At 41.6% G+C, this 288358-nt stretch overlaps 10 protein-coding genes and 3 non-coding genes across 24 annotated transcripts in view; 4 read left to right on the top strand and 9 right to left on the bottom strand.

Annotated features, from left to right (window-relative positions):
• kiaa0586 (KIAA0586 ortholog) overlaps positions 1-111930 on the bottom strand; it is a 121694-nt gene extending 9764 nt beyond the window's left edge. The window contains exons 1-31 of one of the 2 annotated variants that reach the window (XM_072689366.1): positions 111062-111930; positions 110919-110971; positions 110744-110810; positions 110586-110655; positions 109096-109285; positions 108633-108842; positions 108305-108455; positions 107152-107319; positions 100909-101035; positions 69381-69609; positions 65722-65835; positions 64387-64607; positions 55521-55593; positions 54119-54412; positions 52907-53075; positions 51852-52031; positions 43947-44137; positions 43565-43651; positions 37059-37148; positions 34341-34528; positions 33687-33796; positions 32187-32371; positions 31825-31996; positions 30868-31051; positions 28686-28936; positions 28412-28488; positions 28138-28263; positions 27214-27397; positions 23529-23668; positions 22682-22760; positions 11252-11325 (exon numbers count right to left, since the gene is read on the bottom strand). In XM_072689366.1, the coding sequence (XP_072545467.1) occupies positions 11312-11325; positions 22682-22760; positions 23529-23668; positions 27214-27397; positions 28138-28263; positions 28412-28488; positions 28686-28936; positions 30868-31051; positions 31825-31996; positions 32187-32371; positions 33687-33796; positions 34341-34528; positions 37059-37148; positions 43565-43651; positions 43947-44137; positions 51852-52031; positions 52907-53075; positions 54119-54412; positions 55521-55593; positions 64387-64607; positions 65722-65835; positions 69381-69609; positions 100909-101035; positions 107152-107319; positions 108305-108455; positions 108633-108842; positions 109096-109285; positions 110586-110655; positions 110744-110810; positions 110919-110971; positions 111062-111356 (4689 nt within the window). In that variant the 5' untranslated portion in view covers positions 111357-111930 and the 3' untranslated portion in view covers positions 11252-11311. Of the gene's footprint in view, positions 1-11251; positions 11326-22681; positions 22761-23528; positions 23669-27213; positions 27398-28137; positions 28264-28411; positions 28489-28685; positions 28937-30867; positions 31052-31824; positions 31997-32186; positions 32372-33686; positions 33797-34340; positions 34529-37058; positions 37149-43564; positions 43652-43946; positions 44138-51851; positions 52032-52906; positions 53076-54118; positions 54413-55520; positions 55594-64386; positions 64608-65721; positions 65836-69380; positions 69610-100908; positions 101036-107151; positions 107320-108304; positions 108456-108632; positions 108843-109095; positions 109286-110585; positions 110656-110743; positions 110811-110918; positions 110972-111061 lie in introns of those variants that run through there. The other variant, XM_072689365.1, reaches the window with a different exon arrangement.
• Positions 93215-96434, bottom strand: irf2bpl (interferon regulatory factor 2 binding protein-like). Its single transcript, XM_072689368.1, has one exon. It carries the CDS (start codon positions 95987-95989, stop codon positions 93908-93910), a length of 2082 nt encoding a protein of 693 aa, XP_072545469.1. The 5' UTR covers positions 95990-96434; the 3' UTR covers positions 93215-93907.
• Positions 111931-113100: 1170 nt separating the features above from the next.
• On the top strand, positions 113101-114800 carry timm9 (translocase of inner mitochondrial membrane 9 homolog). The gene is made up of 4 exons (XM_072690377.1): positions 113101-113171; positions 113573-113628; positions 113732-113827; positions 114414-114800. The coding sequence occupies exons 2-4, from the start codon at positions 113590-113592 to the stop codon at positions 114546-114548; spliced, it is 270 nt and encodes an 89-aa protein (XP_072546478.1). The 5' UTR covers positions 113101-113171; positions 113573-113589; the 3' UTR covers positions 114549-114800.
• A 490-nt stretch (positions 114801-115290) lies between these two features.
• Positions 115291-133454, bottom strand: arid4a (AT-rich interactive domain 4A). Its single transcript, XM_072689367.1, has 25 exons — positions 133405-133454; positions 132167-132216; positions 131281-131391; positions 130375-130440; positions 129942-130032; positions 129728-129807; positions 129546-129640; positions 127419-127551; positions 126847-126926; positions 126663-126736; positions 126432-126580; positions 124763-124835; positions 124402-124496; positions 123964-124061; positions 122516-122768; positions 121327-121595; positions 120726-120905; positions 120139-120223; positions 119854-120046; positions 119686-119748; positions 118313-119572; positions 118101-118205; positions 117523-117729; positions 117228-117374; positions 115291-117137 (listed from the first exon to the last, which is right to left on the bottom strand). The coding sequence occupies exons 1-25, from the start codon at positions 133448-133450 to the stop codon at positions 117034-117036; spliced, it is 4107 nt and encodes a 1368-aa protein (XP_072545468.1). The 5' UTR covers positions 133451-133454; the 3' UTR covers positions 115291-117033.
• On the bottom strand, positions 121082-121163 carry LOC140564934 (small nucleolar RNA SNORD53/SNORD92). Its single transcript, XR_011980560.1, has one exon. It is a non-coding gene; the product is annotated as a small nucleolar RNA SNORD53/SNORD92 (small nucleolar RNA).
• Positions 122264-122346, bottom strand: LOC140564936 (small nucleolar RNA SNORD53/SNORD92). The gene has a single exon (XR_011980562.1). It is a non-coding gene; the product is annotated as a small nucleolar RNA SNORD53/SNORD92 (small nucleolar RNA).
• LOC140564935 (small nucleolar RNA SNORD53/SNORD92) lies at positions 125167-125247 on the bottom strand. The gene has a single exon (XR_011980561.1). It is a non-coding gene; the product is annotated as a small nucleolar RNA SNORD53/SNORD92 (small nucleolar RNA).
• Positions 133455-141108: 7654 nt separating the features above from the next.
• On the bottom strand, positions 141109-149561 carry psma3 (proteasome 20S subunit alpha 3). The gene is made up of 11 exons (XM_072690376.1): positions 149439-149561; positions 148749-148831; positions 148207-148330; positions 147869-147970; positions 145312-145385; positions 145150-145222; positions 144971-145036; positions 143637-143683; positions 141580-141647; positions 141411-141475; positions 141109-141333 (listed from the first exon to the last, which is right to left on the bottom strand). Exons 1-11 carry the CDS (start codon positions 149457-149459, stop codon positions 141289-141291), a joined length of 768 nt encoding a protein of 255 aa, XP_072546477.1. The 5' UTR covers positions 149460-149561; the 3' UTR covers positions 141109-141288.
• A 1526-nt stretch (positions 149562-151087) lies between these two features.
• adpgk2 (ADP-dependent glucokinase 2) lies at positions 151088-160250 on the bottom strand. Its single transcript, XM_072690375.1, has 6 exons — positions 160003-160250; positions 159075-159234; positions 157492-157682; positions 156943-157039; positions 155761-155897; positions 151088-154405 (listed from the first exon to the last, which is right to left on the bottom strand). Exons 1-6 carry the CDS (start codon positions 160190-160192, stop codon positions 153735-153737), a joined length of 1446 nt encoding a protein of 481 aa, XP_072546476.1. The 5' UTR covers positions 160193-160250; the 3' UTR covers positions 151088-153734.
• Positions 160251-163576: 3326 nt separating this feature from the next.
• Positions 163577-204734, top strand: ctbp2a (C-terminal binding protein 2a). 8 transcript variants are annotated; one of them, XM_072689361.1, is made up of 12 exons: positions 163577-163929; positions 170586-170662; positions 175532-175693; positions 194683-194837; positions 196017-196161; positions 198361-198567; positions 199328-199542; positions 199872-200002; positions 200714-200841; positions 200946-201060; positions 201445-201518; positions 203220-203307. In XM_072689361.1, exons 3-11 carry the CDS (start codon positions 175636-175638, stop codon positions 201506-201508), a joined length of 1218 nt encoding a protein of 405 aa, XP_072545462.1. In that variant the 5' UTR covers positions 163577-163929; positions 170586-170662; positions 175532-175635; the 3' UTR covers positions 201509-201518; positions 203220-203307. The 8 variants fall into 8 exon arrangements, with proteins under 8 accessions (XP_072545462.1, XP_072545458.1, XP_072545459.1 ...); XM_072689362.1 differs by having other exon boundaries at positions 163579-163929; positions 201448-201518; XM_072689357.1 differs by lacking the exon at positions 201445-201518 and having other exon boundaries at positions 163578-163929; positions 203220-204734.
• A 1907-nt stretch (positions 204735-206641) lies between these two features.
• On the top strand, positions 206642-212393 carry krtcap3 (keratinocyte associated protein 3). Its single transcript, XM_072690374.1, has 7 exons — positions 206642-206737; positions 207074-207258; positions 208502-208561; positions 209060-209257; positions 209860-209994; positions 210165-210277; positions 210507-212393. The coding sequence occupies exons 1-6, from the start codon at positions 206725-206727 to the stop codon at positions 210258-210260; spliced, it is 687 nt and encodes a 228-aa protein (XP_072546475.1). The 5' UTR covers positions 206642-206724; the 3' UTR covers positions 210261-210277; positions 210507-212393.
• Positions 212394-214256: 1863 nt separating this feature from the next.
• On the top strand, positions 214257-237546 carry fzd3b (frizzled class receptor 3b). 2 transcript variants are annotated; one of them, XM_072689355.1, is made up of 7 exons: positions 214257-214535; positions 216445-217031; positions 228417-228613; positions 228833-229850; positions 234054-234202; positions 235301-235534; positions 235725-237546. In XM_072689355.1, exons 2-7 carry the CDS (start codon positions 216777-216779, stop codon positions 235939-235941), a joined length of 2070 nt encoding a protein of 689 aa, XP_072545456.1. In that variant the 5' UTR covers positions 214257-214535; positions 216445-216776; the 3' UTR covers positions 235942-237546. The 2 variants fall into 2 exon arrangements, with proteins under 2 accessions (XP_072545456.1, XP_072545455.1); XM_072689354.1 differs by having other exon boundaries at positions 235298-235534.
• An 87-nt stretch (positions 237547-237633) lies between these two features.
• cdc42bpaa (CDC42 binding protein kinase alpha (DMPK-like) a) lies at positions 237634-284562 on the bottom strand. 3 transcript variants are annotated; one of them, XM_072689353.1, is made up of 39 exons: positions 283301-284562; positions 276449-276540; positions 273038-273121; positions 272735-272830; positions 271765-271913; positions 258646-258739; positions 256941-257141; positions 256560-256808; positions 256336-256415; positions 255433-255593; positions 255166-255288; positions 254939-255072; positions 254605-254847; positions 254405-254515; positions 253934-254181; positions 253718-253823; positions 251267-251391; positions 250997-251102; positions 250640-250788; positions 250404-250495; positions 250225-250301; positions 249945-249983; positions 248707-248826; positions 248553-248627; positions 248101-248206; positions 247878-248014; positions 247583-247722; positions 247370-247451; positions 246981-247200; positions 246758-246820; positions 246079-246672; positions 245894-245991; positions 245687-245771; positions 245302-245425; positions 245046-245163; positions 244643-244822; positions 243446-243563; positions 243199-243362; positions 237634-241060 (listed from the first exon to the last, which is right to left on the bottom strand). In XM_072689353.1, the coding sequence occupies exons 1-39, from the start codon at positions 283476-283478 to the stop codon at positions 240929-240931; spliced, it is 5493 nt and encodes a 1830-aa protein (XP_072545454.1). In that variant the 5' UTR covers positions 283479-284562; the 3' UTR covers positions 237634-240928. The 3 variants fall into 3 exon arrangements, with proteins under 3 accessions (XP_072545454.1, XP_072545452.1, XP_072545453.1); XM_072689351.1 differs by lacking the exon at positions 244643-244822; XM_072689352.1 differs by lacking the exons at positions 244643-244822; positions 249945-249983.
• Positions 284563-288358: the final 3796 nt, after the last annotated feature.

The raw sequence follows: 288358 nt of genomic DNA, 5'->3' as shown, positions 1-288358 counted from the left end.
TAACTTCACACTCTCTGTGCCGCGAGCCAACGTCCACAGTGTAAACAAATACACTTGACTCGACATTTGGACATTTGCAGCGTGTAGAACAAGAACCGAGACAACAGAGCGAGCGAGCAAAACTGTTTCGGGAGGCGTTCTAACATCCTTCAAGCATGGAACACAATCAGCTCAGCGAACAAAAGGCAGCCTCTGTTCAACTGTAAAATGGTGGCCGGAGAGGAGACAGCCCTCAGTCATGCCTGCTTATGGTGGAAGTGTTCGCCTGAGCAAACCCCTGCTGAACCATGACATCAGCCAGGGGAACAAAAAGCTCTACAAAAAAAAAAAAATCCTCCATACTGACTGTTTTGTCCTGTCAATGGCACAAGCCCTCACAACTCAAGCAGCAACTTCCTGTGCAGAGAATGTGGAGCACACGCTGTTTACCAGAGAAAAGAGGATGACAGGCACTGAAAGTGAGGCACTGCAGACTGCAAGGATTCAGAAGAGTCCTACAGAGGACCCAGTGGCAGCTTCAGAAATGACCGATAAGGCACTCTACGGGAAGTGACCACTGCACTAGCCATCTGAACAACTGTGAGCCGCTCAAAGGCCTTTGATTCCATTTTTTTTTTTCATTGACGTTCTCAATGGCTACAACGTGAGTAGAAACATGCCATAGTATTACAGTTAAAATTCAATGAGATGTGAAAGTGTGAACGGGTCTATGTGAGTTCATCTTTCCTCAGCTGTAAACATCTGGCCTGCTGGTTGATTTACAAACACTCCGCCAACACATGCACCCACACAAACACACACACACACACACAGACACACACACAGACACACACACACACACAGACACACACACAGACACACACACACACACACACACACACACACACACACACACACACACACAAGAGCCATGCGAAAGCAATGAGACAACTATCCATTTTCAAAAATCTGCAAGACAAAGCACTAATTAGAAGCACTCTGCTGTCCAATTTCTGTATTCCTTTTTAACAGAAAAAAGCAATACAATTATTTCTTTGTAGTTTTTTATTTTAAGGGAATAAGATCAATAAATATTTTCAGCCTGATTGCTTTTTGCGTATATATATTTGTTAATTTTGTGTAGCTTACTATTATTACTATAATATCAGGGGACACAGACAATGTGTTAAACTTAAAACATTAAAAACAGAAAATATGGTCCCACTTAATATTACGTGTCTTTAATAATTGATGTGATGTCACTTTTACAGATGGATTTATGATAGTGAAAACTAATAACTGTAGTTTTGATACATTACAAAAGTATCTCAATAGCTTATCATCTCTTATGTGGTTATACATGTGTTTTAACATGATGATAATTACATTGCATAAACTGCTGTTTTTCTGTTACTACTATTGTGTGATTGCATGAGGCAAAAACATGTAATTACAAACATTGTACTGCAACTGTAACAGTGAACACAACTCCAGTAGTTACAGTATTATTCTGTTTAAAGTGTGTGTGTGTGTGTGTGTGTGTGTGTGTGAATACAAATCAAGACAAAAAAGGACTGCGTTATATAAAGCGTAAAAAGTTGTATATTTAGTTGATATAGGTCTGGTTCTTGACTATTCTGTGAACTGAATGGATTTGTTCACCTGATGTGCACCTAATTTTCTTTAATGAAGAAAACTAAATGACATGAGGTAGGTATTGGAAGGTAACAGTAAATATTGGACTTTCTCAAGGATAGGTTTGCAAATGGTTAAACTAACTGACCCCATCTTTTTTAATCTCTGGCTAAAGACAAAAGCATTGCTCTTTCCTTTTCAGACACCAGGAGCCTGCAGGATGAAGAGCAGGTCTGGGGTGGAGAAGGAATGGTAAAGCAGGAAGAGTAAGGCAGAGGAGAGGTCATCCCTGGAGTATTGGAAATCCATCAAACTTCCTATCCCAGGAAGACAGATTAAGTCAATCAAAGACATCAATGGATCTCTTAACTAATCCTTTTCTCCTTGCTTGTTTACACCACTGTTGGGTAAAACTGTATGGGCTGCTGATTGAGGCATTGTGTTGCAAAGCAGCCACCCCCCTCTGCTTTTTAACCAGCGCCCAACCTCTGAAACTAGAGGTGGACTAATACAGGGAGAGCTAATTGAAAGTCAGGGGTTATGACCTTTGGGATGGGGGGGGGGTGCCGACCATACCCTGCGCCCCGGAGAGGAGATGGTCTGGGCCGGGGCTGAGCGAGAGGGGCTCAGGGTTGGGCTCGGGGCCAGAATCTCATGGAAAGTCCCTTTAGTCCTGTAGAGCGTCCACCGATGGAAGGTTTGGTGGGGGGCAGCTGTGTGAGTGGAAAAGCCTAGCAGCAGGGGGAAAGGGGGGATTTGCATTCAGCCAAAGCAAGCTTTCATCCACCCCTTCCCTTCTAAAGCCAGCTCTGTCCCATCCAGTGAGGGTTAGGGAGGGGGATGAGGTGGGGAGGACGGGGCATAGTCCCTCAATGCTCCTTTCATCTGGAGCTGGTGGATGGGGATCAGGGGTGGAAATCTCGGACATCACTGTGTTGGATTTCATTTCGATACTTTAGGAAACGATTCAGTGTATCGTATCAGAATTTAAGATTTATAGATTTTAAAATGATAATAAACAAATAAAATAATTCGGGTCATGTTGTTGCTTTTGGAAGATGCAGTATTGTGAACACAGCAGTGATCAACACATCATTTATTACTACTACTACTATCTGCATACATATAATCCTGTGGGTGTACTGTGGGTTTCATCGTGCAACATAGCTTGTTAACAGTGGGCCATGGTTGTCAAGCAACTCATTAAAGATTGTCCCATTAACAGCAATGCAATGCAATGTTTGTAATAACTTAATGCACAGATAGAGTCCACAATGTGTGCAGTCATGTGTGTATAAACGGTAACAATTGCAAACACAGCTCAGCCAATCAGATTACAGAATCACAAGACCGTATTTTCAGAAATTGATGCAGTTTGAATCATTACCTGCAGATCAATGCATCAATACATTTTACACCCCTGTGGGGTAAACAGGCAGCAGTGGCAATGAGAGAATTCAGGCCATGCATGAAGGAGCAGGACTCCATGTTGGAGGGCCAGGCGGCCCATGCCGTGCCCTCGTAAAGCGAGGTCAAGCAGTGGAGAGGGGAGAGGGTCACACAGGCCGTGGCTCAGGGTCAGAGACAGCGGAGAGAGAGATCTTATCCATCTTCATCGGGGGGAAAGCCCCTCAAGGCTCTTTAAAAAGCAAAGAGCCCAGTATCAGTCCATCAAACAGCTAGGGTCAGTCTCCCATGTCGTTTCAATCTTACTATTTCTGTACAGCACACAAGTTACGTATGTTGCAATACTGCTTACAGTACGCAGACTGGAAAAGACATTAAAAATGACCCCATGCAATTTTTCACTAACTGATATTTAGCGGAAATAATGCAATAACAAAGCCATCTGTTGGATCAGTCAAAACAACCCCAGCCTGAGCAGCAGGGTTAGAAAGTGGCAACATGAGTCTGTTATAATGCTCATGCACACACCTGGCCCACAGAGGGAGAACAGAGTTCTGCTGCTGGAGGCCTTTGAGCTATAGCTTTAGCTATAGAATGTAACCGGATATTCAAATATAAAACCTCCCAACCGTAACACCCAGCATGCATCCTCTTTTTCTTTTTTTTTTTTAAATTTAAAGACAGATGCATTTAACAGAAGTGAAGCTGGCTTAGAGAAGCATGCCAAAATAGGGCCACAGCATGCTCCCATGGCCCACTGCTCTGGACTAATGGTTATTTTTAGAGAAGTGGGTTATTTGTCCCAGGAGGACCTACGGGACCTTCAGAGACCATGCCTGAGAAAAGGATGAGGAGGGGGGAAAAAAAGGAAGACTTCACATGGACCAATTTCAAAGCAGGTCAATCACAGAGGTGAAATGATTGTGAAATCAAATCTGCTCCAGAAATGAGACACAAAGCAACTTTAAAAGAAGTCTGCTTCTCCATCCAATCTCTAGTTTAATGGCTCTCTCAGCTAGAGGTCACAGCCCGTGCAGAGGAACCAACCTTTAAAGGTAGACTGCTAAATGCCAGAACAAGGGCTCTAGAATTGAAGCTCATTTTAAAACCACCAGTGCTGCAGACAAGGGTTTAAAAAACCTCCTGTGGGTGTATTTTGTACAATGACTCTCCATTTGGACGCAGGAGCGTCTTAAATAATTCTTTCTGTGAGTCATCTGACCAAACAACTAGAGGAACCTAGAAGAAAGCAGCATTTGAACACACTTATCAGCAGGACCACACAGAAGCCTGATTCATTTCTAATGACCGTTCACCCCTAGACAGCGCTAAACACAAATGCCATTTCATTCTAAAAGCATGCTATGACCAAGGCCCAGCAAGGGGTTAACTATGCAGAGGGAAATGGAGGAGGAAAAATATCACAAAGTGATTTTTGTCAGATGGAAAGTTTTGTGACAGAAAAACACCAATTTCCCTCCCAAAATGAGCAAAACAGCTTTAGGCCACTTTAATCCTAAAATGTAATCAAAAAGTGAAATGTTTCACTTGTTCCTCCCTTCATGTGTGGTTGGCAGTGCTCTCTTAGGGTTAGAGTTCTCACGCAGGGTTGTACCTCCCACTGACAGGGTGACCATCTCTACTCTCTTATTGTTACATGTAGTACAAGGTTGGGACTACACACTACAGCAATGGTAGATTATATGGAACCAGACAGAGAGCTAGCATATTTACAATTACATCAAAAAACAACAACAAAAAGACAACAAAATTCACCATATGTGTTGGACACAGATCCGTGCAGTAAACACACATATCCACACTGGTGATCAAACGAGAAATCATTAATACAAAACCCCCCCCCACACACACACAGAAATTGTACAAAACAAAAACAATACTCTTTTTCTCCTTAAAACATAAAGAAAATGATTATTTCAAGATTATTAAGTCTATATATAAGAGTCAAGAAGGAGCCATAACATATTTTTCCATATCTTAAAACAGACCATGAAAAAGCTTAAGGGCCTGTAAAAAAAAAAAAAAAAAAAAAGCATTTTCAGATTTTAAATTTATTTCACCCTGAAATAAATGCTTCAAAATCATTGTGATGCTCCAATGAACTGTAAAAAGGAGAACAGCGTCCTTATCGTGGCTTCTCCAGGCTCGGCAACTTTGATGAAGCGGGCTTGAAAAAAAACTCACGAGAACTGCATAGCGCTGCCTAATCCAAGCTATATGAAGTCATGAAGTGTCAAATCTTTTCAGCTTGTCCAGAAAAGCCCATCCTTTAGTGGTGGTTCAAAGCAGGAATTACACTTCTGGGCTGTAGGGGGAGCCCAGGAGAACAAAAAAACAATTCTACATAGTGCTGCTTTAATCCATTTTTAACTAATGATTTAGCTTCAAATACTGCATGCCAGTGTGCACTTACACTCTACTGAGCGTACTTCGAAAACTTGCAAATTACATTTACTAATGAAATACTGATTTTCTTTATTGTGAAATGTAGAAGGTCTGAGACAAAAAAACTCTCCAACTTCTCCAAAATAGAACATGTGTAAAATATATATACACATTCAGCTCAGTTCAAAACAGCTTAACTAAAAAAAAAACTAACTGGAGCACAGCTTTGAAATGTCACAAGATTATATAAAGAAATATCAAATGATAGCACAAAATAGGAGGCATACCATTGTATGCTGTGCTGATACTTGAAATAATATCCATACCAGAGTAAGGAGTAGCTTTTTAATTATCTATGCTGTTCCTATCTATAACATTCAGTATAGAGTTCCTGTAGTGAGCGTAGCTCAGGTATGAAGGGGTGATGTCCCTCTGGGAGTGTGTGAGCTGCAATCAGTGAGGAGAGGAAAAGGGAGAGGGACAGGGAGTACCCGTGGGCAAAGTGCCCAGCATCTCAGCCATCTGTGAACACGACTGCATCTGTCTGAGGGGCTGTAATTACCAGCTCTGGAGGGGAGTGGGAGAGAGGCAAATCAGAGATTAATACTCATCACACTGCAATATGCAATGCAAAGCTATCTGCCCTGATTTGGCACACACTTCTTTTGTGCAGCGATTAGTGAGGAAACAGCTTTCAGCATTCACAGTTGTAGGAGTAGGATAAGCTGTATTGGAGCCATTTCTAAACTTGGAACACGACTGGTAAGAAGAGAAGCAGCAAACCTTCAGAGCCAGGTACACTCTGGCAGGTGCCAGCACAGTCCTCAGAACAGAATCGCTCACGGTCAGACAGACACTTGCCTCTAAATTTAGTGCGGGGGGGGGGGCTCGTCTGTAGCCTAAGGAATGTGTGTCTCGTTGTAAATGCATGAATAGACAGGAGCGCCAGCCAAACTATGGAGAAGCACAACTGTTCATCATTTACAGTGGAAGTGGAGTGTGGACATTCCTTCTTAAGCATCAGAAGTGGAAAGTTACATTTACAATGCAAGCAGACCACAAGAACAACATGCAGCAACAGAGAAAGCCAGTGATTAGCAGGAAGAATGCGCTATAGCAGACTCATTAGACTCACCCGATCTCTATCAGCCGATGACTGATTCATCAACAACCAGTAATTTAATTTCAGCCCTCATAAGCAGCCAAATGTAATTGTGAGCCAGACGCTGTACTGTATGAACTCTGGGCAGGAGCGAATCACTCAAAAGCTATTTAATTGTCCACGATTAAATTCCCACTGATGTCCATCAAAATTCTCTGTTAATCTAATAACAAGGTGCCTTCAGATGGTGGATGGGAAGAGGGGGGCTGAATGTACAGGCAGCCAATGGACATTCATATTCTTTGGAAGCTGATCATAAATATTGTGAATGTTAAATAGTTGCTTATGCTGGACAGACAGGTGGAGTGGAGATTTCTCAGCAGAGAGAACGAGAGAGAGAGACAGGTGATCTGAAATATTGCTGGTATTACAGTTTCCTGGATCAGGATCAGCATCAGCGTCAAAAACCACATTCAGCACTGCCAGGCTATTTTGAACAGCCGCCAAACTATAGGGCGCTAAGGATTTAATGGGTTTTATGATATTTCATCAGCAGCACCGGTGGTAAAATGTTCACATCCATCAGGTCCTAACAAAGAGCTGTGACCAAACAAAGCAGCTAGTCAGGACAGTGACGGTAGTGGTGGGGCTTGGCTGGTATCCTGTGCTCCTCAGGCACTGCTGGAGAACTGGGCACATGTGACAGCCATGATGGATTCAATATGCTGCTCTGAATTGTGGGGAATCAGACCAGAGCCAGAGCTTTGATAGGGTGCCACAGCCTGTTCCACGCTACGAGGAAGGGGGTGTGCGTGAGAGAGAGAGGGAGAGTGAGAGAAAGATAATAGAGATAATGTGTGTTGAAGAGACAGGGTGTATGCTAGAGAGAGAAAAAGAGAGAAATTGGGTGCAAGTGAGAGTGCAAGAAAGAGAGAGAAGAGAAGGATGAGAGAGATACACAAAAACAGAAGAACAGAGAGAGAGAGAGAGAGGGGGGGGAGAGGGAGTAATAGAGTGAGAGAAACAGACAGCATGAGAGACAGAAAAGAGGGAAAGAGATAGGAGAGTGAGAATTAGAAAATTAGAGTGATCAAAGTGAGAGAGGAAAGTGAGAGACAGATAGCTGAGAGACAGAGATGGTGAGAAAGTAGAGAAAGTAACAAAGAAAGAGAGAGAGAGAAAGAGGAAGGGAGAGGAAAGTAAGAGAGAGGTTGAGCAAGCTCTCGATGGGGGAATTTTAGCTGGCGGTGAGAGCAGCTCTGATAGAAACCAGATGGGGAGAGAGAGAATGAGAGAAACAGGGCTGTTCAGGACAAAAGACAAACACAGCAGTGCTTTAACTGAGAGGACGTCTCACTCCTTAAGGTCACAAACACACCTCGCTCACACACCACTCACCCTAAAACCTTAAGTCTGCCTGAACAGAGGAACAAACCAATTACAGCAGCATATGGCACAAACCAATCCTGCACAACCGCTTTGAGCCAACATCACTGAGGGCCAACAGTGATTCTCTCAGAGGATCCTCCTCCTCCAATAAATCAGGAGGATGATTGTGACTGAGCTGAACATTAGCTGTGTATACACATTTACTGCAGTCAGTACAACTGAAGCACTGTGTTTAATGTGAACGCAGAACTGTAGAGTGCCATTCATAAGAGTACATGACACCTGCATTATCCTTTCACATCTGACATAAACCTACATAAACATTTACTAAAGGCTTATTCCACACAATTTACCATAAAGGCTAATTTTTGGAGGTGGCACATAAGCCTTATGCTAATGTAGGTGTTATGGAGCCTTATGATTATGTAGGTATCACATAGCCTTATGCTTTTGTTGGTGTTTTGTAGACTTATACTAATGTAGGCGTTATGTAGAAATATGCTTATGTAGGTGCCACATAGCCTTATGCCAATGTAGGTGTTGTGTAGCCTTATGTTAATGTAGGTGTTCTGTAGCCTTATGCAAATTTAGGTGTCATGTAGCCTTATGCTAAAGATAATGTAGCCTTATGCTATTGTAGATGCTGTGTAGACCTATGCTAATAATGGCATTATATAGCATTATGCTTATGTAAGTGTTACATAGCCTTATGCTAATGGAGGTGTCACATAGCCGTATGCTAATTTAGGTGTTATGCAGCCTTATGCTAAAGATGATGTAGCCTTATGCTAATGTAGGCGTTATGTAGAAATATTCTTATGTAGGTGTCACATAGCCTTATGCTAATGTAGGTGTTGTGTAGCCTTATGTTAATGTAGGTGTTCTGCAGCCGTAAGCTAATTTAGGTGTCATGTAGCCTTTTGCTAAAAATAATGTAGCTTTATGCTAATGTAGTTGCTATGTAGCATTGTGCTATTGTAGATGTTGTGTAGACCTATGCTAATAATGGCATTATGTAGCATTATGCTTATGTAAGTGTTACATAGCCTTATGCTAATGGAGGTGTCACATAGCTGTATGCTTTTGTAGGTGTTATGTAGCTTTATGCTGACCTAGCCCTATGGTAGCCATATGCTAATGAAGGTGTCATGTAGCCTTATGCTTAAGAAGTGGGTCTTACCCTACACTAAAATGTTACCCACATTTATTTAGTTTCATGTCAATCCATGTTTACATCATATACTTATATAATTCCACTAGCCAACACAGACTGACAGCACTTTAGCCCTGAATTTGTGGTGGATCTGCAGACTTGGAGGAGATGGCAGATGCATATTGGTCAATAACAGACTCCGAAAGTCAGGCTGCAATTATTTAATCTCTATATTTCAACAATTTTCTCTTCAGCGACTCAGCCCCAGCCCATACTGCGCTGTTATGGAGCATGACGCACATCTGTCAGCATACGCAGACAGGAGGACTCTATTCTTCAAAACACTTCAAACACAGCTCAGGGTACAACCTCCCCAACCCTGGGCTGCCTGAAACAGGAGAGCTTCCATTAAAGCCCTGCTCGTCCACCTGTGAAAGCAGAGCCAGGCCCTTCTGCTGCGCAGCTTTAGCGGGCCAGCCTGCTTCGGCACATCAAAGCCCTCCGCTCTGGGGATGATTCTCCCATCTCTCTCTTGAGAGAGACCGCGTGGCAGAGGAAGACTCGAGGTGAAGAGGTGAAGGCTATCTGAGCTGCCGGACACGCTCCGAAACCCAGTTCAGTTTCAGAGGACGTTCCTCTTTCCCTCCTCCTCTCCATATGTCCGTCTGTGTAGGGGCCTTATCTCTGCAGACAATCTGAGGCTGAACAGGATGAGAGATGCAGATCTGTCTCCTTCCTCTGATTAATACAATATTGGATCAAATGTCCATCCTTCGGATTACAAAATATGCAGGGGTACAGTATTATATGGTCTATAATTGTAACTGAAATACTGGCCTGTGTAATCTTGATATGGCAGAAGGCTGTAATAAGTATTTTAATTAAATCAGGCTTGAACACCTTTACCAATCATAGACATTCCTTGTTTAGAGTTCTGTGGTGTTTTGAAGAATTAAGGCGCTCACGTGACTAAACAAACACAAATCATCACTGTGGAGTCTATGCGTACAGCAGTTAAAAGTGATACGTGTGGGATTTCAGTATTGAAGCATTGTAGTAAGCATTCCCTACACTACTTATTCAATGAAGCACTCTATATCTCTATATCCAGCAGCTTTCTCTCTCACTTCTAATAGTAGTCAGTCAGGCTTTTTTTTTTAACCATTCACTTTTTTAAGGATTTAAGGAAGCCACATGTTCAGTCCCCTTCAGTTAATACTAGAGTTGTATAATGTGGCAAAAGTACTTTTACAACTGTACAGCATGGTACCCAATTTAATACTGTAACTTTCATTATACTGGATTCTTTATTTAAATGTGTGTGTACCAGGCTAATATTGTGTTTTGCCTACATATTTATTTAATTATTTAATTATTATTTAATCTTTAATTAGTTGTTTATGAGGCTCTTAAAAGATAATTCCAAAAATTAAAAATGAGAGTATGAAGACTACAATATTCACAATATATAGCTTCTTAATGGATTAATTTAATATTTAAAGCATGTTGTATTGACGGAAAAGACTGAATTAAAAAATAGTTTGGTGTTCGAAGAAAAATAAGTGTTTTGATATCTATACATCACCTGGTATCATGTGTTTTTAGTGCCATAGTAGAGCACTGCGATACTATGCTACAAATAAAGTTGCATATTTTAATATTCACAGCTGCTCTAATGTATCTCTCATTAGGTTTAACAACACTGATTCAAATCTAACTGTGTGTCTCATTCTCTCCTCTCTTCTACGGACTCATTCTCTTCTATGCACCACTCATCCATGCTGCACTGCTGATAGTTACAGTGAAGGCTCCAGATGCCACATGCAGTCTTACTCCTGATGGTTGGTACAGAGTACTGAGATGCAAGAGTTTGACAGAGTTATAACACTGTAAACTTGTTAACTGTGGCAAATGAGGAAATAAAGACTTCGCAAATAACAGTATATCACAAGTGACAGAACATGTTCTGCCATTTTCCCTGGTTGCGCTTAAGACGTTAAGCTGTTTGGAGTCTCTAGGCCAGTTGGTGCCACTGCTAACTGCCTCAAAGTCTCAGAGGACTGTGCACAGAAAACTTCAAACGTCCTGGATTCCTAAAAGACACAATAAAATGATATGTGTGCTCTGGAAGAGCCTTTAGCGTGCCTGATGCCTTGAGTTTGCATGCTCTCACCAGGAGCCTTCTGCAGCTGTTCAGATATAGACGCGGTGGTACAGCTGGGCGGGCTGACATCAGCTTCTCATGGATCCTCATCTTACAGCAGATGACCACACAGGGGCCATTAATATCATCACAGCTGAAAACAGCTCAGACAGCTACCAGCTAAATGTCAAAGCTAAAATATAACACATACATTAACACAAGACACCAATTCCAATCAAGTCCATTCTTGCTTAGTGTTGAAAAATCTTTGATACATGGGTCAATGTATCATAGCTTTTCCATGCATCAGTCAGAGTCAGGGTTAAAAAACATTGTTCCATGATACACTTTCTTGTTAAAACCTAAACCTGGCATATTCTGCAACTGCGGCCATGAACACAGAGTACTGGTTTACTGAACCTGACCTATTCACACAGATTCCACAACCACAAAAACCCAGACTGAATGTCCCCTCTGATAACCTAACTTTGATTCCAGTCTAGAGCAAATGGTCTTGAAATAAATATATACGCAGACTAAATGGACAAAAGTATGTGGACACCTGACCATCACACTTATATGATACACATCCCATTCTAAAACCATGAGCCTCCTATGCAGCTATAAGAAGATAAGAAGCACCATTCTTATGTGAAAGCTTTCCACGAGATTTTTCAGTGCGTCTGTGGGGAATTTGTGCCCAATCAGTCAAAACAGATTGTGAGCCAACATATTGTCCAACATCAGTGCATGATTTCACAAATTCTATGTTCACAGGACTTCCTCATATGATGTTCCTCTACACAAAATTAGTCAAATCATGTGTTTTTAGACCTTGTTTTGGGCAAAAGGGTGCAATCATGCTAGAACAAGAAAGGGTCTTCTGTTGCCTCGAAGTTGGAAGCATATAACTGTCTAACATATAATGTGTGTATCATTAACAATACCCTTCACTGGAACAAAAAAATTGAACCCCAGAAAAACAGCCCCAAACAATTATTCCTCCTCCACCCCAAATGTAATCATTTATGCAGTCAGGTAGGCAGCACCACCAAAACAATGTTTGTCCATCACTGACTGCCAGAGAGTGAAGCATGATTCAGCACCCCAGGGAAATAGTTTCCACTGCTCCAGAACCCAGCAGTGGCATGCTTTACAAGACTCCATCGTGTTAAACACGTAAATGCTGGGCTCTTTAGCACTGGAAACTATTTCTCTTGAGTGCTGAATCACACATCACTATGTGGCTGTCGCCTGCTGGACGAACCTGCTTGGCATTGTGTATATAGAGGTCTTATGCTTGTGTACAGTTGCTCAGCCATGAAAACCCATTTCATGAAGCTATTGGAACACTATCCTCGTGTTGATGTTTCTTCCAGTGGCAGTTTGGAGATCTGTTAAGAGGGATGAAAAAAGGAACAGGCCTTTTTTTTTTACCCCAATAAATAGGAAGGGTGGAACATATTTTTGGCCATATAGTATGTATGGATGTTGTACATACAGTGTATATATAGATGGATGGTCTTTTCTAAAATACATAATCTGCATTTGCTGGTAAAATGAGGGTCACTTGATTTAAACAATCCTACTGTTCCCAAACTAGAGAGCTAAGGTCCATACAGTGGGTCTTGAGAAAACAGTGTGTGCATTTGTACCTCATAAAAACACATTTAGTCAAATAAGTGTGTTGTTAAATTACATTTGCTAAGCTCTCAATTAGAGATGCATTCCTCAGAAGCTTACGCACACATTGCACAACAGCTGTCACTGAACAGCATTCACAACTTTACAGGCCTTCTGAAGAGTTTGGAGTGGCCCGCTGGCTACACTTTCTCAAGGTCATGCTATGGCCAGAGTGTTGCTGCTGGCCTAAAAGCCTTAAGTGTAGTGTGAAATCACTCTGCAGTATGTGAGGCTCAGACAGAGGGGAAAAGGCAACAGAGCGTGACAATAAACAAGAACTTGGCCAGCCATGCCTCCGTCAATCACCTCCGGACAGTGACTCACCATGCTGCTACAGAGACCAACGCTTCATCCACATTATTCATGACACATAAATACACACACAAACACACACACACACACACACACACACACACACACTTCTTTCAGGATCTTCCCATTCTGTCAAAACAAGCATTTAAGGAGTTAACGATTTGTGCAGCAGACAGTTCTGGACCATGATAGAGACAGAATGACAAACACAGTTTAGTTTTTGCTCTCTGCTTCCACTGCACTGCCCTGCACTGAGGGACTCAGTTGTGCTCTTGTTTCTTCTCTCTCTGTATTGTTGTCAATTTCTAGGCAAATTAGTTGTATTTTCTTGTATTATACAGCCAATAATTAAATGCAGTATTTTCCATAAAAAACAAAACATTTTATTCAGTACATGTTTACTAAGGGAATGGCCAGCAATACAAAAAAGCATTATATGTGATAATACTGGCTTTTATTTAAACTATAATATTTAATTCTTCCCGTTTTAACATTTAAACCAAACTACAGGACCCTGTTTTGAATATCAGACCAATGACAGAGTAACAAAATTTAGTCTGACAAAACTTGACCATCAACCAGACATCAATGATATCATGACAACATCTGTTAGGTTACCTTGTAGCAACAATGACATCCATCATCAGCTCATCGATAAACAAAATGGTATTTTTCAGATGTTAAAAGTTTAAATCCCACTTCAACAAATGTGTCTAAACATCACTTTCTGTACAACATGGTCTCATGCTGGCCTCACTGGCTGCCATCAACACCAGTGACTAACACCACCAGTCATTGTTTAAAGTGATAAAATGAAGGAGAAGGAATAAAGTAAAGAGCAAAACTACATGCAGGAAATCTTGAAATCTTGAGCCTAACTCAACCTGACATGACTACTAAAGATGCCTTAGATCACATTCTAGACCAAAGAACACATTTTTGACCACATTTTTAATCTGAACTATAGTTTGGTTCGTTTGCAGTATGAAAACACTTTTGGATGGTTCAGACTTTCATACCAACAGGAAATTAAGGCAAGCTATCGTCGCTCATTAAGCCATCAAAAAGAGCCTGTTCATTTGATAGACTGGAACTATTCTCAAGAACTGTGTGTAAAGTTGTTGCTGCTGGTAGTAATGCAGTATAGCAGTATAATGAATCTGTTCAGCAATTGTTTTTCCAGAAAAGGCCACATGCCACATTGACAACAGACACATGACCCTCTGCAAACCTAAGTCAAGTAAAGGGAGACACAGCCCATTTAGGTGATGGCGGTGGGATGTAGGTGTATCATGCACAGTTCTTTAGTATGATCGCTAAATTGGATCAAATGTATACAATGTAACAAAAACATGAACCTTGGAATGTCAGATGTGAAAACGACCAAATGCCCAAAAGGTCCCATTGGGTTTGGACAACATTTCAAACCTTGCTCTCTCTCTTTCTCTAATACTCTTATAATCTTCTATCAAAAAACTTACAATAATTCCTTGTGAAGGTGCAGATTTTCCTATAAAAGCTCCAAGAGTAAGGACTTCAAAGCATGATCTCCAATATTTGGACTGCAAGTGTTATAAATTTACACTTTGGATTACATTGGGTGGATTTAATGAAGGCATTACAAATTCTGTCCTTCTGTATGTAGCTTGCTCAGTTTATGAAATTGGCTTGGTAGGGCAGCCTTGCTGGTCAGGGCATCCTCACCAAATGGTAATCCAGTCCTCAAATAAATATATTGGTAAAACAGATCAATAAATACTAAATAAATTCAGAATATGCAGTTAAAAATGTTATTTGTGATGCTTAAGGTCTGTGGACAGAAGGTTTGGACACAGTAAGGTTTAGTGAACAACTGCTGTGTTGCAGAAGAGGCTGTTTTGTTTGTGCAGGTGAGTCACGGCAACAAAACACTACTTGAAATGATCTGGCACGTCATTTTAGTGTAAGTTCAGCATATCAAATAAAAAAATACAAAAATGCTGCATTATATGCAGGTCACATATACAGAGTAAAACTAAAAAGAAAAGCATGAGAATGAAGTATTGGCTGTTCCCGCCTTTTTTCTTCTGTTATCATATACCTACAGGCCTACAGCTTTGGCCCAAAACAGAGTAAAGAAAACAGCTGAACACCCATAATCATCAGTAATTCCGGATAAGCCTGAGTTCTCCCTCTGTTGTGTTTAGACTGAGACGACCTCTCCTGCCATTTTCTCTGCTTTCTTGACTGAAAGGCCTGCGCTGGGCACGCTCCTCTGGCTATGACAGCGAGCAGCTTTCTGGGGCCGTAACTACTAAAAGAGAAGTCAATTCATGTCACGAATGAAAGCAGCTTCCGAACTCTTTTCTGTGACATAATACTCAGGGTGAAAGGCAAAGTGAGGCTCTAACTGGATGAAAAAATGGAGACAGGGTTTTGTCTGGCCTTGTTTATTCTGTGTGTTGTTTCAGAGCATTTGGACCATGAATTTCAGCCCAAACGCTGGAGCTGGCAGGGGGAGGGGGACGGGTGGGTGTTGGCCAGTTACCGACTAAAGCGACAAAGACTGAGCCAAGCTTTGCTTTGGTTTGGTTTGTTGTTTCGGTGGATTTAATTATTGTCCCTTTACTTCCTGCTGTAATAGGAAAACAGAGCAGAATCCTGGTCTTAACTCCAGGCTTTGTCTCGTCCTGTCTACAGCCTGGTCACAGAGCACTGGGGTTCCAGGCAGCGCTGACAAACATGTGCCAACATTGTCAACAGCTCAGTCCAGCCTGTGGATGCAGGGGAGCCAGCCGCATTTGTGCTGGAGGACTGCAAACATGGATCAAATGAACAGATTATGCTAAATGCTTAACTGCTTATAGCTAAGGCCAGCATTCAGCACTAAGGCTGCATGATATGGACTAAAGCATGCGAAGGTGTTTGATATTATAAGATTATGATAAAGCATACAATTATGATAAAACATCCAAATGCATGGTCACATTGTGACCGGATGTGCAGCACGTCGCCCCTGAAAATGAACAGTATGGTGTGTGTTGCTTCTGTAGCTCTAGGTGTAGCAGCACTCAGCACTCATTAGAAGCTAGCAATGATAACATAGTTGGCCTTCTGTTCTTTTTTTGGACTCTCTGCAGTTCTACTCTAATTATGTCACCCACGCACAGCAGTGCATGGCATGAAAAACTGAGTGTTGTGTGCAGGGGACTCAGGTCATTAGACCATTTCCAATCTAAAGACTTCATGAATTTTGGCTGCTCTATTATTGTACTTTTTAGTAGGGATGTCCCAATCCGATACAGGCATATTTTAATGAATAAGAAATCGTCTGATTTCACACTGATGCAGCTGTGATTTTGTTTGTCCTCTGACGTCCTCTAACTGCTATTCAAAAGTATTTGGACACCTGCTCATTCCTTGTGTCTTCCGAAAAGAGAGTTTATCCTGCTTTTGTTGAAGTAACTGTCCACTGTCCAAGCAAGACTCTCTACCAGATGTTCGAGCATTGCTGTTAGGGTTTCATTGTATTCAGCAAAAAGAGCGTTAGTGAGGTCAGGATGTTGGATAGAAGCCCATCATTCCAGAAAACACAGTTCCACTGCTCTAGAGTTAAATGCCGGGGGGCTTTACAACCCTCTATCCCATGACTGACATTAAATATGGCACCAATAGGTTAATGTTTATCTGCATTTTTACAACTGTGTCAGCAGAAATTGGTGCAACTTAAAGTAGCTTCATTAGAAGGGGTGTCCACAAACAGTTGGACATACAATGTATTTAAACACAATGATTGAATAGGACTGGTATCAGTCAATACATAGCGTTAATGATCTCAAATTGGATCGGCAGGACTAAGAAACTGTTTTGGGACACCTCTAGTTTTTAGCACATGAGTTGTAAAAACACACATCACATGGCCATGATGGAGTGAGTTATTGATTAGTGCTGGTTGTGTGTAAACTGCGGTAGTAAACCATGCAATTAAATATCATAATAAAAAGCCTCATCATAATGTATCGTCAAATCTCCACAATGACATCTGGATGCTCAGATGCACTGTTACACCCTGATATTGCATAAAAACCATGTTCAATAGCGCAGCCATACTCTATGTATTTTACTTAAGTCAAAGGCACAACTTATCTGTTTCCAATTTCATCAAAAGGACAGCAATCCAGACAAGAAGCACAGTAGAGTTGTTTAAACAAAAGTACTTAAATTGTCCATCTTTCGCCACAAACTAGCAAACTGACATCTAGTTTGGACTGTGTAAATAATCAGCTCTCATCTTTGTTTAAAAGGACCTCCCTGAGAGGAGCCTTGTGCTGTCTCACACGGTCTCAGCTTGGGCCTCCTGTGTTTGTGTAAGACTGCTGCTGACGGAGAAACACGAGAACGCTTCACGCAGTCGACGCAAGCTGAGCAAAAACAGCCAGAAATGTCCCCTCTACTGAGTCACCTCAGTGTCGGAGGGTGTTACAAACACAGAGGCCGGCATGTTTTCACTTTTCGTTTCATGCTTACTTTTCACTTTATGTTTGCTGTAAGGTAAAATCTCTGGGATACAGAAGCACAGTTCTGAAACCAGTACTCAGGGACCACCAGATGGTCCACAGTTTCGCTCTAGCCTATGCAGTGTTAGTTGAGGTTGGAGGAACAAAAATTTTGCATGTCTCATTGTCCTGAAGAATGGTCTGAGAACCAATGTCTTAGGTTTCCAGTAGTCTCATAGCTAAAAACATGCTGGTAAATTTGCAGAATCTGACAAAAAGAAAGTAATCTGTAATATTATCAGGGAAAGTCTCAGCAGAGTGGAGTTACTGTGTAGAAATTTTGCTGAGGCAAGCTGTAGCAACTGCGAAGAGCACTGGGGCCAAGCACTGGTGCATCACTAGCAGGGTCACAGAGGGCCAAATGAAGACACAAGGCACACCCAGCTCATCAGCACTATTGACATTAATGCTGAACTCATGGCTGCAGCTTGGAAAACAACCCGGTGGCCCTACAGAGGAGAACTCAGAGGAGAACTGTGAATCTGAGAGTGTTTGTGTGCCTGTGAATGTGTATGAGAGGGAGTCTGTGTGTTTGTAAAATCCCCCTCCCCTTTCCTGTTCCCCACACATACATCCATATTTCACACAGAGCAGCTCTGTACTCCACTGATGACCATTTAGGAACCCAGGCAGTTTCTCAATTACGGTCTGAAAAATCCAATCCTTTCAATACAGACATTGCACATATAAATCATCTGAGCAATTAGCTTAAGCATGCTTTACAGTATTGTGTAAACAAAGCATACATCAGCCATGGTAGGAGATAAACCGGTACTCAATTGTGTTACAATTTGTAAACCACACTAATGTGTCTCAACTTATTTTGCTGCACAAGTTCAAACCATTAGCCAAATTTATATTCATTTTCGTACTAATTCAAAACTGTAAAATATATAGAAAATAATAAAAGTTATTTTAGCAATGACATCAGCACTTGCGCATTATGTGTCTGAGAACTGGATCCTAGTCTGTGTTTACCCTGACCTCCTGTCAGTCACTTTGTGAGACACATCTCAACGCCCCATTCCTCCACCACCACCTCCCCAGTGCCTCATTACTCCACACCCATCTTTGTATGTATGGCTAGAAAAATGTGGAGGAATCCAGTAAGAGCTCTGAATTGCTTGGGGCAGAAAAACAACAATAAACTTGGTGAAACATGAATCAACATTGGAAGTGCTTTTCCAAAATGGAGAGAATTATTACATGTGCATGGATGAAGTGGACACAGAATTAGCGACATTCCCCCTGTACAGGTATGTAAAAACATTGCATATAAAGCGTATATAAATCTTTTTCTTACGCTTTATATGCATATAAAGCATATAAAGCGTAAGAAAAAGAGACTTTATAGCTTTGCGCTCATAGTGGTCAATGGAAGGAAAATCTAAATTGGAAAAACAAAACGTTCCAGGGTTGTTGTGTTCATCACTTTACCACCAGAGGGCACTGTTTCATGAATCTTGACTAATGGTCCTTCAAAGATTAATCGTTTTTAGCACATTAAGAGGATTCACAAGATCCATGATCCCATAATCACATTCCGTTAGGAGGCAATCCACTTGTCAGATTAGTTAGCATAGAAGATCAGCATTTTGTGAAGCAGTATAAAACTTCTTCATAAACACAAACACCGATCTCACAAAAAAAACATGCTCTACTCATGGATTGTGTGAGCACATCCTCCAGCCATGTCCAGAGTAGTTATATAAGCACCTTTAAATGTACTTTTTCTCTCTGATGCGAAACGACCTCCTGGGCCTGAACAGAGGGGCCATTCTATACACTCCCTCTGTCCAAGCGGTAAATAGAGAGATAGCTATCTGAGAGCGCAGCTGGGTAACTGGCACACACTGGCCAAATTATGTCTGCATTGATTGGAGCACACGGCGGCACACTGTAGCCTTTCTTAAAGGACACAATCGTCCCATCTGTAGAATAGGCAGAAGAGCAGATTGCTCGCACACAGGCTGCGTTTGTCTGAGAGGCTTTTGTCTGGACAGGGTGCGTGACTAAACAGGTTCAAGCACACGTATTTACAGTACGGCGCAGAAGCGTGAAATTTGTGAAGGCTTCAGGCTATGGACAGTGCAGTCCAGCAAATAAAACCAGATGCCCTGCTCTGTGTGACCAAGGCTATGGAAAACAAGTTGCAAATGATCTGACGTAACAGCCGACTCTTTGTGGAAGCATATATATAGCACTTATCATGGTTATCTTCATTGTCTGTCCAGAGCATCAGGGTAATTGAGTGGAAATCTAATCTTGAGAGTTACAATAGAACTGCATGTGCCCTTGATGGCTTTAGTGGGAGCAAGCACTCCCTCACTCGCCACTGGAGAAGACCAAAAGGCTATAGAAAAATAAATGGAGGCATTGAAATGCAGGTGGAAGTCTGGTCTTCCTGCCATTTTCACTGGTGAGTCAAATTACTCTGAAAGAGAGAGGGAAAAAAACCTTGGAGCCAATGCGGCGACACACAGAGCGCTCTGACATTCAGAAAGACTCCCATATAGGCAGACGGTAGTGAATTAATCACATCCATTGTGCCACTGGCACACGCTGGCCTTCATCGCCAACTAATCTGGCAAAGCAGGTCGCACCACATCAGTCATGTGAATACACTCCAATGATAGCACATTTACACAGCTAAATGTCAGACTCACAAGAGGGTGAGAGTGGTTTGGCAGAGGAGAGTGACAGCGGGGCTAAACTGAGGAAAAAGGTGAAAGAAAAGGTGGTGTGAGTGAATAAGCAGACTGATGAGGTAGTATTTTAAAGACAGTGAATAGAAAGGTGGAAGAGATGGGAAACAATGAGGGGGGGCATGCTGTATCTTGGCCCAATTTGGATTTGTAAAGTGACAGTAAAAGCTATATTTTCACTCATATCAACCCACTCACTCAATCATCACTTACTCATTCAATCATTCACTCACTCATTCACACACACCCACTCACATATTCACTCATTCAGATCTCTCCAATTTACATATCGGCTCATTCACTCACACATTCACTTACCTCCTCACATTTTCACCAATTCACTCACATATTCACTTAGATATTTAATAATTTACTCATATTTACTAATAGAGGGTATGCATTGACATCATGTTCCCGCTGGAACATGCCCTCTTTTATTGGATCCAGGGGTAAAACAATTTGCAGCTGGGCTGCAGCGTTTATTAGGAAAAATGAACAAAACAAGTGACTATCTGCATAAGTTGGGGGCAGTTGGACTTGACAGCAATGTGAGTGAATGGTCTTAGGAGTGTCTTTTTGCCACTCAGTAAGCGTGGCCACAGTGACTCCTTCTACCTGTGATGGCATGTGCATACCCTCTGTTCATTCACTTATTCATTAATTCAATCACATTCATTAATTAATTTACTCATTCACATTCACTTAGACATTCACTCACATTAACCAATTCACTCACTCACTAAGGCCCTGTCTGTTCAAGAATGCCCTGTGTAGAACACTGCGCTTTCTCTCTCCCTCTCTCTCTCTCTCCACAGACGAACACGTGCATTTCTTTGACTAATTCAAAAACCACAGGCCCAAAACAACATCAGCTGCTCCTGGCACGCACCCAGGGACCTCCACCTCCAGCATGTCAGTGTGAGCTGTGTTTATTTATTCACACCTATCCCTCTGGTCACTCCCCCTCTTCATGCTAACTGACTGCATCTCTAACACCATCCACGAAGCTGCTGTTGCTAGGGTGTAGACTGCATCAGGCATCCACGACACACACCTGAATGAGTTTTACAGGGCTGGCCACAGGTCCAGCAGGGATAACACAACTGAAATACAACTGGACAATGTGGACCACAGTGACAACACTGACCTTAGAAAGAAGACAAAAAAAAGAGTGGGTAAGCTGCAGGCACACAGACACACTGCCATCTACTGGCTGTGAAAGGAGCTGTGCATTCTTTCTATGCGAGGTCTGCCAAAAAGGACAGTGTTTTGTGGCACTGAGGGAAGGGAAACATTGGCTAGGGCTGTTAGAGCTTGTACTAATGCGCCTTTGATTGGAGCCAGTTACAGTGAGAATAGCTCATGAGGTGTCAGTCCAGATCCAGCACATAGCTGATAAGATGAGTCACCACATACTTAATCAGCAACATGTTTATGAAAGCTCAGCAGAAAGCAGATGTGTGCGCGCGCGCGTGTGTGTGTGTGTGTGCATGAGTCGGCGTTACCCGGCATGTATTATTCAGGGAACACATTCACTGTAATTTTCTATACAGTAAATACTGTAAATTATACTCATTTACTGTTTTGAGTATTTGTTGCTTCACCTCCATTCATCATACACTGCCATTGTCCAAATGGCTGTTATTGGCTCAGGCATAATAATATGTCATAATATGCCATAATTGTGGTGAACAGTAAAATAGCACCTACGCAGTCATGTAAAAAACAGTAAGACACCCCATGAAAGAAGGTTGTAGATGCATATGAGTCTGGGAAGAGATTTAAAAAGATCTCAGAACAATTAGGTAATCAGCCACCTTCATACCATCATCATGTTTGAGTACTCTATATGTCCTAATGTTTGTAGACTCCCTGTCCATCCATTGTTGACACAGATGTACAAATGCACACACACAGCTTGTCAAGTTCCTGCAGAGAAGTATTGCCAATGGAATAGAACCTAATAGTTCCTAAAACACGAGGAGAATAAACTTTTTTTAATACCCTTGACTTCAGAAGAAACGAATGATGAATGAGCAGATGTCCCAATACTTTTGTCCACATAGTGTATGTTAATACACGTCTTAATTTTTTCACATGACTGTAAAAGGGATACATTGTACTTCCAGTTTTTTCTAGTACATGAAGTGGATCATTTGGCCATGACGTCCACTGTGTGTGTGTGTGTGTGTGTGTGTGTGTGTGTGTGTGTGTGTACTGGGAAAAGGGTACCTGGCTCCTCTTTGTGTTGGTATTGCTTCACCAGAATTGGAGCAGGCCTGTGGACCTGTGTCTGTGGAGCCTTAGCAGTCTAAATCAGAACAGAAGAGATGAAAGGAGATGTAAGAAGAGGGTTACCAGCACACACACTGTATTCAAACCGGATTACAGTGGAACAAAGGAACAGGAGCGCAGGGTAGAACTGCAAACACGCTGTTTCAGTTTTACCCTCAGTCAGGGGTAATCCTCACACACCTAAAAGAGGAATCCCTGCTTAATGAACGCACCATGCGTGTGTGTGTGTATTAGCACACACTTCAACAAACCACTTTGTCTTTGTGATTAAGAGAAAAGAGGAACGGGTGGAGGAAGCATGTCCTGGTCTGGTCTCTCGCGCACACACACAGACGCACTCTATGGCTCTAAAGACATGATGTGTGGTTATTATAAAAGCTAATATTAAGGTTCAGTGGATTTGGGGAAATCTGGAGAACTCAGAAAATTATTGATCATGTCTCTTTAAATGTTATATAAGGAACCACATGGAGGAATGTGACACTGTTTTGCAACAAGAAACATGCTGCTGGGCACTCTTTTAAAAAAAGTTAAAAGCTCAACACTTTGGGAGGTCATGTTAGTTTTTAGATTTAAAATCCTCTTCATTATTCATTATCATATTTGATAAGATATGCATCAGTAAAGTTGAATTAAGACTGCAGTGTGATGCACCTCTGACATTCACATGGCAAACTGGGGTTGATTTCCCCACCTTGACGAGGACACAATGCTATACCAACAAGAATCATCTGTCTGTAGAGTGGCATCAGCACACAGTCAGGAAAGAGAATGAGCTACATGCCTGCTGGTGTGTTGCGTCTTCTGGCTGAGGGGAAGATGCAGTAAACGAGTGAAGAGCATGTGGAGTTTCTGTGTGTTCCTCTGATGGTCTGAAGTTGATTGACAGCCCACTGTCCTCACCTGCTGCAACCTTCGCAGCACCTGGTTGCCATGGAAACACCAACACATCAGTTACATTAAATGCAGTCAGAGCAGAACAGCCATGGGGACTGCATTAGATTGAAATATCATTAAAGGCATGCTCTGACAAACAGTAAAAGTATAAACAAGGAAAAGATCTGCTGGCATGGGGCTGTTTTACACTGATGTGGTGATATCCTGAAACATCTACACATTCCTGATCAGGCAGAGATCTTTTTCTACATAGTTTATGTTTATATTGTGAGCACCTGGCAACCTAAGGACGTGTAGGGGAGAATGAAATTTTTTGTAATTTAATGGCACGTCGCTGATCGTCAGCTTATCATCCTTATCATGTGTCCAAATCCTTACATTTGGACACGCATTTTGGAATAGTTTTGGTAGGAGGGGTTTAAGAAAGAAATCCAGGGTGGCAATTGGTCATGTACGTTTAGTCACAGCATCATTTAGTCATGTTGGTTTCTTAAGGCACGCAAAAATGCCAGCACAGCAGGACGTTCGGCTGAAGTCATCGTGTTTTTCTTTTTTTCTTTTGTTCTAAATAAAACTTTTATTTTGACTTAATTTGTTATTATTATGATTATTATTATTTAAGCATGCAAATTAATAATTTTTCATAAGTAATTAGAAAATATCAGAAAAGACGGCTGGCGGCAGCAGCATTTTGTTTAGGTTATGAGCTTTACTGAGAGGAACAAGCGGTGCTGTTTTTAAGAGTAAACATACACAGCCTGCCTCAACTGAACCTGAACTAACGCATGCCAAGTTCAGTTAGCAGCACAGCTACTGTATGAGCTTTGATAAACAAAACATATAAATGTTACAAAAGACTATGTGACATTTGAACTAATCGACTACAATTCCAGTAGGGCAAACAATTAACCCTCCTATGTTTAACCTAATTCATGCCCATGTTTCTTAATAATATCTCTCTACAACCATTTCCTTGACTCGCATGTCTCTATGAGGCCAGTGGTATGTTTGAATGGTGTTTCTTCTCTTCATTAGCATACCCAGTGCTTGGAGGATAATTATTTCCGAACTATTGTGACATATAATAAGGACTGGTTTATGCCTAGCTCCAAACTATCCCAGCAGACATGGACACAAGGCCAATGGTAGTGAACTGTGTACTTCCATCTTCCATTTTATGGTATTAGTCACTTCAGGCTATTTTTTTGTTGCTTATGGCATCGATTTGTTGCCACAGCTGGTCACAAGCATGACCTATATTGGAGGAGCCTGTTAGCAATCTGCTGAGAGGGGTGTTCTTATAGGGTTCGGCGCATTTACTTTATATGCACACAATATGTGCATTTTCCACTGTTCTATTGTTCACATGCTCAAGACAACAATCAAATAATAACAAGATACACAAACCATTTCATTTTTATTCCAAACAATATCAAATATTAGATTAAGTGAACAGCAGCTGGTATCACTTGGCAGTGCCTTTCCATTGATGGACAGGGTGGAGATGCAGTAACAGATCAGTCATTTTAAACCTACAACTGATAAAATGGCCAGTGAGGGAAGGTACAGGGTAGATGTTCAGCCTCATTTAGGCCCAGTTACAATAAGGACACATGTTACTGCAGTTAAGAGAAAAGCAAAATAGCTTTAAATTCTCTCTCTTTTAATAACACACTCTTGTCTGTGCTGCTTGAGTGTGTTTTTTCTGTGTTTGGCAGAGCTGGTCTCTAAGCAACATTGAGGGTCTTTTTGCCATGAGTTGAGCTGCTTCAACCTAAGGTAAATATTGGTTTAGGCCAACACAGGAAGAGGCTAGGAATCCACTATGAGCGATCTGTTGCACTGCACTCATAACTTACATGTACTGTCCAAGACCCAAATGAAGTGAGCTTAGGAATACTGATAGCATGAAGGCAAGTTTCCCACACAAACACACTTACAGACTGCACTCTTTGTACTGTGCGATGAAGAAACCGAAAGACCACAAGAAGGCAAAGCTCAAACTGTAATTTTATGTAGCAAATTACAGAAACTTCATATGTTACAAATATTGACCCTGAAAAGGTTGTCAACTAAACACATACCACCCTTATTCATCTGTGAATTCCCCCTTTATTTCTGGTTGATGACACACGTGGAGTCGGGGCTTATGAAAGAAACGTTAGCAGAGAGTGTGCAGCCGGAGGAGGTTGTGGTTGGCTAATGTTCACACGGGGCTGTAAGAGAACGCTGAGAGTGGGGCTCTTTTCCGCTGTGCTCCCTCAGCCTGCATCCTGATGAACTATCCAGACAGGCTTGCTTCCCCTGGGCCAGCCCCTGCTCAGCCCTACACACTCTCACTTTCTCTCTCACTTTCTCTCTCTCTCTCTCTATGTCCCAAGCACACACAGCAGCACAAACATCTCTATTCCCTCTCTACATATAACACGCCTAGTGTGAGGCATGCCCCATTAGAGCCAGGTCCAGAGAGGGCCACAAACACCTGGCAGCAGGTACAGACGGCCACCCAGAGGCAGCCACAAACTCTACAAACACAAGGCATGGTGGCAGGAATAACACCATAAAACGTGAGGAGAAATTTACAGATTTGTGTGTGGTAAGCCACACAAAGGCATGCCTCATACTCCCCTTCTTTTCCACCACAATAAGTCATGGATATTTAATAAGCATAAATTATTATTATACTTTCCATGATTGAGTATGAAGAATCTATGTGCCATTCTCAGGTATGAGTGCTCTTTGTGATCAGGCATTTAACCCTGTAAGAACCATTTAAGCCTATCACACTCAAAATGTGAAAAAGCTACAGGGTTGAATGTGACCAGGACATTCTAAAGATGTTAAGCTATTATGTAATGTTAGTCAGTTACACTGCTGATATGGGCATGCAAATGCACACACACACAGCTTGTCTAGTCCCTGTAGGAAAGCACTGCCAACAGAATAGAAATCTCTGGAGCAGACAAACATGAACCTACTGGCAACATGCTCAATGCCAGGCATGGGCTAGTGGGGTATAAAGCCCACCAGTGTTAAGCTGTGGAGCAGTGGAACTGTGCTCTCTGAAATGATGGTGCTAAATAAAGTATTTCTGGGATGAGTTGGAGAGTTGAGGATGAGATTCTGACCTCACTAAATGTCTCATTACTGAACGCAATCAAATCCTCACAGCAATGCTCCAAAACCTAGTGGGAAACATTTCCTGGACGGTAGAGACTCATTTAGTTCAAATATCCTGAAGGACACCTGAGAATGGCCCTATACTTAATATTATGTGAACATGAGGGTTGTATAATATCTAGTTTGACAATTGCTACTGCAATATTGTCCTATGTAATGTGCAAACAAGCCCACACATCACAGATGTATTTTAATTAATCATAAGTCAACTGACTCAAAAAACACAACAACTGTGGTCAAAATAATGTAGGATGGTCTTTCTTTTGTGTGAAATTAAAGGTTTACTAGTGTTACACGACGTCTTGCAATCACAATATGTAGCGGTATAATTGCAATATGGTATTCTGTCCATATAGTTCCGCCATTGTGTAAATGTATGTGCGTGTATGTACCTGTGTGCTGAACAAGCAGTTGTCCAGGTGAGGTCAAGGTTGCGTGTGGACTCTGCTCTGCAGCGGGCTGGGTGGGCTGCTGATGTTTCAGAGAGTGTCCAATCACCACTTTCTCCTGTGCTGCAGTCAAAAGTGGCCGCTGGCCCTCACTCACCTCCCCGATGCTGTCCTCATCCCATGATCTCTGACAAAACACAAACACTTCACACTTAAAGCACAATGCAGCACAACTTTTAATACTCGTCTTTCTGCTACAGAAGTCCTTAAATTTAAGCATGCGGTGCCAGTGCCCCCTAGTGCTAACTGGGGGTACTGTTTGGTACAAAATGGTGTCAGAAAAACTGACCAAAGCTGTGTAATATGTAGGTCAGTTTGATCAGATCCTCATGGCCAAAATTAAAGACAGTTGCATCAGGACTGGTTGAAATTATGAATAGACAATGATCTGAGAAATCTGATAACCCCTAAAATGGATATTTGGACACGTGTGTGGTTAGACTCAGTTACATTTGTCTGTAATGCTGATCCAAAAGGGTTTAGTCCGAATTTTGACACTTTATACACGTTTATGTATAACTATAAGCAGATGTGTTACTTATGTGTTACAGAATATTACTTATTAGCATACAGTTTTTATAATCAGTACATCTCTAAATTAGGGCTGTTCAGTCCTGGTGGGCCAGGCTCCAGCACAGAGTGCTGACTTCCCTGATCAAACACACCCAGTTAGCTAGGAAGTACTAGATGTGTGGGAAACCAAAGCAAACTCTGCTAGACTCTCCAGGACTGGAATTAAAGAACCCTGCTATTTGCTTACATGATCAATTTAGTGATCAAAACCCTCCAGAATGACACATTTTCCACCATTGCATGATGGTACAATGCAAACAACATCTCTTGAAGCAGGTAATGTGATAGTCATACCTCCGGGTGCTGTGACTGGCTGACTAGGCCCTGTTCCATCCTGGCCAGTAGTGAGAGGATTGGGTCATGGTGGGAAGGAACAAGAAGCCTTCTAATCACCTGACCTTCACTCGGGGGATCGTAGTCCTGACAAGTACAATATCACACATTCAATCACAACAAATCTGTATAGCCAGGAAAAAGCACTGGTCACTCAGACTAGACTTATTAGATGTTTATATCAGTCCATGTACACTGGCTTTCCATTCTGGCGCATATGAGGAGAGATATTCACCATATCCTGGACTCCATGTAGTGAGCTATTGAAGCTGGTCATCAGGTGGGGCACAGTGAAGCCCTCTTCCTCCAAACCTGCAGATAAAATATGAGGGGGCATTTAAACATGCTGAAGCAGTGGCAGCTTGTTTATGCATGTATCTTCTACTGAACTGACTAGTGCAGCAATGTGTAGTGCAGCAGTTCACTGTGTAATGACGTGACTGGAATTGAAATCATCCACCTGGACGGACCCCTGTGTGTGTGTGTGTGTCTGACAGGCTGGCTAGTACCTCTGACTGCAGCCATCTGGCCACAACTGAGCAGCAGCTCTCCCTCAGAGATGTGTCTGGCTGCAGTCTCTGTCTCAGTGAGGGAAGGGCTGATGCGTGAGCTGCTCTCCTCTACAGATGGAGACTCTGGAGGAGCAGGGGCAACCTCCTCTGCTGCTGGAGCTGGAGGACTCGGGGGTTTGGATAGAACTGGAGTTGATGGGGGTATATCAGTCTCTTCCTCCTCTTCACGCGCTACTGACAGCACATTTCTTGGTAGAAAAAAGGAGAAAAAAAAGAAAGAGTGAGAGAACAGTAAGAGCATAGTGTTTACTGTCACACAAAAACCTGTAGAAAAATTTATCACTATTCTTGTTTTTCAGTTTGTTTTTACAAAGATTGAATCTGGCAGCTGGTCTTTACATTGCTGCAGAGTTGCATGATGAATGGACCAATAGAAAATGTAAAATGACTTGAAATGAAATTACAAGTTATATGTCCTTCTTAGCAATATAGTAAAAAATATAAGAAAGACAACCCAAACTTGTAATTTCTGGATTCTACAGCTAGCCTTTTGTTTACACCATTAAGATACCTTTAAGGAAAAAAATACTGTGGGAATAAAAACCCACAGTAGGTATAAGAATGGGTGGTAAGTCAAGTCCAGAATAAAACTCTGTACTGATCAAGGAACACAGGCTTTACAGTATTACAGTACTGTGGTATCTCACTCCGCTGTAGACTAGCATACTTATGTAGGCATTAGAGGAGTGAGGAGGGTAAGGAATTACACTACTTGCAGATACACTTCATAGATAAAAGTATCGGGACACCTGTGCATTAATTGTTTCTTCCAAAATGAAAGGTTTAAAATAATAAAAATAATAATGAGTGTATCCTGCTCTAGTTGGAGTAACTGTCTCTACTGTCCATGAAGAGCCTTCTACTAAATTTTGGAGCACTGCTGTAAGGATTTAATTGCATTCAGCAACAAGAGCTTAGTGGGCGCAGGATGCTGGAAGATAACTACCCCACCTCATACCAGGCTCATTCCAAAAGTATTGAATGGAGCACCAACCAACATTCCAGAGGACACAGTACCACTGCTCCACAGCTCAATACTGGGGAGCTTTATACTCCTCTAGGTCACACCTGACATTAAACATGGTGTCAATAGGTTCATGTTTATCTTCTTCAGAGAGTCCTAATCTGTTGACAATACTTCTCTGCAGGGACGAGATGAGCAGCAATGGGTGCAACTTAAAGTAGCTGAATGCATTTATTTGAAGTGGTGTCCACAAACATTTGGACATACAGTGTTACGTTCTTTTGAAACATATGTTTTAAAAATATATTTTTATCTGAACCACATAATTCATACTGATACAGTAATACTGAATGTCCTGATTTAACTGGTACCTAATTAGACCAGGTGTCCTGAACATAGTGATGTAATGTAGTTCTCAAATACCAGTCAGCTCAAGCCTAACGAATGAAAATAAGGTGCCTCTTAATATTGCCAGCAGGGGGCAATGTGGTTTCACAATGATTTTCACTGTGCATTTTTGTCCAATAGATGTGTATGCATGTACCTTTCAAATGCCCATTCTGTGATCTTATATTTGCTAATTTTAAGAGAACAGTAAAACATCCTGATGCCATAGTACTCCCAGTCTTTTAACCTTTAACTATTAAATGGAAGCTTAACTCCCTAGTATTTCAAGGCCTGCATTTACTGTAGTTATTAACCATCACATATGCATTCTTGGTGCATAACATAATACTTTCTTTGCATCTATGCCTGTCAGGAGTGTTGTGTGGAAGAAAGTAATACCACAATACTTTCACGATCACAATACTACACAATGGAATATGGAATATGGTAATATGTAACTGGAATAGGCGCAGCAGAGCCAAAAAACTCACATTCCCATACATTGCGGTACAGTACATCCGAATTGTGCAGGATGAACTTTAAATGTTCCTTAAGCACTGATGATTTTCACTATATGCTCCGAAAGCATTCTGTGACAATTTATTCCAGCACTGTAAGCATCTCCTCATTCAGGCCACCACTACTGCTATTTGTGTCCACTTGTGAAATATGGCATCAAGCAGTAAACATCATTTTGAAGCATCGGGGCAGCCTTTAATCGTACTGATGGGCAAAAAGCCAGAGTGGAACTGTGAGAGAAAGACTTACAGTGGTGGTGGTTGCATCTCCTCTTCCTCACTGTGTGGCTCCTCCTCCTTCAGAGGAAGCTCTGCGTTTCCCCATGGGTGGTTATGCAGGCCTGCCAGCTCTGGAGGGGGAGATGGTGTCGCAATTCTGAGGGGGGAGGAAAGTGGCGTGCTGGCAGGCGTCCCCACTGGAGCCTTCTCTGGTTCTGAAACAAGGGCAGTGTAGGACAATAAGTAACTAGGTCTGAGCTATTGTGAATAAACAGTTCCCATCTTGTCCATGTACAAAGAAAGAAAAGGCTGATCACCCCTTTAGTTCTAAAGGACATGTCCATACTTCACTTCAGCCTTCTCATAATGTGTTCTAGATAACTTCATAGTCTAAAAAAGCTGAATAATCTATAAAGTCTTAAGATTAATTACAGAATGAAATGTCTAGAGAAAAGCCTGTCCACTTTGGAGCTGTTCTGGCAACAGCCCCAGACAGCTATTTCTACTCGCACAAGGCCAGGCTCCTCTTTTCTTGAATGAGAAAAGACAAGTGATAGCTGGGACAACTGATAGTCAGGACCCAGGTTTTAAAAAAACAATATGATATTATATTGAAACTTGGCAAATGGCATGATCACATTGTCTCCAAAATTTCCACAACAATGTTTGAGGTTTCTGTTTTACTTCTGTTTCCATGGTTTATCTCTAGTATGAAAACTTTAGCAGTATAAGCAAAAGGCCCTTCAGGACTGTCGCCACAGCAGTGTCCAAAATTTGCTCGTGCGTCAGTGTAAGAATTTAGCCTTTGACTGGTTACACCTTTACCAACAAGGCGACTGCTTCCTATTGAAGGACAAAACTTCCTATAATACAACCTCAATGCTGAGCGTCATGGCATATCCCAGTCCTGTTTGAACCGTCACCTCCGCTGACGTCTCCCCCAAAGAGTTCAGTAAACAAGTGCAGTGAATATTTGTTCATTAAAGACCTGGTAAAGTTTGCTGAGGTTGTGCAGGCTGTCTGTCCCTGGGGGACTGAACTGGAGAGGGCTGCTCAGAGAGATCTGGAGTGCTGACTGGAGATAGCACATTCCTCAGAACAGGAGAACTCTCTTTCACACTGGGCTCAGGAGTTGGCACTGGCGTTGGTACTGGAGTTTTCTGGAGGCACAACATTAGCAAACCATCAGAGAACACAGGTGCCACTGCAAAACTTATCATCATTATAATCCCATCACTCAGCAGCCAGGCTGTTAGCCCTGATGGCAACACATACATTAATAAATAAATAAGATAGATAGATGGCTTAATGAACAAAAGCCGTCTATACAGAATATATATTCTCCTTTACCTGTTGAGCATGTGTGTCCTGCATTGATGCAGGAGCAGCAGGTTCTCTGGGGCCTTCTCTTTGGCCCAGCATTAAGGTGATGATTTCCACCAGCACATCATTCACACACTGCTTGATGAGCTCCGAGTCCACTGGCACGCCGGCATCCACAAACAGCTGCAACCCTGCTCCTCCCGCCGCCTCAACTGACCCGCAGCAAAACACACGAGAGACAGCCTAATCATGCACTTGATTGGTTGCGATTACGACCTCGATAAGGAGTTTTTCTAGCTTCAATTCCATCTGTCCTGACTTCTGTAATGATTACTTGGAGTAACACAGCTTCTCCTTGGCAAAATTTCATTGCTTGCAATAAGTCACTGCACCATGTATTATTGTCCACTGGCAATTGTTATTTTATGCTTCTGCACTATACAGAAAGAAAAAATTATTTTTTATCCATAGAACTGTTCTGTTGGTGCCACTTTAGATGTGCAAGGAGCATCTGTAAAAAAGTAATCAGCATACTGATGACAGACTGGCATTTTTGTTCTCTAGTATGTGGATTTTGCTGGGCTTAAAAATGATTACCATATCAAAGTCACTGCTAGAAAAATGCTTACCCCATGTAAAGCAGCCAATGTTGCTCAAATTCAATGACAAAGTTCCCAGAAACGTGTACCTGAAATAACACTGCTGCACAGGGCCAGCCTTCTGCCATATTTCTAAAATATGCTGAAGCATACCAGTGCATCAGCAGCCAAATAACTCTAAAAGAGCAAATTGAAAGCTGCTATACATCTGACCTAAACTACTTAGCATTTGTGTCCCGTCAGCACTTCCGACTGGCACTATTAAAAAACTAAAAAGGCACCTATCGTGAAGTGGCACTCTTGGCAGGGGAGCTCTCCGCCTCTGTCTAAGGCAATGTGATGTAATGTCGAAGCGGCAGGGTGGCCGTTTTAGCAAGGAAGAGTCCAGTCAGACTCTGAATGTGCTGACTAGGGTTTGCTGCTCGCAGACTTGTAGCCTCCTCTGCAAATTTGATACATCATTGATCTTTCTATTAAACAAGAGTGGGGGATTAATGAGGCGGGGAGAGCGAGCGGGCTGAGTTAAAGCGAGCAGAGTGAAATGAAGGAGAGGCGGAATGGAAGGGATGAAGAAGAGCAATCGCACTATAATGAGGAAATACAATCTCCTAGAGCTGTGATGGCCTTGATAAATGCACTGCTTGCATTCGCACAAACTATGAATCAAAATTATGAGGCTTGTGAGGAAAAAGCCATGTTATATGTAGTTCTTCCATTGTGTTGGTTTACACCAGATGTTTGAATCACATTGTTGGAATCTCTGACAGCAAAATGATGGATTTATTTCATCACCCGTGGTTGATGTAACACCACAGAAAGAGGCAGCGCTATGCGAAGGGATCTGACAGTGCTGGTGACACAACTGTTGCACCACCATCAAGTCCAGCTCTAAAATGACAGGAGTCCCAAATGGACTGTCATGGTTTACCTATGTCTGAGGTCACACTGTCGTCTGGCTCTGGTTGGTTGGCTGGGTCTGTCTGGGCTGGCTGAGGGAACATCCCACTGATCATTCTTGCCATAAGCTGCTGCTCCACCCTACATGAAAAAAATTATATATATCAATAATAACTTGAGCACTTACAGTTTCGGGACTTTTGGGACTTTCGGGACTCACCAAGAAGCTTCTCTAGATATTCTATGGCATATTTCAAATGCTGTGTTGTGTGACAAGGTCACAGTTAAGGTTTTATGCTCAAAAATACTTTCCCCATTCTGATGGTTGATGTGAACATTACATGACGCTGCTGGCCTGTGCCTGCATGAGTCTATGCACTGCACTGCTACCATGATTGGCTGATTAGATAAGTGCATGCATAATTAGGTGTACATGTGCCCCAAATAAAGTGCTTGGTAAATGTATATGTATGTATAGCAGTATAATTGTCATGTCTTGTATGACTTGTACGTTGCCTATTAAATTTATTACGTTGTGCAAGTGTATACAACTGACATGCTCGGTAACACATGCAAAATCATTCAGGAGATTTTCAGTATTTAATTTTGTCGACACATATCAGCAACACATGCCAGAGGTTGATGTAGTGGAGTCTGTAACAGAATCAGAGCACAAGATCCTCACCAGTCCACAAGCCTGTTCTCCAGAGTCTCTCTTTGTTGGATGGTGCTGAGTATGGGCTCAGTGAGGGGGCCAGTCTGGGCCGGCTCAACAGGGAAAGCCGGGCCATGGTAGAGAGCAGCCGGAGGAGAGGATAACCCATTTAACTCTATAGGTGCTTCTTCAGGAGTTTCTCCATCCACTTCAGGCTCCTGTTTCAACACAAAAGAAAGACCAAGAAATTGCTGTAAACTTTTCGAAAGCGATTTTTATGACGGAGTTCAGTGTTTCAACGTTTCCTGACTTGACTGACTACTTTACAGAAGGAACTGTTGCAAAGCAGGATTTGGTTCTCTGAAATAATGTCAAATGGGATATCCATTCACAGACACTGCTAAGGGCATATACGGTCGATGTGATAACTGCTAACACATGTCAGACAGAGTGTGAATTCACAGCAGTCATTATTGTCTTAGCAAAGCGGGGAGACATTTGTCTTCTGTTATTTTTCTTTCAATTTTTATGTGTTAGCACTGAACACTTTGGCCACTGGTTTGCATTATGTGCAGATTCCTCTGGCTTGGAATCAGGCAGCCTTGGGTAAAGCTGGACCAATCAGCTCATTTCCAATGACCAGGCTCCAGAGAGGGAGAAAGGGAGGGAGGGTGGAAATAATGGGAAGCAAGCGAGAGCAAGTGATACAGGGGAGGGAGGGAGAGCGAGAACAGTAGGGAGGGCAGGCAGAGAGAGAGAAAGTGAGAGAAAGAGAGAAAGAGAGAGAGAGAGAGAGAGAGAGAGAGAGAGAGAGAGAGAGAGAGCTAGAGCAAAAAAAAAAAAAAAAACTTGGCAGTGCTGGCAAGTCATTGAGCCTGTTTGAAGTTTATGGCTCCATCAGAAAACAGGCCTGTCAGAACAGAGACACTGGAGACTTAGAGGAATGACATTTTAGGAGTGGGCATGTGGCCCTGGCTGCTCTTGGCGAGAGGGCTTGTTTGATGGGGTCTGGACTGGAGTGGCTGAGCTCTTTATTTGGCAGCTGGGAGAGCTAAAAGACTGAGTGGGAGAGTGAGTGCCTGCCGTAATTGGAATTTTTAAAAAGCTTAATTATAGGCAATCGTGCACATAGCACTTGAATTCTTTTATGGTTTTCTCCGTTTGGACAATGTTTACATCGCTACAGCAGTAGTCCTGACCTTAACTGACACACAAACAGCTAGAGAAGCGGGATTATAATGACAGTGAGTCAACATGAACTTTTTAATAGCAACCCCTTAACGCCAACAAACAGCAAAACCCATTAAAAAGCGCTCAGTGACTCACAGCTTCTCCAGAACTATAAATTGACTATTAAGAGGCCAAATGGTTACAAAATCTATACAATATGCAAACCAATGGAAACAGGCTCTACTGTATTCTACACAATTTATCATCAAATGGTCCGATCTCTGAAGATATGATATAATATCAAATATGCAACATTAAAATATAATACTCTGAATATGAGCAAACAACTGACCCTCATAATATCTTGGAAGAATACTCCGTTTCACCAAAGCTATTCTCCAGCCCTGGGAAATAAGATCAGTATGCTTTCTCTTTGCATGCAGTTTGATGCCAAAACCAAAAGGGGGCAATGTGGAATAGCTCATCTTATTTTGAGTGTGAACCCCCCCCCCCCCCCCAACTCTCTTTTATTTTCATAATCTACACCCCCTCTCCAATAGCTACAAAAGCCAGTGAGAACAACACAGATATGTTCTCCTCTCCTCTCTCAGTAAAATGACTGCTATGCTATTTCTGTGCTAACTGACGGCTTGCCCTTGTCCGACCGCACGCTGGAATCGGCCTAATACCCAATATGCCGAGCAGCTTGCGTCGCTTGTTAGCCGTAAATATGGCAGGCTTATGGCTTTGTGTGTATGCTTGAGTGGCCTGTGATGTGAGAGGAATTCCTGAACAGCCCAGCCAGCGGTGGGGCGGAACTGAGCCAGGGGTTGGGGGATACGGGCTGTGCACACACACTCACCACGCCCTTTCAATACCAATCGCCTAAATCGACAGCCTCCGCAGAATGATATTTTCTAATCCATTCCATGCTTTTGGTAATTAATGAAAGCGCCGTTCTCTTTCACCCTTTGGCTCTGCAAATCTCATTAATGGAGCGACGAATGCTTAACGGCTGAGCAGGAGGCGTCAAACCCAAAGTGTATTTGCACTTTTGTCTAACTCTAAATTGGGTATGAATCATTTGTTCCAGCTCCATGTCCCTGGACAAGCAAGTGGGTGACCTCTGTGTACACTCTTAAAAAATGTGCTTCAAATGCTTCTTTGAGGCCATGCTGCTTGGTCATCAGCAGCCGTAGTCTGAGAGAGCACAATGGGCTGTGCTCTCTCCGGGTGGGTTGATGGCAACATCTTAAGCTCCTAAGGCTGGCACAAATGTCTGTTAGCTGGTGAGATGGAGCGGGGGACCCTGTGCTTTACCCTGAGCATGTTGGCTTCCCATGTCGGCTTCCCAGCTAGTGCTAAAGGGAGTTAACTGACAGTACCAAATGCCACAGAAGAAGAACCCATTTTGGTTCCATGAGGAATTGTATAATAGAGATGTGAAGTGAGTGTGAAGAACCTTTAAATTGGTCATCACTAATTTCTATTACAAAATTGAAGCACCTCTATTTTTAAAAGTGTACTGGAGTGCAAGGAACCAAGCCAACAGCAGAAACAGGCTTTAGCTGGGTCTACCTGGATGTCTGCAACTGCCAAGAAATGTGTTCCAGGGAAGCCATCGTCCTCCTCATCCTCCTCTTCAAGCGCCTGTGTGTCTGCTCCAGTCTGAGAGAAGGTACAGAAGAGGAGAAGGTCAACAAGGTGCAAAATCAACAGTAACCCCCCCATGTCATTAACAGTCCGAGGGGATTATGATTTTATATGAGAATGAATTATTAAAGATAGCGATGATGGTCCAAAGCAAGTTGATTACATTTGGCCACGCGTTGTAACACAGCACTGCGTGAAAAGCCATTATCACGCAATGGCTTCCATCACAGCAGCGGCACCTCATCATCTCCTGATGTTGCTTCCACCAATCCGTGCTGCCTCACAATGCTGACTTAACACACAACACAATTACTCTTCCCCTCAGCCATGCTTTTTCCTTTTCACACGCATTACAGGAGTGGTGAAAGCATGCTTGACAGGCACGCGCGTGCACACACACACGCACACACACACACGCACACACACACACACACACTAATTTGGAGTGGACTCCCTCACTCTCGAGTTTGCAAAGGTCATGACCTGGTCCTGGCTCGTGAGCTCCTGTATGTGAGAGAATCACGAGTCCTTCCCCCAGGGAGTTTACACACACCGTCTCGGCCTGCTCGCCCTCGTCTCTATGGCAACGGAGAGAGAGAAAAGAGAGCTCCTGCACTCATGTGTGCACTGTGCAACAAACGGAGCTGGAGCCGGAGCCAGGCAGAAAGACAGACAGACAGACAGACAGGCTGACGGCAGGCCGAATGCTGGGCAGACAGACAGAACTTTACTCAAGCTGCTACTGGACATTTTCTTGGTGTTGACATGGATACTGAATATACAACAGTCAGTACAACTAACAATGGGAAATATCACTGTAGTCATTTATCATCTAGAATCATGTCCGCCTGCATACCTTGTCTTCACTGTAACAGATATACGGATACACATTAGGAAAGTGCTGTGTGCTGTTGTTTCTTATTAATGTTAACTGGAATGAGCACTGTGCCTTTTGTTTCATTGCAGGCTGGGTAGTAGAACCCTCAACGCTCTAGATATTAGAAGGTGAAGCGAATGATGAAGATGATACAACATGTAGTCTTTGGCCCAACAGCAACTTGCATTGATCATACTTGTGTTCATTGTCAAAATGTCCATGATTAAGATGTGTAAAGATAAATCAAAATATGGGTTGGTGACAATTATGATACTTAAATGCACCAATTCTATGCTACACTATGTGAATAAAATCATCTGATCATTCATTGTATTTTATGAAATCATAGGTGTTCACCCACCTCCACCTCACCTCATTCCAAAAGCATTGGATGGGGCACCATCATTCCAAAGGACCCAGTTCCACAGCTCAAGGCTGGGTGGCTTTATACCCATTGCACTCCTGGCAATGGGCAACAGTTTCATGTTAATCTGCTACAGAGAGTCTTATTCTATTCTTAATACTCCTCTACAGGCACAGAACAAGCTGTGTGTGTGTGTATTTGTACATCTGTGTCAGCAACGGGTGCAACTTAAAGTGGCTGAATGCATTCATTAGAAGGAGTGTCCACAAACATTTGGACATATGGTGTATAATTAACAATGCTAACAATAACTCGCCTGATCACTGCTGTCCTGTATCATGCTGTGCGTATACAGAGAAAAATCGCAGCCACACCAACACCGCAAACACTTCAACAGTGAACATGGTTTTAGATTAGAAGACGATACACGTGCACTGCTGTGTGACAGAGCGGTGATGCACAGACAAAGGATGTGTTGAATGTTCATGTGCGTGTGTGTAGAGGGACTGAGTGTGTGCTGCAGAAACAGACAGCACTGCGGAGCAGCGAGCAGAGGCAGCCTGCTGCAGTGGACCCAGGAGTTACACTATTCATTACTATTCCTCTCACACACACACACACAAATACACAACACACACTTACTCCCATCACTGAAACAGTCAGCAGGCGGTTTGCTACTACTTAAGAAAGAGTAACCAAGACACACTGTTTCTAAAATACACACCAACAAACAAAGACATACATTACATTCATAAGAGAATACTAATATAATATCACATGAGAATATCTTGTACAGTTATTATTATGCTGTTTCATGAATCAGGTCTCCATCCAAAGCAAATATGGCATGTGAAGCGTGAAAGCCACAGTTGAAATAAATTTCATTACAGCATGTGTGTATATGTGTGTGTGTCTGCCTTCTGGAAAACGGAGTGCCAAGCACTGCGCTCACAGACAAGCCTCCGAGGACACGCTCATCTATTTTTCAGTATGCTCTATGTGTATGTGTGTGTGTGTCATCTTGGCCTGCTTAGTGAGGTGTGGTCATATTCAATTCCCTCTGACCAACAGAGCACAGGTCACAGCAGAGGAGGGGAGGAGGGGAGGGGGTGGGTGAGAGTTAGGAAGGTCTGAAAGCATGTGCAAGAATCAAAGCTTGTTTCGGTGTGTGTGTGTGTGTGTGTATGCGTGTGTGAGTCTGTGTGTACGAGTGCTTGTGAGGTCGAAGACTGCCAGGCTGATGAGTCATGGGCAGCAGCTTGATGTAGAAAGAGAAAGAGAGAGCAGGAGAGAGAGAGTTGAGAGGAATGAGGGCAACCATGCTGTAAGTGTGCCCTTGGCAGAGCAGCACGCCTCCTCGGGGCTGGGCCGAGGATCAGACTGACACCGTCTATGCTAGCCAAGCCTGCTAACAGCACAGCTGGGTAAAACCCACTTTCACACACACACACTTTGTCTCATCTGTGTCTCCACAATTGTGTAGTGCTGCACTTATGTGCAAATATAAACCTCAGCTTCTCACAACATCAACAACCCAAACTAGGGATACATCAACTATCTTATGGTCAATTACTGATTACAGCCAAACTTTGCATCATACACTAAATATGTCCAAAGGTTTGTGAACACCCCTTCTAATGAATGCATTCAGCTGCTTTAAGCAGCTGATGCAAATGTGCAAATGCACGCATACAGCATGTCTAGTCCCTGTAGAGAAGCACTGCCAATAGAATAGGACTCTTTGGAGCAGATAAACATGAACCTATTAGCACTACGCATAATGGCAGCCGTGCGGTAGATGGAAATAGTGTGGAGCAGTGGAACTGTGTTCTCTGGAATGATGCTGCTCCAGTAAATGCTGGGGGTAAAAATGAGCTGGGGAGTTGCAATCAAGTTCTTACAGCAATGCTCCAAGATCTAGTAGAAAGCCTTCCCTGGGCAGAAGAGACAGTTACTCCTACAAAAGCAGGATAAACACTTTCCTTGGTTTCGAAAGAAACATCAAATGAGCAGGTGTCCCAATACTTTTGCCCATGTAGTGTAACAAAACACTTGACCCACACTGGGCTTCACGATTCAATATTTTCTTATTTACAACCAAATATGATTAAAGGAGAGCAATGACTTTGTCTAGTCATGGTATAATCCACTAATGTGACTGAGGCTAGAGGCGGGAGGAGTGTGACGCATGACATGACTGTGCTGGAGCAGGCTGTTGATGCTGGTTCTATGAAAATTTCAGCGGTAGTATAATGCAGTTGCCTCATTTATCATAATTAATAGAGTGCCTATTCTCAACAATGCATTGCCACATTTCCACAATGTACACGGTTACACTTAATCCTAAGGCTTATTACACACAAAGGTGTATTATTCAGTAACTACAGGGACTGCTGCACAAATCGGTGAGGCTATTCTCTGTAATAACACTTTCGGCCTGCCAGCAGGCTATAGGCTTTTCATGGGGTTAACGCAGCAATCCACCTTGGCTCTTTACCTGTATAATTCCAATACAGAGCAAGTGCTTAGTAAAGACAAATGTGAAAAAGTAGAGAGTGCTACCAAAGAAAAACTTTAAAAAATACAAAATCTATTTATACAGTTTCCTTTTAAAAAATCTAAGGAAATTCACTCTGGGTGAACCTGTTGAAAATCAAATGACACAGATATATGCATGATGATATAATCATCATAATAAAGTACATGATCACATTGCAATCACAATACACCTCAATCTGCTTTCCTGAGCATTCTGTGGACATCGTCAGTATCCTTGTGGGCTTCATTACAATGAAAGCAGAAGTATAACATCCTGCTGAGAGCCATGTGAAACCTTGAATACAAATCAGTGCACTCATGGTTTTAAATAAGGAATTAGGTGTTTCTAAGTATGTTTCCATCTGCACCAACTGATCAAACCTCCTAATACCTAAATCCTAAATATGTCTTGAAGTATATAAGGATGTTTTTGCCATATCACACACCCTTTGCCCATAGCTCATTTAAAAGGTCTCCCAATTCAGGAGAGCTGTAAATAGGTTTCAGTCATGTAAGCATTTGCAGAGCAAGGCTGATTTTCCAGCAGGGATGTGACTGCAGTGGACTACGTTGCTGCTTTATCCTCTCACTCTACACCATCACCCACACCTCCTCCAAGCTGCACATGTTGCCTAGCAACCGGATGTGAACAGTAGCGGGGGCTGAGCTTGCAGGAGCATGAGCGGCTGAGCTGTGGAAGAGCAATGCAGCCACACACACACACACACACACACACACACACAGCCACACACACAGCCACACACACAGCCACACACACAGCCACACACACAGCCACACACACAGCCACACATACACACAAACTATTTTGACCAAATTATTGTCCCCGCCTGTTCATTTATTGTTTCTCTTTTCTTAAAAGTAACTGTTCCCACTGTCAAGGAAAGGCTTTCTACTAGATAGTGAAGCACTGCTGTGAGGATTTCATTGCATTCAGTAACAAGAACATTAATGAGGTCAGGATATTGGATGATCCCACTTCATCCATAACTCCCAACTCATCAAGTACTGGATGGAGCCCAATCATTCCAGAGAACATGCATATCACTGCTCAACAGCTCAATGCTGAGGGGGCTTTATACCCCTCTAGCCCAAGTCTGGCATAGAATAGAGTCCTATTCTTTTGGCCATACCTCCCTCCAGGGACAATACTATGAATGCATTCATAAGAAGAGGTGTCCACAAACACTGGATTATATATTTATTAGAGCTGGGTAATATGGCAATATTTTATCGCATTGTGATACATTTTGTTACACAATATGTTTTTCAATGCATATCAAGGATACTGTTAGTGCTTAAAGAACACAGATCAACTGCATGTTTCATAACAGTGTAATTAGACTGGTTTAAATGGATGAAGTGAAGCAGATGTTGAATAAAAATGACTGTACTCAGCAGGGGAGAGTATTTGAACAGTAGTTTTTTTAGAATCTGCTGATACTGATGTATTCAGTTTGTAATTACATGTATTGTGATAAATATTGTATATCGTTAAAATTTTTTTAAATATTGTGACATTATTTTTTCCCATATCGCCATATTCCCATATATATATATATATATATATATATATATATATAGTAAGTTAATGACAAATACAAACTTAAAAGCTTGGGGAAATTGAAAGTCCTGCTTTTGCCTCTGCCAAAATGCAATCGCTAAAAGTCGATCTACCCAGGTGACTGACTGGAGCCAAGGCTGTCTGCTATATGAGAAATGTAATGGCCTTTCTGGCTGTACTGAGCACTCCCAATACAAATACACACCGCAGACACAGTGCAGGTCCTGTCAGAATGATCAATCTATGAAGCTACAGAAACATTAGCCCTCATGTTGCAGCAGGATCCTATGTGACCGTGCAGCATCTAAGACTATGACTCTGTACTGCAGCTCTGCAGCTATATGCACACAGGGGGACATAAAGCCTTTGGAATAGAGACACTGTCTCTTCTTCTACACTTTGCTCCTGTCTCCACAGGGAGGGTGTAAGAGAAGAGTTTTGGTCATTTGTTAAAATACAAACACACTAATCCAGCCTAATGACTGCAGGTTGATGGACCTGAATGTGGAGCGGATTATAGGATCAAAACAATCAGAGTGGAGAGTGCTACCAAAGAGGATAGTAAGTGTAATTTGAAGATGTTCGATTGACAGGAGGTTCTCTGAAAGCAAAACAAATTTTCATGCCACTATTATGAGAATTTGAAAAGTCGTTTCATTGCAATGAGCTTAGCATTTAAAAAAACTAATTCTGCATTCAATGAGCTGCTGTCCACAGACTGATGATGCACAGACTGATGACCTCAAAACAGCAGCCGTGCTCATCTTCATACACAGCTCAGCACAAGCAGAGAACACAGACAAAAGAGTTCCGTGCCCATGACTCATTTCCAAAGCTCCTGTCATCAAACATTGTAGGTGCTATAGGTTTTGGTATGTTAGCATTTGCAGAGTGGAGATACGTCTCCAGCTGGGATCAAACAGTAGCAGGCTATGGACAAAAGGTAAGAAAAGCCACAGCGATAATCTCAGAGTGTGTCTCTCTGCCTTTTAATGTGTAGAAGAGGGATATGGAAATGACTTTTAGTGGGGATTTATACACAGCTGAATGTGGCTAATTATGGTTCCCACCTGAATGTATGGAGCAGGGATGTGAAGAGGAGGAGAGAGGTCAGCACTCGGGGCAGTTAAACTCTCAATGTTCACACTGGGCTGAACCTGGATAGAGAGAAAGAGAAGAGCCCTTTAACAACACTGCAGGGGAAACAATACAGAGAGCACGTGCTCCCTGCACCAGACATAAACCCATTAGAGAGATTAAATTAGCAGAGCCGATGTGCTACGTAACATCGAATAAACATCCGCACTGAGCACAAATGTCTCAGGCTCATTCAATCTGGAGAGCGTGATAATGTTATCCTATTTGAACGCTCACCAATCCTTAGTGTAGTAATACAGACACATCGCTGTGGGTCACGTTGCCAGGACAACAGAGCTCCAGACCTTCTCCTACCTGTACTTGGAGCTGTGGGGTAGGTCTCCTGGGCTCTGAGTGTACTTCCAGCAGCACAGTGTTGGGCTTACGAACAGAAGGAGTCACTTTAGGGGTGGAGGTGGGAGGAAACGAGGTTATCACAGTGGCTGGCTTGTCACTAATGATGACTCGTGTGGGCAAAGGGGCCTGGGCATCAACTTTGGGCTTACCTAGAGGAATGGACACAACAGAATGTAACTTGCGTGTTATTTTCAAGCTGGACATTGTTGTTAAGGTGACAAAATTTGAAGTGTGTAAGTATGAGCCTTTGGCTGGGGCGAAAAATGCTCAGATCACAATTAACAAGTCTATTTACAATCCTGTTATTTCATCTAAGAATGACACTTATTTTCTTCTAATTTTACCCCATTTTTTACCCAATGTGGAAGGTCAATTACCCAATCTCCACCCATGTGAACTCCCCTTATAACTAGCAATGCCCCAAACACTAGCACATGGGGTAAAGACTAGCACGTCTTTTTCGACACATGAAGTGCTCGAAGGAAAGTGTGGCTCTCTAACTCCAACAGCAGCACATTGAGAGGAATGTGCCATTAATCCAGCCAATACTTCGGCTGCTGATGGCAAGCAGCATGACCTGAGATTTGAACCAGCAATTTTAGAATCATAGTGGCAGCACCATAGTCCACTGGACCATTTGTAGGTAGCCAGTTAGCTTTTAGTCCTACATGCTTCCTGGGTCTGGATTCTCAAGTCTTACCAGTAAAAATAACTATTATTAAGTCAGCACTTTCCCTTCTGATATATGTTTAGCTTCAGGTTGGTAGCCAGTGAGGTAGTCTGGCCTGTTTTTGAGGAGACGGACAACGGACAGAAGACATGGTAAAAGCTAGCAATGGCGTCACCCAGGCTTTCGCTTTTGTCATGTGCAGAGTTTGAGCTACATTTCTGCGGACACTAGCCGAGTCTGTTGGTGATGTGCTGCTCTCTAGTATCAACAACACCATATTCCCCAGAAGACACCTTCATGATTTACTGCTTTGCCAACTTTACGTATTGAGCTGATGTATGTAAATTTTTAAGGGTGTAAATATAATGAATCAAGACTGTTACAACAGCTACAGTGTTTGGAATTCATCTGGATTTTTTTTTGAAAGAGGACACAACCGTGTTTAAGGTTCATGGTAAGTCACTTTCATGTACAGAACTCTCAAAGTACAGTTTGATATTCTAAGGGCCCTTTAAATCAAAAGCAAATCCAGCTCAAACAGGCTTTCAGACAGGAAATACACAATACAAAATGCAGTACACTGACCCAGCCAGTTCAGATGCATGAACCATGTGATAAACAAAGCCACAAAGAGGAGGCAGGGCTTTCTAATCACAAAGACAATCAATCTCTCTCTTCCTACACCACTGCAGCGAGGCCCATTATTCCGGAGTCTTTCGCAGAATACGCGAGTGGACTCTGGATGTGCTCTGCCAATATGAGCCCGTTCCTGAAACAAACCCTGCCTGAAGCGGTGCTCAAACCTCCCCCTGTGACACAAAGGAGATAGCATCGTAACGCTATTTACACGCCGAGACACGCAGGGAGAGGCACTCTCACGTGAACAGGATATTAAAGACAGCCTTTTCCCCGCAACAGCTGGAGCTCATACACACCTCCCTGTTACTTTACCCCACAGAGGTCATAAAGGACATCCACACGACTCTCACACACTGTTTCAGATCCTACATACACACACATACATTCATACACATCTGCCAGGCTGGGAGTCCTGCCCAGCTGCATGACTGGCATCTGTTCAGTAAGGGGGACAGGGAGACAAAGAGGTTCAGCCAGGGTGCGCTGGCAGAACGAGACGGATTTCTGGCTCTCCTCTCGGTAGGTTAGCGGTCATGCGTTTGCTCGGCCGCACCATATTAACGGCCAACGAGGACGCACGCATTTGCATAAATCTGTGGGCTCAGCAATCTGTTTTTCCAGCCCTCCGCATGGAACTGGGCAAAAAACGGAGTAGCTTTATGATTTCCATAATTTGGCTGAAGGGCATCTAAACGGTGGCTCAGGAGCAAGAGGCTCTGACTCATCTGGAATGCACAAATATTTCTGATAGAAAACATGTGGGATGAGCTGTAGAAGTGCCAGTAAAGAAAACATTAAGAGGGAAGAAAACTCATTTGCATTCCTGTATCTTAGGAAGAGGGGGGCTTGAGGTGGATAAAACTGGAACGGACAGATTACAATAATGATAGCATAATTAGAGGGTGCTGAAATCAAACTACACAAATCATAAAGCACACATTTAAAGAAACAAGGCTATCAGTGAGGACTCTGAATACCTGCACTACTATCAGTAGTATCAGTATCAGTAGCACTACACAGTGTAACTGTCTATTCTGATGATAAAAAAATAAAAAAAACACACTCAAACACACACACACACACACACACACACACACACACACACACACACACACACACACACACACACACACACACACACACACACACAAACCAGCTGTGCCATGTGCCGGCAGCTGGAGAATCTGACTGTTCACAGTCTCTGCCTCCCCTGGTCAATCACAGATCATGTGACAGAGTAAAGTGGTTTATGTTCTTACACAGGCATGCTTGGCAACACTGCTGTAGTAGGGTATAATAGTGCTATTTAGGCTTTACACACAAAAACTTCACATCTCCAAAACTGGAACTTAAAAGAAACAGAAATCTCCTTCTTAACCTTCAAAGGACGTCAACATTTAAAGACTGGAGCATTTCTATTGGTTTCACTCATCAAAAAATTCTGACACAATGTAAAGAACAACTATGGGGTTACAAGGTAAGAAGAATTTATCACTTTGAAGAAATGAGTTATCATCATGTAAGTGTGACTGGTTTCACACTTCACCTGCATGCCTACTGCCAGCCTGCATCACCTGCAAATGTGAATTTTCAGGGTTCCAAGTAGAACATTTCAATAAGAACGCATCCACAAGTTGGATTTCCGAGGTCAAAATTCAAAGATGGGCATTACTAACAATGCTAACCTGGGACATAAAAAGTGGGACATATGTTGGTTAGATTTGCCATTAAAAACACTGGTAAAGAATTGTCAAAGCAGTTGTGGTGAACTGTAAGACATCTGACTTCCAAAGTAAATAGAACGCAGCATAGGCAACACAGCCTTAGCAAACCTAAAAACACCATCATGAGGAGAGCTTTGGAAATGTTTAAATGAACAGCAACATAAAACCACTACCAAAACAGACCACCAACCTTAAGCTTGTAGTTGGCCCCAATAAAATAGAAGAAAGGCCAGGAGCATTTACACAAAATGCTGATTAAGATCTAACACCTAACATACAAAAGTTTGCATGCAGCTGTGATCAAAACCAAGCAATTCTCCTCCAGTAGCTTAGCTGACCACTACATTTTGAAATGTAATGCTACAAATGCACAATCAGACCCCAATCACCCTGTAGGAAAGCTCCTATCAGTAGAGGCTGGCTTGATGGGAACACTCTCCGATCTGCCATGCGGAACTTCATAAGCAGATTTGCAGGGAGCTGCCTGCCATACTTGGCCGGCGTCTGAAACTCGGGGCACTTTGCGGATGTGCCTGCCTGAACAGCTGCTGCAGATGAAAGCCTCTCTGTGCTTCCCTGGGGGGCTCTGCCAATCCCACTGTCCTCTCCGGGGAGCCGCCGAGCCGGGAAAATAGGGCAGCTCTAAGCTCCAGCCCTACAGAGTGTCACCGAGAGGCACAAGAGGGCCAGGCCAAACCTGCTCTCCTCACACTGGCAGCCACACTACACACACTGCAGCACAGTCTGCAAAGTTATTAACGAGTCTGGAACTTTCCGCCAGAGCTTCTCTCAGACACACACACACACACACACACACACACACACACACACACACGCATATACATGCAGGCACAATGTGATGTGAAATAGGACAGCCACCAGGGCTGAAGTGAGCAGGCCGCTCTGAAGTGTCTGAAGTGGCATGTGATTAAACCACCCCAGGGAACTTGCAGCCTGAAACATCAGCCAGACTGGTAACAAGGCCCTGAAATGCTGTAAGTGCCCTCTGCAGACGTGGGGTATTTGAACAGATATTCTGATATCCCTCCTCTCTCTGCAGATGACTCCAGCTTCAGTAATGAGGTCTTGGAAGATTAAGCAAGTTGCATTCAGTAAAAATATTTAACTTACAGGAAAGAGTTAAAATTCACTTTTACATAATTTCCCCCATTATCCTAAAGTGTGTCAAGTCATGTTTTGTGTACTCTAGCTATATTAGCTAACGTAGCTAATAAGTGATGGAAAAGTATGGCCACCAATTATCACGGAGAAAACTGGTATCCTAAAATGATCAAACATCTGTAGGCTTAAGTAATCTAACATAGACTTGTTTATTTGGTTCTTGGCACTGTGGTATGTCTTTAAAATGTTAAGAAATGCTTTGTACAGCTAAAACAGCAGCAGAAGCCAACTTGAAGCCTGCATTTTACCAGCGACCATTGTAATATACATCAATGTTGGTGGTTGGTGTGGCACAACAGATAACACCACTACCTGCCAGTGAGCAACCACACCACGTGGGAGACTGGGGTTCAATTATATATATAATACCAATAAGAGTCCTTGGGCAAGACTCCTAACACTACATTGGTCCAACGCTGTAATATGAGTAACTTTGTAAGTGGCTCTGGATAAGAGCGTCAGCTAAATACCATAAATGTAAATGTAATATTTATAATAACACAATGTTCTTTGAAGCAAGTGTACCAATATTTAGATATATTTTGGTGCTTCCATTACTTCCATTACAAGTTAACTTCACCTACAGCCAGTAGCTCCAGTGTTCTGCTTAAATGGGGGAAGTTTGGGTTGGATGTAGTATGTAAAGTACCTGCATTCAGGCAGAAATGGCACCAAAACTATGGTAAAACCAAAACAGTGGCTTTAGGAAGTATTCAGTCCTCTTTACTTGTTACACAATTTCTTGTGTTTTGGATTTGATTTTGAATGGATATAGCTGCCATTTTTAACCATTTTTTAAACATTTTGAACATTTTTAATCTATATGAGTACAAGTTTCAAAAATGAATTCCTTCAGATCCTTTATTCAACACTTTATAGAAGTCCCTTCGGCAGCAATTACAGCTGTAAGTCTGTTTGAATAAGTCTCTACAAGCTTTGCACACCTGGATTTGGGCAGCGTATCCCCTTTATCATGGTAGATCCTCCCAAGCTTTGTCAGATTGGATGAAGAACTGAGTCTGTGAACTGCCATGTTCAGGTCTTTCCACAGATGTTCGGTGGGGTTTAAGTCTGGGCTTTGGCTGGGTCACTTAAGGACATTCTGTGACTTGGCTTGAATCCACTCAAGTGCATTGGCTTTATTCTTCAGGTGATTATCATGCTAAAAAGTAAACTGTTGCTGTAGTCTGAGTTTGCATGCACTCTGGAGGAGTTGTTTTTATGAAACATGTTTCAGTATTTGGCTGCATTCATCCATTAATTAATTGATACCAGAAGATCCCCAATAGCTTAATGCTGCCAGCATCATGAGTGCAGCAGAGATGATTGTTGGGACTGTTGGGTTTCTCCCTGACCAAGACCCTTTTTGCCCTCATGTCTAATTTAGCTGGATAGTCAACTTTAGGAAGGTTCAGGTTTGTGGCAAGCTTCTTTCATTTCAAAATGATTGAGGCTACTGTGGATCTGGGAACACTAAAGGCCTTAGGTGTTGTTTTATTTCCCTGTCCTGATCTATGCCTTGCCACAAGCTGATAGCGGAGATCCACAGACAGTTCCTAAATTGGAGGCCCTTCCAGACACAGGTGAGTGCTATTCCAATATATGTATGTCTAAACAATTCAAACTGCAACAGGACTCAAAGATAATTAAAGCAAGCAAGATGCACCTGACCATAACTTGGTATGCCAGGGGAAATGGTCTGAATACTTATGTAAATTAGAAATTTCAGAGTCTCATTTTCAAAAATAAAAACTCTCTAATAACATGGTTTCATGATGTGATTTTTTACAGGTGATTAAGTGTAGATGTTGATGGATAACAATAGCAATTATATCCATTCAATATGAAATCCACAACATAATAAAGCGTGCAGATGGTACTTTCTGAATACACTATATTTCCACCTATTCAGCCTACAGCGGTTTTAAATACATGAAATCACATTTATGTCACAGGTGGACACCAGGGGAAGAAAAGGAGATAAAAAAAAAAGCCTTAAGCTACTTATTTGCCTCAGTGATCACCCACTTGCCTCAACCACTCAAATTATAAAAAATAAAACTGAATCAGGTATAAGAATAAAGAAATACAGGTGTACATTTAATAACTTTCCACAAAAAAACTAGGCTAAATCTCACACTGCAGCAAAGAAATATTAAAGAGGAATCTAAACACAAGACCACCTGTTTCTGATCTCCCCACCCATTACTGCCGCCTTACATGCCCATTTAACACAAACACACACAGGCACACACACACAGTAGTCATTTTCCTTTTCAAACATGTATTCTGCAATAATCCATCTGGATAAGGATGTGCGACTGCACTAAATGAGAGAAAACTGTTCCTCAGACAAGAGCGGGAAGCGTCTCTCTCACTCTGATGACGGACCCTGCATTGCAGATGTGATTAGAGGAGGTTTTGTTCGTCCTGCCTCATCCCAGAGCAGAGGTCAGCACTGCTGCCAGGCAATAACACAGAAAATGGCCTCCTACTGTTCGAACAACCTTACTTCACTCCTCACCATCCGATTCAATTTCTGATACTGTGTTTCATTAGGAGCACTGCATTACAGCTCCGTTATAGCCGCTGTATACTGAAGGTTTAACAGAAAGATGTTTAGGCCTGTTTTTAAAAAAAAAAGTGGTTAGTTTTTTAGTTCAGTCCAGAAACTATAAATCATCTCAAATCAGTTGGAGCTAAACTAGTGCCTGAAATGGAATAACAGGATAATTATCAACTACTGATAACGCAGATACTATATGTTTTCAATCGGCTGCCCAACCTCTGGTTTGTAAAGAAGACTTATGCTTTCATACATGTAGATGGTCTGGCTAATAAGTGCAACTGCCTGTGTCAGTACAAGGTCGGTTGTAAGACATAGCTTGTGTTGATTTGAACTGGGGAAATGAGAGTGGAATAGAGGGCATTAAAGTCCCTGACAGTGAAGTGATTAAAATAGCCTAATGGAGGGAGGGAGGCTTTAGAGGAGCAAAGACTCAGCCATAATTAAGAGCTAAACTCACACAGCTAAAATGTCTGTCTAATTAAGTCCATTTTTTAATGCCGCTGTGTGCTCAGTGTCAGACGTATGAAGGGCGGCTTTATGGTGGCAGCATGCGGGTGCTGTCTGGGTCAAGCTGGAGCGCGCTCCTTTATTGCAAGGTGGACAAAAGTCCACAGTGGCACTGCACTCTGCAGGCAGCTGGAATAGCTGGTGTCATTACGAGGCAGAGATGCATTCAATGACCCAACATTGCTCAAATGTATTTTACAAGGCTTCACCTTGGTTCAAATGCAAAATCCAAATTTTGATAAATTTGATTACCTTGGCCTAACGGGTCAACATTTTTAAAAAACACAAAAGGTGCTACAAAAGGTCTTTTTTAAGCAATGTCATTGTGAAGAACCACTTTTGAGCCTTTACATCAAGAGAAGGTTCTTTAAGCCTTCAAACGGTTCTTCACATTCACAAAAATGGACGGAACCAAAAGGGGTTCCAATTTTACACAGCTTCTGGGGAGCTGTAGGCCAGAATCGCCATCAATATTCTGTTAACTTGTCCTTCACCTGCGCTGAAGGCTTATGGTCAAAGTCAAAGAAGATGTTGTGGATAGGCTCTAGGGGGGCAGAGAAACTAGTGCTTACCCAGTGGAATAGCCATGGGGATGAGGAAGCCCTGCACAGGGCAGCCAGGCTGCTGCTGCTGGCCAGGACCACTGGGACTGAAGAGGTACTGGGGCTCAGAAACTGCAGGCTGCAGCAGAGATGATGAATCCTGAGCTCTAGACATACTGGTCTGGGTCTTGGAGGACTTCATCTTCACGCCTACAACAAAGGGATTGGGAATAGAAGAAAAAGATGAAGTGAGATGGAAATAATGTGTCATAAAAAGAGAGAGGGAGTATTTACTTTCTGACAACTTAATTGCACAGCTTTACTCATCACGTCTGTCTTTAATGGCATTTGCGGAGGCGTCAGAAGTGAAGGACACTATTACAGGCAGGAAAATGTACCGTACGTTTGTGCTACACTGATCTGAAACTTTACACAAATCAACCACATTTTAGAACAGCAAAAAGCTAATACAATCCATTAATATTCAACAAAGAATGTGGGGATTTTTGTGCAAAATCTAGGCTATTTTCAACAGTTCTCTATAACACTGTCTATATATTGTATCTCCTTGAAATTGTCAGATATTCAGGAACATGAAAACTACCAGATATCTGTAGTGCTACACAATGCAATAATATAAGCAATGCAATTCAAATACTATCATTCATCCATCCATTGATTTTCTTATCTGCTTCTTCCTTGTCAGGGTTATGGCGGGTCCGGATCTGTAATCCTTGGGTGCACAGCAGTAATACCCCCAGACCAGTCAATCACAGGGTCTGAGTAGTATTTTTTTTATATAATTGTAATAACAGAATGTATATGAATGAATATAGAAAATGAATATAGAAAAATCTTGTAAGAGACTGGATAGACAATAAAATACTTTAAGGGACTTCAAGTAAGGGAATCAATATCACTGAAATAACATAGGCCAACTTAGACCCAAACTATTTGCTTCCAGGACTATTTATGGCATAAATGGGTTGGTATTCTACATACCAAAATGTATGGTGGCGAAACAGTGGAACAGCGTGGTAGCCTGCTCAGATTTCTGTAGCCTCACTGCAGTGAACACACCTCACCTTTCACACTCTCGATCACTTTAGGACGCTGGCCTTTGGATTTCGGAATTGGGGAACTAAAGCGGAGGTAGGGGCTTTTCTTCAGCGTGCGTCGATGGCCCTCATACAGAGCCTTCCCATAAACTTTCGCCAGGTATGCCTCATCATCCTCAGACTGCAGCACCACCGACTGGAGCAGGAAAAGAAACATGCGCTCAACCATACAAAGCCAATAGCGTGAAAGTGCATTTGAAAAGCACAATAAATGTGATTCTGTGTACAGAGAGTATCAAGGGAGCATAAGAAGGAACTAACATGCTAAACAATTTTAAAAAATCATCATATGTCAAAGCCTTTAGTGCCTGTAGTGTCAACATGCAAATTGCTCTCCACTTCCTACTGTTAAGTAGTCAGTCGTTTTGCTTGGCTGTCAGTATTTGTATAGGATGGTGTTTTTTTTGTCGGGCAATAAAACGACCTCGCACCTAACGTGGTAACAGCTCTGTCAGCCATGGGAGACGTTGCTAGGCTGGTTGTGTTTTATACCGACACCAGGAAACATGTGCAGCCATTAGCATGGAGCAGGCCCAGGCCAAACACAGATAAGCAGCACTGTCTCTTGTCTGCTCACTCTTATTTATAGCAAATCGATGTGAGAGGCAACATATGGGCGCTGAGAACACCTCATTTAGTTAAAGCACAGCAGAGACAGGGCAGGGTCCTGAGGTGTTGTGTTTGCATCCAGATGGGCAGATTACACAGTGTTGCGAGTTTAGCCTCTGTGTTGCTGTCTGGATGTGTCGATAAGTAAAGCACATACACACACACACAAGTGAACTGCAACAAAGAGGAGCCCAAACACCAAACCGTGCTCAGATTAAGAATGATATGTGAGCATTGCAGAGAAAAGCTACAATGCCCCCCTCGCATTGCTTCCATCCACCGTTAACCTATGCTGTTGCACAGATCCCAGTGGGACCAGTGTGTTTCAATGACAGACTGTGCTGAATGCGTTATGACACACTGCCTAGGCAGTATGTTCCATGGAGGGCTGCAGTGTCTACTGGTATTTGTTCCAACCAAGCACCACTACACATGATTTCACTAATTAGGCTCCCTTCTTTGTTAGTAAGGAGAGCTCATTAGTGAAATCAGGTGATGATGAATCAACATGAGTGCTCATGATATACTGTGTAACCATTGCACTGAGAGTGATAAGGCCAACACGCTCACCGCCTGTGGCTGCTGCTCAGCTCCGCTTCTGAGAGAGGAGTTGGGTTGCTGGCTGGATGGCTGTGTGCCCGCTGCCTCTGCTCTAATGGACTCTCTCTCAACGTGTTTTCTTCTTCTTGCTGCTGCTGCGTCTCCTTTCCCCTCTCGTCCCACCTTTATGCTCCCATTCCCAATGCCAGCTGTGCTCCTGCTCTTGCTGCTCTGGTCTCGCTGCACTGAGCTGGCCGCTGCTGCCCTGCTGTCTTTCTTAACACTCTTGGACTGTGCAGCGGAGCCCGGGCACACTAGTTCATTCTGATAGATGGGTACACAAGACAGCAGGACTTTATTTCACAGTACAGTAAGTAGCTAGAATTTAATGGGAAACTGGTGTAATGATTCACTAAATTCACTACTATATTCAACATTGTTTAATTTAATATTTTTTTTGTAAAACAGCAAATACAAGAAGTGATTAAATTTATACCTGAACACATAAAAAAAAGAATAACTAAATTTTAACCAGGTTTTACTAATCTCTCTCAAAGCGCTGCATTCCTACATTCCAATAGACATGTAATCTAGTAACTACTTTGTCAGATCTATAGTTATGTAAACTGCTGCAGTGCAATAAGTATGTGGGTTTGTATTTGTGGGTACTTACATTCAACTTACTATATAAATTACCATTTAAATACAAATTCTTATAAATATTGCACTTGCTATTTATCTATAATACATACTATATAAACTACATAGCACTATGCAAACATGGTCCTTGTATACATTCGATATTTATTATATAAACCGCATAGCACTGTTACATAGATATAATACTACATGGTACTTTGGAAATACAGCAGTTGCTACATAAATATCATTCTAACTATATAAACTATATAGTACTACATATAGTATTATTACATATTTCCCTAAAGAGCTACTGGAAATTCATTATAACCAGAAATGTCTGGACACGTGGCCATGTCAATTACATAACTGACACTGTAAAACCTCTAATTCTATAGAAACTGTCCAACCTACCTACTCCATACAATCTTACAATTACATCCAAGCTCTGCTAGTAAAGTAAAAAAAAAGATAAGATACAGAAGTAAACAGTACTTTATAAGCTACAGAAGTAAATAGTCATTTATAAGCTACAGGAGTAAACAGTAGCAGTACTCTTTGTTTCAAATGGTTCATCTTGGTTCAAATGCAAGCTCTCTTTGCTGCACTGTGTTGCAAAGAGCAAATTATTCCATTTCATCTAAAAGAATGGTCAACTGTGGTTCATCACATGCTTCAATAATTCAAAACATCAGATATTATTTCTAGGGGCATTGGGATTGTGGTAGTGTGTACGTGTTACTAAATGATTAATAGGCTGTACTGAAGATGTTATGTTTGAGGTGAGCTTTACCTGAATCTCCTTGCTCAGTGTGTTGATCCAGGCATCAACAGTCTTCTTTATTCTCAGCTCCTCGCTGGCGTCCCTGCAGGACAGGACACAGGCCAGGCCTTCAGTATTCAGAGGCAACTCTCTCAAATCCTCACTCACACGGCTTTATTTTTTCACTAAAACAAGCGTTCAGGTAAAAAATCATTCTCAGCAGAACAACTGTTTTGGCTAGGTGAACATTTATCAAGCTGGCGTTGAGCCACTCTGGGCACCCTTTTGTCTTTTTTTTTTTGCTTTCTTGCCTTTCTGTTAAAGAGGCCAGAAACAAGTTCTGGAAAACACAAGTTCTACTGGTTACTTTGGGCATGACCACAACACACAGTGCAGCCAATTAGCTCCTTCAAACATTCAGTTCACGAGAGCTGGAGATGACAATACTGCATTAATCACAATGAGGAGTGATATCTGCAGGCAGAGCTAATCTAAATGTGCCATATATCTTTTAGAGACACCCAGGATGCTCTAGCAACCCCTTTACAGCACACATTATGCTAATGCCCTGCTGTCTGCTGGCCTGTTAGCCTGTCTCTGCATCACTTATTGCAGTGAATAAATCACAGAGACGGAGGGGGAGAGAGAGTGACACACTCCATCCAAATGCCACTCTCTCCCACTCACTCTGCATGCGGAGGACACCAAGCCAGCAGCCAGCCAGCATGAAGTGTTCTCTTTCCTCTTTTACACTCTCGCTTGCTCCTTCTTCCTCTTTTTCCTCCTTTCTGTCTCTGCATGTGCTTCGGGGTTGGACCGCTTAACACAGGAGGGAACAAGAGGGCTGGAATTGGGAGTGCACGTGTGTGTGTAGAATTGAGACTGTGCCGTGATCGGGACAACTCACACATGCACAGCAGGACACGCACTCATACACACTCCCACACACACACACTCCCCAGTGTGGTTAGGGAAGCCCACCATTGGATCAGAGGATCTCATTTGGACGCCAGGTGAGCAGGGCTGTTTCTGGGCAGAGCAGACAGATTCGGCCTGTGTGCCAGACTAAAGAAACAAACAGCTGGCCGTGGAGCACACATCGCAGAACAGAGCCTCCATTGTCCACCATCAAGCTCCAGCAATACTCCACACTCACACACAGTTACACTGGCAAAAATGTCTGGAGATGCCTTGTCTTCTTTTGACTTTTCTCCCTGTTAGGTGTGTTAAAAGCAATATAATGTAGCAATATGACCTTAAAATAACAGCTACAAAATCATAGTGTAGTGTAACACTGCTACTACACTATGTAACTTTGATGAAGTGTGCACAAGACCTCTCGCAATCCTAGTCATATTTGTGTAAAGTCCTGCAGCTTACTTTATCGTGTCGGTCCACATGCTTCTTTCACTTCAGATGCTTGTCAACAAACGCATGTTTATAGCTGTCTATACGTTGGGAAAGGGCGCTCATAGCACAATTTCTATTTACGGCAGTGATGTAAGTGAATTACACTCCACAACTGCGGGGGAGGCCCAGGAGCAGAAAATACTAATCCTTGCATAAGACAGCTTTAAAGCACCAATATGGAAAACTGGCATTCTAGGCTCCTCCTACAGTCAGGCAGTTTGCACTCTAATGGACGTCTTTCTGGACGAGCTGAGAGATACAGAACTGTCACTGTAGTAATATTACAAGAATTTACACAAATATGACTCGTGTTAAGGAGCGTTACACAGTTCTCTCCCTGCTACCTCAAAATTACCTACTGCAGTTAGCAGTGTTTCAAGCCCGGTGTAGTAAGTAGAGCATCATAAAACTGAATTTAAATGAAATCTATTGTAAGGTTACGCTCTGATATACTCTAAAGCGACCAGTACTGTGCCTGTGTGCAACTTATTCTGGTGCAGCCTTGCATAATGGACCTATAGTTTGACTGTGAGGTCAAAACTACAAATAACCCTGTCCACCTCTCAAAATAATTCATGAAGTCACATAACTGATTACAGCTCTGTCAAAGTGAAAGGCAGAGTATTTTGTCAAATTGAGGGAGCTCAACAAATCTGGCATCTTGCAGATGGATGGAATGTTTTATTCCATGCCATGTACAGTCTTATGCTTAGGCTGTTTTGGATTTTCTAAGTGAAAATAAGTTGCATTCTTTGAAGATGATTTGAAAGCATAATTACTGTTTATTTGCTTAATTTAATAAGCAAGAACAACAACTCAATTTCCAATATGTTACAATTTAGAAAATATTGTGTCTAAACTGTGCAGAAAGGTTTTACCTTCAAATGTGTTCTCTATGGAAGAGCGGTTCACTTATTTCTACTTCGAAACAAAGAGGCTTGTGTTTGTGTGCCTGGTTTACGTGCTTGGGGACCACTTTTAAAGAGAATTTCATCACGTTTTTCAAAATATCTGTCATTTTTCTTACTGATGAGATAAAAACATTCATTTATAGTGGTTAGATGTCAGATTAAAAATGTCTTTACTATGGAGGTGATAGGGACCAAGGGTCACAATGTCTGCAATGCAATTTTCTGCTCAGCGGTCTAACACGCTACCACTATGGCCCAAGGATTGTGAGTTCGAACCCCAAGCCACCCTGCTTTGCCATTAGTGGCCAGAGTACTCTAGTAGAGTGAAAAGCATTGAACTGTTCAGATGTCTTGTTCCTACGACCAATGATATAAACAATTCTAACTTGGTTAGTATTCAATCCAAATATTTGTTTACATCCTAACAAATTAATTATGCAGAAATAAAAAAAATCAGTGGAACGCCTTTGTGAAAAATGAATGTCAAATGTGGCGATCCTGTGAAGAAAAATACCATTTTGTAAAGCTACGGGTGCCCAAACTTGATGGGCAGTGTACATACAAACGCACTTTCTTGCTCAGCTGGCCATGGAAAATGAAGGTCCATTGATCTCCCCCCCTTCTCTTCTTCCAAAAATAGCCCTCTATTCACTTTCAGCCTCCCACTCCATGTCACACAACAAGCCCTCCACACATATACACACACACTCAAACACACACTCTCGTAAAAAGATTCTGGCTCCCCATCAAAGAACTGTCTGTGTGCCGCAGCGTTCCTCCGCGTCTTGTCAAGTGTCTGCAGCGTGATGGATTCGCCTAATCAGATGATGCTTGAAGACACTTGTGATTCCAAATGGAGCACAATTGATCCGAGCGCTCGAAATGACCTTCAATTAACCCCTAAAGACTGCCCGCCTTTTACACCACCATGTTCCAGCTGAGGCTGTTTAAGGCTCTTATTATGCCGAATATTTGAGCTCCTCGGATTGCAATGAGAGAAATAAGAGGTGGAAAATGAGCTATAAAGAGTATTCAGCGCAACAATGCTTTCACATTCTTCTCACAAGGATGAAAAACAAAAGGACTGCACAAAGGGGGTGGAGGACAAAATTATCCAAAAAAACCCAGCATGCTTAGGCTGCCAAATGAGATCGATGCTTTCAGAACTATTTGCCAACTATGCCAGAAGCTCCAACTATGACAGGCAGTGATTAAGATACCTGAACAACACAGTGAACTGTAGACTATTAGTGATCACAGTAACTGATTCTGATCTGCTGCACTTCATGTTCTTCAGTTTCAAATTATGAAACAAGGCTAGTTCCTTCTGTAAAGAGAAACAGCTGTAAAAGCATCAGGAGATCTGTGCTGGAGAGTAAACCAGAAGGGAATTGAGAATGACCAACTCGGATGGAGCGCTTCAGAAACTAGAGTGATAAACTTCTGGCACTCCGTAGCAGAAGGTAGGCCACCAGTTGTGAGGTCAACAGCAGATCTGGTCAATAACTGTAATTACCACAAGAATAAAGCAACAAGTGCTCTTAGAAGAAGAGTTAATACAAGTGACAAACGGATAATGTAATAATCAGTGGGAGAATTACATGCCATCAGATGTCGTCTTAAAAAATAGAGACAGGTGTAGAATTCCAGTCCTCGAGGGCCGGAGAATCCCTGTACAGTTCATCTTTTTTTTTTTTTCCCCCTCAATTTTGTTGTTGAATTTTTTTCTTTTTTACTCCCAATTTGTTACTGCCTATTAACACCCCCCCCTCCTCCCAGCACTTGCAATGCTTCTAACACTAGGGGGGCAAGGACTTAACCTGTCCTTAACCTTCTCCAGTACATGCGAAACCAGCCATCAACTCTTCTCAAACTGCCCGGCCACCGCCTCACTTAGAGGAAACCACTGGGTCCCCAGCTTCACCACACCATCTAGCTCTGCCGGCCAACATCGCATTTAGAGTGATGAGGGAAGAGAGAGCACCATCTACCCACCCGGAGAAAGCACAGCCAATCATGCTCTCTTGGACTCTGGCCACTGATGGAAAAGTGACATTGCGTGGGATTCGACCTTGCGACCGCTGAGCCACTTGGAGTTCATCTCAACTCACTTTTTAACTTTCAGGTTTAGTAGGTGTGTTAGAGCAGGAAAACCACTGAACTAAACTTCGGGCCTTGGTTCTTCTTTACACCTGCAGTATAAGAAACGCTTCTAAACCAAAACCAAGAAGTCTGGAGAATTATGCAGTGAGCTACATGTGATTTTCAACACAGCTGATGGCCGTAATTACATAGTAATTCAAACTTGGAGCGTGCTCATTTTACCTCCACAGAAAGGTGGGCTAATACTTTTTAGCTATGAAGCGTAATGAAGAAAAGGTTGAGAACTTTTAGGTTTTGCAAATGGCTTCATTAATAATTCAGTGAAATGGATGGCAGGGATAAAATCCTACTTCAGCCTCGTTTTGCAATGTCAGAAACCCAAATGAATGAATCCATCAAGCCAGGCGCATAAGGTATGACGAGAAGCGCTTCTCCTGTGGCGAGGAGAACGGCAGGGCGGAACCCGCGAGGAGGAGAGCGAGGACAAGCGAACGACGGCTGGCTCCTCCATCCCTGCGACCTTTAGACGGAGGAAAAGATCAAAGCCATTACAGCAGGGAGCGGCGGCCGCATCAATCAGCATGTTTGTGTTTTCATGCTCACATGTTAGGAGCAGAGCTGATTGCGCCTGCCATTTTGGAGACAATTACCATTGGGGCTGACATTTTTAACGGCGGGTTTGGATACCAGGCTGTGTTGGAGAGGTGTCAGAGGGGAGCCACTGAGCCAAAGCCTAACCCCATCAATGTTTAGCCACGGTGAGGCCTGAGGTTCTAAATAAAGTCTGCTGCATAAACAACAAACAGCTAAATGATCCCTGGGCACATCATTCAGCACTATATTAAGTGGCATACCCTGTGTGTTAGAAGTGAAGGATAACTAAGCATATTCAGGGCTCATCAGGTTTCTAGTGATTTGAGCGAGTTGTTAAGTATCTCCACGGCCTTGCCCCTTCCTACTGCAGTGATATGACTGTCAGATTTGCTCCAGCTACAAAATATTATTGCTGCTACTACTTTTATTGACTTGCTACAGAGTGGAAGTGCTATTAATTATTATGGATTTAGGCTCTGGACAACTCATAGAGACTTAAGCTAATCTTGGTGTTGCTACTTCAAACTAGGGCTTGTTCCCTGTAGAATGTACTGTATTATATCTGGATAGTCATTGGGCAGAGATAGCTAGTTCAGCTGCCTTTTTATGATTCTATGTTAGCTATTTTTTCCTTTTTATTGTAACTGAAATCCATTACTACTTTGTTTTTTTTTCTAATCATTTTCATAACCTTTTTTGTGTACCATTGTTTATTTTATTCAACTGTAAAGCACTTTGTACAATTGGTTTGAAATGTTCTAAATAAATGAATGCATTAATTAATAAATAATAATAATAATAATAATAATAATAATAATAAATATATATAAAGAAAGAAACAAAAAAGCTATATGTATGTAGAAACTTGGGAGGTGTCGATGAATGCACTTAATAAACTGGCTTTTAAAAGAAGCATTTAGCATGCTATTTACTATTATATTTAGTCAGATATTTATTACAATGCATGATATTGATCTCAAATATGCAATCTCTCTAACATGTGTTTGTGGTGTTAACAGGAGGAAAATGTATCCCAATTGTTGCACAAAACCCCTTTTTCTTTTTTTTCTCTTTTTTTTCATTGTCTTAAAATGTCATGATGAACGGACCAATAGTAATGCCCAAAAACGTTTGTCCTCCACCTGTAAATGTGCCATTTTGGAGATTCATTTCATTATATATATTTATATATATTTCATTATATTCATTATATATAACATTAAATTAAATTTAAAAAACAACATTAAATTAAATAAAAAAAAACATTAAATTACATTTTTTAATTTTATTATTAAATTATATAAAGCTTTAATTACGTTAAATTATATAAAGCTACATCCCCTCTTAATTCTGGACAGCCAGTCTATGCAGTGTTCCCTGACAAACATGCCACCTAATAAAGAGAAGATTCACTGTTGTTGAGTGTGTGTGTTTACTGTGATCTTGCCCAGCCTCTACACTAATAGAGCTCTCAGCCACAGGAGAGCCAGTGGGTACCATTACTACTGCCCTCCCTTCTCTCTCTCTCTCTCTCTTCGCTCCTTAGTATCATCAGCAGCAGACAGCAGTCCTGGGGCAGCCTTCTCCATTTCAGTTTTTAAACTGCTGCTTTAGCACTCCGCCGGCTGCTCCGGCTCTCCTCCAGCGGCTCGCACCGAATCCGCCTCTCGCCGCATCACAAACCATTAGCGGCAGCGCGCCTGGGGGAGCCAGCCTAATGTCACATTGAGAGCAGGCTGAGTGCTCAGATTGAGTCTGACCTCCTACTATAAAAGCCTCAGCACCGCTCCCACAGAGCTACTAAAGCCGCAGCTCTCTCATCCCCTGCCGCTCCGCCTTACTCCAACTGCTGTTTCGTAAAAGCCACAAACAAACAAAACGCAGTCCGCAGTGACACAATGTATCAGCGATACAGCTAGGATGCACGCCAGCTTGCTGTGGCTGAGCTTCAGTCTGAATTTATCTTGCAATGAAATTTGGCGCCGCTTCTGCTTTTAATATAATTCATATTCACTCTGCATTCCGTCCAGGATCTGACTCACATTTTAAATTGTACGCTCTCACCGCCTGTCAAAGATTATTTCTAGCAGATAGACAAACGGAAATGCGCTCAAGTTGTGAGTCTGCAGTCACCTAAAACGTCCACGGTTGCACAAAAGCTATGATTCCAATATATATTAACAAAAAACTGTAAAAGTACCTTTCTGATCCAAATGTTGTGTAATACCTGTTCAACGGTTTGTGGACAGCTTCCCCTCCTGCATTTCTTCTGAAATCAATGGTATTAACTGGGAGATTGACTTCATTTGCTGCTGTAACGACCTTTTCCATTCTTAGAGACTTTACACTATATGTCGGAACACTGCAGTGAGGAATTGATAGCCACATGAGCAACAGTGCGGTTCAGAGGATGTAGTTCCATTGCTCTACTGCCCACAGCTTTATAGCTATCTAGCTAATGCTTGGCAATGGACAGCAATGGGTGCACCCTAAAGTGCACCCCTGTTGAATTTCCTCATTAAAAGGGTCTGGATTCTTTAGGACACAGAGTGTATAGATACAGCAGGTACACATACAGTTGATGTACAAAGTATTGGGACACCTGCTCATTCATGTTTCCTTTGAAATCAAAAGTATTAAAGTTTACTGTGCTTTTGTCAAGGGAAGGCTTTCTACTAGAATTTGGAGCACTGCTGAGAGGATTTGTTAGTGAGGTCAGGATGTTGGATGATCCCCACCCAATCTCATCCCCCATGTACTGGATATGGCACCATCATTCCAAAGAACCGTTTCACTGCTCCACAACTCAATTCTGTGTGCAGATCTAGAGCATGCCTGGCATTAGGCATGGTGCTAATAGGTTCAAGCTTATCTGCTCCAAAATGTACTTCTCTATAGGGACTACACAAGCTGTATGTATGCAACGGGTGTAAAAGGGCAAAAGTACCTATATGTATTTTTAGAAGGGGTGTCCACAAATATTTGGACATATAAAGTATTCTGTCATTTTTTTTTTTTTTAAGTCAAGATTCAATTAAATTTTTTTGATAAAATATCAACCTCTATAGTGCACAAATGACTTTAAAAATCCAGTAAGTTAAATGTGGACGCACATACAGCATAAGCCTCCCCCACTTCAACACAGATTTTCATCTCTGACAGTATGGTTTGGCTTAAAAACAAAAGTTTTCTTTTCTGTGCACAAATTGTCACACCCAGGGTATGTATGCAGGGTTGGTGACCCCAGATGGTACATACCGAGCTCTGCCTTCACAGGTGAAGTCAACAGACTGAGAGACCCTCAGAGGAGGCCGAGGGGTGTATCTGTAATACAATTTTACTTTTCCACTCACTGATTCATATGTTCTTTTTTTATGATACTGGATTATTACTGTCACACACACTCAATATGTACGCTGGTCTGGCGACCTCAGGTGGCACATGCCAGACCATACCTTCACAGGTGAAGCCTGTAGACTGAGAGAATGCGGGCTTGAGCTGAGCTGGATAAAGGGCTCCACTGACAGCCGCCAATCACGCTGATGGTTCCGTTTGGCTTAGCCCTTTCCTGCCTGGAGTGTGCTCTGAGGCCAGCTGTCAATCAACATCACATACAGGGCTTGACGGCTGAGCGCGTCTGCACAGCCAGAAGTTTTAGAAGCGGAAAACAAATTCAGCAAAACTGCAAAGTTCCTCAGCTACCGTCACGAACAGGGACAGCGCAGTGTTGAGATGTAGAGAATAAAGCTTCAGGTCTGGCTTGACGTTATTTCAATACCATCATAAATCCCGCGGCAGATTGTTTTTGATACAGTATGGACAGTTGCAACTGCTCATCATTTTATATTATGGCTAAGGAGAGCTTTCAGATAGCATACCTGTTGTTAGACAGTGCCTCTAGTTGTGTATGTAGCGTCTCTCCATCCTTGGCTCTCGAAATGGCCTGCAGGTTCTCCTCCAGAACTTTCCGGCTGTGTCTGACCTGCCTCAGGACATGTCCTGCATCCTCAAACATGGAGGCGGGCGGCTGGCTCTTCTGTGGTATGCTGGGTCGAACCCTAGCAGCTCCTGACGTGACCACATCACCCTGCTGTGGTGTCTAGGAGAGAAGGGGAAAAAAAAGAGATAACAAATAAAAACACCACAGACTTTAGACCTGGACTGACTAAAATAATGGACAAAGAGCGCAGCAGTGATGAGAGCCAGCAACGAAGCCACTAAGGAACACAGCTGTATTTTGGCAGAAAAATGAAAACAATAGGTGTGAGGCATGTGTTTTAGAAAGTCTTTCCTTGTTTTATTGAGTCAGGACAACTTGCTGTCAGCAAAAAAGAGCTGCAGTGTAACTAGAAACACTAGAATGAAAGCAATCTAAGTCCTATGTAAGCCTTATGTCAGGGCTGTCTTATTCCCTACATTTTTCCCCCCAATAGCAAACCTGTCACGTTCCTTCTCAGCGAGCATGTGTGTGTGCTGAGCTGCGGGACCTTGGCTGTCTCGCACTCTCATCCTCCCCTGAATATAAATCTGTCGGAGCTCCATAAATCCATTACTGAGACGAGCACACCCTCCTCACCTTGACACGGCTCTCTCTCCACCCTCAGCCTCTCCTATCAAACTCTCAGTGACTGCGGGTACTCGCCTCCGAATTTCTAAGGCTGCACCTCGCTGCAATTCCACAGCTGTGTTTTCAAAAGCTTCCGAATTAGCCTCATGGAAGCAAGGCGGTATCAGCAAATTTGCTGGACATTCACTTCAATCTATGACTAAATGGGGTCCTTTTGTTCAAACGTCTAATGTGGCAATTCTCATCATTCCGAATGTGTGTAATTCATTGAAAGGCTACAAATGGTACAATTAAGGTAAAGCCTCTCAAGCCACAGTTGCAATTATAGACCCTTGAGGGACAAAAACATGCACAATAAAGGGAAAGCTGCAAACGGCTGTTTGCTGTGTTTGGAGAGGTGTGACACAGCGTGGATATGTATTTTTAGAGGCATTGTGCATTCGTTCTCTCGGCCCAGGTGTGAACGAGAGATAACAGCGCTGATTTATCTGTAAAGTCTCTGTGTAACAGCAGCAGCTGAAACTGCAGGATACAAAAGGTGCCATTGTGTCTGCAAGATTGTTGTGGACAGTGTGCACACACGGCACGGAGGAAAAAGGCTCGTAATGTGGGCACTGCAGAGGCTGGGGTTGCTATGGGAACCTACCATGGAGACGGGGGGTACGGGAGGAGGAGGAGAGGGCAGAGGGGGGGGAGCGGGGCGGCTGCTCCTGCTGCTATGGCTCGCCTCGGCACTCTTCACAGGAAACGCATCAGCAGTCTGAGAGAGGGAGAGAGAGCACACAGAGCCAGAGGGCTGACTGAGAGAGAGCCAAACACTGCTTTTACAAACGAACAGAAAGCCAGGGTTTGACTGAAAAACATTATGAAATCATGGATGTATGCAAGCTTTCTATATGTGTGCATTTCCATGACAGATCAAATTCTCGCTCATTACACTACAGTGATGGAGAACAGTAGGCTACATCAAAATCCCTTAACAGGTCCATTTATCCTCGCACTTCAGCAGGTCCATTCATGCTTAGCTCCACGTTCAGCTGGCCAATACTGATCTGATTAGGGATGTTAACTACCCAGAGACAGAGACAAAAATTGCAGTTAAAAATGAGCTGATTAATGCTTAAGACAAGAACTGAGCAAAAAACAGGGGCTGCATTACAAAAACCCACAGTTTAATCACTATGACAACTTCAGTTAGAACAAAAGATATTGCCGAAATCTTCTTCCAAGCTGATTAACTTATCCTATCTCCAGACAAGGAAAGAGGACTATGGGGCTACTGAGTGGCACTACTGTCTAAGCGCTAGCCCTAATTTCATAAGGGCATTAGTTTGATCAGGGGTGACGCCATCGCCATCCATGGCCAGAAGCCCGTAACTGCATGATCCCCCTTCTACCCTTATAACGCAAGTGACAGAACAGTTAGTGTTCTTCATTCGCATTCAGATGTCCATGATGTAGCATTAGAGGCCACTCAAAAAGATGCAGTTGACTCTTGGAGCAAGCATGTGCTCCTGCAAGCACCTCCAAATAACATGTATGATGTGTCAAATTTCTGTCCTGTTTCTATCAGGCACATGCCCCAAGAAAACTACATTCACCTATGTGCTTTTACAAGAGCCACAGGGTGGGGGCACTGTGGGAACTTATTGACTGGCGATGTCACGCTCTGAAAACAGGCCTGCCGTCGTGGTGACTTGAGCAAACTGCTCGAGTCATTCCCAATAAAAGAGAGCATGCAAACATGTAGGAATCGGCCTGCTAAATGTGCTTAGCAACAGATATAAACACATCTGTCAAGTACTTCTATCTAAAAACCACCTGATATCCCTACATGGTTCCAGTGGACGCGTTGAGCCTGGAAGCAAACTGAAATACTGCAAGTCACATAAGCATAGAACCATCTGCGCTACTTGCACAGCTTATGCTACACCCCGTTGCCAGTAATCCGGCGTACCACCCAAACACAAGAGATATTTGTGATTAATTAAGAAAATAAAGAAGCATCCATTTACTGAACAACAGGACGTTATCGTCACAGACAGGCAACTGTGATGGCTAGCGGTTTACTAGCTTAATATGCCCTGTGTATTCACACAAAAACTGCAATGGCTGTGTTTCACTTCTTTAACGTGATGTGTTTTTATGTATGTAAGTATCAGATACTGCAAACACGTTCTCTTCATTCCCTCTAACCTGTGTATGCTCATTTTGATGAAAACGTGCCAAATGTAATATTGCAGGAATGGTGACATGTAATGAGGTGACAGAGGTGAACGTGTGCCTGTTAAGATTTCTAAATTGAGGTTTGCTTCAGTAATATGAATTTGCTAAAACTCTTACTACAAGCTTTTTTAAATCTTAAAGACAGGAGGTTCCCGCAATATGGCGGTAGTCCAACATGTCTTTGTACTAAATGCATATAATATATTTTACATTATTTGTAAACCAAGTGTACCACAAATAATCATACCCAATACTGTAAAATACTGAGAAACCATATACAGCAATTAGGACACTCTGCATCACAGACCAGCTCTCATTCATCAAGCCAGATGAAAGGAGCATCAGGCGATCTCTGAATACAAACTATAGAGAAGCACAAGGATAATGTTGGTATTTATTATATTCCTAATATTTTTAGGAATGTTACTCTTTTTAGTGCACATCCACCACTTTGCAAATAAATGTAATATTACTCAATAATCCTGACATACATATAAAATAGAATTGAATAGAATTGTCGGATTCCAGTCTGCAGCCTATCGATCCTTCAATCGGCTTCAAAATTTCTTTCTTTTTACAGTGTCACGAGGCATCCAAAATGGTCCGGTCAATGAGGGACACACAGCTGTCATGGGCTGCAGCAGACTCCTTGCTGTGCAGCAAATACGTGTGAGTGACATTCCATTAAAACAGGCCAGGTGCCGAGAGCGGAGAGTGACGAGGCTCTCTTAGCTCCAAGAGCGACACAGACAGACAGACACACACACTCATGGGCCTCTCTGTCAGCGGCCAAAGAGCATTCAAATCCTGCATCCTCAATTATATGCTAATGTGTCATTTGCTTTGTGTTACATTATTCTTGGCTGATGGAATTTTTCAGCCGCAGCCGAGGCGTGCCTGGAAACTCAATGCCGCAGTGAGGGAGAGGGCTGGGGGGTGGTGATGGGGGTGCCGTAATAGATGGAAACAGGCAGCGGCACATTTGGTAAAAAGAAAAAAAAAAGTGCTGTAATTTATTAGCGAGGGAGGGAGAGAAAAGAAACAATTGGAAAATTGCTGTCTGGTCACTGAGATGCAAGACGTGGGGTTGGAGTCTCAGTGTGATTTCATCAGTGCCCTGCTCCAATTAGATTAGCACTTCCTCAAACACAATACTGAAAATGACACTGGCCTGCTTTAGGAGACAAGCAGCCTGCTGATCAATGTGGGGAGAGGAATCAACATAGCATTGAATGTGCTAATGGGAAGGATGGCGTTTCACCCTTCCACACTTCTTCAAGCGTTCTTTAGTAAAGTCAGTGGTTCTTCCTGACGACTCAAAGAACCATTTGGATGCTTAAATGGTTGTCTGTCTGGGTAAAGGGTTCTTGTAATTGGCGGAAAACAATTTTTAGTAGATTGTTCTAAATTTGACATTTTTATTGCATTCGGCTAACACGTACAATTGAGTCATAGAACACAGACACAGTGAATGTAGCGTTACGTGTCTTGCCCAGGGACTGTTATTAGTGCAGCATGGTGTGCTTGCCCAGCTGGAGAACTGAACCCCAGTCTGCCACGGGGAAGGTTGTGTTGTGTCCACAAGCATAGAACGTCGATATGTGAAGTTTCGAGAATGCGCAACCAAGAAACACAGCAACACAAATAACCACTGGATTGAATGGTTTCTTCATACAGATGAAACTGATCCTGTAGATGATCCTGTAGATGATATATGATTTATAGCACCAAAAATATATAACTAGTTACAAGTCAAAGAACCTTGTTTTGTATTACATAGAACTCTTTTGGCTTTAAGTGTAGTGTGGTACTAACCAGAGACTGGAATTGAATGTACTGACTGACCTATAAATGTAATTCTCACACAAACAGTGTGAGAGAACACACAAACAAAAGAACAGTAGTAGTCATGGTTACTTAGTGAATTAGAATAGGCAGTTAGCACCAGTTATAATGTAGAAATGTGGTGCAATTTTATATTAATAATTTCTTACTCGATTTTGTAAGTAGAATAGGAGATAATATGATCTGATGTTGTTTTGCAGAAAGCTTTTCTTTGAGTGCGCTAGCTTCCCTTACCCGAAGCAAGCTTCTCATCTCATCTTTGATTCTGCTCAGATCCTGCAGCATGGCATTAGCCTGCTGTACAGCTGAACTGGAACTTTCTGAAGCTGCATCAGTCAAAGGGGTCACATCCTTCAGGCCTGCCTGGATGTCCTGCTTGCTAGGGGGCTTGGTCAAAGCATCAGCTGACTCCTCTGGCCCACGCCTTCCAGTGGAAAAGATGAATGCTTCTGGTTGGCTTTCTCTGGGGAAGAAAAAGAAAGATTAAGTTGAGTAATGTCTGCCTGCAGTACATTTGTAAAACAGACCTTATGCAATACTGCTGGGCTTGGTGGTATATTCAGACCATGAGCAGAGAGATAAAACACGTTTACGCAATCAAAAGATAAGCAGAAGCTCCTTTCTTGCCTTTTTGTTTTTTACATTTTCTGTGTGTCTCAAAATCTGAATTATGAGGTCTGAAGAGCCATGTGGAATGGTGAAGCTATTCATTACCATAGCTAAAGCTGGGGGTGGATGGGAACTGGGGAGTCTTCATATCGAATCAATTGCACCTTAGAAAGCACTCAAGCAGCAAAAAATCAATCGCAGTGTCCACAGTGGACGGGAGTGAGGGTGGGGGAGTTGCCGTTATGAATATGAAGGTCAGCTAAAGGACAGTGGGGCCGTCCAGCAGTGAGGATGTTCAGTCTACGCCCTCGAACAGTGCTGGGGGACAAGCGGTGGAGCTGCCCTCTGTGTGCACTCTCCTTTGTCTGTCTGAATTGCTCAGTGTTTACATTACATTTCGCATGAGCAGTATTAGGCGTAAAACTGAATTCAGCTAATATTGAACCTGAAATATGTATTTATCCTGGCATGAGGGTGCGCTGTAATGAGGGGGCCCGGAGGCCCCGAGCAAGGGGTTCACCAGGTTTTAGCCAGGGGCCTTCAGTCTACACTGTTTTCATAGTGTAGGGTTGCCAATTCATCTAACATTACTGTGAACTCCATGTCTCCAACACTGCTGCGCTTGTCTACCACCCAGGCAATTAATCACACGGAGACGCTTTCCGTGCGCAGACATCATGCTAACCGATTTGAAACGATACAAAGACACTTTCTAGGCAGACGGTGATTTCGCCTCTGACATGAAGACAGAAAAAAGAGGCCATTTAGAAATGATTTCCAAATCTGTCACTCACTGGGGTAGAGCAGCTATTGCTATACCACAGACACTATGAAACAGCTATCTGTTACACTCAGGACACTCAATGCTGTGACGCCAAAATCCATTAAATGTAATATTGGTTGATGTCCCTTTGTTGATCCTCGCAGGCTGCTTGTCCAACACATTTGGATCACTCTTTACCTCCACAGCCTGACGGCCTACCAAGCCTACGTGCTCCCTCAGCAATGTAAACACAGGAAGTCGGTCATGTGAGAATGAACATATGAGAAAAATAAAGTGCTCTTAGCAGCTTATTTAGAGAGAGGGAACACCACTTAAATGGAGCTGGCAGAGAAAATACGTCACCATTTGCCAGGGTGTCTAGACCCAAAGATTATTTGAGATGGAAGTGGGGCAAATATGGATTTGAGAGTAAGTGAGGAATGGGGTAAAAACTCTGGTCATAGGGAAGAAAAACAAAGAGGGATTAGGACAGGAAGAAGGGCAGGAAAGGGGCACAGAGGGAGAGAAATAGAATGAAATAATGAAGAAAGGGAAGGAAAAGAGAAAAACAGAGAGCAAGGAGGCTTTTCTCCTAGGGCTAAAGGTCATAGCTGAGAGACTGAGACAGCACCTTCCTGCAGCTACGAAAGGGTGCATTGCCGTGCCACTCGCCCAGTCTGCTGCTCCACATAATGATCCCACTTAATAGCTCTATGAAGAAACACATTTACACATTTTTCGCTTTACCTCACATGTACTCGATCAGCGAAGACATGCCAAAGAAACGCTTAAAAAACATCACATTTATCCCAATGTCGTTAAATATGACATGTTTGATGCCTGAGTTTTAGCACTTCAGTTTCACACTGAAGTAAAAAAGTGATGTTTGTCACATAATTGTATAAGTATTTGAGCAAGATTAATATGCACTAATCTGTGTGAGAAAGGAAGATGCCAAACCTGTACACTTTGTTTCGACTGTTTGTAAAAATTCAACAGTTAGTCACACTTACCCCATAAGCAAGCTAAACCTGCCTTGGGAAAACTGTACATTTAAGGCCCTAGAACAGTTATTGTCCTTCTTAGTCAAAACCCTAACCAAGTAGCTGTGCTGTGCTTTACCAAGTGCCTTAAATTCAGTCTAAAATGTTGTTACACTGCTCCTAAACACTTTTCTGAAATTACACTGGTGTCATCCAAGACATAATACATAAACTAAATAGCTACAATTAGTGGCGAGAGAGAAAATACATCATGGCTCAGTTTATCTAGTTCACCTTTACCTAAAATGACTTTCTTTGTGAACTTGTCATGAACTTTTCCCCTCAGAATTCTTGGTGCTTTTTCCTCGGTCACCATCTCCACAACATAATTTGCTGACTTTCTAATCACCCATTGTGTTTGTCTGCATAAGTATAAATGTCACGATATTTTAGCCAGTCACACAATGACCAATGCATCAATAACCGCGGTCTTCATACACACAGCGGACTGCTACAGGCAAAGATGTGCTGCTTCAGGCTGATAGGTGTTGCTATCAATGTTCTACAACGTTTGACAAACAGTACGAATAGCCAATAAATTCAAACTCCCAAACTACTATTTATTTAAAGTTCATTGACAAGTTATCAATACATCAAAGTCACAAAATATTAGTCTTAAATAAATGTCTTAAAATGTCAATTCAGACATTTACTGAAATGCATTAAGTGGTTTGCTAAAACCATACTCTCCAACATAAATTAAAAAGCAGCTGTGTTGGGTCTTTAACTAACCTCTGTACACACACACTCACCATTCATCCTCACCATCCCACACACAGGCCTATGTCTATTCATCCCACTCTCCTCCATACAGAGCCACACATTCATTTTGAGCTCAAAGGGCAGTCAGAACAATCTCAGTTCAAATCAAGCAGAAACGCTGAAGGTGGACAGAGGACGTTGTGGAGAGCACAGAGAATAATCCTGTCCTTTGTGATACAGGTACAAGCGGAACACTATCAAAGCCCTTCAGGAGTGGATCGAATTTCCGCTGGATGAATTCTCGCAAACCTTAGACAAGACAAGAATGCAGAGAATACTGCTTGATCATTTGTGCATTACATCTGCTCGTCTGCTCGTCTCAAGTGGTTAAACATGGCGGTGGGATGAACACAGTATAATGACAGAATAGCGTGACGTGAGCTACCCGTTAAAGTCGCTATGCGTCACCTCTGAGGGAGACGTGCATGTGCTTTCCCAGCCCTGTGACAGCCAACACAGACTGATATCATCACATCCAGTCTTCTTAATGCGTTGGATATGAATTCGACAAAACGTTGGAATCCTCTCAAGGTTAAGTGTGTGATGTTGAAAAGCCTGCATTAACCCGAGCCCGTGTTGCGTTTGATCCACTGCTAGGGCAGACAGGCAGCACTACAGGCTCACGCGTTTGACAATCGACTCATCAGAGAAGCCATTCTGTCCTCAGGTTTCCTCTGCTGACAGGAAGCGCCAAGAGGAAACGGCTGCTTTTTCTGCTTTTAGGGGGCCTGGCTGATAAATAAACATGAAGCCCCGAGAGGTGGTGTGTGGCGCAGTGGGCGCCCTAATGTATTCCACACAGCACGCTGCCTTCAATCAGCTTTAAGATGCCACAAAAAGGAGCTAATCCATTTGAAGAGGGAGAGCGACGAAGGAGATGCCAGGCTTTTTGATCTCACTCAAATTGATTAGGGTGTAGATACAGGCAGGCAGGGCTAGCGGAATGCCCCCGCAGAGGTCACGCTATGCTAATTCCCCCTTCGCCACGGAGAAAGATGGGGAAATCGCTGGTATTTCGGAGCTCGACTCTCCCTCTCTCTCGGATGGGCTGCCATTAACGAGCTCCTGGGCGCGTGCTGGCGAGACAGTGTTCAGGGTCATTAAAAAGCAGGACAGGTGTCCTTTTTATAGCATACCTAAGAGATGGTGGACTTTTAAAAGCAGCCCCGGTTGAGTTGCTTGTGAACACGCAATCAATAGCAAAGACCTGTCTGATTATACTTAATAGTTATGAGCAGGAATGTCCTCATTTCACATTTCGCTATTGATTTTCTGTCCCTTCTCAGCAGAACGCAGAGCGTTATCAGCGTGCCACACATTTGCAGTCATCCCTCAAGATAAGCATCTCGATCCCACCTAACGCTCAACTCCAGAGTGCACACATACACATAACCTCGAGAGGACACGCAAGGACATGGCAGGCTGAATTCCCTGAGACTTCGCAGCCCCTCCTACCACAGAAGGAACTGCTATCCCAAAGCTGAAGTCAAAAATAGGGCACAGAAAAAAAGGAAAGAAAGACAAAATAAAAAAAAAAAGAAAAATTCCCTTTTCCTATTTAGCAGTCCTCCCCTCCTCCTTTTGTCTGTCACTGGGTATGTGGGGCAGAGAGTAAAGGAGGCTGACTCTCTGAAAGGAAGTGAAAAGAGAGAGGAATGCTGGAAAAGGAAGAAGGACAGGGTATCCCGCACTGAAGCGCTAAAAAGGCTTCGGTTACCATAGCAGAGAGAGAGAGAGAGAGAAGACCGAGCGAGCTTCAAAAGCTGTGTGTGCAGAGATGCTGCCAGTTCAGATTCCATTCATAAGGTGGCGAGTAAATGTCAGTGCAGGTACTCATTGATGTGCACGGTGCCCCACACAGAGAGAGGGAGACAGCAGTAACAAAAAAACAGCAGGGCTTCTGTCTGCTCACTTAAATTGGAAAAAGGACGGCATACTGTTTCACTAAGGCCTGATCATTATTCAGGGAGAGAGACATAAAACTGGTGCCTTTTTTTAAAAACCCATGACACTGGCAGTTTCACCGAGCCTCTCGTGTGAGTGCTGGAGTTTCAGGTATGGTAGTAAAACGTGGTGATGATGGCAAGACAAGAGACAGTGGGGCAGGTTATGAGAGTAGGAGTAGGTGGGTGTATAGCAGAAGTGGAAAACGTGAGAATGTCCAGTGCAGCAGTGTACCCAAACACTGAACATTTTCCTATTCTGCCTAGTCTCAATATAGCTGACCCAACTCATCAGCTAATTAACACATCCTTCATGAGCTTAATTAGTGTGTTAAAGAAGAAAAAATGATAAGATGTGTACAGTTACACCAGTACTGCGCTATGGCCCATCTGTATATGCACATGACATGTGAAGACCAGGGAATTGAGGTAATGTTTGCTTGATAGTCATCTTGTGACCTAGTTGTCATTGTAGTAAATCAGTAGCGATGTGACAACACTGTACATACTGCTAGACTGCTGCAGTCCTTAAAATAAAATAAAAAAGTGAGTAAGAGAGGGGACAAAATATCCTAATAAAAGAGTACCATTGTGCAGGAGCGTCCCTGCAACATCATCTCTGCAACATCTCATATATTCGTTATTAAAACAGTGGTCTGGCAGGTTGTCACCTCTAAAAGAGGATCCAGCATCGATTGCTGTTTACCTGAGCCACCGCAGCGCTGCTAATGGTGCTGATAAAAACAGAACGACATACACTAATATCAGTAATGTCTTCATCTGCTCATTCACCTGTTGTCAAAGCAAAGAAACGCAGAATTAGAACTGAAGAGAACACGACTACTTGTTAAAAACGTTCGGTTTTTGTAAGGAAGTGAGAACTATTACTTTTTTTATGACTAGCTACTAAAACGAGCAGCCAGCCAGCTATCATTGGGATTTTGTGTGAATCTGCGTTACAGTGTATTGCAGTACAGTTGCATTACCTGTATAGCAACTTAGCCGGTTAGTTTGCTAGTTCTGTTTTTTGCCTCTGTTAACTTAAAATAATAAATAAATAAATAAATAAATAAACAAATAAACAGAGCAAGTCACTATTCTCAGCATATTTCAAGTGCTATCCTTGCTGTCATTTTGTAAACACAACCAATCCCACCACCTAAACAGACACCTGACTGTGGATGAGTGGATGTTTTAGGTAGCTACAGAACTCTTGTTAACCAGCTGTACTCTTATATCCAGTGTTTTATCTGTTGCTCAGTGAACGCGACTGTTTATTTCCATGTCCCTGCACCTCAGGGGAAGCCTTCAGACTTTTCTGCGTTTGTTGGACATAACTGCTCTCTAATTTGTGACAGTATTTAATCATAAATTAACAAAACAATAAGCTAAAAGTTTACAATGTTTTTACCTTCAACAGAAAAGTTACTATTGTAGTTAATAGTATTTTTGACAAAATTTTTGGACAGAGCTCTCGCTAAGCTTGCAATGATCAGATCAGACATCTGCTCTGGAGACCACAACGCACGGTTTAGAAGGACTCTTCCCCATGCTCAGTGCAATTACACATCATCCCCTAAACGTACAGCCTGACGCTTTAACATACAGTATAATATTGATTTGTTATACAGTGTATTGTACTGAATCCTACTGTAACTTTGTGTAGTGACAATCATTTTGGCTTGCGGCTAGAATGCAAGCTGTTAAATGCTCTAGCGAACTGAAAATGGACAAACTAATATGAGGAACATTTTCATTGAATTAGGAATTTCGAGAGTCATTACACCATCTAAATCCTCTACAGTGCTTTGGGAATGAAGCAGGATGCCTCTGTCACTGTGGACCAGATGCATGCTTGTTGTTTGTGGTTACATTAGCCATGAAGAGTCGTCATCCATCAAGCCAGCCAGCGAGCGCACAGCTGTTGGGTGACCCTCTTACTCTCTCTCATCTAAATGCCATCTCGAACACAAATATACACACACACACACACACACACACACACACACACACACACACAAACGTAGGGAGCTCTGGAATAGCCCAACCGTGACAGATGTGGCCTGGGCACCCACTGCTGGAGCTGACCACCTGATGCCTGGAGCCATGCTAGAAACAGCTCATCACGAGTGAATAAAGATACCCTCGCACTCATTCATCTCTATTTTTGAAAGAGGCCCTGCCTTGCTTTTCCCAACTCCTCATCATTTCAGCACTGATGAATATTACATGGCATGATTATTATGCTGGCTCCCCTTGGTCATGCCTCAAAATGATGTGGCAAATACCAAATGTGACATGAGATCACAATGGGAAGAAGCGTTAAATGATGCAGTATGATAAACTATATATCACTATCCAGAACTTCCAGCTGGTTTAAAGAGAAGCCAGTGCCGAGGAAGAGGGGGAGAGGGGGGGAAAGGGAAACAGCAGACTGCTTACAGCAGTGTACAGGCTGAAAAGGAGGCCGGTAGCTCAGGGCAGGCTGAAATTGGATATCCCGAATGGATATTCGTTCCTTCTCTCTCTCTCAATGATAGAGAGGGGAATCTGGGGGAGAATCCTACAAATGTAATTTAAAAGCAATTTTGCAGGACAGGACAGGTGTTGGGCCTGGAGGAGAGGAGAGCACTGCTGACTGCAATACCTAAAGTTATGAGCCTCATTGCCCAAACACTCCTCTCACAATCCCTTAAGACTTCGCTCACACCATGATACCGACTAGACAATTCCCAGCCCCGCCCCCCGCCTCGGTTGAATTTACTACCTAGTGTTTCTCCATGCTACCTTGTTGTGAGAGGAAAGATACCTGGTTGATGGGTAGGCTGTAATGGAATGGCACACTGAACAAATGGAGAAGAAAATAAATCCTTCTGGTAGAGCAGGAAAGGGTACGGTACAAAAAGTGGACTCACTTGATTGAATGTACTGTATGATTTTTAAAGATAAAGGCTTGATTGTAAATGCCTGCTTTCTTTTTGTTTCTATTACAAATACCATCTCCATGGCTCCTTTTAAGTATGTTTTAAGACACGTCAAGACAAATGGGGGGCCTACTTTGAAAAATCTAAAATATATCATAGCTCATAGACTGAATGATGATGTATTGAATGATGATATATTATATAAAATGACTGGTACCGTATGTATGTGCAAACCAAACTGAAGCATTTCAATGCAAGATTTTCTTCCTTCATGTGGAAAAATTGTCCCTGGCCCCCATTCTAGCTTCAAAGTGAGGTGGTCACAGTGACATTTCAGCGGAGTCAAGGTCATTGAGTGGGCTGCTCAGTGGTGCAGTGGGCAGTGTGTGTGGGCAGTGCTGACATTTAGTCTGGGTCCCAACGCAGCGGGTTCTACGTCCCAGAGGAGCACCAGGCTGGAGCATACGACGACAGGCTCCAAGCCAAGAGAGTGTAAGGAGAAAGAAGAGATGAGGTCCTACATTTCCGTCACACGCAGATTCACGTTCCATGCTCCAAATGCAAAGGAAGAACAGATTTTGCCTAAATTATGATTATGACAGCCTTCTTTTTCAAGGTGTTTATAGTTTTTTGACCCAAAAGTGATATAACACCAAAAAGGTTTAAGTGCTGACATCAAAATCAGGGCAGAAACTGTCCCAAATATGTACACACATTTTCCTCCAAGACTTCTGTTTAGTATTTACCAAATTATTGCAAACCTTATATTATAATATATTATAATATAATTATAATATTGTTAAGGTTTGTGGGGCATTTCTATTGGTCAATTCATTATATCTTTTTGACACAATGTAAAAAAAACAACGACCTGGTTTACATTACGTCAAAGAGTTAAAAAAAAAAAAAAGACAAAAATGGAGATACGTTTTTGCATGAAAGCGACATAATCTTAATGTTGTATTAAAAACACTTCAACAATCCTACACGTTCCCAAATATCTGACAGGAGGTGTAAATGCTGTTCTTCATTGCATTCAATTTGTATACAACAGCAAGTGCACACACATTTACATGGAAATAAAAGAACACCCTCATATGCCTGAACATAACAGGAGAGACAAAAGCACAATCCCCACACAGCACAATACAACACAATACAATACATTATCAGCAGAGATCAACACACCCTCTGCTCTGCCAAGACATCACACAACTTGCAGGCACCCCCACAATGCTCCTTCAGCACACACACATTGCCCCTGTCGTATAATAACCTCATATCTGAGACAGTAACGTCACTTTTTTTTACTTTAATGTGAGTTAATGTAACACTACCATATTCTAAGCTGTTTTGGAAGGTATCCAAAGTGTCACTGTGTCCATGTTTTCTCTATCAGCTACTCAGCTACAAAACGTGAAAAACGAGGGTCCTCCTTTTCCCTGTTTTCTCCAGCGAGCGTGGCTACACGTGGATGAGTAAGGTGCAAGGGGCTGGAGTGGAACAAAGCTAAGCAGCAGCAGCAGCAGCAGCATTAGTATTCTCCTCAGCAGCCTGTGCCCCAGCGCCGAGCCTGCATCCTCCCTACCCAGCGCTGCCACATACGCTTCATATTAAAACACATCCGTCCGTCCGTCCCGTCCTGCGCTGCTCTCCCTCATTAATATTTATCCCCCTTAATACGGAGCTCATGCATTTTTTTTTTTTGATTAATGTAAAGGTTCTTCTCCAATAACAACTGGGGGCATGTGGACATGTTGCGAATGCTGATGTGTGTGTGTGTGTGTGTGTGTGTGTGTGTGTGCGCACGCACGCAACTTTTTCTGTAGAGGCTGTCTGTCCTACTTGCTGCCCGATGCCACACTTATTCATCAAATGCATCCCTGCGCTGGAGCTACACCTGAGGCATCCTGAGAGGCAACGTGAAGGCAAGGTGTATTCAGCCATAGCCTTCCATTGGAAGGGTGTTTTTGGAGCAAAAGGCACCTTCTGCTCCTTTCCTAAGTCCAAGACAAAGTGTCAAAATTACTGACTGTGGTAATGGACTGCATCCTACTGATGTGGAAGACAGACTAGAGGTTGAAAAACATTGAAGTATTCCTTTAGGCACTAAATGGGTACACAACAGGAAAATCCTTCCAGAGACGGTACAGTTCACTTTCACTCAGCTGCACTTGTACTTCACCTCTGCTTTCCCAACAGCTTTCAGGTTTAAGCATGGGGAAGCCAAGTAGTTTGACCAAGTGCAAGACCGGCTGATTGAATGGCTGTTGAAAACAGTTTCAACTGGGAGAAGAAACATAGAAAAAAATAAAAAGAGAATGTCTAGTCTGCCTCTGAAAGACAGAGAGAGAGAGAGAGCTGGTCTAAAAACAGCATTTATTTAACAGGCTGTTTGGAAATGAAGGGCAGAGCAGAGGTTCACTGGCAAGAAAGAAAAAGAAGTAGGACAAGAGAAGAAAAGAGAGGCGAAAGAAGACGACAGGTTCCCTTCTGTTCTTCTTTTGTGCGGGGGACCTGCTTTCTAAATGGCAGACAGGTCGTATCTATAAGTCACCCCCTCCACTGAGGAGAAGCCCATCCAATGCCAGCTAATTTGGCCAAGATGATTCATTCTGTGGCACTAAACGTTTGCCTTGGGGAAGCAGTCAGTCTGCCGTCCCTTCTGATCCGCTCCCTCCATCTGCCTGTCGCTCCTCGTTTCTCTCTCCATCTCCACTTCACCTTCGAGTCCTCTGCCTTTCTATGAGGAACCAAATGGCAATGGGCTTTTTTCCTAGCTAAGGAGGAACCGCTCTGATAAGGATACTGAATATTTTACAGTATAATGTTAAAGCATGCTGCAGCTGTTTTGACATTTTTACATAATGCGAAATCTCCATTTGCCCTTTACACCAGTTCCAAAATAAAGGGACCACTAAGAATGGTCCAAAGCGAACAAAACCTGGTACATTTACCGGAAACGTGATTTGTTTTGCCTCTCCTGTTTGAGACTGTATGAGATTTGGTTCTGAAAGCGACAATATACTTTACAGTATCAGAGTATATAACATTGCTGTCATGCAAAAACCTTGTATCTCTAAAAACTTCACAGGAGAAGGAAAAAACTTTCAATGGAAATCAATGTAATTCATTTTGGACCACTTTTGCTGGTACACTCAATTTGAACTTTTGATACAACAATTGCAGGAAACAGAAAAAAGTGAAAAATGGTAAAAAATTAATATACAAGATTTATGCATGACAGCAACAATGAGAATAAAAGTACTGACACAAAAGCACCGCATGTGAGCATTACAGAGCCTATAGCTTACATTATACTCGTTGGTTATACATTTAATACACAATTACAGACAGATTATCCTCTAATCTTAGTCATTCATAATAAGAACAATTGGCCTCACTCTCCTCATTCTTCCTAAGAATGTGTTCTTGAGGAAAGTCCTAACAAAAGTCTACATCAGATTCATATGTTTTTAAATCAGAGAATTGGTCTCAGCTATGCTCCTATAATGATGGATCCCATTGTCCTCATAAACTGAACAAATACCAAAGAAAACAGCAGTGAATGTCAGAATCTTGTGTAAGCGGGTATTAAGAAAAGATTTCTTCATAAGAACGGTTAGTGAATAAGGCCACAGATAAGTTGGGACACATCTAGTGTTTGTTCACATTAGTTTTGGTGGAAACTACAATAGCGCCAAACTGGTACATTGGCATCCTTCTTCCAGACAAGTTCAGCCATTTTGCCCTTGAAGGGAGATCAAATATCATATTGAAATATTTGGCATTCTTGGCCAGACTGAAAATCCACATTATAATGTTTCCAACACGCTCAATTTTTTAACTAAACATAGAACAGAAGGATTTTACAGAGAGAATGGTGGAACAAACACAGCCGTTAATAGAGAACAATACTAGCATAACACTGACACTTATTCAAAAGTATTTAATCAGAATATTGGATTGTGTCAATTATCGGCCCAAGGCTAGTATCAAGCGTAAATCGTAAAGACATATTTAAAACATTTAATGCAATTTCCATATGTTCATTTCCATGTAAATGCTTTCAGTGTAATGGTCTACTGCATATGATAAATTGCTCATGTATATGTAAATGTATTTTTATTGAATGTAAAAAAAATAAATAAATAAAAAAAATACAAAGTCATATCTTCCATATCTAAACATATGGAAATGCCACCAACCCTAAACAAATGTCAGCTAGAATAGAGTAGCATTTGGTGCCCCATACCTTCATACCTCTCTCTCTCTCGTCTCAAACAAACCCCCCTACACACTCTTATCCGTGGTGTGAGAGTGCTCGTCTCACCGAGGAAACGTAACCTCACTGTATTAGCATGCTTAGGCACGGGGGCGACCAGCCATTACCTAGCAACAGAGCGGCCTGTGATTGGCTGGCTTCCCGCCTCAGACAGCACAGTGGGTATGGTCGGGGGGCTGTGAGAGTGAGAGAGTGAGGGAGAGAGAGAGCCGGCGGGTTTGAACGAGGGAGACGGGGAGCTATTTTCTGCCCGTGTCATCCGGGCTCGTCACATCGGAACGACGTGGGGCGGCGCTCCTCCCCCACAGCCTGCCCATTGACTGTAAGGGTAGCAGACCGGAACGATCCGCAGCAGCAGAAGCAGCACCCGCAGCGGCCAGACACACAGCCACGATCCCCCAGTAGAGCTCGGCTGGCACGAAAACCATGAGCTTACCTCACAGCCTTTGCTCTGTCAGATGAGATCTGGGCAAACTTGACTAGTAGCAGACAAACGGAGAGAAAATGGTGCACTCTACTCTTCTTTACTGAGCCTTTATATTCAAGCTGCTATTTTCAAGATGTTCAAACTGCATTCTACAGCAAAGTCTATCTCTCTGCCGCAAGGACAAGCAGAATGGGCCTCAAACTGCAGCTCAGCACAGTTGACAGCAGAGGTGATTCCATAATCTCCACAACAAAAGCAAGAGCTAGACGGTTTGACCTCTGGGCAGTGTGGCAGAACTTGGCCAGGCTTAGTGGTCTACCAGAGGGCAAAGCAACACGGCCCATGTATTTATATCTCTCTGTCCTCCTTCTGTCACATCAGGGTCACATTCGGAGCTGCCGCCTTCATCAGGGTGGGTTTGACACGCGACTAATGAGTAAGAGTGCGAACAGAGGGAAAATAGCGTGAGCTCAATAGTGGAAGTAATATTACACGCCAGCCGAAAGAATGGTCATATTCATCACAAGTACTAGCTTTGGCTCCTACTGTAGTCGTTAAGTCCTGAAAAACCTCCAGTGACCTTTAATCATACTCCGAGGCTCATAGCAGCACGGCAGGGGCGACTTCTGGACTGGGCGAGAGTGACATATGAATAATATAGAGGCTCTGGACAGTAAATGGAGGGAAAACCAAGCCTGTAAGTACAAATGGGGAGCACACTTCATAAATATGCACCACGTCCCGATATAAATCTGGCTGTGTGAAGGAAATACTGCTGGGGCCTGGGAGATGGAGGCAGCCTGCGGAGGCTGACTGAAGAGCTAGGTGAGCTGGAGGATTCATTAATCACAGTGAAGGAAGAGGGAGTTTGGGCAGCGCAGCAACTCTCTACAGCACAACATCTGTGCCAGCACTGACGGCAGCCATTTGCAACCAGGCACGCCGTACATTAGACCGAGCCATCTGGCCCAGTCAGTGCGGGTGATGACTTGTAAAAGTGAGGCAGTTTTGGGCAGGCATTTGTAACCCACGTGGTTGATGGGTGCCAAATAAACTGAAGTATACTGCCATTCGGCAGCAACTGCATGTCAGAAAGCACAATTAAGGCTTAAGGAGAGATTTCTGGTTGCCAGTTAATAAAAGAATGTTTGATGCTGATTTAGGGATATGGAAGAAAAGAGCAGAGTCATCACCCATTAAAGGCAATAAGCTAAAAAACAACACACAAGAAAGTAATTACATCTGAACAAAGGCAGGAAAGCGCCAAGTGCAAGAGACTGCTTGCACTACCACTCTCTGGCCAGCAGGAGTCCTCCTGACAGTGGCTCATAAAGCGTGATGGTGTCTGAATGAGCAAATCATGGCCATTAAAAGATGCCGGCACCATTGAGAGATATAAATGAGGCCTCTGATCTGCAGGGTGAACCGAGAGTCTATGACTCATCTTCTGATGTTCTCCACTCCTTCTTTGGAGATGCATCTTCCTTCAGCTCACACAACATGGCAGCAGGTAGTAATAGTTTTATAGTTTTTTAAACCTGGGAAAGTCTGTCATGTTTTCAGGAAATGTGTGGAAAACATGCCAAGGACACAGAGGGAGGTATAAGAACGTCAGAAGAATGTAGCAGAGGCAGTGTACGCTCTGGCCCACGTTTCTGCATAATCTTGAACAAATAGAAAGAACAGTCTGCAGTCTGAGTCAGTCGGCCTTAGCCAACCACCAGACTGAACACAATGCTAGTGGCTCCTTCTTGGGCCCGTGGGCCATCTCAGACTCCTGCAGTGGCTCTGGTTCCTATTACCAGAAATGTCCATGGGCGAGATTGATAAAACACATCGGTTTGGCTGCTGCACTGAGGGAGGGAGAGAAAGGGGTTCCTGAATGCAGAAAAAGCCCAGAGGCACAGCACAGCATGAGAAAATGTCTGATCACAGATGGATAACTAGACAGAAACTTTACATTGCACTGTAAATCTAACACAGCTGAACCTCCTCAGATCTCTGAACACATGCATCCCATGTACATATGCAGTCTATGGCCCCTTGATGCCGTGTTGGGTGTGCAATGATTTCTTAATCAACAGAGGCTGATTATTTGGAACACAAAAAATGTTTTACATGGTGTCAGAACCTTTGAACCCAAGAATGCATTCAGCTGGAAGAGCATTAGTGAGGTCAGGTACTGATGTTGGATGATGAGTTGATTCTGCTGCTCCACAGTCAACTACTGGACTTTTATACCCATCTAGCTGATGCTTGGCTTTGGGGGGAGGTGGGCGTTGCAGAGAGCTATGCTGATTTTCTATTGTATATTATACAAGCTGTATAAGCTCAGTTGACGGTTTATGTCAGTTGTGTCTAGAAGCATTTGGACATGCAGTTTCCTTCTGCATGGGGAGGCCAAACTGACTGCCACCACTATTAGCAATAGTCGAACGCGGATTATAAGCATCCTGCACTGAAAATTAGAATCGAGAAAAGCAGTTAGGATGCCTACACTAACCATAATTGGGTGGGGATTTATTGGTAAGGCAAGGTGGTGACAGCTCTAGCAAGCAGGTTTCTGCTCTGTATCAGCTGTAAAAGCAAGAATAACATTAAAAAAGGTCAATTATCCCTTAGTCTGCTGATGGATGGCACTCGAGTTCCTCCTTGCACGCCTTCTACATTTGCGCTGAAGCCATACATCACAAAGCAAAACTCAAAATGTTTGTCTCCATCCGCCATGCTGCAATAATCACATCTCAAATGCCTATGTTGCTATGTTGCTTTGGGCCACAGGGCACATAATACATAAATTACCCTTTCATTCAAGAGGACTCGGAGGATGGAAAGAGAAAAATACAATTCTTTTGAGTATTGAGAGAGGAAGAGAGCGAAGGAGGAAGCGTAAGAGAGAGAGAAAGAGAGAGCACGCGAGAGAGAGACATTGTATCCAATCAGCATCACTCCATGTCTCCGTCTCCATGGCAACTGGCTCATCTTTCTCTCCCCCCCCCCAATCCTCTCTGAATGGTCCAGGTTGGTATGCAATAGTTCATGACAGACGCCACAGCTAAGAGACGCTCTCGCCCTGCCTCAGAGGACGAGCAGGAGGAGGAGAGGGAGAGGTTGCCATGTCTGCTGATTAGTAATCAGATCACAGATTCACCCTGAATCCTGGGGGCTGAAACTGAATTATATATTGCCAGTGCCAATCAAGCCGTGCACTCCCTCATTGGCATTCTATTTAAAGTACAAGCCAAGTCCCCTGATCACTCTCACGTCTTAGTGAGTGATGACATCTGACTACGAGCCGCACTACATGCCAGATTGCCATGACATTTGCAGAAATGTCAGAAAAGGCACGGCTAATTATTGTTACTCAATTTACAATTAAACAGCCAGGTCTCTCCAAATTCACACAGTGAACGCTAGGAGGTGAGTGAGCTTTAACAATGTGTGCATTTGGGACTCACCGCAGTCTGGTGAACCTTACAGAATTCGTAACCCATGGATGCCGAAGGAGAACAAACAACTAATTTTCTGGGATGAATAATATTAAAGAGACTTTTCTAAAAGCAACAGGAAATCGACAAAAGTAAAGAAACAAAGAGTGCAGCAGGGTTGTGCTTGGTCTACCACCCCAATGGCAAGAGTAACAGATGAGTGCGACACAATTCTGAGCTATTCCGCAAACTGTGGGCGGCAGGCTTTGTTGTCTCACACTCTAGCCTGGTTTTGCATCAGAGATCACAGCAAGGGCTTCAGAAGACTTTGGTAGCCCTTAAAAGAGTGCACAGATAGTGAGAGAATGTTATAGTGAGAGAACGTTCCTCAATGCTTTGTAAAGGCCTGAAAAGGGGTTCAATCAGCAGCCAGGTTCAACTGACCAACATGCATTCTTTTGTAGCAATAATATCAAAATTAAACAGGCATTAAAAAATGCTCACAAAAATTACTCAACCAATAGGGGGTTTACAGAGAACACGGTTTTGATCTATAATACCTACACATTTGGACTGTGCTATTAATTTTAGGGGTGGGTGATCTGGTAAAATATATATATCACAATATTTAAAGACATCTTCCCGTTACACTTGATTTGCGATTGATTGCGATTCATATAATTGCAGACAAAATCCATCAGTAGTGACAGATCCTTAAAAAATACTATTCAAATATTCTCCCATGCCATAATTCACATAACTTTATGTGTCAAATTTCCAACATGCCCAGTTTCATTCATTTACAGCACAGTCGAGTACCTAAAACTTTGTTTCAGAGACTCTCAACTCTATCTGATCTAAATCGATCAGGTTGAATTCAGTCACATTTAGGTCCAGACAATCCAGATGTGAAAACATTCAGATTTGTGAGCGCATTTTCTTACTTACTAAGTCTAAAGCTAAAGTTGCATGTGTGAGGGGAAGTCTGGCACATCTGTTGACAGCTGAGATACATTTAACACTTCTTAATGAAGCACCATCACGACACCCATTCACGCAACAGATGGGCCTGGGGAGGGGGTGGGGTGTAGGTGAGGCTTGGAGGGGTGATAACAACTGCACCCATATGAACCATCATCAGCACAGAGGCCTCTGCTACACTGAGTGACAATGTCTTCTTCACCTAACGCCCGTCTCCCTGCTCAGCACTAGAGGTGGTCTGAAGCCTCGGGTGAGTGTACAAACCTACGTACAGTCAGCAAGATGAGGAAGACAAAATGATACAAGATGCAGCGAACATAACGAGGGTGTATCAACAGAGATTACATGACTGCTCAGCAGTTCTGCATGAGAGAGACGTGTTTGATTAAATATTAATGTTATCTCAGGAACATAGCTGTTTGTTTTTTTCCTTCTTGCAGAGTCTGCGAAAAAAGAAAAGGCTGCTCCTCCGTGCGCTACTGTGGAAAACATGGAGCTACATATTAGCATTTATGGACAGCACAACAAAGAGCAGGCATGGGGGAAAGGAAGAGATAACAGTCTCGTTTAAAAACGGGAACATTCTCAGATGCTGCTTCTTTTCTCGAATTATACCCTAAAGAAAATCTGTAAATCTGTGTTTCATGAACTGCTGGATAGTTTTTTAATTAAATGAGCCTGAAAAGGTCAAGAACAATGTGCTGCAAATGTGCATAAATCACCTGCGGTTCTCCTCACACCAGAAGAAACGTCAATACTGTCGGGCCAGCTCACAAAATCTTTTCCAACAAATGAGTGCTGGCATCGGCGTGGCATAGATGGCTTATTGATTCTCAGAAAGGTCAATCATATCTTCTTACATGATGAGGATTAATGTGTATTGCTTGACTAGACTGCAGTAAACACCCCCCTGGAAGCAGGTCTGAAGAAGGCAGATGAATGACAAAGTAAAGGACGGTGTGGCTGGTTTGGGGGTTGTGTGTTTTCACAGAGGAGCACTTAATTAGGGCCATTCAGAAGGTGGAGCACATTCCTCTGAGTGCTTACTGAAATGACATTTCAAAGGCTTGACACACAGGCCTGACTAATGCGAAACGAGCAGGACCTGCCAAAACAGCTGGTGTTATTCTTTTTAAATTAAGCCTTTTGATTACTGACAATAAGTGCTTTGCTCTTTGTCTGACAGACCTTATTGTTTCACCACAAGGATGTTGGGAAGGTTTCCGTTTCAGGGCAAATTTCATGACTGTTGACGCTGATTGTTTCCACCAAGTATGATCATCAGTCGTGTAAGGTCAAGACCATGGAGACACCGATACCAGCTGCAGCACAGTATTTTCAAATGCAGGCTGGGGGGGGGGGGGGGTGAAAGGCTGGGGAAGGAGGGGAAGAAGTATGAGAAAAGTGGAGAACAAGAATCCTTTTAAGGCAAAGCCAACCTAAAAACACTAAAGATTAATCACAGGCATTGTCAAGAAAGTGATGAACAATACAGTGCTTATTAAGAGTCTCGTCATAACCAAAAAAAAAGAAGAAAGACAGCTTGTGGAATGAGGGAGGTTGAATGCAGGGGGGAAAAGCGAGGCCCCCCAGGAGAAGATGGATGAGGGGACAAGCTGCTGACTGAACTCGCTGCACTGTGAAAGCTTCAGAAACCTGAGTCCACTCCCGCGCCTGTGGTAGCCGAGCTCCAGTCTAAAATGGCTGCCAGAGAGTCGTGTAAACAACCCAGAGGAATGAAAGGGGCAACATTTCTCCGGCCCGCCTGCCAAGAGCTGCACAGCCCCAGGGTTTGCAGTTAACCCTTTCCTACCACTCAGCTCTGCATAGCTCACAAAGAACCACAAAACATGAGCTCTGGCATTTGGAGCCGAATTACAGCACTAATCTCTAGAGGCGCGTTAAAGCAAAAATGCCGTTGCTGGAATTTCTGACTGTTCTGGGGGTGGACAATATGATATTTTTTTGCTATTATGATCTATTGTGGTCACAATATGATCTTCTGAGCATACCACAGATATCATCAGTACTGACCAACTGCATAACACATTGTACTTGCATTGCAATTTAAAAATGTGGATTTTTTCCCCCTTCTGACTGAAAACTCCATTATTTGAATTCTTTAACATTCTAATGCATTTTTGCCACATCGCTTAACCCTATACTGTTCCAAGACTAATGTCTTGTTTTGTCCATTTGTCTATTAGTCCTAAACCTAAGGAACAAGAGGGTTGGACGTTTAGATCCTCAAAGGCTGCGAGCATCCCTTGATACAAAGCTTGGTCTGTGCTCAGACAGGTATTCTATCTGTCCCCAGTTCAATAGCCTGAATCAATCAGGCGAAACCAGCCTTGAACAATTCAGCCAGGAGGCTTTTCAGAAAAGACAGAGTCGCCATGGTGCCCTATAGTCTGCTTCCATGTGCTCAAAAACACCACCCCCCTTTTTCTGAACCCCTCCCGGCCATTCCAGCGACCCCCCACCCCAGCAACCCTCTGCTCTGGCGGGAAACTACAGGAAGCGCTAACAGGCTAGCCCTCGAGGGTCTGGGTGTGTGTGTGTGTGTTGTGAGGGGGTGGCCTTGACATGCAAATTGGAATTCCATAAGAAACTGAGGTCCTTTACAAGCAAATGAAAAACATCAGACTGGAACCCTGCCAAAACTGCGCCCCTTCCAACAAACTAATGCCATTAGTCAAAGGTAGACCCCAAAACAAGCCCCACCTCATTCTAGCTGTTCGGTTATATAAGAAGCTGTACACAGTTCACCCTTTAAAAAGACTGCAGCACAGCAACGTTCATTAGCAACCACAAATTCAGAACAAGCTAAATTACAAGCACGTGAATAAACACCCTTGGGGAGAATAAAATAAATAAATAAAAGAAGCAAATATGATATGTAAGTTATAGATGTGGATACACAACAAAAAAAGCAAACAACAAATAGCAAAATAATCCTATGAATTTATGTCTGCGGCAACCTCAAGGGATCGTGCCATCCGTCTTCACTGCACCAAAGAGAAGCTAAAAACAAGAAAAAGAAAAAAGGGAGGGTGGTGGTGGTGGTGGTGGTGGTGGTGGTGGGGGGGGGGGGAGGTGAGACAGAAAATCAATTCGTCTCTGCAGCTTTAATATCTGCAGAAGGAGGCAGGAAGCTCACGCCTGCAGCAGCTGGCAGCTTATTCGCCGGGACGGAATGGAATGTCTGAGATTGCATACATTATCTGCCAAGGGGGCCCTGGGCTACGAAAGATAGTGCTGACATCACCGTCTATAAATGGCTGTGCTCAGAGGCACAGTGAATGAAAACAAGATGGGAATAACCCTTTCCAGACAAGCCCTCTGTCTGCACAAAACAACATGCATACGGACAGAAGCAAGAGCCGCGAAAAGACCAAGAGAACGAGAGAGAGAGAGAGAGAGAGAAAATAAAAAAAAAGAAATAAAAAGAAAAGGGGGGCTGCTTTATTACAGGAACAAAACCATTTGCTCTGTAGAGGACGGAGATAATGGAAGAGCACAGCTGAGCTGCTCTACATGCACAACACAGTCATGTTAGTCTCATTTGTTCTTTCGCAACACCAAACACGTGCGAACGTGTCTCGGTGGAAAGCCTCTAAAGATACACAATGTTAAAAGACATTTCACATCAAATGTCAGAGAAGCATCTGCTGCACTTTCGAGCAGACACAATGGCTTGCAATATTTTAAATAAGCAGTTTCCAAAGTGCGAATGCTCCAAAACTGAGAAAGAACATCACCTGTGATCTATACTACATAGTACTGTACTGTGTATAGAACAGGGTGAAGGAATGGCATGTCCAGATCAAATTCTTATAGGCAGAGTGCAGTCCAGCAAGCGCGGGGTTAACTGCAAGTCGCTGTCTCTCCCACCTCCCCCTGCCCCCCTTTTGTGTCCACACATTCCTGAATAAATGATGTTTTGAACAAGGCTGGTTACCATGGGCAACTGTGCAACGATGGCACTGCGGAGTAACCTTTGGAGTGGCTGTATTTTTATCTGCTGGAAACTTCTCCCTCGTTGAGAGGGAGGGAGAAAGAGAAAGATGAGAGAGGAGAAGCATGTGGGATTTGGGTGGAGAAGGAGGGGAGGGGGGCTTCCCTGGCCAGAAGATGGGGAACAGACTGCAGTCATTTCACAATGCAGCCCATAAAAACTACGAATCCAAAACAGACAGAACAGAGCCCGACTGGGTGAGAAAGAAATGGCTTGCCAGTGTAACACGAACATCACTTTTCATCCAACATCATCGTCATCGTCATTTTTGATGCAACCTAAAGTGTGAGAAAAAGCTTCATGTTTTAGATGACTGCAGCAGACATTTGATGCACGGCATGAAAAAAGTGTTGCTGATGCAGCTAATCTGAAGCTATAATGAAGCTGGGGGACTGGGACAGCCACCATGTCTCCATTCTGTCTGGTGGTATTTTAGAGACCCCCCGCCCCTCCACACACACACACGCATGCACGCACGCACCCCGCTCGAGTCATATGACGGTAATTCCCAATGACGGAGCAATCTGCACTAGCACTCACACACACAGTCCCTATCAGATTTCACAGGCTAAAATTATCAGGGATCTGTCTGCAATGCTAAAGCAGCCATGAAGTGAAATGTCTGCTCTGACTTAACACTCAGATCCACAAGTGCACGTATGGCTGCGGCTTGCATGCTAAAGGCCGGGAACCCCACGCGGCTGCATGGGCTGTGTAGGGGGGTGGCAAACAGGAAGAAAGACCCTCAGCATTGATGTAGATTGAGGTTATTTGCGGTTTTCTTCACTATGCATATTCAGAGGCCGCATTACTGCAAAGCATATGTTTTAGCATGACAATACAAGGCACTCTATCCTCACTGAGCCCCCACACCTCAGGACCAACAGACAGGGCAGCTGCTACTCTGCAATGCACCACGGCACAGGACATCTCTCATCTTCAAAAACGCCTCCTGGAAGCACAGTGGTGAAAGGGTTTCAGCTTATGTATTTCACAACCAAATTCACCTTCGCAGTGAAGTCAATCAGCGTGTTTTAGAAACTGATGGGACAGGATTTAAATCTGTAACAAAAATAAGGATGGCTGAACATTGACGCCTAACAAAGAAGGAATAAACAGCATAGGACTGTTGCTCCAAATGGATTTGTATATAGCATAGAATTCCATAAAAATAACCAGCTTGGCACCATAAAGAACCATGTTTGTAATACAGATGGTAAATGAGTGTAAAGAACAGTTATATGGTCTAAAGAACTTCGCTTGACCATCTCTTTTACCGATATGGTCTTCTGTGGCACTGCTCAAAGAACCATTTTAAGCCTCTTTATTTGTATAATAATCCTCTAGCTTCCTTTGCGGCTTCCAGCAAATAAGAATTATTCATCACATCCATTTAGCCTCAGATGAAGAATGAATTAAAATGTCGCACTTCAGTCAGAAGTGACCCACTGAGCGCTGTTTCAGAAGAAAGACTATGCCACAGTAAACACATTTACACCTTTCGAACTGCACATGAACATTTAACATACATATATTTAATACATACACAATCTGATGAATGGCTGAGCAATGAATACCAAGTAGAAACAAAATAAAACAGGACAATTCACCGTTCACACAGTGTAATAGCCTCAGACAAGCTGAAGCAGCGCGAGGTCTGTGGGTGACGCACAGACGTTAGCATATGCACAGCTCCCTGACCTCAAAGTCCCCAGTTATTTAGTCTGGAGGTCCGTTCATGGCTGGACACCATGAAAGAATTGTTCTACCAACCATTTGTCTAAGGTGCTGGAAGGAGAAAAAAGAGCATTAGCTCAAGTCATGGCAACAGCCACGCACCAACTGCTCTCCCCCCAGCTACCACCCCCACCCCTCCAAACAGCAGCCAATGTACGACTGACGGGTCACATGACCACCAGCTGAATTCTAAATGAGGAATGTGGCCCGAGGGCTGTCTCAGGCATGTGCAAGCACTTTCACTCCCTTTCTCTCTATCACACACACACACATACAAACACAAACACACATAAGCTACAAAGCTACTGCATTCGTCTCCAGCATCACAACAGATTTTACTACAAATGAGGGAGAGTGTTCATGCAGGACTTTAACACTTCCTGCAGTTCAGCTTGATTACCATTCCTCTTATATCCCAACTTGTTGCTGCAAGCATGACATTAAACACACACACACCACTGCAGCCACACTAGAAAAAGCCCATCAGTGCCAAAAGCACAGGCCCAGACTTTCAAAAACCACAACTATCACAGAACAGTGGGTGTCTCTCAAGCTCACACTACTCAGTGATGTGTTGAAATGATGCGCTCTGAAAAACAGGACCCAGTCCTAATTTAGTCACTGCATGTCGCTGGATGCATTACTTGTCTTTTTTAGGTTTTAGGTCAATGAATTAGCCAAGCATGTTACTGGTGAAAAAAATACAGACATTGAAAAATATGTTGAGATGCAGTGCCTAAACTTTATCTATACCATCAAAACACTGAGACTCATGCAATATGTATTTGCTGTCTTATGATGAAGCAATCATAGCAACAGTCCCTGACACACAACACATATTTAAAACCAGTTTTAACCTTCACTCAATTTTACAGTACAAAGTACATTAGCCACATCTTTGGCTTTCTCTCAAACACACTGAAAACTGATTACACCATGATCCAGCAATAAACAGTCATTCACTGGAACCACCGGCTTTCCAAAAGCTCACAGACCAGTCCTGTTTCCCCTAAAATTCCTCATATCATATAACGGGAGTTCTGTGCGACATATGGCGAATAAACCAGTGCAGCTCTGCCATGTGGGGAAGCCGTGTACAAACAGCGCCAATGCATCTCGAACTGAACAAACTGACACTTGACAAAAGCTTCATACCAATGAATTTATTACAATTGACTCAGCTCCAAGGCACGTTACAAGTCTTCTGTTACTACAGAACCGTATAAACAAACAGAGCAGTTAATGTACAGTATTTTTGCTCTACTCTTAAGCATCCGTGCATCTTTAATGCAAAACATAACAAAAAAGTCCAACGAAAAACACGTAGTAAACTATAGTCATACTTTCAGAGCACGAGATATAAAAAAGAGACATCATTATGAGCAAAACGCAAAAAAATAAAAAAATCAGAAGAGAAATGCCCCACTGATTGGCATGGAAAACCATGTGACCAACCAAGTCTTACCGTAAGAAATGACAAAACGTGTCATGTAACAAAGTGGGGAGGGGGTGGTTTGGAAGGGGGGGGTTGTGTTTTGTTTTTTTTGGGATGTGTAAACCACTTTAAATGAAGTGCATGAACTGGTAGAAAAAAGAAAACAAACAAAAAACACAACTGTGACCTCAAAGTGCTTCCCCACCGTCCTGGGCCAACAGCTTCCTCCTTTCCTTTGAGGCGCAGGCTCCACTATCCCCCCAAAAACACAAAAACACACGGAGGAGGGAAGAGGAGGAGTGTTCTGTACACATTATTCACAACATGGTTATTTATATATATAATATATATATAGATTTATTTATATATATATTTATTTGAGTCGGTGCACGTGGCTGCGTCACGTTCAAGGGTCTCTCTCCTTTTTCACCTTCACGTCCCCGGCCAGAATGGTCGCTATCTCCCCTTGCATGAAAGCCCAAGGCACGTTGGAGCCTACCAGGGGGCATTTCTCTCCGCTGGGGCAGTACACCTCGCCCGTGGCGCCCTGCGCCTTGATGCTCTCACGTGAGCACGGGAAGCAGAACTTGTGGCCGGGCACCGAGGGGCACTGGACAAAGTGTGTGTCCTCCAGGCGCTCGTGGCAGATAGTGCAGCACAGTGGACCGCTGCCGGCCATGGGCGAGTCCGGCACGCCGTGTGCCCCGTGCGCCCCGGCGTGCTCCGCGTGTGCCTGCTGCTGCTGCTGCTGCTGCTGAGCGTCGCCGTTGCGTGAGGCCAAGCGCCGTTGGCCCGAGACCGAGGCCGGAGACACGGGGCTGCTGCCGCCGCCGCTGCCGGTGCTGCCGTGCCGCGCGGACGTGGTCGAATGCACAGAGTTCGCGTCCTTGGGGGAGTGTGCTCCTCCACCTCCACCTCCTCCACCTCCACCTAGAGCGTCCGCAACCGACATGAGCGCGGCCATGGGCGACTGTCCGTTCTGTGCAGGTTCTGGAGGCGTGGCCCTGCTTGCGTGCACGGGGCCCAGCGGCGGTGGTCCTCCGTGGCAGGCCCCGAACGAGCCTACTGCCGCGCTCTGGCTGGCCATCCACTGCTGCTGCTGCTGCTGACGCTCCTCTAGCGAGTCCGGTTCCGGCGAGGCTTTGCGTTTGCGCGCTCCCGCCCGTAGCGCGCCAGCAGCTGCTGCCGATGAGGCTGGTAAGGCGCGCGGTAACACGCCGGTGAGCGCGGACGAAGGAAGCAGAGGGCAGCCTGCGTCCACGTGCGGCTGCGGTAGCATGTCGGGCCCCAGGGTCTCCTTGAAGAAGCGCACGGGCTCAGGCAGCAGGTCGCCGAGAAGGCGCCAGTCGCCGCTGCTATGCTTCTTCTCGTACTCGAGGTACTTGAAGCCGGACGAGAGGCCACGGCCATAGTCCTTCATGCAGTCGTGGTACATTTGCTTGGCAACCCCCGACGCGCTGGAGAAGACGGTGCCCGAGCCGCTCGGGTACTCCACGAAGATCTTCAGCTCGTAGTCGGCGCCCGGCTTGGCCACGGCGTCGAAGGCGAACACGCGGCCTGCAAGCGCATGATCCTTCTTGAAGCGCACGTCGAAGGGCGCGCAGCCGGACAGCGTGAGCAGAGTGTCCCGCACGAGCTTTGGCTTGCTCGTCCACTCCTCGGCACGGTTGCGTAGGCTCTCACCGAGCTCAGCCAGAGCTTCGGCGTTGCGCTGCCTTTCGCGCGCCTCGCGCTCCTGGTCCGTGCTCGAGACCGATGCGGGACGCTTGCCCGGTTCGGCGAGGCCAAGGCCGGACGACGAAGATGATGACTGCGACGATGAAGATGACGAGGGAGGCGCGCGTGCGGCCAGACCGTGTGGTGTGAGGCCCGCGCAGGCGCCTCCTGAAGCGGGTCCGTTAAGCATGGTCTGCGGCAGCAGGTTAGGGGGCACGCTCATCTGCGCGGGTAGAGACACCAGTCCGTGGCCGCCGCGCCGCGAGTTGGGGCTCTGACGATTCAGCTCGGGAGGCCCATCGTCCGTCTTCGGGAAGCCGTTCAGGCCGTTGGGGAGGCGCGCCGCGTGCGCGCTCATGCCCGAGTAGTCGAAGCGGGAGGAGTAGCGCTCGAGCCCCGCTTGCTGCTGTGCCGCCTGCTGCTGCTGCTTGCTCGAGCCATCCACGTGGTTTAGCTGCACCGTCTCCTTCACGTGCGCCTTCACGGGCGGCGGAGGCAGCGACGACGAGGACGGCGGAGGCGGCGGCGGGGGCACGGGCAGCGGTACCCCTGCGCCTCCCGGTCCTGGTGAGCGTCCGTCCTGGAAGCCGTGCGCTCGCTTGAGGTGCCGCGCGGTCTCGATAACGAACTCGATGCGGTCTGCGCCCTCGTAGTTTACACAACCGCGGCACACGGGCTCCGTGAAGTCCCAGATCATGGCCCACGGCATGCGGGGCAGGTCGCACAGGTAGCACGACTGCCGCCGCGACGAGGCGACCTGCGCGGAAGACATGCTGCACGCGCCGCTCCGCTTCAACCGCTCAGCGCGAGCAAACGGGCAGGGAAAAGCCTCGCTGTGTTTTCTGCTCTCGCTATTTTCGTCTCTCTCACACACACTTACACGCGCTAGCTTTTTCTCTCTTCTTGAGCTCCGGGACCACGACGGCGGTGGTGGTGGTCGTGCGGGACTTCGGCTGCGCGGTTCCGCCTCACATTTTACTGACTCGCGCTCGCGGCGTTGGGATTCACGTTTTGTTTTTCTCTCCTTTTTTTGGTTCCCTTTTTTCCCTGACGGTGCCTACACGTCCTCCGCGCGAGCGCGCGCTCTCTCCCCGCGCGCGGAATGCCACCTGGCCGGACCGGTGACGTCAGCAGTAGCAGCAACGCGCTGCTCCCCGTTACACATCGACATGCCACTTGTTGCTGTGCGAGTGCGCATGCGTTAACCACTCCCCACTAAATCTTTTGAATGGACTGACACACACACACACACACACACTACAAGCACGCACCACATTGAGCAGTTTTTCGCTTAGAAACAAGGAGGGTTTGTGGGAAAACAAGCCGCTTTCTCAACCCCCCTCTCTCTCTCTCTCTCTCTCTCTCTCAGTAAAATCAGTCACCAGCGCGGGTTTTAGTGCTGTTCAACTCATCTGTTCCCTTCGACGATGTACAAGCGAAGGAAATGCTTACATCAGCAAACTACAGAACTGAATTCCGCGCCATAAAAGTGTTTATACACGCACAGAAACACGTATAATCTGTCTGCCAACTAACCTTCCAAACACCACCATTCTAACATACATTCATAAACGCCTTCTTTAAAACTCGGCTTGCTGGTTCAGTCTGTTGTTTTCAACAGGGCAGAGTCTCACTGTTTTCCTTCAGTGAACAGGCAGAAACAGACTGCCCCACCCCCAAACCCCCAAACCCAGCTCCCTCACTCCAACACAACTACAGGCACATCACACATTTCCTATAAGAGCTTTTGGAGAGAAGAAATGCAAGGGGAATGACTTTACATGTGGAAAAAATGCTGTCCATGGCAATCCTTACTAACCGCTGGCACCAAATGTAATACGCATGTAATGTATGAGCAAAAAGCAACCATGCATGGCCTCAGCCTTGCTCAAGGCATTCTTTCCCCCCACCTTCCTGTTAAGTGTTGCATACTAAGTTCATCAGGCTGGGTGTGTATGGAAGAAGCTAATGTAGAAGATCATTCAGCATCAAACATGCGTATATGTTTCAACATGCTTTCCATATATATATGACAGAGAATTAGTCCAACAAAAGCAGGATAATCTTATTTTTAATACCCCCGATTTCCAAAGAAACAATATAAAAGCGGGTGTCCCAATACTTTTGTCCATATAGCGTACCTCTATACAGATATACATATATAGTATATATATCTGTATGTGTGAAGATATATAAACATATATAGCTTTCGCAGGGCCAACATTGCACATTCTCTCCACAATGTACAAATACTGCCAATGTTTTTTTGTTCTGCTAAATAAAACTACAAATACTGTGTCTAATTTGTATATTATAGAACCTTAACTGTGTATATGCTCATTAATCTTATCTCTCATATCTACACGCTTCGGACCTGCTGCATATGTAAAACTGCATTTTGTTGCCCTGTATAATAAATCTGTACATACGTATGTATGTATCTACTTATTAATGCTAAAATAACAAACCATAATATTATTGGTAGCCACTTATTTCCCAAAGGGCAAAAAAAAAAACTACAAAAAAGTAGAGATGGCTCTCGTCACTGGAAACGCAAATACAGATACAGCAGGAACCCCGCAGTAAATCAGACTCAATTTCAGTAGGAAAACACTGCATATGTACGCGTACAAACACAGCGCTAAAAGAGTGGTTGTCTTTCCACGCATTTAGTGCTAGACGAGCAAGTGTGTGCTCTAAAATTCATCTCCACTACAGCATGGCTCAGAAAATACTGAAAGTACTAAGCTGATCTTGGCCCTAGTAAACAATGTTTGTGTTTACTCCAGTGCTGAGCTACAATTTAATATCTTGTAAGTTCTTTATTCTGTCCAACTGTAACTTAATTGGCCTCAAGTTTCAAAGTAAACCTTATTGTCATTTAGACTATACACCAGGAGTGCACAGCTAAACAAGATTGCATTTCAAATGACAAATATAACCCTAAATAATTACGCTAGACAAGTAAACATATTAGACAGTGCTGACAGACCTAAAAAATATACATGGAATAGAATTAACAGATAAGCATATATTTATATATAAGAAAATATACATAGTAAGTTTATTGCACGTTGCTTACAGTGGCACCGGGAATAAGAAATGTCCAGAAATAGCGGCATTATGAATAAACAGATAAGCATTTATAGAAAAAAGAAATCAGAAATGACCAGAGTGCTTCATTCAGGAGACAAAGTTCCAATTAAAATGTGAGCCAGTTCATTGTGTGTGTACAGTTCTGTTAGGTCAGGTGTGTTGTTGAGTAGAAAGTTGTGTAGACTGATGGGTTGTACACGGGACATGAGCTGATTTTGTGTGTATGTGTGTTAGACTGGTTTGTGACCAGAATTGCGATGTGTGGCAGACGTATGGTTGTTTCCTTCCAACTATAATTTACGACATAAAAAGAGAGGAGCAGAAAACAAAAGGGCGTGTGCACCAGTTATAGTTATAGCCGTGTGCAATGACAGTGCATTGACTTACACACTACACACTATACCGCCACATGTCCAAAAATGAATCAGCATTGAATAAACAGGCTTGCTGAACATTCACTGCTGATTCCACACATTTTTCCGCATACAGGGACAAAAAATAAACACAGTGAATGAACAGAACTCTACTTCAGACTAGCCTCATTGAAAGGACTTTAAAAGAAATTAACATCTAGAAGACTTTCCTTGTAAACCTTCTGCAGTAACCTGCACGGTCTGATTGTGAGTGCAGACGGCGCAGGATATTTTGCTTTCCTTCCCTCTCCCCGAGAGATTCTCTGCTATCCCCGCAGCCCTCTCATGCATACAGATCACACTGTGTGCCTCGCTGCCTCAACACACACACACACACACACACACACACTGTGGAAAGTTTTCAACGTTCAGCTTTCCCCAGGCCCGTCGCAGGGGTTAACTCTCAGCTTCCGCTAAGCAGCTGGCAGCTTGCCAGACTGAGGGATTCTGGGAAAAGGCAAGGCTTGCCAAGTACAAACTGCCAACATTAAGCAGGCCTGACAGGCCCTCTCCTCCTCCAAACCTGGCAGCCGTTCAAAGTGCTCTTTCATTTGAGACACTGGCGGGTAGCCAAATGCATGCAGATTTACTTTACCTATTCTCAGATGGAGCCGATAGAGGCCGCCTGCCGTTGCCATGGGGACCAGAGGCTGCTAGAGCAGCTTTGTGAGTTACTGCCTCCCTTGGGCTCCTTATATGTGCGTATCTAGCACAGACCGCTCAGTAAACTGCATATGTATGATTTTCACTCACACTGTCGGGCCTTCTTTTTTTTCCCCTCCTTTTCAAACTGTTTTCGAAAGGATTTAACCCTTCACGTCTTGCCGGAGCTCGATCGAGGTAGGCACGCGCTTTCTCGTGGATGTCCCCGTTGTAACACATAAAAGCCTCACTTAGAAAAACAGAGCCGTGGCACAGATGTTGAAAATAGGACCAGACGTCTATGTAAAACTACTACAAACAAGCTCACGCATCGAACGCACGTCAATAGTGAAATACGTCTCAGCTTCAAAAAAACAATGGAAGCCACAAGGAACCCCAAGAGTGTTTGTGGGATGGTTTAAGAACTTCTGCAGGTTGTACAAGAAATTTCTGTGTTGCTTAAACTATGGGGGGAAAAAACAAGCCTCAGTAAACACACTCGGCTTTAGGACATTGATTATTTTCTGCTTATTTATCATCATTCGCCTTCCTGAATGTCAAGAAATACAATTTATGACGAGGCGTGGAGGAATCTGTCAAAACAGGACAGAAAAGGTCTGGACCTGAACCTGAACCTATACACACAAGGCATTTGGCAAACATGTCAGAGAGCGGAACACACCCCTCACTTAAAGGGACGGGCAGAGATGCTATTACATATTATATTGTGTGACCTTATGTGCTGCTTAAAGGGGTCAATGTTAGCCACTTGGATTTAGCATCAGAAATATAATATAACTGTTAGGTCCATAGTTTTTCCATAAAGTGCGGAAAACAATAAGGAAAAAAGATCAGCTCACTTAATTCCAGAACAAGTATCCATGCTTTGACAATGATAATTGAACAGCGCTAACTGCCATTGCTAACAAACACAGATGTTAGACTGTCACCACTCTTATCTTTATAAAACCATGCACAATAACATCACATCAATAGTCATTCACAACCAACATCTATGTAAACAAGACTTTTTGTAATGGTTTACTATATTAAATGTTATAAACAAAATAGTCCACATTGCTTAACTTAACTTAAGATTTTAGGCAAGTATTTATACAGATAAGTCTGGTGACAATCCAAATCCAGTGTTTCTCAGCAATGTCAGGCTAGTATCTCCCGTTGTGAATTAAAAAAAGCTGCAATTCAGATACCAATCATCACAGCTGATCATCTGCATCTGTGATAAATAAATGATGATGATTTTTTAAACAAAGAGAAATAATAATATACTGATTTCCAAGTTTCCAAGATTAGACAAATTCATAAAAATGTAAATGCAAAGGTAAGAAGTGCACCTAATTGGTATCTGGTTGAATTTTGTACCCTATAAGAGTGCTCTATATAGTGATCTGGATTTTCACATGTAGGGGTAGTAAATAGGGCAGAGATGCAAACACAGCTACAGAGTATTCAAGGAAATACTGTATAAATGACTGTATAAGTTGAAGTATGGTGGGATGTTCTCAGGATTCATCATTACCTGGATTGCTCTGGTTGGCTGTCATTGACTGTTGCTATGGTAACTCTCTTTACCCCAACAGAGGGTGCTGGGCATCTCGTGGGAGATCTCTGGTTGTTAGGGATCTGCTCCAGCAGCCTGCCACTTCCTGCAGAGGGAAAAGACATGGGCCCAATCAGTCCCAGCAGCAGACACCTGTCTCACATAGCATTGTACTGCTCTGTCTAAAGCCACAACACACACACACACACACACACACACACACACACACACACACACACACACACTCGCCAATTCATCAGGGCTCTGAGATTTACACTCCAACAAAACATACCCCACACTTTCACACTAATCGTGGGTTCTAGCAATCATTGCTGCACAAAGAGCTGTACATCTGGCTCGGTCGTTCGGCAGTAAGGTAAGGTTATGAGAAGGGCACTTTTCATTGTTATTCTTGCAGGCTGCCAGTGGATGACTGTAAATGGAAAAAAAAAAAAACTCATTCTGTCGTTGGAGAAAAACCTCATCACACAGATGTTTGTCAAGGCAAGGCAAAAAATATCCCTGGTCGCTATCCAGAGCCCATTAGAAACCGAAGAGATTTGTGAGAGGAATGTTTCCCCCCGCAGCACTGTGGAACGCAGACAAAAGGAAACAAAGCCACATAAATACACTGGACAAGGATTTCTCGCTCCTCCAAAAACAACATTACCCCTGGCTGCTGAGGAGATCCTGACCATAATCGTTTCCTCAAGGTCAAAAGGTCACGTCAAAAAGAGGACTCCTCCTACTAAAACAACAGCGTCGTGCCAGGCTCTTCCACCACACCTCGCCGTCTGACAATCAGCAAGGCCAGACGAGGAAAAGCCAGAAAGGAAACCGGAGGCCTGCAAGCTTAATGGTGAACATAGTTTAGAAATGAGTGCAACGGGTCACGCTGCTCCTGCTCTTAGAACAACGTCTCTCTGATTCTTAGAACATCTGCACTGTGCTTCCTTTCAAAGCCTGATTTGGCAGGTTAAAGAAAGAAAGGGAACAACCTCAACACTGCAGAGTCATTTCATAACTGTACTGCTGGAACAATCGTAGATCAGCACATTGAAATTGTGGACAGCAAGGGCAGCAACACCATTCAAATTTATGGTAATATGTTTGTACTTTCCATGCAAGAAATCTATGTAACGAGTAGAAATTAGGCAAAATGAGAATTCTGGACCAATGCAGATATTTGCTCAATAAATTGTAGAAATTAGAATGTAAAAAATAAACATTGAGATTGATTGACATTAAGTAACAATTTTAGATTTTAAGTACTCTCCCCAATCACATGTAAAGCTCCCGAAACTGTGAGGGTGAGGACTGACCAATGAGAGAAAAAGAGACCCATCTACCCACCCTGATAGAGAAAGGCCAATTGTGCTCTATCAGGCTTCAGCTGCTGATGGCAGGCAGCATGACCAGCAATCCTTAGGTCATAGTGGCAGCTTCTTAGTCCGCTAGAACCATTAAGTAACATTTTAAGAACAAAAAGTTATATAATTTAACAAAGTTAATATTTACTTCTGCAGGGTAACAAGGGCAGTAAACTGAATAAAATGCTGATAGTATGACCTAAACATTTTACTCAGTCAATGATTGAGTAATCAAATTTCACCTTAAATAATCTGATCAAATCCAAGCATCCATCTGATACAAACACACTTCCTTTTAACAATAATCTTCCAATACCAATATCAAGCACAAATAAATCTGAACAACAACAAAAGAAAGGTTTTAATTCCCTTCTCACGCACATTCTGAGTGATATACTGCAACAGCAACTCCCTCCGCGCTGCAAAGCTTGAAGCGACGGTTGCTGTTGTTACCACACAGATTCCAGTCCTCTTTTCCAGCTGCTGGGTGACGTCAAACTCATGCAGTGTTTACAGCTGCAAAACATCAGCTGGAATGTGCGGACCCATAGCAACAGTGAGACGGTGAGTTTTTTTTTTTGTTTGTTTGTTTTTTTTCTTTAATGCCGCCTTTACAATTACTCCAAACACAGGCGGCCAAACAATGGACAGCTTTTAGCACAAAGCTGGCATCTCCCCAGGGGGCGGAAGCCCATAGCAGAGCCGCGGGGTTAGACGCAACGCTGCAGTCCATCAGGAGCACAATGTGCTAATACTCCGCTCTGGAGCTAGAGGAAGCATGGCTGAATACGGCCGTGTTGTGTGCAGTCTAAACACGTTTTAGGATGGGGGTGGGGGTGGGGGGGGGTGGATGGGGGTGTGGTATGCAACATGCACCAGACATAAGCAATTTAACATATTCAACATCTCCTCCACAGTCCACGAGCAACCAGCTGGGCAGTGCTGGGCAGCACTGATCACATTTAAGATCACAATACTTCTCAAATAGATCACAGTATCATAGCAGCAGCTGATATTTAATGAAGGTTAATGGAGCTGTTCATTCCCGAGCACTGGGTTAATGTGCAACAACCTTGGATAAAAGCAATATGGTTTAATGCAAGAAGCTTTATAAAAAATGCTAAAAAAATATATAATTGGTCAAAACTGGCCATTTCCTGAATTAATGTAATATTCAATGCATTTTAAACTAATAAACTGTGTATATATCTTGAACAGGGCTGGTAAAAACAATCAGAAGCACCCAACAAATGCCATTTTTATTCTACATTTTTTATCCATCAATACAGTTACAAAAAGAAACCAGTTTAGACAATATATAAGTATATCCCCCAGCGCTACAGCTGCAAATGGCACATGATCCTACAGGGGAGATGAAAAGGCTTTTTGTGCTCTACTACAGCGTAATGCATGGCATGCCACCCCCTCACTCCCTCCCCCGACCCCCAGGAGCATACCGGCTGCGCTAGAGGCCTTGGCAGGTAAGAGACCAGGCTAATAATAAAGCCTGCCATTTATTCCACAAAGGCCACTGCAATGGAGAGTAGACAGCCCATGCACCCCCACCCCCCCAGGTTCTCCTAGGTGACACGGCAGCTGGGAATCAAAAAAATGTGACAAGAGGCTCTCCACCTCTTACCCCAGTCCCTACAAAAGCCACAGTGAAAATGGGACAGTTGTTCCCACAGTCCAGGTAGGAAAGTCCTTTACTTGTCCAGAATTCATTTATCAAACACCGTCTGCTGTTTTCCAAAGTGAGGTAGAAATAACTGTATGTTATTTATATAAAGGCACATGTATGGTGTTTATTCACAGCAGGAGGTAGCTAAGCCGGATTATGAAAGATTACGGAGATATCTCTCACTGATAACTGTATTTTTGCTAGTCTTTTTGCTTTTACTAACTTTTAGGCCATAATTCATTAATCAGGAAAACACACACAAGTCATGCACAGCTTTATTTAAACTTGACTTGATGACTGATTTTAAGATCAGCTTAGGTGGAACAATCATGTCTTAATCAATGTCTAATCAATGAGATTGATCTAGACCTGCTACCAGTGTGGTTGATGTCAGGTTCCCAGCTTGCAAGCAGCAACATTTTATAAATATTTCCATTCAAGACCAACTGAAGTCTACTTTATCTGCTGATCAACACAGCAACATACTCATGCCAGGACAAATAAGCTGTGCGCTGATTGTGTATATCCGTTCCAGACTCATTGATGATCTGTCTATAGGAGTTAAAATTCCTCTAGCAAGGGAGTGCTTCATTTAGCTCCAGATAAACTGTTTTGGCCTGGGTGAATATTATTTCCTGTAAAAAAAACAAAAAAACAGCAGCACTATTCTTAGACCACCTACAGTACTGTACCAAGCATGTGCTGCTTCACTAACAGAGAGTATGTAGAAATTAATAATAGACCAACTCAGTGGAATCTTCTGGGCATGGTGGCCTGGATAATTAAGCCAGCGAAACATCTCTAATAATCCAGCATCTCAGTTTTCCCAGGCTGATCACACATAAGCATTTGGATATTAAAAATATCATAGAGATACGCGGCAGCTACTGTACGCCTGCCCCACCCCTCGTACCCCCACGTGTAACTTCACACCGCATGGATTTAATGTGGCTTTTGATGATGTGCCTGAGAAACAAAAGGCAGCGGGACTAAAAATAGCCCATTCCCATAGAGAGAGCAGTCTGACAGCCGGGGACAGGAGGAGAGCGATCGAGCCGCAGAAATAGCAGGGTTGCCACGACAACCAGGCAGATGCACACCAGCGACAAAATGGAGTCACTAGTAACAGACATCTTAAGCTTGATTTCTCTACTGTCCTCGCACACTCCCATACATACACACGGGATTAAGAAAAATGGACCAATGACAGACAATTTTCCGCCAAGCTATTAAAATCTAATCTCCCTGTCTTGTCATAACAGTCACATACAGTTAATGTGACTAATAAACCCAAATGCAGCTCCATTTATACACTGGTTTTAGATTTTTTTTACATAATGTGTATCTGGCATTGGATCTTGCACACGACAATAAAAATATTGAGATGAACTGACCAATAGAAATAGAAATGTGGACCGTTGGATGTTAAGGTTTTTTCCTTGTACTGTGAAGTTGTCATTTCGAGGATACATGGCTTTGACTTGACAGCGAGGTCACACAAAAATAACTGCACAAAAACCTTCAGCCTTCTTGCACATTTTCATTTACGTGAGGAACTAAACTAAAACTGCATGTTATTTAGGGAATAACACTGTCTTTGTTTTCAACACTGCAAGATCGTGACACGTCGAAATGTGTTTAATTAGCTCTCTGCTCACCATGCACACATCTGTGATGGAGGGCTGAAGAGAAGCAGAGCAGCTTCTGGGAAAGCAATCCCATGTTAGTGTGGGAGAGTGAAAGCAGCAGATTAGATTCAGGAGGGAAAACTGTTCCAGCCTTCAGACAGACAAGTGTGTGGGAGACGCAGCCAATGACTTCTGCTCCCCAAGCATGGAGCTCGCAATGTAATTACCCCCATACTGGAAAGAAGAAGTGCAGAAAGAACTGAAAGAGAGAGGAATTGACGAAGACAACCCGAAACGCTGCCTGGATGCTGCCATGAAGCCTTCACCAGCCTAACGACCAACATTAGCACAGGCATGTTGAGGTTCTGCGTTTGTATGGAGAGTTTGTTATGGCTTTGGGCTCCAGAGCCTATTGTCTTGAAGCTGAGAGTATACACTCCGCGTCTCCTGGTCAACCTGCACTAGCACGTCGCAAGCTTTTCGAGCAAACCACTCGAGGCTTTCAAAAGAACCTGACGTGAAGCAAAACAGCACGGCTGAGATGAACTGCACCAACTGTCCGTATTTACACAGCTGCTCAGCAGCAGCCCCTTGTTCAACACAAATGTTTTACCCTTAATTAGTTTTAGCTGCAGAAGAGACAGCCACACACCTTCAATCTAAACAAGCTGCTGCGTAATGGTGCGTCTTATAAAATGGGGGTACTTTGGTGGGTTAATGAGCAATTTGTAAGGAATTAAAGAACGTGATTTCCTATTCTAAACATTACTGCCTCACAGGCAGGATACAAGTGCAAGCGTTTCCCAAACCTGTGACTTAGGACGGTACGAAAGTAAGAATAACACCAGAATGAACAATCCATGGCAAGCATGCTTCCAATAGAGAAATAGTACTAATATATTAAGGTTTTGCCCAAGCAAATAATAAGTACATGCGATAATATTATTTCATGTAAATAATTCCAATAATAAGCACTCAAATAGGAGCTGTTTGCAAAATTGAATGTACAAAAAGTACAATAAAACAATAATAGGAGTGTTTATGGTACCATATGGTAGGTCAGGCAAAACTCCTACAACAATTTTATTAGGAAATTCATATACAGATGTTTTTCCACCCATTTTCCAGACGTTGCTATTGGAGTTATTAAAATGTATACATGTATTTGTGTATTTTTTTTCTGCAATCAAAAGTTAAAGCCAATTTTCCAGTCCTCCATATTTTCCTTCGCTCAAGCACGGACCTGAATTAGGAAATGATGCTACTGCCATCAAGTGGTTTAAAGGTGAACAACAGGAACTCAACCTCACACGTTCGCTACCACAAATTCACTGCATACAGTCCTGATATAGCCAGCATACCTTATTATTCCAACCATAAAATAAAATAATTTAGCAGTAGTCAGTCGTCTAACACAGTGATCATACCCAGTAAGCACATACTGCAGTATCCTCACTCTCTCGCTTGCCCTTAATTAAACACCCCAACATTGTTACTACATTCACGCTGGGATGAATTCTGTAGTTCAGTAAATGTAACCAACCATGGTTCTTGTGGGTGGCTTTGCGTGTCTTGCTGCTGCTGCTCTTCTGCCTGTCCTGGGCATTAGGATTCCAGTGGGTGGGTCTGGGGATGACCTTACGGGGTGCTGGGGTCTCCAAGGGACTTTTTTCTCTTCCTGCTTGAATGTCCCAGCTTTGCTGCTGGACAGCTGGACAATAGAAGCAGCAAACAAAGCAACAGTTAAGCTGATCCCTCGGCAAATTTCCCCAATCATTTCCTTAATCCATTCTACACAGAGAGATTTTGATCTTCTTACAGGAAAACAAGACGTGGTGCATCCACACCCTGTAACACCCTGCCAAGTGTTTAAACAGCTTTGTTTTTTACTACCCAACCCCCACCTCTCTTAAACATCTGCAAATTTGAAAGAGTGTTATGTATAGATATCACAACAATTATGCAGCAGTGGTTCTTTACATTGTGCGACAATTTCACAATGAATAGACCAACTGGAATGTTCTGAAAATAACTGAAATTAAATCTTTTTACACTGACGTCTATTGAAAGTTAAGGCTTTTTCCTTCTCCTGTAAAGCAGCCATTTTGGAGATATACACTGACTTGCCCAACTGACAGGTTGCACCGATGGCATCCTATTACAGTACCATGTAGGAATTCAGTAAGCTCTTTAGAACAACCTATTATTTCACAAATGTTTCTAAAGGCAGACTGCATGGCAAGGTGCTTGATTTTATACACCTTCGGCAATGGGACTGAATAAAACACCTGAATTCAGATTAAGGGGTGTGTCCCAAAACTTTTGTTCATAGAGGGTACACGTGGGTCTAGCATATTGAATAACAATAGCAACAGCTTCCCTATGACAGACTGGGTTTCGGCTGCCCAGCTGGACCAGCACAACAAACTATACCAATAAGAGGCTTTGGGCAAGACTGTAAACTTGATTAAAACACAAGTCACTCTGGAGAAGAGCCTCAGCCAAATGCCATAAATGTAAAATTACAAGAATAAACTAATATGATATAAGAAAGCGGAGCACGAAAGAACCTCTCAATTTCATGTTTATCAAAGTTTTCCTTGGACTTAAGAGAAGAGTCTGCCTAAGTAACACAAGCAGCGCAAATGTAAGCCATTCATGTTTACACTATTTGTAATAAAAGTCTTATACCATACCTGTAGAACTATCTCCAGCAGCATATCTGTAAGATTGTGAGTCAAACACACTAATCTCTGCCCTCCTGAGTGAGCCTGAGTGGTGTGTGGACTGCGAGGGTGGGATGGTGTGTGCTGTTACAGCATTCAGAGCAGAGCCCAGTAGACGATTCTAAAACAGAGTAAAGATTTACTGATAGTGAACTATACCACACACATGGTTTCGGATCCAGAGAAATGTCACTTTTACGGAAATTATTTATTTTGATTCCAGCAAATGAACAGCTAAGCTTGGCAAATGTTTAAGAAGTGGAAGACACACCACAGCTGCTAAGACAGAACAGTGTACCTGGAGCTCAAGCTGCTGGCCTTGGATCCTCTCCAGATGCTGAAGTCTCTGCTGGGTCAGTGCGGTCAGCTGCTCCTCCAGCTGGGTCACTCTGTCTGCGTCACTGGCTGCCCTGCTCTCAGGTGCCCTGTCCGTTCGGCCCTCGCTCTCCTGAAGCCTCCGCAACTCAGTGGCCACCTGAGCCATTCGAGCCTCCATGTCGCTTTGAGCCTGTCAATCAAATACAACACATGCAATGTAGGGTCTGACACGTGTTCGTGTCTGAAACAAAACCAAAAACAGCAGTTTGCACAAATACATACCACTATGAACAATGATTATGATGAACAATCATGGACTTTAATACTCAAAATGACAATGGCGGGACCCAGTGATTACTAGTCTGCCGGTTCCATGCAATAAAAACAGCTAGATCTTGGTAAACTCCAACTGCAGAAGGTAAGGTAAGGCACTTGCACATTACCTTAATAAGTGGAGCAGTGGCTGCAATTGCAGCAGCTGTAATGGCTGCCACGGTTGTAGCAGCCGTGGCATCTTCTGTTGGAAAAGAAGGACTAGGCTGGACCTTAGGACCTTGGAGTTCAGCGCTCTGGGGAGCCCCTGCGTCCAGAAACTGCACCTTCACCTCCCGCCTTAGCGGCGCACTGTGGGATCTGAGGGGTACAGTGGAAAACACTTTTTAAATTTACAGTCAGCGTTCACACATAGATGCCAGTTTCCCTGAACTCACTGGCCGTTTTATTAGAAACACAGGTGCATTTTGTAGCTATACTGACTGTGGTCCATCTCCTATGCACAACTTCTCAATAGGGTTGCAGCAGTATACCAGGTTTTGGTATACCATGGTATGAAAATTGATGGTTATTATACCATGTAGATGTGCCTGTACTGGCATTGGAAAAAAAATGCAAACAAATTGAGATTCACAGCAATTTCTTAATATTAAGAGTTACATTAAAAATCAACATGTTCATAAATAATGAAAAATTAGTTAGATACAAAATAGCTTAAAATGTTTTATTTAATTATAACAAATTGCATAATCAAAAGGGAGACTTTTTACATACTTCCCATATAAAACTATAAAAAGTCTAGTCATAGTAAACATTATATCTATAGTAAAGCAGTTGTTCAACAAAAAAAAACTTTTTATTCTTATAAGTTATCATTGTATAATACAATTATCATTGTATAATAATAATAATAATAATAACTTAAAAAAGAAGACTTGTTAAAGATTGTATAATGTGTCCAGTGATACTGCAAAACCATGATATTTTCTAGGACTGTTATCATACCATTAAAATATCATACTGCTGCAACCCTACTCTTCAGTCACCCACTAACCTGCATCACTGGAAAGTGGTCATCATAGGACCACTATTGACAATAGCTACTAGCCAGCTATTGGTAGAGACTATACAATTATACAACTCTGCACATGTTAAGTTTGCAGGTGTGTCTGTGAGTGTATGTCACTGTGTGTGTTACTTCTGTAATGCGAGTCATCGTGCTCTGTAATCTACTGTAACCAAAAACAAATTCCTTGTATGTGTACGCACACTTGGCCAATAAAGTCCGATTCTGATTCTGACTGCCTGTTCAGTACATGGGTGCAGATAAAAAAATAGAAACTAGTCTACAATATCAAACATAAAGCACCTTAAATATAATAAACAAAACACAACCTTGTTATCCAGATCCTTTGTACCAGATTATTCTCATAGTTTTTACATACCTCCAAAATTCTCTCACTCTCCTGTGAGCTGGCGGCGCTAGTACAAGTCAATCAGGTGAAACAGTGTTGCTGGGGTTTGAGCTATAGTTGAGCTTTAGTTGAGCTTTAGTTTCAGTTTAAGGATGAGCTATAGTTTCCTACTGTAAACCAACAAGGAGTATCAGGGAGTAGGTGTAGGTGTTCAGTCAATGTGTAAACAAAAGTGCAAAGCTTACCTCTGTTTCAGGGCAGCTGCGACTGCACCCCTCCCATCAGCAGAGTATCTCGATATGTATACATCTTGCTCTGTAAAATTGTATATTTATTACATTAAGTTATAACATTTATAAAAGCAATGGGTATGTTTCTCAGACAGTGTGATAATAAAAGCCACCTCTCTGTTCCTGGCTCCTCCTCTGGATGACTGATGTTTTCGCCGTGACTTTACTCGCTCTAGGAACCTGAAAAGGTATAGGTGCAATATTAGTTAGATTCATCCCAGGCAACAGAACTTAAGTAATCCTTAATAAACCCCGTATTGTTTTAATTAAGTAGGCAATATCACTTACATGACTTTTCCTTGCAGGGGGATCTGGAGCAATATGATCTTGATCTCCAAATTCTACAAAAGAGGGGCATGGTTCTATTGGTTTTATATAGCACAAACGAGTCTTCAAATTACAGCAGATTAATCAGATATGACAAAAGCTACCTCTGATTAAAGCTGATGGCATGTTTGGAGGAATGACTGGTGGGCTTGCTTGCTTCAGCAATCCACTAACGTTGGTAGACGTTTCCGCCAAACAAGAAGCATGAGATGAGTCTGACAGTCTTCGAACATAAATATTCACGTTGCAGCTGGTTGACGCCTCTCCCTCACCCACAGCTTTCTTCCTGTTTTGCTCCAAACCTATTTTAGTTGAGCGAATTAAAACATCTGCCGCATCTGAACTTGATGTAGAATCATCCAGGTTGATGTTACGCAGTACAGACGGGCCAAAATCCATTCCTAATGAAGCAGCCACAGCTACAGGGATATTCTTTCTCTAACCTCAGTAGCTAGCTACAGAAAATCTAGCTATATCAGAATAAAATTCACGAAAACGCAGTACTCGTTAATCAAAGAAAGTATTATAAAAATAAAGGAAGTGCTAGTGCTAGATGATCTACTTAATGTTAGCTAGATAGCTCACATTCGTTAACGCTAGGAGCTTGTTCTGAGGAGGTCATCTGTGCACATACGCAACGTAAACGCTAAAATACACAGGGTTGACGATATCGTGGCGCAGGTATCATCCAAAGGTAACTACACACACACCAGACGACATTTCTAGCAGTGTTTGGGGAAAGGTCTGTTTGAATTTGGCGCCGCCGGTGTAGCAAGAGCTCGATCCGGCTGTGCAATGAACGCCCAGTGTCTGGATGTGAAAACCATGCTAGTAAAACGAGCACATCGAAGCGTGCTTACCTGAACAACGCTCAGGACTAACTTATTACAGCTAACGTTAGCGGACTGTGGCCAGTAAACACTGCACGGTAGCGGAAACTGGCCCAACACTGTACTGTTCTGAATCCACAACAACTGTTGCTGACAACAAAGTTGACAACAGATATGAATTCAGAAACCGTAACGTATCGCTCTGTGTGTGATTTCAAAATAAAAGCCCCCACGCGTCGTATAAGCTGCGCTAATGCACTTTGCGTCTAGTGTGAGGTGTCCATTTAATGGATAAGGGAATGTATAAGTGATATACGTCTCTAAATGTATTTAGATAATGTGACTGTGTAGATTAACTGGTGATGTACCACACTGCAAGTTTGATACTGTTAAATATGTTTGTGGTTTTATTGCCACAGAAACAGAAACTGCAGTGCTCCAAAGTGTAACCAACAACATAGAGTATGTAATGTAGCTATGGAAAAATAAAAGAGTATGTTTAAATAACAAATTATAAAATAATAATACATAATTAATTATGTTTAATATTTAAACATGATTTAATCATTTATTTATTTTACAAATTTACAAACACCTCATAAAATATTAACACAATATCTCTTAATATGTACTATCACAGTACATTCAACTCATGCCATCAGGTTACAGTATTTACATAATCAGATAAAATGAAAATGTAAGAAAATAATAAAATCCCTTTTTACCTTTTGTGAGGCATAAGCATCTTAAAAGTGATTTAAATTTCTCATTTATGAAAATGAGAATCGGTAATTAGGAGTTTATTGTAAATTAATAAAAAAATATATAGGTGTATATAGAATAAAATGTTTATAATATATTTTACGGGATGATGTTGTTTTTTATATAAAAAAAGTATTTAAAGGGTGGACAAATAACTAAAATCCATTAGTTATTTCACAATGAAAAAATAAAATGCATAGTTTGAACTGTAAGGAGCACAGGCCACGACAGAATTCACATTATATATTTTATGCAACATTTTAAAATGAATGTTTGGATATGCAGTATTTGGTTTATCATTATTATTATTAAATATTATCACCGCCCTCATGTGATACGTCACTGTGTGCAGAGACGATCTGAATGTGATTCCAAATGTCATTTTCGAGACACAACATGGCCTAAAGTATTTTACATTTTTAAATGAAGTGTGATAGTTTGCTTATTTAACATCTTTGTTACATATTGTATTAAAATTTTACAATAAATCATCCTACTTAAATCAATAAATATGGCATTTTGTTGCGAAAGTGCTTCAGTGAAGTGTCGTATCAGATCTCCTTCCTCGTCACATGTCCTTCAGAGGATCCACAGTCCTGAGTGCTTTACAGTGGAGATTGAGGTAATGTAGCATCAGGAATGTGGTCTGTACCAATTATTATACTGAATTATTGAAATTGTGGTAGCAGTAACGTTAGGTGCGTGTGTATATTTGATTATGAGCCACCGCTGCTGCTACTAACTTGCTAGCTAAACCAGTAAGCTGTAGACCAGTAAGCTAACGCTACCTGGGTCGCTAATAGAAGCAGCAAGACCCTAGCACTGGAAATTAGGACGCAGTAGAATTAGTTCATCAGTGTTTGTTTTGTAGGCTGTGTGACTTGTCTGTTGCTTACATTAGGACAGGCATACTTTCAGGTACAGTTTGAATGAAGAGTGAGCCTGAAGAGACTCAGTTTAGCTTCGTATTCATCAGTATTCTGCCACTATAGCTTTTAAAGCAGTATCTCTTCTAATCTCCAGAACCCACTCTTTAAACCATGGCTGCTCAGGTTACAGAATCGGACCAGATCAAACAGGTACTGCACACACACACGAACCTTACAGACATAACCTTCACTCCATCCCCCCAAAACCTCATTGTGAATTATCCTTCATGGTCTGCTGGGCTTTGTTTTTCAGTTCAAAGAATTTCTGGGCACCTACAACAAGCTGACCGAGAATTGCTTCATGGACTGTGTGAAAGATTTCACTACCAGGGAGGTGAAGGCAGAAGAGGTATGACACCAGGCAAGATTAGTGTTTGCATTAACACTGTTGTCTCCAACCCGCCATGCAGGTCTGCTTTCCTCCAGGTTTTGCCTTCAACCCACATCTAAGAGTTCTGGAAGCCATAATTGGATAAATTAGGGTTGCAGGAAGGCAGATCTCCTGGGCTTGGGTTGGGGACCACTGTATGCATTAGGAGTACAGCAAAAGCAATCACAATACTTGATTATGGGAGAGACATTTTTCAATACATGTGTGTTTCGATACAGACAAAAAGCGCCAGCAGTGTCACATTGAAACACTATTGTCAGACACATTTTACAGTTGGGATTATTTAATATTTTTAATTCTGTGCTGCATTAAATCCAGTTAAACAGGACTATTTATGCTACACAATATTAGCTATGTATTTTATGGCTGATTGGTGTGTGTGTGTGCGTGCACATAAATGTCAATGAAAGAGGTTAAAGTTCAAATATTTACTAAACTAAGCTTTGTCAGCTATGCTAAACAAACCATAGACTTATCAATTTCTTTCCTCTTGTCATGTTTTCCTGAAAAGTAGAATTTACTCCTTCATTTTGTTTTTTTTTAGACCTCATGTTCTGAGAGCTGTCTACAGAAGTATCTGAAAATGACCCAGCGGATCTCCATGCGCTTCCAGGAGTATCATATCCAACAGAATGAGGCTCTTGCAGCCAAAGCTGGTTTACTAGGCCAGCCACGATAGTCTACTGCTGTCTTGTACGGACTCTGATCTTCTTACCATGCCTCCTAAGAGGGTGAATCTCCATATTGCAATGGCAAGGTTCTCTTTTTGGTTCTGCCTCTGAGCACTGGTGGGATGTTTGTTTTCCTGAGGTTCTCCAGGAGGAAGAGGCTCACTAGGTTTTGGACATGGCTTTGGGAGAATGTGAAGATAGTGTTTTTGTTGTTTGTTTTTAAATGTTGTACACAAATAAAACCAATAAGTTGACATTTATCTTTTTTTCTATTTATGTCTGAATACAGGATTTAAAATGAGGTTTAAGGAAACTTCTATTGACACTCATACAGCAGAAGAGAAGCCTGAGACTGATGCAAGCTGCAGTTCAATTTAGAGCCCGTTTGGTGTTACTGTTTAACTAAGTTCTAAACACAGCAGCTGCAGACAATGCAAGGCTTCAGTTATTGGGTCTGAACATGAGAAATGTGTCAGGTCTGTATAAAAGTACATTTTCATCTTTGGTTTTGACTTGGATAATAATGCATAGGCAGGCTTGCTCTTTTGCTACTTTAAGAAAAACTGTGTTTGACTTATGACACTGTAGATTGCCAGTTCTACCAAATCTATTATAAGCACACAACTTCAGAAAGTAATATGGGTACATTTGTGCACAATTTAACAAATTAGGCTGAAGAAATGCTACTCCCGCTTAAGTAGAAACTACAGCTGTTTAGTTGGTCTCCAAATAAAAATTAAAAACACAAGAATATTTCAAAACTTTATTAGAAAGAAGAACTCTTATTTTACACAAAAGATACAATGGCTTTGTTCAGGAACCTAATACCTTCATTCCTTCATCCAGGAATCTGAATAAACCTTACAGGGAAGCAAGTTCGTTATTTTCAATAATCAACGCCTACAGCATTAAATGTTTGACATACGAGTGGGTTTTTAATTTTCCTAGAGGGCTTAGTTTAGGCTCCCGTTGATGACCAGTGGTTGATTATATACAGTAAAGATGTGGTAATGCTTCTACCACCCTGACATAGAAAAGAAAAAATTATTATACAAAGTTGTATTGTTTAAAAATAATATAAATCATTTACAGTTTATGTAAAATGTATTTTTCAAATACATGGTTTTGGAAGATCTATATACAAAAGAAACAGTAAGAAACCCCTGGGCTAAACAGACATGTCAATTAAGCAACTTTTATTTCATTGTTGAGAACTCAAATGTGGAAACATAAGAATAAAATGTTTAAATTAACAATACAAGTACCAGGAAGTCTGTGAACAGAGGCAGGGTAGGTCACCAAGATTTGGTGTTCCATAAAAGGTCTCAAGATACATTGAGAGTATTGGGCCCAAATGGTAAAAGGGGAGGGAATAACAGGAGCGGTAACAAATTTACTGCACAGTAGTTACCCAATTGTGACTTCACAGTCTATACTTGCTAGATAAACCCACATTCTTTCTTTAACATTTCCCATGGACCAAATGAATGTGGGAAGATTGTTTTCATCTTGTAAAAAATACAAAAATGCTGTCCACTGACTGAATAAATATACTTAACAAGTTGCAAGATAATACCTTTATTTTACACAAAATTTCAGACCTAGAAATATTTCATTAAATAATTTCACGGCTGTGATATATACCTTTTGAAATTTTCCATACTAAAATAAAAACTCTGCAATTACATATAAAAAGACAAAATACAACCGCAAAGGAAATTAGTCCACTGAAAACATTGTTTTTGTCCTGTTTTCCACTGTAAACATTTTCATGTTTTTTTTTTTAGCTTAAAAAGACAACAAAAATAGTTTTGCATAATTATCTGTGCTCACACACTACAAAGAGTGGAAGACACCAGCTGCAGTTTTCAGTAAACTACATTCCCTTTTGCAATTGACTTTGTCCCACTTTTCCAAAATAGGGCACTCTGCTGTAACACATGTACTTTGGCAGTTCGGATGGAGCAAGCACACAAAATTGACCTTTTTTTTTTGCTAACCATGTCCAGCTGGTTAAGTGACCATACCTATACAGGGACTTTAATCTGGGATTTTAGCATGTAATAGAATAATATGACTGATTGATTACTGCATCCAGACAAGCCCATAATATACAGGCTGTAGGAGGAGGTTTCTGTTTGGGACTTTTTGAGAAAGTAGAGAAAAGTGCCATTGTCTGTGGATGGATGTTTGTTAGATTGTATATATATTTATATTTAAATTACATTCAACCCTCACATTGAGTCTGTTTTCTGAAGATGAAAGTGGCAGCAAGAGGGAGTGAGAGGCAGGATAAGTGTACAAAGTGCAGGAGGGGGGGTGGCCACAAGGTGGGATCAGGAGACTGAAGTATGGAGGCGAGGCAGTCGAGTGCTATTGGCTGCTTGCTCTGGCTCATCAGTATGCACGTCTCCATGGAGGCAGCAGAATGCTGAGAAGGCAGAGGTGGGCAGGGTGAGGGGGGGGGGGGGTGGAGAAGAGGCGTGGTATCTATCACCTGCACTCGACAGCCACAGTGTTCTGGGTAGGGGAGGCTGAGGAGGGACTCATGCCTGTGTCAGATGAGCCAGATGACGTGGAGGCTGTGGTGTGGGACACTGTCAAGCAGAAGAAAAACATTAGTTAAATAATCATACATACATCAAATCATCTATTTTCTAGGATTTTTTTTTTTTCTGTAATCCTACCTTCCCTCTCCTTCTTTTTTAATCTTTTCCGTCTCCTGTCGATAGAGGCCACCTCCGATTTCAGCGACATGTAGTATTTTCTGATTTCCTGCAGTTTGTCTTGTAGGAAGGCAATTCTCTCAGCACTTGACATATTATCCAGCTCAGCTGTAAAATCAAATAGTGACTAGTAAGACGACAGACATCTAATAGACAATGCAATGCCAATTCAGTCATGTAGAAGCGCAACGGAAAAATCAAATCTGTAAAGGGAACATACAGCCATTTTACACTAAGATTTATCAGTGTAACTTACTTAGCTGGAATGTCCACTTGTATGCTCGTGCAGAGGGGAAAGCATGCTTGTCTTTGTGCTTGTCTTTCTCCATGTCTTTGCTGCTAGGAGATGAAAGTCCAGGAGAGCGAGAGAGCTTCTGGGCCTTGGCCAGGCTGGAGTGTTTTACTGGAGTCAGCTTATTAGGGGTGTCTATGGCTGGCAAGTCTTCACTGTCACTACTGTGACCTGAAAGCAGATGCAAGAAGACGCAGGTCAGCATCAGTGCATAATGATAGAGATCCAAAACAAGCAATCTGCTATGAACTGCCCTTAAACTACCATAGAAAAACAACCAATAATATTTAAATTCTCAAACTTCAGCATCAAAATATCCCCCAGAGCAACCATAGTTTACAATGCAATTGCACTAATCCTTCTGGTCCAATAGCAAACATTAACAAATGAACAAAAGAACATTTATTAATTATAAAAACCTGACTACTCGTTTTCCCCAATGTGGAACAATTATCTGCTAAGATTTTAAAAGTTTTTTTTTTAAGTTTTAAACGGGACACAAGTTTCCGTAGTGTTCAGTGGTATCAACCAAAAGTGTTCACCTGCACCATTCTTTTCTGCAGTGGAGGCTGCACTCAGCCGTTTCTGGTTGCGTTTCTGCTTCTTGGCAGGTGAGGTCAAGTTGCAGTCCAGCAACCTTTTCTGACCTGCAGCAAACAATATTTTTTAAAATGTGGGAAAAATGTTTTTGCAGAAATTACTGTAGAATACTGTAGATCCTCTATTATAAAAGGGGTAGAGTGTTCCAACAAACCTCTGTCTTTGCTGTCCCTCTCCTGAAGGGAGATACTGGAGTTGCTAGAGCTGGCACTGGCATCAAAGCCATGTGGGGATCCGTTCTCCCCAAGCCCCTCCTGTGACTCTGCTACGCTGTCCACCTCAACAGTGGCATCACTCTCACTCTTAATGCTGTGGGACTCATCAGGGCTTGGTGCAGAGGACGGCGAGCAGAGCACAGGAGCTCCTGCCAGGCTGTGAGGGAGGTGGGAAACGGGCTGCATGGGCTGCAGAGGATGTAGAGGTTGTACGGCCTGCGTCTGAGCTGTAGAAGGAGCAGGAGCAGGAGTTTTCTCTTCCCTCATCACCAATAACTCCTCTCCTGATGGTTTCTCCTTCTCTTCAGGGTCATCCAGATCCACCTCATGGCACACAAGTGCCTCTGGGCCTATCTGGGGCATTAGTTCTTCATCTGTGACCTCTGAAGGGTCCTCTATTGTGCACAAGCCCGGAAGAGGTTCCACTCTTACCTGGACTTCTCTGGTAAGAGAAGGCATTTCTGTTTTGACCTCTGGTTCTTCAGTAGGAGCCTCAACTACTACTGCAGCTGCTGCAACAGCTGCAGCTACTGCAGCAACAGTAGCAAGTGGTTCTTCTACTTCCTCCACAGACTCTGTACATTTATCTGTGTCTAATCTCTTCTCTGGTGACAGAGTCTTTGGCTGGGACAAAGTCTTAGGTTCCTCTTTGCGGTCAAGACGAACTTTCTTGTCAGGTGTCCGTTGCTCGGTGGCTTTGCGCTTGGCTATGCAGCTTCTCTCTGGTGGGTTAACATCTTCAGTGGCAGAGTCAGTGTCCGAATCTGCCTTTTCGAGTACTCGCTCTGCAGGGTTGCTGTACACCGGCTCCTGAGGCTTCTTAGATTGGCGCAGAATAGCGCAGGGCGCTTCAGGATCAGTGTGATTGGGAGTAGCAGGCAACGGTGTGGGAGTCTCAGACTCTAGTTCCCTCTGGCGAGCCCTTTTACCTCTTGATTTGGGAGATTTGTCAGAGTCTGGTGACAGGGCCATTTCCTCCTCTGGCTTCTCCACTTCACTTCCTTCCTGGGGTAGTTTCCCCTGAGGACTGCTGGGACACTCTGGTATGACCTCAGCAGCCTCCATCCTTTCTTTTGCCTCTTCCCTCTCCTCTTCCTCCTCTTGCTTACGTGCTGTGGCAGGGTCAGTTGTCTCTGTCCATTCAGGCTTCTTCTCTGGAGAATCCTCACACTCGCTGTCCTCTGATGAATTCCCAGAGTCTGCAAAGAGAGCCAGATACACATTGATAAATACAGATTATTGTAAATTGTAGTGAATAGGTTAATTTTAGGAGGGGTTTGATGTGCTCAAAGTAAGTTCTCCACGGACATACCATTGGATGCCCTATCAGAATCGTACATCCCAGAAGTTCTCCTTGTGCGTCGACGAGGAGTCCCTGCCAGAAATAACAACAGTGAGCTGAACAAGAACAGCTGTACAACACTGACTGAGCTCCTGAGAAAGTCAGTTAATTTGAATACGATGCAGCACCAAATCTTACCCTCTCCATTGGGCAAGGCAGAGAAGTCTGTGGGACGAGAGCTTTTGCTGCTCAATCGTCCCTCACTGCTAGGAGTTTTGGATACACTTCGAGAGGTGCTAGGAGGAGTCGACTTCAATGGAGGGCGACCACGTTTTACACCGGTTTTGGTTTGTTTGTCCTCCTCCTTTTCCTTCTCTCCATCATCTTTATTCTTTAAAGAAGGGCAGGGCAGTTATCAGATATGCCTTCTAGAACAATATGCTTTCAGAGCACAAACAAATACAAACAATTTCAATTGTATACCTTTACTTTCTTTTTCTGTTTTTTCTTCGTCCCTCCTTTGTCAACAGGCCATATAATTCGATCTGCTTTGACCCACTCATCATATCTGTATAAATTATAATAATAAAAAAAGATCAAATTAAACATGTTTACAGTCAAAAGTGCCTACAAACAGCACGTGTCTGAATTGGACCCTGGAGCAATGGAAGAATGGAGCCTCATATGGTGATTCCTGTTTCTTTCACATCACTTGGATGCATATGCATCTTCGTTAAAGGATCTGATGCAAACATCTCCATGCCAAATACTAGGGGCACCTTCATAGGTCTTGTAGAGTATGCCGTTTTAGGGACACGAAGAGGACATCAGCACATTAGGCAGAGGTCTTAAAAACTTACAATTTCGTATAGAAACCCCAAGGAAGAGTCAGACAACGTACAAAATTACTGCACAAGCCATGCAGATTGCCTAGCCTCAACAATTTGATGATGCTTACCAATAAAAGTTTGAGGAATTGCTCCCTGAGCTATACAACAACCAAGAAAAGTGCTGTATTCCAAAAGCCAACTAAGCAAAAATAATTCATTTATGCTTTTTTTTATACTCACCTTACATTCCATCCATAGTAGTGAACCAGATAAAGGACTTCCCCATCATCAGTCTCGGTGTTCTTAATGTTGGCTTCATAGATTTTTTGTGTTTTCCCCTTGCCATATTTCACCCTGACTTTTGTGCCAGTGACCGAGTGCTCAGAGTCTTCACACCCATCGTCATCCTCTCTCTCCTCTCTGTGAAGCAGTTACAGAATTTTTGTTGTTAATAAACAAATATCACTTCAGACTAGAACCTCCATCCAAGTCTACCATTTTCACATCCTAGAAGAAAGTGGTTGTATCAAGGGAAAACAGCAAATGAATGCTGAATACCTAGCGAGGCTAGTTGCCAGGTATTAGAATTGCAGAGGCTAATCAGACAGCCAAGAGAAATGTGACATCACCTGACATCAGTGAAATAAGCTAAACCATTCTCTTGCATCACCACATTTGCTCCTGCTCATGGCCAACAATTCATGAGTTAGGACCAATTATTAGGTAATTTCTCATTACATGGAGTTTTTCTAATGCTTCCCCTAGGAATTAGAAATCTAAATTTCAAAAGTATATTAATCCTAACACCCCTAGTGTTTATTCTAGCCAACTAATGGTCTACCTTTCTCTTAGCCTAGATCGTTCAACATCATCCTCCTCATCTTCTTCCTCATCCTGATCCTCCTCCTCAGAGTCTTTGTCAGACTCTTCAAGGCGGCGGCTGCGCCTTTTTCCTGGATATTCTGTCTCTGGTCTCTCCTTCTCCTCCTCTCCGCTGCCTTCTCCTCCTCCTCGCATCTCTTCCTTCTTCTTTTCCTCCTTTACCTTCTCCTGTTTTACAGACTCCTTCCCTTCAGTTTTTCCAGGAATTACTGCACAACGCCGCCGGCCCTGAAAAGTGAAAAACACAGTTTATATGATTACAAAATCCTTTTTAGGAGAGGGAGAGAAGGAACTTGCCACTACACAGAATCAGTGATAATTACAATATAATAAATTTCAGTAAACTGAAAATTGATGCCATAGTTATGAAACTTCAGAATCTGCAACAGATTCTTAAACTGCTATTCAAATACTCACATACAGAGTGATTGGTGATAAACAGCACTAATTATACTCTCTGCAATGAAATGTGCAGCAGTGTTCTTTGAGCACTCAAAACTCACTATACGCTTGTCTGTATCGATAATTGTCATTTTGCCCACCACTACAGTTGGGCAACCAGTGTCTTTTTGAGCACCACACTGACCATCCTCAGGTTTCATTACAGAGCTGGCCCTCTTGAATTTAGGGATTACCATGTATAAAATGTGAGTAACAACCCCAAAAAAACATTAATATATCATGACAATTGTGCAATATTTATGCAATATCGCCCAGTAGGTATATTAGAAAGTCAGATCATCTGACAAGTTCCGTTCATCAGAACACACATGCAGATATCCTCTGTCCCAAATTACCAAATTATAGCATTCCGACGTTAAACAAATAAGATAATTCAATAATTCAAAAGCCATCAGTTTACCCCCAGTCTGAATGTTTTGTTAATAAAACAGGGGAAGGTCAGATAGCCAAGAGAAATGTGACATCACATGACATCAGGTCATGAAAGCGAAACCATTCTCTGGTATCATCATATGAAGTTGCCCCCAACAAACCATACAAGAATGTGGTGTTAAATATGCAGCGCTAAAACCCACAAATGAAATATCCTCAGAACATCCCCCTCCTACCCTCCTACCCTCCACCCCCCACCACCAGCATCATACCGGCAAACACACCTGCCACTTTACCCCACAGCAGTCACTCACCCTAGGAGAGCAAATGTCTTTGCGGCTTTTCTCATCATCTGCGTCAGACTCATCTCCGTCAGCTTTGTCCTTGTCTTGTTCAGGCTCAGCTTTTGTCTGCAGGGTCTGATCATCTTTTTCCTCACTTTCTTCCTCTTTTTCTAAAACAACACTCTTAATCTCTGGCTCGGGGACTGGACGAGGTTCATTATGGTGCACAGTCCTAAACATAATCCTAGCAGACCGGCAATACTCTTCGAAGCCATACAGGTACCTGGGAGATGGGAGGGAAGTTAATACAATTACATTGTTTATTAAAGCTTTATTAATGTGCATGACATTTAAAAGGAGTGGACTGCCTTTTTAGATATTGCGTTGAATTGCTGTACACTGTAGGAGGCAGTCATGACTGAAGTGACAACTTTCAGCTTTAATACTTTTACCACCTTTTTGAGAGGCTCAAATGTTTTTGGACAATTAACTTGCAACGAGGCAACTCCTCGCAATTCACTTTGTGAATAAATAAATACATTTTAAAAAGCCTGCCCAGTTCTGAAACAAGATTCTTTGCAAAAAAATGAAACCAAGATTAACTTAATAATGGAGCAGGAAAGGAAAGATTCACGATCCCAAGCAATCTCACATCATGTCAAACATGATGGAGGCACTATTATGGCACAAGCATATACTGATGCCAATGTAAAATTGTCAGTGGTGTTTACTGACAATGTGACCGCTGACAGAAGTAACAGGATAATTTCGGAAGTGTACAGAGCTGCACTTTCTCCTAACATTCAGTCGAATGCTGCAAAACTGATAGGATGACACTTCACAGTACAGCTGATTAATGACCTACAACATAGTCAGTCACCTGACCTCAACCCAACAAGCTTCTCACTTCCTGAAGACAAAACTAAATGCAGAAAGACCTGCAAACAAGCAGCAACTGAAGGCACCTGCAGTAAAGACCTCGCAAAGTGTCTCAAAGGAGAAAACAGCATTTGATGATGTCCATGGGTTCCAGATTTTAGGCAGCCACTGCCTGCAAATGATTCAAGTACTAAAAACACTGCCTCTGTGTTTGTCAAATTACTTTTGAGCCTGTTTGAATAGACGGACTATATAAAAATGGCTGCTATTCCTAAATGGGTAATGCAGTATTTTCGCTGCACACTTAAAGCTAAACATCTACACTTTAAAATCAACTAGTATATGTACATGCAAGTCAGTGGTGAAGTAACTTTTGTGATCACACACTGTGACCAAACAAAACCAAAAAGCCATAACCTTTGCCAACTATGCTAAGGAATATGTGACTCAAGCAACATCCCTGAAGAAGGAAGTTAGCATAAAACCCATGCTCTGCATGTTCACATGCAGAGGGTCTCAGATACTGCAGCTGTGCAGCCTCTTGAGTAAGCACATTGCAAGCACACTCCATAGTTTGTGAACTGCATAGCTGTACTTACTTTCTGTAAGCTGTCTTCACATTGTAAGAGGCAGCTGAGTTTAGTACAGGTATTCCCAGATCCATGTAGACTTGTTTCCATACAGAACCACTCTCAATCTGCAACAGAAAGATTGCCACTTATTTTAAGGGGAACATCAAACACCATTTCAAAATTGTGATATGTCCAGGTACAGTGGTCAAAGCATCAAGGGTGTATCAGAGAGAGAGAGAAAGAGACATCACTCGACATCAGTCGATTAAGCAAAACCATTCTCAGGGATCATCACTTTAACCTTTATCCTAGCAATGCACACCACATTCAGAGAAGGAATATAGTAAGGGAAATTCACATTCAGTTCAAGATCTCTCTGCAGATGATAAAAAAAAAAAAAAAAAAACTAGATCTACATCAAAAAATGTTATCGATAAACGCAATAAGGATGCAAAGGATGCTTACACTGTCACAGCCCCCATGTTGGTAAACCAGCCTGAATAGCTTGAAGAGGTTCAGGTCCTTGTAGCCCAGCACAGGGGGTTTGTTAATTGGCGTCCCTGGGGACAGAGAGGAAGTTCACATAAGCACTGCAGAGAAGAATTCTACAGCAGAACTAGCCACACAGGGCGTCAAATACAGCGCAACAAAAGGTATCTTATACTACTGACCAACTAGTCACCAGAATTCTGAATCAAATTTAATCAAAGAGATGTGCATTTATACGATTGCTGGCTAAACTGTAACTAGTTTAACAACAAATGTTTAATACAAACCAAAAATAAAAAACAAACAATAGTTGTTGGCTGCCTCTGCTGCATCATACCTCTGTCTTCCATGAACTTATAAAGCTGCTGCAGAAAATGGTCCCTCTCTTCTGGGTCAGGTTCATCATCAGGCTGGACAAAAAGAAAGAGAAGCAGTTTCAAGCTAATGATCAACAAATAAGGATGGAAGCTGCTGACTATGCCCAAATGAAATGAAAATGTTTACAAATAGCCTAAAATGAAATGAAGCATGGAATCAAATGTTGTCCATGTGCATCACTGCTAATTGTTGAAATGAACAGCTTATTAAACATGGGCTCCACTAGACAAAACATACTGAATTATTTGAGTTATGAAGCAACTTTCTGTGCATTACACAAACAGTTTATAACACTTATTACGTGTGTGTAAGTCCTTTATATCTGCATTAATACCACCTAATGGTGTCAATTCAGTGTTGAGTTAAATCAGACAGCCAAGAGAGATGTTACTTCACAGGAATCAGTCAAGTAAGCGAAACCATTCTCTGCCATCATCATGTTTAACTCCTAAACTCTGTTTATCTAAATAAACAGATTAATCTTTAAGGGAAAAGAGAGGGGAGAATGAAAAAAAGGCCAGTGTTTTGTTTATGTATACATATGTCTTGTCTGTTATGCTGAATCAGGCAACACAAGCTAAGCTTAAACACTGAAGTGCTGGGATTTAAATTCTACCATTCTTCAGATACCGATTTTAAGTACTGACCAATATTGAGATGACTTTTTAACATTAAAGTTTTTAACTTTAAACGGGTAAATGTAGCTATAAATTGACACATTTCAACTGCAGGGCATGTACCTAAAGAAAATACCTCAGTACATCAAATACCAAATACTATAAAAGGTTAAATAAATGTTTTCATCAGAGGACATATTTAAATATTTATGTTTTATATAAAAATATGGGACTTTCAGGTTTCAGAGACAGCTTGACCCAAACCACAGGAAGACTACACAGAGTAGGAGCACATCAGCACCAGAAATCATTCACAGGAAATGAGACTGAAACCAGCTGTCAAGACAGTTCTCTTAAAATATGTCACTAAAAGCAATGCCAAGCTTATTGTGCTGTAGTTCCTATGCTCAATCATTTGGAGAGAGAGAAGGTCTTGTGATGAGCTGTAGCCCTGAGATTCAGACCTGCCCACAAACCCAGCTGGCACGCCTCCACTGGCCCTCAGCCAATCCGCACAGCTCTTTCTCAACCATAGGAAGTAGAGGTTGCCATGGGAGCAGTGTCGGAAACCAAGCAAATGGCCATTTGTCCGAGTGCTGGGAGCAGGAAGAATGAGACATTGTTGTCCTGAGATTGGGGGTTTTCCCACATGCTGGGGCCATTCACTAGCCTTACTCAAGGTGCTTTAGACCACAAGATGTCAGAGACAAGGAATGCCTTTACAAATCAACATAAATACCGATTCAGCACTGCCACAGTATTTACTCACATTGCTAAAAACTCTCAGTCCCAAAGTGGGCAAACGGTCCACTTCAAGGAGATCATTCAACTTCATAATATTAATTAGCCAAACGTCATCTACGTAACCATATTAAAGTAATACAAGCTCACTAGCTGTCAAAATAACATTGCTAATCAAAAGATAAGTGTATGGACACTTCGAAACTTTCATCGACAAAATGTGGTTCATTTAATGGGATGATGTCACATCCATGACGGATCGCATCTTACCTCTTCTGGTTCTGGTTCTTTTTCTTCTTCCTCACTTTCCTTGCCTTCACCATCATCACTGCTGGAGGATTCCAAAATTTCACTCATATCCATCTTCCAGCTATCGGGGACTTGTGTTGTCTTAAGGAAAAGAAGTGCTTCTTCAAATCCTGCACAGAAATAGACTAGTGTGAGATTCTGAAATGGAATCATCAGAATGCAGAGACATACCTGAAAAATATACGTGCATACCTTTCTTATTAGAGTGATCGGATTTGGAGATGTCCGAACCCATTTCATAAATTTCACTTCGAGCCACAGTGTAACTGTAGAAGGAAGAACAGTCATAGTTGGGGGGAAAAAAATAATAATAATACACTGCAGGCTTGCAAACAAAAACAGATGACAACATTATGCATTTCAGAGTTTAACTTACAATTTGGAATCAACAAACGATCTCACTAAGCATTGGTCCTTTTTGACAGTTATGTCATCATTGCAGCTGGGTGACACCACCTTAGGACAGAAACAACAGTCAGTTTGATATTTCTAATACAAAGTTTCAGCAACCAAAAGGTGTGTACACAAATGGAGATGCTGTATATCTACATGCTGAAGATGTACATCCTGTTTAACAAATTGTTTATGGTAACATTTAAGGCATTTAGCATGAATAACATGAATGCTTATGTCCCAGTAAAACACCATTTAAGGGCTGAAAGTCTGAGAACGTCACTGGTAAAGCTATGAGTCATGCACCATGTTTGAAAGTGTGAAAAAGGCTTAGTATGTAGCCACCAGGCTATTGCTTACTTCCTAAAGTCTGATTGTGGTATGCACTTACTGTTGGTCACAGTAAAATTTAAAGTTAGCCTTCAAATGCAAAGTCATTCATTAATATAGCAGCTTGATCTAGAAGTGTGCGGAAGAGAATCCAATTAAGTGAAATTTAGACCCCTTTTGTACATATAGTTTAAAAAGAAACTATGAAAGGCTAACTGAGCTCACCAGGGCATGATACCAGGACGCTCTGTCTGGCCCAGTCTGAACGAAGGCAACTTTTCCCAACAGGTCATCATTCAGCCGTCGTCTGTCATCCTCCTCCTCTTCACTGGACGAGGACTCTTTCTCCTCCTCTGCACTGCATCATTCAACAAAGATGACATTAGATTGAAAAAGAATATGATTTTAAAATATCCCACTAACCATCCTAGGGAGAACAGCAAGATCAGCAGTAACAGCAGAATATGGTTACCTGAACAATGTCTCAGTTTAGGAAGTTTTTCAGTGTATAAACATAGGACAAGAAGTCTTAAGCTGTATGTGCATTCCCCTCATCTCTAGTACTCAAAAGTGAGCAGTACCACTGATGAGGAGTTACTGGTTGAAATACGAACAGGCGTTCTCACAGCGCTCAACATGGTGTCTGTTTACAGATAAAGTCCTATCCTTCAATAAAAATAGCCAATCAGCTTGCAGGATATGCCGCAAGCAGAGGAGGGTCAATATTGTGGCACTAGTAGGAAAAAGAAATCTGTGCATAATTAAGCCAAACACTAAATAATTAAGCCACTCGTTCCTTTATTTTGTCTGATTTTATAATTGATTTAAATGGTAATTTGACCTTCAGTTTACTTTGGTCTTTGCCAAATCATAAAGATGGGAGTCTGATCTTTAACACACAGTTTCCATACTGTACACTGGCTAGCAGGCAATAAAACAAGCTAATATTATCTTGCAACTTTATTCCAGAGGCTTCCTCGCTAGATGAAATAGCATCAGCTACAAACTAGAAAAGGCTTTGTTTTGTTTTTTTTATAATATTCTAAATCCTCATGCCAAAACACCAAAAAGTAGTTAATCCATGTCAGAAGAAGGTACATCCACTGCTCTTCTCCTATCCTCACTGAGATCTGCCTGCAATAGGTAAAATTTGAAAGCGTGTGGACCACAACAGACTCCACTTTGCAGTGCGCCAGGCATGAAGCTCAATGCAGTAAAAATATTTACCTGCGCGCAAATTTAAGTGTTCAGTATAAAAGCAGCTATAGGTTTTGTGCAGTTGTTTTCATTTTGTACATCTTGACTTAAGAACTGCTTTTTTAGATTGAACCATCACATGTCTGCAAAGAACTATCTGCTTATTCATATTCACATCATGGAATGACATGTCTGACACTACACTGCCTGCTTTTACACTTCATACATCTGCCCCTTGTGTGTTAAACTGGTTACCCAATGATTAAGGCATATTCTATAAGAGCCAGCCCACATTTGATGTGACAAGAAAATTCAGAAAACTACTCACATAATAGTTTTTAAGCAATTCTAGACTGAAAGCATAAATCTTTGTTCTCCAAATCCATTTACACAAAAATAAATAAATAAAACACACCAGTAAAGAAGTAGTGTGCTAGAGATAAAAAAGGTGACATGAAAAATCTAAAATATGTGAGCCACAGAGCCAATGAAGCCAAAATACAACAAAATACCTCAGTAAAAATACCTAGTGTGTTTGGACTGCTGTTCAAACTAATAACAGAGCAGTGGAAAAGGCGATTATCCAAAATATTGCAATTGTGACATGCATTCAATTTCATGCCACCAAATACATTAAAGGATGCAAAAGGAGCGTGGTTCGGTTTTAAGATGTTACTATAGGTTTTCAGATAATTGTTAAGAACAATGTGCCCGACCAAAAACAACAAGACGCAATAAAAGCAACATAGATACAGTCTGACCTTAAAAACAGAAAGGAAAGCAAATGTGCGCTTTGCATATTTTGTCATCGTAATTGCAGAAATTTTACATCACCATTTAGAATATCTATAGAAGGTACATTTCAAAGCGCACCCTAATGTGCGTAACAAACAGCCCCAAATTCTAGTCAGTGACCGCACACTGCCATTTCTTTCCTGCCATTAAGTGACCTCTGCTACCGTTCCATAAATTGCTTTGCACTGCGATAGGAAAGAGGCTAAGAAACAGAAACATCAGCACAAATGCTAACAAACACACTACTATAAAACCCCACTACTGTCAACATCAAATTCATCAGGCCAAAAGAGAAAGTCCTTTTCAAAATGTACGTAAAGTAAATGAAGGATTAATACTTAAACACCAAGTAAAACTCACACTGCCTGAGAAGACCTTCTCCCTCGATTTGTCTTCTTCCCAATGACAGGAGTGCCAAAGTGCTCTGGGTTTGTAAGAGGCAGTTGGTCCAATGTCTGTTAAAGAAAGGAGAAAAAAAAATGAGTCCAAAATATTACAGTTAAAAAATGCATTTAATTTATTACATCCTAGGGGTGACATACCTCACTCTCTGCAAAATGCCTTTCACCTTTAAGACAGAGTGAGGTTCTTCTCAGTGTTTTCTCATCTCCATCATCAAATACTGAAAAAAGTATTTATGGGTTACTTCAGGTACATAATGTAACATACGAAAGTAGCTATAAGTGTGGCAGCCACATGATAGTAGTGGCCAGTGAGAAAAGTAAAAGTAATTTAGTAAAGCAGGAATGTACTCACCCACAGTGTACCAGCTAGCATCTGTGAGTTTACTGATGACAGCTTCACTAAACACCCCTTCTGGGCTTTTCACTTCCACTGTAGATCCAACCTGACAGCATGAAGACACAGATTACAGCCTCATGTACAGTACTTTGCAAAGGGTCACTCATTCGATCCAAGTCACCCAACAAGCAGATACCACTTAAAAAGGACATAAATATTACAAATGTATGATGTCAACTTTAATTCCACCAATGAGCTTTAGTACATTTAAAAAACATCTATTTATAACTAGTCAACACATTATAAATGACTACAATTGACAGACAAACTTCCTAAACCAAAATATTTTACATTGCTTCTTTGGACAGAAGGAGCACAATTTAAGATAAAAGTCTATTTGATGAACACCTGACACTTAATTTTACATTTATATTGATATACATCTTACCCTCAAAGGTCCTTTGACCTGGTCATCTTGTACAACTTGTGAGGAACTGTCTGCTTTGAGCACCACCTGGACAAAATATTAATTGTGGGGGGAATAAATAAATGGGTGGATGAGTCAGAAGAAGGGGCAGACAGAATAGAGGGATAAGAAGAGAAAGTTGTTGCAGGTTCAGTCAAGGTGAAATAATCTGGTTGTGTAACAGACACTCTGCACTTCATGATCTGTCACTAAAGGGCTTCCCAGTGTGCTCCAATAAAAGCCCAGCACTTGGCTCCCCTGAATTCTCTGTCCAAATGAAACTTTAGCATTGGATAAAGGCATGTGTTCCAAGCATTACTACAATTCTTCTAAAGTCTTGTCTTTCATGTTTCAAGCCACTGAAATAGCAAACAGCCTTACAGAGCAGCATTATTATGACACCCTGCGCAGGAAAAGGTCTAGATGAACGAAACGGACCTGCTAAAATTTGACACTTAGACTTCCTAAAGTAATGAATTCATATCAGATGAAAGCTTAGTGAAAATAAGGTATTTGAATAATAATAAAGATTAAACCTGTTAATATATCTGAAAGCACACACTGAGAAACCAAAAACTCATTTTTTTCTTTCCAAGACAACTATGCACTCCTGGATCGCTAGGGCAAAGTGCATCATGCTCATCAATGAACAAGGGTTATCAGAACAAGTCTCCACATGAGCAATGTCACTACTGAAAACAGATGGTGTTCAACTACAGTGTCACCTGAGATTAAAACTAAAACATTACCCTATTCATTTGCCCTATGGCTCACTTACACTTTCTCCGACATGAATGGAGCATTCAGCAAAATTAACCTGGCTGTAAAATATTACTTCCAAGAGCAATTTCAGTTCTCTAAAGCAGCATTATAATATTAGATACTTACTTTAACCTTCACCATCCGCTTAACAGTCTTAATTTTTGCCTCACAGAAGGCACCTCGGTACTTTGCGCTCACATCCGTTCCCACAGTCAGGTAGGCAGGCTCATCTGCTACCTAAAGAAATAATAATAAAATAATGAAAAAAGAAACACAAAAGTCGTCAAATGTTAAACTTCTGATCATATCAAAACTTAGTGACTTGCACTGCAGACTCTCACGCAATCACTGACCTCCCAAAAAACACTTATCACTACACTCTTCCCAGTTGCAATAACCATGACAGTACTTGGCTTTGAAGAAGCAATCATTTTGTCGTACTGAACCTGAGCTCAGCAATCTAAAGGTGAGCCCAAACTGACAACAGATTAAATGTTACCTTCAAGCATATGGAGCAGCGCAAGAAAACTTGCACGTCTGCTGTATGTTCACTTACTACCATGACACATCTATTTTCACATGGGTAAGAAATACAGTAAGGTGTGACAGCTCTTTTTCCAATTACAATAACCTGAACAGTACTATGCTCTTAGAAAACTGGCTCTCTCCAATGGGAACAACACAGAGACCAGTTCACTGTTCAGTTGTACTTTTGACCAGAAAGCTTTTGTTACTGCTGCACAAAAGTGCAGATACGAAGGGTGGCATTTCATAGGACTGACAGTTCAACCACATTAGCTAGCTAGATGCAATGCCGTCATGTAGTACGAGTGTAAAACGTGTACACGTAAACAAAATGCACACCACACGTTTACAACCAAGCACACGTGTTGTCGACAGCTAAACAACTTGCTAGCTAACTCAAAGCTGGATGCTTGTTTGGCTCCGGCAGGAGAGGCGTCGGCTACACTGCTAACCTACAGTCCTCAGCTTCAGGATTTAACTGACTTACCTTCATTGTGATGGCTATTTGAGGGAGTCCAGCTCGATTGGTTTTGATGGCTGAAAAACAAGAACAGAAGTGTGGAAGAGGGAAAGTGAGTGAAAATGTGGTGAAATTCTGAGGTGGTGGACATACAAAAGCACAACACAGTGCAGGGGGACGCTAACAGGCTAGCGGGCTAGCTACTACTCACGCATTCTTTTCAAGCTCGATGCAGCCTCCCCCCCTCCACACACACACACGCACGCGCGCGCGCGCGCACACACACACACACACACACACACACACTCCCTTCACGGCAAAAAAAAATGTGAGGTAAGCTCTTAAGTGCGTTTTCACAGAACCAATTCTGGAAACAACAACCCACAAGCATCGTTTTGTTCAACTTTCCCCGTCTTTCGGAGAGGCGTAGCGACAGGGCGAGACGGAGAAACAAGCAGAACAGTGCGTGCTCCTTCCCGCTTTACTCGCAGTCGGAGTGTGTCACGTCGCCATCATAGCTCAGAGCGCTGCACCATGTCAGGAGCTTTCGCCTTACCGGCCTGCTAGGAACGGTGTGTGTGGCCAAGTAACAACAACTCCTGCCCCGTTTTCCTCAGAAAACTGTCACCAACATCGTAGCACACAATGACGAACGTACGAGGTATAGCTATCCAGCTACGGACGTCGGCCGAGAGCTCTTCTTCACAACCCGAGCTAAAACACAGTCAGTCGGTCGGCTGGCTAACTAACTAACTTAACCTTGTTTAAACTACTGATCGACACCGGGACGATTTAAGCCGTCTCACTTCCTCACTTACTTGTTGTTCAGCGAACCAAAAAGCTAAAGCCAGTTCCGGAACAATGTCGAGTCGGTGGCGAAGGTTCTTTTAAACACTCACCTCACTCTAGCTACAAGTTTAGCACAGACAGGGAAAGTGTCCGATAACGAGTCGCCGTGTCCGTTAAACCGATCTCGCCTAATTCCACCAAAGCCAGTTACCGAGTTTAGCTAAGCTCTGCTGCCCTCACCGCGAAAACAAGCCGTCTAAGCAGCACGGCTAGCACGGCTGGTCGGTCGACCAACGTTAGCTGGATGGCTAGCACAGTCACTGCCATTCAAATTTTCGTCGTGTTAATCCTTCCGTTAGAAAAACAGTAAGAAAACACACCAAACTGCACTTTTCCGTGACCGGTGAAATACAGAACTATCGATTTTCATGAGACAACAGTTGTTGGAGTGTTATGTCTCAGGTAAAGATACTTACATACTCCTATATGACTGCTCACCACTCGCCTCGGGTTGCAAAGCATAAACGAAATAACAAGCTGTTGAGCCAAGGTTGTGTTTCTCGAAAACCGATTGGCTGCCGTGACCGCGGTGGCCACATTCTTGGAATTGTGATTGGCTCTCCCATGCGTTAAATTCTATAGGACAAACCAAGACTCGCGAAGTGATTGGCTGATATGAAAGGGGCGCTACAAACTCTCGTTTTGTATTGGTTGGCAGTGACGCCGAATCCTTACAATTAAAACAACTCGCTCCAGACACACGATTGGCCCAACGGTTCTCGTTGAGCGCTGTCTGACTTGTTCATTGGTTAAAATATCATTGACCCGGCCCACTTGCCTTCTTCATTGGCTCGACTGTTTTATTGAAAGGGAATGGGCTTCATTTCAGAGGGAAAATAAAACGTTTTGCTCTTTATTGCGCATGTCAAAACGAAGGATTCATTCGCCATTTTGTTCCCCTCGTCGTTATTTTGTCGTACTGAACCTGAGCTCGGCGATCCGGAGGTGAGTCCCAAATGACAATAGATTAACGTTATCTAAAAGCTTATGGCGTCATTTAGCCACAGTTTTAAATGATCCGTCTCTACTGTTCGCTTACTTCCTCAACACATGTGCTTTTATAGGGGCGAGAATCACGGTAATACGCGACAATGCAGAAAAGGTCAGTTGAAGGCTGCGAGAGTAATGGCGTCTTAATTTCAATTCCGTTTAACGTCAGACTTGGACATTTGACGTAGCGGAAGACAACATGGTAGAGGAGATGTTACGGTGGGATCACCAGATGGAAGAAGTATCACCGGATACTACTTCCGTCTTCTTGTTTTTAGTGATATATATATATATATATTTTATTTTTTTACTTATTTTTCTCTATAAAAAAAATCGTCCAGATAACTTTACCCCCAGTTCTTGTAAAAGAAGGGAAGTTATTTTTCCCCAATATTAATGAAACCTCAGGGCCTGAGATGAAGTCCATTAAGTGTAATAGCTGTTAGGTATAATTTAAAATGGTAGTATAATGACCTTATTTTGGGTTTAGATAAAAGAAGCATTTTGCATCCAATTGTATTAATCTCTCAAAAGCAATCTTTTAAAAAGTCCTGTCCTAATTGGATTCGATTTAAATAGCCTATGAATGGTTTCAGAGTTATCTGCTGAACATACAGCAGTTTACACTTTAATTACACTAATTACTGGCAACTTTGGGCTTTCAGTGTAAGGGGGGGGTCTGGGGACTAACCTAAAACTACATTGGCCCTTGGTGGGGTCATCGTCCTGCTGGAACACCCAACTGTGTCCACCTTATTAACGCCTAGCTGTGGGGTGGCTGATTTCCCTATTCTAACAGACTTACTAAACCTGGTAATTAACAGGTGAGTTGCATCGGTTTCGCGGAAAAGGCACAAAACTGAACTTGAATCCAGCCCTCCAGGACTGGAATTGCCCACCTCTGAGCTCTGATCTAGCTGACGGTTTGAGGTTAGGCTGAAGAATTCTGAGGTAATCGTCCTTCGTTATTATTCTATCTAATGTACCAGTTCCACTAACGGCAAAACAGCCCCACAGCGTGCTGCCACCATCTCGATTAACATTATTCTTGAGGTTAAATGCCTCACCTTTACTCCTGTATACCCCTGACCTTACTGGCCAAACAACTCTGTCTTTGTCGCTTCTGATCATAACCTTTTCTCCTGAAGGCTTTTCCTTTGTCCTTGTGTTCAGCTGCCAGATTTTGTCGAGCTTGAAGATGTCAGTTTTGGAGCAGGGTCTAGTTTCTTGGATGGCAGCTGTGACACTGGAGTTCCAGCTGCTTCCAGTTCATGGCGGGTCTGTGCTTTGGTAGTTCTTGTTTTTTTTCGATCTGAACCAGTTCACTCTCTGTTGTGACAGTTTGGTTCTTTTTCTAGACCATGGCAATGTGGCTAGTCATCCCAAATACTGTACAGATACTTCTTGCAAACTATCTTCCTTCTCACATCTTCGCTAAGATCCCTGGACTTTTCCACTTTACAGTGTGCTGTCAAAGCACCCATTTTTATGTGGGCACAAAGAAGCTGCCAGCCATAGTCAATAATGATCACTAAAAGGAAGTTAAGAGCCCTTAATGTTAAGACATTTTGGAACATTCAGCACTACTTAATTAATAATCTAAGTGAGTGTATAAATATTGTTGACCTTGTTAATTTAAGAAAACCTCAAAATATTACAGCTTGTGTACCAAATAGTTTTTTTTATATGTTGTACACTCCTCCTGCCAACTCACAAAATAATTAAAAGCCCATTGATGCAACGTCCATGTCCACGATGAGTGTATGTAATGTCTAGACCGTAACTCTGTATCCATATAAGATAAGATAGTCCTTTATTAGTCCCGCAGTGGGGAAATTCACAATGTGCTGATGATACAGTCTTGTACTGTCCTGGAGATACTGCATGTTCTGCTGTCAAACCCCATTTGCTTTAATGAAATTATAATAATGTTTTTAGTGGAGATGGCAGATGAATGCATGCTCTTTTCCAGAACCAAAAATATTGAATATTGATAAGCTACGAATATTAAGAGTCACAATGTACAAGAACGCTATGTCCAAATATTTGTGGACACCCCTTTTAATGAATGCATTCAGCTACTTTAAGTTGTTCCCTTTTTCTGATAATGATGTGCAAATGCACACACACTGCTGTTGTCGTATCCCTGTAGTGAAGTATTGCCAGTGGAATAGGACTCTCTGGAGCAGATGATGGTGTGGACCATTAGGCCACCCCCCAGCATTGAGCAGTGGTACAGTGTTTTCTGGAATGATGGTGCTTCATCCAATACTTTTAGATGAGATTGGGGAAATGGGGATGAGGTGGGGTGTTTATCCAACATCCTGACCTCCCTTACGCTACTGTCGCTGAATGCGAGGTAGAACACCTCCTCTGGACCGTGGAGACAGTTACTCCAACAAAACCAAGCAATTTTTTGTTTTAAATACTCATCTTGTGAGCAAATAATCATAAAATTATTATTTTATAGGAAATGAAATTTTAAAGGAAATAAACCTTTACATTGCAAAAAGGTTTACATTTTGCACATGCATGCCTCAGCTTTGACTATCTGACCCGTAGACCAGCGATGATGATCATACTCATTATTGTGAGCTGTATGTTAGGGCTCTCTCTCGCGCTCTCTCTCTCTCTCTCTCAAATTGTGTTTTACTTTAATTGTGCACCTGAAATAACACCCAGAATAATCTAAAGACTACATAATTTTATCCCTAGAACACTAAATATTTGTTAATTGCATCACGCGTCTGTAGTATCATGTTTGAGGTGATGCATTTTTTTTCTGTTTGAGTTGGCTTTATTTTACCAAATTGGTTGTTCTATTATTTGACTTATTACTACTTACATAAGCTTTATTTATTCTATTTATCAATAGTTTTACTCTGCTGTATTGCAAATAAGATTTTTACCTAAATGCATTTCCAATTCTGAGTAGAATCTGATGATGAATTGAAAGATAATACAAAACTCTTTGTCAGTTGTTTTCTTGCAGGGTCATAGATTTTTAAGGGGCCAGTGTTGACTTCACGGATGTCATGGGCAAAATTATTTGATGTAAGTACTTACTGATCTGTCCTGTAACAAATTAACCTAACATTTTATACTGGTTTGGTGGCAAGAATCTATGTTTTTATATCTGATGTTATATCTTTATTTCCTGTGTGTACTAGCTAACCGACCAATAAAAGCCCAGTATAACCAGTAATAAATATTTGTACAAAAAGAGCAGTGTAGTGTAATGGCACTCTGAACACATCTGCTAGACATTTTGTGAACAGTTATGTTGTATTTTTGTATAATTTTGACATAAAATGTTCTCGGGTCTTAATAATAGATAAACAAATGATACAAAATATTATAGTATTTATTGAGAAGTGTTATCCAACATTACATGTCTTGTATGCAAACCTCAAGGAATTTATGAGTTCACTTAAAGTGGAAATTGAGGTTGAGTGTTTTCTGTGTCTGCTCTTAAAAAAAAATATGTAAATATGGATCTTCAAAGCCTAGTCTTAGAAACTCTAAAGAGTTAAGAGTCTAAAGAGGCCTCTGCCACCTACTGTGCAGGAGATAAGAGATGCACAAGGGGTCAATTCTGTGATTGTCCAGCAAGAATCAAGCTTACCCTGAACAAGATTGGTACACATGTCAAGACGGCAAAGGGGAAGACACTACACTCCAAAAAAATGCTGCTTATCTAAGATTTGCTCAAGACCACATAGATAAGCCAGAAATCCATAAGATGTTCTGTGAGCAGATTAATCCAAACTGGAACTTTTTGGTTAAAATAAGAAACTCCTCCCAATTGTTGGGGTGGAGAATCATGGTTTGAGGCTGCTTGACATTATTGACTTTTTGATTGGCCAAGTCAAAGTCCAGACCCTAACCAATCAAAATGCTGTGGAAGGACCAACAAGGGCAATTCATACAAGGAAACTCACAAACTAAGTTGGAGCACTTTGAGGAATGGGCTGTAATTCATCTCACCTGTTCTGCACAATTGGTCACTAGTTATTGGAAACGCTTGGTTAAAGCTGCTGCTTTCTGAGGGGGGTCACCCCAGTTATTTAAAGCAAAGGTTTGCTTACATATTCTGACATTGATGTTTGGTAACATTGCTCAGTAAATAATGTAAACCCTAGAATGTTTTTTATGTGCCAATTGTTTGTGTTCTCTCTATCTAATTTTAGGAGGAAGATCGGATAAAATTTCATGTAACATTTAATGCAGAAAAACAGAACATTTTAAAGGCTTTACACCTTTTCAAGTGGCACTGTAAATGGTAGAGCACGCATCACACTGATTATCTTAACACCAAGGGGAAACTGGACCCTGCTAAATTATGCCTTTATTATAAAAAAAGAAACTTTATAATTATCATTGTTTTGCCCTTTTATTGCTTTTCAATGAAATTATAGTCAAATGAATTTACAAAAATAAACTTTGTCAAACTGAAAACAAATTTCTACAAGATACTGAAACTTATCTAAAAATACATGATGTAAGGGTTTGCATTAGGGTGGCACACTATCGTTTCAGCATCGCAATGAGTGTGCAATAGTCACATTGCAGGAAGTGCAATGTCATTTACTTCAAATTAAATCACATTTCATGCTTTTCTTTTTTAAAGCTCTGACTAGTGCAGAACCTGGCCGACAGCTGTTGTATGCGGAGTCCCTCCCATCTGAAGCTTTTAACTCCTTCAGAGTAGTCATAGGTGTCTTTGTGGCTTCCTTCATTAGTCTCCTTCTTGCACGGTCACTCAGTTGGTGAGGACAGCCTGGATAATTATTTTTTTCTTTTTACATCCATCACCTGACTCTTAAGCAATGTCCTGAAATGTGACTTTGTAGAAATCTGCTGTTTCTTTGTCAAAAAAAGACCACTTATATCTATTTCACTTAAATCGATTCCATTTGTAAAGGCAATAAAGCAGAAAACATCCACAGTGGTGGAAACCTCTAAAAGGCACTGTATCATGTGCCTGATGTTATTTAACTACAGCGGCATTATGTGTGCTTTGGTTTTAGTCACAAGATTCAGCAGCTTTGTAGTGAGGCCTTCTCTCAGATTATTTGAAAAGCTAGAGTTAAAATGCTGGGGAAATATAGCAGTGTACTTCCATACTGCATACTGAATAGTAACAAAGTACGCAACACACAACCCACACACAATCTTATACTTGTTGCTGTTTTTGGGGGGTGAAGAGAGAAGTTCATATCAGCCCAACCTGCATAATAGAGAATAAATACGTTCTGCTCAGCACTACTCATAATTCCTTGCATAGTTATTTAGTCTGTAGTTGTGAAAAGATTCCAGTTATGTTACAAATGATTTGCCTCGCATATTAAGACGTTGACAGGTTTTGCACTTTTATTTGCAAATTATATACCACGTATGGGCAGACTTTGAAATCGAAGCTTACAATTTCAAGCAAAGCTAAGTTAAGGCCTTCCTGTAACTTAATTTTTAATATCCAACAAAACATACCCATCACTCCATTCCACAGTCATATTGCTTTTATTTTCTATATCCTATATCTGTTTATCCATGTAAATGTTGTTTTTGCAAGTTTGTTTTTGCTGCTGTTGGTATTCATACCCTGTGAATAGTTGCAGGACATGCACACACAGTTGTTACACTAATTCATTATTTGAACATCAGTGTTCAGATTGCACAGAAACAGGCAAGAAGGCATCACTGTACCTGTTGACCAGCTCGATACAGTTGGGTTTTGGGGTGATAAAAACAAGTAGTCACGGGACTTTCTTTTTCGGACTCGCATTGACTTCCTGCAGAAAGGCCATGTTTCCTATTCCTATACGCAATCATAAATGACCAACGGTGTTGGAACCACGCAGCATATTTGTATTGATTCTGAGAACCTTCAGATATTTGGCTAGGCTGCTGTTGGTTTCCTTCTTCTTACACGTACATAAAGGCTAGCACCATACATATCATCTCAACTTCCTTTCTGTGTTTGCAGAAGATCCTATTTATACATAGAATTGAAACCACCTTTTTTGTGGTTTCCACTGTTGGGAATTCACAAACCTGGTTGGAGGGTGTGTAGGTTTGGGCTTACAATTTTAACAGCCTGAAAAAAATCTTGATTTGCAATTTAATAATAACAGATTAATCAGTACTATAAACAAAAATAACCAATAACTTTTTGCCTCACTGCTGGTACAAGTAGTGACGCACAGACATTTGTAGCTTGTATTCCAACAGAACACTAACTCAGCCAACGCTACTGTAAAATGTCAAATGATCCGCTTGTGGGAAGCAGAGTAAACGCTTAACAGCACCAACCAGATACTCCCTATACTGAGTCGACTGGGTGTGTATCAGAACACAGCCATTCACAGCACAAAAGGCTGTACATTTGTGTGTGTGTATGTATATGTATGAGGGCAGATTGGGGCATGGTATTTGGAAATGATCCGTTAATGGACAGTTTGCAAGGCAGTTGTGCTTAATGCTCTGCTTGGATTAAGACTATACATCAGTTTGATGAATCAGATGTGGGAGAAGTTTGTACACGTCTGCACATTACATTTGCACGTTTTTGTGTAGCTTTGCAGAGTAGGGGCCAACAGAACTTCTCAGACAGGCTGCCATTAACATGGGATATACTCTGTGCGTACTAAGCACTTCCATTGACTGCTACTTTACTGGTCAAGGTTACAACTGTTTATGAACACTGGCATTGTGGTGTGTCAGAGCTTATGTGGAAGTGTGGGGACATATTTACAAATGTGCTGCAGACACGACAGCATCCCAATCAAGGACACATTTCACACATGCTTATTTATGACAGTTTGCTTACATTTAACCCACTGTTATCAAATATTGCCCAAGCTTTTAAATAAAAACAAACAGTTTCTCTGTGGTTCCTTACACTGGTGGTTGGCACTACTAATCCTTAGTACAAGGTTCAAGTCCTTGCAGTGTACTACCAAAGACTTCTGTTTGTCTAGAATCTAAATATAAACATTGTACACAGATACAGCCTAGTTTGATTGGCCCTGGTGCTGTGTCGTGGTTTTCAGCCAATTATTCCACAAGAGCTTATGTACCAACACTCCGAAATGGTATAGATTTTGTAACAAATTACCAAATGAGACCAATTTCAATTTTTTTATGATTTATTTTATGTTTTTAAATCCCCAAAAGAAAACACAGGACTCAATGTGTCCATTTACTACAAAACATATAAAAGAAATTACCAGAAGTTTTGAGAGCTGTCAGGGTGCATGAAAAATGGGATACATTAGGTAAGAAGAAATTGTCGCCTGTTAAGCAAGCAGTTACATGTTGTCCTCATCAGAGTCATCCTCCTCCTCCAGTGAATCCTGTAAGGACGAAAACAGTGTATGAGCCAAAACTCTTAAGACATAGAAGGCTGAGAACTTATTAATAAAGGACTTACTTTAGCATATTTCTCAGCCTCTTCTTTGATATCCTTAGGGACCAGCTCATGTCTTCCTTTTGTAACTGGAAAAAAGGATACAGACGGTAATGCATTTTAATCAAATGTCCGTGTGTCTCGTTAATTCTTTTGTTTATTTAACGAAGATAGAGTTGTTGTTTTTTTTTACTTTCTCCAACCCAGCTGAGCTCCAACTCGAAGGCTTTGTCTTTCACCTCATCATGTACAATGTAGATTCTATAAAGAAGGAAAAGAACATTTCTGGTGACTTAACTTTGAGCCATTACTCCAGGCACATCTCACAATGACAACAATTCCAAATCCTCTGCAAAAGCCAATACAAGCAGTCACAGATTCACACACACAGAGCCTACAATAGGACTAGGGAAATCTGCACATCAGCACAGGATTTTAAAGGTAGGCTAGTGGAGGTGTGCAACTCTCTTCTGCTGCATACAGATACATATGGAATTTCTAATAGTTGTGGCATTTTATGTAAATAGTAACTGTAAATGTGCTCTACAAGTGAGTCAAAGTTCCATAAAATAAATCCACATTTTTCATCACCACTTCAAATCATAGTATACTTTATCTATGGCAACATACAGTGCCCTCCATAATTATTGGCACCCCTGGTTAAGATGTGTTCTTTAGCTTCTAATAAATTGAGTTTTTTTCTAAATAATATAGGACCAAGATGGAAAAAAGAGAGTAAAATCCAACCTTTAAATCAAGTGAATTTTAAGGGGAAAAAATAATTATTCTTCATAAAATCACCTGTTCCACAATTATTGGCACCCCTAACATTTCTTAGGAAATAAATGTAAGTAAAGTATTTCTGTCAATTCTACAGTAGTTTACAAAGTTGATCAGAATATGTAGGAACATTTAATTAGTAATTCACAACTTCCTGTTTCCCTGGGGTCCATATCTACTGTCAGAGGAATTAAGAAGTTTAAAACAACTGGAACAGTGGTAAACAAGCCTGGACGAGGACGCAAAATTATTTTGCCATCACGCACTGTGAGGAGGATGATAAGAAAAATAAAAAGGTCTCCAAAGCTCAGTTACAGAATTGCAACAAATGGTAGCTTCTTGGGGTCACAAAGTCTCCTAAACAACCATCAGGCGCTATCTGCATGCCAACAAGCTGTTTGGGAGGCATGCACGGAAAAAACCTTTTCTCACTCACAATCATAAACGCAAACGTTTGGAGTTTGCTAAGCAGTACTGGAACTTCCACTGGGACTGTGTGCTTTGGTCAGATGAAACTAAGATAGAGGTTTTTGGCAACAAATGCTCTAAGTGGGTCTGGTGTAACACAAGAGCTGAGCATGCAGAAAACCATCTTATGCCCACTGTGAAATATGGGGGAGGATCAGTGATGCTGTGGACCTGTTTCTCTTCCAAAGGCCCTGGGAACCTTGTTAGGGTGCATGGCATCATGAATGCTATGAAATACCAGGACATTTTAAAACAAAATCTGGTGGCTTCTGCCCAAAAGCTGAAGATGGGTCGTCACTGGGTCTTTCAGCAAGATAATGACCCAAAACATATGGCCAAATCTACACAGAAATGGTTCACCACACACAGAATCAAGCTCCTCCCATGGCCATCTCAGTCCCCAGACCTCAACCCCATTGAAAACCTGTGGGGTGAGCTGAAGAGGAGAGTGCAGAGGAGAGGACCCAGGTCGCTGGATGATTTAGAAAGATTGTGCAAAGAGGAATGGTCAAAGATCCCTCTATTTGTATTCTCCCATCTTGTGAAACATTATAAGAGAAGATTAGGTGCTGTTTTGTTGGCAAAAGGGGGTTGTACAAAGTATTAACATCAGGGGTGCCAATAATTGTGGCACACATGATTTGATGTTAAACAATTATTTCTTAATGTGGGATTTTTTTCCTACTGAATAAATTCACTTGAGTTAAAGGTTGGATTTTACTCTTTTTTCCATCGTGGTCCTATATTATTTAGAAAAAAACTCAATTTATTAGAAGCTAAAGAACACATCTTAACCAGGGGTGCCAATAATTATGGAGGGCACTGTAGCTTTTTATAATGTCCAGATGTTACTCTCTACACGCTAACATTTGATGCAACTCCAGTCCATAAAGAGTTTAAGCATAGACCCATGACGTTTGTCCTCTATGACACTAATTACAGTTTAACTGCCACAGTGTGTGTAGTAGCAATACGAAAGGTAGTCTTAACTGTTGCACTTACATTTTTGCAACCTCCTTCACCAACTCTCTGCAGGTCATTTCTTTCATCTGTTGAAATAAGGTGGCTGTTAATAATGAAAAGGAGGTTGATCAGGTTCTCTTAAATAAGAAAAACAGTAACCACTCTACTGTGGTTCTGGTTCATGTGATTTTCTGGAGGACCAAAGTTTAGGCACAATTACTTTACTGTCTTTAAAATGGACCTTTAACACCATGGTAGATTTTACACAATGACCTTAATTAATACCATACATTAATACATACAAAGGCTAGTTTGTATCAGCGAAGCACGCTGCACAGATAAAAAAGAACATCTGAACTTTGTGTGACCCTGCAGTCTGCAGCAGCGTGCCGTTTACCTGCCTGATCCGCGAGGAATCTGGTGACAAGTTTTGTAGAGCAGAGCGTTTATGTTCACAGCTTAAAGAAACTAGCACTTATTGCGCCTCATTCTGCAGGAGATGAAATCCGGCAGGTTTAATTCTTCCCACTAAATCTGTGTAAACTAGGGCTGGGCCATATGGTAAAAATATCACGATATTTAAAGACATTTTCAGGACACATGATATTAACTGTGATATACATGATCGAAGACAAAAAGCATCAGTAACCAAAGATTCTTAAAAACTATTCAGTGAATAGGATTAATGACCATTTTTACAAAAATGTTTCTCTATGCTGTCATTTATAATTCTAATAATAATTCTATAATTATAAATCAGAATCGGCCAGTCATATGTTAATCAGAAATCGGGCAAGAAAATTGCAATTTGTGCATCTCTAGTTGTAACGGTAGAGAAAAGTCATGGCTCAGTTCTCACTGTTTGCTACAAGTTTGGTTAAACAGGGGAAAAAACATTTCCCAATTGTACAATTCTGACTTACATTTCATTTCTTTGGAATGGACATGCTTGTTCCACCATGGTTTCATTAAAAAATATTTTCAATAATTTCACTTGCAAACAGTGCGTGATTAATAAAGAAAGATAACGAAATGTATATGAGCCATTCTCTCTGCAAGATGAAAAGAGAGAGAGAGAGAGAGGAGGAGGACAGCAGCAAAACTACCATTATTGTAGAGAATGCTCATGTAAGAACTACAATTCCAGCCTTACCTGCCAAATCAAACTTTACTTGCTAAAATTTGCAGCTTAAGATTTAAGTAGAACTTGTGAAATGTGTTTTTGTATTACATCAATCAATTTTTTTCCACATCTTTGTACCATTACACCCAAACATCTAGGAGCCCAACACACTCTCTGGGCCAGAAACAAACAAAATATTAAAAGGAAAAGAATGTAACAATTTGGCAGAAGAAAGGAAAAAAAATCTTACCTGAAGTTTCTCAATTTCTGTTTTTGCAGCCTGTTTGGCTTTTCCAATGGCACAGCCCCAGTAACCCTAAAAATGTCACAAAAACAAAATGTACCTGACAATCACACTGAACGGAAACACAAAAAACCTGAAAAGCATTGGCAGACATGTCAATAAGCAACTGAATCTCCTTTTCTTACATATGAAATTCCTGAGGGATCAACCATGTAGAGCTGAGGACCATCATCTTCATCATGGGATCCAAGAATGAAACTAGGGATAGAAAAATCATTATTACTAAAGAACTTGGTAAAGTGTAAGATATATCAAAACTGAAAAAGCAGTAAATGAATAAAACACACCTGCATCCAAAAGGCCGTACAGCACTGTATAACGTGTAGGCATGAACGTACATAGCAACTCTGTCTGCCAGATGCTATTGAGAAAATGAAAGAAAATTCATCAAGAAATCCCCAAAGAATTAGGAGGGCTGAGATGATGTGAACAGAAACAAACAAACTAACATCATTTGAGGCAGGTGATGTAAAACACCACCACAGAAGAAAAGACCAAAAACCAAGGAGGAAAAAAAAAAAAAAAAAAAAAAAAAAAAAGGTGGTCTTGAAATTGTAGCAATTTTAAAATGACAGAATGCTTAGTCAATTCTGCAGACGACTACATTTTAATTATATAAACGCCATAGAACAGGATGCAGGAATTTATTCGAAAATAACCAGCAGCCTCTGAGGGTTAGCTTCCCACACAGGGATTAAGCCTTGTCCTGGACTATCCATTCAGAACAATCTGTAGGACTAGGTTTATTTCCTGTCCTGTTCACACCTTGCATAAGGACATGTTTCATGCTCAAATTGTGTCTGAACCTTGAACCTTCTTCTGGTGTTTAGTTTCTTGCTCCTGTTTAAACAAGTCTGACCAATAAGAAAGATTCGCAAAAGGCATGTTGGGACACATTTTTGATGCACATGGATTTTTCCCATGTAATAAAAAAATGTAAAAAAAAAAGGGGGGGGGGCACTCCAACTGTTGTTAACCGAATCATACACACAACTAACTACAGGTTAGTTATGCAACAGGTTTCTAACAGTGTATAAAACATTGTCAGACACAGGAAGAAGGCATTCAATCATGTGTATTAGCGCATGATTATCCTCCCATCTGCTAGTCTTGCAGTCCAACTCTTGCCCGAGACTTCATGTGCATGTTTGATGCCGTACTCGTGCATGCTTCACTGCTGGACTACTTAACAAACAGGTAAAACAGCACAGGTTGCAGCTACTGAACCCACATATACTTTTATTTCTAATGCATAGTAACACTACAGTATACTGTCTCCTTTATATATAAATGACACATTAGCAGACAGGCTGCCCAGTGTTTGACCCCATTGGAATTTGGTCACATTTCAAACACTGAACTACATCTAAATCAATAACCTTTTAACGCATAAAGGGATTCTGATTGTACAATCTGATCAAATGTCTATGTATTCATTAAGACAAGATATTCAACACTGAATCCCAAATCCCCCAAAAATAATGCAATAGCTGAATATACCCCTCTTAGCAGCAATAACTGCAACTAAGCGCTTTCAGTAGTTGTTAGTGTCCCAGAGCACTGGAACTTGGCCTACTCCTCCTTGCAAAAAAAAAAAAAAACTCTGCAGAACTTTGAATATGAATTATGCATTTTAATCCAGCTACAACATTTCAGTAGGGTTTATGTAGAGACTTTTTTTGTAGAGAATTTTAAATTATTGAATTTTTTATTTTTTTTTTAATGTTTACATTTCTTTCTTTTTTTTTTTTTTTTTTTATACCTATTTACCTACTTGCTTGTATGCTTTGGGTCATGGTCCGATTCTGTGACTTAACTGCACTTTAGCTCACAGACAGATAACCTGACATTCTCTAATGTTTTCTAGTTCTCTAATTGGTAGCAAGGCATCAAAAGGTCCTGATGCAGCAAACCATCCCTAAACCATCAGACTACCACCAACCAAAGCTGACTTGCAGTTCTCACTTTAAAAAAAGCAAAAATCAGTTTGACAAATACAACGGGCCTCTGTTCTTAGGTTCAGTCACTCCCTGGATGATTTGTATCTTGAAGAGTATGTAAGCTCATATTTCACATGAACACATTTGGGTCATACAAGACATTGATCCAAAGAACACAAGCAAGTCTACTTCACAAAAAAAAAAAAAAAAAAAAAAAAAGTAAAGTTTTGGAATGGCCTAATCGCAACCTAAACCCTCCTGAAACGTTGTGGCAGGAATTAAAACATGCAGTAGACAAAGTAGACAATTTCCCTGAGCTGAAGGAAAAATGGGCCAAAATTCCTCTACGGTGTTGTGAGACACTAATTTACAAGTACAGAACACATTTGATTTCTGGTTATTGCTGCCAAAGGCGGGTGTAACAGGTTATTGAAAAATAGGTGGTGTTTGTCTTTGTTACCTTAGGGTCCCATTTATGCATAATTAGGTTTTAGTTTTAGATGTAATGTTATTTAGTGATTCAGACAGATAGCAGACACTTTTCCACAGCACTGTATATGTAAATAAACAAGAACTTCAGATTATCTACACCAATGATTCTGTTGCTGCATATATGTTCTATGCTCACTCCACCTCTCTGAAGGAGCGCAACACTAATCAGCACTGATCAGATTCATTTCTGCTTATTTAACTGTATGCTTATGCATAAAACCCATTCCTTCTACTCTTGTGCCAAACATGGTCTCTGATCACCTCCAAACATGGTCTGACCACATGATTACAACAGATCAGATTATGGTCAGACCATGAAAAACATGAAATAAAAGGCCCTTTAAATGAGATACGGTGTAAATACTTATCTGATCATCTTTTGCAGTATTATAGTTAATTAATTAATAAATACCTTCAGAGGTATATCATGGCCATAGTTGGAACGGAAGTTGGAAGCCTCTTCCCTCGCCACCTCAGAGAGAGATCTGGCATCTGCAAGAAGCCCAGCCACAGCCTGAAGGACAGAGAAAGACACTAATTTCTTAACACTCATATTAAAAAAAGAAACTACACTACTGAAGCATTGAAATGCAAAGACCTTCCCACCATCCTCTTCTGAGTAATGTATCACACCATGCGAAAAGCTGCAATTCCTCTGCTTTCTGTCTGAGTGACACTTCATATCCACCTACTACGAATAACCCTGCTCTTGGAAAAATATTTGAAAGAAAATAAAAGAAAATCACATACCATTCCGACATGTCGATCAATATTGAAGATGCGCTTGTTGGAGCCTTCCTCATACAGTTTCGACAGGACCAACTTCTCTACTCCAAACACTACTCCATCTTTGCAGCGGATTCCAATTGCTGTGCTGCATAAATACACAAACAAGCATCACCAGATTTTAGATTTAGGAAGAAGTGCCTTGAATATACATATATACATATTTTTCAACAACAGAAGTCATCACAAAGCACCTTTACAGAGATCCCTCGCCAAGCCCTTAGCGAGTAAGCCAATGGCAAATAACAGCACAAGCTTGAAATACGGATATATTTAACAGATACGCAGTAATGAAAAACAAATAAAGAAACAGGAGCGAGCCTACACTATACACAGGTACTTAAACTGAACTACATTTGAAGAGCTCAGTGTGATTAGTTGTGGTAGTAGTGATGGTTTTAACCAGAGTCAGAGAGATGCAGGGATCAGTCTTATCAGAGGGATGAATGGAGCATGCTGGTGGGCTTCTCTTGCTTGGCCAGTCTGTGGTCAACTGTGACACTTACCTGCTGTTTTCTACTGCTTTCATCGCATATTCAACTTGAAATACCCTGCCATCAGGTGAAAAGGTGGAGGCAGACAAATCATACTGTAATGGGATTAAAAAAAAGAGAGAAATGCATTGTGTTTATTGCTGCTTTAAAAACAGGCCTCACAGACGACTACGTTACTGTTCATTTACATTCATATCTATGTATCAGAATGCATTTTATTATTGGTACACAACTATTACAGTGTTAGCTATAATTAAATACTTGTTTAATGCACAGTTAAACCTTAAACGGCCTTTAAAAAGATTACTTTCACTTTTGTTAGCTACTCAGCTAACTTCAAGTGTCTTGTCATTGGAGCTAAGTGCAGCAGCGTTAGCTGATCATTCATTGTTAGCGAGCAGTGACTCAGCAGAGACATGAACGAAATTATAAATGCAGAGCTTATCTGCTACAACACGAATAACAAAATAATCACAAATGTATTACTTATGAAATCTGACTCGGCTCCCCGAAGACATTATAAACTCTTGAGCTTAGCAGGCTGGGAACTTACAAGTAGCTCCCTTGTCATGCTATGCGACAGTGTGATAGCGAGAGAGCTACAAGAAGGACTTGCCCAAACATAATTCAACGTGTTTAAGTTTGAGCTACATCCAATAACGAGTCAATATAAACACAAGCACTTCAGCTTAATGAACTCACCCCGGTCCCGATGGAGCTCATTTTGTTTAACCGGTAAGAAAGAATAAATGGTGAAGCAGGTCCGCTAGCTCACTACAGCATTGGCTAACGTTAGCGGCAACTCTGCATCCCGGTCACAGCGCACCAAGGAGCTTACTGATTGGACACAGCGTTGTCCAATCACGGTGCGATACACTTGTTGTTGTTGTACTGTGAAGCAGCTTTAGTGAGAAGCGGAAGTGTCAAAGTATAAGTCTGTGCTAACAAACTAAAAGCCCGTTGAGTTTGTCTGAGAGTGATGTGATTTGTGAGTCGTTTCATAAAATAAAATAAAATAAAATAAAATAAAATAAAATAAAATAAAATAAAATAAAATAAAATAAAATAAAATAAAATAAAATAAAATAAAATAAAATAAAATAAAATAAAATAGACCCTATATGTGCACATATAGGTTTTTGTTAAAAGTGTAAGGATGAACACAAATGCAAAATACACACAACCCTATCAGTGTTCTTGTATTTTCCATTTTATATTTATTGTTTAATATTGTAAAATCTATCCATATCTCACAATGGTATTGCATAAAGGACATATTAATAATGTCACCTACATACCTAACAAAACACTGTGCTCACAGAGGCAACCAGAAAAAAAACTTCTTAACTCTTAGTGGAAATTAGTGTTAAACGTTTTTAGTCCAAATCATTTTTTAGCATTTGTATTGGTTCATTCACCAGAAACTTTTGGATAGTATATAAAACAACAATTTCAAATTATGTCATAAAGTGAAAAATTTGAAGAATGGAGATGCAAGGTTTTTTGTGACAGCAATTATAAGCTCATTCCTGTCACTTCAAACCCTTTTTTAATTATTAAGTTAATTGCTATTTTTTAGTTAAGATACTACGTCATTGCTTTGAAATGCCATCATTAAAATACTAAGTCAGTATTTTGAGATGTCATCTCATTATTTTGGGATGCTATCTCCTTATTTAAGATATTACGTCACTATTTTAAAATACTAAGGCATTGACTTTACAAGATATTTTATTATTTTAAAATACTAAGGCATTACTGTGAGAGGGTAAGTCATTACTTTAGCATACTAAGACATTATTCTCAGATATTATTTAAAGACACTAAGTAATCATCTTGTGAAGCTATCATTATTTTGAAACTGTCATTATTTTCATTTTCTCTTCTAGTCATGATATAGTGATCATTTTAAGAAATATCTTAAAATAATGAGATAGCAATTCACTTAATAATTTGATTTTTAAAGATTTAATCTTCCATACATTGTCCCCCAATAAAACGGATATCTAGATTACTAACCTTCGATTCTGTGTAGGTAGCATTTTCTACGTTTCAGACACAACCAGTGTTGTTCTTGCGAGATGTTCAGCCACTCAATTATGTTACAGTAGTGGCAGTTTGAAAAAAAAGCAGTGGCTTCTTGTCATGTGATTCAGAGAAAGCCAGTCTGTAATAATAGAGGCAGTCCCAGCCACTGGCCAGGAATTGGTTATGGCTAAATTGGGAAGTAAAAGCCTTTTAATAATATGAATTGTTTGTTGATGAGGTACTGTCCATTAAGAGCAAATTTACTTGTTAGCCATGTTTTTCTCTGTACATCAGGAACACACGTGCACACACACACAGCAATATTTCATAAACGGAATGTAAAGTTTTTATTACATACAAATCAGAAAGGTTCAGAAACACATTTTCACTTGGAACCAAGACTTATTCTTTCACCAAACTCAACAGAACTCAGATAGAAAGTCAAAAAAAGTTTTAAAGAAAAATAAAAGATTAAATTTCAACTGTCATTTGCAGCACAACACACACACCAACAGACAATAGATATGTATAGTTTCAACCAATTATGGCTCATTGCTATGCTACAACTCATACTTAAATCCCGTAATCATTTGATGTGCATATGTTCATATGTTCATACTCATAAATCTAAATATGTATAGGAGAATACATACTGAAAAGAAAGGGAAAAAAAACTAAAATTGCCACTGTATTTTTACTTCATGCAATACAAACATGCCTTTGCCTGAACCTATAGTCAGTCACACAAGTCAGGTTCAACCTGCCATCTCAATAGGCCGGAACAAACAGCGTCACCGTGACAGCTGCTGCCTGGCTCTGTAGCAGCCCAGTCACTCCTAACTAAGTCAAATGACGTAGATCCCAAATATCCAAGCTCAGCTAATCCCTGAGACGCATCTTTTTTTGTCAGCTGCTGAGTGTCCGAGCACACTCCCGATAGCTCTCACACGGTGGCACATCTCCAACTGTCTCCACTAACTACCACCACTCAGCTGTGCCCTACACAAGGAGGATAACAAACACCCCCCATCTCTCAGAAACAGGCCTTCTGTAGGTACATCAAATAATGTAGCTTTCAACAGATATGGTAGACATCAAGTATGTGGCATATTCTTCCATAGGCACAGGAGGTAGGTTGATAATGGGATAATGCTTCAGATAATGGTGAGACTACAGGGATGAGAACCCAGAAATGTCAGATACTATTCGCAACATATCACCAGAAGCTTTTGGTGTTCTTCACTTCAAACAAATCCAAACCAATCATCACCATTTCCTTTTTTACAAGAGTCAAGCTTTAGCGTTTAATGGAGAACCTCGCCCACTTCTCGAAATGTCTGCATAATTACAATGTTTAGGCGTAAACAAAGTCATTTGGAGTGCTCTGATGTGGAATGCTGTACTGTAGAGAAACCTAGGGAGGTGGTGATAGGAATCAGCTGTGTGAAGCCTTTATTTCTTCCCTTTTTAAAGGGTACATCACAGGAAAATATTACATAAAATGCTGACTGATAACTCAAGGGGACTTTTAGGTTTTGGCCTAAAATGCGCATTTTGAAACATTCACTGCGGAGAGGAAAATGCAGCGCAATGTGAGGGGAAAATACTCCCCAAAAGATGTAGATGTTTGTCATTATCAACATTAATTGTAAACCCTGGTGGATCACTGGTGGTTTTGGATAGTAAATACAGTGTGTTGCAATCTTTTGTTCCTATCACCACAACTGTAAATAAAGAGTAAGATTTTCTACAATGAATCATTTCAGATCAAGCGACTCTAAATAACTTTTTGTGGTAGAATCCTCTTTTAACCCACCTGTTACATTGTGGGTCAAATTGACCCGTTTCAAAGTTTAAAAACACAAAAATTATATTTTTGAATCATTTAGAGCATAAACCTTCGGTGAATTAGCCTAATGAACATGTATATAGAAAGTGATTTAATTTAACTTAATGAGAGACATTCATTTAAAATAAATGAAGGAAAAAGAAAGGTGCCAAGCCTGCAAGGCCCAAATAAAAAATACAAATAAATAAAACGAGTGTAAAATGTATTTGCCAATGTACAAATAAAATTGCTTTTATGTGGTTGACCACGCACCAGGTCAATTTGACCCTGGACCACTTTTGCTGTTCCTTACAGCTGAACATAACAGGAGGGTTAAACACAAGGTAAATATTACTACCACATGCTTTTAGTGGTCATATTTAATTCTAAAAAGCCAGAAGAACAGCAACTAGCCTGACCAGAATGAAATAAGGCAGAAAAGATCAAGCTACTGTTACTGTTTTAAAATGCATTCCCTTTTATGCAGCCAGAAATAAAAACATGCTGTTTTCTACCATGAATGAAGTAACGTTTCTTAAAAAAATATAAAGATTAAAAAGCAAGATTAGGAAAATGAGGATATCTTGCTAGACAGCTCAATATTTCAGTCATGCTGACTCTGGGTCAGAGAAGAATTGGATTTTAAGCCAATTAACACTTAAGGTTTCAAGCATTTTGGTGAGACGGTATTGATGACTGGCCCCTGAAGGGTACAAATGACATGAGGGAAAGAGAACAAAACACAGATCTGATGGGGTGCATATCATCACTGTCATGCAGAAACTTTATCCTTTACATTGCTTCAAAATCCCATAAGGAATGGACCAACATGACTTTCAGCAAAATTTATGTTGACGTCCAATGATATCCTTTTTTTGTGAAGTTGCCAAGGTTTTTGCATGACAGCAATGATATAAACCATCACATATCAAAGACAAAAAGAAGTGTAATATAATTGCTGGACCCAATGATGGCCTGACTGGTAAGACTGCAGCTAAAACAAAACAAAAAGAGAAAAGGAGAGAGAGAGAAAAAAAAAAAAAAAAGTCTTCATATAATGCGGGATGGTCGAGCAGTAAGACTATTATCTCCAGTTCAGTTCAGTTTCAGCACTGTGTTTTCAGACAGTGCTCTTCCTTCCATCAGATCTGCAGCACAAGGCCAGCAGCAGAGATGTTGTCTCCTCCACCAGCAGTCTGATAGACTTCAGTGCACACAAGCACAGGAGCCACACAGATTTCATAGTCATCTTCAGTCCAGCAAGAGACAGGGCGAGACTCCTGCAGCGGAATCCTCTGGCTGCCTTCCCTTCTGCTGACAGAAAAAGACTCATCCATGATCAGCCTCGCTTTGCTTGGGTCAATGTCCGGGGAGCCGCATACGTGGCGGTTGGCAGTGAGCGACGCTTTGGCTACGGCAGACATGGTGTTCTTCCACTGGGAGCCTTGGGTGACAATCATGGCCTGGAAAGCCAGCGTGTGGACATGTAGTCTGGTCAGGGGGCGCCCGGTGCTAGTCTCCTTGTGTCGCTGGTTGACAAGTCGGTAGAGCTCACGCATTTGGTCCAGCACGGTGGCCACCCGTGGGTTGGGGTCAGACAACACGGTCACATTGCTACCACGGAACAAGCTAAGGAGGTTGGGCAGCTCCTGCTCGTTCATGCCCAGAGAGTCAGCGTGGGGCAGCACAAAGCCCAGAAGATCTATCAGCAGGTCCTCATCCACAAAGCTGGCCATTTCAAAGTGGACGCTAGTCTGAGGGGAGGCTGAGGAAAGGATCTGTGCCAAATGAGTCAACAGAGCCTCACGTTCTCCTAGAACACAGACAATAGTCAGGTTAGGTCTACAATAAAGAACACATTTTATTACACCACTGAAATATTAAACATGTGAAGATTTGATCATTGGTGTATTCATGCTGTATGAACGAATAATCTTCATGGATCATGACTTATTTTTGATGACCTCCTATAGGTTTATATAGTATTGGGACACCTGAACCTTCATTGTTTCTTCTGAAACCCAGGGTATTAAAAAATATACTCTTTTGTTGGAGTAACTGTCCCCGCTGTCCAAGGACAACTTTGTACTAGATTCTGGAGCACTGCTCTGAGGATCTGATTGCATTAAGTGCAAAGAGCATTAGTGAGGTCAGAATATTGGATCACCACCACTTCAGACCCAACTCTCCAGCTCATCCCAAAAGTATTAGATAGGGCACCATCATTTCAGAGAGCATAGTTCCACTGCTCCACAACGTAATTCTGGGGGACTTTACACCCCACTAGCCCACAACTGGCATCAGGCATGGGGCCAATACATTTATGTTTAATCTGCTCCAGAGAGTGCTATTCTATTGGGAATAATTCTCTGCAAGACTAGACAAGCTGTGTGTGTGCATTAGCACATCTGTGTCAGTAACGAGTGCAACTTAAAATAGACGAATGCACGGGTGTCCACAAACATTCAGACAGATAGTGTATTTGGAAACTCAGAATAAGTTGGCACACAATTCTACATAATTTTATTAATATTGCACTGCACTGTGTTAACCAGTCTTATTAAATGCAAGTAAATGCACTCTTTAACCTGAGCACCAGCCTGGCTCAGTCATAGAGACTTGCTCAAAAATTCAGACAGCATGAACATGGCCAGTGTGTGAATGAGTATATAAGTACAGCTAATCCTGCTTTCGCTCCAGGGCATGCTGATGGTCAAGCTCAAACCAGACTGAAACAACGGAGTGTAATGAACCACCTTTGCTTTCCCATGGTTGCTGGAGACATTACTGTGTAAAAGGACTGCATTTATACTGATGCATCATTTACTATCTAGTCACTGTTTAACTCCTCACACTGCAGAAACATTTATCAAGGACATTTCAATGGCACAAATAAATAACCTAGCAGTGTTTCTGCTACAATTAGCCTTCATTACAATTAGTTTAGTTTAATTTCACTACTGGACTAAAGTGTTCACAGCTATATTGCAGCCTTTAAGAACATGAAGATGTCATGAATAAAAATCTTATCTAAAAAAAATTATTAAATATTTTTGACTAAACATTAATCACGATTAAGGTTTAGCACTTCTAATAATTCTGCAATATCTTTGTTCTCTAAATCAATTGTTCTTATTAGACATAATGCACATATGTGGATGATACTACCTAGCTCGAAAGGGAAGTTGTCCATCATCTGAAGTCCTCCCACCACCAGCAGGTCAGGGTTAAAGCTCTGCAACCTCTTCTCAAACTCCTCCATAGAGTCCAAGTAGGGGTTGTGGTCATCACTGTGGACAATGTATCTATAGAGAAGAACCAAGAGTGTTAAACTCACCTTCAAAGCCACCACACTGTTGTGTGTAGTCAAAACATCTAAAGAATACTGGCAGAACTAAAAGGCACTGAAATTGGCACTTAAAACAAAGTGACTAATTCAGAAGTCTAACTATACTTCTGGTCTTTGATGTCCTCATTTTTGTGAGAGTCATGTGAATCCTCAGGGGAGTCTGACAAAACGGCGAGTTAAATGGTCCTAAAGCAATATTACTTCAGTTCTACTCCAAGTACAGTGGGTTTAATTAAAATACAGATATTTTTATTTTGGATGCGATACGACGAGACGTTTAGCACTTGAGCCAGAATCACTGACACTCCATGTCATGATATGCTGTAGGGCAGATGAATAATGCAAAGTAGGTCTGAAGTTTACATAACTTGATTTGCACACAACACTACCAATAGAGGGAGAACACATTCTCATAGCATTTAGAACACATTAAATCTAAATGATTAGCTCTGCACTAAATCATCCAATACAATCTTAATTTACTGGCACTTAAATTTCAAATTTCAAGATACCCTAATACCTTGTGTAAGCAAAAGTCTGACTGGACTCAGGTTGCATTAAATGCAACCTGTGCACTTTAAAAGGATGACTGCATGAAAAGTCTAGTTACCATCACTTACTCATCACAGTGTTACTCTCTGAATTAGCACACAGTGACCTCTTTCACACATGCACTTTCACCCAGTACGGTAATTGCAAATAAATAGGAAGGGGTTAAGTGTGAACACAAGCCGGACAGACAATCCTGGTAAAATATCACAATCCATTTACGGGGAATTCACGGCAAGTACAAACGTGTGCATCACTGTAAAATAAGCTTCATGGACTTTGAGTCTGAATGACACTTGGCTTGAGCATTAGGAGTAAATGCTACTGCCCCACATTTTGTGTGTAAAAAAAAATTTATCTCCACCTTCAAAAAGAACTGCAGATTATTAATGCCCTGGGGAAAAAAGCAATATTAGCTATTTGGCTATAATAATGTGAACACGTAAGCCTACCTGTTCGCTCTTCGGGAGGTATACTGCCCCCATGTAGCCCCAGAAGGATACTCCAGAATCAAGTGTATGTCTGGCTCCTCCACTGTGTTTCCAGCCACTAAAAAAAGATACACAAGCATTATAGAGAAGTACAGTTAACTACAGTTTAACAGAGTTTAAAATAGGGCACAGTCAGAACTACAGTAACCATCTCAAACAGGTTCTACTGGCATTGCTACAAATAACACAGCAAGTTTAGTTACCAAGTGACAGATTGATCTGCTGTAGAAAATGAAAAGATAATGCTTACATTTAATGCTAGCATAAATATAGGATCTCAACAATATAAAATGATCACAATCACCATTCGGTATTCAACACTGTAGGATAGAAATAGCATTAAAACAGTATACTTCAGTATATTTATATTATAATTGATAAGACTCAACTTTCTGAAACTGTTAAACTGCCACCTTCAGAGAGATGCAAGCAATATCCAAGCAATGATGTATTTCTGACTAGTCTAGCCTCCACATACAGCAAACAGACAGTGGAGAAACTAGATCTTACCTGTTATATGTTGTGAGAGAACATCATTAAAGTCTGAGCTGAAACTGCCACCCAGCAGCACATCACAACCTTCACTGGCCATCCTGCCTGCCATTACTGGAGCGTTGCCCCCAACCGACCAGCGGTTACCCGGCAACTCTCGAGAGGCCTCCACCAGCTGACTGAAGAGTGTGTCGTTCATCACAAACCTCCTGTGAGAGAAACAGAAGGCAGAAGAAGACAGTAAGTCATAATGCAAGACAAAAAGTAACACTAGATAAATATGAGCAACAGGCCTTCACATCTGAGACACCCACAATCTAATCGTCTCCATATTTACTTATTGTTCAGTGTAAATTAACAATTACACTTTACACTGTTCCTGCTGACTGTCTTGTTAGTGCCCAATTCAATTGCTCAACAAACTTTAAACTAAATAAAGGCTGGTGGAATGGAATGCATTGTTTCTGTGTTTCTTGTTTTTTGTTGTTTTTTTTTCCGTTTGAGTTTGGATCCATTGCTCTATAAATGCAATTTAACAAGTCGTTCACATATTTAAAATATGAACTAGACATGTATTGCAGAGTGCTCCAGCCTCTTACAGTGCAGTAAAGACCCACTAAATAATTCAAATAAGTCAGCTTACATCAGCTTCTAGGTCTAAGTTTAGCTTTCCGCAAAAGCTCATTTTCCTACATTATGCATATTTACATTTCTGGCAAGCTCCAGCGAAAAAAGGCAATGAGCAGCAGAGTCAGCTAACTTAAATTACAGCAATCAAGGGTTATGTTTTAATAAGATAATAGTTGTGAGACACAGTACTTACAGTGGAACGATGTATCATATTATACTGCTGTAACATACATCATTACTAATTTAATCAAACTAAGAACTGATATCCAGATAGACCTAAACAAATAAAAACATTCCTAAACTGCATTTCAGTGTCTGTACAAACATCCTGATTATTCCCAATCTGAAGTTAGAAGTTAGTCTCCTGAAGTGTTTCTTGGAATGAAGCGATTGGCATCTGCACATTCCTGAAATATGAGTACTGTGGTATAAGCAAATGTATATATACACACACTAGAAGAGCTGTGGTCAGTCCCACCTCGACTCACCCAACAGCAAAACTCGGCCTGAGACCAAGATCACAGATTGACATTCACAAACTTAGAACTAGATCAGTGAACTTCAGTTTGGACTAGCTAAAAATGAACTCTTCTCATTTTTGGTGCTTAAACTAATCTATTACACTGCCCTGCCAATGCCAAAGAGCAGGAACTGTACCAACAGGAAACCCTGTGGGAAGAGCTTTGAAGCCTTGCTATTATTAATTGATTAATGAATTGATTTTTAATCCAGTTGTTAGTCCCAGGGGTCAGACCGCAGGGTCAGTCATGCTACAGCGGCCCTGCAGCAGAGAAGTTTAAGGGCTTTGCCAAAAGGCCCAACAGTGATTGCTTTGCGCCTCTGGGAATCAAAGCCACAACCTTGTGACCAATAACCCAGAGCTCTATCTTCTGAGCTCACCACACCAAATACATGGCCTTTGCATTGTTGTGTACACAATCATGTTCAGTCTCTGTATTTTGTTCACTCACTCTGAAGCAGCCCCAGGAGCAAAGAAGTAGGCGAAACTCTGAGCCAGCTGCTCCGCATTCTCAATATAGTCGTGATGGATGGGCTGATCAGTCGGCTGCAGTCCAATCTTGTTCAGCAATGTCACACCATCCACAATAATGTCCACGCAGCCGCCAAAACCTGATAAATGCAAGGGTGTGAAACGACACAGAGACCAGCCATCGCTCAATGCCTCCAACTGGTTTTGCCAACTCCACTGTATCTACTGCAGTGTTTAGAAATGGAGTAGACCAACAGTTGCATTAGGTTAGAGAAACAATAATCAGACCTAGTGCTTGTTGATCCACCATTACCAACCATATCTAATCTCACAATTATGTAATCTTTGAACCCGACTGTCCAGCAAAGCACATGTTTACATCATGTTGCAAATAATTGAAATAATCAATGAAGAAAAAGGCGGCGACCAGGCAAATTATGTAGCCATTAGAAGATATTTAAAGGGCTTTTCAGAAATACATAATGAATATGTGTGAAAACGTACAGTCAATACAGTGAGTATTTTTAAAGACAGAGTACTACACAACACACAGCTAGGCCTAGCTCTATGTAAAACAGGGAAGACTGCTGGCAGCATGCAAAATAATCCATTTGGCTACCTGAACAGGTAGGTTAGGACTATTCGTGAAGGATTAAATCTAAGATATTTTGACTAGACAGAGAGCTGGTAGTCTCAGGTCTTCTGTAAAAGTCTAAAAAACTGAAAAACAAAGATTTTAAATGGGAAATCTGATTAAAATGAAAATGACATTCATTCAAACAGCTTTGTGAGTTTACAGCTGTTGCAACACGAGCCACTGCCAAGTTCTCTGACACTTTTAAAGTAACGCAGAAGACCCTGAAGTAATAAAGTAAGAGGACAGAGAATGGGGTAAATGTGTGTCTCACCTATGGCCACTCTTGGTCGGGCGATGTTGTTCATGCCCACTTTTCTCTCAGCCCGGAGCAGAGAGGACAGCACGGTGTCCAGCCTTTCATCCAGCACGGAATGAGGAGAGCGGAGCCAAAAGGCCACCAAGACCGCGGCGAAAGACAAAACTGTCCCATATTTTAACCCAGGGCGCAGCTCAATGGCCATTGCAGACAAACCCGCCCTCTCGCCAGTGCCAGCCAGGCTCTACTGAAGCTTGCTGACTGAGCGCTCACTGAGTGTGGAGCAGAGGGAGGAGGGGGACAACAAGCCCAATGTGGACCCGTCACGTCCGCTTCTACATGATCAACTGTGGTCAAAATAAAAGCCCCTACTGAGGACAGGGATGTTGGGCCTTTTATTATTTGATTTAATGTGATATAAGTTATAATGTTTATTTGATCAATACAAGTAAAATCAAATTTCACTTAAGCGTTGTATGAATGATCATATTTAATATGTTTATATTTAATTGAATTATATTATATAATACATCATGTAAGATCTCAGTTTTCACTAGTAAGAATTCATGACTTTTCTTTATGCACTTTCAAATATATTTTATAAGAATATTTTAAATAATTTAATTTTCGCAAGAAATTTGGCTAGTTTTTTTTTTTTTTAGAAATGACATTAGACATTCAAACTCATAGTTTACATTCTTACATGTTTGAACTGATTTCATACCAGTACAATATTACATCTGCAAATTCAATTGTACATTTAAGAATCTGACATTTTGAGGGATTTTGGGGACAAGAACAAGATAAGACATTTATCTCAGCATAGTTTTCTGTAGCGTTTTGAAGCGTGTCCACGAGGGGGCACTAAAACACCCTCTTTGTCCCGGGATTTAAGGATTTCTGTCCTAAACAAAACTATAATCCATAAATGAAAGGTGTATTTAGATTTAGGATCTAGATTAATACACGCTGTTTAAAAAATGTATAATAAGCAGTAACATGAATAAAGCAGAAAATCTAACTTTTTATTTATTAATTTATTGTTATTAGGTAAATTACAATTGTAGTTCAAATGTAGAAGGAATAAAGTAGTCATATAAATAGCTCTAGGCAATTGCAGTAGTTACAGGACTCAGGAATAGTAAATGACATCCTAAAAACGATTGTGAAAGAAGTACTGAAAATTCCATCATTTATTCTCTTTAGTCTGTGCAAAGGTTTCTCAAAATATGTCTCAGTACTGTGCACGATATTTTTGAAAAAAAAGTGTTTTCATATTTGCCAAGTTATAGCTATGTGATAACACTGTGCTATGATGGGATTTCTCCAGCTCATCTAGAATATTATAGGTTGATATTTTAACACTCTTCCCTTCTGAAGAGGCATGAATGGAGGCATGAATAGACATGAATGTATGAAAGAAAGTGCATTAAGTGTAATTACAAAAACATGTTCTCCATGGTCTTGCTTAAAAAATACACATTTATATTATTTCTATATCGGTATCTTTCAGGATGACTGTGCCTCATACCCACAGTAGTCACTGAATGACATGCTATTTCTCTCTCAGACTCCAAATCCCAGCTCATAGGGAGACAACATGGGATAATCTAGCCATGCAAACAACACACTGTTAGAAAAACTATTCTTCACAACACCATTCTGTACACCACAGCTTTTATACAACACACAAATACACAATAAATGTACAGGATCCACGTTTATGGGTTTTCACTAAAGAAATAATATCCTTTCCCCTTTTTGTCCTCCACAGTTTAAAATGACAGCCATTTCCCAATTTCGAAAAATATATTCGTGCCATATAACACTGAGAAGTCTGATCTCCTCACACTGAAGCGAGAAGCAAGACTGGGTGGAATATTTCATGCAAATATGGTTACAACACTTCTAAGTTTGGGGGCTTCATTTCCAACACTAACCAAACCCACCTGATCCATTTCATTTACACGTAATGCATTAGCTTCATTATCTGAGTGATAGGTCTGAGGTGAAATCTACAGGGAATTCATAACAATAAATAGATCCTTACAATATGTTACATAAAAACAATCATTTCTTATCATTCCACAAAATGTTCAATATTAATAAATAAATAAATACATGTATTAATTAGTGAATTAATAAATTAGGTAATAAAAAGGGTAAATACCTTTTATCATCTAACATTTACACTTAGTTGCTTTGAATTAATTTAATGTATTATATGTGTGTTTAACACTTTTCATGTTTCTGCTATATAAGCCTTGGTATTATGCTTTTTCAATCAGGCTGAAAAATAAAGTAGTGGAAAACGCAATAATAATAAATGTATGTAATGTTTTCCAATGATCTTGAGATAAATTGATTTGCAAAGATTACATCTTCTATGTGTTTTCTCAAGAAGAGTAAATTATCACAAGAGCATAACTTTTGTTATCCAGAGATCATAAGAAAAAGACATTATATAAACAATGCATGTTATCTCGAGATCCTTAGAAAAATAAGCTGTGATCACGAGAAAAATATGGGCTTTCTGCACTTTTCAGTTGCATCTATTTGCTGGAAAGCTCTCTCGGAGAGAGGAGAGGAGAGGAGAGGAGAAGAGAAGAGAAGAGAAGAGAGGAGAAGAGAGGAGAGGAGAAGAGAGGAGAAGAGAAGAGAGGAGAAGAGAAGAGAAGAGAGGAGAGGAGAGGAGAAGAGAAGAGAAGAGAGGAGAGGAGAGGAGAGGAGAAGAGAAGAGAAGAGAAGAGAAGAGAAGAGAATAGAAGAGAAGAGAAGAGAAGAGAAGAGAAGAGAGGAGAGGAGAGGAGAGGAGAGGAGAGGAGAAGAGAAGAGAAGAGAAGAGAAGAGAAGAGAGGAGAAGAGAGGAGAGGAGAAGAGAGGAGAAGAGAAGAGAAGAGAAGAGAAGAGAGGAGAAGAGAGGAGAGGAGAAGAGAGGAGAAGAGAGGAGAAGAGAAGAGAAGAGAGGAGAGGAGAAGACAGGAGAAGAGAAGAGAAGAGAAGAGAAGAGAGGAGAGGAGAGGAGAGGAGAAGAGAAGAGAAGAGAAGAGAAGAGAGGAGAAGAGAGGAGAAGAGAAGAGAAGAGAAGAGAAGAGAAGAGAGGAGAAGAGAAGAGAGGAGAGGAGAAGAGAAGAGAAGAGAAGAGAAGAGAGGAGAAGAGAAGAGAAGAGAAGAGAAGAGAGGAGAAGAGAGGAGAAGAGAAGAGAAGAGAAGAGAGGAGAGGAGAGGAGAGGAGAGGAGAAGAGAAGAGAAGAGAAGAGAGGACAGGAGAGGACAGGAGAGGAGAAGAGAAGAGAAGAGAAGAGAGGAGAAGAGAGGACAGGAGAGGAGAAGAGAAGAGAAGAGAAGAGAGGAGAAGAGAGGAGAAGAGAAGAGAGGAGAAGAGAAGAGAGGAGAGGAGAGGAGAAGAGAAGAGAAGAGAAGAGAAGAGAAGAGAAGAGAGGAGAAGAGAGGAGAGGAGAGGAGAAGAGAAGAGAAGAGAAGAGAGGACAGGAGAGGACAGGAGAGGAGAGGAGAGAAGAGGACAGGACTGGCAGACTGGAGAAAGTGTTTAAGCTCCGCCTCTCTGAAGAGCAGGAGAAGAATGAGAAACATTGCCCCTCAGTGCTCCTGCTGCTGCTCCTGCTGCTGCTGCAAGTGGACAAGATGAAACCGAGCAGCCAAAAGAATAGCTTCGCGGCCAGGTCCAGCACACTGATCAAATCCGCTGCCCATTAAACCCCCTTACAGCAAAGCAGCTGCTGAATCCGGACCGCGCGCTTCTCATCGGGGCCGCTATCAATCAGTTAGCCCCGGTTTTACTTTCTCAGTGCCAGCGGGTTAAGTTTCCCAGGCTAGCATTATCCCGCACGCGGGGCGCTATTGTAAATGGGTGATTGTTATTAGGGTACACAGAGGAACGTGTTTACCACCATCAACCGTGCAGAGCCACCTGGGACTGAGGTAAGACCTGCTTTTGAGCATTCATTTAAACACCAGTGGCTTGGCGGTGGCGGTTGTTTGACTAGAAGGACCATAGTGGTGCATGACCGACCGACCGTCCGCGCGCGCGCGTGCATGTATGTGTGTGGTTTACCCCGCTCTGCCTGCGCCATGAAGGCACGGAGATGGGGGCAGGAAGCTGGTTCAGGGTCAGCTGGGCGGTTAGACATAGTCTACTTGTAAGCTTATAGTTTGCAGCTATGAAGCTGCATATTAGACATGAAATGGCATGGGGGTGTTTCGCCTGTGCTCTGTGTGTGTGTGTGTGTGTGTGTGTGTGTGTGTGTGTGTGTGTGTGTGTGGTCGAGGAGTACAGTTCAACAACAAAGCAACGCTTCCACAACAGGTTAGACTCGGCTAGGAAAAATGGCTAACCTTTGGTGGCTAGCTTGATTGCACCGTGCAGAGTTTTCTCAAGTATGTATGTATATTTATTTATTTATTGGTTGGTTGGTTGAATGATCCCGAGTCCTGAACATTACAATGTTCAGCTGAGTCCAGATGAACTTAAGGAAGTCTGGTGACCAGCCCTGCACATGACTTTAGCTCCAACCCTAATCAACCGCAGCTGATCCGTCTAATTACCGTGTCCAGAAGTCCTTGATTAGCTGAATGAGTTAGACTTTGCCTTGAGGTGAAACCCCAGGAGGCAGATCTCCAGGAGAAGAACCAGGAATCAATATCAAATAGTTTCCCCTCTGTTTCATAAGCAGAGACATGCCTGCAGTCTCGTAGTAGTAGTTTTCACTAGTACTAGTTTGGCACTGGATCTAATGAAGCTAAGGAATAATGGAAGTCCAGTGCAGAACTAAAGAAGCAATCAACAGTCATATCTTGGCTGATCAACTTTGTCTGGAGTGGGAGGAACTCTGTGTGAATTATTGATGTTTTTGTGAGTCACTTTTTCAAAAGAACGCCAAGGTCAACCGAGAATAGTGTGCTGGTAGTTGAGGTGCTGTGTTTCAGTACCACCCATATTTGAGGTTTTGGTTACACTCAGTCTTGTTCTAGACATCGAACCATCACAATAACAACTGTTGATGGATGTCTGAAAAGTTAGTTTTTGTCTGTGTAAAAAATATAATCTTAAGTTATCAACATTTAATATTCAGTAAGTTTGGAATGATGTTATTAATAGCTCCATGCTGTTACAATACCTATAACCAACAGTGTAGATGAAGTATAAACCAAATGCCAGAAGCTTTTACATTTCTTTAATTACCTAATTAATCCATGAATAAATGAATTTGTGTATATTAATATATTAAATGTATGTATTCATACTTTTGCATTTCATGTTTTAATGTATTTAATTTATTTATAACTTATTTCTTTAGTTATTAATGTAATGTTTTAAGGATACGCTTGGCTCACATGGTTTAGAATGCTAGTTTTATGATTAAAAATTCAACAAGATGTTAATGAAGAGAAATGTTTAGTATTCTGATAGCAACATTTTTCACACCCCTAACAAGAAGTGTTGAAAGTATTTTGGAATCCTTAAAGGACTCTAGTGTTTTTTGCTCAGTCTTCTACTGTGGTCTCTGTGGTGGTCCCACCTTGTTCATTGAGATGTCTCTGGTAAACACCACCACTGTAAACTGTGAACCAGTTTTAGCTACACACTAGACAACTTTCAGTGTGTCTATTAACCGTGAGTAATAAGACTTGACCAGTGTACTGTGAAGCCTTTCAGAAGTAGCTTGTTGGTAAACACTTTTTTCTCATAGCCTGAGGAGAGAGCATTCTGCTCTTTCTATGAAAGAAGGGGCATTGTTATAGGCTATACGTATTCACAATTGTATGTTACGGTGAAATGACAGGTGACCTTGATTTTAAAACACACACACACACACATACATACACACACACACACACACACCCACCCCTTTCCCAGTCCCATCTGCAAATACCCCCCTCTTTACCATCCCTGAGGCAGTAACACATCACGCATGCAATCACATGACTGCCCATGAAGACGGACAAGGACTATCACTGAGGCAGGAAAATGCTCTTTAATATTTATGATTTCCTCTTGTTCGGGGGTGGGGGGGTGGGAGGGAAGACGCTAATCTACAAACATGAAAGACGGAATTCGTCCTGCCTTCACTGGTTCATTTGTGTGTATTTCTATGCACATTTTTCTGAGGCCATTTGCACTTGCGAAGAGTGTCACTGCAGCACAGGCCGAGTCACTTCAACATGAATTGCGCTGACTGTTGATGGATACAATATATATTTCACTGAATTGTCTTTGAAAACGATATGAGATGATTATTATGTCTTCAAACTAGGACTGGGTGATATGGCACAAATAGTATATTGGGGTACTTGGACATTTTTAAGAATACACAAAACACAGACAGACTATTCAAAGAACTAGACTATTCAAGCTAAAAATAATAGTTTTAGAAATTTGCTGAACTACATTCAGTTTACCAGCATTACTAATTGTGATCTGATGAAGTGTTTAAAGTATTTTTTCCCCATATCAAATAAAAATGTAACATTGTAAAAAAGCAAAAACAAAAAAAAACTAATGCAACAATGTGAACACAAATTAACAGTCACCAAAATAACAGCTTCAGGGGCGTTATAGAAAACATTCTTAACTCCTAATAAAAGTCATTGTAAAATATTTTATTATTAAGATTTTTTTAAGTCATTTTAGCATTTTTGAAGCGACTTGAGGGCCTTCTCACCACATTACTGTTTCCCAATTACAGATAAACAGAACAGTGAATGTTTTCTTCAAAAGTCCATGGAGGATAATTAAATAATGCAACTTATCAATAATAAGGTATTTTTACCTTATATACCAGTGTTAAAATAAGAGCCCTCTTTAGTTAGTATAGTTAAAAGGCCCCTTTAACCCTATGCAGATCTTGACTTGTGCTTTTTCTTGTGAGCAGTGAAATTTTGCAGACCCTTGAGCCACACAACTATAAATGTTATTCATTTACCTAATTTCTAATAACATATTTAGTGCATGTTCACTTTTCCTGTTCAGTATTCTCTAGAGTAATATGCCAAGATCTTTTCAAAGGCTAGAGGAATTCGACTTGAAGGATTTTTTAATATTGCTTTACAGAGAGATAATTGGTATGAAATTACAGCTTGGCATGTGGCCCAAGAGGAAACATTCAGCGCTAATGTCATTCAGAGCTCTGTGTAAAATTATTTCAATAGCTCTGATTTTTCTCCCTGAGCTTGCAATGTGATGAGTCTGGGGTAATAGGGTTGAACAGTCTCTTTGATATTCTATCTCTCTCTTGCTAACGCGCGCACACACACACACGCACACACACACACTTGTGCACACGCAGATGAGGAAAAGGGGCCAGCGGACCCCTGCATGTAGAGACAGATGGAGATGCTCAGTGCCATGCTGCTTCGTTTCAGTCAGGAGGAGTTGAACAGCAAAACCACAGGAGGGTCAGGCTGAGCAACATGTCTTTTGTGGTTAATATTTCAGCCATTCGTATGGGTCCTGATCTTTTATCCCTGGTGTCAATCTTTTAGTCCTCCTCTCATTTAAGATTCGAAAAATGACCTCCCAACCCCACCCCGCAGGCACATTGCTGTTGAGTATTGAGAGAGGTGCACCTTACACTGTTTGGGTTTGATTGGCGGGTGTGAGGGTGGACAGTAAGATAATATGCTTTAATGACACATGCCTATCTGAGCATATTGTGGAGATCACCACTGATAAAATAATGAGCAACAGCAGTGTTGTTTGTCTCTGTGGTCCACTTGGAGTACCAAAAACTGTCAAGGTTAATTTCTACATGATTATTTATTAATCTGTCATTATCCTTTAGAATAAGTCTATTTTTGTTGCTGCACCTTTAAGAATGATGCATGTAAATGCCCTCTGTTCTAATTGGCTGTACTCTACCTTTTTTGAGTTGATTGAATCTCAGCAAAACTAATTTTGTGGTAATATTATATAGTGAAAACATCAAGTGTTGTAATGTTATATGTTAGCTGTATTGCCCACATCAAGTTGCTTGTTTTGTGCCTTCAGCATCTCAAAGCTGTGTATGCATATAAATATCTCTCCTCATGGCTGTGTGGCAGATCAGCCCATTGTGAGTGTCTGCATCATTTCATGATCTGTGTGATATGAAAGCCTTTACTACCCGCTTCTATCCAGTATTGCCTGAAGCAGGATGGATTCCCCTTTAGAGTGTTGGCTCCTGTGGTTCCTCAGTATTTCCTTCGGAGACTCTGTAGGCAGTTTTCCTCATCACTTTGACTTTCTTTAAAATGTTTTGGGACCATGTCTGCTATAAAAAGAGCCATCTAGATTAAATGGTACCCAGATTCAGATGTACTGCTCTTAAGTATTAAAGATATGTAGAGTTCTATATCATTAGTACTTTAGGCTAAAGTGTGCTAGAGACACAACGACTGACAAATGGCTTCTGATCGGGTCTAACTAACACTTTAGCACTAGGCACAGCCTCAGTTAGAGCTATAGTATGACCACATGTCCTAATAAATGTTTCATGATCCTTGTCAGTGCTGTGTGTTCTGATGCTTTCTCCTCAGATAGCTAACTGCACTAGCTCACATCTCTGGAAGATATCAAGTCCTACCTATCTTAAGGCAGCTGTAGAAATGCCACAACGCGCAATCAGAGTAGGAACATGAGCAGTGAGCAGCAAGTGCAGAAATTGCTTTCTGAAAACAGTTATTTACATTGGGGTGACCATATTTTGGTTTTCGAAAAAGAGGACACTGCACACGGGTGTCCGTCATGGTTAGGCTGTTGTGGTGGGGGAAGGGGGCTTCAGGTAGACTTGAAGGACCTGTAGGACCGTGGTGAATGTATTAGGATAGAAGGGAGGCAAATAAGGCAACTACATTAGTCAACATTAATACTTAATACATTAATACATTTACTCATTTACCGAAACTAATAAACAGCCTTAAAAGCCTATATGGCCTTTCATTTCAACTTGAGTGTCTCACAAGTAATAATAATAATAATAATAATAAAATGTTTTCTTTTACCTCATTTTACACTACATAAAAAATATGAACAACTACATCAAATCATAAAAAGCCAAGTAAAGTCAAACTGAGGCATCAGGTTCAGGTATTTTAGTCTGTGGTAGAAAGCAGTTAACCAGCGGCTGCATGTAGATGCCCGGTACAGAAGGCAGGTGCGTTTAAAGCTGTAAATCTGCACATTGAATGTGTGGCGACTGTATAAACAAACGCTGCTGTGCAATCAATGCAAAATCCCCAAAACAGGACATGTCCAGGAAAAAGAGAATGTCCGGTAACCCTCATTTACAGCATTAGTGAGCTGCAGCAGGCTTTCACTGAACTCAAAATTGTGCACTTTTTGGGCAACGTCTTGCCGAACTTGCAATAAAGATTTTGATTAAATCTGCCCGTTTGACTGCCTATCTGTTGGTGTTCATTGGTCCGTGTACTTAGAGAAAGGTGATTGTGATTGTTTTTTATTTTTTCCTTTTTCCTTCTTCCTTCTTCCAATTAGCTGCCTCAAACAGTGGTGAAACTCTGTGTTGCCATTGGGAGCAGAGATTCTGCGGGTAGATGCAAACCCAGACTTTTATATACAAGGCATGGTCTAATAGGGTGTACAGTGAGGCTACATGCTTTTCATGTATAATTGATGTCATAATTTTTTTATGTGTTATTTTGCGATGAGCCCACAGAAATGGGTTGAGTTCTTCTGGACCTGAATGTGATTCTGCCTTTTGCTGAAGTGGAACGCCACTGGTGAAACCTAGCTACCTCCGAGTTGGGAGAAAATGTAGGGGATCGAAGTTGTGTTGCAGCTAAATTCTGCTTGTTATGAGTAAATCAAAAGCTGAGCCTACAATTTTACCACAATATCATCATCTTTGTTATGCAGGCGATTTGTCAGAATGTCAGCCGAAGGTCAAGGAGAGGTCACCCCTGCACACTGTGTTTCTGTCATCAAGTGGGTTGAGGGATACCCGCAGGGTCTTTGACAAAGCTCAGTAGAACTGGATAGCTTCAGCCCAGAGTGATTACTGTCCTCACTTTGTGAAACATCCCCTAGACACATTTATACTTGTTTAATGACTGAATAAGGAATGAGTGAAAGACGTTCTTATTGAAAGATCCTTTTACACCTTTTCTACTATTAAACAGGCTTGATATCTGGCTTAAAAGGCTTTGGGAAATATCATCTTAGTCTCCTTTATGCCTGTTTAATGATTCCTAATTAACATGTCAAGGAATGAGTAAAAGTATTAGATGGATCTTCTGTCTAATGTGCTGGAGAATTTCAAATCTAACACATCCGATTGCACGATTGTTGTAGGTTGTGTTTGTATGTGTAAGTGAGGGACTAAAAGACAATGTGATAGACAGCAAGGCACACTGTGTGGGAGGAGTGCGAAGCAGTAATGAGTGAATATAGACCCTATGTTTACAGTTTCAAGCTTTCAGTTGAAAAAAAGCGTTGTTTTCCTTCTGTGTTCCTGCTCAGAAGGTCAGTTTGTGATAAAGTCAGCACATTAATATTTATTAGTTTTAGTGAAGCAGTGGCAGATTCTGAGCTTATGTCTGTTTATCTGAAATGTGAATTTGCCACTCTGCTTTTTCTGCAGTCTGAGCACTGGAGGAGGCGTTGCGCTGGGTGTGGTTCGGTGATATCGCAGCTTTTCTTCTTGACATACTGAAGAAGGTGGGTGAGTCTGTTGCAGGTTTTTATTGGCAATGGCATTTCAAATGTCCCTGGATGAAAACACTGCTTAAGATTCATGCTTGCAGTGATTTCCCTCTGCAGGGAGAGGGAAAAGCATATGCATACCTAAAGTGGCACCTCAACAAAGCAGTGCTGAGCTCTTTTGAAATGTCAATGATATATATATATATATATATATATATATACACACACACACACAAAATGATCAGTGGCAACAAATCAGCTTTAAAGTCCACAGTCGGTATGTAAATTTGTAAATATGTTGGACATGATGGAACCTCTGTGGAGCCTGATGATTAGCTCTATCTGTTATCACCTCCACAAAGTATTTAATATTGAGCTATGGCATTGTATTGTAAAACAGTATAATAAATTGCACACAAACTAACAGGACTGAGTGCAGCATCACACTCTGGAGCCGCAGGAAGTGGGCGCTCAGACATATCAATCACAAAACGCAGCGGAGCCGTCATTGTTTCTCTCTTTCTCGCACAGACACATGCTCACAGGTGCAGATAAATCAAAGCAGCAGGTTGGTGAATGGGACAGCTGTAATTCATGCTCTGTAGGAGAGAGCACTTTAAAACACAGGCACGGCTTTGAAGTGGATACAGGTGATCTCTTTGTGTCCCCCCTGAAAAACAACTGCCCACCCTTTGAGATATATAAACAACATTAATAATATTTCCATTCAAAGCTGTAATCTCAAATTATCACCACTTTAGCATCAGGGATGCACAATGATTGTGTAATTGTTCAGTTAAAAGTGTTTCTGCATTGGAGAGATATTTGGGTTTGACCAGTTTTTTAAGCCAATTATATGATGATTTTGTTTATTGAACTCCAAAAGTGCAGAATGTTTAGGTGAATATGAATATTGTGCTAAAATGTCTAAATTTTATGCATGTTTCTACAGAAATGATTCTACAGAAAAGTTGGTCAATTTTAATATCCTTATATGTAATGCTAATCCAGGTCAATGTAGTTCAATCTTAATAATCTTCAATAAATGTTTATGTATCAATTTTACCCCCCGGTTCCAAGAACGGTCCCATCTGTATGTAGCGTGGCATCTACATTATCCCAATCGTCTCATTAACATCTTGCCAGATTACTAACATGTAGCCAGACAGTAAGACTGCAATAATAGCTTCTTCCTTTAATGTCATGCATGGTTTTCTTTCAGATGAGAGTAATATGAAAGGGAGGAAGTTGAGGACTTTATTGATGTTTATGTAAAGGATAGGTCTATTAAGAAACCGCTTTAGACGAAGCGCGTCGCCAACCCTCCTCTTGTGTTTTCGTGCCCAGACTCCTTGTCTCGCTGTTGGATTGAGCATGTGTTCTCCACCCTTTTTCTGGAGAAGATGCCAGCCCACACTCCCACGTCCCAGCCGCTCACAGATGAGCACATTTTGAGCAAAACAAGGGTTGTCTATGATGGCAGAAATGAACTGAACACATTTCCTCCTTAGATTAGTTAGTTTTGTAAAATCTATTAAAGCAGTTCTTTGGTGAAATGGCACATTTACACCCTAGACATATTTGATCAGCTAAGACAGCTGTTGGGTGTTTGAGGCATCTTTTTTGCACTGGAGCAGCAAGGCTAAAGTTTCTAATGAGAAGCCTTTATAAATCAACACTGTACCCACTGCATGCCTAAGTCATTGTACACACTTGTTAAGTGGGTTGTTAAGTAATCCCAGATAGATTTGCTTCTGTGGTTTCTGACACACTGTTTGTGGTGTGCTGTTATCTATAAAACCTGGATAAAAGCACTTTGCACAGCTAAAAACGCCAGACATGTCTTAACTGATCCACTACATAAAATCTAAACTACTTTGAATACGGAGAAGTCAAAGACGTACTTTCCTTTATTTTCCCTATAAAGTTCATGCTACTACACTAATGATTAGTAATGTAGCTGAATGCTTCCTGCTTACTATTTGCATATGAATGATCTAAACAAATTGCATTGCGTTGTGCATTGGTAGAGTGTATGCATAATATCGATGATGCTAAAAGTGTGTTTTGGTATCATTGGGCTGTGTCAATTTTAAAAATATATTTTGGACCAAAACTTCACCATTAAACTATGCTAAACCAGGGACTATTGACCATTGTATGAAATAGATAAATTAAATATAATTTTGTGGCTCTAAATGCTCCAGACTACTATTTCCATCACTGCCACGAGAACCTCTTCAAAAGCCCTTTTTTCAGAATTTTTTTAATGGATTTCTTTTCCTTAATATGTATGCATTTAAGACAATTTCCTTTTTGCAAAATGACCTCTCTGAGAACTTCCAACCTTTAGTAGGTCATGGTTTAAGGCATGTTCGTAAGGAGTTCTGGACCTTGAGTACCCCCTGCTCTGCACTTTTAATGTTTTTTCCAGCTCCCGGCTTGCCTGATCCAACTACTCAGCTAATTAACAAGCTCGTTCTGGCTTTAAGTGGGTGTGCTACAGCAGGGAAAAGCAAAAATGTGCTTGACAGGGGGTGCTCCAGGATCAAGGTTGCAAAGCTGTGGTGAAGGTGATAGTTACAATCTTCATCTTCAGATTCTTTACACCCAGCGAGAGTGCGAATGTCCCATATTTCTAATATCTCTTTTACAAGGAGATCTTTGTTGTTCACACATTTTGTACCTTGTTAAATCTGCATGCTGTTTGTGTTGACAGGTTTTCCTGCCTACTGTTCCTCTAACCTGTAGTGTTAGCCGAGCAGTACACACTAGCAAATTGCACTGATTGAGCTGTGAGGACCCCTGCTGCTAATTAGTGGCCTGTTGGAAGGTGTTAACAAGCTGAGAACTTGAGAAGAGTTTTGAATTCTGACACACTGCCTACTGCGCAACACAAATGTGAAAGTGCTGTTTGTGGTTTTTATTGTTCTTCTGTAACCTTTAACCTTCACCACAGCAGCTTAGTCTATAAAAATTCACCATAACATTACGGTCCCATTAAAACCTTGTATATTTATTACTGTTATTATTTCCACCCAATCCGAATCACCAGCTGTCCTTTACATTGTGTAAGCACTTCATGACAAATGGACCAGTACAACTGGTCCAGAATTAATTGGAATAAAATTAACATGTATTACAGTTGTCACATCAGGCATATTACATTAACATGCGCTGATGAGCCAAAACATTATTACCACTTAAAGATGAAGCAAATAATGCAGACTGTCTCATAATGGCACATCTTAAGGTCTGGGATGTGTTCAGTGGTGACTGAATAGTTCTTGTTCTTCTAGTTGATATGGTCTGATGTAGTTGTAAAAGGAGAACTGGTCAAACATGAAGACCCTAAGTCATATGCCTATGCTAACACCTGTCCACCATCATTAAAATTGCACTACAGCTGACACAAAGAATGTCGCAACTAGATTCTGGAGCCATGCAAGAGGGTCAACTAATATGAAGATTCCTTTTTCTCCTTTTATATCACATAGATGACTGTGCACCATTAACCTGGGGAAATGATGGTACCAGGATGCACTGTGGGAAGAGTCTGGGAAAGAATGTGGTATTCTGGGCAATTTTCTGCTGTGAAATCCTGCTCCTATAAAGTTCAGATTTTGGAGACACAAGTTCATGTTACTACACTAATGATTATCAATGTAGCTGAATGATTCCGGCTTACTATTCGCATATGAATGATCTAAATAAATTTGTATTTTCTGTCTGTCCGATGATAAATGACTGAGGAATATTGCAGTTAATGGCACGTGATGCTGTTATATGAGCTGGGCTGTTGTGATGTGTCTCACTCTGGTAGTATACGTGAAAGAAATGCAGTCAGAGGCAAAAATAATGGATACCAGAGGCTTGTTGAGTTTATGGCTTACAGTCAGTGAGTGAAATGTGGGGAGCGGGTGAGGAATGGAGTCAGACAGCAAGGCATTCAGAGGAGCAGAGTTTGTTATTTATGTTGATGACAGAGGTCCGTGATAAAAAGCTCTATTATGGTGCCACTCTCTGCTCTGAATGACTGATATTTGGCCTCCAGCATAATGGCTGGACTTGAGGCAGGCTTTTGTATAATGGTTTAGTATTTCGGAGTGCATGTGGGGCTTGTGTTGTGATCACTTACAGGTTGACTGAGAGGGCACAAAATCTTAAATCACTGGCAGTGTGTGTGTGTGTGTGTGTGTGTGTGTGTGTGTGTGTGTGTGTGTGTGTGTGTGTGTGTGTGTGTGTGTGAGAGAGAGAAAGAGAGTCTGACTCACCATTTTTTGTACTGATCAGATGCTCCTCACTCTTCAGCTGGAAAATCAGTTGGATCTTCCCTACACAATATTTACCATGACACAGTATTACATTTTTCTTGAAGCAATAAACTGGAAAAATGTCAGGTTTATGTACCCTCTTCGTTACCTTGCATGACGTTGATTAGCCAAGACATTTTTTTTCTTAGCATCATGTATACTGCATGCCAAAATCATTGATAAATTAGCTTTTGTAATTTCATACACTGTGACCTATATAAAAGCAGACCATCCAATACAAAATCCAGACTTGCAGACTGCTGCTAGACTTGCAATGAATTTATATAAAATATATATCTATTAGGGAATTAAAAATTCTCTCAAGGATTCCTAGTATAATGCTGATAGAAAGAGAAGATGCTTGTTTAATGGCTTTTAGTCTGTGTAAGCTCACAAAGTTGGAGCGGTCATGCTGGAACAGTAATATAGCTCCCTCTTGTGGGATTATTTAATTACTACAGTTGTCCTTTTGGCCTGTCTTAAACGAGAGCTCAATGGTTAGTGAGAAAGAATGGACTGTCTGAACAGAAGTTATCTGCTCAATGAGACCCACCTGTGTGTGCATGTGCAGGTGGCAGGTGACGGTATGCCCTGCAGCAGACTGAGGGGGCAGTAGTATTCTGAGGCTTGGCCCTGTGTACAGCTAGCCAGGAGGAAAGGGGCTCCACCATCAAGATGGCTTTGATTGACAAACACAAAGTCAAACGACAAAGGATCGACAGAATCTGTGAAGGTAAGGTTATACATACTTTTTTAATGATGGTGTTTGTATTGTTTGCAGATATCCCTTTGTAATAGAAAACACCTTCACTGTAGGCATAAACGCTATATGTCCAAAAGTTTGTGGACAACCCTTCTAATGAATGCGTTCACCTACTTATAGCTACCCGTAGCTGATGCAACCGTGCAAATGCACACCCACAACTTGTAGTCCCTGTAGAGAAGTTTTTTCAATAGAATAGGACTCTGTAGCAGATGAACATGAACCTATTGTCACCAGCAAGAGCTAGAGGGGTATCAAGCCCCTTATTGAGCTGTGGAGCAGTGAAACAGTGTAATCAATACTTGGCCATGCAACATCCTGACCTCCCTAACAATTTTGTTGCTGAGTGCAATCAGATCCTCACAACAGTGCACCAGAATCTAGCAGCAAGTCTTTTCTGGACAGTAGAGACAGTTACTGCAACAAAAGTGAATAAACAAAATTTGTTTTTATTTTATTATCTTTAATACCCCTTTGGAAAAAGCAATGGATGATTAGCTGTCCCAGTACTTTTGTCCGTATAGTGTAGGTTCAGACTATAGGTCAGCTTTTTTTTTTTTTTTTTTTTTTTTTTTTCTCTTCATAGTTTGTCGTCTTGTAGACCAGTAGTTCTCAGTCCTGGTTCTCTGCACATTGTGGAGTTTCACCTGCACCCAGCACACTGACTGACTGAACTAATTAACAAGCCCTAAATAAGGTAAAGGAGTGTATTAGAACAACGACAACTCTACAAGCAAGATAATGGTACTCCAGGACCGGGATTGAAAGCTACTCTAGCTCTAGCCCTTCATCAGTGGTCAGTTTCTGACCACAGGACCGCTGTTCTGTTGACTCAACTTTTAGTTGGCCGACCAGCCTTAATCCAGCGGTGACGCTAAAGTGTCTAAAACCCCAGCTGAACCACTGTGCCTGATACAGTCATACCAGCACAACACACACTACAATGCTACTGCTATGTTGGTATACCTGCTGCTGAGAGTGGACAAGTGACCAAAAAATATTTGGTCAGTGGTGGTCCCAGTCACTTCCCTCTGGGATGTGCGGGGGGGCTGATGCATCATGGTCAACACACAGATGGGCTACAGATAGGTCTGTAATTATGCATATGAGTATAGGTGTACCAAATAAAATGGCCAGTAAGTGTAGATACCAGGTAAGTGAATGTAATAAACTGGCGACTTAGTGTAGTGTGTGTGTGCGCGCATGCATTTACACATGAAACTCAATCTAAACCTTCTTAAAGTATTTCTCTCTCTCTCTCTCTGCTGTTCCTGATGTAGTAACGAGACCATAAACTTCTAAACACATGACATAAAGACACACACACTTGCCAGCTAGAACCTCTGGGAGTGTTTTCCATCCACTCCAATGAAAGACTATAATGGTTTGGCTCATCTTAACTGCCTGATATTATGATCATATAAACTATATACTTTGACCACTGATCCTCCCTCTATAAGTAGTGGATGAGGTCTGATTTGGCAGACTTTCGTTTTCCCTTTGCACAGAACAATTAGGGCTGCAGTTCGGAAACCAGGCAGAGGGAATGTGCCTCGAGAGACTTAAATGCTGCTTCGCCACTGGCAGGAAAGTCCAGCGAGATTTATTTCACTAGAACATGCAAACGTGTAAGACGTAGCAGCAAATCAGACATCCACTACGTTCAAAGAGCCAGAATTGTTTGCGGGGTCTGGGTTGAGTCTGGGTGTAGTTTTGCTAAAGTAAGTGGTTATATGGCTGAAATTGTGTTCACATTAGAGCCCACAAGACAAAAATCTGCTACCACACAGAACGCTATAGAAAAAAAAAAAAGACATGCAGAGAGAAGGCAGACTTGCTACAAAAACAAGTCCCCACTTTTGTGCTTAATTACAATGGAAAGTGATCTCATCTACATTTGATTGTGGCAAACAGACCCAGAGGGGGTTGCGGTTGCCAAAAAAGCCTGACCAGAAAAAAAAACCTGAGTGCAGAAAAGCAGAGACGATTAACTCAGCAGTGTGCTTTATCCATCAGAAAGACATGATCCAGAGCAGTTTATTGAGTGAGCTAGAGTGCGTTTGTGGGTTTGCTTTAGAAAGTGTCCTTTATTCTATTCAGTTCAGTTCAATTTTATTGTCATTAAATCAGTATGGTGCAATGAAAAGCTTACTAATTGGAGACTCTGGTGCAGCATTTACAGTATGCTCTAAGCAAACAGGGTTCTATGTAGTATTGTATAATAAAGTACAGGAAAAAATCCAGCAAGCTGAATAACCTTTTTAAAGAACTGTTTTTAGTACACACCCAGTCATACAAACATGCAAGGGTAGATATAGCATAGGGTAAAGAACAAACAAAAGACTGAAATAGATAAAGAAGAGGTGTAACAGGTCTGTGCAAATGCCAACTATTGCCAATAGAATATAGAAATATTGCCAATAGAATAGGCCTCTCTGGAGCAGATAAACATGAACCTATTGGCACCATGTCTAACACTCTTGTCAGCTATGCTTCAAAATCTAGTAGTAAGCCATTGCCTGGACAGTAGAGGCAGTTACACCTATGTCAGTTATAGACACAGAACTGTGTGTGTGCAGCATGTATGAAGATTGTTTTGTGTATGGGTGTATTTGTCTGCCCACACACACACACACGCAACATAATTTTTGAAATGACTTTGTATGCAGATTGTCCTTTCTTCATGCTGTAAATTTCATACTGATGCTGAGAATCACAGCAGCAGAAGAGAAGCACAGTAGCGATGAAGTAAAGCCTCTGAAATTGAGTGTCCTCCTTGATGAGGTGAAGCGTGAATACCAGACTACATCACTATTCAGTTCACGCAACTTGAGGATTAACATTATTGGATTTTATTTGGAGTGTGTGTGAGAGGGAGGAAGTCATTTCAGAGAACTGTAATTGTAATTCAAATTGCTGCCAGCCAGGAAGCCTTTGTAGAACATTAGACTGACAGTAATGCTCAGAAATATGCCACATATTGTTATTTAACAGTTATTATAACTGTGTATTTATTTAACCAGACAAGCAATTTATAACAGACCCTTATGTACAATGGCAGCCTGACAATCAAATTATAAGCAATTAGCCAAATGCAAATCTCAAGTAAGGATTTGGGCCTAATTGTTTTGAGCCAATGAAAATGAGTATTAGTATTAGATATTAATGAAGCCAATAATCTAGCAAGCTCTCTTGGCAAGCATATTCATGTCCAATTGGCTTCCTCCACTTGAGGTCACAGGTCAGTCTTCCTGAGAAGTCACAAAATTCCACTTCTTATTTTTTGATTTCTGTATTATGTAAGGACATTTGTTTTTAGTCATAAAACGACAGCATGCATAGGCCTGCTAGATAGATGAGGCTTACTAAGACTGAATGTCTCCAAGGTTATGAGTGCTATTGGATTATTTACATTGCTCAGACATGTAATTGACTGCTTGCTTATTTTCTCTTTCACTCTCTCACTTTAATTTCTCTCTCTCTCTCTCTCTCTCTCTCTCTCTCTCTCTCTCTCTCTCTCTCTCTCTCTCTCTCTCTCTCTCACTCACTCACCCTTTTCACTGATTGCTCTTGAAAGTTTTCCAGAGAGAAAATCTCATTTGTCACAGTCCTTTTCTTTGTTCTACCCCCATGGTGATGCTGATGGACATGTCATTTTCCTCAATTCTGAGTAATTCTGTCTAATTGTGTAAATGTGCTCAGCGTTTATAAACAGAACACTTGCATCCAGTGAAGTTCATTACCGTTGTGTCTTCACATCTGGTGGGGTATGATCACATCAAACTGGATTAAGCCATCTTCATCTTTAAGTAAAACTGGAAACACTTTGGCAATTGCCCAAATAACCACTGGCAAGCTGGTGAGGAATGGGCTACATCATACTTGTGCATACACCTGCAGCCCATAATGCTGACCTTGGTATGTGGGTATAGAAATGTGTACACCCATTGTCCATCGTAGCAGCTCCACTTACCATATGGGAGCATTTGTATAATTACCCTATAGTAGCACTATAGTTATGTAATTACAGACTGTAGTTGGCCTCCTTTCTACATACTCTACATACTTTGTTAGCCTCCTTTCACCCTGTTCTTCAATGGTCAAGACTCCACAGGACCACCACAGAGCAGGTATTATTTGGGGGAGGAGGGTCATTCTCAGCACTGCAGTGACACTGAAATGGTGGTGGCGTGTTGGTGTGTTGTGTTTTTATGAGTCGATCCACTCACTGTCCACTCTATTAGGCGCTCCTACTAAGTTGGTCCACCTTGTATATGGAAAGTCAGAGACAGAAGCTCGATCTGTTGCTGCACAGTTTGTATTGGTCATCCTGTAGTCCTTCATCCATTGTCACAGGATGCTGTTGGCTGGTTATTTCTGGTTGGTGGACTATACTCAGTCCAGCTGTTACACTGAGGTGTTTAAAAACTCCAGCAGCACTGCTGTGTCTGATCCTCTCGTTCCTTACACACCACCACCATGTCCGTGTCATTGCAGTGTTAAGAATGACCCACCACCCCATTAATACCAAAAAGAACAGGGTAAATGGAGGCACACAGAGGCAATAACTGACTAAATATTATTGCCCCTTGTTATTTTGAACAGTAGAATGAAGCAAAACCACTTGAATGTTTTTTAGGTCCATACATAACATTTTTATTATCTGGATGACTAACTTGCCCATTCCAAAATGTGAAATTTCTCCTGCCTTTATTGTTTCTTTGTCTTCTGGTATTTTGTAGTATTTATTGGAACAATTTAGAATTCATTGGCCCATTTATAATGCAAAGCAGCCCCCAACCATGATACTACCACCTTCTTGCTCAACAGTTACAATGAGGTTCTTATGTGGGAATGCAGTGTTTTGTTTTTTCGTCAAAAAGATAAAACCTTCTGTTTTCATATCTACAGTCTGCTCACAGTGACTTATTTTAGCACATGCGTGGCTGCATTTGGCTGGAACACAGCTTCGATTCTGTGTTATCTGCAGAATGGTGTGAGGAATCGACAGGTTATTTGTAACCAAGCATCACAAGGGTGCAAACTCATTTAGTGATGGCCATGAGTTCATGAGTTTCAGATCAATCATGCAGGCAGTTATTGACTGCATAAATATTAAAAATTGTTCTTTATATTTACCATTGTTAGTTTGTCTAGTTACTTTAGAGCCTTATAAAAATGTTTATACGACTCTTTACCGTTCAGTCACATCTTGTTTACTTCATTTCGAATTCATGGTGATTGTGTACAGAGACAAATTACAAAAAGTTTACTGTTTTACTTCTAAACTTTCAAGAATACATGTACATGTGTACAGGTCTTCAATGAATACAGTGCAGGAGTGTTATCTTACGTTTCTACTCATACTCATACTATATCTGAAGTAGTCTTATTATTTTAAATATTTATATCTGATGCACCATTATATTTTAATCAGTATGGGGAGGTGTTTCAGGGTCTGTATCAAAGGAGTTTTGGGGAACATTAGAGGTCTTTGACATTGAAGAGTAAAAGAAGTGTCACTTTAGCTCTTAGGCAAATGCACAAAATAACTTAATAGAATGTTTGTGGAATACTTTAATAGGCAGAATAATTATTCATGTCTTCTTATGAAAGAAGTGTGGCTCTAGAAGTCTTGTCATATAACTGGACTGTGTAGTCGTGCCAGTTCTTTGCAGTCGCATGACTGTGCACGCCTTGCTGGCCCAGTCACCGGATTATTGTTCAATCAGGATTTGATGTTTTCTGACAGAGCTGTGCGACTTAGCACTGGTGCATTAGGTCTGTTTTAATTTCGCTGGTCTGCCTTATTGTCCCGCCCATCGGGGACCCGGGAAAGCCGTCCTGCTCAATGCCCATGGGACAGAAATTCGACGGAGCGCTTCAATTATCCACCACCAGTAGGTGTGTCCTATTATGAACTGTAGCATCATCAACTTTACCATCGATCCATTTCATCGCTGTGTAAGTAAGACTTACAATAAGCATGAATTAGTGTGTGTGTTTGTGTGCGTGTATGTGTGTGTGACGTCATCAGGGGGGCAGTGGATTTAAGCAGGCTTTATTTAGTCCGTAATCCCTTATAGCAATCGGAGCGAGTAAAATGTCCCAGAGTAGGAGCGGATCAGCTCTGCTGGATTAACACAAGCCCCTGCCTACCCTGCACCAACCCTCCCCCTGAAAATGTGCCCTTCCTCCCTGTTTTTCGCTTTCTTTCCGTCCTGTCGTCTGTTCACGGTTGTCGCTTTTCATTTCCACAATGGAGTAGTCAGGCTGCCTTCACCTACATCCACTTTGTGCGAGAGCGTTTGGTGTCCTCTTTCCATCCTACAACACCAACAGCAATACTCCCCAGATTAATTATTCAACGGGCGCCTTCCAAGAGGAGCTACCTGATAACCAGACCAAACATCCCCCAAAGAGAGGAGAGACAGAAAGTACAGGTAGAACTCTGGTGGAAAGGATATGTACATCTTTTTTTATTTTTTTTTTTATCATTTTAACTTAACGTGTGGCTAAAGAGCTAAAACAGAAATCGAGCCTCTCCGCTAATTTTTTTTCCTAGAGTGGCGTAGCTGTGTTGCCGATGTTGATCTCCAGCAAGCAGTTGCCGATTGGCCGCTCCCAGAGCTGGGACACGCTTGGTGGGAATGAGGGTCAGTGGGAACGCAGTGAGAGCATGTATGAGCAGCAGGCCAGGATGGCTGGGAGACGGAATTCCTTGTCCTACGGAGGTGATGCAGGAGGAGTTTGGTATGAACCACCCCCTGGGGTGCGTCCACCTGACCTGGATATGAAACGGGAGCCATACTCTTACCAGGAATCTCTTTACAACCAGACCTACTTGGATCGCCCAGACCCTCGCAGCATGAGGAAGAGTTCTGTACCTGAGCTGAACAGTCACTATGACCGGCCACCTATGGCCCACCGTGGTTCTCTTCCCCCACCGGATTATTACCAGCAAGATCCTGGCATGGTCCCTAGGCCACCAGATGCCTTTTATCGTGGAGAACAGCCTCACCTCCTCAATCGGTCAGCTTCTCATTATGGAGCGGTGGGAGGGACTCGGCCACCATGGGAACAGAACCAAGGTGGGAGGTCTGGTCCTCCTGCCCCTACTCCTGTCCATCCTCCTCCTCCACCCCCTACTACTCATGAAATTGCCCGTATGTACAGGGAACCATCCCTCCCTGGCCTTCCACCTGCCACCCCAGTATCGAAAATGATGCCAGATGGGCAGCGCTTTCCAAGCCGGGCACCTTCTCCTGCACGTTATGGCATGGAGCCAACATCTCCCCGCTATGCTGCTGAGCCACCAGCCTCTCTTACTGGGCGCTCAATGTATAGTGACATTAATGGAAGACCACTGGATCAGTCTGCTGCCACCTGCCTAGTGGTCGATCCAGCTGCTCAGGGGATAGACGGGACTGCCAGAGGTATGCTCATTCGCCAAGAAAGCCCCTCACCATACACTGTACAGCAGCAGCCACAACAAGCACCACAGCAAACTCAACAGCAGTTGCAGCAGCAAATGCAGCAGGTTCAGCCACTCAACCAAATGCAGCAGTCTCAGCCAGTACAGCAGGTGCAGCCAGTTCAACAAGCGCAGCAGATGCAGCCAGTTCTGCAAACACAGCAGATGCAGCCAGTTCTGCAAACACAGCAGATGCAGCCAGTTCAGCAAGTGCAGCAAATGCAGCCAGTTCAGCAAGTGCAGCAAATGCCTCCTGGTCAACAAGTGCAGCAAATGCCTTCTGTGCAACAAGTGCAGCAAACGCAGCCTGCACCAGTGCAACCTGTGACACCCCAAAATCCTGTCTACGATCCTAACCCTGTCAATCCATCTCCTGCCCCAGCGACTACCCCATGCATGGCTACTGTCCCTACGCAGTTTCCTCCTCAGTTCCCTACTCAACCTGCAATTCCTGCTCCTCCTCCTACAGTCCCTCAAACCCCATTGGTTCCTGTAGACCCAAAGAGGACCGCAGACCCAGAGTTTTTGGCTTTTCTGCGCAACGAAGGTCTGTCCGAGAGCACAATCACCTCTCTGCTTCAACAAGGCTTCGATTCCACTGCAATGTTGGCTGTTATGGAAGAGAATGACGTTCGCTCCGTTGCACCTAATTTAGGACAGGCACGTGTTCTTTCTCGTGTGGCACTCGGCTGCAAACGTCCACCGGATGTACCTCCTGCCACCCCCCAACACCCTAGCGCTCCAGTTCGTGGTCGGTCTAACAGCTTCAGTCATCGCAGTGACATTTATGTGCACCAGCAACCGCCAATGACACCTGGCATGGACTCTCAGTATATGCAGCCTCCTGCCAACCTTTTGCCGAGCATGTCATCCAGGATGGGTGAGGTCATGGGCCGCAGACCAAATAGTGCTCCCTCTCAGCAGCTTTTGGAGACAAGTGGATACCCTGGAATCAGGACACCAGGGGCTTTTAGCAGTGCCATGGTCCCTGTCCAACCACGTCCAATGTCTGCCTACACTCCTCAAGCTGGTCTACATATGCCATCCATGACTGCAATGTCCCAGCAAGTATCTCTTCCATCACACATTCCAGGAATGCCATCACAACTTTCTGGCTTGCCGACATCCATTCATGGTGTGCCACAGCAGATGCCGGCTCTAGCTGCAGTGCCGCAGGCAATGGCGGTTACTGCCCTGCCTCCCCAGCAGGCCCCTAAGGCCTACTCCACCAACTATACTGTGCCCATGGAGCTGATGAAGAGGGATCGAAGCTTGGCCACTATGACGCCCATGGCCAGTCCACACCCAAGCCCACAGATAATGCGAAAGACTGGATCATCACCTCATGAGAGTGCATTGGTCCCTGTAGGTGCTACTATAGCAGGTCAGAGTCCTAGCCTTGCCAATCAGAAGCTCAGCCGGCGCACTGGACCTCCAGTTATCGTCTCCACTATGGCATCACCTGACACAAGTAAATCAAATCCCTTATCCCAATTTTCCTCCCTCCACCTTGTTCTCCCTCCTACACTCCTCCTGCACACCCAATCTATGATTGAACGAGTACTGTGAGCTTAATTTGCATAACAATAATGCTCCTTTTCTGTACTAAATTCTTACAGTGTGCAATGATAACTTGAGTTATAATTGGGTTATTTCTATCTTTTTTGTTGCCCTTTTTTATGAAAGACTTTTTTTTAATCTGCTGGACATCAGTTTCAAGATACATTGGTTCAAATCAATATCCATTGATCTGCAGTAAGTGGAGCATGAAAGGCTTGCTAAGGTCTAAATTGGTATGCAAGTAATTAGTCATGATGTTTTTTGCTGTTTGCTTCAACTGTCTTTACTGGATTTCGTTACTCTACAAGAATGTGACTGACTCAAATGGGAATGGGACTCAAAAATCTTTGAATCTCATTCCTTGCTCCACTTAATTAAAATTGGACCTGCTCTAAGCTTAGGCCCTGCAGCTTTCTGCATGGCCAGTGACTAAACTGGTTCAGTATTTCTGTACTGTATCAGTGCAGTGGCCTTTCATGTTCCTTAACCATGTCGCTGTAGAGTTAGTCATTTGGTATAACCCTCCAGACCACCTTCAGGGTGTCTGTGACTGTCTGAGCCTGGTTGTGTTGTTTTGGTTTGGGCGGTTCTGAAATGAGCATGTGATCTTGTAGTCAGTTGCAGTAAGGCTATCTATATTCTATGTATCAGTATTTCATTACCATTCATTAAGGGCAACCTATAAGAGTGTCTGTCTCAGAGTTTTGATTCGAACTGTCACTTTGAGCAGAGTGGAGGCTGATCTCTAGTGATTTAAGGTCTGCACATGATGTGCAGTGATGTGAGCTGTGTTTGGACAGTTGAATCGACAACAGTTTATTGAAATAGGAACATAGGACAATTTAGTCCAAATTAAAAGCCTTGTAGCGTGGACTCTACAGGGCTGTATGTTTTAAGGAACATCAAGTGTTATGTAGGGCATATCGTAGAGCTGGAAGAGGGTTACCGTGTCGTGTTTCAGGGCTCTCTCTAATCCCACCCTTGCCGTTGATGTAACGGAGCTCTTTCACCCTGCGGCCAATGTCTACATTGGGGGAGGGGCTCAAGAACAGTAAGTGGAAATGAAGCTGCGAACTGAGATTGTGGTGGTGGTGTCAAACCCCTAGTAGGAAATTAAACAGCGTATCAGAATAGTAAAGGAAACTAAACTGACTCTAATTATTATAATCAAAGTGATGGCATTTTTTATGAAGGGGAGCCTCTCGAGAGGAAGATTGAAAAAGGATGTAGAGTTAAGCCAGTATGAGAGATCGGCAGTCAGTGCTCTACTGGTGTTCATATCAGAGATCTTTTGTGAGATTACTGTGTGTGTGTGTGTGTGTGTGTGTGTGTGTGTGTGTGTGTGTGTGTGTGTGTTTGTGTGTGTGTGTGTGTGTGTGTGTGTGTGTGTGTGTGTGTGTGTGTGTGTTGGTATAGTGTTGTCCAGATTGCAGAGATGTCAGGAGAACTGGTGTGATCTATTTTCTGTTTGAATGGTCTCACTGAGCTGTGGCTTTTGTCTGTAAGCTGTGTAATGAGGAATGATGGCGTGCTAATCCTTGACTCTTCTTTTGACAACGTTCTGTAATACACAGCTTCCTCTCAATCTCTGCAGATTTATCCAATGACTTTATCCGTTTCTCTTTAATTGTTCTCTCTTTCTCTCTCTTCTGCACATGCTTGCTCGCTCCCTCGCTCGCCCACTCTCGCTCTCTCACTTTGGCTCATCACTGTTAATGACTTTAGACAGCTCTCATCTCATGTAATAAAACTGTAACTCTGCTGTCTCTGCTGCGGGTTATGTCAGACTTCTGATTATACAGGCTGTGTGCCTTAGTGTCAGAGTGGATGGCTCTAGTTTTTAAAGTTTGAGATGACCATGGATTAAAAACTAAAAATGCAAAAACTTAGGGACTTCTAGTTTAGTACGACTTAGGCCAGACTGATATAATACTAATAATAAATAATTTTTTGTTGTTTTTTGCTTTTTAACCGTTACGTTTACTGAGACTTGGGGAAGATGTGATGTTACCTACGTACCAAAATTTATGCAATTATGCTGTTTAACTGTCTTTCGTGGTGCATTTCAGCATGACCTCATCAAAAGGAATTTCCGTTTATTGTTTAGTACGGTGCATTTTTATTTTGGTAATGTGCCCTCATTTATTTTCAATTAACTCTAAATCAAAACCTAGCTTCCTCTTTACCAGTAATGACCCTTCATATGCTAATCCAGAATACCCCTTAGGACTCATAGTCTCCATATATGGAGATGTGGGACTGCCTTTGGCTGAAGTCCCTATTTTTCCAGTAAGAGAGGATTACGTAGCCATGGCGATGGATGTAGCAGTCGGACCACACCAGAGCACCCCAGGTCAGCCGTGTGTGTGTATGTGCATGCATTTGTGTGTGAGGGTTTTGTTTTTTTGGTCCCCCTGCTTAATCCATTTGCAATACCTTACACCTACTGTTCGGGATTAGCTAGAATGCTCAGTGGAATATTTCAAGGTCACTCATGCTTTTGGAAGCTTGGTTGGTTAGTAGTGCTCAGTAGAGACAGTAAGACTGTGCACTTTTATTGCGAGTGATCTTTAGGAGGAGGGATTACTCTCTTCAGGTTAGAAGGTTGACACTGAAACGGAAGCTGGGGGCATGTCTGGCTTGAGTCAGGGCTTTTGGACAGTGTGGACTATATTAAGACTTGTAGTTTCTGTCACTCAGATGAAGGTGTGTGACTGGCTGAACAGGACTGGGAGAAGTTGTATGTGGTCAGAAACCATTGGCTAAAGATCGGTGGAACTGTTGGCAGTTAATTATTCATTTATTCTGAATTCCTGCATGTTCTGCATGTTCAGCTGTGCTTCGTTTGCTTTCTTTCTGGCTTTAAGTTTTGGACGTTCTGTTTCTCTGAATTTCGTGAAGGATGTTATTTGGGGTACGTTTCGGGGTATGTGCCTGTTGTGCTCCACTGCCCTGCAAATGACATGCATCACCAGTGCTTCATCATGTCTTGGAGACAGATTTTGAGGACGTCACAAGTAAGGCCCATTTGCATCTAGCTGCCTTTGTACTTTTAGCCACAGAACTGACTAGGGAATGTTGCAACTGAAGAGACTGTCCTCCTCAATCCACCACAACATAGAGAAAAATAAGAGGGAAAAACAATGAAACAGTAGGGAAGAAGAAGGCTGGAGGAAGCCAGGGAGTTAAAAAGAAAACTGGGCACAGTCAGTAAAAGTAGATCCAGTGGCCATATGTTCAGCTCCCCTTTATTCTCCACTGTGGTTTTGGAAATAAAGGGGGAGGGGAGGAAGAGAAGGAAAAAAAGAGATGGAAAGAAGAGGGATTATGGACATAAAATCCCACCAGCCATCTGTGCAGGGTTGGGCTTGATGGGCAGGGTGGGTCACTGTACGTAATCCTGCAGAACTGAATGAACAGAATGTAATCTCCATTTGGAAATTATGCTGGCTGACACAGGACAGTACAGGATGACCCTCTTAGTAAAGCCCAAAATTGAGGCCCTCTATCCCACACACACATTCTCTTTGTTGACCGTCCTGGGACTATGTCCAGTTATTGGTGTGTGTGTAATGAGGATTAGCTATTGGTTAGGGGTTGTGTTAGTAGTTAGTCTATCAGGCATTTACTTCTGCATTGTGTGTGTGTGTGTGTGTGTGTGTGTGTGTGTGTGTGTGTGTGTGTGTGTGTGAGAGAGTTATCTTGAGTGTCCACAGTACATGTGTATATAGGGGCTTAGAATGGTTGAATACAATGCTTAAATGAAGCAGTCACATGTTGGTGTGGGCAAGCAGGTCATGTGAATTATTTACAGTTAGAAAATGTCATGGCGTCATGGAGACGGAGTTGCAGTGTGAGGTGAGAGGTTGAGCTGCAGGATGCTGTCACACAGATCGTACACAGAGTTGGGGCGTTTTATGTACAGTTGCTGGATGATACTGCAGCTTGCTTTATGGATTCAGCTGTGTACAGCACAAACAAACTTCATATTCAGCTATTTCATGAATTTAAATATGTAATAGTAAGAAGTCCTATAACATGGTGGGTAGCACCACAGCCATCCACACAGCAGGCAGAGTATAAAGTCTTTGCCCAGCCATGAACACCAATCTACAAGAGTCTATAATTATATATATAGTCTATAATGCTTGTGATCTTGTTTATCAGTATAAAAAGGATTAATAAGACCATTATTTGACAAAATGAGGTTTGTGATGTTTATTTTTACTAATTAATTTCTTTGTATTAACTCATAATTGGTGGTGGTGAGGAGAATATGTATTGCTCTTATTCTTTTTTTTTTTTATTATTATTATGAAACTTGTGCAAGGAAGTACACCAATCAACAACATTAAAACCACCCACAGGTGAGGTAAAAGCAGGGGGAAATGCTTTAGGCATAAGGACCTGAGTGACTGGGTCACAGTATTGGGCAAGTGGTTTTAAGTGGTTTATGGCTGATTGATGTATATCTCTGTTCATCTTCAGTCTAATCTGCTTATTGAAGTTCTTAAATCATTAACTCACGGAGGGTCAGTGAGTCGGGTGCAGGGCCAGATTGAGATCATCCAGTGCACCTGAGTAGTATTGTTATGGTGCCCCAACCACATGAATATTCCATATCCACACGCCACTTATTCTTCCATTATCTCTGTAGTCTGTACAGGTTTTTACATTTGTTTTCTTCACAGAATGTTTGTTGCTTAGCCAAAGCATTGACAGATTATCAAGGTATGCAAATAAGAGGTTCATCAGCTGCTGATTAGGATCACTGACTTACCTACGCATGTTAAAAAAGATCAGAGCCATCATAGTAGACAGGTGAAGTGAAAAACCTACAGTGGCATTCGTCAAGAAGTGGGGTATATTAGGCAGCGAGTGAACACTCGGTTCCTGAAGGTGACGTGTTAAAAGCAGGACAAATGGGCAAGCATAAGGATCTGAGCCCCTTTGACAAGGGTCAAATTGTGATGGCTAGAGGACTGGGTCAGAACATCTCTAAAACATCAGTCCGGTCTTGTACGTTTTTTTTCTGGAACTGCATGTGCACTAGTGACAGGGTAATGAGCACCCATGAAGCCCCCAACTCACAGGCCTTAAAGGATCTCCTGCTTACATCTTGGTGCCAGATCTGGCTCAAAAGGTCAGAACTGTTGTGGTACTTAGTATTAGGCAGGCAGTATTAATGTTATGGCTGATTGGTGTATGTTTATTTTGTAAGTGTTTTACACATACTAAGTATAAGGTCAGTAGAATGATGGTTCCTGCTATTATGGCTGCATTATTAGTCATTATAATATTCGGTGAACAGAGTAACAGCAGGGTAGACTAAGTGTAAACTGTGTGATATTTCCCTGGTTTTAAAAACAGTCCTAATGTGACCACATCACAGCTGCTTCCTCTATTTTCTTTACCCTGTAACCCTATTTTTTTGTGTTTGTTTGTTTGTGTGTGTGTGTGTGTGTGTGTGTGTGTGTGTGTGTGTGTGTGTGTGTGTGTGTGTGTGTGTGTGCGCTGATTATTGCTGTAATTCTGTCCCTAATGCTATGCTCTGACACCTCCTCATAACAGCCTTCTGTGTTGACTGGTAACGAGGCCCAGCTGTGTGTGTGTGTGTGTGTGTGTGTGTGTGTGTGTGTGTGTGTGTGTGTGTGTGTGTGTGTGTGTGTGTGTGTGTGTGTGTTTCTTAGGGCTGGTCCTGCTCTCTCTCTTTGCCAGGCCAGATGGCTCCTGTCATAGAGTGCACTGATAGAAGGAGGGAGGGAGTGAAAGAGTGAAAGTAATGAATAGAAAAAAAGCTTTATCAGGAGGAAGCAGATCGTAATGAGAGAAAGCACATCTGCAGCTGGTGTGTGTGTGTGTATGTGTGTGTAAGAGAGGGGACAGGGCAGCCAGAAGTGTGAACACTGTATAAATAAACGTCATTTCTTTCAGTGTTCTGTTTGTTTTAACTCTTAGCCAGAGAAACACACAGTCACTGAGATGCTTCACTGTAGGTTGTTGCAGTGGTTCATGAATGAATTGAATGGTACGCTATATGTCCAAATGTTTGTGGACACCCCTAATAAATGCATTCAGCTACTTTGTTACACCCATTGCTGACACAGATGGGACTTTCTAGAGCAGATAAAAATTAACTTGTTGTCACCGTGCTTAATACCAGGCATGGGCTAGGGGGGTATAAATCCCCCCAGCATTGAGCTGTGGAGCAGTTGAACTGAGTGGATGGAGCAGAATCATTCCAGACAACAATGTTTTGGGACGTGTTGGAAAGTTGGGGATCAGGTGTGGCGGTGATCATCCGACATTGTGACATAACTAATGCTGTTGATGCTAAATGCAATAAAATCCTTACAGCAGTGCTCCAGAATCTAGTAAAAAGCGTGGACCTGGAAAGTAAAGACAGTTACTCCAACAAAGTTTGTTTATTGATTATAGAAGAAACAATGAATGAGCAGGTGTCCCAATACTTTTGTCCATATAGTTCATCACTTAAAGTTGCTCTAGAAGGTTACCCAACAGTTTGTGAGGTGTGTGTGTGTGTGTGTGTGTGTGTGTGTGTGTGTGTGTGTGTTTGAGATGTGTAAAGGTGGGGCAGATGTCACCACCCTTACCATAAACCATGCTCAGTGACTGGCTCTTGTTCCTCTTTTAAAGTGGCATGGTGCAGCTGATTCTTTTCTGCAGAAACACACACACACACACACTTAGACTCCTAGTCTTAAGACCGTATTACACTTAAGCCTCTCCTACTGTGCGTAATTCATTCACTCACTTCATTTCTATGGTATGCTGCTCATAATACATGCTGAGAAAACACACACACACACACACACACACACAGCTGCACACAGACTCAGAGTGCTCACATTACAGTACCATGTAACAGCATGAAACATATTTGCTTAATAAAAGGAAGTGAAAAACAGATAGAGCTCAGGAAATACCACTGGGAGACTAGAGAGCCACAGGGGGTAAGTGTGTGTGTGTGTGTGTGTGTGTGTGTGTGTGTGTGTGTGTGTGTGTGTGTGTGTGTGTGAGAGAGAGAGAGTGAGAGAGAGTGAGTGAAGGGGGGGGGGTAGAGAGACTGAGCGAGCGAGGTTAAGTAAGAAAAGCGGGCGAGCGAGAGAGAGGAGGTGGAGGCTGACAGCCTGTAAATGCCGTGGTCTTACGAATCATAAATTTTAGAGAAAGAGAGGGGGAGAGAGAGGGGGGAAAGAGAGGAGGGCTGGAGGAAGAAGAGGAGGAAGACTAGACCAACGACGAAAGAAGATCAGCAGAGGCAGTCGTTTACGCTGGCACTCATTTTTAGGAGCCCCCCTCCCCCACGCATGATTCTTTCTTCACTGCTGCCCTTTTTGGCGCCTTCTCCCACTTTTTTCACTAGGAGAGGATTGTTTTCACTTGGCGGAGAGAAAAGAGCGAGAGACACAGCGAGACACCGAGAAAAAGAGAGGGAGAGCCTGGGCAACGAAACAGTGGGAACGTGGAGCACTGCTGGAACGAAAAGAAAGAAGAGAGGAGGGAAAAAAAGAAGCTGGGAAGACTTGAAGATGAGAAGAGCAGCCGTGTGTGTGTATGTGTGGGGAGGGGGGTGTGTGGGTGTGTGTGTGTAAACGGCCCTTAGCCTCCTTTTGAGCGGGGGACCGAGGAGGAGGACTTGAGGGAGAGATAGAGGAGGGGCGGAGAGGCTGATTTACGGGGAGGAGGAGAGAAGGAGGAGAGGAGCGAGGAGGGGGGAGGGATCCCCCCCCAGGACACACTCACTCTGACACTTGTCTTTTTTTTCTGCTCTCCTCCCTCCATTTTTCACTCGCTCCGCACGGCTCTTAATGGGAGGAATGTGGAGGCAGCAGTTTTCAGGCAAGCAGCATGTTTCCTCACACACTCTCTCACAGGCTTTCAGAGAGAGAGAGGGGGGGTTGTGTGTGTGTGTGTGTGTGTGTGTGTGTGTGTGTGTGTGTGTGCGCACTCGTCATGGCTTTGATAGCGATGCAGTACTTAATGTTCTTGTTACATGTTGATGCTTTTTTATTTTAACACACACACACACACACACACACACACACACATACACATATATACATGCGTGTCTGCACTTACACCCTTGCGTAAATTACAGTGAATATTTATTATAATCTATATAATGTCTGGCATTCATTATATCTATTCCTTCTCTCTCTCTCGTGTGTGTGTGTGTGTGTGTGTGTGTGTGTGTGTGTGTGTGTGTTTTTGAGTGGAGGGTTGTTAGACAAACACCTGGCAGAAAGGGAGGGTAAGGGGAAGACGAGCAAAGAGTGACGCAGTACAAAAGCTAACTTTCGCATTAGTCTCTCTCTCTCTCTCTCTCTCTCTCTCTCTCTCTCTCTCTCTCTCTCTCTCTCTCTCTCTTTCTCTCTCTCTCTCTGTGTGTGTGTCTGTGTCCCTCTGCCTTTTTATGACTCTTATATCGCTCTTACTCACTAACACACACACACACACACCCTTACAGCCTGCTTGGCATTGTAACTAAAATTTGGACTGTTGGACACACTCTGTGTGTGTGTGTGTGTGTGTGTGTGTGTGTGTGTGTGTGTGTGTGTGTGTGTGTGTGCGCGTTGTGTGTGTGATCCAAGTGCAGTTCTTCACAGGACATCCACTTGCATACTGTCAGAGATTAGGTTGCTAGGTAACCAGGAGCGACCATTGATAGTGAGGTGAAGCCACTTCACTGCCAGCCAAGAGTCTGTCGGTCTGTCTCTATCGCTCAGTCTCTCTCTTGCCTCACATTTGCTCGCACGCTTTCTACCAAAGAATATTAGTAAAATGCACTCATGTACCCCCTGAACACGACACACACACACACACACACTTTTCTCTCTATCAGCGAGTCCCACACACGTCAGCTTGTGTCCACGCTATGGAAAATTTTGCTCATTTCCTTTTGTTTTGACAGACATTTATTGTAGGTCTAGTTTTAGAGACAGTGTTACATTACACACTCCCTCGCTCCCTCCCTCGCTCCCTCTTGCTCTGTCTCTTCTCATTGTTAATTGTGTGTGTGTGTGTGAGTGAGTGTGAGAGACAGTTTGGTTGAGAATAAGGGTAGTGTAAGGATGTCTCTCGGCTCAGTTTGTTTAAAAGTGAATCTTGTCCAAAAAAGCTTTTAGCTGGGGCATATTGGTCTCCTGAAGTGTGAGACTGTCCCAGCGCTCTCGCTCGCGCTCTCTCTTGCTCTCTCTCTCTCGCTCTCTCATGCTGTGATTTGGTTCTTTCATTTAATCGAACACCATCAGTAACTCAGGTGTTTGTGTGTGTGTTTGTGTGTGTGTGTTTGTGTTTGTGTGTGTGTGTGTGTGTGTGTGTGTGTGTGTTGTGTAATGTGAGTGTGTGATGCTCTGCCATATCATCAGCATTGCTGTCTCATGTGTGAGTTAGCCTTAAATCTAACTCCAGTCCCTTGATCTGAAATGCGCATTCCTTTCTAATTGAGGGATGAGGGCCGCGGCTGATTCCGTGATTATTACTGTTTAATAACCGCGCTGTAAATAATTCTCCTGCACTGCCGAAGAGCGGGTGAAGAGGGGGAGAGAAATGTTTCTTCCAGATGCCGTTAAATTAAATATATTCATAATCCTGTTCCAATCCTGTAATCTCCATGACAACCACATTCACAGCAAGAGCGCGAGCGGGAAAGTCATGCAAAGTGTGTTTCTTTCCTTCGCTCTCTCAATCCCTTTCTCATTCACTTACTTATGCAAAGTGCTTCTCCAGTTCTTTTGAAGTACACAAACACATCAACAATCAGTCTCTCTCTCTCGCACCCCCCCCCCTTTTTTTTTTTACTTTCTTTCTTTGTCTCGATCTCATTTTGTCTTTGCCTTTCTGTTTCTTTCTATCGGTTTTACTCACTTACTCATTTTTCTATCTGTGTGTGTGTGTGTAGGTATAAGGCCTCAGATCATGAACGGGCCAATGCATCCCCGGCCGCTGGTGGCCCTGCTGGATGGGCGAGACTGCACTGTGGAGATGCCAATCCTCAAAGATCTGGCAACCGTGGCCTTCTGCGATGCCCAGTCCACACAGGAGATCCATGAGAAGGTACACACACACACACACACACACACACACGTCTGTCACTGTCCTAGTATCCTAATGGTGGTCTTTGTGCTTGTTTAAGAGATGGTTTTACGTACTCCTAGAGGAAAAAAAAAAAGAACACACAGCACCAGCCAAGCATTTTAATCTGACGGCTTTTGCTTAAACGCTTGAACTTTACTTCCAAGACAAATACAGAAGTCTGTTCTTTCCAAAACCAGTTTTTGAAATGTCCTTCAACATTAAGTCTTTAGTTGCCAACAACTGGTCAGCATATGTGCAACTTCTTCAGGCCTGCTGGGAAAGCCTCCCTGCAGGCTCCTGTTGAGAAAATGGCAAGAGCATGTAAAGCCACAGGAAATTATTTGGTCACTGCGTTTTTATTTATTTATTTTTCATTTGGTATGTAAAGCTAAAAGGCAGAAAATATAGAATTTTTTAAATAAAAATTGTAGATACCCAAAAATATTGCTGTGTATTGGAAAGCGCCTTGTGATACGATATTGTGTCATGATGCAACGTTTATGATTCAGTAAATTGTGATAAATTGCAATACTGTAACATGATATATTGTGATTTATTTTTTTTAGAATAAAGGAAAAAGGTAAACACTGTCACTATGCAAAAAACACACCATCATATGCCTAATAAGACTTTTTCTGCAGACAGAACAGTGGGATCTGAAGGCCGAGTACTACACTGTTATTTAGCGGTCAGGGTTTAAAAACAGCACAAAAATGAACCAATAGTTTACAGTAAAGACATTCATTAAATATCAATATGGTGTTTTTGAGAATAAGTACAGTACTGAAAAACATAATATTGCAATACTTCGATACAATCGATTATATTGATATTTTCTTATACCCCTACCCTATAGCTGCAGGTAAGCACAGTAGGTATATATTGAGGGACAGATTTCTTTCAGTTTATTCATACTACGGACCATTTGCAGAATAAGTCTCAGTACATGTGTAGTCGGTGAAACCACACAAAGTAACCCAGATATTTGCTCTGTAAAGATATATCTCTCTTTGACAATGGCACTTTAAAATCTGCCGTTGCTCGCGGGAGCACAAGAACACTTCACCTGTGTGGGTTGATGGTACTGCTGCTCCTGATGGCTCTTTGTACTGATGATGACGATGCTGCTGCTGATTGAACCTTGTTGTCTGTTGGCAGGTACTTAATGAGGCAGTTGGAGCAATGATGTATCACACCATCACACTGACCAGAGAGGATCTGGAGAAGTTCAAAGCCCTACGCATCATCATTCGCATTGGAAGCGGCTATGACAACATCGACATAAAGGCCGCCGGAGAGATGGGTAAGACTTACTGCCGGGGTTAGAGCAGGGTAACAGTAACTGCATTAGCTGCATAATAATAAACAGCAGATTGGAAATCAGCCCATTATGATCTTATGTTATTAGTTTACTTTTGCCAGTTCTCCTGTGGCTGGCAACTGACCGCTGATAAGGAGATGAACAAAATCTGAACAAAGTTAGTGCTGCTTAGAGGAGGTCAGAGGGTTCCCACACATCCTGGAAAATTTGGAATACATTTCTTGAATATTTTTTTTCTAGGCTATTCATGGGAAATGCCTGGGGTAAAAAAATTAAAATAATAATAAAGAAAATGAAAGTTGGACTATTATGCCACAGAGTGCATGTTTTAGCATATTGTTGAATATTTTCAGCTGCTAATAATATCTTTTTTGAATGTCTACTTATACCTCTTGACGTTTTCCATGCTGCAGGGTCATATGCTGGACAGATGTGTGAATGCTGTGGCTTGCCAGCTCCTTGCAGTGTGTGCACTTCTGTTATTTCAGTAGAACTTAATGGATGGTTTAGGAAGAGCTTATGTTCCTCGTTGGTGGAATTGATTACTGTAATGCTCTTTATACTGGGATTTCCAAGAAAACAGTACATTCTCTACAATAGTGGTTCCCAACCCTGGTCTTGGAGGACACCCAGTCCCACACATTTTAGTGTTTCCCATGCTGCCAATATAACTGATCTAGCTTATTAGCAAGCCCTTCCTCAGTTGAAGGTGGTGTGTAGGAACAGGAAACCCTACTCTACACTATGAATCCTAATGAAAACAAAAAAGAGAACTCTGCTCCTGGAGAGCCAACCTTAATGCACCCCACCTGATCCATCAGAAATTCTTGACCGTCTCACTGAAGTGTGTTGGATTTGGGTTAAAGTCGAGACTTGCTGGTAAGGTGGTTCTCCAGGAGTAGGGTTGAAGACAGCTGGGATACCATGATCTGTTGGGATTTTTTGACTTGTATGAAGCTCTAAATGGCTGAGCACCTGTGTACCTCAGTGAGTTGTATTTCTGCATCTGTTCCAACATGTGACCTGCAGGTTCTGGCCTTTGACCCACCCCCCTTGTCCTGTGTAAATTACAGAGACAATGGGAAGGACTGTTTCTGTAGTTCTGCTTTTAAACTCTGGAGCTCAGTTCCACCTTAGGATGACATTTCATGAGTAGCAGCCGTATTGTGTCGTGGAAGTCACAGATCATGCATACATTTCATGGACTGCTTGAAACCAAACACCTAATATGATATGAATTGTATTAATGGTTAGTTTACTTAAATATGTGAGGTGTTCCGTGCAGCTGTGCAGTGGAAATGAGTTTTTATTTTTTCCATAGCTGAGGTTGTTATTGCCTGCACTATTGCCGCTCGGTAGCAATATTGTCCAGAGGCTTTGTGTGGGAGTAGGTAACTGAAGTGTAAGGAGGTTCTACATCTATAAAGTTCTAAAGGCTTTCACAGCCTGTGACTCATTCCGTGATGAGTATCAGAGCGGTAGAGCAGTTCGCTTTTTTACAGGCAGTAATTTTGTGTCCATTAATAGTGTCTATTTTGAGAATGGGACATCAGTTTGAAAACTGTTTGGCTTTGCCGTCCTAAAAAGCTGAATTACTGTATTGTCGCTATCTCGAGAAACACGATCCCCAGCACAATTTCCAGCAGAAAAATGCCTCGGCAAAGAAAGAGACAAGAGGTATTTCGTGCCACGGCAGCGCTTTGTTTTGAGAGAAAGTTGAATCCCAGAGACGAGGAGAGATAAAGAGAGCTAGAGGGAGGTCCATTGTGAGCTGAAGTAGGGTATAGAGTCACTCTCGTACCAAGGCAGATAAATGAGAACTGAGTGAGGCCTCTCCATATTTGTGATCTAAAAGCAGAAATCTGTGTCCGTTTACAGCCTTTCAGCGAGGATAGACATGATGGCTTACTACCGCCCCTCACTGCAATTAATGTGGTACTGCAGAGAATATTGATATTAGGGTGGATGACCAGGAGCAGTTGTAATTGTGATGGAAAGATTTGCTGTCACATCATGTGTCTAGAGTTTGATCCTCTAGCTGGAAGTTGTTCAGTTGAAGCGATCAGAATCCTGGACCAAACAGCAGTAGTCTGTTCATCGTGTCTTTTGAGTTTTGGAAAATGGCTTGTCACTTCTTTGCATATAAATCATGTGTCTGTTTGTCTGCATGTTTTTTTGTAGGCATTGCGGTTTGTAATATCCCATCAGCAGCTGTAGAAGAGACGGCAGACTCCACCCTCTGCCACGTGCTCAACCTGTACCGCAGGAACACGTGGCTGTACCAGGCTCTCCGGGAGGGCTCGCGGGTCCAGAGTGTGGAACAGATCAGAGAGCTGGCATCAGGGGCAGCACGCATACGGGGAGAGACGCTCGGACTTATCGGATTTGGTGAGACAGAATAGAGTTAGGAAAATAAAGTTTGGATATTTGTTCATATATATATATATATATATATATATATATATATATATATATATATATATATATATATATATATATATATATATATATATATTTGTTGTTGTTTGCTTTTTTAATTTGTGTGATGTTTGGGGGGGAAAAATCATGATTTTGCTTGATTTGGTCAAGATGTGTAATCAAGTGTGCTTCTTTTCGGGAGATGTTAGGCCACCTGCTTACAGACACTAGACATCTGTCCAGACTGGAAACATCTTGTCTCAGTGAATATACACTATATGTCCAAATGTTTGTGGACACCCCTTCTAATCAGTACATTCAGCTTCTTTAAGAAGTATTGGCAATAGAATAGGACTAACATTAACCCATGTCTAATGCCAGGTGTGTCCTAGAGGGGTGTAAATTCCCCCAGCTGTGGAGTGTTGGAACTGTGTTCTTTGTATGTGAACATTCTGGACATAACACTTTCTGTTAGCTGGTGGTTAGTGGTTGTTAGCAATGTTAGCCTAGCATCTCCCACTGTAAACTAAAGAAGCAAACCTCGGATACCAAGCATGCATTGACTGATCCATTACAAAAAGTGCTAATTATATTTTAATCATGTTAATTAGAATGAGATTTTTACTTAACTAATATTTTAATAATTTATTCCATACAACAGAAAATTGCATTAAACCTTGCTACAATCTATCAGTCAGCCGTCAGTGTGTATCTGTTGTGTTTTGTACAGGCCGATCGGGCCAGGCAGTCGCAGTGCGAGCGAAAGCGTTTGGCTTCAACGTGATCTTCTATGACCCGTATCTGCAGGATGGTTTAGAGCGGTCGCTGGGGGTCCAGAGAGTGTACACTCTTCAGGACCTGTTGTATCAGAGCGACTGTGTGTCTCTGCACTGCAACCTGAACGAACATAACCACCACCTCATCAATGACTTTACCATCAAACAGGTCTGCTGACATCAACATAATGCAATACACAGAAACCAATAAAGATTTCCACAGGTTCTTATTTTTTGCACGGCACTACTGCCATCTAGTGGCTATTCTGTAGTTTACACTTTGTAGCGGTTGTTCCAGGCCCTGGCCCTGGCATCTCTACTTTACACTTTAGTGTTTGCGGTGCTCTAGCAGACCGGTTCATCTCTGCAAGGGCTCGTGCATCAGGGCTGGGAATCACTGTTTATAATCATTAAAAACAAGAGGTTTTGTGTTCTATTACTGGAAGTTTGAATTGTATGAAGTGTATGCATTAACAGCACATTGCCTCCTTGCTGTAGATGCGCCAGGGAGCGTTTCTGGTGAACTGTGCACGAGGGGGGCTGGTGGATGAGAAGGCTCTGGCTCAGGCCCTGAAGGAAGGCAGAATCCGGGGAGCGGCCCTGGACGTTCATGAATCAGAACCGTTCAGGTAGGATTTGTGTGCAATCTACTCAATTCACACAATATAATATATTAGTTTGGACTGGATATTTTGGCCTAATCTACTAAAGTGGTCCTGAAGTACCATCACCCTGCCCAATTTAGTGTTTAACATGCTCTGAAACACCTACACCATATGGACAAATGTATTGGGACACCTGCTCATTCACTGTCTCTTTCAAAATTAAGGGTATTAGAGAGTTATCCTGTTTTAGTTTGAGTATCGTCTCTTCTGTCCAGGAAAGGCTTTCTACTAGATTTTGGAGAATTGCTGTGTTTGTGTAGCAAGTGTTTGTGTAGCAAGTGTTTGTTTGCATTAAGTGACAAGCGTTTGTGAGGTCAGGATGTTGTATGATTACCAACCTACCTCATCCCCAACTCAACTTATTATTTCCAAAAGTATTGGATGGAGCACCATCACACCATCATTAGGCATGGTGCCAGTAGGTTCATGTTTATCTGCTCCAGAGAGTTCTGTTCTACTGGCATAAACAAACAGTGTGTGCGCATTTGCACATCTGTGTCAGCAAAGGGTGCAACACGGTAGCTTAAATGTTTTCATTAGAATGGGATGTCCACAAATATTTAAACATGGTGTACTTCAACTCTTCAATTGTGAAGCCCTGGCATAATCTAAAGCCTTAAATATTGTGTCCCGCTCTTACACATCCTCTTTATATCTTTGTCTTTGTCACTCTAGTTTTACCCAGGGTCCACTGAAAGATGCTCCTAATCTGATCTGCACCCCCCACACAGCCTGGTACAGTGAGCAAGCCTCATTGGAGATGCGGGAAGCAGCCGCCACTGAGATAAGAAGAGCCATCACTGGTACATGCCTCTTGCGTGCACACACACAAGCTCACATACGTGTACCACAGTCTCACCAACGCATGTTTCTCTGTGCTCATACTGTTGCCCTTCTGTGTTTGCAGGTCGTATTCCGGACAGCCTCAGAAACTGTGTCAACAAAGAGTTCTTTGTCCCTACTGCGCCGTGGGGAGTAGCGGAGCAGCAGGTGCACGCAGAGCTCAATGGTGGTGCATACAGGTAAGCAGGGGTAGAGTACCTCAAAAAGGAGGACACTTGCCTTTTCCCACCTACTTATCTCCTTTCTAACTACCTAACCTCTGTCCCTCTCAGCCTCTGGCAGCTGCCACTCATCTAAAGAGCAAAAACATAGCCTCACATGAGCATTTAAAGGATATTTTGGGGTTTTGTATTCACAATGCTCTCATATATCAAGAAGTCACCTACCACAGCATCGCTTTACATGGAATTACAACTAATAGAGCTAATAAATACTAACCCCAGCATTAACCCCAAAAAATCCCTCCTCTCAAATAATGTGCTCAGAGGCTCTTGCAGCACATCTGTTAGAAGTACACCCACACCTTCTGGTACTGGCTCTTTCTGACTGCTTCTTTCACTCAGCAGAGTGGCCCAGCCGCTACCAGCCATATCTCCTGGCGGCCTGCAAGACAAAATGTATACCTAAACCCAGCCAGGTAACTATCAGTTTACAAATCACAGCCAACCATGTGTACTTTCATTCCACCAGCTCCTTTTTCTGACCACAGCAAAACGATCGAGCAAGGAGGAGCAAGAGCACTTCAGAATCTAGAATAAGTTCCTGTTTTGTATGATTATCATGACTCTCCTGGTTGTACTGGTTGATTGTTGGCGTGACACTAAGAAAGGTCTGCTAATACACTATATATCCAAATGTTTGTGGACACCCCTTCTAATAAATGCATTCAGTTACTTTAAGATACTCATTGCTTGTAGAGAAGTATTGTCAATAGCAAAGGACACTACAAAGGATACTATTATCACCATAATTAATGCCATGTGTGGGCTATAGGGGCTATAAAGCCCCCCAGTATTGAGCTGTGGAACAATGGGACTGTGTCCTTTCAAATGATAGTGCTTCATCCAGTACTTTTAGAATGAGTTGGGGATGAGGTGGGGTCATTGGGGATCAATGTAGGTCATCCAACACCCTGACCTCACTAATGCTCTTGTTTCTGAATGCAATCAAATTCTCATAATAATCCTCCAAGACATAGTAGACAGTAAAGACAGTTACTGCAACAAAATTAGGATAAATTCTATTTATAATTCCCTTAATTTCAGAGGAAACAAAGAATGAGCAGGTGTCTCAGTACTTTTGTCCATATAGTGTATATACCCTATCTCTTCATATTCTTTGTCTTCCTCTTTCTTCACTGATCCTTTGAGTGTGTAGTTATATATATTAAATTACTTTTCTTGAATGACAGTGGCATAAAAGTATCATCTATTACATTAGATTTGTTTGGGGCATTTCGTAGCGTAGCCTTGTAAGCCTCAGCCTTAGTATTTTTAAATAAGCAGAGTTTGTATCATGTAATGTATGTGTCATATGTAGAATGGCTTTGACCTTTCATGTTTGCCAACATGCATTGAGAACAATTACTGTGCATACACCAATCGGCCATAACATCAGCACCACTGAGAGGTGAAGTGAAAAACATTTGGTTATCTTCATTTACAGCAGCATCTGTCAAGGCATGGATATATTTAGCAGCAAGTGAACTGTCAGTTCTTGTAGGTGATGTGTTGAAAGCAGGAAAAATGGGCAAGCATAAAGATCCACTGAGCCACTTTGGCAAGAGCCAAACTGTGGTGGCTAGACAATTGGGTCAGAACATCTCCAAAACATCAGGCAGGTCTTGTGGGTTTTATTCTGGTATGCAGTGGTCAGTAATTACCAAAAGTGGTCAAAGAAAAGACAACCTACTCCGTATTCAACAGTGGTCCTAATGTTATGTGAGTCTTTGTATAAATTACTGCGCTGAAGTCCTGGGTAGTTTAAGAAATATGTAAAGCCAGTAAGTGTATTTGTCCAAAAAGGTGTGTCCACTTACTTGTTTCCAAAGCAGTTACCATTTAATATCTAGATCTAGCTCTTCTTTACAGTAAATCAGATGAGCTGTTGGTAGAACTGGACATATACCAACATATCTAAAACACCCAACATAACCAGCATATCAAAAACAATAAAGTTGTACTTTTTATTATATTTATTTGTATTTATTCTGATTTTAAATAACATTTTTACAGGCAAAAACACACATACTGCTGAGATCAGGACCACTAAAAACTTTTGCAAACAATACGTTAAAGGCCTTGTGTGTAAACTTGCTTTTTTTTTGCCTTTGCTGCAGGTTTGTTCAGGGTCAGGTGGGCGTGAACCCTGGTGGTGTGGGAGGTCCAGCAGCGGGCACAAAGTCAACTGGGACATCAAGTGCCCACCCCTACTTCCTGCTGCCAATCTCTCAGCCCAGCCGTGCCCCCTCCCCCAGCAAGCCCCACATACACAGCACAGAGACCTCCACACAGAGCCAGATCCACAGCAGCCACAGGGACTTCCATTAGTAACTGCTGCTGACCAGCAACACTGACCAGTGCAGCGCAGTGTCTGCTCCAAGCAGGGACCAAAAAGAGGAGAACTGGCTAGCGGCTGCCGCTAACTGCAGTGGGGATGGCTCGGTCATGCTCCACGGAGGTGTTCCTTTCCTCCTCTCTGTTGAAGGGAATTTAGTTTTTCTGTTCTGATTTTCGTTCCAGATGTTTTTCTTTTTCTTCCACAAGCGTGTTTTGCTTCTCATGACTTTTTGGGACTTCTGTTTAATACCTGTGCAGATGCAGGTGGGGGAGTTTTTTCCAGTCTGGGGGTGTGGTTTAGCCCAAACTCTGCCCATGTTCATCTTTGCTGCTCTGGCCGACAGACTCTGAGTGCTTGAAGGACCTTGGAGATCACCTGCCATGTCTGACTGACCTTTTCTTGTCTGTTCTTGTATTCCCTTATTACTGTCTGTTCCTCTTCAAAACCAAATTAGTACTTCAAAACATTCTACATTGTATTTATCAGCAGAAAACAGACAGAAGAGGTTGTCTGTAGCAACTATGATGACTTTTGGCATGACCCTTAGCCCTCTCCTGACTTGGCCTTTTAACCACCTGACCTTAGTTAAATGTACAAGCGCACAAGTCCAGCAACCACCAGCTCTGACGTTATGGAACTGATCTGAAACTGCCTCAGATGCATTGATTTCCACAGATGTGTTATTGTTTTGTGAGCAGCTTCGGCATGTCGGGCGTTTTCTCCACACATTAAATTCAGTGTTAGAATTTAAATTCATAAGATCTCTTCTTCTGTGTTTGAGTACTTTGAGACTATGGATGGCAGCTTCTAAAGAAAGGGTCCAGAGCCAAGAGCCACCCCTCTCAGGAAACGTTTATACATTTTTCGTCTTCAGAGTCTATGAACCAAGAACCAAGGATCATTTGTCTTGTTACATTCTCCCCCTGATTCCCACACAGTCCTCCCAGTTCTTTCTGTTTCTTTTTTTTTATAGATCTGACATTTAACCTGTTTTGATGTTGAATGTATGGCAGTTAGATTTGTATTGCCTAGTTTAATATTACTATGATCTTTAGTCTTCTGTGGCCCTTTCTCTGGTCTTTTGTTTGGGTTCTGTGAGTGGGAAGGCACATGTTTTTGTTTGTTTGTTTGTTTTGTTGCTGAAAAGTGTGTTCCAAGACATGTATCGCAAGACAGTGGGCTTGGTTTTTATTGTGAGTGTTTGTATTCGTTTCTTGTAATGAAGCAAATATTTAGCTTCCAGAACATTATTTGAACCGTTCAAATAAAGACAAAGTACCATTCTGACACCCTATACTCCACTATACTGGCAGCTGTTTGTCTTTTACGGTGTGTGAGTGCTATGTTTTAACGATCCTTTCAGTCCTGCTGGAGAACTGACCTTCAGATGACCCTGTGAAAGGTAATATCTGAGCCATAGGGGGGTGCTGTGGTGCAATGTCCTTGTTCGTGTCTTAGACAGTTTGTGTTGACAAGCTGTCATCACTTTAACAGCACAGGAGGGGAAAACAGAGTTTTTACGCTTTACCATTTAAAGTTATTAAATAATTTATTATTTAATAACCTAAACAGCACATTAAATGTGTTTGCAGATGTTTTACTTAATATTTCCAGTATTTATGGGACAACAAATAATTCAATAAAATAATGTAATGATCTTTTAGCATTTGTTTTGTCACATTGCATGCTTTGAAATTTGATTACCACAGAAAATCAGCAAAACATATAGGCTAATTTGACCTGGGGGTATTTTACAAAAATACCCAGATTAGTACATTGAGTAGGACTGTTCAATTGGAATGTCCCTCAGATCTTCTCGTGTCTGACAGGCCAGACTCTGGGAGAGAGGCATCTAGCTAAACTCAAATTTTGCTCTGTGATATGCCCCCTGAAGACAGCAATGTTTGCATGTGACTGTGTATGATGCACCTTTATTACATATATATTTAATAAAATTTCTAACTACATTGAGCTATTTCTATTTAAAACCATTACTAATTTAACCATCCTATGTTCATTTTGAATAACACTCCACACAGGAGATTTTTTTAAGTTATACTTTAAACATCTATGCTGCTTAAAGTTCTTCTGAAAAAGCAGCTGTGGTGGTTTTATCTCATGTTTGACAGCATTGCTTTTTGTCTGCCTCGCCCTGAGTTTTCTATGTTTCACTGTTTGCTCGACTGTTCTTTTGTAGGCGTGTCATCTAAGCACGACAGGACTTTGGTCATTCAGGCCTTGCTCTTTATCTTATCCTGCCCAACAGAGGATCTCAGAGCCATTGTTTGGATCGTTACCATGGACGGACAGACAGATACCAGAGCCTCTCGTCTCACACATAACATCACCCTAAATATCCCTGTGTGACGGGGGTTATATACAGCGTCGCTTATATCGTGCGTGTCGACGAGGGTAAACGGAATCCAGTGATTAGAGCAGTGAGACGGTATTCCCAGATGTACAGCAGCCTGTGCCACTTGATTGACATGTACAGTAGTAGATGCCAGAGGCAGCTGTTCCTTATCTCCAGGGCTTTAGCCGCTTTATGCTCATGTACGCAGACGATTTTGGATATGCATATGATGGACACTTGATTTAAGATATTTTGCGTGCTGGTGTGTTACAGCAGAGAGAAAGTCTTTATCATCAGAAAGACCCATTTTTTCTTATGTCTAGATTTAGATTAGCTACTGATGGGGGTCTTTTACATGTAAAGTAACCTTTTTTTCATTTTTCTCTTTAATAATTTCAACAACTTAAGCAAACAGCCCTTAATATACGTAATAAAGTAATACGTAATAAAAAAACCTTATACGTAATAAGTTTTTAATGTAAGAACAATTTTAGTAAATTTAGTTAAAAGGCTTTAACGTAGTCAAAAGTTTGGCGCCCTGATCAAATGACACGTTGTGTGAACAATTCCTCTACAGGAAATAAACTTGTAAGAAATTCTCAGATCATTTTATATTTATTTACTGAATTCTACAAAACCACGATAAATTTAATATAATAAAATAAAATTTGTCATTTTGGAGAAACAAGGCTTTTTCAGTGACATTACGCTTCTTCCTGGGAGTCTTTTCAGCAGGTCGCCTCGCGGCCTGTGTGTTTGCTCTCAGGGTGTAGCATTAGCGCTTAGCGCGGCCACTAGAAGGTAGCGAACGGTCTCGTAGCTCCGCCCACTTCCGCTATCCAGGTGAGTCGCTGGAACAGGAAGCGACAGAAAGGTGTTTTTTTTTTTTTTGAGGATCTAATTTTCAGTCCGTGATCCAAAGAACTCCGGAATGTGTGGATTTGGTAAGAAGATTTGTTCAGTTAAGCGTTTGAGTACTGAATCTCGGTGAGAAGGCGTGTTAACAGCATGTGATGTAGCTAGCTAAGTGACTGATCGTGTGGCGGGGGCTCTGCTGAAGTTTTGAGTGTCATCCTTATGTTTAAGACAGCTTGTCTGTTCACCGCATGTTTTCAAAGCTTTACCATCAGACTTTACCATCTCCACTGTGCACCGTGCACACATATCACTGAAGTAAACCAGCGAGCAGTTCTAACACCTGCTGCTGTTTGGGGAGCTGTGCTCCTGGAGGCCTGTGAAATGTTAGGATTATGGAATAATGTTCTCCATCCTGTTCGCAGACAGGCAGAAGGGGCCTGGAAGGCTCATGGCCAAAGGACTAACGCTTATTGTTGTCGGTCACATCAATTTCATCCTGGGCGCCATCGTCCATGGCAGCATTTTACGTCACATCTCTAAACCAAGCGGCAAGATTTCGACAGAATACACAGTGTTCAACATCATAGCCGTCACCTCGGGACTGCTGGTGGGTATTTGTAGGAGATTCAAAGGAAAGATACTGCCAGTTTTGTTTGTTTTTGGATGATTCATTTTAAGGAGATTTTTTAAATGCAAATGTAGTGTATATACATTAGCTCTCCAGGTATTTATAGATCTAAAGGAATGGTATGGAGTTGAGGGACAATATGGTGAGGCCCATGGGTTAGCCTTGAAAAGGAGAACGTGATCCATTCTCAGGCCTAATTTGGTAAAGCCATACATGAACTGAACAAATATAGTATGTGACAGTGATTTACACCCCAGTGATGACAGTGACATCCTGTATATGGAAATAGTGCAACAACGCATGACCTGTAGTAGGGTATAAAATGTGAGGTGATTCTCTGTCTAAGGAGAGAGAGCAGAGGGGCACTGAGGATTGGCAGGCTCTCTCCACACTGTACTTTTGAATAAAATGTTTCATAATTGCAATTGAAAGTCGGTGGTCACGAGTCTCCTTTCAAGAAGTCCTTCCAAGAACACCACGACACAAACAAACATAACTTTTTATGCAGCAACATGTCTCCTTAAAGAGGAATTCCACTATATATAACAATATAAATAAAATTAAATATATATTTTCCTCATAATAAGTCATTAAGATGTTAAAAAAATCATTTTGTGTGTTTTGATGTTAAAATATTAAATGTAAAGGTTCCGATTTCTGTACTGTGGTGGTGATGAGAACCATGGGTCTACAGCATAAACATAGCCACGCTATTTACGATCCAGAACAGCCAATGGAGCTACACGTGTCTCCTGTAATGAAACTATGATTTCTGTACAATGTTGATGATGGTAAATATGAGGGAGTTGTTTGGACTAAATAAAGCCTCAATTATTTTAGAGAAATGTCTCAGGCTTTGGGAAGCTTATTTGTAAAACTTTCTGTGTGAAAACGTTCTGTGAGGGAGTGTTAAAAAGTATAAACACTTTGGCTGTCTGGTTCCCATCACCACCACTGTGATCAGTTTGATCAAACTGCTCTAAAAGACTCTTAATGTTTGCAGAATAACTATTTAATAAAATGCAGAAATGTTCATAGATTTGCCTAAACATATTTATCACAAAACATATATGCATTTGTCTACCACAAGTATATCCACAAGTTGGTACTATACTATAGCACTGGTCAGATTTTGTGTTAATTTAGGAAAAGTGAGAGGTATGGATATTCATTTTTCTCTAGGCAGTGCATATCATGCTATTTTATTGCATTTATTTTTCAGAGCATTGCAAGTGGAATTGTTGCAATATTGGTGTCAAGGAATATCACTACCTGGAAACTAGTAAGAAACTGTCCTTTATTTTTACTACTTTCTTTTTTAACTGTCTATTCTTGCATCAGTTTGTGTGAGTGAGAGAGAGAGAGAGATGGATAGATTTACTAAAAATGTGCCTTGATTGAATTGTCTTGCTTCAAATCAGTGCATTGGTCCACATGAATAACCATCAACACAGTCTTGCATTTCTACACCCCATCTACTGAATGCACACACATTTTTTTTTTTTAATATTACCTAAAGTTGACAGAGATGTGCAGATATGCATGCACTCACAAGCACATGCAGCTCATCTAGTTCATGTTCACATTTAAAAAGACTGTGTGTGTGTGTGTGTGAGTTTGTGTGTGCATTAAAATTGTAGTATTTAATTTGTTCATGTGGAACCAACTTTAAAACAAGTAGGGGGAGGGTGTTAATCCAGAATAGGGTGTTTGATCTGCAGTATTAGCTGCTGTATGTATTTTGCTTGGAGAGTGCAATAATATTTTGCTCTTGTTCCAGCATGTGGGCTTGCTGGTGAGCTCCTTCTTGAACACACTGCTGTCTACGGCCTGTTGCGTGGGATTGCTGCTGGCCATCAGCCTCACTATTAAAGCAGACGGCAGCGTCCTCATGCAAGGCTGCAACTTGACAGACATGCCAATTAATGCCCGCTCGCCTATCACCGCCAACTGCCCCTTCGACACCACGCGCATTTTTGTGAGTGCACTTGGACAGCTCAACAGCTGTCAAAGAATCAGATGTGTGTTCTCACTCTCATAACTGCACATATTTCATATTGTTTTCATAGCAGTCACCAAATAATGCATAGCAGTTACTGGATAATAAGCCTTAAATGGTTTCCTTGGAACCTAAATATACAGAGAAAGTATACATTCTCCTTACTTCAGATGTGGTTGATTGACCAAGACAGGTCCACAGTTGACCTCTTTAGATTTTGCACCAGAGCTATGAGGCTAATATAAGAATATGAAGATTTTTGTTTTGTTTTGCAATGACTTGTTAGCTACTTTAGTCTTGTTGCTTCACCAAACATGCTTCAATCAATCAGCTTCATTTGGAGGTAACTGTATAAATTAGATTTTTCTATTGTTTTATGATTATTTACAGAATAATATGACTAGAATTCAACCGTTAACAGTGAATGGCTAGACTGCAAAAGTAGTTTTTCACCATTTTTGCAGCCAGTATCTCTCGCAGCAAAGTAGAGCAGTGTATAATTGAGTGTTAGAAGTGTATTGAAATCCAGGTCTAAGGCCATAAACTGCAGTGCTACTTCTAACTAGGCTATTTTCCATTAGGACACGGCTCTGAGTCTGTGGTTCCCCTGCACACTGCTTTCAGCTATGGAGGCAGGCCTGTCTGTGTGGTGTTTTATAATAGGCCTCACGCTGAGAGGCATCGGGCCATGCGGTCACACCTACATCAAAGAGCAGGTAAACCATGAATTGCACACAACAGCGAGAAAGCATTTAAGATGGCTAAAGGTTTCTAGCTAATGAAAAATGCTGTCATCAATCCTTCCACACAGAATTCTTAAGACACCATCTTTTTTCATCCATGGCACTCTTGACTTTGTGCTGCCTTATGGTGTTATGTTTCATAGCTGGAGGAAGAGGCCTTGGCATCCACATCAAAGGCAGATCCAGAATTTGTAGCTCCAAGCCAACGTCTTATTGGACCCCATTCTGCTCATGCATAAAGTCAAACCCAGCTAAGGTAGGGTTTGTGTCAATTTCACAGGCATTTGTTTTCATTTTTTATGAAGTCTGGAAGAAGTAAACATTTGTAGTCTTTGCTTTATTAACCTGGTAATTTCATGTATATTTCATCTGATGAAATGATGTGCAATGAGCAAAGCTTTCAGTGTTTTTTTTTAGTTATTTTAATCATTTTTGCTTGGTTGCTTCATATTAAACATTTACAGATCTTTTGTTCTTCATTTCAGAGTATTTGCCGACACCATACAGCTCAGAGGTAAAAAAAAAAAAATGCTGACTATAGTCAATTGGATTCCAAGTTCCAGTTTCCTGAGCATGTATTAAGCTCGTCCAAGACTGAATAGCATTACCAATGGTGATCCATCACTGACAGTCTTTTTTAGTCTATGCTTCGGCTTAATATGGGTCCGGGAAACTGCATGCATTTGGGCTGAAACACTTTTCACTCAGTTACGTTTGTGGACTGAAGACTCGGACTGAATAACAGTAAGAAAAAAAAAATCAGTACTGAACTGGACACAGTTCTTCATAAGAGCAGTGCCTGTCTCTGTGAAGAGATTCTCAAAGAGATCTAGATAGATTGTGTCGTTCTGTGATGCTTTCAGTTTTAAGTTGTACATGCATTGCTTTGTACTGCACTGCTTTTTGGTCTGCGCACAACCTGTGTGTTGAAAATACCAACAATGGTTGTGACTGAAATGAATCCCCACTCCTTCATTAGTATTGCATCTCATTAATATAGGGAGAGAATATTTCGTTGGTAGAATAAGTCATGGTAGAAAAACACAAGAAAAAATGGTACACGTCCTCAACATTAGCATGTGTCAGCATTGCATACATAAACAAATATGTGAATGGCTGAATCACTAAAAGCATTGTGTTGTTCATGGAAGAATCTTTGACTGTTATGTTGGCTAGAAACATAAGCTAGCTGTTGATAAATTACATGGGAAAATATCTAAAGTTACGACGTTGCTTGAAGATGTCGCTTGCTTACACGTGCAAACATCATCTGATCCTTTTCACTCTGCTGTCTGTTGCTTAGTAATAAAGAGTTTCCATGCATTTTGGTCTATGTTCAGTCTGTGTAGTGAGCTACACTGTTCACTATAAATTATGAGTGTATTGTGGGAGAGTGTAGTGTCCTCAAAATCACTTTCTAATTCCAGTTTACAAACAGAGAAACGTGGCCAACATACTCAGTAGTGCCCTAAAACATACATGGGGATTCATTTTGGTCACAGCTAATGATTAGGGTTTTTTTTTTTCCTGTCAGAAATTTGGCATTTATTTTAAATGTGCCATCAGGTTTTTGTGTGAAGTAGTTTCTAGTGTGTCTGATAAGTGTAGAAAAATTACTGTTTGATTTAATTTCTTGCTCTTTGCCATGTTATACTAGTTTATGAATTGAACGGGGTTATATCCTTATATCTGAAGTGTGTGTAACTTATTATTCTTCATCTATAGACCAGTAAATATGTAGACATTTCTCAGCATCTTAATTTTATCCGTCAATAAATGTTGCCAATATTATGTTTAAAAAGTAAAAATACACATTGTATTCAACATATGATCACCACTGTGGTGGAGATCTGTGCCTGTGCCTGTCTGGTATTACTTATGAAAATGCATCTGTTTAGATATTTAAATATACCAAAGATTTTGACCACTCACAGCAGTCATACAATCAAATTTTTCAGAAATCAGCTGGCCCGAATGTCCTCTTGACTGAGTGAGTAAGAGAATAAGGTAGATTAGTGAAGCGTGTGTGATGGGAGAAAGAGTGGGTGCTCAGGAGAGCTTAACCTGGGCTGGGTTTAGTTACGCAATGAAAATCTCACTCTCCAAGATAATCCCTTGTGCTGAAAGAGGAAAAATAAATATTGACATAAGCATGTGACTGACACTGTCAAAACAAAGGGTTTGTCTCAGTATGAAAACCGGGGTTTGTTTAGACCTCAGTGGTCCCGGTACATTTCAAAGCCTAGCCATTTCCACTACGCATGATCTGATCTGCAGTCTTTGTACTTTTAATTTGTTCATGCACTTCACTGTTCCTGTTCAAAGCAAATAGTGTTTTTGTTTACACTTTTTTATTCATGTTGATTCATGTTGATTTTATTTCTTATTATAATTTGTAAAAAATAAATACAATAAATGCAACTATGTTACTCTATGCATTTATTACGCAATTATATGGAATATTGTCACTGTCACACACACATCTTGTTTTTTACTTTTTGTCATAATGTGAATCTGGTTGTTTTTCTTTATATTACTTCTAAATTTCAGGATGAATGGACCAGTAGAAATGCCCCAACGTAACTTTGCCCTTTAACTTAACTTTAACTTTTTCTGTGTGTGCAACAGTGATGATAAACATACAGACAGGGTGAACGCTGAACAGATGACATTTGATCTGTTCTCTGAAGTAATTTGTGAATATTAAGCCATTATTGCAACTTTAATAATCTTATGTGTGTGTCTTTGTTCTTGTAGAAAAAATTTACCCCTGTGCCACACACCAGAAAAAAAATAAATGTCAGGGAGTTGCATTAAGCTATTTCACAGATATTTCACAGATAACACAATAAAAGCTCAACAAAAATATGCATCCACTAAACATTAGTATATACACAGAAGTCAGATTTGGGTCAGGAAGTGTTTTTTTCCCCCTTACATTTCTTCTAAATATGCAAAATTCCCATTCATTTATATGATACAAAGGTTAGACTTAGCTCTTTTAAACAAAAACTAATAGATGATGCCTCTGACTTTTTCCATTAAATGTGATGGTATGCCCTGCCTGCAACAGACTGCAGTTAATCCAGTACGTGCATGTGTTTTCCCCTGCACCAGCTCCACTAATTGCTTAGACGGAGAGTTGTAAAGTAGCCTTCAAAGAAAGTATTGTTACTTAAATGAAATAACTCAAGCAGCCGGGAAGGTCTCTTTACAAAAACAACTCGAGTACAAAAGCAGAAGGTCTAATAAGTAACTGCTAGAAGTACTGAGTAACCTATAGGACTGCAGTGGGACTTCATAGTACACCCAGCGTAGGAAGGGGAGTTTATCAGGAGCGGGGTTCTTTTGTTCCAAATTAAAGTGAAAAAACGTCAAAAGTCAGCAGATTGACCACAAAACAGTTCACATTTTGAACTTTAACAAAGTTTAACAAATAAGAAATTCATGACTGAATAAATTAAATATATATTATTTTCCTCAAATGTACCCGTGTAGAGGTAAAGTACTATTAAGTGTAGTTTGAAAATAGTCTGGATTAGGTTTGGACTAGGGACAAATCCACCCAACTTTCACTTGGAGTACATGTAACTTTTAAAGTAAACTGAACTAGTTTCTCCCCATCTGAGCAATTTGGTCCATTTTAAACCGCCGGCATTGTTTAAGTAGCCTTTAGGTAGGCCTGAGGCTGAGATGTCCATAGATGTAATTTTATATGTATGAGGTATTTCAGAGGCTCCAGGATTTCCCAGCAGCCCACAGACGCTTTCTTGACGGTATTGTAATGTTGACCTGATTCACTTCACTGCACCTGTTGGAGTGCTTGACGCTCCATCTGCTGCCCATTCACTATGCCTATATGTCAAGGGACGCCACTTACATAGCAGAGCCCCAGTTGTTCCTGGTCATACATTGTTGTTCAAGATTTCTCCAGGTTTATGATTGTAATTTATTTGAGATAAGGAGGATTAGATAGATGGTTCAGATAAAGCTTTTAAAACAATAATTCCATACCAGACAACTTACATTACTACAAATATTTAAAGAACACCTTGATCCTGATGTTTTACCCAAGCTAGAGGTTGCCTTTCTAAGTCAGTCTTGACTCATTATGTCTGGATTACTGTGTAGAAAACTAGTTACCTGCGATGGATCCTCTCTCTGCTCCCAACATGGTCTGGTCCTTGCGCCTGCGCACTGAGTGGAAGGTGGGGTGTGCGTATGAGGGAGGGGGGGGTCAGTTGGTCTATGCAAAGCAGGCAGTGCTCGTACAGCTCTGCATGTGCGAGTTTGGGGCGATTTTCGCGGAGTGCTGACCGGCATATGGAGGCTTTGCAGGCAGACGGTGTGAGTGCAGTGTGTGTAGGAGTCTGAGAGGGTGAGGGAGAGGGTGAGGGTGAGGGAGAGAGAGGGAGAGGGTGAGACGAAACCCGGGTCTCCATAGAGAGGACACACGCAGAAACGCACCGTGCGGAGACGCGGCGACCGAAGCTGGAGAATAATGCCGACTTCAGGTAAAGTTGCTTTTGGGTGTTTTAACGGCTTTAACGGTCCTGTGAGCAGCCGGTGGTGGATGACATGAGTTATAACTGTGTGTGTGTGTGTGTGTGTGTGTGTGTCTAAGACGCACGCGCGCGCGCGCACGCCGCTGTAATGAGATTAACCAGTAACTGTAGGTTTGGTTCACCCACAATTCCCCATTCTGTATCTATCTATATGAACCGACAGTGGAGTCAGTGTGACACGCCTGTGTGCTAACACCCGTTGATAATATTTTGGTGATGTTTTATACCGTTAGCTTATTAATTCAGTAAGAAATGACATTGGCCTCCAGGGTCTCTCTCGGGGTGCCGAGTAGTACTAGCCGCCTGTGTTTTGCTGCGGCAGTGGTGGATGGGGTAGTGTCCGTGTGTGCGTAGCTACACGAACGCGTTGTGAGGGGGGTGGGGTGGGTTTACACACGCTACAGTAATTTGGTTTGAGCTGAGCGAAGACAGTGTGTGTGGGATGCGGCTGCATGGCTAAAGGGCGTCCACGCTAGTGAACAGCTTGCTGTGCTGAATTTGTACAGGGTTCTAGCTACAAATCACAGAGACAGGCACCGCCTCTGCTGAACAGCCCGATCTGAGTTATTTGTATGGAATAGTAATGAAGAGAAGCGGATGCAATTATGAATGATCAGATCATACAGAAGTGTGTTATATGCACGCTAAAAAGAGAAAACCTGAAGATGTACTTCATGTAATTTAACTGCTTATTCAGCTACAATAAATACTAGGACACTGGTTCATTCATTCATAAGTGTTTATGTTGAAGGAACGTATTTTCTACTTTGGGTAGGTGAGAGTGGGGCTTAATAACGTCTTGACTAAATCATTTCAAATGGATTTACGTAGGATTACACCTTTTATACAAACAGCCTGTGTATGTAAGCTATAAGGGAGCTTTTCAGCTGAAAGTGAACTTTGGGCAAACCTGAAGACTTACCCTGTAGCTGCTGTTGATTGGAACAGTCTGGTGGATTGGTACAAGCACAATTAACTCAATGCACTCAATGTCTTGTGTTGTTTGAGCCAAAAGAGCTTTTCAACTTAAATGCTTCAAAATATATGCAGTCAAATAAATCTGATGTGAGATTTCTACTGTCCTCAGAGAAACAGTGGAATATAAATCATGTAAAGTATACTTTAGTTTACTCTGCTGGTAGTTTCTGAAGTATTTGGGGGGGGGGGGGGCATATACATGTATGTCCGTCCCCCCCACAAATACTTCAGAAACTACCAGCAGAGTAAACTAAAATATACTTTACATGATTTATATTCCACTGTTTCTGTGGTTAGTTTTAACCACCCCATGCGGAGCCTGTACTTTAGTCTGGCTAGCTCTTGCTGGAAGTTGTTTATGTGCAGAAATAGTCTTCAGGATATTTTTGAATAATATCTGTCAGTAAATGGCTAAAAGGGTTGACTTTGCTGTGGGCAAAAGGAATAAATAAGACCAGAAATGTATATATATATTTTTTAGAACCCGATGTGCCCTGATCTCCTATCATTTTTATAGGTTAAACGGATTAACCATTTTTTATAGCGTGGGGCGGGCATTACAGGCCCTGAATGTTGGACTCATTATTTTATTCAACTTCATGCAAAAATATTTATAATAATATAACTACTTTTAAATTGTACTTTTTATAATACTTTGCATATGTGGGCAGAATATAGTAGTGGTCAGTATGCCTTAACTCAAAGTATTAGGCCTATAATATGATTCTCAGTTACTGTATTTGTTTTATGACCATGCTGTCAATGCCATATCATTGTTGTGTTTTAGCAGATTTTTAAATCGATCTATAAACTGATCATATTCGCATCATATGCCATGTAATTTCCTTTTTTCTATGTTCTGTCATGCTTTGTATTGCAGATGCAGATATCACTGCACCTGTACCTCGCCATGCTGTTTTCAAGAGTCTATGATGTCCTCGTCTTAACCTGTGGACTTGTATGAATGAAAGGGGAAGCAGGAGTGGCTGATCAAAGCGTGCTCTGATCCAGGTCGGAGGTCAACATGCAGGCACTTATGAGGACGTCGTGAACAAGCAGGCAGTGTCCTCCACAGCAGGGGATGGAAGCAGATGACCAGCCCGGCCTACCTCCCTGACTGTCTGGGTGTGGTGGATATCCATTGGAGTGGGATTAGCTCGTATACTTTACACACCATTCCAGTCTTGCCTTGCTGTGCTCTATGAATTGAGGATGGAGATTTTTTGGCTGGATTTTTTGGTACCTGTACACAGTCCCTGCTACAGAGATATGGGGATGTTGTGGGTGCTGCTGGTTTCCACTCTGTTTGCGTCCAGTTCTGCTATTCTTATTGACGTTGGAAGCCACAGCGCATTCACCTGCGAACCCATTGGGCTGCGGATGTGTCAGGATCTCACCTACAATAGCACCTTCATGCCCAACCTGCTCAACCACTACGATCAACAGACGGCTGCTTTGGCCATGGAGGTAACTGGACCTTTCTTATTCTCTTGTCGCTCTCTCCTCCTGCTCTGCTTTCTGTGTGGGCAGGTTAGGGAAGAAAAGCTGAGTTGCCATGGAGCTTGTTGTGTAAGGTTTGCCTACACCGGCTTGCCTGAGTAATTCAGGCTGCGAGTGACAAATGAATATAAATGCCACAAAATGAATAATTCAGTCAGGGTCATATTTGTGATGTAAGCCGTGACAGGTAAGGTGGAGCTGTTATCAACTCATGCGTTCTTGTCTTCCATTGCAGAGTGTTTCACATTGTGCAGGTATGCTCCATTCACCTAGGTGATCTCATCTGTGACTTATTCCTCTGGCTCTGATGGTGTCCGGTCATCATTTGTCTATAGCAGATATACCAAAATAGGAATTGTGGGCCAGTGCTGATATCAGCCCATTTGTGACTACCTAGTCTTAAACCTAAATTAGCATTACTGAGAAGTAAATCGCAGATTTCTGTAGGATTACAAATGCAAACAAATTATTAGATGAGGCAATAGCCTCTGTAGTATTTCACAGTACAATACATATTTTATTAAATATTGGTTTCAAATCGAATAATATCTATATTACTATAGTCAGATGCTGTTGCTAATTTGTCTAAGTGATTATCCACAAATACACAGTCATCAGAAAATTATTGTATTAGGTGTTCGTTATAGGGTTAACTGGGCCACAGTGGCGTGTTGAGCTCTGTACCACTCACAAGAGTCAATTTTCCTCTGGCATCAATGACCCATGGGGCACCACTGTTGGGAGGCACTTAACATGATAGATGTCCATTTTTGGAACACCTTTACTACAGCAGCTTTAGAATCTCAGTAAGTTTCCGAAATGCTATCACCCCTCACCCACTGTCACAGTCACATCAGAATATTATGACCAGCTCAGGATGTCACAGATGCCATTTGACAGGGTTTGCTGCACGTATGAATAAGTGAGCACACCATTCAGTTGCAGCAGAGTGCAAAACGGTCATCATGTCCAAAAAGACATAATAAAAGGGGTACCGAGCGAAGGGTGGAAGCATCACGGAAATGATGAATCATTATGCATAAATAGCTGTAGATTAATATATTTATATATTTAGAGTGTAATGGAGATCTTAATAGATATCCTGTATTAATAATAAAACAGCCCAGGCAGCAGTGCAGTGTTGTATACTGCTTTGCTCCTGCCATCCTGAGCTTGGCTCAAGAGCAGAATGCTCACTGAAGGATGTTTTATTCCGGGTACGGAGGGGGGTAGGCTAATGGTGCCAGCTAACATTCTTCACCACTGCTAACTGCCTCATAATCTGTGCTGAGGCCTACAATGGATGGATTGATTGGGGGTGCTGAGTGATTCTCTTTCTCCCATTACTGCAGTCAATTAAGCCCAGCGGAGAGCGTCCGTGTCTGCCCTGCCCTCTAAAGACACAACAGAGTGCCCACTGTCAGATGACTACGGCTTTGCACGGTCACGTGATCTTTACTGCAGAGTTGGGTGGCAGGGAGGCTCATGCCTGTCCATCTGTCACAAGTGTTCAGTATCCCCTGTGGATCTGTATTACATCACGCTGGAGATGTTCTGCTCGCTCAGAAACCAGAGCCAGAGACCAGCCGGGCCTGTAATACAAACCCTCCCCCTCTAGTATCACTATAGTGCTATACAGTGATAATGGAAACAGGGGTGTTTCCACCTTGACAGTACTTGGTGAGATATCCTGGCTCTCCAGTGGGGGTTTCTGCTCCTGCTATGTCTTGGCTCTATCAGTTCATGCTTTTGGCTGAAGTTCCTTCTATTTGTCTTTAGAAAGCAATGGTTGGTAATAGGTCAGTACAAGATACTGCTTTGACTTGAGACTTTCACAATACTGATATTGCAGGTATTGCAATGTGCAAATTATGTTTTTTGATACAGTATAAACAACTGACGAAGAGTTTTCATTTTTGGTTTGATGGAGCATTCAGCATTCTGCCAAAAATAATACTTAGGGGTCTTAACAGCATAGAAATTCTACATCAATTGTGGCTTTGTAGTGCTACAGTTGAACACATTAGCCACTAGCTCACACAATAGCCATTAAACAGTATGAAACACTACAATGCAGTGTGATGCATTGTGTCGTTACACACCTCTGCAAGACACAAGTGCTTTTTCCAAACTGTATTTTTATTATTTTATTTTATTTATGATTCATTTTCTAAAAAGGATAATTCTGTGTTTTTGGTCCTAATGAAATCCAGTATGGCAATCAACAGTATGTGCTACATTTTCTTTTCTTTTCATAATTATCTTTTCACTTAGCCTAAAGGAAAGCGTATTAATTGGAGAGTTGAATTGGGCAGTTTAATAAGAGAAGTTAATGAGGTTTCACTATTTGAAATAAGATATTGTGTCTATGTGATTAGAAAGAGCTTAAAAAACATACACACAGGTTAGCTATGTGTTCGGTTCCTAGGTTGACCTGAATATGCAACCCTTGAATGGAAACCAGTATGCACTAGGCTCAGTAGGGGGACATTATCCTCTTTACATGCAACCCTGAGAACAAGTACCAGACTGCCTCTGACCTCAGAAAGCTCAATCTAGGTCTTGAAGGTTTTTAAGGGTGTTATTGTTAAGCCTACGGTTTCTATAGTACTGACATTCTGCAGATCACATGGTTTTCTGCATTGCTTGTCATAAAAATAAAGATCATATGAGGCAACCTGTGGATTCGACAAATGCAGATGAGATTTTTTTCATCTCCTGCACTACCATGACCTTTTACCATCACCAATCATTTTAAATAAGCAGTGGAAGTGATTTAATACACACAACATTTCCACCAACATTTCCTTCCACCAACATGGCTGTGGAAAAAAAAAACTGTTCAGCTCTGATTTTGTAAGGTGGCAGCTGTTCTACAGTAGTTGTGAGGTCAGGCTCATTGTGTGCAGGCCGCGAAGAGAGATCATTTAGACTGGCTGTTAACAGGGCAGTGTGGGTAGCTGTGTGAGGTGATGAGTGATGTGCTAAAACAGCATGGATCAGTTTCTCTTAGCAGGCAATAATGCAGAGACACCATTGATTTCCTTGACCATACAAAGAGTCCTGTGAACCTACAAAATTAGCAGTTACCTTTGTAAAGATTATATTTTTATATTAATTGTAATCAAATCCTATTCACACTTTTTGCATTCATAAACATTAACAGACAGGCATGTCATCTCTAGAATCAGTGTGGAATTTGCAGCTCTTTGTTTGTCCAACTGGAATTTGACTGGCTTATTGGGGTATATGGAGTACTTTCCATAATTCAGTGTTCAACTGCTCAGCCACTTTTATGAAATTACCACAAGTTATTATGTCTTGTCACTCATGATTGATGCGCTAAACCACAAAATTATAGTTTGTCAGAGATCATGCCACTCAGTCAGTACAAGAGCAGGAAGTTTGGCAACCTTTGGCCAAATAACACATTTGGTCATGTCTGAATGGAGTAGTAAAGTACTAAACACAGCCTTTGTAGCTTATCTAACACAAAACACAATATTTAAGCTAATTCTAATGCATAGTTACTCTCTGACAGTCAGTACTTAGAACCCCCTTTTTAAAAGGGTGCAGCTTGAACTAAACATCATCCTTCTGTTTTTGTGTTTGAAATTCCCCCTCTTCTTTGCCAGAGGCCTCTAGTTCTGAAATATTTTTGGGACATCTTGCATGCACAGGTTGTTGTAAGGTCTATTCACAAAACAGCTGTTGTGTTTAGTTCATTGGACATGAGGGCCTTTGGAAAAGCTTTAGTTAGTGTGTGTCAATGTGTTCATGGTGTAGTGGAAGGTATGTTTTGGATCTTTATTGTGTTGTAGAAGCCACCCCCAGATAGACCTTTTGATCCAGGATTTGCTGGTATTTAGAGGAATGTAGCCTATGCCACTGGTGGCAACACAACTCCAATTTGGAAAAGCCCTACTGGGTCCCAGTAACAATGCATGCAAAACCCATTCATGCCTATCTGGAACCCACCAAGCCCCCCTTTCACCCTTGTGAGCCACATGAACATGCTGGCTGGGAAGGTTGCACACCCAAGAGTCATTTGGCCAAGGGTGCCCAAATGTTCCCATACAACTGTATTTATTTTAGTACTTATTTTCAGTGACTTTGGTGAATTATTCAGTACCTACTAATCTACATAAAGAGACATTTTGTTTTGACAATTTCACATTTTAACTATGTTCCCAAACACATCGTTTCAGTAGGCAACAAGTGTTCAGCATATGTGGAACGTCTTTCAATCCTATTGGGAAAGCATCCCAGGTGGCTCTTTATGAAGATGCTTGAGAGAATGGCAAGAGTGTGTAAAGCTGCATCAAGGCAAAGGAGCTGCGCTTTATTAGTCCTGACTTGAGTGTTGATGGATGTTTATGCAAGCATTTTTATTAGTCATCTGTACATCTTGTCTAATTTTAATATTTGCAGTGTTTAAAAGTTTCATAGGTAGCCCTCCCTCCTGCAGGGCTTACAGTGCATCCGCATGTGAGCTGGACCAGGCAACCCCCCCCCCCTTTTAAACTGGTATGACGGTAACTATGGAAACAGCACTTAATTGTGCGGCCACAAAAGGACCTGCATTACTACTCTCAGGAGGTGGTCTCTCCTAGTGACCTCCAACCCCTGAGGATGAGGACTCATCAAAGCCCTTCTCTTTAAATCAGCCTGTTTTCCGCATCAGCAGTTGTCATGGCAGCGCCAGTGGAAAGGCAGAGGAAGAATGCAGAGCTGAGACAAGTGGAGTGGAGGAAGACACGTCCAGGAAGAGAAGAGACTGCTCGCGATTCAGCCATGGCTGAATGACAGGAGATGGCGAGAGAGGGAGTGTGGGAGCTGCCTGTCCTTTCTTTCCCCTTTTTCTTCTTTAAGACTGAGAAAAGAGCGAAGATTAAGGAAAATAACTCTCTGTTTGGCCAGTTTTCCCTTTCAGGCCTGCCGGGCTTTTCACAATTGTGAGCGAGAGCGTGGAGGGCCGTCCGGAGCCAATCGGTTGGTGAAGATGGCGTTTATCTTGGTTGGACAGACAGGCTGTGTTTTATTCTCTGTGTGTCTGCATGCTGCATTTAATTCACCCTGACTGGAGCTACCAGCGGGTTGCCATGTCACTCACATGGCTCCTTCCCGCCTTGTTTCACGTCCTCGTTTTGGAGCTCTCAATCAGTGGCGCCCTGCCAGAGAAGTGCACTTTCTGTCCCCGAGACTGAGCCAAACCTGTAGCACATGTCAAGACAGTTTGTGTGTGCCATGGCCATAACACAAGTTTTGGCAGATTAAATCGTTGCTGTTTTGGCCCAGAGCTGTTCATGAATGAGTGCATCCAAGAAGCTGCACTGAGACAGCCTAATGTTACAGTGAAGGTTTGGCCAAAAATGTAGGTAACCTAATTGTGCCCTTCCCCAACTGTCAATCAGCTAAGACTTTTGCTGTTCGAAGTTTGCTAGTTTAGTTTTGCTGAAGTGTGTTTGTGTGTGTTTGATGCATAATTAAAGATTTTCAACAGTGTCAGAAACCAAAGTCTTAATAGGTACTTGGTGGTTCCTGTGTGTGTGTGCGCACGCAGTGATTCAAGCATGCAGTTTTGCACAGTGCTAATGTGTTGTTAAGCCTCCATGTATTTGTTAGATGGATTAGCCTGCCATGCTTCAGTTCAGAGCCAAAGAAGGTAAGATCTGACAGCAGGTCTTCTGTGAGTTAATACATTTGGTACAAGAGGATTTTTTTGGTGTTTTTTAAGCCATAACTTTAATAATGAATCTGACAGTATTCTGGGATGGAAGGGTGGGGCTCTTATATAAACACACTGTACCACTTTCAGAGCAATTCACTTCAGCAAGCGAGCGAGAGAGAGAGGGAGAGAGATGTACATCTCTGCTGCTTGAGGGATAACTTATTTATGTCCTTCTTTTGCAAACTGAAGTCAAACTGAAACATATTTAGCACAGGTCCACTTCTGTTTAAGATTAGATCCATCAGCTTTAATGACCTCACAGGTCCAGTTAAGAAGTTGTCATGCTTTATAATGTGTAAACTGTCACCAGACCCCCCAGATTAAGTGATTGTAAGATGCACATGGATAATTAAATCACTAGAGGCAGTTTAAGGAAGTGTGTGGGTGGCAGTTGACCATTGTACATGTATAGCGGAAACTCAGTCACTCAGAACTAATCAGACCCTTACTGGCACACACACACACACACACACACACACACACACACTGCTCAGTAGAAAATGGGCGACAGGTTCTCGGTCCAAAGCTTCAGCTTTGCTCGGCTTTCCAATTCTCAGAGTGGTCGACTTTTTTCTCAAACAGGATTTCTACGGAAGTTTTCCACTTTCAGCAGCAGCCCAGTCTGACTAGCTTTCCACCTGCACAGTTAGAAAGCTGGAGGGTGAGAGGAAGGGGGGGGGGGGTGAGATGTTGCTGCACAGAGTGAAGCCCCACAGTCCTCTCTGTCACCAAGGATGAGATTACTGAAGCTGTCAGTCAAATGTTGGGCAGCCCAGAACACTCCCCATAGCCTTTCTCTCTTTTTCAATGTCTCTCGCTTATGTTTCCCTGTCCAACTTTTTCTCCCCCTCCATCCTACCTATAAGCTTCAGAGTGAATGGCAATAATGGCTGCAACCTGATAGCTGACCTGAATGTTTCCCTTGATTATACAGTTCAGACTAGAATTGCTGTATGGGATAGCTATTTCACCTCACGCACATGAGCAGGCTCATGTAGTCCAGGAAGCAGCAAAAGCACGCAGTCCTACTCTTAAGGCTGGAAGGGCTTTCAAAGCTAACCTCTAAGCATTGATTCTTTAAATAAATCATGGGTTAGACAGAGGGAAAAACAGGCAGAAACTTAATCTGCCCATTGAAGTGTTTGAAGAGGAGTGGCTGCTGGCGTCTGAGACACAAAATGTGTTCTTTTTCACTCCTGCCAAGAAACCCACCTCTTCCCCCCCGCTGCTCCTCCTCCGCAGTCTGGCCTGCCTGGCATGGCAGTGCTGAATTCAGAACCAAACGCTGCAATGTTTTAATTACCCATTACCATCTTAGGCACGGAGATTAAGCTAGATAATACGCCTCTGTTTGCATTTCAGAAATATAATGAGTCAATCCAAATCATTTTTCAACCTTTCTTTGTTATAAGAACAATGTTTCCCACATACCTCACATGAAGTATGATGTAATTAGTCACAGTGCCAATCAAAGGTTTGGTAATACCTGAGTGTTTTTGTTTTTTTCCCTTTAATTTGTTAGTGTAATTCAGGCAAGTATATGAAATTATTTCCAAACTTATATCGAATGACCCCAAACAAGTCGTTTTTAGAAGCCAACAAAGATGTAGCTGTTGGAGCATAACCTCCATCCAAAAAAGACAAAAAACATGGTTGTGTTATGCTATTTCTGCTGTGTGAGCATGAATGGCTGTGTGTGGTAACGTGCAATAGACTGGCACCCTGCCTAGAGGGTATTCCTGCTTTGCACCCAATGATTTCAGGTAAGCTTCAGACCAGGAAGAAGCAGATAAACAGAGATGAATTGAATGTAAAGTGAATGAATCAATTAATGAATGTATAAAAATGGCAGATGCCCTTACACTGTGTGATCATCCCATAATGAGTGGACTAATAGAAATGCTCCACAATTAACAAAATGCAGCCATCAAGGCTGATGTATACATTATTTTCAATTGCAAGCTATGATATTAATCTTTGAGATAAAGGTTACACGTTCACTTTAATGCAGTTTGTCAGAATTTGACACATACTGACGAGAAAGACTAACGCTAATGCATTGAGTGTGTCTGCAGCCTTTGAACGGATAGGTCTTACAACACAGTGCTCCTGAGGGTGGGGGTAGGGTTAACTGGGGCGAAACCTCAGCAAGCCAGTGTGGACAGGAGGGTGGAACACTTTTGCCCCCTGGGGTTCACTTTCCACTGACAACACTCAGCAGCAGTCTGTGTACCAGTGATACAGTGGACACACACTCTGAAGCACCTGCTTGTTTACTGCAAACACAGCCAACAGTACAGTGCAGACATCAAATATTGAGGCCAAATGTCCTTTAAAAGCTGTTAGGTGGGGATCGAGGAACATGCATGAGTGGATCTCACAATGCTGGGACGCAGCACATAAGGGACTCTGTGCTACTGTTGCATTCTCTTTGGAGCTGCTGTCTCCTAAAAGTAGCACACTTTTAATACATTTTGAAACAGCCGAGTCTTCTTTTCCCAAATGATGGTCGTAAAAAGCCTCTTTTGATCTTTCCCTCCTCCTGTTCCCGACACAATCCATGTTTGTGAAACATAGCATTTGCTTGGCTATAATGTTAGCCTAGTAATCAGAATGTCAGGCCTGAAGAAAGGGAATTAGTTTTATTAGATGTTGAGTTGTTTTCACTGCATATATTAACTCTAAAGATGTATTAACATCACTCATGCATGCTTTAAGACAGCCTAAGACTTCCTATTGATCTCCAGTGCTCTACTTTCACAACTCTCCCTGCTATATAAAGATAGCTGGGATTTTACACACGTGTGTGTCAGAATGAAAATAGATTTTTACGAGTAATGTGGTGCTGTGCATGAGAACTAAGGATTGTTTAGAATTGTCCCAAATCTCACTCTGCATAAAGAACTGTTACTACTTGTTAGCTAGTGTTTCTGGGCCAGATGCAAATTGCTCATACCAGTACTTGAAGTCTAATCCTTCCATTTACTGTTTAGCATTTTAAAACAAGCTCATACAAGTTCATGCATGCAAATTCAGTGACCTTAAGGCCTTTAAGGTTTCATTCACAGAAATACTAGGTTGCTTCATGTATTTTAGGTTGTATACATTATTGTTCACTAATGGCTAGTGCGTTGTCTTGAGCTTCAGGCTAGTGCGTTGCCTTGGGCCATTTATAAAAAAAAACAGCGGTTTCAGTGTTGCTAAGAAGCCAGTCGAAAAGTTGAGAGAAGGGATGGTGAAAGGATGGTTGACTAGAGTTCGCTTTTAGCCTAGCACAGATCACCATTTGCTTCCCCAGCTTATGCTTCATTGTGCACTGTTTTAGAGCTCCCCCTGGATACTGACACCAGCCCAAGGTCTGGTCCATGTAGAAGCCTGTATTCCATAACTCGCAGAGTCTGGAGTAGATATGCTGCTATCTGATGTTACACATATCAACATTATGTTCTCCTGAATTGACCATTGCATTGAACCACATCACAGCTTCAGCTGTTGAACAGCTTTTACTAGTGTCCTGTGTGTGAATTTTGGCAGCGTAAATGTATGTCAAGACTGTTCTGTAACACTTTGGGGGGTTTGGAATTGGCTGTATTTATTTTTAATAAAGACACAGCAGTGTTGGAGGCTTTCAAAATTGAACTTGTCCAGAAAGGCACATTTAAAGGCATTTTCAGGCATTAAAATAGTATGCTTTAAAAATTATTTAGACACCACAGTTTTGTCAAAACACTTTACATATTTTGTGAATTTAAATAACCCTGCACCTATGTAATTTTTGCATGTACAAAAAAATGAGCATTGTAATCCAGTCAGTATTCTGAAATTGGACCAATAAAACTAATTAAGTATTCCTATTTATTGGTGAATATCTCAACCAATGTAATGTGTAGTTTCTTTTCATTTATTTCATATATGCTACAAATTAAATTCAACATTCAGAGTTGTAAAAACCTTCTGTTGCCCATAAAGACCTCTCTCCACAGCGCTACCTCAGCCATGAATAATGCACAGGAGATCTGTATTTCATTTCTTGTTACACAAAACCCTTCAGCAACTGCAGTAGCCCCGTAGGCCTGTCAGTCCAAGGAGCAGTGAATGCTTACAGACTGTAACTCTAGAGCAGGGAATGAAGTGCCATAGTGCCGCAGAAAATGAATAGAACATGAGTGTGGAGAGAAAATGCCAGAACTGTCCTCCATCCTAGTTCTACATCTTTGTTGTAGTGGTAGGCTTTGGGTATTGGCTCTCATGAAGGCTGAAATCAGCCTGTCATGTTTCTTTTGATCTCTGTTTAATCCAGCTGCCCCAGGAGCCCACTAAATATTTGACGACCCCTGTAAATATTGAAGCGTTCTTTCTGACATCTCATTTTCATTCTGTGAATAAAAAGTTATTTTAGTACTCTAGTTTTAAGGTCAGACACATTTTCTGTGCTGAGCAGCCAGATTTGTGGTGGAGGCTTCTTGTTGTGGAAATATTTTGATTAGGTTCACATGATGTTAAAATGTTGGATTGAATTAAATTTGAGAGGAATGTATTGAGAGAATGGTAATTGATGACCGCTTTGATGGATTGAAGTAGATTTTGTGTGTGTGTGGTGGGGGGGGGGGTGTTTTCATGTCCCTCTGCACCCCAGCCAGTGGTCCGTTACAAAGGGCTAGACCCCAGCAGGAAGTGCATGTGTATTGGCTGGCCCCAGGTGGAAGGCCATTGTTGGCTCCTCTAAAGATTTGCATGTTAATTCCCAACTCCACAGCTGCTCTGTCTCCCAGCATGCACTGATCTCCTTGGGGACACAAAAGCGCAGTGGAAGCCGCCCATAGGCTAGAAAGGCCGGGAGTGAGCGTTGGGTTACAGTATTGAACTTCTTGCTACTTTCTGTCACTGGCACGTCTGCAGACAAGATGTTTTCATAAAAGGTCTTGACAGTTATTCTTTTCAGGGATAAATACAGGGAGCACAATAATGACTCAAGAAGCAAGTATCTGTAAATACAGGATAGCTGAAATTGCCCAGCCTGACTGTACTGCTCAATTTACTGTAGACAGTAGACATTGTGAATCTTCATGGCCTGCTTTATTGTACATCTACACATTTTATTTGTAAATTATTGTTGTTGCCAGATCCCCTTTACATTGTGTGACATTTTAGGATTTGAACAGCAGAAATGGTCTGGGGTGACTTAAATTAAAATTATTATTACATCAACTTGCATTTAAATTAATACCACTTTTGCTTGTCCTGTGGAGCATGCAAAAGTTATAAGGCTTTGTTACAACAGCAATAAAAGTTTGTAGACACTTGCTAATCTATTTCTTTTGTAATCAAGGGTTTTAATAGAGGTATTCTCCCCCTTTGCTTTTGTACATTTGCAGCTGTTACATGCAGCATAACTTGACTGGCAATACTGCACATTATCATGCACCTCTTCACAAACCTTTTTTCTTCTTCTTCATAAATAGCCATAAATTCTCCAAGTATATTTGCCAGGCAGCCAAAAGACCTCATTAGTTCCACTACACTAGTCCTGACAACATGCTGAGAGTAGTTATGAGAACTGTACTACTGTCAGTTTTCTTTTTCTTGGAAGAATCTAACTCTTTCATCTTCTCTTTCTGTAGCCCTTTCACCCCATGGTGAACCTGCAGTGTTCTTCAGACCTGAGGCCTTTCCTGTGTGCACTCTACGCCCCTGTGTGTATGGAGTATGGCAGAGTGTCTCTGCCTTGCCGCAGTCTGTGCCTACACTCCAAGAGAGACTGTCAGAATCTCATGGATATGTTTGGGGTGTCCTGGCCGGAGGAAATGGAGTGCAGCAGGTAAAATAAGCCGGGTATGAATTTTGTCTTTAAACGTTGTAAATTGCTATGTTGTATATTGCAGTCAGACTTAATAATATATTATTTTCAAAATAGGTTTAGAAAATGTAGCACACTACCCCAAAGAGCAGCTAAAACAAACAGAAAAATAGTGGTCTAAAGTTTCTTATTGTACATTACACTTAACGTAACGTATTCCACCTGTGCCCCCAATCCCAGGTTCCCGGACTGTGACGAGCCTTACCCTCGTGCTGTAGACCTGGTGACAAGCACAAACACTACTGACCAGTCCCCTATGTCAGTGCAGCGAGATTATGGATTCTGGTGCCCGCGTGAGCTGAAGGTTGAGCCTGAGCTTGGCTACACCTTCCTGGGTGTGCGAGACTGCTCTGCTCCCTGCCCCAACATGTACTTTCGTCGCGAGGAGCTGGCCTTCGCCCGTTACTTCATAGGAGTCATTTCCATCGTCTGCCTATCAGCCACCCTCTTCACCTTTCTCACCTTCCTCATTGATGTCACACGATTCCGCTACCCTGAGCGGCCCATCATCTTCTACGCCGTGTGCTACATGATGGTGTCTCTGGTCTTTTTTCTTGGTTTTCTGCTGGAGGATCGTGTGGCGTGTAATGCAGCCAGTCCAGCTCAGTTTAAAGCCTCCACAGTGACCCAGGGCTCACATAATAAAGCCTGCACGCTGCTCTTCATGGTCCTCTACTTCTTCACCATGGCTGGCAGTGTGTGGTGGGTCATTCTTACAATCACCTGGTTCCTGGCTGCGGTGCCCAAGTGGGGAAGTGAGGCCATCGAGAAGAAGGCGCTGCTGTTTCATGCCAGTGCCTGGGGCATACCTGGTTTGCTGACTGTGGTGTTGCTAGCCATGAATAAGATCGAAGGTGATAATATCAGCGGTGTGTGTTTCGTGGGCCTTTATGACGTTCACACTCTTCGCTGGTTTGTTTTGGCCCCCCTGTGCTTGGACGTCCTGGTTGGAGTGTCTCTGCTCTTGGTCGGGATTGTGGCTCTAAACCGGGTCCGCATGGAGATCCCCTTGGAGAAGGAGAACCAGGACAAGCTGGTGAAGTTCATGATCCGTATTGGTGTGTTTTCTGTCCTTTACTTGGTGCCGCTGCTGACCGTGGTGGGATGTTACCTCTATGAACAAGCCTATCGCTCTGTGTGGGAGACCACCTGGGTGCAGGAACGCTGCAGAGAGTACCACATCCCCTGCCCTTACCAGGTAACAACACTGTACTATCTCATCTCTCACAAAGACCATACTAACATAAAACAGGTGATCCATTGACACTTGTTTCATTCATTGCTTTCATTGGTATCGGGGCAAATTTACAATTAACCCATAGAAGAGTAAATGCTGTTGTTTTGGTTTATTTTTTGGCTGGTTTTCAATTTGTTCCCATGTTAAACAACCACTAAAAATGTGGAACAATACACTATATGGACAAAAGTATTGGAACACACCTCTTAATCATTATTTTAGTCCCATTACCACAGGTGTATAAAATCAAGCACCTAGCCATCCAGTCTGCCTTTACAAACATCTGTGAAGTATGGGTGGTTCTAAAGAGCTCACTGAATTCCAGTGTGGTACTCAAATAGGATGGCACTATTGCAGTCAGTTTGTGAAATTTCTTCCCTCCTATATTTTCTACCATCGTCTGTGAGCAGTATTATTGAAAAGTGGAAGCTTATAGGAACCACAGCAACTCAGTCACAAAGTGGCAGACCATGTAAAGTTACAGAGCTGGTTCAAAGTCTGAAGCACATAGTGCATAAAAGTCACCAACGCTCTGCTGAATTAACTGCAGAATTTTAAACCTTCTCTGGCATTAACCAATCACCAAACACAATGAAGAGTGTCAGGTGGAATGATATAAAGCACACTTTCAGTGGACTGTGGAGCTGTGGAAACAAGAGTGTCATGCTTTATCTGGCAGTCTGATGGTCGAGTTTATGTTTGGTGAATTCCAAATCCCTGACTGTATTGTGCTAACTGTTAAGTTTGGTGGAGGAGGGATAATGCTATGGGGTTGTTTTTCAGGGGTTGGCCTCGGCTCCATAGTTCCAGTGAGGGGAAATCAAATGCTTTAGCATACCAAGACATTTTGAAAATTTGTATGCTTTTAAAACTTTGTGGAAACAGTCCAGAGAAGGCCAACATGACTGTTCTCCAGTTGTAAATCAAGGTTTACAAAAGCATGGTTGGGTGATTTTTAGTGTGGAAGAATATGACTGGCCTGCGCGGAACCCTGACCTCCACCCCATCAAACCACTTAGGGATGAACTAGAACATAGCTTGCAAGTCAGGCCAGGTCTGACTTCACAAATTATTTGCTAGACAAATGGGCAAAGTGGTCCAGGTGTTATAGCTGCATAGGTGGACCCAACTCCATATTACTGACTTTGGATTTAGAATAGGATGTCTTTAAAAGCTCCTGTAGGTGTCTCAATACTTTTGTCCATATCGTGTATAAAGGGTGTTGTGGTGGTGGTGATGTTGTTTCCACTAAACTGACAGCTTGGAATAGTTTCATAATCATTGAATATTTCAAGACCTACATTTCTCAAAAGGCAATCTAGTTAGGACTTCTTTTGTGCGGCTGGGTGAAAAGCTGGTGTGATGCGATACACTGCCGTGACACACTGGGCGTTTACGTTACCGTGTAACATTAGACTCTCGGCCTTTCTCACTGCACAATAACATAGTGAAGCAAGTGAAGCTGGGCGTCACGTGGCCTAGTTACTCACTTGCTGTCCCCAGCCCCGCGGGCCAAACACTGTTTTCCTGCTTGGCTGAGTTTTTCATATACTCCCACTCTCTGTGCTTTGCCTACACAGAACTTACAGCTTTAATTATTAAGCATCTGATCCGAGCTCCACTCCACCTAGGTGTAGGTGTATTGGTTTGATCTGAGCAGATGTGAGGATGAGGGGGTAGGCAGAGAGTGCATGGGTAAATGACTCTTCTTATTTCTTCTGCTTTTCCCTTTGCACTCTCATCAGTTGGAGGCTTGTTAGGTCACGCTTTGCTGCTTGCATTGTGTGTTGGGCCTCTGTAGTGGTTTGGAGAAGAGCGCAGAAAGGAGAGAGCTGTTTGATGTGGTTTTAGTGCTGAGATAATAATGAAGGACAGACTTGTGTCCACACACAACAGTAGTATGATTAGAAGGTGGTGATGGCCTGTCATCACCTCTGCTTTTTCAGAAAGAAGAAAGTGGTTTGCGTACTGGCCTGTACAGCACTGTATCAGTGCCTGTCATGGACATGGTGAGCGATGCAGCTGTTCAGTATGCTCGGTATACGGTGATTCGCACCAGGGCAGAAGGTTCAGCTCAAAGACCCTGTTTACACTTGGTCACCTTGGTTTACACCTGGTTATCCATCTTGAGTATTAGGATTACATCTGGGTTATGGTTGCAGCAGTATACTGGTTATAGGTATACCGTGGTATGAAAACTGGTATTAGGGGCGGGGGGCATGCAACCGAATTAAAAATGCAAAAGAATCCTACCAATCGAATAATGGAGAAATTCTATTATGGTTATCTTTTAAGATAAATCTATAATGAAAAGAATTAGCTGGAAAGATCTTTCTTATTTTTTTCTTATTCATTTCATTATTTAACATATGCTTTCATTAATACATAGTTTTAACTATAGAAAATATTTCGTTTGACCCCCCCCCCTCAAAAAAAAAAAGGTTTTTATTGTTCTACGTGTCAGTGTATAACAAGGAACAATTGTGAAATACTGTGATAATGTAAAACCGCCACATAAAAGTGCAAGTGTAAACGCAGCCAAGTGGATACAAATCATGCAAATCAAAAAAAGTCATGCATGTATGCTGTTGTATAGTTAAAACAGTATAAGTAACCATCTGTAATCCTGATAATAATTACTTAAATATTTTTATAAATGAAAATAATTTAAATGAGATATTTCAACCAAAAAATGTGCTCTGTTTATTCTACTCTGGAAAAGCAGAATACTTAGATGACTCTGGCCTATAATGTTAAAATTTTATTTTTTATGGGTTATGTTTGGGTTTATCTGGCACCAGCACTCACAAATATGTGCGTAAGCACTTGAACATTGAATATCTGGCACATGGTTCCCTTATGCATATGGTGCATCCCTAGAAGCAAACTTTGGACACCAAACTTGTCTGGGCTCATCGACTGCAGCTAAGAGAAACCTGTGTAAATTAGAATTTTTCTGTGAACAGTCGCTTTAACAGTTTCATGTCTCACATGGGTCTGAGGTGATGTCAAACAGAGGGTGACACATGGTCTATGTGTTTTTTGACCCTCTTTGCTTTTAGAGAGCACTTCTAGCGTGTGTGTGTGAACCCAAAGAATGCTTCCAAGCTAAGGAAGGGCTGGGGGGGTTCCACTTGCATTCCTGCAACAGCTGCTAATGCAAGCAGAGCCCAGCTAACAGGGCATGGCCTAATGAAACCGTAAACTAATAAATGTGGTGGACTAGTTGGGATTTGGATAGTAACGGCTAATTAATAGAAATGCACTGAATCATTTAGCCTGTAATTTAGCCTGTATTCTATGAGAATTATATAAGCCAGTGAGTAGTTGACTGTGTGTGTGTGTATGAGGGAGATAAGGTCTTAGCCGCTGGTCCTCATTTTATACTCTGTTTTCTGTCTCACTGAAGCATGTCAGTGCTCAAGAATTCCAATTTTACTCCATGTCATTAGATAGTTCCCTCTGAAGAGCCTTCAGCTATGTGTGTCTGTGTGTGTCTGTGTGTGTCTGTGTGTGTCTGTGTCTACTTTGGACACGCATAGAAAAACAGGACTAAGCCAGGCAAGTCAGTGGTTTTATTGGTATACAGTATAATGGAATATGGGAACATGGTGAGTAAACTAATGTGTGTGATAGTGTTGTGGTGCTGAGTGTTTGCTTGGCTAGCCGAGTGTCCAGGTGCTTTGGCGGAGTCAGAGTGGGGGGAGAGGAGAAGAATTGGTGGAATCCATTGTGGGAGCTCGTGCTGTGTTTGTGTTCTAAGAAGAAGCCTGAATTGTCTGAAAGCACAGAGCTGTGCAGTCTGAAGAAGCTCTCTCACACACTGAGCTTTTAAAGAAGAACAAAATAACTGCAGTGTACCGAAGTGCCTGTGTAGGTTCAGTGCCTGCGTGCATGAAAAGCTAATAAATCATGAAGAGATTTACCACCGAGGACATGACGAAAATCTCACAAATCTTTTGCAAACCAAACAGCGCATGTGCTGATTTAGCGTTAGGTCAAGTGAAGATAAGAATGTAACCAAAGTGCAGAGAGACGCGAGAGTGAGCGAGAGCCTTCAGGCAAAAGGAGCTTACTGGGTCGTGAGTGAGAGTTGGGTGAGGGACAGGCTTTTTGAAAATGACCTATGTTTAATGTGTTGCATGTTTGTGTGTATGTGTGTAGGTGGAGCAGACCAAGAGGCCTGACCTGGTTCTTTTTCTGATGAAGTATCTCATGGTGCTGGTTGTGGGTATCCCGTCCGTGTTCTGGGTAGGCAGTAAGAAGACCTGCTTTGAGTGGGCCAGCTTTTTCCATGGCCGCAGACGCAAAGAGTAAGTTCTGTGTTTTTGTCCTGTGTTTTGTGGTTGTAGCAGTTTAAGCAGTTGAAGGCTACTGACTTAATGATCAGCACAACAGCCTGGTAGTCAGTCAAGCAAAGTCAGTTTGCTTCTTTGGCCTCAAAATAACTTCCATTGTTTTGATATGTACTGAATGTCTGTTCGTTTCTGTGGATACACAGTACATCACCCAACATAACAACCTGTATTCACCTTATTTACCATGACAACAATGTACTGCGTGTTAGAACATCCGGTGCAACAGAGGATCCGTTCATATAGATTACTACCACAGTGAAAATAAACACACAGTGAGTAGTACAATATTCTCAGTTAGAGGGCGTCACAGTTATTGGAAGGAGAGGTGAATTTCACTTGAACAGCCGAGTTATGAACACAACACAAAGATCAGAGTGTTGTGGAGCAAATTTAACTTATCTGACAGCCGGAGCTTCACAACATCCACAAAATGGTAAGAAAGAATGTACAGAAGTTTGGATGGGTGTTTTAAATTTTCACCTTTAGCCACAGACGCAGGTCCTCTTCTTTTGGAAGGCGGTGGCTGGTTATACGGGGCTCCCCAATACGTCATCTTTTTGTGTTGTGTTGGAAAGCTCCTTAGCTATGCACTAAATAGCCTGTTGGAGTGTTAGGTTAGCGTAGCCAGCTACTTCATGATCAGTGTCCACTGCAGTCGCTAGCTTACTTCAGACTACATTCACTATTGAATACGATACGACCATAAACAATTTGACACGGAATAACTGGAAATGTTACACAAAGGTGGAAGAATAGAAACTCTAAAGTAGACGTGGTGAAAAAAGGTGAATAAGCAAATCTGTTTCGGATCACTTAACAACTGGTTTGAGGCCTGTGTGATTATTTACACAAGTCTGGTGACCATTAGCTTTCATTATTAGCTACATTATCCTTCTAGCCTGAGCCAATCTAGGTAAGCTTCATTTGTTCAAGCTGAAAGCCCCCCATTAGATTTACTCTATAGGGCGCTTATGACCTTAGTCTGTAGGTACTGTACCTTTTCTTTCTTCTAACTCCTCCACCTGTTCCTCTCTCCCTCCTCCACTGCAGCAGTGCGGTGAACGAGAGTCGACAGGTTCTGCAAGAGCCCGATTTTGCTCAGTCTCTACTGCGCGATCCCAACACACCCATCATCCGCAAATCGCGTGGCACCTCCACACAGGGCACCTCCACTCATGCCTCGTCCACGCACCTTGCCATGCTGGATGACGTGCGCAGCAAGGCTGGCAGTGTCCACAGCAAGATGAGCAGTTACCATGGCAGCCTGCACCGCTCGCGGGATGGCAGGTGAGTCCCAGCGGTCGAGATATTTGTGTGTGTATGTCAAGCTGAGTTTGAAGGCCAGATGTGAAAAGTGATAGAGTGCATTAAGTAATTATCAGGAAGGCTGTGTTCAGACTTGTAGCACGGAGTGATCTCAGGCTACGCCTTTTGTGAAAAGACTGAACTTGGTTACCCTCTTATTTTCCTCCCACAGGTACACTCCAACCAGTCACAGAGGCATAGAGGAACGCCCACCCTACGGGAGCATGCCTCGCCTTAATGAGCAGCTGTCCCATCACAGCAGCCTCCACCGCCTCGACAGCCAATCGCGGCACAGCAGTATGCGGGACTTGAGCAACGCTCCGCCCGCTAACATAACCCACGGTTCCAGCATGAACCGCGTGATGGAGGAAGATGGAGCGAGTGCATAATTAGACGAGAGTTTTGTTTACAGACACTGTCTTCAGTGTTGCCTCAGGGCTCAGACCCAAATACTTGCGTATAAGAGACCGCTTGCTCTGCAGAAGCATGAGAAGGTGCTACATTGAAGACTCCACACATCCTGGACCTTCACAGCTCCATTCATCACGTATAGGAGCACTGTCACAGAGGACTAGAGGTCTTTATGTCCACAGAGTGGATTTGAGACCATGCATGGCTCGTGCTACACCTCACACCTGTAGAACACCAGATGCTTGCTTTGATACTGTGAAGTTCAGAGTGTTTGGTTGGTGAAGTGAGTGTAACGTGATACAGCAGCACTACACTGCCCCCTGCTTAGTGACTGTATTGTGGTGACAGTTTCTCGGGAACAGTTGAGGGTGGGAACGTAAAAAAGGGCAGATTGCAGCTGTCCGCAGGCCGGAGACGAAACGTCTCATCTTGCTGACCCACGGATTGCCCCCCAAACTCCCCCCTTCCCCCATTAGACCATCTACACCCCCCCTCCAAGCAGATCTGTATCCCAGAAACTGGAAGACTAGATGAGGATCCTTTAGCTCTCTGCTTTCTCTGAGTCCATGCACTCAAAGGGTAGATAAAAGGAAGAGGGAGAATTTTTAGCCAAGGTTACCGTGAACCTTGGCAGTTCTGTGCCTCTGGCAAGGGATTGCATGTATCATTTTCTTTTGGTAACGTGGGAATGGGGAAAGGAAAGGCTTTGGTCATGCATTGGCTCGTCTGGTGTATACAGAACATACACGTAAGTTACTGCAGTACTTCTCAAGAACAATGTACCAGAAAACCTCACCACCACCGGATGTGCTTAGTCCTTCATCCCCTCACTCCCTGCTGTGCCTACCTCATCAGCCCAGAGGTCCCATGCCTGCCTTTCCTGAGATCTGACTGAACATTCTGCCTATGTTGGTGACTTTCTTTTTCTCCTTAGTCTGTTTGCAGCACTCTATATGCAAAGAGCTTTGGAAAAACTGTCCTCCCTGCCTGTTTCTGTTGGTCACTTCAGTATGCAATGTGTACTCCTACTGTAATACCATGGTAATTGTGCAACACTGTAAAAGGTTTCTCCGTCCAGACTGACCTACCTATCTATCTGGGGCAGAATACAGAACTTGATACACCTGGAGTTATTTATATCAAGTTATAAATATTTGGTATTGTTGGACGTTTTCTAATTAGCTGCACCAAGTCAAGCATTCGTTAAAACGTAGCTAAACTGAAATATTGGGGTTGTTGTCCCCGAGTGCTTTTGTTTACTTGTTGAAAAAGAGATTTAACGTTGTGGTTTTCAGTGCCTGAACAATGTGACTGTGGACCTGAGCTTTGTAAAATGGCCACGTTTTGTGACAGCTACTACTGAATACTGCTTCTCTAGTATCTTTGCCTTCCGTCTCCAAAGTACGCTCAATCTTTATGCTGAATTCCTTTTGTCCATGTTGTACAGCCTGCAGATTTTAGTAGAGGGAAAAAGATTTAGCACTTTAACAGTGGTTAGCTGTTATGTTGAATGTGTATAGATGTCCTTTTCAGTTCTAGGGTCATGCAAGATTTCAAATAAAGCTTTTATAAAGAAATGAAAAGGTGGCTGATCAGTTTGACAGTATGTTACACCATTTACACCCTTTTTTAGTCACCAAAGGCAAACATACACTTAGTCAGGAGTAAAATTTACTTTTGTAACAGCTCCCCATTTTATTGAAATACATCAGTCACGTTATGAGTTCTCAATGTGAAAAGAATGGTGGCTAATTAAATATAATCTCCATGACATTCCACCTTAAATAAGCATGTGCCAAAAAAAGAAAAAGAAAAACGTAATAGGTCATCCTTTTGTTTACATCCTAAGCTTCCAAACCACACCAATAAAATACGCTAAAACAAAAAAAGTGGAAAAATCCAGCCTTGAAATCTTTGAAACAAGTGATTACACCTATGACATGCAAAACTGTACATATTCTTACAAAACAAAAAAAAACAAAACCTTAAAGTCTAGGAAAGATAATGTATGATATGAAATAGCAGTTAACATACAAGGCAGAGTAAACACTCACTGAAATGCAGGTGTGTGTTGTGTTTTCAATCTTCCCTCAATTTTGCTTTAAAGTCTAACCCACATTCCTACCTACTCTGCTCAGCATTCACAGAGTTCAACTAAGGCACCTCCCTCTAATGTTGCCCTGTACACAGCTAATTAACAGTCCTAAAACAACACAGAGTGACACAGAGTAGCCTTCAGTCACTGTGTTTCTCTTCTTTCTCTCGCTCTCTTGCGCTCTCTTGCTCGTTCGTTCTCTAGCTCTCTATTCCTTAATGTAATAAAATAAATCATTGGTTCTAACATACCTGAGTAACATCTCAAACAGGTTTCCTGTTATATCAAACATTCTACCCATCATAGCCCGAATTCCACAAGGCAAAAAGCACTCTGCATTAAGCTTACATTATGGACAATGGTCATTTCAGTTCAGTAGGAATAATCTTGACTATAATACCACAAAGGCATAACCTAAGGTCCCAAACAACAGTTCCACACACTGCAAATAAACTCTTCGGTTAGGAATACAATGTGCTAAGTTTATGGTCCACAGTGAAAATGTTTGCATAATGCTATAGAAAATTATTGTCGCTGTTGCAGGAGAACCTCTGATATCCTGTGTGGACTGTTTAGGTGTGTTTTTCCACTCATGAACTCATGAAGTCTTGTATATATCCTCTTGGGAATTCACAGATCTGGAGTTCATAAAAAAGACTCCCAAAGAGTGAAGGATACAAAAAAGTGGTGTTCAGGAGACAAAGTTTCCGTAGAACTGCGACAATAAGCTGACAGTAACAACAATAATTCAGAGTCTCTTTAGGTAAATCTATACTTTCATGATCTCTATACTCACAGGTGTGCTTTTATATTGAATTATTTTGCCCTGTAAACACATTCTGAATTTTGGAATTTGGGTACTTTCGGCATTACTTCAACAGCTTAAATCAGTGGACCCCATGTGTGTTGTGAAAGGAATCATCAGCATTAAGCTATGTGCTACGTAGTTTGTCAGATTACGACAAACTCCTGCAAATATATAGGCATAAATACATACCTAAAACAAAACCAAAAAAAACCAAAAACAATTGCCACTATATACTGTAGTGTCTGGAATGAGTGAGATAGTGTGCCGCTCTGCTTGAAGATGACAATGAGTCCGCTTGAATTACAGTGAATGGCTTGCCTCACTAACTTGAGGTATGTGAGATTCAGGGAAGCTTGATAGTCGGTCAGACTTTGCATTCTAGACATTCCCTGACATTAAAAAAAATGATTTTTCGTTCCAACAGCTTAGTGGTATTCTCTTGCTGAACCAATGTTAGCAATGAATTTCATCGTCATATTTGCCAACGACGCCAGAAATAGAACTAAACGTTTCCACAACTGTCTCCATTGTGTCATTGCTAGCTACTGGAAGCAGCAGAAGTAGAGGCAACAGATATATGCACCAGTGAGATTGAGGGAAAGCCCTTGAATGCATCCCTATAGAGAAGCACTCCAAAGCTTACCTGTGTTATCATTTCTGAGTGTCGCACAACAGTGACTTTAGTGTCATAAAACCAGTGGAAACATACGGATTATGTGCTATATGTACACATACACCTCAGGCTAAGTTTGGTTTCTGTGTTCTGAGTCATACAAACACACTTTAAAAACAAACAGAATGAAACACAAAAACAGAAATAACCACTTAAAAAAAAATCAATTCTTTGGAAACAGCATTATTGCTCCGGTGAAGGAACGGTAAATGAAGCACACAAGAGGAGAGGACATTGAAGAAGGCTGCAAGAAGTCTTCGATACATTCACCACAAGGCTTATGTGACTGTGGGATTGTGTTTCTATACTCGTGTAAAACGTTCTTGTGTGTACTCATTAACATCCATATACACATGCGTTCTTGTGCCTGGTGTTTTTGCACACTGCTTGGATACAGTATTGGCTAGAATTCCCCTAATGACTTAGTTTATTCAGGCGGCCTCTGTGGAATTATGAGCACTCAATACTTTGATAAAGTAATGCTGAAGAAACTGGTAAGTTAAAACTGGTTGCATCATGTTCAAAGCTTTGACACACAAAGCCAAATGAAAATACCACTCTCCAAGTCACACTTTTGTTTTTCATGATATAATGTGTTATCATAATATATTATACTCTACTTAAACTCTATGTACATCCAACTCCACCTATGTCTACTGAATTCTGAGCTTTACAGAGTGCAGAGGTTGGGTTATGTGTAGTGCCGAGGCTGGGGACAATCTTATACTGTCTTGTCCCCATTGTTTAATAAGTGTACAATTCCCCATCCCTCTCTGAATTCACTGTATTCTTACTTAAAAGGAGAATAATTGTTTGACTAGGTGTTTTTTTCCTTTTTATCAGTATTTAGATTACTTTTTTGTTTTTTTAACAGATGCTCAGTTTAAATTATTATTGCCACGGGCAGATCAAACCATTAATACTTTGCAAACCTCTAAAATGGAAAAGCACTGGATGTTTCGTCCCTTAAAACAAAACCCACTAGAGGGCAATATTTGCCTTTTTGAACAGTGTATACGTCCAGGAATTGCCCCTTTCCTCCACACACAAAGCACTAGTTCACAGGTCTTACGGCTGTCTTTCGCCGATAGGTTAAAAAAAAAAAAAAGTTGCCAAAGCGAGGCTTAAAAAGGCTTGGGTGTAGTTTAAATGTGCATACTGTAGAAAACCAATAACCCAACCAATTCTTGCATGAGCTACAAATGGACCATCCTAAATGTAGTGTAGGTAAATCCTCCTTGGAGTTGATTCATTATTTATCTTCTTCTTTTGTTTTTTTTGTTTTTGTTTTTACCTAAAAGAAAAGAGGGGTGGGGGTATCGTCAAGCTTTAGAGGCCACCAGCAGGGCCAGTAAGCAGGGTGAGTGGGTGACAATCCTGGGGATGGTCTCAAGTCTCCCATCCTGGGTGCTCACTGCGCTCCAGGGACTGGGACTTGCTCTTATGTGGGGATGATGGACTTGGTGGGCTGCTCAGGTTGGAGCTGTTGGAGGCCGTAGAGTGACGTGGTGAATCAGAGTCCTGAGGATTTGAGAGAAAAAAAAAAAACATTACACACTACACCACAGTATTGTTTTTTGTATTCAAATTATTATTTCTTCACAGTTTGCATATTTTCCAAAAAACACAATGTCAAACACTGCACTACATCTTGTTAGCACATTTAGCCTGGGAGCTTAGATATGTGCTAGAAAGCACTCAAATCTGAGAAGTGTATGAGGTGGGACTGGCTGAGCTATCACATCAATAATAATCTAACACAATCAGCAGCAGAGGGACATTAGGATCTGGCTCAGCGTCTGGCGCTGTTGGCGTCACAGATGGGAACACTGAGGTCAATACCAATATGGGCTCTGTTGCCCAGAACTACACACAAGGCAGGACACAAAACATTCTTGCAGAAAGCTTCTAATGAACCTGGGGTAGAGATCTTCATAGGTATGACAGACCAAACCTTAATAAGACTTTAATTACAAAAGAAGGGACTCTTTCAGAGAAGGTCCAATCCACAGAACATCTGATCAACCAATGTTGATGTACAGTGTTTAAAGCTGGTGGCACACCTAAATTTTATCCCCAAAAATAAAACCCATGAAGAGCTCTACTGTGAACACAGAGCACCACTAGGCTAATTGCTACACTTGAGGCTTGTTAAATGGACAAATAGTTGCATACGGAAGTCTGGGCACCCTGGGCAAAGTGCCCATTTTGTTTTGTTGTTTTTGTAATTCATTTAAAGTAATAAGCCTCCAAGTGTCACAAAACAATCAAAAATTTACATTTACAACATTTTTTTTTTCTTGGTCTCATCCTGACCTTCACAGTTCCCATGAACTGTCATTTCTTAACAGCAGTCCACACTGTAGAAACTGCAAGCTAAAAACGCTTGGCTATTTCCTCATAGCCTTCCCATTCCCTGTTTGGTAAGCTTTGATTACTTTTGTTTTCAGATCTGTAGACAGTTGCTCAGAAGACACCATGGTTGCTGAATGTTGGGACAAGGTTGAAGAGTATTTTAAAGCTTGGTAATTTGATTCAGCTGACAGTTCCTAATTAAAATTGGTGACATGCCTCATGCCTGATTTGGTAATAGAAGGCTGAGGCCTTGTCAAAAATGGGCCTTTTCAATGCTTATGGTGTCCAAATAACTTAGTTTGCTTTTTTATGTCATGAAGGACAGAGTCTCTGTGTATTTTTCAAACATATTGTGTGTTATGTTTAATTAGCTACAGAGGCTTTACTACTTCTCAATTTAAAAAAGAATGTGTCCTTTGGACAAAAGTGCCCAAAACCTTCGAAATACAACTATATGAAGGGTAGTTTGGTAATGTTGTTGTGCTGTAGGTGGTTACCTTTATCTTACTAATCAGGGTTCTTAAGGCCCTTTTCACATCAGGGGTCTTGCCTGTGGGCGAAACTGCCTGCCACTACAGAGAGTCATACATCGACCACACATCACAATAGAGTCTGCACACCATGCGGTAGAACAGGATGCAGAGTGTGCGTGTGAGTGGTTGGCTAGTGGGACAACAGCTCTTATTCTTTAGGCACGGTGCCACTTCACATCACTCAATACGTGCACATAGCGTGGGAAAGAAAGGGCAGGGGCTTTTTTAAAGAGGAGGTTTTGGAGTGTGAAATGGAAGTTTTTACTTTTCAATGTACAACAGGAATAGTTCCAAACCATCACCGTGCTTTAAATATTCTTCTAGCTGTGACTGACTCTAGTAGAACAACTCCACTGAAACAAGTAATGCACTGAATTCACTTGATTAAAATGCATACATCATTGGCATATATTAAATCAACAGAATTTTGCCTTTCAGTTAGCATTCATGTGAGATGATGTACATATCTGAATCAAGTACAACTGACACATTACTTTTTCCAGTGTAATCTGCCAAGTGCCAACTATAATCAAATAACTCTAATGGTGATATATTTACCTGTCAACAGCTTTCTGAAAGTCAAGTTTAAGATATTCCATACACAGACGCATAAAGAAAATTCACTAAGCAAGCATATTATGATCACTATTTTCCAAAACAGATTGAAAAAAAAACTAAGAGTCTATTTAAAATTTACTTTAAAATTAGCACCCGTCTACAATCAGTACCACACATTTGTGTCCCAGGCCTCCCCACCACGCCATTACATACCTCTCTGTCAAACTGGGATAGAGGAGCATCGCCCCCGCAGTCCACACCCCCACCTGATGAGAGCGAGCCCTCAGAGGGTGAGGTCATTGCCTGACGCTTGGTTGAGCCATAACTTCCACCAGAGAAATCTCTCCTCAGTGCACTGCCATTCTGAGAGGATGAACCTACAGGGGAAATTATTAAAAGTCATGTTCAGGTTTCTTTCTTTATCTCCTCCCCCCTCCCCTACTGAAGCAACAGCACTTACGGGTGCCGAGGCCACTGCTGGCACTCATAGAACGACCGGGCTCAGGTCTGGCCTTGCTGATGGAGGGGATGCTGACAGAGCCACCCAGCACTCCACGGCTCTCCTGAGGACGTACATTCTGTACAGCACATTCAGGTATTAGATTCATCACATAAGCAAGAGTATCCATTATAAAGAAGGTTAGTGAGAAAAGCAGATAAAACAACACTGAGCAACAGTCAAAAAACAAAACACACACACACACACACACACACACATATACTCATATATTTCATTTCCGTTTTTAAAGTGAAAATGATGAACATACACTTTATCCCCCTGGCAATAAATTAAAAAATTGCTATTCCATAGCTGATAGAATAGGATTCTCTGAAGCAGACAAAAATGAACCTATTGGCACCATACCTAATGCTAGGTATATGCTAGCTAAGTACAAAGCCCCTTAGCATTGAGCTGTGGAGCAGTGTAACTGTGTTCTCTAGGATGATGGTGCTCCATCCCATACTAAATTGGAATAAGTTGGGAAGTGAGCTCACTAATGCTCTTGTCACTGAATGCAATCAAATCCCAAATACAGCAATGCTCCAAAATCTAGGAAAAGGCCATCCCTGGACAGTAGAGACAGTCACGCCAACAAAAGCAGGATGAACTGTATTCTTAATAACCTTGATTTCGGAAAAAAAAAACAAATGAGCAGATACAAGATTTTATATTAATCAGCCAAATCTGCAAATTAGATGCACTTGTGAATTAATATCTAAAATTCTTTTGTCTGCACCATGTGACTCCATCTGCACTCTCCATGTTGTAGAAAACAATAGATCTGTAGATCTCTATGCTACTTTTAAACTGAACTTGGTTTGATCTTATTTGCCAGAATTTCAAAGATGTCTTTGAAGGCAAACTGTATTGTGCTCTTCTTTTGTTTTCTGTCAGCTATACCACAATACTCTCACACAGCATTGTTGTGAGCATTCACCTCCACTTTCAAACCAGTCATCAGACAGAGGTCAAGAAATTACTGAAGCATCCGAACTGAATCATTCGAAATGACTCAAGAGATGAAGGAGTGGGGAAATATCTACCGTGTGCAAAGACAGTTACAGACAGCTTGTTAGAAAGGCCCAAGCAAACGCAACATGTGTTAATCACATGGTCCATGATAAACAACATGTATACGACGGCTCCTGATCCTACCAGAGAGCAAATGGAGGCAGGGGTCCCAGGGGCAGAGTTTAGGGATGGGGAGTGGGAGGAGAGAGGGGAGTCCTGGGAGAGGAAGTTGTCAGCAGAGGTGACAGTCATGTGATAGACATGCTCAAAGCTGGTGGGGGTGGAGATGAGGCGCAGGTGAGGAGAGGGGATAGGAGACCCTGGCTATAATGCAAGAGCGATGAGAGCATGGAAGTCAAAGAGCATGAGATGGTGGAACAGAAAAGGCAAATGTATTGTTTAATCTGAAACGATAGGAGTTCTTCCAGCATGCAATGTGTGATTCATAAATACCAAAAATCAAATATGACACTGTGGACAGAGTGAAAATAAATGAGTGAGAAGCAGGAAAAGAAATATTACTCATTCTTTAATGTTCTTGACGTACCATTGGTAAATCTTTAAGTATCTGGATTCCATCTCCTGGACCCATATGAACAACATGATTGAAGTTTGTTGGATTTGAGATCAGCTTATTTCTCATCTCGGGATCTCGAAGCATTTCTCTAAAAACAGCAAGTTAATGCAAAAATTAATTTATACAACAGCAAACAGTACATGTCAGAGGTGTCCTGTGCAGGCACTGTGGTCTAGCACTGAGTTCTACATGTGGTAGGGTTTTACTGTAGGGTAAGTGCAATCACCTCCGCTGCTGCAGCCTTTCCTCCTCTGGCACTCTGAAAGAAAAGCGACGTTTGCTCGTCATACTGCGCACCATCTGCTTCCTGCTGTTATCAGATGTCTCTGGAACGACCAGCTCATCTCCCTCTGCAAAAGATGATGGTATCAGTACAAACCTAATATCACAGCATCCTAATGAGTAAGTTAGCAAAGACTACACCCATATTTCACATCAGCTACTTCTGATCCTAATGGCTTTAATAAGTAATGTATTCTACATTTATATTTGTCATAGGAACACTGTGTAGTGTGTATTATAATGTTGGAAACATATTTAGCACATATGATTGTTCTTAATCAGTAAGATTACATTTCCTGTTAATGTATGTATTCAAACAGTACTCTTACCAGCTGTCTTGTTTTTAAAGTAGATAAGCCGCACTGTTTCTAGCCCCAGCAGGTTCAAAGAACCATCTGTATTCAGAGGGTGGACCTAAAAGACACAACCCAAGCACATTATTAAACACTTGCAAACTACTGATAAGTATTTTCAGGTGTAAAGCTAAAGCTTATTTCATGTAGACTGCACAATGGCCCCCTAGCTGTTACAGCTACCTTTTTCAGAGGAATGGTCTGGATCCACTCCATAGTATTCACATCGAACACATCCACAGCAGTCTCACTGTACACTGACAAGTAAGGTGCATTATAGCCTGCAGAGGAAAAAAAAAAAAATAAATTTTGATAAATAAATTAATGATAAGCTGTACTAATGAGAGCTCAGTATGCCCAGCACTTACAACAAGCAGTTGGCACAGCTGGCCACATTAGCTCCTGCTGGCGTGAGCGCCTCCCTTGGCAGTCTACGTAAACTCCAATACTGCTGAAGCACAAGAGCAGCTCCTTACTGGAGATTTCCACAGCGCACAGTGCATCTAGGCCCAGCTGACCAATGAAGGCCAGGGTGTGGTCCTCCGGATGGAGCAGGTTTACGGGAGGCCCGTCCCCCTGAAGGCTGTAGCGCAAGAATCCAGCCTGGTAACCAACACACAGCTTGTCCCCCTGCAAGGTCATCCACTGCACCACTCCAGGAACCTGCAGCTCCTTTAACTTCCGGTGCCGTGTTTTACTCTTGTTCAACTCATAGCATATGACCTGTCTTTTCATGGCCACACACAGGCAGGTAAGAGCTCCGTGCCTCATTGTACCAGAGACCAGAGTCTGGCAGCCCTTAGTCTCGGGCATCTTGTAGAAATCTGTGTCACGGTCATCCAGTGCCGCCATAGGGAAGAGACGCACGTGGCGGTTGCGGCCGGAGATGACGGCCAGCAACTGCTCAGTGGGGATTAGGTCAATGTGGTGGACCTTTTTATTATCCCCCACCCTGATGATCTCTGCGGGTGAGAGTAGAGGAAATGTGTCACTGCAGTAATTATGACAGAAGCATAATGTAACACAGCTTTAAGGATGAAGATTTACCGTCTTTGGTGACATGGATAACATAGAGCCCCTCCTCGTTGCCAAGAGCTATTCTTTCATGATCTAGAATTTACATCAGAAATAAATAAATACACGAATAGAGTGATTGCTGGCTCTGCCTAATTAGAATCAAATGCAGATTATGAAGTTACTTATGCAATTCAGAATTGTAAAAAGCATGTCAGTGTTTTGACTACTGTCAGGCTGTTAACTGAAGCAATACCTATAATAGCAGCAGACTGGGTGGTTTTGATGAGTGGCAGAGTGCTGTCATAGGCTTCTTTAGGCACATAGACAAAGCGCTCTTTCAGCTTGTTCTTCTTTAGGAGGCGATGCAGCTCATTCAGCACAGTCACCCACTTATTCTTCTCTTGATCACTGTCAGCCAGGACCAGGATGGAGCACCTCTTATTGCCAGATGCAGAGAGCTGAGATGCAGTGACCTACAGCAAAAATACTGCAATTTATCACCAACCTAGCAATACCCTATGGACTAGATAGCCTCACTTTAATCAACAGTGTTCGTTTGTGTTTTAGAGATTATATAAAAATGTTGTTTTTGTTTTTATTATGAAAACCATGGCGAGCTAAATATAGCCTAATTAAACTCACCCTGAAAATACAAGGAATGTCCTTCCTATTGGCGTGGATGACATCAGATGCCAATACTGAGCTCACTGAGAAATCCTCATCCCTGCAACAAGACCAACAGTCTTCAGAGGCATGTAAAGCAGCAACAATTAGACCACAACAGAGGCTTGTGAGCAGCAACAATTAGACCACAAATTCTAGATCTTTTTAGAATTTTACCCCCCCACCACCGACCTCATGTCAATAACTTGGCTGACGACTACACTGGGCTGAGCAGCCTTGCCCTCTGCCAGGTCATAAAGGAACAGCTTAAAGTCACACACAACAGCAAGAGCCTTCTGCCAGCCCTTTTTGACCCCTGCTGGCTTTGGCACCTGAAAGGCAGTAACAGGACACAGACAGGCTTCATGACGACAGAATCACAACTCCTCAAATACAGCAATTTACACAGTGGAAGCAGACAGTTAATGGACAAATGAACTCTATATGCATGAAAGCAAAGATAACATTTTGAAGCAGAGCTCTTTACCCTGACTTGGCCCTCATAAACTGTGCCAATGCCCTTTTGGGGATCAATACCCAGAGGCCCTTTCATTTGGTCTTGGGGGATAGGGCACACTGCAGGGGCCTTGTCTGCACACGTCACGTGACATGAGAAGTTACAGACTGTAAGAAATGAAAAAGATGATGTAAGCAGGAGCCTTCCTTCAACCACACATAAGTTCAGTTCAGTTGACCACAATGTTCCTCACCTTCACAAGTGCAGCCCTGTCGGATGAGTCCCACCATAAGAGAGGTGCACTGGTTACATTTAGTGGGAGTGTTGAAAGACTTCACCACAAACTGGTGAGCTTTTGGCTGTAGGGGAGAAGGTAAAAAAATCAACAGTTGAATTCACAAGTTACGTGTCATTTAGAATCCCAAAATGACCTCTCTCATTTCTGAGGACTTTACTTTTAAAATAAATGTCCTCCCATAGCGACACCGTAAAGGACTATTTTTTATAAAGGACTTGTGAGTGTGAAGAACTATTAAATTAGTGCAGAACCTTTACATCCACTTCTCTGAACCTTTAAATGATTCTACACACACATCTCTTTTGCAAAAAGGGTTCTTTGTGGAACGAAAATGGTTCTTTTATGGCATTGCTAAAGAATCCTTTTTATTTTTAAATGTGTGGCTCAAAAACAAAGGAACTCCATACCTTAGGTGTGGTGCCGCTGTATCCCCCAGAACGCATGGTAGGAGTCTGTGTGCCTCTCTGTGGATGATCCACCAGCTGTGACAAAAAGGCAAAATATTACCTCAAAACCCTAATAATCACAACACAAATAAGTTATGGTGGGTTTTATGGATACCTCAAGAGGCTCCATGTCACTGGTGTTGGAAGGAGAGCGAGAGCGGGACATGAGCTGGGACTTCCGGTCTTCATCCCTGGATGGTGTGTTGGACAGGCTGAAGTTGTCAATTGAGTCAATCTAGAGGAGTAAGAGGTCCAGATCAGACACATTGGAAAGATACAAACCTCCAAAAAAGTACACTACTCCAGAGTTGCCCAGGATTCAAAAGTTCTACAGTTTGAAGAGTAAACATTTTCAGTCAGTACTGCACAGGACTTGAAATGCACCGTTTCTGCTGTTTTTATATTCATTATCATTATTATGATAATTATGAATTAACACAGATGAGCTTTTAAATCCCATGCAAATCTTAATTAGTGCACCATTAAATCAGTAGCCAAACATGTTACATATTCAAAGACAATTCATGCTCATACAATATACATTAAAACAGACACTGCACAAGGATGTGTGAATGCATAACAGTAATATAGTGGAAATCAGCATTCGCAGATCTCTCAGGTCAAAGCCACAATCTGAGATTTCAGAACACAAACATTGGTGTTGCACGAGACATTAAAATGGTGTGAAACATGCTGCCATTCTAACTATCAGTTACAGAAAAGCTCAGGAGTCAGGAATCATCACAATGTTCAAACGAACAGGTGCATCTCAAAAAGAACCCAATGAAATACCGTAATGAAATTGTTAGCTAATACATCTCCAATATGACATAAATGAGGACAGGTTCACAAACCATGGATTGATGTATTTTAAAATGTCTCAATCACCACCACATAATAAACAGAAAAAATATTTACGTGGTGAACTGACTTAAATCTTACCACCTGAACGCAAAATATGCACCACTGAGACACTTCCAATTCAGGGCTCAATGAACTACGGTTATAATTTATATAGTTATAATAATTGTGAGAATATATGACGATCAAGAAAATGTGCAATGTGTGTTACAAGAAAGAAATCCCAGTTTTATTGAACATAAAAAAAAGTGATGTAGATAGTGCCAATGAATGGGCAACACAAAACATGGTACCCAACACTGCACAAATCCACATGGTTGTCCTGTTAATGAGGATCCAGTCCCATGCACAAAGAGGATGCAGAGACATGCATCAAAGTCACATAATGCATCAAGACATCACACTGCCAATGACAATACACCAGAGAGAATAGAGAAAGAGTGTCAATCCAAGACTGCATCCAATACACCACCATAAAGAAGGAGAGCTTACACGTCTGCCTTTGCTGGCTGGGCCACAGGCAGGGGATCGCTTCAGTACAAACAAAGATGGAGAGTAGACGTCACAAAAACAAGGAGGGACTACACAGCATAAGATCTATATTGCTACAACTGCTGCATATCTAAAAAAAAACCCCAAAAAAAACCCCGCATAACCAATAACCAAGGAGTAAAATAAAATACCCAAAAGATAACCAATACAAGCATAGTGAAACCCCTGCTAGAACAAAAGTTTAATAATGAAGTAGCTCAGATGTTTCTTTAGTACTCACATCAAACTGATCCAAGGCAGAGGTCGGAGCATTGAGGAATGCAAGAAAAGAGTTCTGGGAATCTTGATGCTTCACGCCTGTAAAACAAATAACACAGTTTCATATAAAATATACAGAAATGAAAACAATGTGATCAGAGAGGCTAGAAGTCAACCTATCATGAGGGTGGTTGAGTTTACCCCTAGACATCCGCAGATCTTCTGTTTCTCTTTTAAGCCGGTCAATCTCCCCTTGCAGGTCCTGGTTCTTCTTTTCAGATTCCTGGAGTTTGCTGAGGGAGAGGACATCATCATTAAGCCCTTCATGTACTCCACAATCTACAGATCCTTACAAAAGAGTAGCACTTGTTTGTACCCTACAATTGCACTTGCAGATGGCCTGGATTCATTGACCAGTACTGTAGACTGTGCCTTACCATTCTGTCGCCATGTTTGATGCCTTGACTTTGTTGAGCTCATCTTGGATGGTTTGTTTAGCTCTAATTTCCGCATCAAGGGCAGACTGCAGCTCCAGACGGGCAGACATGTCCAACTTAGCCAAGCGTCGCATCTTCCAAGGCATGTCCTACCATTGTGGAGAAACGACACACTGTGTAACTACACAGTTAAACTCTTCATATGTCCTAAAATCACTTACATATAAGTTTACACACATTTTCTTTAATTAATGCAGAACTATATAAATAATAAAATCAAATGTTAAAAAAATTAACTATTATAAACATACAAATATTTTAAAACAGAAAAAGCCATAGATCAAGACTCTATCCTACAGTAGAGCGCGCTCCAAGACTAGTGTTCCTGAGGCCCTCCAACTCTTCAGTCATCTTGGTGGCCAGAGCCTGAAGGTAGCCTCGTGCATCCTTCTCATCGCTCACCCTGTAAAGCAGTTTAAGATCTGTATTACCACTCATTACCACTAGATGGCATTATAAATCTACACAACCTGAACAATGCCCCTGATTTTAGCAGGAAAGATTATTTCACCGCTACACACACATTCCAGCTTTAATGTACCATTAATGTGTCTTTGTGTCACTCACCACTGGATGATCTCCGTGATTTGGGCCTCCCAGTGGGCCACGCTCTCTTTCTTATCAGCCAGCTCCCTCATTTCCTCTTCCAGCTGCTTGTGACTGCAGCTCAGGTTTTCATACAAGGTTGTCAACTAGACATACATGAAAATGATAAAAGAGATTACCACCTCACGTTGTAATTTTTTCTTAATACAATAATTAATTGTATTAAGTAATAACCATAAATCTGAATACTGATATCACTAAACACCACAGTATCATACAGTTACACAATGGTTACACAGAAGATTAATTACATACTATAGTATATAAATAGTTTCTTGCAGAAGTAACTGACTCTACTGTTCAGGGAAGGCATCGGAGGAAAATTTGGATAATTGCTTTGAGAATTTGATTGCATTCAGCATCAACAGAATTTGTGAGGTCAGAACATTGGATGATCACCACCCCACCTCATTCCTAATCTCAAAAGTACTGGATGGAGCACCATCCTTCCAGAGTTCAATGCCCCTCTAGCCCATGGCTGACATTAGGTTCATGTTTATCTGCTCCAGAGAGTCCTATTCTATTGGCAATAGTTCTCTACAGGGACTCGACAAGATGTGTGTGTGTGTGTGTGTGTGTGTGTGTGTGTGTGTGTGTGTGTGTGTGTGTGCGCATTTGCACACCTGTCAGAAACGGATGCAACTTAAAGTAGCTGAATTAATTCATTAGAAGGGGAGTCCACAAACATTTGGACATATAGAGTAATATACACAGAACAGTGCCTTACAATCGCAGGCTGCCCTCAATAGCTCTAATGGAGCATCTTTGAGTCAGCAGAACTTTGTGACCTCGGAGAGGAATGGCTCAATACTTTTAGAACCTCAGCAGTTAATAAAGTCTGCCATTAAGTACATTTCAAGAGTGCCCTAAAGACAGCAATCACAGCAGTACTGTACTAACTGCATGAAGTACAGTACACTGAACTGAAGATATGACTAAGAAACATTCACACAATCTTGAAGAAGCAGTAACTGCCAACATCAACCTGCTTTCTATTACCTTAATGTAAGAGATTCATAAATCCTGTTTAAGCACCCATGTGAACCACTAGTGCTCATTTAGTAAAGCACTACCTTCTCAGTATGGGTCCCTGAACACAGTAAATAATCCAGAAAAAACAAACCCAGTAGTCTCCAGAACTACAGTAATGTACTGCGCTCATAGAGGGCAGGAGGTGAACACATCAGCTTACAAAGCCTTTGTGACACTGATACTCGCTCCCCTAAACCCGTGATCTCTACCAGTCGTGCTCTCATTCATAAACATGAGTCTGTGGAGACACGGTTCTGCCTATCTGTTGTAAACACGTCTGTTAGCTGGCCGCAACGACTTAGGAATTCAGGGGATTCTGTGTTTACTTCAAGGGCCTGTGAGGTTTTCCACCACACTGTGATTATGGACAAATTATTCCAAACATTTCATGTTTTAAGTGTACTGTGACAGACGCTCTGAACCCCTGCAGCGGTTTTGAACATAGAAGCCTGCTTGTGTTTTTCAGATTCCAGTGTTTTTTAGGATATTCATTGTGCTTACACAAGCTGGGGCTACTGACCGACTTCCCAAGAACGTATTGGCAAGCAAACATCTTTCAACAAAACGAAAAGCTGACTTTAGAAGGGGGTGCCGTTTTAGTATTATTCAACTAAGAGCTCTACTAGAACATTTCTGTTTCTGAACAGATCAAATACAAACACAAAAAAATTTCACAGTCCTATAAGAAACATAAGAATCAACACAATCCACATAAGAAACTTCCACAGGAACCCATTTTCTTCCAGAACCATTTTGTCCAAAATCAACACGACCCTGTCCAAGAACCCACTTCTCTTCTTTTGTGTGTGCAAAGGGTTGCACCACTTATCTGAGAGTGAAACAGGCTGTTTGATTTGAGAGACAGGCTAAGATGAGCCATGGGAGTATGTAGAAAGGGTGCTGGGGTGGGGGCTGTAAGAGGACACCATTTATAGGAGCTAATAAGACAGCACACTCTGCAACGGCTCTCTTGCTGTCTTTGATCTCCTGCTGCTGCTGCAGCCAGGATTCCAGACGCCAGAGAGTCCTCTTAAGAGAGAATACAGACTATCTAGGGTACTGCATCTCTATATAGCATTACCTGTGTGTTACTGTAGGTTCTTTGCAAATCTAGAACATCTAAAGGATGATTTAATGATCATGAGAATTTGATCATGATCATGATCACAGAATTTGCATAGAGTATTTTGATTCTGACACAAACACCAGTCTGTGGATGAACGCCGCTGACCTTGCCCTAGTTCACATTAAAATAGAATGAAGTTCTGGATTTAGACTTGGTTAATATGAGCTGACAGTACAGGAGGCAAGGGAGAAGACTGAAAATGTGTGTGAAAGAAAAAGAAGAACAGATACACAGGGACAGACAGAGATGCTCACATTGTCCAGTTCACTGGAGAGTTTCTTGTTCTCCTCAGTCAGAAGGACTCGCTCCCTTTCATACTTCTGCTTGTAGTCTGTCTCAAACTCTTCTCGTTCTGTTTGACTGTGGGAGAAAGACATAAATTTTCACATTTTAAATAAATTAATAAATTAAAAATGACATGGCCATACTTGACAAAGACTAATATGGACTTGGTATTACATGAGCTGTACCTTTCTCTGCGAGTCTTATCCAGCTTGTCTTTCAGCATCATGATCTCTTTCTTCAGGGACACCTGCTGGGCTTCCGCATCACGGAGTTCCTTTTTCAGGTTCTTCAGCTCACTGGCATGCTGCAAGTCACGGCGAGACAGCTCCTCTTCGTAGAACAAGGTCTTCTTCTCCAGATCTGTACGAAGCTTACTCAACTCCTGGTTTTGCTCAGAGGTCCCAACTGCTGGAGAGCGACCAGCCTGCTTTTGCTACTCCAGTCAACAAACACAGTGTAAAATATAGATCAAATACTCAGTGAGTAAGATAAATTCAGATTCTTTAAAGATCACAGAGCCATGCTGGTAGGCTATTCTTTGAGTAGAGCTCTTATAATTTCCATACATACATAGAACACAATGCTATAGAGGTCAGCTTCACAGTATGAATGCGTTTCAAGAATGTGTGTGTGTGTGTGTGTATGTGTTTACGCACCTTCATTGCCTCAAGTTCTTCTTCTAGCTGTCTGCTGTACTGTTCACTGCGCTCCCTCAGCTTCTTTTCTTTCTGGGCTTCCGCGGAACGCTCCTCAGCCTGGGTTTCCACCTGATACACACACATACAAGCTTGCATTAGAACACATTTTTGGCCATCCTGCTAAACAGTGCTGTGACACTATCATATTTAATCCCCACCTCTTTTCTGGTCCTTTCTGCTTTGCGCACTTCCAGACGCAGGGCCTCCAGCTTATGGTTGACTGCGTCCATCTCCTCCTCTTTATCTCTGAGCTGGCGTGAGAGTCGCTGCTTGTGAGAGCGCAGATCTGTAACCTTCTCACTCATCTCTGAGAACTCCTGCATAGCCAGCTTCCTCTGGCTGTCTGCTTCCTTCAGCTCCTTTGCCTGAGCCTTTAGTTTCTCTCCAGATTGTAACAATTCCTGCACACACATCAGATGTTTACATTTATGGTGTGCACCCAGAGAGGCAAAAGTAAAAATAAACACATTTTTAAAATCACAATAGAAGTACCTTCTGTGCATCTTCTCTTTCCTGCTTTATGCTTTTTAACTGCTTCTCTAGAGAGCGAATTTGTTTGGCGGACTCCTCCAAGTCCCTACGAGCTTTACTGGCCTGCTCCAACTGCTGCTCCAACTGGCCAGAGTCTAAGGAGAGAAAATATTAACTGTTAGCAAAGACAGCAGTAAATAAGAGTTACAATATACACCATAGACAATATGGCAGAGGCTTGCAAGTACCTGCAATCTGTTTTCTCAAAGTCTCAATCTCCTCTTTCAGCCCTCGGATCTCAAATTCCTTGTTAGCAGGGACAGGACCTTCTGCACTAGAGTACTGCAGAGTCTGCACAGTCTTTGTAGACTCTGTTAAACAGCATAAGCATGAGTGGGCAAGAAATCAACTTGAAAATAATGAGTGAACGTTTATTGGAGATAAGCAGTTAACAACTAAACTGCAAACAACTATGCACATTAACTGATGTGATTTGTTCTGATTAGGAGACAGACCTTGTAGTTTGCGGCCAAGTTCTAGTTTCTCCTGCTCTAGACGGCGGATCCTCCTCTCGTATGCCTCAGTGGCCAAGCTCTCCTCCAAACTACGCTGCACACATGTGTCCATCTGTACAGGTACTGTAGACTCGCGCAGACACCCACGGTCTGACAAAGAACTGGGGAAACAGGAGTCAGTGGTTCATTTGTGATTAATTTTCTCAGCATTTGCAGGGGGTGCTGTAGCCTACTGTGGTATTTTAACAGACATTGTGGCATTGTGGTCTTATTATTAATTTAAGCTTGGAATACATGAGGAATCCCTACTGTGCTTAGTACTGCCTGCGGTGTTCAGAACTATGCTGGTAAGAACTACACTAAGACACCTGTGCTTGTTCTTCAACACACTACAATGATTTTTCCGTAACATGGAAAAATTCCATAAAATGGAAAATTAAAATAACATGAAAACTGCCAACTACAAAGGCAGCTTTCCCTCGATCAGCCCCAAAATGTAATGTCCCTGGAGAGACCTGAACCCAAAGCAAGCAGGGAAAAGAAACTGAGATGGAATGACAGCGTTAACCCTGCTAATTAGTGTTGTTTTGTGGCTGTTGTGAACTGTTGATTACTTTGCAGTTCTGTACAAGTGAAACTAGAGGTGAAAGATGGCTAAAAGTTAGTCACATTGCTTTGCGACCATAGTGTGACATTTACTCTAAATATTATTTAACATTTTACTCTGATTTTGAAACGTCAAGCCACACAAATCTGCAAATAGCATTCCCCCCAACCCAGACAAGATTTAAATTCAAAATTCAAGATGCACTGCCAACAAAAGACCAATTAAGTAACTCATCAGATGACAGGAGAACACAGATAACACTAGATATTTGAGTTAGTTGTGTGTTGAGACCTTACCACTGGCTTGTGTAGGTGAAGCCTACAAATGGGAGATGATGCCCAGAGAAGGCGGTTATAGAAGGAGGAGGCATAGTCTCCTGTATACAGAAAAAACTCTATTAGATCAAACACAAATTTGTTCAGTAAAACACCTGGTAACTGGTTTGTTTTAATTTCTGGTAATAAGCAAACATGACAGACAAAGTCACGAATGATGCAATACTGATAAAAGAATATCCCACCGAGTTCTTGAGGCAATCATCCTCAACATCAAAGTTGGAAGTGTCTGAAGGGCTGCTGACTTCAGGGATGTATGGTGCATCACAGTTGCGGATGTTGTCCCAGTCAATGCCAATGAAAAAGGGGTGCTGCTTAAAGTCGTGGATACCGTTCTGGCCAAGTCGGTGCTCCCTACTGCAGATGAGCCTGCGGATCAGGTCTTTGGCATTCTCAGACACTTCCGTGATTTGGGCAGGGAACTGAAACCGCTCCTAAATTAGTGCAAAAACACAACTATATTAAATGCTAGTTGCTAAAACTACACTCTAAAAAACTACTGCAAGCACAGCGTCTCAGCAAACACCAAAATAAACCGTTTAATTCCAAACCTTCTGATAACTTACCTTGTGGTTCATGATCTTGCCATAAGTCTCCACCAGGGATTCAGCATAGAAGGGGGTTTCCCCATACAGCATTTCATACATGCAGACGCCCAGAGACCACCAGTCACATTCAGGGCCATACTTGCCCTTGCCATCCTCCATGGCCTGAAGGATCTCAGGAGAGATGTAATCTGGAGTGCCAACTGCCACAGAAGACTGCACCTAAGAGATTACACAACACAGTATCAGCACCATAATGAAGAAATGTAAAGCAAACAGCAACAAATCAAGCTTTGCAAGGAGCATGATAATTTAGCCTTAAATTAATAAACTATTTTCATAAAATCTAGTAATTAGTTCAGAGAAAGAGTGCCTGAGCACTAAACTTTGCATAAAGACATGATGGAAGCTGGATTGCAGGAAGTAGCATCACTCATCCCTTGCTGTTTCCCCCTTTGTTACTAGTCTTGCAACAATGGCCCCAGGTAAACAAACAAAAGCTACTACATCTAGGAAAATATCCAGCCAGGTCCGATTCTTAGCTCTGTCCGAGCTTTGAAACCATCAGTGCTCAGGAATACCTCTCCATGTTCACACGGGTCATAACAATAAAAAGCAAATGGGTAGAAGCACATTAATTCATGCTCTCACACTAGACAAAACCAGCAGAACCAAAGCTGGTCTCTTATAACAGGTTTCACAGCACTGTGTGCATCTTTCCACAAAAGAATCTCTCAGAGAGCAGCCAGGCCTGTGAGCGGAGAAGATAGAGCTGAGAGAGAAGAAGTCCTAGTGAAGGACAGGGGCCCTTGCACTCTCCGTCAGAACCTCAGAACTGAGCAGGCGGAAGCCGGCTAGAGTGAAGCCTTTGTGCAGACGTGTGCAGCTGGAAGAATTTGTGGAAGTGAGGTAATAAATTAACCATTTCTTCTGCAGTGACAGCGTCCTACATGTACACACAGGCACGCATAAAACCACACGTGAACAGCTTTAAGCACGCACGTGTGAGCATGCTGAGGCACACGCGTGCACTCACGCTTGTCTTGTCGGAGGAAAGGGGGAAATCCTGCCGAGCTGTCTGTGACAGGCCAAAAAACAGCAGCAAATTTCAGTTATGGGTCAAAAGACAAACTCCTCACTGTGCTGCAGTTAATGATATGCTTTAAGATTTTCCATGGAAGTTCATGAGTTGCCTTTGCAAATCTGGCAACACTGTTCAACTAACTGAACCAGGAGATGATTAAGAAATTTCACACATTTTTTACATTTGCTTTGCTAATCTGTCATCGATATTCTGAAGGAAGTACTTTCAGGGGTTCAATATTCTGTGTGAATTATTGTATGTATTGTATTGTATGTATCTCTGTTAATGCATAATGTAGTTCAAAAAATGTAATATTGTATTATATTACAAGAATATGAGTACAGTCTGTGTCAGAGTGTGTATTTCAGAATTTCTGCATCTTCTTGATGCACCTGTCTGTGTGTATGTGTGCAATATTCACACTTAAATTGTAGTCTGCAATCTGCTTACAGCAGGTGAGAAGCCTAGATAAGAAGCCTCATCCTGCCTAGATGAGCATGTTGTGCAGGCTTACTTTATGCTAGAAATTAAGCTGAAAAATAACATCAACCCCTAAAATAAATAATTACAGAATATTCACTTCTTCTAGTACTGAATGTTCTGTTTGTAGAGTTAAAAGCAGTATTGGAGCATAGATCTTACCGTTCCATCCTCCATGAGTTTAAGGCAGGAGCCAAAGTCAGCCAACCGAATGTGTCCATTCACATCCAGCAAAATGTTGTCTGGTTTGATGTCCCTGCAAGACAGGAGGAGACCATTCAGTACTACAGATATTTTAATCAAAATTGATTTACAGTGGCATGTAAAAGTTTGGGCACCGCTAGTGAAAGTTTGTGTTACTGTGAGTAGGTCAGCAATTAGAGATCAAATCCATTTTGGCCTTTCTTATGAAATGCGTCTGTACCACTGGCTGTGGCACAAATTCAAAGCATGATCGATCCTTCCATGCCTAACAGTAAAAAAGGCAGTTTATATTAAATTCTGCATCATATTACCTCCAAACAAAGGTTTGCTCATTGCTAACATTTTAACTTCAGTGATCCACATGATTTATTTCCAAAATACATCAGGGCTTAATATTCCTTTTAAAACTGATGCTGAATTTTATAGTGAGAAAACCGGAAAGAGTTTCTTCTGATGATTCCATGATGCTCATATCTGTGCTTGGGAAAATCATCACTTCGGGTCTAAACAGGAGGATTATTTTTGCTTTTTTGCCTTTCCTTGCAATAGCTATGACCAGTTTGTCAGCATGTTAAGAATGTACACATTTTCCTGTTTCATAGGCAAACATTTTTATGGCAAGAAGAGCATTTATAGAAGCTTTACAATTTGCATCACCTGGCCATTCCTAAAGATGACTTAACTCTGCACAGACCTAACAAGCTTCTCTTCTAAAATTGTACAGACAAAAATAATACCCTTCTACTACTACTAATCTTGTTTAAAATGTCTATGCCTTTTGGAGATCAGTTCATCTACTCACTTAACTATTCACAGTAAGAAAATGCTGACCAGGGGTGACACACACCATTGCATGCCAACATATTCATACAAATTAAATTAAATAATAACTGCAGGATTGTCAATATACAGAGATTACCAAAAACATTAACCATTTAAACGCTAAAGGCCTGTGTGTGGGCCTATACACCTAGCTATCTCTCTAGAGCAACATCAATTACACAGTCGTTTCATTTTAGCTACTGAATAATTTATTGTAGTTATCCCTAAATAAGCCTAGGGATCAAGCTTTTAAGGGCCACTTTACCAAACCCAGATTAAGCTTAAGCATAGTTTGAAAATAATTTCCAATGGAGAAGCAACAGTGACAGTTCAATTCAGTGCAAGACTAAGCTTAATCTATGTCTGGGAAACCAGCACTAAATGTCACGTTCTGAAAGAAACAGAGGGAGCTCCAAGCAATGTTAAATTAGCCGTTTCATCTCCAAAATCACCCTCACTCTGGGGAAAACATTCTCCACACAAAACAAAGCTGGAATTCGCTTCCAACACCACCACAGGGTTGCAAGAGCCCATTATACACATAGACCAAAGACACCAGTACTAAAGTGACTGAATTTTAAAAAAGTGACTGAAATTCTACCTATCCATTAGTGTTGAGAGAGTAATGTTTACTACAGAGGTTCAGAGGCAGCCAGCACCACAAATCCCACTCTGTGTCAGAAACCTGTATGAGAAATGTAAGGAACGGAGGAAAGGCAGATGTCCTAAATCAGTTTAAAGATGAAAAATAGGAACATTTCTACTCTCAACTGGAGAGTCATTAAAATTTATGCGGCAAACAGAACAGAACAAACTAAGGGATCATAAAATCGTTTGAACAGACAGTACAGAATTAAATTAAACCTGAACTATCAAAAACTAGTTATTTAAAATTGAGTGTTTATTTGACCTTCTTACCAATTATTTAAAATAATAAACTAAATAACAGTTATAAAAATAATAAATCAGTTTTATTATACATCATAATTGATATATCAGGAATTTAGTGGTCTTGTAATTTTCAGGTGTTTGCAGTGCACAGAAAAACATGTATCATTTCGTTTTCTACTTTATGTAATCAATGTTTTTCTTTATTATACATTATTGGCATTATTTAGATATTGTGTCATACTTAATTAAATACTTGACTATTTAAAATATTAAACGGATGTTGCAGAGGTTTTAAAAACCTCAAATATGTGTCAAATATTGTACATTTGGCTTTAAATGACTAAAAACAAAACAACTGGCTTCACAAATACTCCCCTATGTATTTTCAATGTTTTGCTGAACCGGACCTCTCCAGTGATTTGCCTACTATACATTTGCCCAGACTTTAGAGCTCCTCTTGCCTGTAGCTGACTCTGTTTGCACAGCCCCACAGAAAGCAGGAGGCCATGCAGTAGCTTGGATTGGTTCACATCTCCACCTCATTAGAGACATTGTTTATTTGTTCCTCCTCCTCTCTGTCTGCTTTTCCTCAGTGTTTACAAAAAGATTCAGCTACTGTGAAGAACCTTGCCCAAGAGACTACCGAGCAGTGTTCACATGCAAACTAGAGAGTGTGAAGGAGAAAAGGGAGGACGTGGGGAGAATGTGCATCCTCACAATATACAATATGTATCACTATATTTGACACACAGGAAACTGTATTTGTACTGTGAGATTTTACACTTAGTACAACTACTTTCTAAAATTTCTCTCTGTTATATCATTGTTCAGTGTTCTGTAAGTGTTGATGTTATCTATCTATCAAAACTCTCACAATATCAATACAAGAGCATCTTACTGCACTATGTGAAGCCTTTAACCCACAAACTAAACAATGACAACAACCCTTATACAGACAATCCACAATCAATCATTTTACATCATTGTAAAACTTTACTGTTACTTTACTGTTACTGTGACACAACTGTTACTGTGTAAACATACAAACATCAACTCTAATCCTAGGCCATGATCGGCATGGACTGAACTAAGAGGTGTTACTGCTGTATGTGCGACTGACTTTGACCTGATACAACAGTTTATACTGCCCCAAACTTCACTGTAACTCAGCAGCCCAGCAGGTGGCAGCTGTTAACCAAACACAAAACAGCACACAGCCGTGCAAGGTGGGGTGTTGTAAGATGACATCACTTCCCTCTGATCAGCAGGTGTAACATCTCCATCATCTTGGCAGGAGTGCTATTGTCCCATAAACCCTTGGGAAATAATGGTAGCTATTCTTTTCCTCAAACTCATTCAGGGTCACCATAGACAAAACCAAAAGGAAGCATTGAAGTGTCCCATCATGGAAACTGAACTTGAGTAAAGACATCTGAGGTAAAATGTAAATACTGTTAAACTCTGTTCACTCATGTTTAGAAATCACTTCCTCTCTGAGGTCACAAGAAGCAATTCAATTACACATTTCCACCCAACATGATCATGTTTAATGAAACTGCTGACCTCGGAGTTTGTTCACATAGGAGTGTTTAAGAATATATTATTCATTGTGACTAATGATCAAAGGTGGAGATCAAAGAGTTGGTGACTGTAAAGCACTGGTTTGGTCTACATCAGACAAGATGCTACAAAGATCTGGAAATGAACATAATCCTGTCATCAGGAATCTGACGGCCTGATTTTTACTGACTGTTTGGACACTGAAAATGGGACTGACAGAAGGTTTTCTGTAGGTCTGTACATTAAAGAATAAGCTAAAACTTGTCTGGTACAGGCCTTTACATCGAAATGTGGAATACTAGACTTTTCACAATTAGGAATCAACATTTACTCTCAACCTGGTCTGCATTTCTCTTCCTCGAATCTAATACTGGGTCAGTGTGCTATTGTATAGATGGCAAAGTGCTGCTGCAAGGGTGAAATCTGATAAAAACATAATGATATCTGAAGACAATTTCATGAAATGCAATACTGGGGTGGGTGATGTGGCAAAAATATAACATTTTAATACTTAACAACATATCCAGGGGGCACAACATATGCAAGTGTATAGCAATTACATAACATACTACACCACCCTTACATTATATTTTGCTCTTTAACACTAATGTAACTCCAGCATGTGCTAAAAGGCTAGGCCACACTGAAGTGTGCAGTGCTGTGGTGGTGGATGACTGACATTAACTCAGCTCGTTTAAGTGTGATCGATCCTACAATTAGTAACGTGAAGACTACAAAAAAAGCCATTTCAACTGAAGGGAAGCAAGGGATTAGAGTCTGGACTGAGAGCATCTGTGTCAGCGAGAAAAATGCGCACAGTGAAGCAGCTGGTAAAGAGCTAGCTAGGATCAGGTGTCACAGGTGGGCAGGTGGTGGACTTAGCAATGAGGGGGTGTATGTACGTCTGTGTGTGTGTGGTCAAGTATCAGTGAGCCTGAGTGAAGCAGTGCTACTGGGTTAAAAATAACTTCCTCTCTTTTCCTCCTGCACACACTGACCAGACACGCGCTGACTCACCCCCAACCTTCTGCAGCCAAAGCAGTGACCCCTGACAGGGACCCTAGAGAGACATCTATAGATCAATCAAACGGTACCATAAGACATTACTGCTGACACCTCTTCCTCTGCCTCGCTTGTTCTCTCTCTCACACACAAACCACAGGAACAGACATAAAAGAAGCATATCTTCCATCATGACAATTTCAACAGCACTTATTTGTCAATAAAATGCTGGTTACTTTTTATACACCACAAAAAGCCAGATATCTCTTTAAAACCCTATCATTCTGACAGAAGAGCCACTGTTGTCCTGTAGGCCAGAAAGAGAGATGATAGGGACTATTCCTCTCTTTGAACCCAGAATCAGAAGGCTCTCCAATGGCACCACAGACAAACCAGAAGGATGCAAAACATTCAATAGTCCCTTTTATGAAAAACTGATTTTCCCTTTATTCTTTATTTAAATAAGGCATTTCTTTAATGCCTTACAAGTTACTGTTTAAGTGCTGAACATACCCACAATATGCTCAGAATATTGGATTTATCAAGATAACGCTAAATTATCATGAAATTACAAGTGCAAACACACTGGATATCTGCTGGATATCTGCTAGAGATCAGAATACGATATGGTGACTAATGGTTTATTCGTCAATAAGACCCTGTTCACAGCTGGTCATTTAATGGGTGTATCTGAACTGTCTCCAGATAAGATTTTAGCCACATGCTTTTACATGTGGTTGTCAAATGTGTGGTCGGTTAGTCAAAATGAAACCAGACTGCTGTGTGGGATGGAATAAGTAAATATGCTCATTGTATGACAACTATTGTTTTGGTCATCAAATGCACTTTGGAAAGACATACACATTCACACTGCAACAACCTGTTCCTCAAACCTGTCTCAGACCATCTCCTGAAGTGGTTTGAGTGATTGGATTTGCATCTGTTTTAAATGAGTCTTCTGTGTGTTTACACTTGTAATTGTTATGTGGCTTGGCCTTACCCAGATATAATCCTGATACTCAAGACGCATGAAGGGACAAGGTATCATGGGGTCTAAGACCACAAACCACAAATTTAAACAACAATAAAATGCTTCTTTTCATATACAAACCACTGAAGCCAGGACCTCTCTTTCAATCCACATACTATTCTCACAACAAGCTGCCTAACAGGAAAACATAAATAAACTAGAAGGCTGTTTCTGGCCTTGGCAGAGCCAGCCACACAACACAGCAGCCAGGCTTACCCAAATTTGGCAGCATATGCCAGACTAAAGAGCAGAACGCGTCAGAGGCGTGCTAGAGCGTGTAAACACGGGCATACTTGCAGGAGGAACATACACGGGACACTGCTTTAACGGGGTGGTGTGCAATAGGGGCTGAGGACCCACAGAAAGGAGATAAAGAATTCTCCAAAAGGTAAAAAGAGAATGTAGACAGAGATGTAGTGCTGAGCGAGAGCTGACGAGAAAAGAGCAGATTAAAAGGAAAAGAAAGCAAACATACTGTGTAAAAAAGAAAGAGAGTGGGAGACAGACTGAAAGAGGAAAAAAATTCTGGACATTTCCAATTAAGGCGTGTGTTTGATTCCTGGCTTGTGGCATGCCTGGGAGGTGACTCTGAGCGCTTATCGACTCTAAAGCCCTGCAGCAATGTTTACAGAGACAGGATACCATGCACCATGCACGAGGACGCCTAACTCTCTCAGTCACCCAGCCCAAGAGCTTCAATCTGAGGGACAAAATATTCCACAAATTCCCAACACACACCCAACCCACAGTGAAAAAGAGGAAGACAGAAAAGAAGAGTGTGAGCTGAAGAGTTACTTTCCCATGGAGAAAGCTGCATTTACAGTGTGTGTGTGTGTGTGTGTGTGTTTTAAAGCCAGTAACTTTGCCTTTAAATCAGCAACAGCTAAACACTTCTGCCCTCCAGCATGACCCAGCATTCCCCTCAGCTGCCTCAATTTGTTGTCAGTCATTGAATAGAAAAGTCTCCTCCCTCCACAATAATCTTGTTGTGATAATCAGCAATCTTACTCCCTGTCTAAAGGAAAAAACAGGGAGGGACATTTTCCAATGAGCTTTATAAAGTATCTGGAAGAGCATCTTCTAGAGAATCTACAGAAGCCAAGCTCTACAAGCTGTAATAAATCACAAAACTCACGTTTTGATTTGATAGGAGACTGTGGTGTCTTGATTTGACACCTTTTCCACAAAGCAAAAAAGAGGTGTGTGCCTTAAAATGTGCCTTAAGTTAAAAAAAAAAGAATTTACTATAACCGGGTTTCCATCCAATCCAATGTGCAATTACAAAATTTTGGCAGGAAAAAAAATTCAGATGATGTAGACAACCGTAATTAGGATTGCAGCGAAACAATCAAAATGGAGAGATTGAACTCAGCCTTTGCTTTTAAGCAGAATCATCTTTACAGCCATTTGCATTTACAAAGACGGTGTTTGCAGAGACAGTGTTGAAATGGCAGGCAAGACTAGCAGTGTTCCACCTAATGAGGCCTGAAATCTCTGAGCCAAACCGACAATGTCTACCATACCTTTAGGAGCGCAAACGCACCAGACAGTTCTGGGAGAGCAGTGCAGAGCCACTTTTCAGATGAAGTTTGGATTAGGCATTTCAGAATGTCTAAAGCAATCTTTTAAACTGTGTGTCATGATCGGACTATTTGTAGGGCCAGTGCATTCTCCACCAGTGGCAACTGATAAAGGGAATCATTTGACTTATGGCTTATGTTATTTAAAAAACTTCCAACTTAAAAAATTCCATCACTCTTATTTTTGCATTTTGGCTTTAGAGATATTCTAACTTTCCCATCTCCTCCAAATTATTTGTTTTTTTGTGTTGTTTTTTTTTGTTGCACATTTATACACTTATAATAATCTATACTTTGCTGTATAAAATCATTGCATAAACATTAAAATATTTCTTACACAGTATCCTGCAATAAACTATAGTAATTGTGAAATTCTTATAGAACCCAGTAGTAATTTCATTAGTAACATATGGATCCTTTTCATAAGGGTCACGCATCTTATTGTGTTTTAATATCACAGAAATACAATTTTTTTAAACTTTAGCCATTTAGCAAAATCTGAAATCACCATAAGAAATTAAACAAATCACAAACAAAACAAACAAATATGCCATTATGTATGGGGGAGAAAACAAATCACAGCACCGCTTTAATAAACTGTTTCCATGTATTTCCACTGTCAAGTTAACAGCTACCAAGCTAACCACACTGATGGGCTAACAATAAACGAACACACTAACCACAAGGTAATGTGGTTAACATAAATAAAACAATGTGCTAACCACAAGCTAAGGCCCTAGCCATGAGCTAATGCTCTAAACACAAGTAAAGGTAATGGCTATCTGCTTCCTAACTGTAAGCAACCTAATTTGCTCCAGTGTCTTGGTCGGTATATTGTTCGATGTGTGTAATGAATCCAGAATCTTGTCTCAAGCAATACAATGTAATATGATACACAGTATTGTTACATCCATAGGGCTCTCACTGGCCAACTAGGCTCATTGGCCAGCCATGTTCCCCTTTTCTTTATTTACAACATTCCAGGGAGGGGGAAGGAAAAAAAAAAAACACTCCCCCACACCCCACCCCCTGCCTCACCATAAGCCAGTTAACCTGCTGACACTGAAAACAAAGAGGGCAAAAACTACACTCTACCTTACAGCTGGATGTATGATTCATGTACAGTGAACACAAACTGAAGAAGCAAAAAAAGCCATCCAAGCTTAGACTTGGACACCTACATGATCACCTTAGAAGAAGTGTGTGTGGTGGCAACAACCAACGCACGTCAACACAGGCTCAGAGACGGACAAAGACGCAGACATAGCAAGGGAGGGTGTGAGGGAGAAAGAAAGAATAAATATAGGGTCGGAGAAGGGTAATCCCTTTTAAGACAGCGCGACTGATATGTGAAGGCCATCTGCCCTGGCTGCAGCGTCTCCGCAGAGCTACAGAGAGACAGACCCAGTGGGCTCTAAGCCACAGGAGGGCTCAGAGTCTTCACAGCTTACAACCTATTAACACTTCAAGCAGCCAGCAGTCCTTCCCTGCTGCCACACTCACATACACACCTTTTAATATCTATTCACTGGCCTCATATCCTGCAAAGCTTGCATCACTTCCCCTGTAACAAGAGAAAAATGTGGTCTACCACTTCCTCCGTATGTGGCTTGTGAGTGACACCACATCCTGTTTCGATAACGCCTCAATTTCCTTAACAGGTGCTGCTCCTCACAGTGATATCTGAGCAGTGACTTAAAAAAAAGGCCAGAAATAACACAAAAGACATGGTCTCAACCACCGTATAATTATATATTGTTATTATTATATAGCAGCCATTAATAGCCCAGTATGCAAATAATATTGATCATAATCCATCTTCTTAGCTACACTAGTTCATTTTCTGGTGACAAAAAGATAATTAAGGACACTCAAGAATACAGGTCATAACCTCATGACCTTCTGCTATGGTGGGTGATATGACAAAACTTTTACAACGCTTTATTTTCACAATATATGATATTTACTACATTTCTTTTACAAACAAAAATCAGCAGTGGGACCTTTTAAAAATACTGTGAATAAAAAAATAAATGGCACATTTTACGCACAGTACACTGTACCATCTCCAATTAAATAGTTAATAAGAGTTAAATTAATATAACAATTAGTAAAGAGTATGATTTTTAATAAATTATGTAGGTCTAGTTGCCCTAATCAGGTCTAATCCAGGTACTGTTATAAATTACACTTTATGTGTTATTAAAACATACATAGAGTATGTTCATATTAGTGTGACATTTATTGACTATGAAGCATTTGATATTATAGCATGATGTGAGAGGGAAAAACTGAAACCATGATTTTAGTTTAACAACCCACACACTGAATTGATGTTTTCATGTAACATTTCAACTGACTGACAAAGAAGCGAACACAGCGAACAATGCAAGCACAAACTAACATGCTGACTGTGAATTAATGTGTAGTTGGTCCCATTTAAATAGTTATAGCTAATTAGCAGCACTGTATGTGAGATGCTAAATAAAGATCACTGTTCATACAGTTGTTGATAACAGTTTTTAAACACTGTGTCTATGAGTCAGAATATAGGTTAAATATCATAAAAACAATCTATGTATCGCACCCCAACACATTATACAGCTCAGCTCAAACGTCTTGACTTTTCAACGGCTGTTGAATAAGTAGAAAGCAAAGATAATGGGGGAAGGGTTAGGGCAGATCAATAAATGACTGCAGATCGATGACAAAAACACATTAACTCCAATCAATAACTGATTAAACCCACGACAGAAGTGAATCAGAATTGGCTAAGAGACCTCAGGTGCACCAAATCACCAAATTCTACCATTTCTGAAGGCCATGAAGGCTCAGGTTACTACTACAACCTATGAGTCAGATATATTGTAAAGAAGCAATAATAGTTTGATGATGTCTGGGCTTTGTGGTCGTTCATATTTTCAAGCTTCATTATTTTAGTCCCTGACAAAGAAATTTCCATTGTTTGTCTCCTGCGTGTTTGCGGCTAAAAGCGCAGGCCATTGTGTTAGCTGTGGCATCATACTGTAGCTAGTCTCTCGGCACATCTGCTCTTTTTTTCTTTCTTTCTTTTTTTTTTTTTAAGTTTGTCGGTCCACCCTAAAAATAATACTTCATGTGGCAACAACCAGTACAGTACTGCTTTAATCAAAACTTGAAACAAGGCAAAAGCAAAAATAATACTTCAGATAAACAGAACAGTATCAATCCAAATCATCCAATACTCTAAATCAACTTCTGCCCTGCTCTACTTCCTATGTTTTAACGGACCAATGGAGAGTGAGGCCCAAATAATACATTTTTCTCAGCAATATTATCTTTGCGTCATGTAGCGATTCCAAAAGAAATGAGGCTTATGGTCAACTAGCCATGACCATTTTTCCACCAAAACATTTGGCATTTGGCAGGTGTTAATTTTAGACCTCCAGGAAAGGGAGTGAGTGTGTACAAGTGTGAGACATGCAGATCCCTTGATCAAAGCCACACTCACTACTACGTTTTCCCATCATTATTTAATTCAAGCAGAAAACATCTGCACCTGAATCAATATTAAGCTGTATTAAACAACGACAGAGAACAGACAGCAGCTGCACAGCTGTACTGAAGCCACAACAACATCCAGCCATAATTACTTCCTCTGCGCAGGTCATTAACCCTTAATGCATTTCATCAACTCCACTTCACTCATGAGCCTCCTGCAGGCTGCTCTCAGAGCAGGAAGCCAAGTAAAGATTAGAGCTCTACTGTGCGTTCCAGCTTCACTGCTGTCTTGTCTGTTTCCGTCTAATGGAGAGCTCAGGAATGTGCTGTAGTCCGTCACTGCGGCTCCATGTGACTGATGGTGAGTCAGTGTTGGGGTTATGGGGTTGTGGGCTTTGGAGGTCAGTTCTATGTGAGGCTCGACTGCTCCCTTTTTCCCACAGAGACGCTGGGGCTGCAGGACTGCTCATTCCTGAGGGAGGTCCCGGCATTCCAGCCCAGGACACACACTCGCAGGCCCAGCACAGCTGCAGCTGACCACGCCCCGACTCAGCATTCCTCCCACTCCCTCCAGTTTCTCTCTCTTTCGCTCTCTCTCTACTCCAAGTTTGTTTCATCCTCTCTCTAAGATCCACTCTCTCTTTCTTTCTGCATTTTCCTTTTCCCCTTTCCTTCTAATACACACACTTCGTGACCACGCAAGCCTTCAAAAATGCTAATTAAAGGGGGAGGTTTCATGCGTAATTCTACTCCCTTTTCTCAATTACAGATAGTCCTGCATAAGCACAGAAACTGGGGGGAAACATTTAATGATGAGGTAATACTATACAGAAGAGCTCCCTGCCCAGTTGCATCTCAGAAGTAGTTGGCGGAAGACTGGCGGAACCATGGTGTGTTTGTCACAGAGCAAAAGACGGGTCAGTGCCTGCATTGTAAACCTCAGGCAGACTCTGCTGGTGGCAGTACATAGACTGTCAGAGCCAAGGAGGTGACAATGAGGTGCCAAAATCTCAAACTTATTCGAATAGACTTCAAATGTCTTTCTTTAAATTAAACATACACACTCTGTAGTAAAGAATAACACACATTCAGACGATCTGTGAAAAACAATGTTGAAGCTGGAATGAAAGGACGTGCCAGGAGGGCCTTTTTTCAGTTTGAGCTGTCTGTGCTCTATAGCTCTGACTCTGTGGGGTATGACAGCAATGTGGGAATAGATCTGGTGACCTGAGGGCACAAGGTCAGGCCATCAGCTGAGCAGACAGAGGCAGCAATACTACAACCAGTCAGGTAGATAGTCTCGGTTACTCTTTTCCAATAAGATGATGAGATTTTGCAATAACCACAAGCAATACCTACAACAAATTGGTATGCAATCTGGTTCTGTGCAACAACAAGACAGAAACTTTCATCATGGAACACAAATGAAGAGATTTCTTAAAACTTAATTAATTCACTTAATCAATAACATAGTTAAGATAATGTAGAAGGTTTGGCTTGTTTATACACCTCCAGTAAGTAACAAGGAGCCATAAGATCACCGAGCTTGGATTAATGCACAGATCACCACCAACTACCCCAGAGGCCCAACAGGGAAGCACACGTACATGCCTAAGAACAAGATACCCTTTTCTGGCTCATACACTAATAAACTATGAAAATCAAGTAAATTCATCAATGATTTGGATTTGTGCTGCTATAGTGAGGTATGGGTGTGCAGCCTTGCTCATATACTCACTACCTAGCACAGTAACAAGGGCAGGCCAAAAGGAATCTAACAGACTGACCTTTTCCTGTATTGACCACCAATCACAACAATAGGAGAGCCTCCCAGCCACACACTACTTACTCAGCATCCACTTTCCATTTCCATGAAAGCAGTCATTAGCTGCTACACTTGTGAGGGTTTTTTGTTAAGCATCAACATTAAAGCTACTGTTTACTTATTAATGTTTATAATCATGGTTTACAACTATAAAAGTGAAACATATGCCTATACACTTAAGTACACAGATTGCAGTCTACATTCAAATACAAGGCAAGCTAATATTCCTAGTCAAATACCCCCCCTCCAAAAACAAAAAATAAAATAATTATAATTACAACAGTAACAATGAGTCTAGAAATTCTCACCCCTACTTATTATTCTTGCCCAGTTAAACTGTGCTAAACAAATTCTCATATCCTGGATGGCTCTCTTCACAACCAACCCGTTAATTGCCATCTTTAATCCTGCTTCCAGGCTCCACACTAATAGACCAGAGCTGCCCCACAGCAGTAGCATGAAATTAACAGCCTAGAAATAGATCAGTTCCACTAAAGCCACATCTGAGAGCCTAAGGGCCTCGCTGGAAAACAGCTCTACAAACATAACCACTAATACCAAGCATAAATTGTGCAGAGCGTTTAAATGTGTGGTCACTGTAAAAATCTGAACTGTTCAGCTATTTCCGATAATCACAGAAGCAGTCCAGGAGTCACAAACTGAATTCAGGCAGACAGGAAACCCCAGAGTATCCAGCAGAGAAAAGAATGAGGCTGGGATTCAGAAAAGTCATGATTCTACCTTGTCAATTTGTCGGTCAAGAAGTTCAGCTCACTTTAGGTCACTATACATGTTGTTTGGTTAAAATGAACAAATACGCACTTCCACATGAGCCTGTGGGTCTGACACTTGTTGACCTCTGTTTGAACATAGCCCCATAGTCTTACCTGTGGACATAGTGAAGCTGATGCACAGAGTCAATGGCCAGTACCATCTCAGCCAGGTAGAAACGGGCCATGTCCTCAGGCAAGCGGTCCTCGAACTTACTCAGCAGGGTCAAGAGATCACCACCCACATAGTAATCCATTACCAGATACTGTTATAAAAAGAGCACATTAAAATCCTTATTACAGGATTACATACTTTTAGACTGGATATCTATTGTTGACGTTACTAAACAAACACAGTCTTTACTTGACAGGCCTCACGAGGTGAGACAAATCACATCAACCTCAGAGGTTGTGTGTGATTTTGAGGTCAGCATTAAACCCAAATAAAGAAACTTTCGGTCTAAACTGTTTTTCCCCCTGGGGAAAACATGAATACCGTTTCCCAAAATCACTGCATTGAACTGTGTAAAAAAAAGAAAAGGATTCCAAACCCAGTATGTTTCGTTGTACATTTTCCTCCAGAATGCCACTGAACTCATAAAGGTATTATAAAGGTACCTTAAAGGTTCCTTAATAGCAAACAATGCACACTAAATTTATGTAATGTAAAAGTAAGTTTACCACTAAATTCCAACACTATTCTTATGGTATACGCTAAAACTGTCCGCTACTACTGCCAAAGCTACTTTATCACAACTTCTGAGTCATGATGTCAGTTATGATGAGCAGGAGAGATACCAAGAATCCAAGGATCCAGTGATCCATTCAGGAGGAAAATACATAAGAACAAAACGGGTCAGGTCTGAAACAGTTCTGTTTACTACAGTGTACAATAGTTGCTTATAGTTCCTTATTGGGACATTATGCCAACAACAAATCAATGACCTTTTTAAACTGTCTATTTGGAAGTCTCATAGCATACACAAAGGTTGGAGGGGTTATGAGAGATTTGCAAATCTGAAGGCTTAGTCAAAATGTCTAACTAATCAGAGATCCTCTTCCTTTGTCCCCAGCTGTTGTTGCTCACCAGAAAGTTGTCATCCTGAAAGGCATAGTGTAGTGTGGTGATCCATTGGCTGTCCCCATTCACCAGTACATCACGCTCCTCACGAAAACATGCAGTCTAGAAACAAAACAATTTACACTAACATACCGCCACACAGGACTAAAATCACATATTTGGCCAAAGTTAAATCCAATACATTCCAGTCTCTTCATACAATCCTGATCCGACAGATGTTTCAATGAACCGCAAACAATCCATTGTTTTGACTGATATCAACTAGTCCTCATGACTGCATCAGTGGCAGAAACAATTTATGACATCTACCTCAGCTCTTTTCAGCATCTCCCATTTGTTAAGAATCTTCATGGCAAACACCTTGTCTGCATTCTTCACCTTCACAACTGCAACCTGGAATACACAAAGAAAAAAGGAGGAAGTTATTTACAATTATTATTAACAATTTTTAATATATTTATTTTAACTAAGTTAGGCCAGACAAATGAAAGTTTCAAACTTGGAGGAAACCTTCAGATAGAAATTTGTGTTGATGCTTTATTGACTGAAAGACTCTGGAGCAGATATGGCAGTAATCCAACTGCAGTGCAATCTGGGTGTAAACCTTGTGTTACACTGCAGCTCAGATTACTGCAGGCATGCACTAGCTGAGGAGGAGAGGTTAGATCGGAAGCCCAGCAGACAAAAGAGACCTGAAGCTGAGAAAGAATGACTAAGTACTGATGTATATACTTTCCCCGTCACCAATCAGCACCAGACAAAGAAAGGTCAAATCAGATGGTGATGGTTGTGTCATGCCAGTATATTCTAACATTCATTTCTGAGACATTCTTGCACAGGAGAAAACACGTATAATATTCAATAATATCACTAAATGAATAAAAGCAAACAGTCACAAAATATGTGACTAACACTTCTAACAACGACCGGATATCCCTCTCGAGAGTCAGTAAGTATCAGTGGGTAACAAGACACTGCGCTCCACGGCCCAGTTCTGCACGGGATTTCACATACTATCACAGCTCAACAACACTTCTAATGTGGTTGATTTCCAAAAAACACTTTAAGCACTTTAAGAAGTAGCTGTCATATGTTTTAGCTGACAGAAGTTTCCTACCTAGTTTCCAGCTTCTTGTAGCAACAAATGTAAAGATCCAGAAATCAATAGATGGAAAAAATGTTTAAACAAACACATGCAAGAGAGAACTGGGATATACACTCATTTTAAACTAAAAGTGTCCAAGTGAAACAGTGTGATTCACTCCCTGCTATTTAATAGGCCAAAACAAGCAGTCATTGAGAATTCTGCACATTCCAGCCGGTGTGGGTTTACTACAGTTAGCTTAGACAGTCCATTTCTACTTTCTACCTCTTCTCATTTCCCACTTCCAAAATATATACACTCCCTGACACATAACATCCTACATATCTTTATGATCATCTACACTTCAATGTGTTTATAGAAACCAACGCTAAACTCTAGATAATGAGAGATAAACAAACACACAGGAAGATCTCCCTATGCCATGAAGACAGAAAGAGAAAGAAAAACACTCAGCTGCAAAAATATCAAATGTACATATTGTCATATTGTCAAACTTCCTTATGATTACTGAAATGCAACCAATTACACAAATCAGTTACACAAATCCAATTTTTGTTCAAGGATGACTGCAACACTCTTCTCCAGCTGTCTACAGTACCATAAAGTTGGACAATGGTGAAGACTAAAAAAAGAATGCTGGGAGGCCCGAAAAAATAAAAATAGAGCAACATCAACAACATTCCTGCTCCACTCGCATTCCCTACAGACCAGCTTGGGGATCATAATGTCCCTTGCATTTCGTTTTCTTCTGAATACTTTATTTTCCTCAAGCTAGTGATTAGCATACGTATGCAAACATATGCACACAATGCTATTAAACATAAAACAAGGATGCATTTAGTCAACACCATTAAACTGACTAGAATAGCTTCAGCAGCTGATTGCAAGCAACATGTACTACACTGACATGCATGACTGCATGCACTGACTTTCAAACATGCATGGTAACCCAGAACTTTTGCGGACATTACCCGGAGGAGCTGAATGTGTGAACGCAAATGACTCAATGACTGCATCAGTTGTAGCAGACATTACCAAGACTTTATCCAGCCAGCCCTCCACTAAACAGTCCGGGTAATGTCTGAGTGAGCCAATGTGCAAAAAGACCATGTAATTTTACAGAGAATTCACTGTAAGCGCGTTAATAACATTACAATGGGCGAGTCGTTAGCCTCGTTCAATGTGCTGTAAACAAAACAATTCTATTTCCGCAGCGTGCTTTTTGCATTTTGCTGTGCCTTCTGTACACGCTACACAGGTGCCACACCTTGCTGAAACCACACAGAATAATGACGTAGAAAAGCTCCAGCTCTACGCTATATATGAAAGGGTAACTCTAGATAATGTCCAGATTGGATTATCCAGGCATTTTTCAGAGTTCATATGTGAAAACAACTATAGAAACCTAATCATGTTATAAGCTGTACTCTGTGGTATTTAAACTATAAGAGCAGTCTTTAGAACACAAGCTTTTAACTAACAACGTCCTTGAATGTAGATATGGTGATATGGTAAAAATCTAATATCGCAATGTTAAAAGACATTTTTACATTATGGTGACATTCAGTCAGACAAAATTCACCAGTGGCAGAATTTAAAAACTGCAATCCAAATAAACAGGACTAAATACACACACTGTAATGAAACTTACTATGAGTATATTACTATGTACTGAAGATATCTGCAATATACTCGTACAAGCATATTGTGTGTCACAATAACAGAAATAAGCATGATATGATAAAAAATGTCATATTGCCCACCCTTATTTGAAAGGGTGTTTTAACAAAAAACTAGCAAATGTATGATGCTTCAGCTCAGTCAGTTTATCAGAGGACACTGTGTGTTTCGGGCAAACCGTGTCTGGAGGAAACATATTGTGGTTGAACCACCCCACCACAGATTGGTAGGGCCACCTAATCATTGTTGCCCAACAGAAACTGCATTCAATCTGGTACTGTATTTTAGGCTTACAACGGCATGCACACAAACTTTACAAACTTTACTTGTGAATAGCAATTTTGTTAGGAAATAATAATAATAATAGTAATATAAAGTCAAGTACATAGACACACACACACTTTATATACACACAGACATTAAGCATTAAGAACCCAGAACTTGATTAGCACATTTTGATGCTATCCGCCACTCTAAGGGCACATCTGGATGCTAGCTCTCCAGGCAGGATGATGAAATGGAAAAAATATTCATTTGCACCCACAGACAGAATGGAATGCCACATCAGTGCTGTCTGAACTGTCTAGATGCATGATCTCAAGTCTCAAAATGCTTTATTGTAGGGCTGGACAAAAAGCAATATAAAGTATACTATATATCACGATACCTTCTGAAGTATTGAGATAATATATTTATGCCATATTGCCCATCCCTACTTTACTGAAGTTTCTGAACTTTGCTATGCCTACTGTCTTGAACTATCAATATGATTTAGTAATACAAAATGTAACTAAAAGACCTTTGTTTGTCACTATTTCACACTTGCTTATCCAATGTATTAACTGATAAATAATAATATACTTGCACAGTACCACTGCTGTAATCTATTTTTAAGTTTAACCATGGGAACACCTTAACACAGAATGAGTGCCTACCTCTCCAAACGCTCCTCGGCCAATCACTTTTAGGATCTCGAAATCCTCCCTGTGCAGTCTCATCTGCTTTACTTTAGATGTAAATGGTTTTGCTAGAGAGAAAGAGAAAAAATGCATGTGGTCAGTACAGAAAAAAATGCATATCAAAATAAAATGTAGTATATGTAGTATAAACCTACATTCTACAAGGTCATCACTGCAACAACTAAATATGGTTATATATAATAAAATCAGATATGGATGATCTGCAGTTTTAGCAGTATTGAAGAAGTATGAAATATTGCAGATAATTAACAGTTTCTTCATGCAATGAATTTCCAGTGACATGGTAAAATTTGGATGATTTTGATCAGAGTTACTCATTAGGTAGACTTAGGTCCAGGTCCGGACCCAAATGAATTTTTATCGCAACAAGAAATCAAGTAAATCAAGTCAAGAAAACAAGTAAAAATTTTTTTCTAAAAATTCATGATCCTTCTAAACTTTGCTAAACATCTGCTAATCAAAAATCCCATAAACCACAGGTAAGAACCACACAAATCAACCAGCTTAAAATCACTACATCTAGATGCACCATATACAATTGTTTGTGGACACCCTTTCTGTGGAATGCATTCAGCTACTTAAAGTTAAAGCCAAATGCACACACACAAACATTTGTCTAGTCCCTGCGAAACATTATTTTAAAACGAAACGGGACTCACTGGAACAGATAAACATGAACCCATTGCCTAATGCCAGGTGTGGGCTAGAGTGGTATAAAGTCCCTCAGCATTGAGCTGTGGAACAGTGGAACTGTGTTCTCTGGAAAGATGGCTCTCCACCCAATACTTTTGGGATGAGTTGGGGATTTGGGGATGAGGTGGGGTGGTGACCATCCAACATCCTGACATTACAAATGCTCTAGTTGCAGAATTTAATCAAATCCTCCCAGCAATGCTCCAAAATCTGATAGACACAGTTACTCCAACAAAAGCTTTATACCCTTGATTTGATAAGCAACAATGGATGACTATACTTAAGATTTATACTTCCTCTATTATCCTCTATTTACAATATGACAGATGTTTGAGTTAAACCGGAGCACAAACATTACAGTTAAAACAACAAAAAAAAAAAACTCATCAAATGTGCGAAAACCTTATCTGTATGCTAAGAATGCCATTACAATATTAAACAGCTACAACATTGATTTATTTAATGAAGCTTTAAAAACGTGACAACTGTGTAGTATTAGAACTTAACTTTCTTATTAGAAAATATACTTATACAAATACAGAAATATATCAAGCAATATTATCATTATGTACATTTTTGTCCCATCAATCAGTGCCTACGCTTGAGAAGTGGATACTGCGATTGAATGTAACCTATATAGCCATTTTCAGACAACACACATCAGCCCCTTAAGGATCTCCCACGACATTCTACTTGTACCTCATGTGCGAGTCCATTCATTGATCATGCAGTAAAGAATGCAGCTCTGCTCCCATGGCCTCAGTGAATGTCACATGAGAAAACATGGTAACACTACCCCGTCTAGCCTAACACGCAACACAGAATTCTAGGGGCTACTACAGCATGAAGCATGTATTCACTACAGTGCCTGTGGCTGAGGTGTATCCATTTCAAGCAGGTTTTCAGCCTGACTGTGTGGGAAACAATCAGTCTAACTTTTTTTGTTAAAAAAAGAAAATAACTTTAATTAAAAGAATGTGTCTTTTCAGGAGACCCGAAGTGTCTTATAACTTGGTCATAACTACAGGCAGGCAGAAATGTTGATGAACAACGCAAATCAGAAATATGAGCATCTGTGCAGGGCAATATATAACAGTTTAAATATGTAACGGATTTAAGTAAAACATGCTTTTGGTCATCTTCGATATTTGGATTTCTATATAGCAGCATTATCCACAAATTGTGACCTAGCCAAGCTGAAGTGTAGCTTGCACACAGCAGGATTAGTTCTAATACAGAGTTATAACTAATACCCTGTAAATAAACAAGAGTTCATTCCCCATCCCACAATATAAATACAACATAGTTATTGTTTGGAAGCTTGAGAAGCATAGATCTGTTCACTAGAATTTTTAGCAACTGTTACAACTGTCAGTTACAATTAATCTTATCTATGGGGTAAGTTGTAACATTTGCCACTTTTGGGCAAATGACAAACCGTAAGTGCTAAAAGTTAACGCAATCATTTGTAGCTGAGATGTGTGGGTCGGCTGTATAAAAATATTAATCTTGCCCAAATAATTAATAAATATATTTGTCATAAATAAACAAATTGTGTTTGGTAACATCTGAATAGGGAAAAGTGTTTACTTGATATGCATTTTATTCAAAATACTACACTGCTTACATCAGATAAATTAAAGTTCACACAAGTGTACCAAAAAATGATACAACAATACAACTCCTGATCTCAGTTTAAACTACAAGAGAAAAAACCCTAGTGTAGCAGATCGTAGCATTAAAAGAGAAATCATAACTGTTGACAAAGGCATCAAGAAGCCTCTTCAAACCCAGCACGTCCATGCTGTGATTAACATCTTGTTTTTATCAGGCTGTAAAACAAGCCTCCAGTCTGTATTAATTAGTGTTCTCAAATCAGAAACTTCAGTGTGTATGTCACTGTTTCACACTGTAGGCTGGGAGGCATGTGGATATAAATTAAATGAACCATAATGTCCATCTCTTGGGATGCCCTGCAACTAGAGGCCATATAAAGGCAAAGGAACAAGAGGAGCTGTAAAACACCACTTCCATAGAGGGTAAGAATCTCTTAAAGCCATGAGCCACTACAGCACTACTGCAAAAAAGGTTACGCAATTAAGTGGACAAGTCATATCCACAGCTGGCAAAAAAGAAATCTGAACAGGTCTTTGAGCCCAAAGTATTAAAAGTATTTTTAATCTTTAGGATAAGACTGACCAGTTACATGTAAGTACACACTGCCTACCACAAACGCCTGCAAAACCATGACTTTGATCACTGCATAACTACGGGTGTCAAAGTGTTAGTCAAAGCATGCTAAACTTAACTAACATTTTACAATAAAAGTATCACACTACACACTCATCTGCAGTACAGTACTCCATCATTCCAACTTGACTTTTACAATCAGCTACCAACTAAAATCTACTAAAACAATATATTTTAAAGCAACTTTATTATTCTTTTACAGTCTAACTTCGAATGGATCTAAATGTATACATTTATTTATAAATATACATCTCCTGCAACAAACTAGACAGAGCTCATTTACTCAAGTGTGCAACTAAATCTGTAACTGAAAGAAAATCATAAGAAGGCTGAGAGGAAACAAGCAAAGGAAAGTGACTGAGAAGTCTGAACCTGAAACCAAGAAAACAAATATGCATTACAATCATAAATGTAAAATTAATCTACCCGCAGTCCATTTTCTTCTCATGTGACATTACACTCTCGATATCATTGCCCATACCTTTCTATATAGCTTAATTCTCTCTTTATTTAATGAATAAGGAGAGAATTAGAGAATAAGAGATTAACTTTGAATGTACAGTACTTTTAGCTTAAAAAGATAGATCTCACTACTCAAACTGTCACCTGCCCATTAAGACAACCACCCTGCTTGACATACCAGAAGACAGTTGTTGGGGGCTGTTCATTTAGTCAGCATTTTCCATTAAACAGTTGGGTCACAACAACGCCTAGGCCTGCTCGAAGTCATTTGAATGTATAGACCCATGTGAGAATGTTCAAGGATGTCACATTATTAGCCATAAACTAAGAAACGTAAACAGTGTTTTCAATTCTACATTTATGATTTAGTTATTTGCAAATATAACAAGTCCTGCTATTTTCGATAGAATAAACTAATGCCTAATTGAATTTTTGTCAAACAGAAAAAATCTACATGATACCCACTCCTCCTGCACATTATTTCTGTACATACCCACTCCTCCACCTGCACATTATTCATTCCTTATTCTTTATAACTGTACAACCTTTCATCTTTGGCTGGTTCAAACGCATATTTTTAACATTTACTCTATTTGTTGTTATTATTGTATTGTATTACTGTGCTCAATTGTGTAACTCCTACTGGCTGCTAAATTTCCTTCAGGATCAATAAAGCATCTATCTCTCTATACGATTCAGTAAAACAGATTTTAAAAGTTCTTATAAAGCTTGGAAAAGTGTGCACATCTCAGCTCTTACTTGTTGATGCTGATGGAAAATGTCAACATGTTTACTTATTATGTGACTCCTTATATGTGGCAATTTCTATAAGAATCTGTGTTGTTTTGGGTTGTTGTCTTCTTGTGTGGCAATAGTTTTAAACAAACTCACATTACGAAGATAATTTGGGAAGTTTTGGCTTTGGTTATGACAAAGTCCAGCAGGATATGGACAGATTAAATCACAAATAATCAATCAGTACAAATTTACAGATTTACAAATCAGTAAAGCTGATGCCTGTCACAGGATCACTAAAGTAAAAAGTCTGTCTGACAGATGCCATGCAAGTTTCAGCTTGTTTCAACACAGCCTTAACTTTAGGTTGATAAACCTGTCAAAATGAAAGATTCAGAGAGAAAAGCAATCGTCACAGCTTTTCAACACATGTGAATGTTGGAAATGAATGAAACAATCACAAACAGTTCTGTTAAAAAACATTACAGCATACAACAGTCCCTAATGTTAGATGCTAAATGACATACAGATGGGATAATAACCTAACAAGCATTGACTGGTTAATAAAATCTAAGTGGAATACAAATCAAAACTGCCATATTTAGTATAGGTGCAGCTTTAACTATGAGGAAGGCAATGAGAACAAGAATAGCTCCCTCAAAGGAAAGACTTGTTTATAATCTCCACTGAACCTGACCCAAGTCTCAGCCGTTGACTTTTAGGGGGTACACAAACCTTCCAAAAGATATACACTCACTTGTCCTGGACAAAGAAAGAAACTTGTCAAACAAAGGGTTTATAACTTCAGCCTAATTAATGGAACATTATAGTAAGCTTAAATCTGCACTGAACAACAAGGTAGCAAATCACCATGTATAGACAGATCTGACGCACAGTTCAAAAAAGTTTGTGCACACATGATTTTGAACAGATGGACGACATGGCTTTTCAGGAGTGTAGAATTTAATTCATTGACAGATCATGCTCCATGCTATTTCAGAGGTTCTGCTGAATTTATTAGGAACAGTCGCAAGTGTAAAATTAGTGAACCCTTTGCAATAATCTGGATTTCGGCATGCATCTTTCCACAAACGTGATCTAGGACCTCTAGTCCTGGGGACCCACTCTGCAGAAAGCGCTGGTAAAAAGCTGAATCAAGTGTGTTGTAACCAAAGTACCTGAAACTGTGCAAGGTAGTGGATTCTTGGTTCTGGAGTTCAGAAGATATTACACTAGTATACTACTATAGCAATAGTTTGGCCTGTCTGTCAGAAAAACTGTCAGTACTAAACAAGAGAAATATAATTCATATAATTATAAAAAAGATGGAATGGAACCTCAGAAGAAGAGCTGGTGAAACTTATGCATTTTGCAAAATGTTACAAAACCTTTTTAAGCTATTCTCAGCCAGAAGAACAAGCAAGCACACTTTTGCATTGGTGGGGTGAATGGCCCTTCTTCTCTCCCCCAACCCCAATCACTCAGGGTCATGCGGGCAGATCCAGGTGTCTGTTAGTTGATGTAACAGAATTGGCAGCTATCATTCTTCTTCAAGAGTGTTCAGTGTCAGTTTGAAAAGATGTGGCTGGCTGGATTCACATGACCATGAGGAAGCACAGACTGGCCTTTACCCCCACACTGTTGGCAGTATCATGTGATAGGGTCTCCCTCACTTCAGTCAGTCACTTTCCCTTGTTTATGCATGTACTTGTGTGAGCATTCGCATGCTTCCCAGTAAGTCTATTCCATTTCTCGACACTGAACATCCAATACGTCAATAATCTGCACAGCTGTGGGCTTGCACACTTTTGCCCTTTTTGGAAATACATTACATTAGTGTGAACTTTAGCAAGACCACAAAGTGCAAGTGTGATGTTTGGGACAGGGCCATTGTTTACAAATGAAACAGATGCATACTTGATTCTACTCTCTCAAGCACTGGCATCTCAGAAAGATCTTGGGAGGAACGCAGTGTATAACTCTCAAACAACATTTAGGAAACTGACTGCATGAGACATTCTGCAGCAAAAATGCCAGAGGGGTCATCTAAGATCTTGAGCTCAAAACAGGCTGGATCATGCAACATGACAGCAATCCAAAACACTGGAGTAAGTCAACACTGGAGAGACTCAAACAGAAGGAAATCCTCATTTGGGACGGGTAACGTCAGAGTTCTGACCTCAGTCCATGCTGTGAGATGATCCTAAGCAGAAATTTCAAGAATGACATCCCAAAAATATACATGGCACCGACCAAAAACATCTGACTAAGGTTAATAAAGAAGGGTCCAGTAGTTGCTGACTATCACAGACGGTTGTACCACATTTACTGGGTGTGACTGTTTTATTCATTCAGGTTGTAATTTTGAATGACACTGTCAGTTTGTCATACACCAGTAATAATGTGTACATAAGCTCATGTTGTCTTTTGGTGACATACAACCAATGTTAATCTAGACAGAGCACATGTACTCATTTGAGAGGTCTAAATGTACCGTCGCATCAATTATGTCCAAATAATATTATTATTTGAGGTGTCAGTCTCAAAGGGAACTTGGTGAGCCGGGTAGGCCCATTACGCACAAATCAATCTATGAATAAATCAATCTATGAATAACACCTAAATATCATGCATTCATTGACATGTTCTGAGAAGTGCTACACTTACCCCATTCCAGGAACTCTGCTATGCTCTTCTCTCTTCGGAGTGGAGAGTTGTTGCACTCATCAAAAAGGCAAACCAGAACATCCAGCAGTGTTTCGACGCTGAAACACTGTCCACTGGACTGGACGGGGCCGTCGAGGACCAATTTTTCTAGCTTTTTCAAACGAACTTCCCCCGACATGGTTCAAACGAGGGTGGTCCTTTCCTTTACTCCAACTGTGACAGAATATTCTTGCAACTTGAAAACAATAACATGAAAAGTGATCGGCGAGCCACGTCGATGGTGGGGCTAAGCAGGCAGGCAGGCAGCTAGCTTAGCTACATAAGAAAACAGTTCATGACCCCATTCATCTGCAGCAGCAAACCATCGTGCGTTCAAACTACATCAGCTAGCTAACAGGTCAGCTATCGCTGCTTTGCGAATGACTTAGTTAATCATTTTCGCTACATTTTTTTTTTCAAAGTTCGTTTGAGTCTCAAGTCAGTCTGCAAAAATTCAGTTATGTGCCATCGAGCCTAACAGAACTAGCTACGTTTCGCTGCAAGAACCTAGCTAGCGCTACCACCGAGCTTTCACTCCCAAACTCAACCAAATAAGCCTGGCGAGTAACCTATCGCCACTTCTCCAGCATCAGTGGTTCTGTTCCTACTAAGCAGCGTTAGTTTCTAACCAAAAACGGCAATACTGTTCATGTCTTGTCAAGAAATAAAACTGCCCATTAACGCGACCTAAGCTGCAGTGGTGGCGACGAGCTAACGTTAGTGCTAGCTATCCTCCAGCAGCAGCAGCAGCAGCAGCAGACTAACATATGCTAGAGGAGGTAGCGCGCTAGCTGTACGACTGCTTGCAAACTAAAGCCTAACGCCTAACTTAGGCAAGTCTCGAATACTTGAGACAACTTAAATGGTTAACGGTTAAGTTAACATCTTATTTAGAATAATAAATCAGTTCGTGTGACGTTTGACTTAACGTTAACTACATGTTAACGACGCCGTGCTGCGAACTATGGTTAGCTAACCACAAAGTTAAGTTCTTAGCTAGCCGACAAGCTAACGCAGAGCGATAAACCGTGTTAGCCGGATAAAAGCTAACTTGAGACAACTTGTACAGGAATAGCTCGCTCCCCTCAGCAGATTTTATAGATAAGCATCCATAATAATCCGAAAAAAGTCCTTTCTCCCTTTCCCCAGTCAGGACTGCGTGAGTTGTGGCTGGTATTCCCTGCCGGAGAGTGATGATGTGGGGAGTGGGCGCTGTGCGTCTCTCCCCCTACAGCCTCGCTCCGTACACACACACACACACACACACACACACACACACACACACACACACACTGCGGCTACAGCAGCAGGAGAAACGAGTCCCACACTAACATGGCGACCAACACACACACAGCTGTTTTACTTTATGGAAAATTGAGGGATGCTGGAAGTATTCCTGCCATGTGCATCAATCACCAATTAAGACACTTTCCGTGATCAGTTCAGTATTAACCCGCTCATGCTGTTCATATTTGTATCATATCGCTATAAATCTAATCAGTTTTATTCACAATTCACATTATAATCAATAGCCTTATGTTATAGAAAGTAATTAGTTAAGTGACTAAGTAATACCACGTTTTGCCGTTTTGTTAAATAGATTTGAAACTAACAAATTCCGAAAAAAGTTAAATGTAGGTTTTGGAGAAAACTAATGTGAGGCAGTATATTATCACAAGCTCTGTACGATCAGTTATTATTTATTTATAAACCTCTCATAACACAACACCAGCTCTTCGACGCATTATAATAACAATAATAATAATAATAACTATTATTATTATTATTATTATTATTATTATTATTATTATACATACACGGCTATTCTTTCCCTACAACAATCTCTTTACCTTTCAAACTCTACATTTCTCACATTGCTCAGTGCTATTAAATTATTAAACTACTAAAAAGAAAGTCTGAATTATATAAAAGTGAAGTGATTTAGCCAAATAATTATCGTTACTGTAAAACGTAATTGAAAAGTGGGTGGTTTAAAGTGTTTGCAAATGTTGTTCTCTTTGTAAATATTTAGTGTTAATTAATCAGAATTATTATTATTGTTATAGTAATAACAATAAAAATATAATAATCATTATTATTATATTGTTGTTGTTATTATATCATCAATGACAATTAGGGCTAAAACTATTACAATGTTTTTGTATTATGTTTATTTGTTAGTCTAATATAAATGTAATATAATATACATTAGACAGTCTAAATAAGATATAAGCAATGTCTATAGATTAATGGGACATCAGTCAGTAGCAAAGGGGAAGGTGTTAAGAACAGTCTGTGAATCATCTGAGTATCAAACTATAATACACAGCCAGAGCAGGCCGGATCGTAGCCAGATTCAACTAGATCATAGATGCAGTGGTAGCAAAACAATATAACAACAACAACAATGACGACTGGGTGTGAATCTAAGGGGGCTCTGGTTTAGGGGGGGGGGGTGATTAGGATCCACTGGGCTGGAACATACCTAGTAGAGATAAATGGCTCATTTTATAAATAGAATGTATTAATCATGTCATCAATAATAAATAATAAAATAATAAATAAAGGATCGACCAGACTGTGCTTAGCCTGGAAAGTGTATCAACCTTTCCTTTAGTGCAGTAAAATGGGAACAAATAAATAAGAGTATATGTTTACACACTGTGTGTCACGCGCGCGCTACCGTCGCGTTAATGATGTAATAGCGCCCTCTACTGTCTCAGTTTTAAAAAGTACCTTATTCCGATATGTGAATGTTTCGCAATGCTAACTAAAGTCCAATGTATCTGGCATGTTTACGTTAAAATAAATGAAGAATAAATACGTATGTCAAATATATGTCATTATATAAGACATTTCAGAAACGCATGCGAGATTTATTTCAAACTGTAAAGGTGGATTGCGACGATAACCGTTGTGGCAATCAAATATTCACAGTTCAGAAAGATTACAATGTTTTGGTCAGTGAAGTGAATATTGGGGTGCTCTAGGACTAAAGGCCTAGCCACGAACCTGCCGTGGTTTCAATTGACAGATTTTGTAATGCTAATAGCCTACCTGCACTCCCTCATTAGCACGTAGCATAATGTGTTTATTGGGGCTTGCGTTTTGATTAAAAGCAGAAGACAAAAGGACAGTGTTTATCCCACTGAGTTATTGTTTTCCATCTGAAGAAGAAAAAGATAAATCCCTCTATCCACATGCCTATATAAATAGCCTAACGGAAACCAGTGTCTATTGAGTCTAGACTAAAGCTGTGATAAGGACGAGGCTAGTTATTGAAAAGAGGCGTTATGATTATATATGAGCTATTGGTGGTTTATGGACTGTTGGCGATGAAGCGTTAGTTACTTTATAATTACACTTCATTTATTTATAAAATATGAGAGCAGTACCTTATTTGAACAATATTTGTATACACATATATGTAATATGCACAGCTGCACAGATGTTTTACATTGTTCCTTAATGGAATTGTTCTACCTGCCAAACTTATAATTGATTTGATTTGAACTTAATTATATAACAATATTATATTGTATTATATGTGTTATATTATGAAGATATTTTATATATATAAAAAGTATACATAGTCAATTAAGAAAATATACAGGTAAACCATATAACAGTGTACAGAATCCTACAAGGTTAACAACCGGTCAATCAATGGCAAGGTCAAAATAAAGATGTGATATAATTACTTAATAAAAATAAGGCATATGAATATGAAGGTGTACATTAAAACATTTGAGCAAACTGCAAAAAAGAAACTTCCAATTCATGTATGAGGATATTAAAGTGTAAATGTGTCGGAGGGCAACTTAAGATGGAACTGGAAAGATTATCTATTCAGATTAAAACAACATGTGTATTCACACAGGACTGAAACATTTTGAAGCCCATGTATGTTCAAGGAGAACGTAAGACAGCAGGAACAAATGAAGGCTACTTCTATTCAATTAAGACGTTAGACCACTGGCCTTTTCGATAATTGGATTTGGAGCAAGTAAACCGTATCTAGCCGGGAATGTAATGGATTGCAAGTCTAGTCAGGAGTATTAACTATCCACTGACACATCAGAACATATGAGCAGCTAGCTCTGTGCCTGTGACTTCATTATGTGGACTGTGCAAACAATTTATGTAGATAACGAGTTAATAACCACAATAAACACAACTGTGAAGTTCAGATTCCTGTTTTGGGACTACAGAAATGCTTTAAATGTTTTTTTTATTGAATGTGCATAGATTCCATGATATGACATGTTACCAGTAGCTGTTATAAAAAAAAGGTGCACTTGACACGTGAATGGGACTTTATATGAACAAGCATGTCAGCAATATGGTATTTGATAGGAATGGGGTTTAAGACTGGTTATGCATGAGAGAATAACTGCAGACACCACATGTTTTCAGATTGTTCACTGTAGTATTTAAGGCCCTATTTTAACTTCTTGCTTTTATAATAATGTCCTTGCTGACATACATGATGGCACACAACTCCTGTTAATTACAGGATTATGAGGATATTTCATCAGTTGTCTGATATGAGCTGATCTGTCAGACCTTCTCTTCTCTGTGTCTGACATCTCAGAAGAAGCTGGAGCCAATACACAAGGTCGAGTGAGGGCCAACTTTAGTCCTCCTGTTTGTGGGACAAAAAAAGATCTGACTGATCCAACAGCAGCAAGAGATAACCACCCCTTGGGAAAGCCTCCCTCAATCAACATCCCCTACATGCTTAACTGCAGTCTGTTTGTGTTGTAATAACTTAATCCTCATAAGAGGTGAAGTAACTCATGAATACACTTTCTATACTGATGAATAATTGTGGGGAAAATGAAAAACAATTGAAAACTGAAAACATTTGAAACACATTTACAAAATATGTTCAGCACAACAATGAAACTCCAGTACTGCCCTTTTTTATTTTATTTATTTTATTTTATTTTTTAACCAGATATGTATGCTAAATGTACAGGCTTCAGCTGATGTTGATCCAGGTGTGCCTTCATTATG

Source organism: Salminus brasiliensis, chromosome 10, assembly GCF_030463535.1.
Source record: "Salminus brasiliensis chromosome 10, fSalBra1.hap2, whole genome shotgun sequence".
Classification (NCBI taxonomy): domain Eukaryota; kingdom Metazoa; phylum Chordata; class Actinopteri; order Characiformes; family Bryconidae; genus Salminus; species Salminus brasiliensis.
This window is presented reverse-complemented; position numbering and strand designations above follow the sequence as displayed.

Coding starts and splice junctions, on each gene's coding strand:
- ctbp2a (XM_072689363.1), top strand. CDS start 182,310: ATGTTGATCTCCAGCAAGCAGTTGCCGATTGGCCGCTCCCAGAGCTGG. Junction 184,669..194,682: donor TATGGCATCACCTGACACAA/GTAAATCAAATC, acceptor GTGTGTGTGTAG/GTATAAGGCCTCAGATCATG. Junction 196,162..198,360: donor AAAGGCCGCCGGAGAGATGG/GTAAGACTTACT, acceptor GTTTTTTTGTAG/GCATTGCGGTTTGTAATATC.
- krtcap3 (XM_072690374.1), top strand. Junction 207,259..208,501: donor CCGTCACCTCGGGACTGCTG/GTGGGTATTTGT, acceptor TTTATTTTTCAG/AGCATTGCAAGTGGAATTGT. Junction 208,562..209,059: donor ATATCACTACCTGGAAACTA/GTAAGAAACTGT, acceptor CTCTTGTTCCAG/CATGTGGGCTTGCTGGTGAG.
- irf2bpl (XM_072689368.1), bottom strand. CDS start 95,989: ATGTCTTCCGCGCAGGTCGCCTCGTCGCGGCGGCAGTCGTGCTACCTG.
- psma3 (XM_072690376.1), bottom strand. CDS start 149,459: ATGAGCTCCATCGGGACCGGG. Junction 148,832..149,438: donor TGAGCTCCATCGGGACCGGG/GTGAGTTCATTA, acceptor ATCCCATTACAG/TATGATTTGTCTGCCTCCAC. Junction 143,684..144,970: donor CAGAAATTGAGAAACTTCAG/GTAAGATTTTTT, acceptor TTATTTCAACAG/ATGAAAGAAATGACCTGCAG.
- fzd3b (XM_072689354.1), top strand. CDS start 216,777: ATGGAGATTTTTTGGCTGGATTTTTTGGTACCTGTACACAGTCCCTGC. Junction 229,851..234,053: donor ACATCCCCTGCCCTTACCAG/GTAACAACACTG, acceptor GTATGTGTGTAG/GTGGAGCAGACCAAGAGGCC. Junction 234,203..235,297: donor CATGGCCGCAGACGCAAAGA/GTAAGTTCTGTG, acceptor CCTCCACTGCAG/CAGTGCGGTGAACGAGAGTC.
- cdc42bpaa (XM_072689353.1), bottom strand. CDS start 283,478: ATGTCGGGGGAAGTTCGTTTGAAAAAGCTAGAAAAATTGGTCCTCGAC. Junction 256,809..256,940: donor GCAAGATCATGAACCACAAG/GTAAGTTATCAG, acceptor GCACTAATTTAG/GAGCGGTTTCAGTTCCCTGC. Junction 247,201..247,369: donor ACATTCCTTGTATTTTCAGG/GTGAGTTTAATT, acceptor TTTTTGCTGTAG/GTCACTGCATCTCAGCTCTC.
- timm9 (XM_072690377.1), top strand. CDS start 113,590: ATGGCTGCTCAGGTTACAGAATCGGACCAGATCAAACAG. Junction 113,629..113,731: donor AATCGGACCAGATCAAACAG/GTACTGCACACA, acceptor TTTGTTTTTCAG/TTCAAAGAATTTCTGGGCAC. Junction 113,828..114,413: donor GGGAGGTGAAGGCAGAAGAG/GTATGACACCAG, acceptor GTTTTTTTTTAG/ACCTCATGTTCTGAGAGCTG.
- adpgk2 (XM_072690375.1), bottom strand. CDS start 160,192: ATGGCCATTGAGCTGCGCCCTGGGTTAAAATATGGGACAGTTTTGTCT. Junction 157,040..157,491: donor TCTCTCACAACATATAACAG/GTAAGATCTAGT, acceptor ATCTTTTTTTAG/TGGCTGGAAACACAGTGGAG. Junction 155,898..156,942: donor ACCTCCCGAAGAGCGAACAG/GTAGGCTTACGT, acceptor TCTTCTCTATAG/ATACATTGTCCACAGTGATG.
- arid4a (XM_072689367.1), bottom strand. CDS start 133,450: ATGCTTTGCAACCCGAGGCGAGTGGTGAGCAGTCATATAGGAGTAT. Junction 129,808..129,941: donor TGCTAGCTGGTACACTGTGG/GTGAGTACATTC, acceptor TACTTTTTTCAG/TATTTGATGATGGAGATGAG. Junction 117,375..117,522: donor CAAGTGGACATTCCAGCTAA/GTAAGTTACACT, acceptor TTGATTTTACAG/CTGAGCTGGATAATATGTCA.